Source organism: Acomys russatus, chromosome 10 (genome assembly GCF_903995435.1).
Source record: "Acomys russatus chromosome 10, mAcoRus1.1, whole genome shotgun sequence".
NCBI classification, from domain to species: Eukaryota; Metazoa; Chordata; class Mammalia; order Rodentia; family Muridae; genus Acomys; species Acomys russatus.
The window spans coordinates 56,755,227-57,043,584 of NC_067146.1; the positions used below are offsets into that span (position 1 = coordinate 56,755,227).

The window sequence follows — 288,358 nt, forward strand, 5'->3', positions numbered from 1 at the left end:
TCATGTTTGCAATACCAGCATTTTATCCACCGAACCATCTCCCCGGTCCCCTATATTAAATTTTAATGTAAATTTTGGGTTATAGACTTAAGGACATGAATCCTTGTGTGGTGGTTTGAATAATAATGACCCACCTAGATAGACTCATGTATTTGAATGTCTGGTCATAGGAGGGGTGACCTTGATGAAGTAGGTATGGCTTTGTTGAAGAAATTGTGTCACTGTGGAGGTGGGCTTTGAAGTCTCCTATGCTCAGGTCTGTCCAGTTGGCTCACAGACTCCCTCTGCTGCCTGAGAATCAAGATGTAGAACACTCAGCACCATGTCTGCCTACATGCCCCATGTTTCCTGCCATGACAACAATGAACTAAGCTTCTGAAACAGTAAGCCAGCCCCAATTAAATGTTGTCCTTTATGAGAGATGTCATGTGTCTCTTCATGGTAATAGGAACCCTAAGTAAGACACCTTGCCTTTCCTGTTTCAGCCTCTCACAGAAGTCAGAACTGTGAAACAAATGGCACTGAGCAGAAGTCCCCTCTCTGCCTTGCTGTACTTCTATTTGCCACAGCAATGAGAACACTTGGTGAATCAGACCCCAGAGTGCTGGCATCATCCACATTCTTATTTCATCTCCTGGCCTGTTGCCTGATGGATACATTGTGACATCATAGTGTGTGAGGATGCATGCTTAAGTAGGAAGAATCTGTTGAAGGATGCTAAAGTCAATACAAAGAAAGAAGCAGAAAGTGTTTGAATTTAAAAGAAAAAATGTCTTGGTTAAATGTCATTTGTTCTTATAAAAGCATTCTACAATTCCTCAGTACATAGAATAGCAACTTTTCAGTTGATAATCACCTTAGTTTGCATTCTATTGCTGTGATAAACACCATGACCAAAACCAACTTGGTGGAGGAAAGTAACTGGCTTACACTGTCATATCACCGTCCACCACTGAAGGAGGTCAGGGCAAAAACTCAAGCAGGGCAGAAGCCTCGAGGCAAGAACTGAAGCAGAGACCACGGGGAATCAGCTTGTTCCTCTTGGCTTACTCATCTTTTTTCTGTTTAGCCAAATTTTATTAAATACTACTGCCCAGGATGATGGACACTGAAATGTCAACATGCAGATTTCCAGCATATGGCCCTCAGCTTGCTCAGGAACATGTGACCACGAGTGGTTCCACCCACAGTGGAGTGGGCCCTCCCACAGACTTACACATTTTTTCAACTGAGGTGCCCTCTTCCCAGATGACTCTAGCTTGTGTCAAGTAGACAAAAACAAATGAGCACAAAATTAAAGCTTCAAAGATCCTAAAGGGGAAAAAGTCAACACAGCTAGTGGTGTGTTCTGAAATTTAGCACTGTTAAACCTGAATCTTTGAATGAGATAAAGCAGTTGTCAAACAGACTTCCATGTCTGGTTGGGTTTCAAGGAATAAAAGAGCCAGTGAACACTCAGTTCTTGTGTCTGGCGTCTGGAACTTGGAGCAGTTGAACAGTCAGCATGTACACCTTTTAATGGAGGGGTAAGAGTGTGCATCCATAGAAAGGCAGAGACACAGCTGGCAGCTGGGACTACTCCAATGTAGGAATCACATGTCTATGGTCCAATTGGACCTCAATACTCTTCCCAATTAGGAGCTACTGGCGGATGTAAATGAAGACCCAGCAACAAGCACGATGGGCCTCTACCTCATATCTGTTAATTCCTAAGGAGGGTGACAGGCAGTCGAGACAACCCCTACCCTTTCCATCCTGTCTCTCATACCAAATGACAGCCTTCTCAAGCAGGTAACACAGCTGAAGTTGTCTCCAAATGCAAAGGCCTCCCAAGCTTACTGTGTTTACTGTTTCACAGAGCATCGGATTATCTAAAGATGGCGCTCATTTGGTCTAATATAATTACCCATATGCTTGTTTACTCTGCCATTATGCTAGAACACAGCTAAAGAGCCTCCCCAGATACCAGCACCATATTCTTGATCTCCCCAGACTCTGGGGAGCAAAATAAACATCTACTGTTTACAAACAATCCAATCTGTGTCATTCTGCCATAGTATCAGAAAATAGACTAAGATAGAAACACTGGTGAATCATGTAGAGATCTATATACAAGCTCAGTTCATTTTGAAACCAATGAGGAAGACAAGATTGATATAAAAATTTGACCCTAACAATGCAGCACTGCTCCTAGGAATAAAAGCATCCCTAACACAACTTGGGGTCACAGTAAACTGCCAGGATTCTCATCCCATGGGGAAGATCAGTCTTCCCAGAGGTGCCTTGGAGTCTTGCTCACCATCCCGTTTGCTATGATTCATGCTCTTTACAACCCTGCCATAGTCCTAGACTTTTACTACTGTTGTGTTATAAACTAATTAAACAGCATTCTAGCTTAATGCATTGTCTTACAAGTTTATCTAGATAAATATGTCCATGAAATGTATAAGCCTTTACAATTAGACTCTGACTCCTCTGACATCACACACACAGCCTCCTAAGAGTAGTCAACTCAGCTTCCTTGTAATCTCATATTTTGCCAATTGTCTATGAACATTTTAATGTTCCAGTTAAAAATCTATGCTTCTTCAAGTAGCATTAAAGGTCTTTGTATCTCTGGCCCAGCCCAGCTCTTCAGCCCCAGGCATCATCTTTATTGCTCACTACTTGTCCACAATTCTCAACTAGCTTGTTGCTTACCTGCCCATATGATGAATGCACATGAAGGCACACACAGAAACACTTTTAAAGGTGCGCCCCTGTGTTAAGGCTTTACAATGTCTCTGACCCTCAAACCCCCTATACTTAGGTCTGAGTAATGCTTTTCTTTGTGGTACCCAGCTCCGCTCCTCCAGACAACTGATTCTCCTCTTGGGTCCCACTGCTTGTCTCTGCTCTACAGTTACTTTATTTAACACTTGGTTTGTCTGCTTTCCTAGACTGTGAGACCAGAAACAAGACATTCTATAACTTGACTTTTAGACCCTGGAACTACAACCTGTTGTGTATGTGCCTTGTGGATTTTATAAACTATTAGGACGAGATGTATCTAAGAATCAGTCTCCCATGGAGCAGCAGTATGAAGGGAGGTGTGAACAAGGAGGGAGCCTATCAACTAGCCATAGAAATTATTAAAAGGAAAGAAATTGTGAAGTTGAGCCTCAAGGAGACGGAATCTCAGGGAAGTCATTTAGGATATCTGTTGGAAGCATCCATTCATTTGTTAAACAACTCCAGAAACTGCCTGTGAAAACTGACAATGTGTCTAAAGTGAGCAAAGACAGTATATCCAATGTATAATATAGGTTCAAAACTCAAAACAAAACAAAACAAAAGACCTACTCTACTCTACAGGGAGGGCACAGACTGGAGGAACCCATGGGCTACTGTGGCTTTTGTACTGTGAGAATCTCATTTTATAGCCCCATCTTTCTAAGTGATATCCTGAACTAGGGAATAATCTAGCTAATAAATCCACTTCAATTACTGTCCATTAGAAGAGGAAAACACTAAACTCAAGCAGATCTCATGGGAATTACAATCAGTGTTTCAGGTAAGGACTAGCTTAATGCTTCCACCGGCAAGGGCACCCTGCATTCTTCCTTACCTGCAATCTCCTATGGAAAGAACACTTCACAGTCAAATGACAGGTTGCTCACAATGCTTGCAAAGGGAGAAGCTAGAATCTTACAATGTTGCATCACAAATTTGGACTCCCCAGCTTTTCTGATCAGTTTTTCCTCAGTCTTTCCTTTTATTTAACTTCTCTCACCTGTTGTGCTGCTCATACGAGCTTCTTGCATTCCCAAATAGAAAGCAGACAACAGCTAACTTTGGGAAGACTAGAGTGTGTGTGTGTGTGTGTGTGTGTGTGTGTGTGTGTGTGTGTGTGTGTATGCTCTAAGACTATAGGCTAACCTTGGCTGTCATTCCTTAGAAGCCATCCACCTTAAACGTTGTTATTTTGTTTTGTTTTTGGATGATCTCTCACTGGGACCTAGCGTCACCAGTTTAGCTAGGCTGGCTGGCCAGTGCCCCAGAGACCCATCTATCTCTGCTTCCCCGGCCCTGGAATTACAAACATGTCCACTACACCCAGATGCTTTTTATAGATTCTTATGCTACAAAACAAACTTTACCAACTGAGCCACCTCCATAGCCTTGGGCTCATTATAAAGAGTCCATCTGGCTCAGCCCTGATCAGCACTCACCCAGGCCTGCCTGCTGCAACCATGGGTGCTCAGGCTACATAGTCATGGCTACTACCCAAGCCACTTGGACAGGTCAGGTCTCAGAGAAAGCAGCTGGTTCAAGGGTTAAGTAAATGGTCCAAAATGTATCTATTTCAGTAATTTTCCCTAAAGCATTCCGGAAAAAGTGCACTAATGATTTACGCTAATGCCCATTATAAGATGGAGAGATTTATTTTTGTGCTTGTGAGCATTTAAGAATCTTAACTACCCTGTGTCAGCACAGAGGACAGTGAGTCAGGGCCCCTCTTGACTGTCTTCTGTACAGTCCCTATGACTGCCCCATTCAATAGAAAAACAATTAACAGCAATGACTCTTCTCTTTTGCCTCATGGAAAATCCATCATGAAGCTACTAACCCAGTGAGCCTTCAATGACCATACTGGAAGAAAGGAATGAGTGAGGGGGGTATTCCAATATTCTAGGGAGGGTTGAAGGAGTTAACACATTCTTTACATTTAGTCTTTCCTTTCTCCCTCCTCCCTCAGTAGCATAACCTCCCAGGCCCACACCAACTGCTATCTGAATTCCAAAGCTTCAGAGGCAATCCATTAATTAAACTCATTCCCTTAGGGGTAATGGAAGCAGCAATAGTGGATTAAAGACTGATGGGATAAAATGATAATATCCCAGCCATAAATGGCTCCCAAGAGAAGCTACGGTATACCCAACCTTCAAAGATGCTGATTTTTAGAATTATTCCTATAGCTCATGTGCCCCCAGACAAGGTGTAATTAGGAAGCATGTGAGGGATAAAGACACAGCAAGGCAGAAAGGAAAGAAGGAAGGAAGGAAGGAAGGGAGAAACAATACTGTGAGCAGGAATGAGATGCTGTACTTAGGGGAAGAAAATCTACTCTACAGAAACAGAAACTTTTCTTCCCAGGACAAGGGATCCTCCCATTCACAAGTCAGATAAATCCTAAGGCCTTGAACAGCTGATGGAGGAGTTGTACCCCATGGAGTACCCCCTGGGCCCTCCCTGCAACAGCACTGTGGTCCTTACAGAACAGGCCATGTCTTGCTTGTCTTGTCCCAGGGCTTGTGTTTTGGGGTTTTGCTTTGGGGAAGCTTTGATTTCTCCCACAGTGTCAAGCTGATGGAGAATCTGAATAGTGTGATCTGCTCAGCAGTGGGTATTCCACATGTGTGTGCAGAAAGAGAGAGAAGGGTTAGGAAAGAGATGGAGGAAGCAAGAGGGAGGGAGGGAAATGAGAAGGGAAGTGCAGGCCTTACTATGTTGTATGAGGCTCTAGCCATCTAGTTTGATTGCTTTTGACTGGCATTTTAATGCATTGTTAATGTAACTAAAGGCCTGATGCGTTTCTCCTTTTACCTATTTTCCCAACCAACCCCAGAGCTAATAACTTGCTAAGTTGAATTTAGTTAATTTTCAATTTTATATAAACATCCTGAAATCCCACGCTACTGATGGTTTCTTATGGAGCCGTACCCCTGGAGCACCTTCTACCTACTGTACTTAGCCAAAGCCACATAGGCTTGCAGCCTTACAAGCCCTCTCTGTTTCCCCATTGGCTTCCCCTCTCCAGCTTCAAAGCCCTCTGTCTCCAGGAGACAGTGGCTTCCCCTCTCTGCACCAGTGACCTGGGCACTCTTCTGCCTGTACCTGTGGTCTAATACCTCTTTAAGACCTTCCCCAGACATGCTATCTCCTGCTGTTTGGAAACACATCTGGAGGTGGGGAGGGCAACTGGCTGGGGGATAGAGGAGGAGGAGGGGAGGGGATAAGGGAGGGGACAGGAGGGGAAGGAAGAGGAGGACATGGAGAGAGGACTGGGAAATAGTTGGGGAAGCATCTCTGAGACCAGGAAGGCTCCCAGGAGTCTATGGGTTCATGGGAGTGACTCTAGCGGAGACTCTTAACAGGGGCAGGTATGGAGACTGAAGTTTCCACTTCTTGTAGCCAGGTGGGATTTCCAGTGGAGGGAGAGGACACCAACCCACCCATAAAACCTTCAACCCAAACTTTGTTCTGCCTACAAGAAGTGTAGGAATAAAGATAGAGCAGATATTGAAGTAATGGCAAACCAATGACTAACCCAACTTGAGACCCAAGCCACAGTAGAGAACCAACCCCTGTCACTATTAATGACATTCCGCTATGCTTACAGACAGGAGCCTAGCATAATTATTTTTTGAAAGGCTTCATCCGGCAGCTGATAGAAATAGATGCAGAGACCCTCAGCCAAACAATAACTAGGGGAGTTTTGCATAAGAGTGGGAGGAAGCATTGAGGGAGCTAGAGGGGTCAAGGACACCACAAGAAGAGTCAACTAACTGGGACCATGCGGGCTCACAGAGACTGAGCCACCAACCAAAGAGCTAGACTCTCTGTACATATATAGCAAATATGCAGCTTGGTCATCATGTGAGTCCCCTAATAATGGGAGTAGGGGGAATCTGACTGTTCTCTGCCTTTGGATCACTGTCCCCTAGCTGGGCTGCCTTGCTGGCCTCAGTAGGAGAGAATGTGCTTAGTCCTGCTGTGACTTGAGGTACCAGGGTGGGTTGGTACCTCTTAGGGACCCTATTCTCTGAGAAAGAGAGAGGGATGGGGAAGGGGGACCTAAAGGGGTTACTGGAAGGAGAGGAGACAGGGAGCTGGTATCAGGCTATAAAGTGATTAAATAAATAAATAAAACCCACACCCTGTATTTGACTTCCTTAGGCAGATACTCAGGAAGCTCTTCCTCCCCTTGTGAGTCAGTGAGTTGTGTTTCACCACATTACTCGTCTCAGTTTTGATATTAATGAACAAAGCCCAAACAAAATCCCAAGATTACACAAGTATTTTCAGTGTATGTTGCCTTTACCAGAATAAGATATGTTTAGTGAGAGAAGAACTATGAAGAGAGTGGCTTACCAGCAGGCCAGTAGAACTAACCCTCTGCTTGATACTCCACACCTTTAACACAGAACAAATGGCCTAGAAGCCTCCACTCAAGGAAAGAGCCACCTGCAGATTTGACCTCTTGGGGTGTGGGAACTTTTTCATCTTTATTGTCCCAATTCCCGCACATAGATATTCACTAATTAATTAAACATCACTCATTATTGAAAGATTCAATTATTTTTATTACCTCATACCAAAGCTTTCCCTAAAACTTTGGGTCATTAAATAATAATGGTTGCCATTTTTTTCACAGTGCCTCTGTTAGGACACACTTTACCTAATGTAATCCTTGTAAGAACCCTTAGAGGCAAAGATTGGAGTGATGAATAAAAATGATTAAGTAATTTGCCCAAGTTCAAAATGCTGGTAAATGATGGAACTAGTTTTCAAATCCAGATCTTTTTGATTTTAGATAAAAGTTAAAATAAGTTTTAAAAGAATGATCTTCACTGGTTAACTCGCAATTAATCAGAACATCCATTTAAACACAACTCCCCAGGCTCCAAAACTGTGACCTCAAGTAAACCAACAAGCTTCACACAGCTGCAAATGTGGCACACAGGGACTGGCCTCTCCCCCCTGAGGTCAAAGTTGACCTGCCCACTTTCTCCTCACAGCAAGAAAATGTGTATTTTTCATCTGGCCCTAGGGATAAAATGACAGCTCATTCACGGTATCCATACATCCGTGCGTGTGCACACTCGCACTCACGCGCGCACACACACACACACACACACACACACACACACACACACTCACACTGTTGCCTACAAATAAATTCCTTTGCAAAAGTGGTCCTTCTCCAGTACAGGTGGTTTAGTGGAAGCTGGAAAGGACAGTCACAAACAGCATTCTGACCCTAGCACTGAGCATCTAGTGCAGAGCTGCTGGCTGTTGCCTCCTATCGCTTTTAACATCTGAAAGGCAAAGCTGTAATTAGAGCCCACGCAGACAATCCTAGCACAGCAAACTCTGTCAGCCTGCCTTTCTCCATGTGCCCCTTAGGTCTCTACCATTCTAGATCAGCCTCTACCCTAATTTATCCCTGTCAACAGCAATAACTCATTAACCAACTCTAACCAAGTTTGATTGGATTAAACACATGTTGGCAGCAGTGGATAGGCAGACTCAGTGTTAATTCATTGACAGAAATTTAAGGTTTGACCCTACTCCCAAAGAAATGGACATGTTGTCAGGCATGAGAAGTGGCAGAGAAGTGGTTTGCTTTTAAGGGGCAGCAGTTTCCAGTATCTGCTGAGGTTAAGGACTCATTCTGAAGGCAGCAATCACAGAAATATGGGGACCCAGTTACCCCCAAGCCTCCATCAGAACCCTTTCAAATGCATTAAAGGTACCTTAGTTCGCTTCACCCTGATGTCCTCTATGCCATAAAGTATACTACCCACCTGGGCCAAAGATACTCAAATTTTCATACATTATAATTTCATGGCATGATGCACTTCTTGCTAAAGTCTGATCCTAATTATCCCTCAGAGCTCATATCTGGTGGCTTCTTTCTCCATGCTCCCACCATGGTGTCCTACCTCACCACAAAACAAAGGCAACAGAGTGACCATGGGCTGAAGCCAGAGCCTAAGTAAGCTTTTCCTCCTGTGAGCTATTTGTCCTGGTGATGGAAACTAATACACTATTATCTTAGAAACACGGAACCAACAGTAAAACATAATAAAATTAATTTCACTTATTAAAAAGCCCTTTCACCAATAATGTGCATATTTTAATTTGCATAAGAAAAATAAACTGAATCTTAAACCACAAATAAAAATCTCTTTTTGCCCTTAAGTATAACGCATATTCGGAGCCACATTTTACTGGCACATCTTAAAATTAATTCAATTTAAAAGTGCTCATTGTTGATAAATAGACAAAAAAAAAAATCAATGCCAGAAACGTCATCATTAGACTAATAGCGGTAACATTAAAAGTCTTGTCGCCGAGGTAGAGGCCATGAACAAGCTCTCTGCAGTAGAACCACGTCTGTCCTCTACAATTAATACAACAGAGACCCATAAAAAATTAATCAGGACAAGAGTCAATAACTTCTCAAGTGCTAATAAGCACTGCCTTGTTCTGTGATGTGTTGGGCAGTTTATCATGGTTAGCCACATGGAGATTTATGGAAAATCCATAGTTAGAACCAAAGGATGAGGTAATGCACACTTAGTAAATGAAGCCCAGTTACATCTGTGCCTAATACTATGAGTCCAGAGCTACAGGATTCATCTTTGATTTCACTACACACACACACACACACACACACACACACACACACACACACACACTCTTTAAGAATGGAAAGAGTCGGCCACGTAAGCAACATTATTAGGGAGATAACTGAGAAACACGCAGTGATGCTCAGAGGAGCATCTGCTTGCTTGGTAGTAGAAGGTAGAAATACACCCTTTAAAAATCAACTATTTTCTGCCTTAATTTACACAAAGATTAACTTTTCCTAGAATATTTTTTAATTTACATAAAATACCTTTAGGATCATTTAGATCTTTATTCTCAATCAAGCTGATGGATCTTCAGGTCATCTGAGTAGATAAGTTAATGGGTAATTAATAGTTCATAAATTGTAAGGTCTGACCATTAGGTTATCTCACTGAGTTTCATAGTGTACCATGTTATTAATTAAAAGCATCAAGTTATATGTTTGGTAAATTAATCTTTGAAGCAATATTATAATCACAAAAATATGCCTAATCAAATAGATGGGACCCAATAAATGTTGCCATAAATCTGGAAACATAAAATAAGTATAAGTAATTACAAACAAGTAAATTCTGTTGGACAGTCTTTTTTTTTTTTTTTTTTTTTTTTTTTTTGAGTGTCAAAGATTAGAAAGACTGGATAATATAAATAAGATAACTCACTGGTCGGGGTTTAAAATGGCAATAGGTGAAAAATATGAAACAGTCCAAACTTTCTTGATTTAAAAAAAGGCTGCTATAATAACAAACTGGCAAATCATACTTTTTGTGCAAATATGATAGATTATTGATGATAAGGGAGAATTGGAGTTAGGGGGGAGTTAATCAAATAGGTCTGGCAACTGCAATTTATAATGGTGACTGCCTATAAGACATGCTGGTGCAATAGTAGCACGAATATTGTGGAATTAACCAACAACTCTCTGATTAGAGCTGGAACCCATGCCTGGTACTTAGGCTGTGGGCCTATGGGAAAACCAAACACTATTGTTTCACTAAGGGAACACAACAACATAATGACTCTGACAACATTCTGCTATACCCATAAACTCAGCCATCATCGGAAACTGATGCGAACTACCACAGAGACCCACAACTGGATAATGTACAGTCAGAGCATTTGGAACTCTCAGCCCTAAATGGGATATCTCTATGAAACCCTTCCCCTCAGGGCTCAGGCATCTATGGAGAAGAGGAGATGGAAAGATTGTAAGGGCCAGAAGTGATGGAGGACTCCAAGGAAACAGTGTTTTCCAGCCAGGACAGGACTGACGCACATATGAACTCACAAGGCTGTGGCAGTGTGCACAGGGGCTACACAGATTCGAGCCAGATAGAGTCCCAGCACTGAGATGGGGAAGTGAACACAGGCTCCCACTTCTAAAACAAGAAGCTATCAGCAAATAACACCTGTTTACAAAGGGAAACTTAGTTTTCTCCAACGGGTTCTCACTGAGTATATTAACCATACCTCAGGGTAGTCCCCATGCCCAGCAGTAGATGACCAACACAAAACAAATTCAATAATATTTTTTCAGACTTTCTGTTCCATATTGTTTTGATTGGGCATATTTGTCTTATTGATCTTTTGTTTATATATTATCATTTCCAATTTTGTATTTTCGTGGGTTATGTTTGTGTGTGTACTTCTTGTGGAGGTTTTTTTTAGTTTTACTTTTGTTGTTTGGTTTGTTTGTTTGCCTGTTTTCTTTCTAAAGAGAGAAAGAGAGATAAAGGGTGTGGAGTTGGGTGGGTCAGGAGATGGGAGAAATCTGAGAGAAGTTAAGGAAAGGAAATATCAGAATATACTGTATGAAAATTTTTTCAATAAAAGAGAAAAATGATAGATGATAGATAGATAGATAGATAGATAGATAGATAGATAGATAGATAGGCAGACAGACAGATAGTCTGGTAAATAATGAGATAGATAAGCATTGTTTAACATGGGAAACTAACATGCTTAATTTTACAGACTTCTATACCCATACGTTCATACCCAGTCTGTTCTGTGTCACATGCTAAGTTGTCTTGCAGGTTCTTTTGAAGTGTCCCTCAGACGTCCATTTAGTTTGACAGCTTGACTTGATCATGCCAATGATGCCAAGCCTCTTTCTACCCATGTTCCATTTTGAAACAAGCCTGGGAAGAAATCTCAGAAGCCAATGGTGTAAACATAAGGCTAAAGGACAAAAGTTCAGGTTATGAAAAGCTGGTGAGACCCAGGTGGAATGTCCTCTTTCCCAGCCAGGCAAACTTTGCCTTAAAGAATAGGAAGACTAGACCACAGTAGCTCAGATGACAGAGCATCTGTCTGCACAGTAAATCTAACAGGTCTACATGGTAGCCCTGTTGATCTCCCCTGCCTGTGAGCATGCTCAACTTGTGGCCATTCTTGCTGTGGCTCTGATGGTAGTGTCCATGTGTCTTTTCACATTCTAAGGAAGGATGTTTTACCTGGTTTGCTTTACAGTTGGAAAGACTTCCTTCTGCTTCTCCCTTGGCAGAGCACAATCCCACTCCATTCCTGAATCTCTCAGTGTAAAGGCCTCTGGAATTGCTTTCAGGGCAGTAAAACCTGTTCCCAAGAGCTGGTCCTCAGTAAAGGAGGACACAAACACCTGAGCTATACAAAGTGCTAAAAGCAGGGCCCTGTGATGTAGAAGGTGGCATTAATAGCTGTGTATTAATGAGGTCATCCATGATTCTTTATCATTGTACCTATGGATTGGAGCACTCATTTGCATGTAGTTAGTTCCCTACTCGCCCAGCAAGATCTGCCTCAACAATTTAATTACCTCAGAAACTGTAACTAATTATTAAAGTATAGTTCAAGGTCACAGCTTGTAATCACAGGATAATTATCTTGACTGTATAAATCACATCAGTTTGATGAAATATAAAAGTTACATTGCAAATAAACATCTAATTACATGGCAGGGTGGATGTAATTATTATTAAGTAATCTATCAGAATATGAAATTGCTCCTGGATGTGGTTGTAATGATCAGCCTTGTTATTGCCAGAGATTTTACCTAGCCACTTGTGTATTATAAAAGAAAAAAATTTTAAATATGATGTTTTAATAAAGGAAGGTTTTTAGAGGGTTTGTTTGATTTTGAGTTTTCTATTTATCAAAAAGGATCAAAAATCTTTTTATCAAATCTCAAATGAAAGAACTTCAGAAACCTAAGAGGAAAAGATGTGGAAGAAATTAAGAAACAACAGATACAGAAGCCTCCCAATTTGCACACAAAATGTTTACATTTCTACCTTAAGGAAGAACAGATGGTCCCAAGATCATAGTTTTTATCCAAACAGGGAGCTGGAGAGACAGCTGATATTACAGCACTGGCTGTTCTTGCAAAGGACCTGGTTTTCGTTCCCAGCATCCATAAGGCAGTTCATAACCACCATAACTCCAGTTCTTGTGGATCCAATATCCTCTTCTGACTTCCACATGCACCAGACACATGTGTAATTTACATCTATACATGCTAAACACACTCACTCACACACACTAAAATAAATCTAATACAATTGTTTTAGGGCTGTGTGTGGTAGCACATACCTTTAACCCCAACACTGGGGAGGCAGATCCCTGAGTCCTCCATCAACCTGTTCTATACAGCAAGTTCTAGGTCAGCCAAAGCTGTATAGCAAGACCTTGTCTCAAAACACAGTAACAATAATAATGTAATAAAATTTAATTTTAAAAATTACTTACAAAAACTTGGAGGTCACAGCCGGGCGTGGTGGTGCACGCCTTTAATCCCAGCACTCGGGAGGCAGAGGCAGGCAGATCGCTGTGAGTTCAAAGCCAGCCTGGTCTACAAAGTGAGTCCAGGATGGCCAAGGCTACACAGAGAAACCCTGTCTCGAAAAACCAAAAAAAAAAAAAAAAAAAAAAAAACTTGGAGGTCATCATTTCTATGTTTTACAAGGAAGCAATCACATGTCCTTTTCCTCACTGGCTTCTTCTTCCGTAAAGTGAGATAAGACATGTTATAAAATTAACACCGAAACAGCTGCTGGCACTCATGCTCATTAGCAAATACAAAAGAAATGAAGGCCAATAGACGCATGTAGAGTGGCTGCCTCTCTGTGTACCATTTGGTTTTACATCATTTTCCCAATTACCTTTGTTCTTATTTCTCTAATTCTATGTACTAACTTTCATTCATTTTGGACTCCTGTGAGTTTGTCTATTTGCCATACATCTAAGAGCATTCCTTACTGTCTCTTCTGTTACTCCAAAAACACTATAACCTCTATAAAACGCTCAATTTTAGATCAACCAATGTTGAGAAAACAGGAATAAAGTACTGTTTTTTCAGAAGGAAGGAAGGAAGGAGAGAGAAGAGATTGGGAAATTAAGACAAACAGGCAAGCAGACAAAGCAGGTGAGGTGAGACCACAGGAGGGAGCTAAGACAGTGGCATCCACTTCCTATCCCTCCAGGCCAGGCCAGCACAACTGAGGGAAACTCCTCCCATACCTATGAGAGAAGACCTGTGGTAAAACTAGAAGATGCCACCGAACCATGAGACTAGAAAGAAAATAGTTAACTACTTAATTGACCAGCCAAGACTGGAGTTCTTCAGCAACATCTACAAGGTTGGAGAGTGGTAACACCAGCCAGTGTTGGCAGTGGCAGGCAGAGGGGCCAGCTAATATGGACAGAGGGTAATCTCAGCTACAAAGTAACACATAAACAGCATGCAATTATGTCAATGGTGGTTCCACGGATCAAGCACAGAATGCCTTCACACAGTGCCTGGACCCCGAAAATGCTTAGAGAATTGACCACACTCTGTCCAGTGTCTGCTGTAAGCCCTACAAAAACCCTTAGCAGCTCAGCAGGATTTCTCTCTCTTGGAACCCCACCCCACTCTCATTCTTGGAAATGTCTCTCGCTTTTCCTTAATATAACCTGCTTCTGTTTGCTGACTCCTGTATGTGTGCACATCCTTTAACCATCATCAGTGTGAGACAAACCCAATGGCCCACTGCTTCCAGTAGATATTTGTTACTGTTGAGTGTCCAGTGTTTTAGTCCCTGGGTCAAGGTAAGAAAGACCCTTCTATTCTCAAAACTTTTCATCTCTTTCCTCCAGTTTCTCTTCCTCCTCCAGGGAATTCAACCAGAGTTAAGGGAGAGACCAACCTCCACCTAGCAGCTGGCAGAAGCACTGAGTTATCTCAGTGCGGAGAGGCCCAGGGGCTACACTTATGCAAGCTGTTCGTGCCCACTGTTATGGGGCATTTTATGTCAATTCCATATATATATATATCAAGTTCAGCCCCCTAAAGACACTGCTTTGTGACCTTAGGCACACTAAAAGTTATTATTTAAACAAAAAGTTTACATCAATATAAGCAAAGCTAATATGAACTCATATAAAGCAGCATCCCCCTCCCCTACTCCTCAGAAAAGGGGAGCCCCCTACACCAACCCACCCCAGTACATCAAGTCACAACAGGACTGAGTGCATCCTTTTCTACTGAGGCTTGGCAAGGCAGCCCCACCAGGAGGTCATGATTGAAAAGCAGGCAACAGAGTCCATGTCAGAAACAACCTCTGCTCCCCTTACTAGGGGACCCACATGAAGACCAAACTGCTCATTGGCTACATGTGTGTAGGAGGCCTAGGATGAGTCAATGGATTGCATGGTCCTTGGTTGGTGTTTCAGTGTTTGTAAGACCCCCTGGGCCTACGTTATTTGACTCCATTGGTCTTCTTGTGGAATTCTTGTCCTCTCTGGGTCCTTCTATCTTCCCCCTTCCTACTCTTCTACAAGGCTCCCTGTGCTCTGCTATGCCTAATGTTTGGCTGTGAGTCTCAGCATCTATTTCAATCTGCTGCTGGGTGGAGCCTCTCAGAGGACAGCTATGCTAGGTTCCCATCTGAAAAGATAGCAGCGTATCCTTAATAGTGTCAGGGATCAGCTCTCTCCCATGGGGTGGGTGTCAGGTAGGACCAGGCATTGGTTGGACATTCCCTCAATCTCTGATCTATCTTTATCCCTGCACATCTTGTAGGCAGGGTAAATTTTGGGTTGAAGTTTTTGTGGATGGGTTGGTGTTCCTCTCCCTCAACTAGAAGTCCTGTCTGGCAAGGAGGTGGTCTCTTCAGTCTCTATGACCCCCACTACTAAGAGTCTCAGCTAGAGTCACACCCATATGCTCCCAGGAACCTACCCTGTCATAGGTCTCCAGCTTCTCCCAGAGATGTCCTTACCCTCGGTTCCTCTTCTATCTCCAAGCCCTCTAGTCTTCAACCCTGCTCTCCCTACATGGCACATGCAGAGAGGTTGAACATCTCTTTAAGTGCTTCTTGGTCATTTGATATTCCTGTTTAGATACATTGAGAATTCTCTGTTCACATCTGTATCCCATTTTTTAATAGTATTATATGGTCTGTTCATGTCTATTTTCTTGAAATCTTTATGTATTTTAGAAATTAGTCCTCTATCAGACATGAAGTTGGTGAAAATCTTTTCTCATTTTGTAAGCTGTTTTTTTGTCCTGTTGACAGTGTCCATATTGGGAACCAATCTACCTCAAGACTCAGCTATACAACTCCTGGGCATATAACCAAAGGATGCTTCATCCTACCACAAGGACACTTGCTCAACTACATTCTTAGCAGCTTTATTCATAATAGCCAAAAACTGAAAACAGCCTACATGTCCCTCAAGCAAAGAAAATGTGGTACATTTACACAATGGAATATTACTCAGCTATTTTTTAAAAAAGTGAAATCATTCCTTTCGGCCGCAGCAGCCATCTTGCAGTAACTCGCCAAAATGACAAACACAAAGGGAAAGAGGAGGGGCACTTGCTATATGTTCACTAGGCCTTTTAGGAAGCATGAAGTCATTCCTTTGGCCACATACATATGAATCTACCAAAAGGGTGATACTGTAGACATCAAGGGAATGGGTACTGTTCAAAATGGAATGACCCATAAGTGTTATCAGGGCAAAACCAGAAGAGTCTACAACATCACCCAGCATGCTGTGGGCATCATTGTGATCAAGCAGGTTAAGAGAAAGATTCTCGCCAAGAGAATCAATGTGCCCATTGAGCACACCAGGCACTCTAAGAGAGGGGACAGCTTCCTGAAGTGCGTGTAAAAGAACGACCAGAAGAAGGAAGCCAAGGAGAAGGGCACCTGGGTTCAGTTGAAGTGCCAGCCTGCACCACCCAAAGCTCACTTTGTGAGGACTAATGGGAAGGAGCCTGAGCTGCTGGAGCCCATTTCGTACGAATTCATGGCCTAAAGTACAAAAGAAATAAAGGACCTGGACTATACGGTGTTTTTCTTAAAAAAGGGGGGGGGGGAGGATCTTGACATTTGCTGGCTAGAACTTGGAAAAGTTCTATCTAGGTCCATCTTTAAACACTTGTACTTGCATACACTATCAACACCCACATTTAGACCACAGGAAGCCTTTATCAGCCCTCTGAACATAACCCAAGGACGGCTTTGCCATCCCCATAAGTCTGATGCATTGGGGTTCTTGATATGGTCATGTTCATGTCAGTAACATATTCACTCAGGATTCCATCTGCTCTTTACACGTTCACTCAAGGCTTGCTCAGCTGCCTACACTCAATGAAAGGGAGTCTGGGGTACAGCTCAGCAACAGAATATATTGAGTCATATACTTGACACTGGCTTTAAACAAGTTGAAAACACTTTTCAAAGAATAGCTAGAGGAATCAGAGGTTCAAATATAAACACTATTACAGGCATGCAGTCATGAAGCCTAAATGTCTGATAAACACACAAACTACAACATAGAATAATTCCATGTAAGGAAAAAGGTAAGTCAAATGCAATTTGTTCATATTTAAAATTTTTATATTCTAGATTTAATATACTAGAAGGTCCTTAAGTAATGAAAAAAAAACCAGCTACTCATGTATACGACCATGATGATTGACTCAAATTTACCAAGCTTAACCACAGAGACCCAGAAGAGTCCAAAGTACACTGTGCCATACGGTACTAGCCCACAATAATGGGCAATTGTCCACACATTCCAGCTGGTCTGCCACTTCTGCAGCAAGTGCAGTGGTGTCAACTAAGGACAGCTGGATAACAGTAGGAAGAACCCCGGAAAAACAAGTTATGAACTCAAGATTGTTCACTAGTTGTGATTTGGCAAGTTACTGTCTCTACTATTTCCTCACTTTCCAAGACCAGAATGGCCTGCCTGCCTCCTTGTTTCACAGAGCTGGAATATGCATAAACTGTCATGGGCTTCTGTGGACAAGCTCCCTGGTCCTTGCTAGTCAAGCCTCCATGTGGACGTTCTCCCAGTTACTATTCCTACATGAAGCTGCCAAGTTGGTAATAAGAAGTCAGATTAGTAGGAGTACTACTCTCTTAACAAAGACGAAATGTCAGAAAGGGAAAAACTGGAGGGGGAAAGCTTTTACATTTCCAAATGGCATTAAGAGTAAACACTATGGTTTCAAACCCTCATATGCTAAGCCAATGTGTCAGCACTTCGTGACTGGGAACAGATAGTCCTGCTCCAGTGATGGTCTCTCCGCCCAGACAATTCATACATGCATCTCCAGGGAAGCAAAGGAGGGCATGTATGCGTTCTGGGCATTTGTATCCATCTCAGTGCACATCTGTTTTCCTTGTGCCTAATTTGACATGTATAGGGACAAAATAAGACAAGACAACTAGCTACCTCATACCTAGCTTCTCAGCAGGTTCAGGTGCCACAGTAGAGTATGGCAGAGACCACAGGTTCTAGATACAGTCCCCCAAAACCAGTGGCCAACTCAGATCCTACAGTCATCCAACCTTCTGATGCTTACCCACCTATACAGGTGGGCAGAATGATAGGACCTAATGATAGGACCTCCTTAAGGAAAGCAGATGATAAGACACTATGCAGTGCTAACCTAAAACCTTGTCTTCTTGAAAACGGCCTGGGTATAGTGTTACTTGCTATACATGTCTGACTCAGGAAAATATACATGTTTAGACATGGTGGCACCCAGGACACAACCAGGAGTATAACTAACAAGGTCATTAGTAACTTGATGGCCTAGCTGGCTTCAGCTATCAACTTGATACTGAGAGTCTTCTAAGAGAGTCTCAATTGAGGGACTACCCAAATCAAACTGGCCTATGGCCATATCTTGTTTTGTTTTGGTTTTTGGTTTTTCAAGACAGGGTTTCTCTGTGTAGTCCTGGCTGTCCCAGTACTCACAGTCATCTGACTGCCTCTGCCTCTAGAGGATTAAACCTGTGGGCCACCAAACCCAGCTGGCCATGTCTTGATTAATAATTGATGTGGGAGGTCAAAATCAAACCAGTTTGCCCCATTCCTCCATGGTTTCTGCTCCAAGGTCTTACCTTGAGTTCTTGCCTTAACTTCTTTCGGTGATAGCTTAGAAGTGTAGGCTTAAATAAGCCCTGTCTTCCCCATTTATAAATGGTCTCAACAGTAAATGAACCTCAACCCAACCAGTGTTCTGAGTCCCAAAAGTATCTGGCATCATGCTAAGCCTAGAGGGAAAAATGACTGGTGTCTTCAGATGATCGCAGGTTTCAGGAAGGGCACCTGCTTTGTTGAGAAATCCTTCAAGGTCCTGGGGGAGGTGAAGAATCTGAAGGAGAAAGAGAGTCCAATTGGGGATAACATATTTGAAGACACAGACAAAAGAAATATCAGAGATGGAGAAGGAAGTGGAAAGTTGTGATTTAGACAGGTGGGTTCCAGGAAGCTGAGGCAGGAAGAAATGAGTAAAGCAACATAAAAAGATTTTAAAGAATTAAAAGCACAGAACAGCAGAGCCAGCTGTCTTCATAAGGTCAGCATGCCTAAAGGACAGCAAAGAACCTTAGCCACTCCCAGTGAAGTGATGGCAATAAGAATGAAGGGATCAAAGGGAGGGAGTCGGGAGAGACGTTGTTACGTCACAGGTCTACCCTAGTGAGTGAGGGAACTAATTGAAAGTGGAAATCTAGAAAAACAAAGGCAAGGAGACTGGTTCCTGCATTTGTAAGCACAGGAAAACAGGAAAGAACACCATTCCTAGGAGGAAATAGCATTTGGCAACTGAACATATCTAAATATTCAAGCAGGGGTCAGGAGAGATGTCTTAGTGGTTAAAATTACTGGCTGCTTTTCCAGAGGACCCGGGTTCAATTCCTAGCAATCATATGGCAGCTCATAACTGTCTGTAACTCCAGTTCCAGGGGATCTGGCACCCTCACATAGACATACAAGCAGCAACACATGAATGTACATAAAAACAAATATTTTTTAAAAATAAATACTCAAGCACAGATAGCCAACACAGTGAAGTTGCTGTCCAGGGGCTCCATACAGGGATCTGGATGGATATAGAGACTCTACAGATGAGAGCAAGCCTCAGTCACAGAGGCAGAGAAGGTCACAGCCAGGCAGAACATACAGTAAAAAGGAAAGGGGCCTAGAGCAATTCCTAAGCAACAGGCATATAAAAACTAGACTCAATGATTCCATAGCTTAACCAGATGGTGGGCAATGAGAAGCCAGGAAAAAAAAAACAGGGAGTGCACACTTCCAAAAGACAAACACCTCAACTACTCAGCAATAGACAATTGTTGAAAAATAGGTAGCATGTCAAAAAATAAAGTCACAAGAGTTTTCATATTGTGATCCCTTTCTGTAAACCCCAAGCCAGAGTTTTGAGTGCTGTCAGCATGCCAAGCCTTCATTTTTTCCCCCCTGTTATCACATCTTGCTTTCAAAACAGCCCTAGGAAGCAGATTCAGTTTTTAACCATCATTTTACAGATAAAGGAAATAAGACCCAGAAACAATTATAGTGTCTAAGGTCTCAACTAATACATGGCAAGTGAGGAAGCAGGAAAGCCCCCTGGCAGGGAAAAATAAAATCCTGAGAACACACACGAAGCCTGAGGAGCTGCACCACAACTAGCAAGATGGAAGAAAAGATGAAAACATTTCCCTCCAGAATTCTAGCCTAAACTACATGTAAGCCCATTGCCTTTTATGAACACTGTCTGCAGTTTGTTTGTCTTTTTGTTGGTAGAAAGCATGAGATTCTGGTTCCAGAATGAGAAATCCTTTAAAAGAAAAAAGAAAGCATACACAAAACCCCAATATTCAGAAGCAGATAATGGATAAACATAGTAACACATCATTGTTTTTTAAAAATCTACTAAGATATATGTTCTGATGAATACTTTCAATCAGGAGTTCCTAGGTGTACCTGCAACCAAATTACTTTATTGGGTCTGGTGGTCTGGATGAAAATGGCTCCAATAGTTTCTGTGGTGGTTTGAGGAAAATAGCCCCAAAGACTCATAGGGAATGTGGTACTATTAGGAGGTATGGCCTTGTTGGACTAGGTGTGGCCTTATTGGAGGAAGTGATAACTGGGAACAGGCTTTTAGGTCTCAGATGCTCACCCAGTGTGGCTGTCACTTCCTGTTGCCTGCTGATCCAGATGTAGAAGTCTCAGCTTCCTCCTCAGCACCTTGTCTGTCTGGCTGCTGTCATGCTTCCCACCATGATGATAATGGACTAAGCCTCTGAAACTAAAAGCCAGTCCCAATTAAATGTTCTCCTTTATAAGAGTTGGTGTGGTCACGATGTCTCTTCACAGCAATAAAACCCTAAGACAGGTTCATATATTTGGATGTTTAGATCCCAACTGATGGACTGTTTAGGGAGGATTAGATGGTGCAGCCTTGCTGGAGAATGTGTGTCACTGAGCGTGGGCTTTGGGGTTTCAAAAGCCCATGCCAGTCCCAGTCTCTCTGTGCCTCTGTCTTGTGGATCTCAAATGTAAGCACTCTGCTACTCACTCCCCCAGTACTATGCCTGCCTACCTGCTGCCATGCCCCCTTCCAGGATGGTAATGGACTCACCCTCTGAAACTATAAGCAAGCCTTCAACTAAATGCTTTTATAAATTGCCTTGATCATGGTGTTTCTTCACAACAGAAAAGTAAGTTTCTTGCCCCTGCATTGGCTGCCTGGGAGCATTGGCCCTGAGGCAAGAGCATGGGAAAGCTGAACCTGCTCCTTTAATGGCTGTAGTGGGCAGGAGAGCTGGCCCCACCTCTTACCTGGGGCGGGGGGGGGGGGGGGGGGGCAGGATAGCTGTGGGGCATTAGGATCTCCATAACACAGGGCAATAGCAGGATGTCTGAGAGGAGTCACAGTGAGGACCCAGTATTGATCAGACAGCAGAAGACAGAGTTCTCGAACCAGACCAGTGACTCACTTCGATAAACATTTGCAAGTGAAGTTGTTTGGGGAAAAGGGTATACAGTGTGACACACCACAGCTTCCATAGTTATTTGTTTGTTTAGTTGTTGGATTTTTTGTTTGTTTGTTTTGGGGGAGGTTGCAAGGGAGAAGTGTACATATTGAGTGACTGGGAGATGAGTGGGATTGGGGTACATGACATGAAATTCACAAAGAATAAAATATTTAAAAAGTAACATGTGAGTTTGGGGGAGGGTTGGTTTTTATTTTTGTTTATTTTGTTTATTGGTTGTGGGGTTTGTTTGTTTTATTTTGGTTGTACATTACTCTACAGAATGGAAAAGAATGTGTTTTTCACCTCTCACCTTGCAGCTTTTTGAAGGAAGATGAGTAGTGAACTATAAAAATAAAAGTACCAGAGATTCATGCCAAAAATACGCAAGGGCACGATAAGATAAAAATGGACTTGTTTGTGGTTACTGGAGGGGTCTGAGGAGGTATCACTGGATCCACACAGAGTCTATGCTCCCAAGTCTGCCTTTCCTTTGACAGGGCAGCCAACAGAACAAATGTACATAATTCTATACTCATGTATATACATACACGTGATCCTTCACAGAATTTGATGTGAGTGGGACTCACAAGGCTAGTTTCAAAACACTGTAAGTTTAAATTTTTTAGAATTAATTATTGTGATGGTTATTCTTGGTTGTCAACTTGACTACATCTGAAATCAACTAAAATCCAAAAATGGAAAAATGGAGGTTATACCTGTTAGAGTTTTTTGCTTAATTTAAAGTAGGAAGATCTACTTCTAATCTGGATATAGAAGGTAGGATGAGACACCTTTAATCCAGATATTTTGAGTGGGAAACATCCGCCTCTAGTCTGGGCCACACCTTCTTCTGGAAGCCTATGTAAGAACATGTAGGAAGGAAGCTTTTGTTCTTTGCCTGCTTGCTCTTGCCTTGCTGGCAAGTCCATTGCTTCATTGTCAATACAGCCTACTTCTTCAGGATTCCAGTGTATACTGAAGAGCTGAAAAAAACAGCCTTGTAGACTGAGCAACTATTGGATTCTTGGATTTTCCATTCAGAGCAAGCCCATGTTATATTTGCTGGACTGGAGACTACAAGTCATTCTAATAAATTCCCTTTCTATATATCGAGGGAATACATTCTCTAAGTTTTATACTCTAGAAAGCCCTAATACAGTTACAGAGTTATAGGATTATAAGAAAGTAAATATGTGCTCCCTCCCCATGGTGGGAGCATGTTAAAATTTTTCCCAAAGAAACTATTCTGAAAGGACAAACAAATGACTTCATGTTTTTGTGGTTTCTAGTGTGCTAAGGTAAAGACTCTCGTACAATTTGACCACACTGCTTTTATCGCTAGTCACGCATACACTCTGAATCACAGTGACTGATGCTAGTCGGGTGTGCAGAGAATTACCTAAGGTACAATGCCCAATAGGACTGTAAGAGTGAACTTGGTTCTTCCAACAAGGCCAAGAGCATAAATCTGTGGCTGCGCCTCCTTTCTGAGGACAAATACAAGTGCTCTTACTCTGAGCATGTCTAAGTCCTCCCATTATGGGAGCTCTGCTAAATTGATGATCTACATGAGTGGCTCTCACCTTCCTAATGCTGGTACCTTTACTACAGTTCTTCATGTTGTGGTGGCCTCCAACCGTAAATTTACTTCATGGCTACTTCATAACTCTAATTTTGCTACTGTTATAAATCATACTGTAAATATCTGATATGCAGGTTATCTGATCTACAACCTCCAAAGGGGTCATGACTTATAGGTTGAGAATTGCTGTTCTACAGGTTAGCAGCACCTTTGCCAAGCATCAAAACAAAACTGATTGATTTCAAGATTTTCTTAATAATGTATTGTTTTGGTGCTGAGTAATTTATTAACAAAACTATTAATACCTGAAATGTTTTCATCAAGTTTTGCAAAAATAGCATAAATATTTAAAATGCCGTCTACACAGGCTTGCTGCCAGAAGAAAGCAAGTCCATTACATAGAACTTTATAGAATATTTATAAGACCCAATTTAACACAGATCTAGGCAGTCAGCCAAAGTACAAAAGAGTTGCTTCTTTTTATAATTTAAACTTTAATGAAATTCAACAAAACAAAAAGGAAGAAATTTGAAATAATGTTAAGTCTTCAAGAGCAGTCTTCTTGAGATTGTTCGGTATATCCAGAGGTGCAGTTTCCACTTTTTCCTTTTCCCAAAGAATTCCTGAAATGCCTTCAAAATATGCCAATCCAAAATTGCCGATCTTAGTGGGTTTCAGTTTTATCAGCCTTCTAAAGTAAGCAGAGGACTTTAGAAAAGAGTCATGGCCTTAAAGTAGTCCTTAGAAGTGAGGATAGAGAATACCAAATTGTTAGACAAATTATACACCAACAGTGGACAAAGCCATGTGAGACTAGGAAATGCTTTGCAGCCTGCTTCTCAGCACTATCCTCTTGAGAGGACTACCACTGTATACGTAATGGCTTGCCCCTGCATAGCCACTTAAACTTATTACACTCAAGAGTATTGCAAGATAGCTCATGCCTAGTCTTCTATGGTTCAGCATTTCATTGGGAAAGATACTGTATAGATTGTTTGAGTTGAGATGAATCTTATGATTGAATGAATTGTATGCATTGATTTTTTTTTAAGGTTCAGACTTCAGGCCAGTTAAAGGAGTTATTTACCTAATAAAACAAAAATTGTACTTCAACATATGCCCCTGTGAGGCTGCAGGTTGAAGCCCACTTCCAGGAATAAACTGATACAGTCATTGCCTTTCCATTTATTATCACATTTAAAATCTAATCTGTTTAAAATATATAGTTGAGCTTAACAAAAAGAAAACTCCAGAAGCCAAGAATAATAAGACAAACCCAAAAGTTATTGCATATATTCTGATTATCCAGCTCCTTTGGGCTAAGATTCTTCTGTGCCCATGCAAGGGTCTTAATGCATGACCTCTTTCTGTAGCAGATAAATGTTGAGCCCTGCAGATAAAGTGCAGAATCATGAAAGCTGCTCCATGGGCCAGCAAGACAAAGATACTACCATTTGGGATCTTGTACTGTATCTGCAGAGCAGGAGCCCCAAGCAAAGAAATGGCCTTTGAAACCCACATGAACCCAATCATCAAAAATCAGAGTACTCTGAAGGGGGAATTCAAAGAACAGAAAAGATGGCATATAGTCAGGGTTCTCCAGAGTAACAGAACTTATAGAATGAATCTCTCTACATATTTAGAAAGGCTGGCTAATTAAACAGTGGTTGGCTATAAATGGAATATTCAAGAATCCAGTTTATGCTCATGTCAAGACCAGTAGATCTGGACGCCTCAGCTAATCTTCCACACACACTGGAATTCCAAAGTAGACTCCAATACCAGTGAAGGAATGGCCTTGCCAGTGAGATCAAGAGCAAGCAGGCAAAGAGCAAAAGCTTCCTTCCTTCATGTCCTTATATAGGATTCCAGAAGGTGTAGTTCAGATTAAAGGTGTGTCTTCACTCCTCAAAATCTGACTGAAGGCAACCGTCTTCCCATCTCAAAGGTCCATATTAGAAGTGGATCTACTTCAAATTAAGAAAAAAACACTCTCCCAGGTGTGCCCTGCATGTCTGTATTTTCGTTTCTCCCAGATATAGTCAACCAAGCTGACTACCAAGATGGAATTGCCACAAGGGCACTGGAATACACATGTACACATTCATATACCATATAGCATATTTTTCAGACCATGAGAAGCATTTTCCTCCAGAATGAGGGGGTGCGCTTTATGATCCGATTGCTGTTTTTACTGTTTTTATTGTTTTACTGCTCTAAAAAACTGGGTGCATCTTATGGTCAGGTGCATCTTATGGTCCGAAAAATACGGTATGTGCTTACACACACCAAGCAACTTCATTTTTCCTATTTTTGAGTTGAAGACACTAATTAGATAATTAATCCACTATCAAGGGACTAGTAAGCACTAGAGTGTATATCTGGATCCAGGCTGTACAGTCTAGTTTATATAGCATAGTGCTTAAATCAAGTATTTTTAATAAGCTGCATTGTTGTACCCAAATAGACAAAAGAGATGAGGCCCTGCTGACTGTCATTATTTCACAGAAAAAATTTTGTAAATCAGGAATTAAAGAATAAATGTGTGTGAAAAACTATGAGAAATGGATTTTGTGGCAACATAATGAAAATATTTAGCTTTATGTGCATGCATGAGAAAAAATTAAAACTTAGTGTTTAAGAATATGAATATGCTTGTGAATTCTAAGAAAAGAAAGAAATTATATCAGCTATGTTTGAATAACCCTTATTCATGTGCTAAGCTCCTATCCCAGTATGGCTACATTTAAAGATAGGTTCTTTAAAGAATAACTAAGATTAAATATAAAAGTAGGACCCCCATCTGATAGGACTGATGACCCTATGGGAAGAGATCCCAGGATCCTGACATGTGCCCACAGCCTATGTGGGAAGTAAACTAACTGCCTGATCATGCTACCTACAACCTTGATCTTGGATTTCAGCCCCAGAACTGAGAAAATTAGTGTACATCATTTAAACGACAGTTTGCAGTGTTTTGTTGCAGCAGCCTGGCATGAGACATGAATAATGATATGGAAAATAGCATGGCTAACTGACATCACACACGAGAGATAGATAGAGAGAGAGAGAGAGAGAGAGAGAGAGAGAGAGAGAGAGAGAGAGAGAGAGAGAGAGAGAGAGAGAATGCTCTGTATGCATTTTGGCCACTTCAGTCAATGACAATTTTTATGTGACAATGAGAGGAATCATTGGCTATTTTTTGGGTCTTTCTCATTTTCATGGAAATTTTACAATATCTATCAGTCTCTATAAAATATTTCTGGGAATATGTTGATTGGAATTGTAACAAGACTACTTTCACAATACTGTGCCTTCCAGTTCATGAATGCATCTGGTCTGGGGAAGGTCCAGGACTGTGACATATGAAAGTCATTTTCCATTTATTTCCATGAGGTTCTGTAATTTTTAGTTCAGTGATCTCATCACTCACTTTTCTTATGACTGGGTATTACTATGATTCTGGTAAATTATTAAATTGCATTTATAATTGTATAATGATGCTCAGTAGAACTATAATTATTAATAACCTACAACCTTGAATACTTGTCCTATTCATTCCAATAGGTTAATTCCTTTATCCAACCTACTATCTGACTATATCTTAGACTGCTTTTAAAGAAATATACAGGAACTGTGCTTCTAAGAACTTGCTAGATTACAGCATGTCACTCTTTGAACTGCACATCCTCTTCAAGAGGCTCTGTGCATGAGGCCTTCCTGACAAGTGTCCCAGTCTCAAAGGCAAAGGGTATCTTCCTCATCTACATAGTCTAGTGCTTCCTGAAAGCCACAAGTACAAAGTGAACAGCTATAGAAATGAAATCAAACAAAGTTATCAGAGCTCAGTAACCACCCTAGGGCTCATGATATGTTCTAGCTCAATTTTCACGAAAATCTTTGCAACAGTAAGAACAGACAAATAAATAGCATGGCTACAGGACACAGGTCAAGATAGCAATAAAGTGAATACTGTGTAGCCACCTCATAAGCTACTATGTGAACATTGAAGGAAGATAAAAAAAAATAAAAATAAAAACAACAACAATGCCCCTAAACATTTTTAGTCTTTCTATGACCAAGACAGATAGAATTAGAGATAGACCCAAGGACAGTTCTGGCTTCTGGCCAAGACATAACTGGTTGTCAGTGAAGCAGAGCATGAAGGAGAATTGCTCCTTTCCGAGGTCCTAATCCTACAATGTCTGACAAGTTTCTATCTCCTGTTCTCATCATTAGAAAATACAGCTGACCCAGGTGAAGTGAGCATAACCAGAAAGCCAAGGCCACCTAACAAGTCTGGGTCTCTACTCTACCCTTAGGGCCTACCCTTGCCATGTGTACCCCACTACCAGAGTGGTTAGCAAGAGAGAACAGATACAGAGATACCCTGCAGGATCAACTTTGGAAATTCTGAAGGGCAGTATCAGGTCCTGCACAGCCCTGTATTAGCCAGTTAGTCCTTTTCTCCTTGAGGGAGTGAGAAGCCCCCTGTGATTTTTTTCATCTAGGACTAACTAACAGGGACATTTTTCATGTTGAATTCCTAGAAGTGTTAGCACTGCATGCGGAAGTGGCATGCTGGACCACCTCTCATCATCCCTTTCAACATTTGGGTATTGAAGAGCAATGTAACCCTCACTCACCTTAGTGACTCCAAGGAACCATACCTTACAAAACCTACTGAGTGGTGTCAAGCCTTTCATTTCAACCCTGGATTTATGGCATACTTTGGCACATGCCAGTTGAACCCCAAGGTCTCATATTTGAAAACTGGGCCTATTGAAAAGACCATTTCCCTTAGGTAACCATGATTTTCTCCTTCTTTACCATTCCCTGGGGCTCTTTCCAGGGCCAAAACATTCCAAGCAAATATCTCTAAACACCCATCATTCTTTCTTTCTCCTTTTTTGCAGTTAGTCACGGGAAAAAGGTGTCCTGCTCCATGAAGGCTTTACAGGGCTACCCACCCCACAGCCCAGGACAAGACACGATAGCTGAACACATTCTCCCCATTGGCACTGCTGACAGTCTAGCTCCCAAGATGAAGCCGGTACATGGAGATGTCTGCAGGCACTCACTAAGCTGGGACTCAGTCACCTCAAGTGACAAGACCCTTGACAAGTACATGTTCCTGAGTAGCGGTATTTGTTCTTATTCTAATTTGATTGTGAAAACAAAATAGGTTTTTCTTTCAAGAAAGGCATGTGAGAGAAAGGGGATGAGCTTTAGTCAAAATAAATGGGAGAAAAAATATAATTCAATGCAACTCACTGCACAGACCCTTTGAGATTTACCCTCTGTCCATTAGAGATCTAGGCAGGCTCTGCTCTCCCCTTGTTTATGCCAGTAACAACGTATAACAAAGCACTTTCTTTCCCCTCACCATTAGCCAATTCAATGAACATGTGCTTACTAACAGCTTAATCTATTTAGTGCAAATATATCTTTATTTCCTCTTCCAAAAAAGAAAAGTAACATACAATGTGAATACACCACACAGAAACTTCCAAAGCCGTAAGTTCTCTTGCTCGGTCCCCAAGCAGCTGTGTGTCTAGTTCACACAAGTACACAGGGTCAGCACTCACTGTTAAACTCCCTCTACTCCTGAAATATTAGGAATGGAAGTGGGCATGTTTAATAGCTAGTTTCAATTTTTACTACTCTGCAATGCTCAAACAATAGTATAATAAGAGAAGTTTACCTTGAGCCAAAGAAATTCTTTCCAGTAGAATCAGCTGAAAGGAAATCAACTAAACCATGCTGAGAAAAATGAGCAATGCATTTAATTAAAGATGAGATATACCTTCTGTGAGGGGGTGTACCAAGATGGATGGATGGATAGGTAGGTAGGTAGGTAGATGGATGGATAGATAGTAGGTAGATAGATAGGTATGTAGGCAGGCAGATAGGTAGATGGATGGGTGGATGGATGGATGGATGGATGGATGGATGGATGGATGGATGGAGCACTGCTAGGGATGGAACCTAGCACATTATGCACGGCAAGTGCTCTACCACTGACCTACACTCCCCAGGCTGGTCAGTAAATGTGATATATTTCATAAGCCAACAATGGTTTGTAACCTCACAGCCTGAGACTTTTGGTCAATCATTTGTTGATTACTGCAAGAAAAAATTTTAACAATAGATGACAAGAGAAGACCACCATAATTGTAATTCTTTGCTTATTTTTTTAAAGATAAAGTAATATTTTAAATTAAATTTACCTATAAAATTTCCATAAAATAAAAATACATGATCTCATAAAATCAAATCAGTCTTTAATTGTAATAATAAAAATTACATTTCAGTAATGGTGTCTCTGAGTTAATAGCGCCATAAAATAGAAGCTGTACAGCCAGTCTCTGCTACTTGGATGGCTATGTCTACAGTTAGAAGGCAGGGCTCTGAGATACATCTAGACCTTGCTTGGGGCAGCCTACTGTGAAGGGCTTTCCAGGGCTGTACAGGTGAACCATGTACCACCAAAAATAATTGACAACATTAAACTAGGAAATTCTCACATTGCAGTTAAGGTAGAGGAACAATAACTACTATGACTCAAGAAGTGACAGTAATATTTCCTAGTATCATGCATGCCCTGTTACTGCTGATATTTGAACCTAAGAATTTATAAATATGATGCCAGTTGTTTTTTCATTACTATATCTTAAAGCCACCTATGAAGAGATTCAACTTTGTAGGTACTTTCGTTATTTCTGAAAGAGGCTTCTGTTCATGAAAATCTTTAAAATCACTAATGAAAGAAATGTCTTCAATATGCCACCAACACAGAGCCATAGCATTTGCATGTCCCTGCCTTATTCCCATCTATTAGCCTTCTCCCTGGCAAGGCTGTACTCTCCCTCAACTATGTATCCTTCTCATGTGACCTCCTGAAGTAAAAAATCCAGGCCACACATGTGGGTGAAAATATCAACACCTTAGGAAGAACTAGGTTCTCTCTCATCTCAGTGTCCAAAAGCCTTCTCTCTCCATCTCTCTGCTCCTCTACATTCCTCACACTGATGCCCCATCACCTCTATGGTCTCCACAATTAAGGATCATCTGGGCTACATCATCCTGCCTGTCTAAGCCTTTCTGGTACCTATGAAGGCAGCTAGGCAGATGAGGAATCCTGTTTTAAGCCCTGGGTTGCCTGTCTAAACACCTCTTGAATAAGCTGTATTCCTGCATCAACTCAAACCCAGAATAGGATCGCAAGATGGATAGTGTGTGACTTCCAAGACCTCCCTCTCCCTTCTGTCCTTCCTCCTTCCCTTTCGTTGGCTTCAGAAGACCATACAGCTTCTTCATTGCTCCATGGACTTGGTCCCCTGAAGTGTGGTTTGTCATCCTCTCCTTTCCTGCACAGCCATCCTTCATTCTAAGCCTTTGGTGGTTATAAAAGGCTACTACCTTCCCTAATTGCCCAGGTATTTGCCTATTTGAGCATTTTGTTTTTTGAGTACATAATTCAATTCATTTTTGGCAACTACTTTAACCCAACTGCTTCTTGACTAGCCTGTAAATTGCTCTAAATATGAGCTTCACCCTGTTCTTACTATGCTTAGCACACTGCTGGCAATCAGACAGTGAGTAGACGAACATAGCCAAGCACATTCCTGGCAATCAGACAGTGAATGAATGAACATAGCCAGGCACACTCCTGGCAATCAGGTAGTGAATGAATGAACATACCAGGCATATTACTGGCAGTCAGGCAGTGAATGAATGAACATACCAGGCATATTCCTGGCAAACAAGTAGTGAATGAATGAACATATTCAGGTATACTGCTGGCAATCAGACACAGGAGCAAATGAATGAACACACTCTAGCACCCTGCTGGTTATCAGAGAGATGACGAATGAATGAACTCACTTAGGCACACGGCTGGCAGTCGGACAGACAGTGATCACATTTGGGAGGGCTTTTCCACCAACTACACCAAGTAGATTACATTTTTCTTTAAACTATACTGATCTACAGGAAGTAAAATATACAACAATTAGTAAAGGATAAATGGAACATAAAAATTATCTTTGTTCTAACAATTAACTGTCTAAAGGAGGCATTAATCAAACAGTTCCATGTACAATAACACCAAAAATTAAACACTTATATCTGGATGTAATAATGTATGCCTGTAATACCAGCATTTGGGAGGCAGAGGCAAAAAGTAAGACTCCATAAACAAATAAGAATAAGTAACTAAATCCTCAGGAATACATTTAACCAAGGAAGAAAAGGCTTCAACACTGAAGATAGAAAAGCACTGTAGCAAGAGAACACAAATAAAGGCTGGTGAGATGGCTCTGTGGCTAAAGGCACTTGCTGCCAAGGCTGATAACCTAAGTTCAGTTCTCATGTATAGAGTGAAAGGAGAGAACTGACTTCTGCAAGCTATTCTCTGACTTCCCTCATATGCTATGGCTTTCGTGTGTGTGTGTGTGTGTGTGTGTGTGGAGAGAGAGAGAGAGAGAGAGAGAGAGAGAGAGAGAGAGAGAGAGAGAGAGAGAGAGAGAGAGAGAGAAGATATATTATTGTATGAGAAAATAATTTATTTTCAAATAGAAAGAAAGACTTCTATTGAGACACTGGAGACTTAGAGGTGGCAGCTATACAAGTCCAACAATAATCTCTCAGTCTATGGCCCTGGTATAATTTCACAAAAACTGGAATATGGTATTTCTCTCTACTTCTACATTGTACAAAACAATTCTAGATGGTGGGTGGTGATACAACTCAGAGGCCCATTCTCCAGCCAATGTTTTGGGTCTCCTAGTTTGTACTAAGGCCAGGCATTATTACCAAAGAATGCTTGTCATTTCTCTTATCCTCTCTGACTTACATTGCCCCCCGCTTCATTATTAGACATGCAAGGGGTGGCTCTTTGGGGAACTAGATATGTTCCCTATGTTGGCCCTTTCTATTCAGACAAAGTATCTCATGAGACAAAGCACACAGACAGTAATGTTGCTATTTTCTTCTAGGACTTTTCATTGTATAAATATCCTCTCTATAAGCCAGGCATGGTAACACATACCTATAATCTCAGAATTTAACAAGAGCATTAGGAGTTACAGGCCAGCTCAGGCTACATATAGGTATAATAATAATGATGATGATGGTGGTGGTGGTGGTGTTTGCTCCAGGTACCAAGTTACAAAGCCTAAATCTCAGAAATTATCACAAAGACTACTGTGATATGTCAGGCATCTCAAAGTTCCTAAGACCTCATAAGCCAATGTAAAAGCTACTACTATGGCATAACCAACAACCTTAAAATAGTTCTTAAGGTATTTAGTTCTTACCAAATCAAAGTCTGTGCACAAAAGTCTGCAAAAACTGCAGATCTGATGCAGCCCACGCTAAATGCAGTCAAGCTAAATATCAGACTTGAGATATTGCAAGCTACAAATCAATATGCACAATCAAATGACTAGAGTGAACACTATTCCAAAATAACAAGAAAGAAGGGTTGGTACCTCTCACACGGAGGTTTATCCAGCCAGAGGAAGATAGGCATAGGCGTATCAATAGTGGCTTACACTAAGGCAAAAGTCCAGCCTACCACATTGTCACCCACAAGGAATGTAGGCACAGGTCATCACCATTTGTCACCCTCTTGCTTAGGCACCCCCCCCCAAACAGATGATTCTTTGTTGCTGTCAATTATGTTACCAGTCAGCTTTGTGGGATCCTTTTGCTCTCTGCCTAGCTGAAGCTCTTCAAGTGCTGGTCTTTGGTAACCATGTATCTCTCAGCATTTGACAGCAGCTCTATTACAGTTCTCAAGAAAACTCCATTAAAGGGGCCCTTGCCTCTGCAAGTACTCAGCAGTACTCATCTGCAGTCTAGGAAGTCAGGGTTTTCTGAGTGCTAGATAATAGTTAGCAGCGTGGCTTCAGGGCCTGTGATCTGAGATCTTGGGCCTAAAGACTTTCACAGCTCTCTGAAACCTTCTTTACCCTTGGTTCTTAACCTTTCTCTGCTTCCTCAGTTCCTCTTGTCCTCTTGCTGGTCCCTCAGTGTCCAGCTACCTGTTGTTGCCTTGGATGCTTTCGTAGATGAAGCCCTTTGGGAGGCCGCCACTGAAGCTCTTTGCTGCTGCTGCTGCTTTTATCACATAGGCCTCCAGCACTGTGTTTTATCCCTTCTTGCGGAGGTCAGTGCAGCAGTCACTGTCTGCCAATCACTCAGCTCTAAGTGTTCAGCTTCCAAACAGCTGGCTGCCTCCTGCTTTTGCAGCTCATCCTGCCAAGGGGCTGGATGTCATTGCTGCTGCGTCTGTGCTGCCTCAGCCATGGACACTGCTCTGCTATCTCTGATACTTCCTCCCTCCTATTACCAGCTCAGTCTGCTCTACTAAAGTAGACAAGACAACAAGACAAGCCAGTTATTGAGCCTAATGCTGCAACACTGGGGAGGCAGAACAGGAGTGGATCTTCCAGCAGTATCACAAGATAAGCTGACCTGCCTGCTTAAGTAGCCAGAGATGGCGTGTTTGCAAATAAAGGTCTGTGTTTGTACCAAAGTCTCTTTTGCATGGGGTACAGCAGCCCCTCTGCCAAACCACCAGAGGAAGTACTCCCGTTGGGGGTTGCATGACCCTTCCATGGGGTCGCCTAGGACCATGGGAAAACATAGAGATTTACATTACAATTCATAATAGTATAAAAATTAGGTATGAATTAACAACAAAAATAATGTTATGGTTGGGGGTCACCACAATGTGAGGAACTGTATTAAAGGGTCACAGCAGCATTAGGAAAATTTGAGAACCACCAGTCTAGGTTAAAGCCCTTGTAGTCTGATCCACCATGGCTGCAAAAGCAAATGTCCACAACAAACTGAAGTACATCGCCTTCAGGAGCCAACACAACCAGCTACCATCACAGTTCAGTTTCCTCAAGACATGTTCAAAATGACCATAAGAGTAAGCCACATCGTTTTTGACTAAGAGTCCTTTTGTCCAAGAGAGTCTGGGCATGTAGCTAGAAAGGATCCAATAGCTTCCAAACAGGTGAGTCGAACCTCACCCCTATCATTGCTTTTGCACTGGAATAGAAACAACAGGAGGCATGCTTACTTCAAGTACTTAAAGAACTTATCAGTAGGGCTCTGACACTGGGTAAAAGCACTTTCTGCCAGGCCTGAGCACCTGAAGTCTATCTCCAGACTCGATGTGGGAGAAGGAGAGAATGGACACCTGCTACTTGTCCTCTGCCTCCACATGTACACAGTGATACACACAAAGCAAATAAATAGATGTCAAAGAAAATTTGAAAAAAATACAATTTATACAAATACTGATTCAACATATCTTAACGGTGTTTAAATATTATCTAATACCTTCCCAGTGCCCTAGAGAGAGGTGGGTTCCTCTCATTGTTCATTCCCAAATCAGCCTATGAATTTAATTCAGCAAAAATCCCACCCCTCTTTATCCATTCTTCTACTGATGGACACTTAGGCTGTTTCCATGTTCTGGCTATTATGAATAAGGCTGCTATGAACACGGTTGAGCAAATTTTCTTGTTGTGTGCTGGAGCATCTTCTGGGTATATTCCAAGGAGTGGAATAGCTGGGTCTTGAGGAAGCCCTATTCCCAGTTTTCTGAGATAGCACCAGATAGATTTCCAAAGTGGCTGTACTAGTTTGCATTCCCACCAGCAATGAAGGAGTGTTCCTCTCTCCCCACATCCTCGCCAGCATGTGGTGTCATTTGAATTTTTGATCTTAGCCATTCTTATGGGTGTAAGATGGAATCTCTGTGGTACATATACACTATGGAATACTACTCAGATATTAAAAACAAGGAATTCCCAAAATTTGTGGATAAATGGATTGAGCTAGAAATGATCATAATGAGTGAGTTAACCCAGAAGCAGAAAGACTCAAAGGGTATATACTCACTTATATCTGCATACTAGCCCAAGGGGCATGTCCCACGAAAGCCTTCACTTACCAGGAAACTGGGACAGAGGGGAGGACATCCTATTGGGACTCTAGATGAGAGAAGCATGGGAGAATAGCAAAGTAGAAGGATCCAGAGGGTCCTAGAAACCTACAAGTAGAACATTATGATAGGCAGATTTGGGCCCAGGGGTCCCGCTCAAACTAAGGCACCAGCCAAGGACAATACAGGCGGTAAACTTTAAACCCCTACCCAGATCTAGCCAATGGTCAGAACATTCTCCACAGTTGAGTGGAGAGTGGGATGTGACTTTCTCACGTACTCTAGTGCCTCACATTTGACCATGTCCCCTTGAGGGGGAGACCTGGTGGCACTCAGAGGAAGGATAGCAGGTTACCAAGAAGAGACTTGATACTCTATGAGCATATACAGGGGGAGGAAATCCCCCTCAGGAACAGTCATAGGGGAGGGGAGTAAGGGGAAAATGGGAGGGAGGGAAGAATGGGAGGATACAAGGAATGGGATAACCATTGAGATGTAACAAGAATAAATTAATTAAAAAATTTAAAAATTAAAAAAAAAATCCCACCCCTCAAAGACTTTTGTGTAAGTCAAGCTGATCCCAAACTGATAATGGAAAGACAAAGGAGCTAAAACTGTGGAATAACTGTAGAGTGTAGGATGTGTTGGAGGATACCCACAGCACAGAGTGGATAATTGCTCTCTTGCTGCAGCAAGCAAGAGACCAGCAACAATCAGAGTGAAAGGAACTTCTGTCAGTGGAGCAGAGCAGATCCAAAACCAGCTCCTCACAGGCATGGCCACTTAATCAAAGACACAGAACAATCCAAGGGAAAGGCTGGTTTCAACCAGTGCTGCTAGAACAACTGGATGTTCACAGAAATTAACTTCAATCAAAACTAAAACCTGATTTTAAAAAATTACCTCAAATGTATCGTAACTATAAATGTAAAATGTTACTCTGCAAAATTCTTAGAAGTCATAGGACAAATCCTAACACCAAAAACAATCCATGAAAACAGAAATTGATTAACTGGACTTCATCAAACTTACGTTTATCCAACAAAAGACACTGTTAAGAAAACAAAAATATATACCATAGACTGGAAAAAAATCCCAAGTTCTCTTTTTTGCAAGTTAATTTTGTATTTTCCAGAAAATACAATGAACTACAATAATGTCTTTTTTTTTTTTTTAATGGGCATAAGGTCTGAACAAATATATCATCAAAGACAGTGTGTGGTTGACAAAAAAAAAAAAAGCCTCAGTACCACTCTGCACTTGGAAATTCAAACCAGGATGATCATGCTCATAATTAGGAAGTGGGAGGAGGGAGGGAAAACTAACAGTACCACATGCTGATGATGGTGTGAACCCCCTAGAACTCACGTACTGAGCTCCAGGAAAGAAGTTGAACAAACTGACCATAGGACTCAACAACTCTTATATTTATCCAACATAAATACAAATACATGCTCACAGAGAAATCATTATATGCATGTTCATAGTGAATTGTTTGTATTTTCCAAAAACTGGAAAGCACCCAGATGTCCATCAACCAGCAAAGGAGAAAACCAAGAGAGGTGCCGTCATTGGTGGAATAAATCTTAGCAACAAAAAGCTGTGCCTGTGTGTAGCAGTATGCAAGGATTCCTAGTGCATTCTGCCAAGGGAGAAAAGCCAGATTTCAAAAGTTACACATTGTAAATCTTTCTGAATGTAACACTGTGGAATAGGCAAAGCTATAGGCACTGCAGACAGGTGAGTAGCTGCCAGCTGCCAACTGCCACTGAGGGGAGGAACCACAAGTAACCCTAAGAGAGCATCTCTGCGGCCATGGTTATGTTGTAAAATTTGAGTGTGGTAGTGGTCATGTGACTGCACTTGTCATAGAACTGGGGAATGGAAAGGGAGTATTATTTTTACCTCAATATATTTGACTTTAAGAACAAGCTCATCTCACTGTAGAGCATGAAGCTAAGGACTGGTAGGGAATACTTAGGCAGACTATCTTGCAGGTATGTTGTACGTGCAGTAATGTTGTAACGTTGCAGTACACAAGCTCAAGCTCCTGTACCTCTACATAGCAGCAGCATCTGAAGCTTACCACATACATGCAAAGGTTTCCATTCCAGTCTCTTTAACATTTTCTTGATTTCAGCAATATTTGTTTAGAACTAGAAAAAAAGACAGAAATAGAAGCCCAGTGCTGATAAACAATTGATCTTGCAGAATAATCAACTCCACTCAATAAAAGAATCTGAGACTCAATGTTCAGATTGAGATTAAATATCTTTGTTTTTCATCCAGTTTTTATACTGTTTAAACAAGGGGTTTTTTTGTTTTGTTTTATTTTGGGGGTTTTGTTTTGTTTTGTCTTGTCTTATTTTGTTTTTTAAGCCTTGACTTTTTAAAGGTCACATCGTGCAACATTTTTCTAAATCTTTGTCTGGTCTCACAACAAGGTAAGTTTCCTTAATGCTGCTACAAACCAGGTAAAAGGCATGCCGAGGTGAAAGTTAAATAAAAAGCTATCTCAAATAGCATTTTTAAAAGGCAAACATCAACCTTGTAAGTATTAAAAGCACGTTCTAAAATCCACTCTGATGACAGTTTAAGAAAGCCGCTTTTATGTGCTGGGAGCCTGGCTCTGCAAGGTCTTTTAAATGCCAGTGTTTACCTAAAAATGCAGGCAAGGACCAGAATCTGGCCTTGAAGAGGCGCCTTTTGACTGCACACAGTGAACCCAATCTTTAACCAATAAATTGTTCTACACCTTTGTCTCTGCTGAGAGAGGCAGAGGTCTGCTCTCACAAGAAAGCACAAGCCTCTTTAAAGTCAGGTAGCTCTTTACTCTGCACCTCTGTACTTGTTGGTTTAGAGTCTCTGAGTGACAATGCACATCACTGGTGTTATGGGGGTTTGTGCTGTCATCTGTGCTACTTATTGTACTTTGACTTAGATCAAAGTCAAAAGCTTCTAGAAAGACATTCAGACCACAATGTGACAAATAGCATGCCATGTTTGACACAGCAAACAATAAATTACTTTCATCAACCTGATTAAGAATCCTGTGTTTTCAATGCTAATTCTGATGTCTGAAATGATAGAACTTTCTACATTTTCAAACAAGGAGTTTCAAATATGAAGAAAAAGACATAAATAGAGCCCACATACCACAAGTTCTGAAATCCCTACTGTTCAAAGAACTGCGGTTTCACCCTGCTATTGTTCAAAGCTCATTGTAAGGTTTAAGTTGAATAGTACACATTCAAATCAAACATGCTAATGCATCATTTTCTTGGTTGGAAACAATTTGTGGTGTTATCTATCCCAGACCAGACTGAATCACCAGCCTCGGCAATGTTCAACAATGCTGTTACAACCAGTGGCTTTCCCTGTGGGCTTCAGCTACAGGTGCTCTCTACAAGGAACAGCTTCAGACAGAGCAGGAATGGGCTGTCACACTCTATCAAGAATGCCACCACCAGTGCACAGCCTCCTCTTGCTCAGAGCCTCCGTCCCAAGGTGCAAGTTGAGTGTGTTACTCACTCCCTACAAAATCTTGCAAGGGAGGAATTAGTCTGCCATTTGCTAAGTGAAGAAATTGGGACATAGACTTAACAACTTCTCTAAAACAGATTTGAACACCTTTCCCTCCCTCCCTCTTTCTTCTTTGTGATATTAAAGATGGAAATGGGACCTTGCATATGCTAGAAAAACACTTTACCACCATGCTATAGCATTACCTTATTCAAACATATGCATTAGCATATGCATTTATAACCATACATAGAATAGGCAAATGACAAACTGGAGTACCAGAGTCATTTGGCCCATCGTGTGTGTGTGTGTGTGTGTGTGTGTGTGTGTGTGTGTGTGTGTGTGTGCGCGCGCGCACGCACACACGCACACACACATGCATCCACGCAAATGGAAACCACAGAAGTTCTGACCTGTACAAAAGCGAAGTATGGTAACCTGGGTTTGCATACTCAAGAGTTATTGTTTAAAATGGTAGACACATTCATTTGTTTGTTGGTTAGTTGGTTTTCAAAACAGGGTGTCTCTGTGTGGCCCTGGCAGTCCCAGAACTTGCTCTGTAGACCGGACTGGCCTTGAACTCAAGTGATCCACCTGCCTCTGTCTCCTGCATGCTGGGATTAATAGCATGTGTAATACCACCTGGCTAGTAAACAAATTTAAAAGGTTCTTCTTGAACTTCCTTTCTATTGGGAATCTAAAATTCTTCTCCAATTTTTAAAAAATCTTAGCATTAGTGTGTGTGATGTATGTGACATGCAGTAGAGATCGGAGGACAGCCTTCAGGAGTATCTGGTTCTCCCCTCCAACCCTCACATGGGTTCTAGGGAACTGAACTTAGGTGGGCAGCCTTGCACAGAAAGCATTTCACCCACTGGCCCAGCTTGCTAGCTCTAAATATTTTTTATATCTGAGGAAACTAAGGAAGAGTCTGGCTCACTATGGCAGAACACACTGCCTCCTTCCAACTTCATATACTCAATTCTTAAGCCTCACTCTGAAGCCCCTACATCCAACAGGATGTGCACTTGCAGCCCACACACTGCAGCCCACACATTGACATGCACATAGTTGAGGCCCACATACCTTGAGGTCTACATACCTGGGGTATATACAGTTGGGGCCCACATACTCCAAGGTCTACACAAGTAGACTTCACATATCTGGAAGTTATATATCCTAGGTCCTCACACCAGGAGTCCACACACCTGAGGTCCACATCCCAGGGTAGGACACACGTAGGCCCTACACATCTGGGGCCCACATACCAGAAGCCTTTCTACCTGTAATACACCATCATGGTGTCCACATCTCTGTAGTCTATAAACTTGGAGTCTACACATCTGGATTCTATACCCCTGGGGTCTGTATATCTGGAGTCATCATACCTGAGGCCCACATTCCAGGTACCCATAATCCTGAAGTCTATATGCCTGGGCCCATACATCTGGAGTCCTTATACATTTCCCACTCTTAGGAATGGCCCCAACTGCTCTTTATAAGTGTCCATCCATGTGCTCTCAAGCCATGTCTGCCTGCACACGTTGTTATTCTTTCCAAATGCTTCCCCTCTCCATTACTTTGCCATGTCTTGATCTTTAATGACTTCTATGGCTACTATTCCTCCAAATCGTCTTATTCTAAAGCCTGGCCTCCACATACAGACAGAGAATCTCAAGTAAGAAAACATTTCAGGGTAATTACAAGAGGGCACTGCCACAACTGAGGCACTGGACTCAGCTGCACTTAAATAACCCACAGCTGCTGTACTTGAGGATCAACATAATTTCTTCATGACTCATTTTAAGGATAACAAAAAGATTTAATATGTGTGGAAATGTAACCTATCAGTAAGATCAGTTACTATTGCTAAGAAACTGTCCAGACAAAAGAAATGGATGCAAACAAATATTGTATGAATTAAAAAGCCATTCACAACTTCAAAATTTTCACAAAAAGTATTTACTTTGAAACTTTATTTACGGAAAAAACCAGGTATGTAATATAGAATAGCTCATTTTTAGTACTTATCTGCAAATTCATAAATACTGAGTTCATGGACTGATGTCTTACTTGAAAGGTTAAGTAATGATATATTTCATGTTATGATGCTTGAACCGCCATTAAGCTGTCTTCTCTTTATGTGCTTATGTGCAACCACTTTCACTTACCTGAACAAAATGAATAACCACGGCCACACTAGAAATAGGGTAGGAGCAAAACTGCAGATTCACTAGCAAGCATGTGGTGACTATTTAAACCTGGCTCTCCTGCCATATCTCTCCTGCCTATGCACATGCACAGAATCAAGCACAAAAGCATTATGGACTGTGACTAGACTGCCTTGCCATCCCCACAAGCCAGCTTAGGTGATCCAACAGCCCATGGGTGCCATCTGAATATTACTTATTTTTGGCTGCTTTTTCTTTCTTTTTTTTTAATTTTTTATTAATTTATTCTTGTTACATCTCAATGGTTATCCCATCCCTTGTATTCTCCCATTCTTCCCTCCCTCTCATGATAGGCAGATTTGGGCCCAGGGGTCCCGCTCAAACTAAGGCACCAGCCAAGGACAATACAGGCAGTAATCCTTAAACCCCTACCCAGATCTAGGCAATGGACAGAACATTCTCTACAGTTGAGTGGAGAGTAGGGTATGACTTTCACACAAACTCTGGTGCCTCATATTTAACCATGTCCCCTGGAGAGGGAGACCTGGTGGCACTCAGAGGAAGGATAGCAGGTTACCAAGAAGAGACTTGATACCCTATGAGCATATACAGGGGTAGGAAATCCCCCTCAGGAACATTTATAGGGGAGGGGAATCTTTTTTTTTTTTTTTTTTTTAAGAAAATTACCTTTGATCCCAGCTGAGACCAATATAACCTCCTCCTTAGCCTGACTATAATCACCAACCTATAGAGTGACTCATCAGACAAGCAAGTCTTGTTTCTTAATGCCCTTGGATAGCTGTACAAAAAGGTGGTGGCACAATCTTAGTGTAACAGTGGAAACTGATGCAGTACATGGAAGCACTGAGAGACTCATAAACAAATGGACAACAGTCCCTGCCCCTGTAGCTCCTCACACACACACCTGTAAGTAATCCCAATGTCATGACCCACAACATATAGCAACTAGCTCAAGAAAATCAGCATAGCTTAGATCAGTGGGGCTAGAAGGCCAGGTCTGTGTAGTAATTTCCTCCATGATAAACCTTGGAGGGAAGCTTTTTAAGACACAGGATGTTTAACAAGAGGTCAAACATTCCAGCCTAAATGGAAGTTGGCTAAGCTAAGGAAGTAAACAACACAAAAGCTTTAGCAAGCCCCTAAAATTGACCAAATGCAATAAGGACTACAGAGAAAAGACTTGCAGAATAGCCAAGCCACCGTAAAGGAGGAGACCAGCCAAGTTACCTAGAGGACTCTCAGACACGCTGAGCAGTCTAAAAGAGGTTCAGACTACCTAAGCTGCCTGAAACAGTCTCCAACCTGTTGATGCCTGCAGAAAATACAGTGAGCTTCTAACAGCTGTCAGCCATGCTAGGGTGGACTCTTGGTGATGCAGATGTCTGAGTCCTTACTGCTCCTGAAGCTCCTCGCACACACTCCTATAAGTTATCACCCTGTTGGACTTTGGCCGTATACTTTCCTTGGTTTGCTGTCAGTTCCCTATCTGAGGTGAGCAGATGTGCTTGTGTCTCTCCAGGAATAGTGTCACACGCCATGATACAGTTAGTATGGTGCACTCCTGTGCATCCTGCCCTACTTCTCAGTTATGCCCTAATACAGAAAGCATGTCTATCTCTGGACGACAGCTGAGGTACCAAAGGTCACAGAATTCATTAAAAAGTCCCAAGGAAAACACAAAGACACTGTGTGGGGTGGGTGTGGGGAGCTAAAATAAGACTAGAGGACACGGAAAACCTTGACCTCCTTTCTGCTCCAACAGTCAACAACCCCAACTTAAGAAGCCTCAGATCTCATACTAAAAACCTATGGCTTTAGGTCATATCACTCAATGCACATGCCCAGCTTTCAACAGGAAAGACACTGCATGCAAGCAGGCAAGAAATGCACTTCCTGAAGCCAGAAGGCAGCAGCAAATGAAACCATGGAAGAGTCTAAAGTTAACCAAGAGGGGATTTAAACTTGAGTAATGAGACAGTGGCTAATATAGTTAAGATGGTTATGCTAAAGGCTTGCTTTCCATTATGGCAGTGACGACATAATGGGAGGTCCTCAAGCCACTGGAGCATCCTCTTGGGAAGAACAAAAGGTAGGGTTAGAATTATGGTCAAAGTAAAGAACCCAAAATTTGTTCTTTTGTTATAAAAAGCCTGAGACACATTCTGACTCAGTAAGGCTTCTGGTCAAGCCATACAGACTCTTCCTGACTCAGAAACTCCTACCATTGCATAGCATCCAGTACAAGGCTCTCTCCAGAGTCAAGCTGATTGCATCACACTGAACAACTCTTTTTTTCTTTATAAAGTAACCTGCCTTGCTCTGTTGAAAAACATAAGCCACATGCAAGGGCGGATGAGAAATATGAGTACAGCGAAGGGAAGAAGACAGAATCAAAAGGGAACACACGTTCAACACACTAACAGAAAGGAGAATCACTTTGGATGGCCCATCAGAAGAATGAACATGCCCAACCAGAATCTTTGGGTCAAAGATTTGTCAGCAGGACACTTCCTATTAAAGGGCTAATACATGAAAACCCACCACATCACCTGTATCTAGGAAGATACAAAGCCATTATACAATCTCCTAACTAATAGGATTTTTAAAAAAGGAAGCCAGGCATAGTAGCTCACATCTGAATTCCACCACACAGGAGGCTGAGGCAGAAAGATCGTGAGTTCAATGTAAGCCTAGGGTAATACGGAAAGCCTGCCTCAGTGTCAAGACAAAAGCAGAAAACACCAAGTGTTAGGACAGACGTGGAAGCACCAAAGCCCCAGACTTTGCATGTGAGGACAAAATGTAGAGCAACTGCTGTGAAAAGCAGTCTGGTAGTCACATATACTGACTAATGATTTCACGTACAAAAAAGTGGTAAGAGTAGAAATGAAACATGACTTTCATGACAGTGCTCCTATTTGTGAACTTATGATCATATAATCAAACGTGATATAGCAGTGTATAGCAGTATTCAGTCATACAAAGGAACAATGCACTGGTACATGCTAAGACATTAAGGGACCTCAAAAATGCCACATAAAAGAAGCCAGACACTTAAGGTTATAGGCACAGAATACAAATTGGTAGCTGCTAGGAGTTGGGTTGGGGCAGACGCTCTTTGCATGAGTGTGGGGGTTTGTCTCCACTGTGCAGTACAGGAATGTTTTAGATCTAGAGAACACTGTGGGCATATCAAATGCCACTAAGCTATTCACTCTATGATGGCCAGTGTTATTCTATGGGATTTTACCTCAAAGAATTTCTTTTAAAAATTGATGCAAAATATTGGGCATGATGGTGCACAGCTGCATTCCTTGCCATCAGGAAGGAGGCAGGAGGACTGATGTCCATTCGAGGCCAGCCTAGGCTACACAACAAGTTACAGGCCACCCTGGGATACATAGTAAGACCCTGTCTAAAAACAGTGTTTTTTTTTTTAACAAATGAAAAGTTCAGGAAGCTGCCACCAAAAGACCTGACTTTCAAGAACTGTCCAGAGAAGTCATGCAGAGAAAAAGAAGATAACTTAGGACAGAAACTCAGAGCCAGTCTGTTTTTCCATTCAATGAAAAGGAATGATAACTGGGTGATTACAACTTAGGGTAAGAGAAGTGAGTGGCAGGATGTTATAACTCACATGATGTTATAAGGCATGGGTAAAGGACTGGCAACCCTTTTGTAGGTATCTGCATTGGCCAGGACATAGCACCATGTTACTGGACTCAGAAGAAATTCAAAAATATTTTGAACTAATGAAAATAAAACCACTAGTCTTCAAATTTTGTAGGATGCAGCAAAAGCAATATTTAAATCAAAACATAAGCCAGACATAGTAGCTCATATATATTGTCCCAGATACTCATGCCATTGAGGAAGGAGGATAAGTTAACCTAAGCCTTAGGTCCTGAGGTCTGAATCACACTGGGCAACAAAAGAGACTCCTCCTAAGGGGAATACTACTAAGTAGTAATAACACGGTTAAATTTTTAAGCAAAAGACTAAAGAAAAATATTTATGACTAACTGAAGAATGGCCACACTAACAAAACATCAGGAATTAATCATTTGGATAAGGTGGGGAATTTTTAAATGAGATTTGTAAAAAGAACTTTATAAAGTTGGAGAGGAATACCTCAGGACAGAATGATTAGTAGGCGCTGTCCAATTCACATACACCATCACATTTTAACCTCACCACAGCCTGAAGGCGGTAAAGAACCCCCATTTTCACTCAAGTTCTTCCTGCTCCAAGTAACAGAAAATCAGACCCACGATAGATGAAGCAGGCTAAGAAAAAAGACCAAGAGCCAGGCTAGCTGCAGGGCTCAAACTACATCACCCATCTTGGACTGGGTCCAAATCCCAATTCTTCCATTTCCTGTATAATCCTCCTTCTAAGGTTCACCTGGTGGCCCCACACCTTCAGGCTCTTACCCCATGATGCTAATGGGACAGATGCAGCTGCAGTTTCGTGTCTTTTCTTGTTCCCACATTCAGCAGGAAGAATTAAAGGAATTTTCCAAATTCGCCCCTCCCCCCCCCCCAACCACTTGAGTTCCCGTGGCTGGCCCAGCTAAGCCAGGACCCCCCCACCCCCACCCCATGATGTCACCATCATCATGGTACCAGAGTTTCCAACCAGTTTCGATTGGCCACACGTTCACTCACAGAATAACTTCCAGGGCTACTGTTGGGAAGAACTGATAGATGAAGCAAGGCCCTCTTTGTAAGCTAGAATCCATTGTTTAGGAAAACAAAGCAACTTGCCAAAAAACCAGACATCTTAAAAATAAGTGTAGGTTTAAAACTCAGGTCTAGTTAATGGTATCTAAAAGCTTCTCCCACTTAGGCTTCAATAAGGACTAGTGTTAAGACTGCAAAAAGCTGGGCTTACGGAAACATAAGCTAAGAGTGTACTAGTGTACTAGTTCTTGAAAACACCTGAACTACCACCACGTGAAAATTCGTAATTTAAAACTTACTCAGAGTTGGCCTGCTTTTAATCTGCTTCTACGGGATTCAAATAGAGCAAATTCAGAAAGCTCATTGCCGTGGGGGGAAGGGGGGAGTTGAAACTTTTAAGTGGAGTTTAAAATTACATTGTTCCAGAGATGTGTTATGTATATCAGATTTACATCGACTTTTGGGACTTTGGTGATAGAAGACCGTTTTCCAGCTCAGTAACTTCTGTAGACTTTACTGTGGGGGTGGGGGGCTTTGCATTCTTGGGTTTTCTTTGTACTTCCAGGTGAATCGTATTCCAATTTAGTTACAACACTGTCATTTGAGGCAGGAGAAAACTAATACAGACTTCGGCTTGGTACAAGAAGTGAGAGACTTTTAAAGGACCCCTGGGGTTCAAGACTGATTCAGTGGTCTGCGCCGGGGTGCAGATTTAGAGGGGTAAGAGGAGATGGCACCGAGTGCTGCGGGGCTAGGTACCCTGGGGAAAGTCAGCAGGCGCGAGATAGCTAGCTCTCTCCACCCTCACCTTAGCTTTCAGAGCAGCCATGACACCCTAGGGCTTGGAGGGAGCCACGGGGGTGGGGGCTGAGGGGACGGCGGGGGCTTGAGACGCGAACGTGAAAAGGCCAGCAGCCGGCAACAGGCTAAGATAATTAAGGCGATTACCGGGAGCCAAGGCTGGACAATGCAGCCACCGTGAGAGGAACACTGGGAAGCCGGGTGGCGACGCCACATTGCTCGCGAAACAATCGAGAGACTGCCAACAAATCTCCCTACTGAGGGGGCGACAGAGAACCCACTACAAAAGCCGCACAGGCCAGCGCACCCCCGGGACGCACCACGCAGCTTGACCGGAGCGCAGCCGGAGACCGCGGGAAGGACGCGGAAGAAACAGCCTAGCAAGAGGTGGGAGGAGCCGCGCACGCCTCACCACACACGCCCGCGGTGCGCGGCCCACGACGACGTAACCTCCCCAGCGTCCGGAAGCTGACAACTCCGCGAGGGGCGGAGCCATGACGCAAAGCGTCCGTGTCTCCAGGTGCTCGCAGCTAGTGAGGCCTGGAGGGCGTCTGATCCGCCCGAGGAGGTGGAAGCGGCGAGCATGCGCACTGAAGACCCGGCGGAGCGTGCGAGCATGCGCACTCGAAGTGCGGAGGCTGCTGGTTGCCTTGGAAACGAGGAGCGGCTTTGGGCAGGTGGTGGTGAAGGCCCGCTGCGTTTGTCCCGCAGCACTGTCCTAGGCGTAGAGAATCTTTGGTGCAGAGGGAGGCAACGAGGTCGCGTAGTGTTGGGGTGGGAGGTCCGGGTCTCTGTGGGCGCCCGCGGGTCCTGCCTGCTCTGACCATGGCGTGTGATGTACCATGGGCCAGACGTCCAAAGACATCACTCGGCTCTGCGGAATTAGTTTAAATTTATATGCCGTGTCTTCTGTGCATTTTTATTGATGTGTATATTGTCTTTTGATCACTTAGAGTACTGGCGACTGACTGCCTTGTCATCACGTGCTGATTTCCTACCTGGCACAACTTCCTAACCCTGTGCAAGCTGAGACTTAAGGCAGTATTGTGTTGTGGCTGTTAGTGTCAGCTGAAGTTAGTTGTTTACCTGTCTTCTGCTGCCAGACTAACAGGTCACCTCTTCTCCATTTATGTTTTCTCATAGTAGATCTGGCACATTTCAGTATTTTGAATTATACAATTTGCTGATACTGGGACTTTGATGAGGTATTTTTTTAATGCTCTCACCTTGATATTAGTCACAAGAGTACAATAAAAACTAGATAAAATTGTAGACTAATTAGCTACCTATGGTTTAACGATGGTATGAATCGTGTTGAAAATTAAGCAATTTTTGATAGGATGCATACTTGATTTTTGCTGAGTTACAGGCGTTTGGAAGGTGGGAAATAATGGCAGTGACCTTTCGGTATTTTGCATGCTTTTCTCCAGCCGATGATAAGAAACATTGAGTACAAACGCTTTTCATAGATCTTCATGCCAGAACTGAAAAGGAGCAGGAAGATGGGCACATTGAAAACCGCCCCAGGCTTCTGAAGGATCTGGATAGCGGCTGGGTTCTTTTCTTAGTCTTAAGTCAGGTGTCTCACACAAGAGTTCCTATGGGACTCACTTTCCTGTAATCTTTTTAATTGTTGCAGTGCTGGGGGTGGAACCCAGGGCCCTGGGCATGCGTACATGTGGCACAGCTGCGCTGCCAGCACCTTCCTGGAAGATAGTACCACCCCCCACGTTGTGTTTTTAAAACATGCTCTATTTTTCTCCACTGTAGAATATTATGGACGCTTGCCTTCATAAAAATAACTCTGTGGTCCCAAAACTTAAAAGGTCAATACCAAATAATTACCTCAGCTTTTTTTTTAATTCCCCCAGATTTTAAGGGAATTGGAGCAACAGTAACCATTCATGGGTATCTCGTGCAGAACAATCCCTTGAGAAACCTTGGCGGGGTGTTTCTTCTTTTGTGTAATAATCACTCAATGTCAGTATTTTTGTGTGTTTTATGGATGTAAAAGCTGAGCCAGAGATGTTTAAGCTTGCCCCCAAAAGTAGAAAGCCGTTCTCTCCCACCTGTGTGTTGACAGGTTAAAAGTGGCCAGCATGCCCCTTGCATCCGCTTCTAAATTGTTTCCTTTCTCTCTGGAGGGAAAAACTACACCATGCTGGTTTACAGGGCATCGTTGCTTTCTCTTCAAGGCTCGGGTTAAATGTTTTTAAGGGTTATGCATTTACTTAGTGTCTGATTTGGGTCCAAGACTTTGTCCTAGGACTGTTTTGACTGCTAGACTGTTCTTTATATTTGCGTTCTTTCCAGCACTGTGGTAAACTGTCTGAGGACAGGGATGGACTGGGTTGCAACTGTGTAGATTGGGAGGTATAGCTCGTGCCACTCTGTAGCTGCCTTTCTTAATTAGCATCATCGGCGTGTTTACATACACTCTCATTCTCTGTTCACAGAGGAAGAATGCAAGTTATTGTAATGTGATGCTAGAGTTTGGTGAAGCCACACCGCGCTGTTTCCTGATTGAGCATGTTAAAAACTAAGGTATTCCATCTTTCTCAAAACCCACACACATGGTTTCACTCATGGGATGTAGTCTAACTGGACCTTCAACAGCTATAAAAATAGTTTACAAACCTGTGTCCATGAGAAACTGGGAGTGGGTGGGAGGTGTGTGTGCTGTGGGTAACATGCAGTAAGTCTGTTAAGTGCTGCCTGCAGGCCTCTCCTGGCTCAAGGACCTGGTCCTGCAGGAGATGCTTAAAGTTTTCACCAAAGATCTTGTACTTAAGAACAAGATTCCTTTTAGTGTTTGACTGGAGTCTGATTTAGTTGTAGCAAAAGAGCAGGAGCTTACTTAAGCACATACAGGTTTGAATTTATTGGTTTATGATTAAGGTTCCACTAATTAAATGAAAAGATTTCCCTGTGTTTCTAACATGGATGTTGGGCCTGGGGTTTGCTCTGACTTAGGTGTTGCCCTGGCATTGCTATAGCATCAGTGGAGCACCAGTTTTCTTTTACATGATGTTACTTACTGTTCTGGTAAATAAGATTCCCCCTGCACACTTTTTAGGATCATTCATCCAAAAGAGGTAACTTAGCAGTCACTGCAGTCGCCTTGCAGGACCACATTTTACATGACCTTCAACTTGGACATCTCTCAGTAGCAGATCCTTGTAAGACAAAAGTGCAAAAGAATGAGAACAAGTCAAAATCTCTCAAGAGAAATGCAACGGCCATAATAGATACCGGGCTGAGAAAAACTACAGAGGGCCCCAAAGTGGAAGATCCAGAGAAAGAATACGTTCTAGACCCCACACCACCTCCATTAACTTTAGGTAAGCTAATCTGATCTTTTGCCCTTTGGCTTAGTTCTAATTAACCCAGTGTAGCCCTGTCAAGTTGGATGGTGCCCTGTTTACAAGGATGAAACAATGGTGTATTTGGGGTAAAAATACAACCTTGACATTTTCATTTTATTGGGAGGTCCTGGCAGCCAAGTGTGTTGTTACTAAGGCTTTAATGCCAACCTTTTGTTTGCCAAGGTTTCTTTGGTTGTTTTGTTTTGTTTTGTTTTCACTTCTGAGATGAAGTGTTATTGATGGAACTATCCCATAAACAAGATGGCTGTCAGCAATACTCTGATGAAGCTGCAGCAACAGGGGCAGGTGACTTGTTTTTGTGAGTGTGAATTCTTGGGTGTGTACATTGTGCCTGGCTTTACCATGTGCCCTTTGGCATTCCACATAATGCCAGAGTCGCATCTGTCTTTCTATACAGTAAGCCCTGCTGCCTTCCTTTGCATATTTTTGTTGGCTTTGAGAATCTCCTTATATAGCCCAAGCTGGCCTTCAACTCTCAGTCTCCCTGCCTCAATCTCCTGAGTGCTTGGGTTACAGGTATGTGTCTACATCTTTGTGTCTTTGAATGTACATTCCATCTGGCATCTTTTAGGAGAGCCTGGTTACATTGAATTGAAGACCAGCTTCCAGTGATCTCCTTCCTCCTTAATAAGCTTCATCACCTCCAGGTGAGGTAGCAGTGATGCTTACACTCTTCAGCCCCAACCTTTCCTTGAATCTGTCTAGTGATCCTTCACTTGAACTCTCGTGGTGTTCTTCATTTCAAGGGACTCCTTGCCAAAATTTTCTGAAGCTCCATGCTTTCTAGTGAAACACTTTGCCATCAGTTTGAATAGCATCCACAAATTTAGTGCCTCGTTCATCCATAATTAGATCCCTGTCATGCACTGGGGCCATACCTTTTTTTTTTTTTTTTTTTTTTTTCATTTGAGAGAAAGTCTCACTGTTCCCACTATAGCCCTACATCACTGATTCAGAAGTATAATTGTTAAATTCTTAAGGATCTGTTTTTCCATATTTATAGTTTGGCAAATAGATTTGCTCTTACCTTGGTAACTTCAGTATAGTGTTGTTTTCTGTGAAATCAGAATCTTAACTCTTTCTCACTTTAAGGAAGGCCTTTACTTCCTCTCTTGGTCACATCTGAGTGACCAGCAACTCTGATGTGTTTCTCTAGACAACAAAGTTAAGGCTGTAGTACTGCCACAGTGTATCTGATCACCAAGACGACTGCAGCGAGACAAAGGGCTTATACAGCCTGGATACACTAGAGACAGGAATGAAGCACAGGACAGTGTAAGGTTTCATTAGCCTGCTTAGATTGACAAAAAACAAACAAACAAACAAAACCTTTAAAATTCTTTTTGGAATTTCCCATTGAATATTTTCAGATGGGAGCTGACTGTGAACCATTGAAACCTCAAAACATACAACCATGGATAAAGGATCATGACTGCAGTTGATAATTAGCTCAGCATTAATTCCTTGGTCTCCATCATTATACCAGCATGTTAAGACCACAGAATTCTTTATACCCTTCTTATAATCTTTGAAAGTCTGAAATAATTTTATACTGGAAATCTGGAAATAAAAGATTTCTAACTTATTAAGCATGGGGAATGGGCTTGGTTGGGGCTTTTGTGTTATAGTGTAGGTGACAGAGACAGGTGGCAGTTGGAGGGCCTGCACCACATAGAAAGGAAGCTCATTTATTGGACAGTTATCTGGTTTGCACCCCTTTGTTCCTTTAGCTGCTGGGGTGAGGAACAGAAAGTTTCCACATCGTAAGTGCAGAATAGCCAGCCAAGAGAGGCAGGCACCCTGAGAGAGGAAAGCCTTCTCACTGGTGTTCTCCAAGAAAGCCTATTCTCAGCTCTGATGCTTTGGGGCAGGAGTGGGGGTAGTGTTACAGATACAGGTTTCTGCAGTTCAGAATTTGGCCTTTGACATTAGGAGGCACTTCACATACAGTAAGTCATAGGCTCATCATTAGTCCAAGAATAAAGGCTGAGCTTATTGCCCAGTGTGGTAGGTACTAAACAAGACAGGAGAGGCCCTGATTCTGATGGCTCTGAGCTCAACTCAACTTTTTTTCTTCTCCTGATGGTTTTAATGTTCGTGTGTTCTACCAGAAATAAATCTAGTAAAGTGAGTTCAGCTCACCAATATTATCAGGTGAATTTGGAATACATGTGTTCTTAACATAATTTTTTCCAGTTTGTGTATGTTTTCCCATGCAGAGGCATATGCATGTGGAGGCTAGAAGTTGGTACCAGGATCATCTTTAGTCACTCTTTACCTAATTTTTAGACATGGTCTCCAACTAAATTAGAATTCACCAGTTCACCTAGACTGGCTGGCCAGCAAGCTCCAAGGTTCTTTGCCTTGCCAACACTAGGATAATAAGTACACGCTTCCACACCAGTCTTTTTTACACAGATGCTTGTGATAGAACCTATGCTTGTGTGTATAGCGCTTTACTGAATGAGTGATCTCCATTTGTGACAGGTATTTTATGATTCTCTTTCTTACTATTTTTTCATTGTGCTTTGTATTTTATCTCAACTAATATCATCAGAAATGTCTCTTGAGAAGAATACGTTTTGGATTCATACCTATTGGTTCTGGTTCCACTTTGCCTCCTGTTTTCTTGGAATTCCTACCGTTACCCCTGTTCTTTCACTTTGTTGTATTTCCCTTTCCTAGCATCTTAAGTAGAATGTATGTTTGCAAACTTTGTTTCCTGGCAGCTGCATGCAGATACACACATCCCTGTGAACTGCTGTTACCTCCCATGTTGACTTGAGTGCTCTCATAGCTATTCAGCTTTTAAGTACAATGTTTTCTCCTTGACATTTTGGTTTTCTTTATATCCAAATTATTGAGTCACATGAGCTGAGCATCTTTTCTGTTAACTTTTTTTGGGGAAGCATGAACTAAATTCTATTTACCTTAAAAGTATTATCCATTACCTGTGAGGTCACCTTTATCTTCAAGCCTTTCAGAATACATTGATACTTCTACCATGATTTTTCTAGAACCAAGGTGCTTTCTGATGGTCGCTGCAATAGCTCCCATTCCTGTGACACTTATTGTGTACCATTGAAGATCCTGTGCTAGGTTGAGGGGATTGTTTTAGTTACCTTTAACGGTATTTTGCAGTTGTAGGTAGTGGTTTGCACTTGCAGTCGTAGCAACCCTAAGCCAGAAATGTTACAGGTGCTTTTTCTTTTCTTTTTTTTTTTTTATTTTTTTATTAATTTATTCTTGTTACATCTCAATGGTTTTCCCATCCCTTGTATCCTCCCATTCTTCCCTCCCTCCTATTTTCCCCTTACTCCCCTCCCCTATGACTGTTCCTGAGGGGGATTACCTCCCCCTGTTACAGGTGCTTTTTCAAAGTGAGTCTTCCCATGGGCTGTGAACTCTTTTGATTGGTACTCATAAACCTCTTAGTTAAGGCGTGTATCCTTGGGAAGCATGTGACTGATGAACACTTGGTAAGGGGCAGTGGTAGGGGAGCACAGCTAAGTGCAGAAGGCAGTGCTGCAGGCCGCGAGTTAAGTTAGGTGAGAAACAAGAAGGAACATGGCAAAAAAAAAAAAAAAAAAAAAAGGTGTTCTTCAACTTCTGTGACAACTAAATGTCAACCCTGCTTGCTTGAAAATCACTTAGGACATAGAATGATGACAAAGTCTGTATAGTAGAAACATAAATCATTACTGATGACTTCAAGTGGCATCACTGCCCACATGCCTTCATTGAAAAGCACCTTGCTGTGTGTTGTGAAAGCTACGCTATAACACCCCTCCCCCGAATATCTGCTTGCAGATTGTCTCCTAGAAATGCGACTTTATGTGCTAAAATACATGAACTTACATTGTGTCTTGTCTTTCCTGTAGCCCAGAAACTAGGCCTCTTGGCCCCTCCCCCATTGCCACTGTCATCAGATGAGTGGGAGAGAGTGAAACAGAGATCCCTCCTGCAAGGGGACTCCACGCAACCATGCCCAATATGTAAGGAAGAATTTGAGCTCCATCCCCAGGTACATAACAGTCAGAGCTTAGACCAGCCAGGCACGGTTCCCTAGGAACAACCAGTGAGCCACCCAGTTCCACCCTCTCTTGTGACTTTCAAATACTTAACATTTTCTCTACCACCCAGTGTGTGTGTGTGTATGAGTATGTGTTTCTGTGTGTGTGTGTGTGTGTCTACGTGTGTGTGTCTGTCTGTCTGTCTGTGTCTGAATACCATCACTTGACAGTGTCCACTTACTGGTATAACACTTCAATTATGCCATTTGCATGAAAGAATAGTTGAATATCTTCAAAGAATTTATGGGATGATCCTGGTGTGAAGTAAAAATCACTGTTTACACACCTGTTGAAATAAGCTGGGTGGTTTGTAGAAAACTCTGGTTTATAAAAAACTTATGACCCGCACACACCCACTGCTGTGCCTGACTGAACAGTTAACTCCAGGAAGCCAAGGCCATTCATGCTCTCAGAATTTGGGAGAAACTGATGGTCACCCCTCAAAGGCTTTTGCACAGAGTGTAACCTTAGCTCCTGCCTGGTGGGCACTAAATCGGCAGCTGAGAAGACTGAGAAGACCAGCATAGAGCCCAGTTTGGGTCCCACCACAGCTTCATGGGCTGTCCTGACTCCTCAGACTTGAAGATGCTTCATTATCAGCAAGGATGCTCACAGTCATTACACTTCTGCTCCTCCGTAGTGTAAATTAGGAAGGTGCTTGAAGTACACTTTCACTCTTGTCTCCAGTAGGACCTAATCTTATATAGGAAGTGGAAACTGGAAAGATTTCAGTCAGCCCCTGAACCAGAGAACTGTCATATGTAGGAGAGTTTGTAATTTCATGCTGGCGTGTAGCAGGATCATTAAACCTGCAGGGAATCTTCCAGCCTCATTCATTGTCCTGTACATGCTTAATCCACTTGTATGAAGAATGAAACTTAAGTATCTCAAGGTCTGTGTAAGCACCTCAGTAAACTTTGTTGCTCTGTTTAGTTAACGACACTAGCACTGTCATGCCAAGCTGCACTTAGTATTCGCACATTAGATTTCTTCTAGTTAAAAACCGTTTTCCTTGAAAATAAAAAACCACATGATCGTCTCTTTAGATGCAGAGAAAGCATTTGATAAAATCCAACACCCATTCATGTTTAAAGTTTTAGAGAGATCGGGGATACAAGGCACTTTCCTCAACATAATAAAGGCTATATACAGCAAGCCAATAGCCAAAATCAAAGTAAATGGTGAGATACTCAAGGAAATTCCTCTAAAATTGGGAACAAGGCAAGGCTGCCCACTCTCTCCATATCTCTTCAATATAGTACTCGAAGTTCTAGCCAGAGCAATAAGACAACAAAAGGAAATCAAGGGTATCCAAATGGGAAAGGATGAAGTCAAATTATCCCTATTTGCAGATGATATGATAGTGTACATAAGTGACCCTCAAAATTCCACCAGAGAACTCCTACAGCTGATAAACACCTTCAGCAAATTGGCTGGATACAAAATTAACTCAAAAATGTCTGTAGCCTTCCTATACACAAATGACAAGCTTGCAGAGGAAGAAATTAGGAAAACCACACCCTTCACATTAGCCACAAGCAATATAAAATATTTAGGAGTTACTCTAACTAAGCAAGTGAAGGACTTGTTTGAAAAAAAATTCAAAACTCTGAAGAAAGAGATTGAAGATGACCTGAGAAGATGGAATGATCTTCCTTGCTCATGGATCAGGAGAATTAACATAGTAAAAATGACCATCCTACCAAAAGCAATCTACAGATTCAATGCAATCCCTATCAAAATACCTACACAATTTTTTAAAGACATTGAAAGTTCAATTCTGAACTTCATATGGAAAAATAAAAACCCAGGATAGCTAAAACAATCTTGTACAATAAAAGATCCTCCAGAGGAATCTCCATACCTGATGTCAAGCTGTACTATACAGCAATAGTAATTAAAACAGCATGGTACTGGCACAGCAACAGGCTGGTTGATCAGTGGAATTGAATCGAAGACCCAGATATGAATCCACACACATATGGTCACTTGACTTTTGACAAAGAAGCCAAATCCATTCAATGGAAAAAGGATAGCATCTTCAACAAATGGTGCTGGTCTAACTGGATGTCTATGTGTAAAAAAAATGCAACTGGACCCATATTTGTCACCTTGCACAAAACTCAAATCCAAGTAGATTAAAGACCTCAACAGAAAACCAGAGACACTAAGTCACTTAGAAGAAAAAGTGGGGAAGAGCCTGGAACACATTGGCACAGGAGACAACTTCCTGAACAGAACACCAACAGCCCAGGCCTTAATGTCAACAATTAATAAATGGGACCTCATGAGGCTGAGAAGCTTCTGTAAGGCAGGAGACACTGTCAAGAGAACAAAGCGACAGCCTACAGACTGGGAAAAGATCTTCACCAACCCTACATCTCACAAAGGTCTAATATCCAAAATATATAAAGAACTCAAGAAAGCAAACACCACCAAACCAAATACCCAATTGAGAAATGGGGCTTGGAACTAAACAGAATTCTCAACAGAGGAATATCGAATGGCTGAGAAACACTTAAAGAAATGCTCAACCTCCTTAGTCATCAGGGAAATGCAACTCAAAACAACTCTGAGATTCCATCTTACACCCATCAGAATGGCTAAGATCAAAAATTCAAGCGACACTACATGCTGGCGAGGATGTGGGGAGAGAGGAACACTCCTTCTTTGCTGGTGGGAATGCAAAATAGTACAGCCACTTTGGAAGTCTATCTGGTGCTATCTCAGAAAAATGGGAATGGAGCTTCCTCAAGACCCAGCTATTCCACTCCTTGGAATATACCCAGAAGATGCTCCAGCACACAACAAGAAAATTTGCTCAACCATGTTCATAGCAGCCTTATTCATAATAGCCAGAACATGGAAACAGCCTAAGTGTCCCTCAGTAGAAGAGTGGATAAAGAAACTGTGGTACATATACACTGTGGAATACTACTCAGCTATTAAAAACAAGGAATTCCCGAAATTTGTGGATAAATGGATTGAGCTAGAAATGATCATAATGAGTGAGTTAACCCAGAAGCAGAAAGACTCAAAGGGTATATACTCACTTATATCTGCATACTAGCCCAAGGGGCATGTCCCACAAAAGCCTTCACTTACCAGGAAACTGGGACAGAGGGGAGGACATCCTATTGGGACTCTAGATGAGAGAAGCATGGGAGAATAGCAAAGTAGAAGGATCCAGAGGGTCCTGGAAACCTACAAGTAGAACATTATGATAGGCAGATTTGGGCCCAGGGGTCCCGCTCAAACTAAGGCACCAGCCAAGGACAATACAGGCGGTAAACTTTAAACCCCTACCCAGATCTAGCCAATGGTCAGAACATTCTCCACAGTTGAGTGGAGAGTGGGATATGACTTTCTCACATACCCTGGTGCCTCACATTTGACCATGTCCCCTTGAGGGGGAGACCTGGTGGCACTCAGAGGAAGGACAGCAGGTTACCAAGAAGAGACTTGATACCCTATGAGCATATACAGGGGGAGGTAATCCCCCTCAGGAACAGTCATAGGGGAGGGGAATAAGGGGAAAATGGGAGGGAGGAAAGAATGGGAGGATACAAGGGATGGGAAAACCATTGAGATGTAACAAGAATAAATTAATAAAAATAAATAAATAATAAAAAAAATTAAAAATAAAAACAGTTTTCCTGGGCTATAGAGATGACTCAGTGGCTAAGAGGACATATTCTTCCAGGAGGTCGAGGGTTGATTTCCAACACACACATGGTGGCTCACAACTCAAGTTCAGGGAAATCCTATGCCCTCCATGGACACCAGGCATACAAATGGGACATAGACATACATGCAGGCAAAATACCCAAACACAAAAATAAATAAATAGAAATAAAACCAATTTTCCCATCATTGAATAATTTCAAGATACTTTCAAGTAATCTCTTTTCTCTGCAGTAGAAGACACCATCTAAAGTGAGAACAGAACTCAGGTGATTCATAGCATGCCAACTGAGAAGTTACAGCAAAATGTAAAAGGAGTTTAGTCCTCACTTGTGTAACTATCACCATAAACTGTTTCCTATATGGACATGTAAAAGTATAATATTCTACATAGCAATTTAGATGTAATCTGAATAAATTAATTAAATAAAAAGTATAATATTCTAATATTATATATTAGAATAAATAAGAATTACATTATTCAGAGCAAATTGGTATCTATTGATAACATACTTTGAAAAATTATATTAGGGGGCTGCAGAGATGGCTCAGAGGTTAAGAGCATTGCCTGTTCTTCCAAAGGTCCTGAGTTCAATTCCCAGCAACCACATGGTGGCTCACAACCATCTATAATGAGATCTGGTGCCCTCTTCTGGCCTGCAGGTCTACATGCAGGCGAAACACTATATATTTAATTAATAAATAAATCTTTTTAAAAATTATATTAAAATGAATACCTGAGTCCACAGATGATTTTATACAATAATTTATTAAATTTAAGCTTACCATTGGAAGGGTCCAGAAAAGGCTTTAGGGGGCTAGAGACATGACTTACACATTAAGAGCACTGGCTATTCTTCCAGAGGACTGGGGTTCAATTCCTAGCACCCACACAGTGTTTACAACCCCCTGTAACTGCAGTTCCAGGGAATCTGATGCTCTCTTCTGGCCTTTTTGGGTGTCATATGGACGTGGTACACAGACATACATGCAAGCAAAACACTCATACACATAAGTTAAATATTTCTTAAAGGAAAAGGTTTTAGGAGTTTATGAGCATGATTCTATATTTTCTTCCCTTAATCCCATGTAAAAGTATACAGTGAGCAAAGCCACAGGGAATGGCCCCTGAGAACAGGAAGATGTGCCTTGGCCCACTCACCTTCTCCAGTGTCAGTGTCTAAAATCCTTCTTCCTTACTGGGTTTTTGTTTTTCCAAAACAAAACATCCCTGTTGGGTAGGGAGTTTGAGTTAGAAGGATGAAGTTTTCCTCTGTACACACCTGCTCTCCATTTCAAAAGGAAAATGTAATTTGTTCCCATAATGTCTTGCTATTTAAATGTAAGATTCTCAGAATTATGTCACAGTAAGCTGTGATTTTAAAAGGAGTGTGACTTAGCTAAGCAAGGCCTTATAAAAGATGTGTGCTCATCATGTCTCTGCCCCACCTTGTACCAAGTCCACACCACATGGACGGGCTCCTCCCTCCCAACCCCGTCCACTCCGCAGTGTCTGCCTTGGCACTCCTTGCATGAGCTTACTATGAAGCATGGTGTGTTTTGCGGTCCCGGGTCACTGGCTTTGTTTAGATGGTGTGCTTGCGCTGTATCAACCTCAGAGCTGTGGCAGTGCGCATGTGCTGTGCAGCTTGCTCTCCCACAGGGTGCCGTACTAACCTAGGACTCCTGCTCTCTCCTGGTGCTCAGGTGCTGCTTTCCTGCTCACACGTCTTCCACAAGGTAAGTAATCCCACCCCAGGCCTGGCCTCCTCCCTCACTCATTCAAAAAGCCATTTGTTGATCCACAAGCCCCGTGTGTAGTTAGAGACATGGCTTTAGGGGACTACAGCTCCTCCTGTTGTGAAAACCGCAGATTTTGTATGTCGGAACCACAGGTGTTTGTGTAGCAGACTGTTTCTGCGGCACATCAAAGCTGCTGAGAGCTCACTTCCTTCCTGGTTTGCACGGCAGTCCTATACATAGCATTTTACCTTTACACCACTTGCCTCTCAGAGGTTTTTGAAGTCTCTGCATGCATGTTCTTGTGGAAAATCATTTTGGAACGGGTTTCATGAGGAAGGTGTTAACATCTGATGAAACTACACTTCATGATCTAAATTGGACTGCATCTCAATTATGAGAAAAAACACTGTAATTACATTAGAAGTAAGTGTTGTTTATAAGTAAGTACGTGTAAAGTTTGAAGTAAAATCCTTTTCTTCAGGCATGCCTTCAGGCTTTTGAAAAGTTCACAAATAAAAAAACCTGTCCCCTCTGTAGAAAGAGCCAATATCAAACCAGAGTGATCCATGACGGAGCCCGCCTGTTCAGAGTAAAGTGTGCCACCAGGTAAGAGGGGCCTCAGTGCCCTGCAGAGGGGAGGCGTGTGTGCAGCTCAGGCTGTGTTCACTAACACAGAGGGTCACCAGGAAGGCTCAGGCTGGGAGGAATACTGAAGTACTTCTTAAAATAAGGCCATTAGGGGCTGGAGAGATGGCTCAATAATTTAGAGCACCAATTGTTCTTGAAGACCCAGGTTCGATTCCCAGCACCTACATGATGTGCCTTGTAACTATCTGTAACTCTGTTTCCAGGCAATTGGATGCCCTCTCTGATCTCCATGGGCACAAGGCACTCAGTGGTATAGACATACATGCAAGCAAAACATTCATATGCATATAATTTTTTTTAATTTTAAAAATAAGGCTATTATCTTTAAATAATGGTCATCATTTCTATATGTTTTAGAATCCAAGCCTATTGGAGAGGGTACATCGTTAGAAAGTGGTACAGAAACCTGAGAAAAATAATCCCTCCTACAGATACCAAGTTAAGAAGACAGTTCTTTGAGGAAAAGGTAGGTGTGTTGAGTGAGCATTCAGGACTGGCAAAGCTACAGGCAGTGCAGCTGCAGCTTACTTCACTTGTAGAGCTTTCTGCTCAACTCGATGGTCTCATCCTGTGCTGTTTGTTTAAGTCGGGTGCCATATTCTAGTAATAGAAGACAAACTTGAGTTTTGCAACTCTAAAAGGCCCCAGTTATGCCTGGGTCATCGGTGAAAATGGAGACCCCACGGACATCTTCCTGTAGCTAGGTGTACCTTGTAAGATCACCACATTATAGAAACAGACAGCTCCTGTCTGTGCTTGCTTAGTGTCACTCTGCGTTTTATGTTTATTTGGCGGGGACTTGGGGTTCTTGTTTAACAGTTTCCTGTGTCTCTGCTCGTATAGAAAGGACTAACAAGTATTAGAAGTAGCCAGCCCTGGATGGGGGCCTCTCTCAGGCCTGCGCAAGCATGGCAGGTCTAGCCTACTGTCGGTAGGTGCTGCATGGCAGGTCTAGCCTACTGTTGGTAGGTGCTGCATGGCAGGTCTAGCCTACTGTCGGTAGGTGCTTTGGGACTCTTCCTCACATGGATGTAGGTGCCACTACTGACTTAATCAAAGAAATTAAAAAGAAACACAGAGTAGGCACTTGAAATTTTGTATTTGTTGCAAACGTTAATATCTTTCCCAAGTTAATTTTCATGTAGTTTTTAATACTCAGTGTTTGTTTACGCTAACACTGGTATGACAACATGCCAGCCTCAGATCACTGAGATAAACTCCTCAGACAGGCATGATGGTGCATGTCTATAGTCCCAACACTTGGGAAACTGAAGTAGAAAGATTGTTGGATCTGGTATTTTATGACAGCCTGGGCACCACAGCAAGACCATCTCAAAAAAGAGAAGGCTCAGCTTCTCATAGTCATCTCCTACAGAAGGTAGCATTGGCATGTTTAGTTTCACTCTTTCTTCTTCCCATGTAGGATGGTGAGTGATAACAGACAGCCTTTAATGAAAAAAATGGTTACTTATTTTCTAACTAATTTTATAGTTACTACTTTCTTTAGGCACAAGACTAAGTGAACACAACCACTCACTTCCTGGTCCCCTAAGAGACTCATTTATCTCAGAGGAAGAAATGGAGTGTCTATGACCTTGTTTGCTCTTACAAAATTTTAAGCCAGACTTGACAACTATTTACCCTTCTATAGGTGGCTAGTTTGCCCATGTGTCCATGTAATAACTTTAGAAAGTCTAGGCTACACTTGCTGTAACAGAAGGCAGTCCTGACAATCGGGTGATGGTCCTCGCCACACGAATGTTTGTCTGTGGTGTTGTGGTACAGCATCATGGTCTGAGGAAATGGGAGAGACCCACTGCTGAGAGTTGTTTTCAGAGCCCAGTCATGTTATGGAGGTCCATGAGGCTGTCGTCTGAAGCAAAGGGAGCCCCATTATGAGGCCCAGCCCTGATGGCTCTGCTCGATGTCTCAAAATGTTTCTCAGACACTGAAAACATTTGTTGTATCTTTACTTGCTACAAATTAGCCCCACTGTCATTTTTCTTAGAGCTTTAAAAATTCTCCAAATAATTCCTTCCATGTGAGAAAACCCATTTTCAGTTTCTATAAGAGTGATAAGGAAAACCAGGACCAGCCATCAAATAAAGGCAGATCTCCCTGCTCACCACCACTTTCCTTCCTACAGGGAAGGCCTGGGAACCTTTGCAGGCCTTCGAGGGCCCCTCTGGCTTTATTAGCCTATTACAGCATCCATAGCACTCCCTTGAGAAGGACGGCACATTGGCAGTTGTGTCCTCTGTGGTCTGATGTTCTTGACTAACAACCAAGAACAAACTATTACGGTCCATAGGAAGAAAACAGATTGAAAGTAAAAGGATGGAAATCATTATACTGAGGAAGTCAAAGCTGGAAACAAGCACGTGTAGCTGTGCTGATAGCTGAGAGGGCTGGAGAGATGGGTTAGCTGGTAAAATACTGCACAAGCATGAGGACCTGGTGCTCAACACCCAGTAAAAGCAGAGTACACCTGTAATCCCAGGTGGGTACTGAAGGATCCTGCGATCCCGGTGGCCAACCAGCCTAGTTAAGTGAGAGACTCTGTTACAAAAATAAGGTGAAGAGCAATTGAGGAAGATACCACACATCCCTGTCTGGCATATTCTTGTGCCTGTATGCACATACCCACCTGAATGTGTACATTCATAACAAGCAGACTTCAGTCTGAAATTAGAAGCGATAAATAAGGTGATTACAATCTTATAAAGGGAAAAGTCCATCAAGAATATGCAGTGAAGGAAGCATATAAGCACTGGCCATTGGTATGCCCTGCTCTGTAAATCATACACTCCTAGACATTAAGGGTCAGATAGGTCCAGTTACAGTAATCTGAGAGACAGTTACCTCCACTTTCAACAGATAACACAGACCAAAACCTCAACAGAGAAACTCGGTTATTAAACTGTACCATAACTCAAGTTGGCATTTAGGAATTTTTCTACACAACACCTATGGAGCACAAATTCCTCTCAGGAGCCTAGGGCAACTTTCTCCAAAATAGATCACATTTTAGGCCTTAACTCAAGGGTCAATAAATACAAAGAAATCAAAATAACACATCAGATCATGGTGACATAAAACAAGAAACTAGTAACAAAAACCTTAGAAATTGCACACATGTGTGGAGATCAAGCAAACATGCTCCAAAAATGACTGTAAAGACACCGGGAGGACATTGTAAAGCTCCTAGAACAGAATGAGAAGGAGAGCAGCTTGTTGGCATCTTGGCAGTACAGCAAAGGCAGTGCTGTAGGAGAGTTCACAGAAGTGGGGCTCACTTACAGTAAAAGCCTAGGGGTACTATAAGTTAACAAAGACAGATCTTAAGACCTCCAAGAAGAGCAAAGTGAACCCAAGATCAGAACCAAATGATACAGTCAGCACAGGAGTTGATGAGGTGGAGACTGGAAGAGCCCAAGAGTCACTGAAACTAAGAGCCGGTTCTATAAAAACGATACACAGGACCAACAGACTTTAGCCTAACTAACCAAAAGATGTAAAGGGGCCAAAGCAATAAAACTGGAGGTGAAAGGGGAACATTACACATGCCCATTGAAATCCCAGAATATGCCTAGGGAATATTTATTTACTTGACATCCCAGTTGTAGCCTCCTCTCTCCCCTCCTCCCAGTTCCACTACCCCTCCCTGTTCCCCTATTCCTCGGAAAATGGGAGCCCCCCACCCATCCACCCCAGCTTATCAAGTCACATTAGGACTGAGTCTGTCTTCTTCCCCTGTGGCCTGGCAAGGCAGTCCCATCAGGGGGGAGTGATCAAAAACTTGGCAACAGAGTCCATGTCAGAGACAGCCCCTTGCATACAGGAGCCTAACAGAGTTGTCCTCTGAGACAGTAGCACTGTGAAACAGGGAACAGATGCTGAGACTCATAGCCAAACATTGGGCAAAGCATAGGGAGTCTTGTGAAAAAGTGGGAGGAAACAGAAAAGAAGCTAGAGGTGACAGGAGCTCCACAAGAAGACCAACAGAGTCAACTAACCAGGGCCCAGAGGGGCTTGTGGAGACTGAAGCACCAACCAAGGGCCAAGCGTGGACTGGACCTAGGCCCCCTACACAGCTGCAGCTGATGGGCACCTCAGGCTCCATGTGGGTTCTCTACTAGAGAATATTTTGAAAATATTTCCAAACATTGGAAAGATTAAAATAAATGGATAAATTCCCAGATACATTTGAACTACCAAAATGAAGAGGATATAAACACACAAGCTTGTCGAAAGGATGAGGTTTCCCAACAAAGAAAAGCCCAGGACCAAAGAGATCACTGCTGAATTCTACTCAGCCTTTAAAGACTAGAAGCAATGATCCTTAAACTATCCTGCAAATAAAATGGAAAAGAGTATCCCTAAACCCTTGCTTGAAGCTAACTTTTTAAAAAATAAAGAGACAACAAAAAATTATACATCAATTCCTAATAAAACACTGGGAAAACTGAATTCCATAGCACACTGAAAAGATCAGGCACTACTGTGTTAGGTTTCCGTGCGGTCTGATCACTGCTGCTGTAATGAACACCATGACCGCTGGGGAGGAAGGGTTTGTTTGACTTATGCTTCATCATCACTGTTAATCGGCAAAGGAAGTCAGGGCAGGCACCTGAAGGCAGGAGCTGATGCAGAGGCATGGAATGGTTCTGCTTACTGCCTTGCTCCACATACATGGCTTGCTCAGCCTACTTTCATATATAACCCAGGACCCCCGTGCCGAAATGACACCACCCACAGTGGGCTGAGCCCTCCCCCATCAATCAGAAATGCCTTACAGGTTTGCCTAGAGTCTGATCTTACAGAAGCATTTTCTCAATTGAGGCGTCCTCCTCTCCAATGACTCTAGCTTGTGTCAACTTGACGTAAAACTAGCCAGCACAGTTTCTGAATGCTAAGAGAAAATACCAATGAAATGAAAGGTAGAGTTTATTTTGGCTCAAAGTGCCTGAAGGGCATCACAGCAGGAAAGGAAGAACAGCCAGGGGTGGTAGTGCACACCTGTAGTCTCAGCACTTGGGAGCCAGAGGCAGGTAGAGCTCTGTAAGTTCAAGGTTAGCCTGGACTGCAGGGCAAGTCCCAGGACAACCAAGGCTACACAGAGAAAACCTGTGTCGAAACCTCCTCCCCCCCCCCATAAAAAAAGGAAGGAAGAAAAGAAGGGAAGAACAACTGGAGGAGTTCACCCGTAATGGCAGAAGCTTGTGGTATAGCCTATTCACATCTTGGTAGTCAGAAAACAGACTACAAGCCCAGAAGATGTCACCTTCAAGGACTCACCCTAGCAGCCCACTTCCAACTCAGACACAGTCCCAAATCTCCTACAATCTCTCAAAACAGTGACACCAAATGAAGACCAAGTGTTCAAATAACTGAGACTATAGGCAGTATGTCACATTCAAGCCACGAGAAACATAATGAGGTTGGTTGATTTCATTCTTAAGATGTAAGAATGGCTCACCATCCACATAACAACAAATGCATTATAGTACATAGATTCAGGAACAGAAATCAACTCTGTGATCATTTCACCGATGCAGAAAAGGCCTTTGACAGTTCAACATCCCTTTATGATAAAAGGCCTGAAGAAACTTAGGAAGGAGCAAGCATACCCTGACAGATCAAGTGCATGCATAACAAACCTTAGCCACCTTAATACTAAGTGGGCAAATCCCTTAAAACATTTTTCCTAAAACCAGGAACAATACAGATATAATATTTGAATTATTTGACAGAGTGATCAGTAAACCAAGTGAAAGGAGTAAAATGGGTACAAATGAGAAAGGAAGTCATAGTATGCTTTGCAAATGATATGACCTGTTCTGAAAAGGCCCAAAAGGCTCCATCAGAAAACACTTCTGTTTTTTAAAGGTTTATTGTTTTATGTAAACAAGTGCTCTATCTGCATGTACACCTGCATGCCTGAAGGGGGCCTCAGATCATATTATAGATAGTTGTGAGCCACCATGTGGCTGTGAGGAATTGAACTCAGAACCTTCGAAAAAACAGCCAGTGTTCTTAACTGCTGAGCCATCTCTCCAGCCCCAGAAAACATTTTTTTGTTGTTTTATTTTTTCAAGATAAGCTTTCTCGGTGTAGCCTTGGTGACTGTCCTGGACTCGCTTTGTAGACCAAGCTGGCCTCTAGCTCACAGAGATCCACCTGCCTCTGCCTCCCAAGTGCTGGGATTAAAGGTGTGTGCCACCGCGCTTGGCTCAGAAACTTCTTGTGAACACTTTTAGTCAAATAGCAAGAGAAAACAAAACAAACAAAAAAAAAACCTTTCTATATGCCAAAAACAAGCATAGTGACAAAGAAATGAAAGCAGTACCATTCACAGTAGCCTCAGAAAAATAAAACACCTAGGAATAAACCTAACCAAAGAGTTCAAAGACAATGAAAATTTGAAACACTGAAGAAATTGATGAAGATACTAAAATATTTAAAAACTTCCCATACTCATGGAGTGGCAGGATCATACTGTGAAAACTGACCACTTTAGTAAAGGCAATTTACAGATTTTGTGTAGTCTCCATCAAATCTCTGATAATATTCTTCATGGGATTAGAAAAAAGCCTAAAACTCATATGGAAGCACAATCTATCCAAAGCAATCCTTTGCACAAAGAGACCTGCTGGAGGTGCAATATCTGATCTCAGAGTATACTGCACAGTCATAATAACAACACCAACACAGTGCTGATGATGAAATAGACAAGTGGACCAACGGGGTGGAAGAGGAGCCAGAAATAGACACCAATCCACAGCCACCCAGTTCTTACAGAAATGTCGAAAGCACACTGAAAACAAATCTCAACTAGTTGTGCTAAGAAACATGAGAATGACACCAGATCCCTCTCGTCCTGTGGAAAATTCCATTCCAAATGAAACATGTACCTTACTGAAACTACTAGAAGAAAACATAAGGTAACCATTTTTAACATTTTCTGAAGAGAACTACAACAGCCCTGGAAATAATACTGAGAATTAACAAATGCTGTTTCATGAAATTTAAAATGTTTCTATGTTACCTAAGAAAGTTTAGAGTGAAGAGACGTCCTACAGAATGAGAGGGAAAGTTCTTGCCAACTACTCATCAGATTGTGTCTAGGCTATATAGTAACAACAAAAAAGAACCAAAACATACCCAATCAATAAATAGCCAAATGAACTGCACAGACAAGTCCCAACATAAACCCAAAGGACTAATAAACATTTTTAAAAAGCCACTCTTCACAGCCAAAATTAGGGAAATGCAAATCAAAACTATCCTGCTAGTCCCATCTCACCGTGTTCAGAATAGCTAGGAGCAAGAAGACAAGTCAGGGTGTAGCAAAGAGAACTCTCACTGTTGCTGCCTGACTATTTATTGGCGTACCCATTATGAAACTCCACATGAAAGTTTCTCAGGAAACATAAAAAGTGAACCATCATGCACTATAGCTGTGCCACTCCTGGGCACATACCTAAGTATCCTAAATCTTCTAACAGACATAGCTGCACAGCCATGTTTACTATACCTCTCTTCCCATCAGACCCTGCATGGACACCATCAGGTGGATGAAGAAAGGAATAGGAAATGTAGTTGACATGCACAACGTAATTTTATTCTGGCGAAAAAGAACCCATGCAATTATGAGGATTATTGAGTTTGTATGCACTTTAATAAACCGTGCATTAAAATGCCATTGAGTACAAGGTGGGGAATATAATAAAGTTCAGGGTTATCTGGGAGTCGCTCTTCCAGATCCTACCAACTTTGCCATCTCATCCAAAGATGGACTTAGCATCCTATCCTCCAAGATTCAGGCAGGTAGAAATGCAGCCATGTCAGCAGGTGTGCAGGATTGCTAAAGCACACTTGCATTGACTTTTATTTCACTAAAATTAAGAGGAAATTTCTTCGTCAGTGACTGTTCTGCTTTTAATAAAATAATTGTAAAATATTCCTGTTATGCTGAGAAGATGGTTCTGTGGATAAAAGAACTTGCTGTACAAGTGTGATGGCTTGAGTTCAAATCCCTAGAACCAATGTAAAAGCCAGAGACTAGCAGTGACATTTGTAACTCCAAAGCTTCTATGAAGAAACAGGAGACTCTGCACAAACTCTAGGCCCAGCTGGTGTGTGTGTGTGTGTGTGTGTGTGTGTGTGTGTGTGTGTGTGTGTGTGTGTGTGTGTGTCTGTGTGTCTGTGTGTGGCTGGGGGGCAGGGGTCGAGGAAGGACTGACATCCAGAGTTGTCCAAAATTTTTGTCACCACACAAAAATATTCCTACATATCAAACCATGACAGTGAAACCTTAGATTGCTCAGCACCAGAGCACTCTGGCCGGTCTCTGCCTAGCAGTAGTGCAAGGAGACCAAGTATAGCAGGTGTGTGTTGCAAATGATAAATGCACAAACATCATATAAAATTGCCCAAACTAGACTACTAGGTGTTCAAATTCAAAGTACATATGTGGTAACTATCTCGTACAACCACCATAATCAGATGTGATAGCGTGAAACCGTCCCTTCCTAATAGTTCACACCTTCAGCTTAACATAGTCAAACCACAAAAGGACTTCTAATAAAATCAGTCTTGCTGGGCAGTGGTCGCACACGCCTTTAATTCCAGCACCTAAAACCCCAGTTTTAAAAGACAAATCTTTTGAATACACAACTTATTTGGTAGCTGCACTCCACATTAAGTAATGGACAGTAGAAAGCCACATGAATCATATAAAATCATCTACACTGAGAATGTTAGTTCATTCATACAGAGAGAGCAAAAGAGCCTTACTTCATCACATGATCCACCAAAGCTGCTGAGGTTTGAGTATGCAAACACTGACTGGCACGAGGATCAAAGGCTGCTTCCTGGGCACGATACCTTGTTAGGTGGAAGGCATCAACTAGTGGATAGGACAGAAGCCACTGCAGCAGAGGGTGCCAGGACCTGAGGCCCAGTACCTTTGGATGCCTCCCAAGACCAGCAGGAAGGAAACCTGGTTGAGAACACTGGACAGCAGCTTGTCTTGGGCACAGCAAAGCAGTCATTTTTACTTCTAATAACACTATAAGAAATGAAGTTTAGTGGAATAATATTACATGGCAGACATATAAATGTTTTTAGGAGTTCCAACCATTTTCTTGTGTTTTGTATTAAAGTTTTCATCACGGAAATGAAATTACTATTTCACAGTGCGAATAGGACAACTGAGTAGCAAGTGTCACAAAAAGTACTGTGGCCCAACAATGCATGTGCAGGTCAGCACTGTTTTCTACTATATAGTTTTATACTAATAGAAACATTTTTTTTTTTACAAGAAGAATGGTTTCAGTAAAAAAAAAAAAGTTTGATGTTTTTCATTTAGAAGGGCTGTAAAAGTGTGTGTGCAAGTAGTGTGAATGTATGTGTATTTAAGTGCAGTGTGTGTGCATGCTTAGCCAGAAGTGTGCCCTGTTACACTGGTCTCTGCCTTCTTTCCTTGAGACAGGGTCTCACTGAACCAGAGGCTTGCTGTTTCAGCTAGACTGACTGGTCAGCAGGGCCCAGGGATCTGCCTCTCTGTTGGGTGCCAAGCATAGGCAGCCATGCACAGCTTTTTACTTTGGTGTTCAGGGTTGAACTCTGGCCCTCATGCTGGAGCTCCAAGTGCTCTTTAGCGACTGAGTCATCCTCCAGCCCCAAATACTTTAGCATAAGGTTGTAAATTAAAATGCTTTAATAGTTAGACATGAGTATATCTAAAATAAAAACATAACTGCTGGCCCTGGTGCCTCAATATGTGAGAAACTTTTTTCTATCAACAGTAGTTAGCCCAACAAGGACTCATTCCCTTAACCCCCTTCCCTCTCAAGCCAGTTAGCCAGTCACATCAGATTTCAAAGTCTAGCTCTCACCTATAGGATAAGAAATAGTCACTTCCTGTGCGTCCATTTCTGTGTTAATGAAACACAGAGGCCATCTTGGCCAGGTGTATTTACCAGCCTGGTTTGGGTTCCAGGGTACCCTTTTTTGCAAAAGAAATTGCCTTTCTAAATTTATTTTCACTTTCTTTGTGTTAGCCCAGGTTTATTGTTTTCCCATAATTATGTCCAACCTTACCTTATACTTCTAAAAGTGTTTTTTAAGTGCTTCTGCAGCTTGAACCCATGAAGATCTTCAAAATAAAAAATAATTACTAAAATTAAAGTCAGTTTGAAGTGAACCAGTGCACCTAGAGGTTTCATAGTCATAACTACATTAAGAACAAATTCCAAAGCCACGATGAACAGTGCTCTGGTGAGGGTGAGAAGCCAGCTTTGTAGCATAGTTAGGAGCATTCCAGAAATACCAAGTTAAGGCCGGGCATGGTGGTGCACGCCTTTAATCCCAGCACTCAGGAGGCAGAGGCAGGTGGATCACTGTGAGTTCGAGGCCAGCCTCAGCTACAAAAGGAGTCCAGGACAGCTAAGGCTACACAGAGAAACCCTGTCTCAAAAAAACAGCAAATCAAAACAAAACAAAACAAGAAAACCCAAACAAACAGAAATACCAAGTCATTCTAGGGACATGGGAGGCCCTATGTTTCCTCCCATGCCTGCTGGCCCATCTTAACTGCACAACACCTCAGATTGAAGGTTCAAGTCAGAAACTGGAGATTTTAGTACACAGGCCATAGTGAATAACAATGTGGAAGTGGCAGATCATCTGTGGATGGTAATAGTTCTTTTAATCTGGAAATTATGACATATTTAAGATATATGTCAGTTTTCACCATGAACAAAGAGCAATGTAAATTCATTTTTACACTTTTAGTCAAAAAAATTATGAGTTACTAGGAGAAATAAATCTTAAATCTGGCTCGTTCCCTGTCAAGGATGGGTAGACACTGCTTCCCTGAGTCAGGAAAGCAGGAGTGGCAGCTGGCCCCTTTCCCAGCAGCCACTGTGATCTGTGCCTCAGTGGAAACCACAATTACAGACTTTTAGATACACCATTTATTTTGGTATCGGATAATAGCAATTAAAAACAAAAGACTGGCAGCACCAGGAGAATGACTGCTGAGCTGCTGTGTTGCTTTACAAAACTGACCTCAGCAGATGCGTAGAGGTAAAAGCCTAGTTCCAGTGGCCTAGATCCAGCAGAAAGCCTGGCCGGAAAGAAAGAAGTCTTAGCAAATAGAAAAGAAAGGGGTACTAATCCACCTGGGAGCTTTGTCCTTGAATGCTTCCTGTGCTGAGATGAATCTTTTTTTCAGTGTTCTGGATCAGGTTAGCTCAGGTCGTTCTGATTTTATAATTTATCTCGCTTATACACAAACTGCGGTTCTGCATTTCCCCCTTCTCTTCCTGGGAGAGTTAACGAAGCCCTTTTCTTTGGTTTTATCCACCTAAATTCTACAAGCAAAATGTTCCCATACACTAAGAAGTTCTCTTAAAGTGGCCTGGCTTTAAAGTATCATCGGCATGCTGCTAGCAAAACAGAAGCACAGCAAAGTGGTGCAGTGTGACAAGGCAGGCGCTTTCAAGCATACTGAACTTTTGTGGTAAGAACTACAAAGGTCAGATGTTGGGTTTTGTACTGTTGAGTGTCAGGATTAAAATTCAGTGAGGGGGTGTTGGACCTGTCTGGCTGATACAGTAGTCCTCATACACTTACTTGCTTGGGAACTCAGATCAAAGGACCTAGAAAGGTCGGGAAAGCTGATGTGCTAATTCCCCAGCAGTGTGTACAGAAAGCCTAGTGTGGCCCAAAGTGCAGTGGCCACTCCTTGGATGCCTTTGATCCTTATCTGGAAACTCTGCTAGCATCTGTCATATAATTGAGGCATGGTCTTTTATTGCTGCAATTAAAACTTTCCAAATGCACTATGTTATCTCTGCGCCAGCTAAAGTCCAGACCATTGTTTGAAAGGTGAGGCTAACAGTCTGTCAGGTGCTGGACTTGAGGGCTCAGCTCCCACACCCCCCAACCTGTGCCTTCTCTAGCTTTTCATTTCCATCTCACCAAACAGCATAATGGTCCTGAAGTTTGTTCATTCCTTTGACTTCCTTTATCACATAGAGATGGCAAACATTCTGTTGCTAACTTGAAGTGGCTCCAAGCTGCAAGCCTGGAAGGATATTAAACCAGTAAAAGCTTATCAACTGATGCATTGATACGCTGTAAATTCCAGGCTTTTCTTTTTGCTTTTGAGGGTGGCCCTAAGTCAACACATTAGTAAGCAATTTGCTGACATGAGATGGATCACTTAAGACTCTCCTGAGCAGACAGAGTCCACCTAAATGCTTTTGTTGGTATTTTTTTAATGTTTAGCTAGTGTACTGCTTGCAAATGACCAGTAATTGCTTTACATATCAATGACCTGGACTCTTTCTTGGTTATTAAATTTATCAAACATCTAAAATAGGAAACTTAAAAGGAAAAATATGCTAAGCTAATCATATTTCTAAATTGACTTTTTATATATTTATCTGTTTATGTGAAATTCATAATATTAAGCATTATTGTTTAAAAACTACAACTAAGTTGGCATGTTTTTCTTGTCTTCCTTGCCCTTTGAATTATGAAGGTTATTAATTCACATAAGTGAGGAAATAAGAATTTCTGAAAACAAGAGTTTGACATTTCAGAAATACTTAGTAGTTGCTTTGAATTGATTACAGTGAGCACTTGGTAAATGTGTGTTGACTTTTTTCAAGTGTTAATCTGAAGCCTCCCACTTGCTAGCATGAGCTAGCTACTGGGCACAGCGCTAGTCCTGCAAAGATTGCTGTTCCTGAGCTGAGCTGTGGTTCTAAGGAGCAAGAGCAGTCCTTTCTGCTCCCTTTAGAAACACACCCTGACATGTCCTCAGTGCTGACGACTTCACATCAGTGTCGTGGTTTTTGCCTAAACATTGGTGTTTTGCTGAATTTTGCCACCAGAAGTCCCTTCAAAATCTAGACAAGCATTGTTCCTATTCACCTTTCCCTTCTCTAGGAAAGAATTCCTATTGTGCTGCTTCCAAATATGTACATTTAGGCCATGTATTTGCTCTCATTTCTAATCTTTTGCAAACCGAAAGTCAACTTTTTTTCAGTGCTAAGGACCTTAAATAGATGAACCAGGGGCTTCCCTAGATCTGTGGTACTCATCTGAAGAGATAAGAAATGTACACAAAATAGATACCATTGACCCCCAAGAGCCAGAAGGCCACTGGGACTAGTGGAGGACAGATCACTTTCAGCCCACGTCACCGTGGGCTGAATTGCAGGAATTGCAGGAAGAGGAAAAGGCAGCAGTTACTCACAGAACTGAGCAAACACCTGGGCCACACCATAAGATTCCTTCAAGACAGCTTTTGGGGAAGTCAGTGGTGACTAACAAGATGGTACTACTTCACACAGCATCATATTCTATTATAACTAATATGCTTAGAAAATGAATTTACAGTATTCATGGAGGCTGGGCCTGACAGGCACAAAAGCACTCTCTGATCACTTTGCATTTCACAGAGACTTTCATAATTTCATAATTAGCTAGATCCGCTAACCTAGCCCTGTTTGTTCTTAGCAAGTGGGTCTCTTCAACCAGTGGTGCCTTCATGGGCCCATCTGTTCCAGATTGGAAGAGAAACTGTGACCAAGTTCTTTAGAACAGGTACTCGCTTGTGACACCCAGTTTAAGATAGACAGAGGGACTCTCAGGAGGATGGGTGTCCAGCTTAGCTGTGAGGACCTAGAATCTGGTCACCATGGCTCTGCATCAGTAGCAGACATGGGGAAAGCTGATGCAGCCCCAGCTCTGGCCACCTGAGTTCTAAAATACAGTACAGGTTGCCCTCTCCTCGTGCCCGGGACCCTGAAATCCCAGGGCACCAGCACTGTCGGTGTGCTCCTACTGCTTTCGGAACTCTTCATTAGAACAGTGTTTGTGGTCTTTGATCCTCAAGGCTGTACACTGCCTGTTAAATACTGGCTCAGTCCCAAGATGTTGTAATAACAAGCTCCAAGGAAATGGTGTAAGCCTTTTTCTATTTTATCAGGTAATGCTTGTAAGTGATAAAAGTGAAATTTAATTTTGACTGAATAAAATGTATTTAGTAGGCTTTAACCATAATAAAATATGAAATATTATTTTGTTTAAAAACAATTTCTTTAAAACTAATAAAGTATAAAATTTAAAGTAATAAGGTCTACAACATTTTTAAAAATTAAGAGGTATGAGTTATAGGTGTAGAGGTGGTGTTACTATTTGGCAGTGAATTCCTCTCTGAGTTCCAGGCCAGCCAGAACTACAAGGAGAGACTCTGACTCAATAAAACAAAACAAAAGATGTTAAATTTCAAGGAACAGTAAGTGCCATGAGGACAGACAGGAAAGAGGGGGACAGAGACGGGGTTATTCTGAACAAGGGATATGGGAAGATGAACGTGAAGAGAGCAAAGCCAATGAGCCTCTGCCACCCTTGAAGGATGTCTTGACAGCTGGCATGCAAGCTGGCAGGATCCAGTGTTTCCCTGGGTGGTAAGCACCTTATTCTGGGGTGGGCTGGAGCTGGCCTGAGAGGCTCCTGGAGAGGAACAGCCACAATTCATAGGCAGTGCCCACAGGGATATGCTCAGGGACAGACCACAGATTTGCTCAGGAATCAGTGTAGGATCTTGAGGAAAAGAGACCCATAGGTGTGGTCTTGTGACTTGAGCTCACACATCCAAACTTATCTCTATTTGGAGTTGGGGAGGACCCCTTGGGCTTGCTACTTGGGGTGCCTGTAAGATCTCAACATGATGTGCTTCCTGGCAGCAAATGAGCAGGCCTGAACTCAGGAACAAATAGTATTTAGTACTGCAGTAAGTTGCAAGGGGCAGCTGGGAAGGAACAGTGGTACTCAGCAGCCAGCCAAGAGAAAGGTGAGCAAACACCATGTCTGGGAAGCCCACTTAATGTCTCATGCTTCTTGAAGAGAGTGACCAGGTGTGGCAGGGAGAGCCCATGCTCCCCAACATGATTTTCTCAAGAGAGCCTCCCAGAGGAGACGGTGGTGTGCCGATCTTGAAAAGTCTCGAGCTAATGACAGCTATGTGAGGGATATGAATACTGTATTCCAAGTGACAGGATCAAGCCATGAAATGAAAACAAAATTTTTTAAAATACAATTTTCTCTTTTCTCTGGCCTTTTATATCGTTGTGATTTAATGTTTGGAGTAACATTGTAAGTTAATAGCACGAGTGTATCACTTAGCTTTAAACTGTATGGTGTCTGTTTAAGTACAGGTCTGAGGAAGCAGAGTTAACAGTTGCCTGCCTACACACATGCCCATCACTTCTCAGCAGAACAGCTGCAGTGCTATAGGAGCTACCTGCCTGGGCTGTGGCCACACTGCAATTCCAGAATTCTGTGTTTGTAACTCAGTCCTGCTCCTCACTGGCACATTACGTTGAGTATTGTATGACACTGTTCCTGGGAAGATGTGAACCAGTGTCTTATCACCCCAGAAAGGGAACCACCAACAGCAAGGACAGATAGCACAGAGGCCAACTTGGTGAACTAACGAGTTTATTGAGGTTACTTACAGGAGGATGGATGACTCAAAAGCAGATACATCACAGGAAGCCTACCACAGCATGGAGATGCTCTCCACATGACATGCTGGTAGTTAGACAAGTCACAGAGCTCCTCTTGTGAGCAGTCCTTACTGTTATATAATCTTTGGGGGAAGGAGCCTTTGTGAGTGCTCAGTTTCAGGGACCTGCAGAGACTGTGAGTTGTTTACTTCCTGAGTCTTAATGAGCTTCTTTCCAGGATGGAATTTCTACACACAGCACTAGGGTGGCTCCTGAACACCTTTTCCCAGAGAAAGGGCTCCAGCTGCCCTGGTCACCTTTTCCTTCTCCTTTCATTGAGAGTGTCTCACACAAATCACCAGGGGACAGGGAGGCAACGGCAGGCAGATCTCTGTGAGTTCAAGGCCAGCCTGGTCTACAAAGTGAGTCCAGGACAGCCAGGGGTGTTACACAGAGAAACCCTGTCTCAAAAAAACAAACAAACAAACAAACAAAAACAAACACAACAAAACAAAACAAAAAAACAGACAGACAAATGACAAGGGGAGAGGGTGTTGGTTGGCTCTACCTCATTATTAGAACTGAGAAGGAAAAGTGCATGAATATAAAGGACAAAGGGAAGAGCCTGAAGCGGCAAAGGAAAAGGATTTTCCAGATTTGAAGCAAATCCAGAACAAAGGCCCCTGAATATGACTTAAAAGTGGGGGTGAGGTGTGGTAATTGTTACACGTAGTAATGCTGTGGAAGACCTCAGGAACAGAGGAGCCTGACAAGCTGTTCAAAGAACAGCACCTGCACCACACAGAGAGATGTCTCAGACGTTCAGTATAAGCCAGAAGACTGGGCACCATCTAGGGGAAATGAAATGGCTCAGAATTCTATGTGAACTAAATGAAAAACTATAAGAACAGAGACAAAGAGAGACATGAGTTAAGATGGACAATGCTGTTATGACTCTAAAATGCTTTCTTAAGAGGAGCACTAAAGATTGCATTCCCTAAAGAAAGAAAATGGCCCTAGATGGGAAATCTATGTATAAGTGGTAAATACAGGGGAAAAGGTTGTCTCTTAGCCATTGAATCTGCCAAACAAGAATGGCAGTGTATCCCTAACAAGTTAAGACAGAGCTCTAGTGTTTGCAAGACTGGACCAGGAGATGATAGCTGAGTGAAAGCATGCAGAGGTCTTCGTGTGTTGGCTCAGAGGATAAAGAGCTGGTTAACTTCAGACTGTGATAACTTGAGTGTGCATCTATAGGGCTAGAGCTAAAAGAACAGAAAAGTTTTTCACCTTTAAGGTGACTAAAAGAAAAGCTAAACATAGAAATTTTTGGTGGAGAACAGAAGTTTGTTTTGTTTTTCACATGGGCACAGTGAGATGGCTTTGCAGGTAAAGGCATTTGCTGTGGAGCCTGATGATTGGAGTTCAACCCCCAGGACCTACATGGGAGGAGAGAACTGACTCCCAGGACTTGTGCTCTAATGTCCACACTAATGCCACTTAGCCTTGAGTCCTGGGAACAAGACAGGTCAGACCTGAGTTGGGGAACAGCATGTAAAATACCCCATTGTAGTCAAATGAAAATGGTGAGATGGTGTTTTGGACATATTAGGTGAGAAAAATAAATTTAGAAGACTTTCAAAGTGATTACTAGAAATTTTAGCATTGCACATATAGCTCCAACTGCCTTTCTGTCACACAGTGGCATAGTATAACTAACTCTTAGGTCATTCAGAAAATCCTCAAAGCAACTATATCATGGCAGGAAGCTTAGGTAATTGTATGTCATGTGTTGCTTTGCAGTGACTAGATAGACTCATTTTCTCCCAGCCTTTTCTCATATGATTCCTCAACAGCAGATGTTTTTCCTCTTGCTCAGAGAAATCCAGTCTTTATTACCTAATTGAAATCCAGGGAATGATTCTCTTTCCCAGCCCATCTGAGAGGCTGGCTTCTGGACCCTGCAGACCCTCTGTGACTGCACTACTACTACCCACCTGAGCATCCCTGCCAGTGTAATTGTTCCTAAAAACTCAAGGTGGCACTAACACAGTGCACAGTACTAGAAGCTAGTGATGCAGAGCCATGGTGACCAGATTCTAGGGCCTCACAACTAAGGTGGACACTCATCCTCGTCAGAGCCCCTCTCTTTCTATCTTAAACTAGACAGCAGATAAAGACTGGGTGTCACAAGTGAGTACCTGCTCTGAAGAACTTGGTCACAGTTTCTCTTCCTATCTAGAACAGATGGGCCCAGGAAGGCACCACTGGTTGAAGAGACCCACTTGCTAAGAACAAACAGGGCTAGGTTAGCTGATCTAGCTAATTATGAAGGTATCTGTAAAACGCAAAGTCATGTATGGTCGGAGAGTGCTTTTGTGCCTATCAGGCCCAGCCTCCATGAATACTGTAAAATTTGATTTTCTAAGCATATTAGTTATAATATGATGCTGTGTGAAGTAGTACCATCTAGTCAGTCATCTGTTTACATTTGAACTTCTGTCCAGAGGTAATTGTGAAGAATTCCCTACAATTATGTTTTAAGTAACTAAAACCACAACTACTATGACCTTTAAGTACTGGACCAATAATGTATGTTTTTAATAAATGGTGTACTAAAAATGTCATGAAAACTTAACAGAAAAATGAGTTGGGGAAGAACACCTAAAACCTATACAACTTTGTAAGCAAGACACTAACAACAACAACAATCACTTTGAGACAGGGTCTCATGTGCCTCAGGTTAGCCTCAAACTTTAATCCCTTGCCTCAAGTCCTCTGAATGCTAGGATTATAGGTGTGCACCAACATGCCTTCTTACTATCTTAATACAAATCCCACTAAGGTTTAAAAGTTATCTACTAAGTAATATAGTACTCATAAGACTTTTGAAATATGGCGGCAGCATCTTGACGGAAGGGCAGACACAGTGTCAAGCCTTTAACTCAGAGAATAAGAGATGGCACACAGATGGGTCAAGAACTGCTTCTTAACTGATGTGTATTTAATGGCAGTAGGTAAAGCTGGCAGGGGACTTGCCCAGGAACCTATAGAATGCTGCATCATACTCCACATTCCTAAGTGTGTGTACACTAGTTCACACCAGTGTGTATTCAAAGTGTTGGAGCCCTATAGATCCAGCAGCTCCTATTCATGCCATTAGGAGATGAGTGCAGGCCCTGCCACAGCCATTCAGCACCTAATGCCCAAGCTGTTTGTCCTAAGACCAATTGCTTTCCTAAATTGGTTGTGTGTGTAGCTTTATAGAAGAACTGGGTTTAGAGGAACACTAGAGACTTATTTAAGGTTGATACTGAGGTGGCATATGCTGCCTCTGTACTGACACTACCAGTGTAGAGTGTAACCTAAGTTCCAAGGCTCTGTTCTGCAGTGAAGGATCTTAGTTATCCATCTTGATTATCTGCGTCTGGAGGAAGATTTGTAAAGTCATTAGGCAAGAAGCGTTTCGAATTGTGACCCTAGAGCTTGATGAAAACAAAAACCAGAATGTCCCCCCTTTGCTTGATCTTCTCCTTTGCTTGCAATAAGGTCGTCAACAATCTGCAGCCACAGATTCACAGGAAGATGGCTGTGAGCCATGCCTAGAGCTAGCTCTAGTTCTCACATGCCTGGAAGCAGTGCCAAGAATTACACTGTGCTGTGTTAAGTCCTCAGCAAGATTCTAGTTCCTCCCTCCTGTCAGCCTTAGTCCCAGATGCATCCTTGCTAACTATAACAGAGGAAAAGGTATCTCCTAAAGTATCCCCGAAACTCTTAAGCTGGAATCCTGTGAGTTAGACCAACAAGATATATATTAGCAAGAGAAATGTATAAACACTTATTTAATAGTCTCCCGTGACATGGGCAACTTCTTACAGAAATAAGGACTTGTGTCTAAGCAGCAGTGAACCGGGCTCTCAATGATGAAGAGTGGCAAGTCCCCTAAAGGTGACAAAAAGAGACAACTGAGGACAGTGAAAACAGGCAGCTTGTGTGTGCGCTCAGAGAGGAGGGCAGGACCTGAGAGCTTCTGGAGAAGGGACGGCACATCCCTTCTTCAGGAGCCACTGCCCTGTCCCAGAAGCTCCACTCTGCGGCTCTGTTCTCAGTTCACAGAGATCAGCCAGCGAATCCTGTGCTCATACAACATCAACGTAGATGAGCTCTTCTCAGAAATCGACCTCTGCTTGGCTGTGAATCGCAGCATTCTTCAGCAGCTGGATGAAAGGTGTGGCCATGAGATCACTGAGGAGGACTGGGAGAAAATCCAAGTGCAGGTAGGCTTCAGACCAGCTTCCTTCCTGCTGCAGTCTCTGGTCTGTAAGGGAGGAGCCTTGCTGAGTTCTGCATGGACAGGGACACCTGGGCCTTTGCTATGAGCTCAGTGATGACCGTCAGGGTCCTTCGTTTTGAAATGTTAAGGCTCTAGTGCAGTGGTGAGTGCTGCGAACAATGAAAACCCCAAAGGGCAAGCCCAATGCTTCCTGCCCGCCTCCTGCCTCTGCAGCAGCCTCAGGAAGGACAGGGCTCTGTGGTAACTCAAAGCCAAGATGGAGGGGAAACTTGAAATAGTAAATTGGGGGTAAAAGAAAAAAAAAGGCTTAAAACAAAATTGGGAATGTTTTAAAACTTTCAACAGTACAGCCAAATGCTTAGCAATTTCCCACTGTTTTAAGACAAGGTTTCTTTGTAGCCCTCACTGTCCTGGAACTCACTCTCTAGGCAAGGCTGGCCTCCAACTCACAGAAATCCACCTGCCTCTGCCTCCTGAGTGCTGGGATTAAAGGCGTGCACCACCACACTTGGCATAATTTTCCACTTTTAATTAAGAGGCACTGTTTATTATTAATGTTCAGCAGTTCTAAAGTATTTTTATTACAATCCTATTACAATCTCTACATCTCACATCTTGATTATTTAAGATTTTCAGTGTACTGCCCATGTGTCTTGTGATAGTCCCTACTCTAAGTCTGAGTAACTGTGGAGTGTAATGGGAGGGTCTTCCTTTAACAAATCCGTGTCTGTTTTGTGCTACAGGCTGCTCACCGTGAGATCTATGAATGCTCCATCTGCCTGACTCCACTCTCCCTCCATGGTGACTGCCGACAAGCAGCTGTAGGGACCAGCAATCAACGTCCCCGAGAGACAGTCCTCCTGTCCTGTGCACACCTGTTCCACCATGCCTGCCTTCTGGCCTTGGAGGAGTTTTCTTTGGGAGACAATGTCCCTTTCCACATCTGTCCTCTCTGCCGCTCCAGCTACCAAAAGAAAATTCTTGAGTGCTGAATTCGTGTTCAGGAAGTTAAATCTAAAGTGAGAACAAGAAAGGGTTGAAAAGCCTACCCTGATTTTGGATGAACCGAGTGAGTTTTGGGTTGAGTACTACATTGCGGTCTGTTCTTTTTTACAATGTAGAAGAAATAAGGGCCTACCTAACTGTAGTCTTTATTACATAAAAAGAAGCTTATGTATTTCTGAGTTTAGTCACTTGAAATAAATGAGAAAGTTTTACTTAAAATGTAGCTAGTGTCTGGCCAACAGCCAGGAAACTGACACACTTATTCAATGCATAAGAATCTTCCTTTTTTTTTTATGTAGTAGATTAATATTATAGTTAAGTACTTTTAACATGTAAACTGAAAAAAAAAAAAACAGTGTATTCAACATCAAAACAAGGTGAATTAAATGTTAATGATGGTGTTGCAGATTCCTGTTGTCCATATATGAAACAACTGAAAAATCCCTGAAGCCACAGAATTCTTTGGTGTCGGTGTCACACTCTAATGCCAGACCTCACAAATGCTCTAGTCCCTGATATGAAACAGCGCAGCATTTGCTTATAACCAACTACATCTCTCAGTATACTTTGAGATCACCTGTGAATTACAATGTCTAGGAAGAGATGAGTGCTCTGTGAATAGTTGCTGCACTATATTACTTAAAAACTAAGAACACGAAAGAGAAAAATGTGTGTGCGTATCAGCACAGATATAGTTGTTTTTTGTTTTTGTTTTTGTTTCTTGGCAACACTTCAAACTCCAGGTTGGATACAGAGAGTGATGATGGTGCTAAGATTGGTGTGCACAGCTCAGACGGCCCCTGGCCACCGGAACAGATAAAGACCCATTCAACAGTGTTAGCAATATATGGCAATCAAGGCTGGGGTATCCAGCCCATAGACCCTTCAAACTCCCTGGCTCCTTTTATCCCAGGCATTTAAGTCTCCTTTGCCTCAGCCCACACCAGGGAATCTGCTTTCTTTGGGAGAAGAGCATGTTGAAGACTGCTGGGAGGCAGTGCCCATATGAAACAGTATCCCAGCCTGTGTGAGAAACAGATAGCAAGCAAAGGTACATGCCAGGGTTCAGAACTGCCCCCTACACAGTGTAAGAAGTATTTAAAACTCACTTTTCTAATTTTTTATCCTTTTAAATGGTTCTCTTTTGTTGGTTTATAAGATATGCATAGATATGTAATTTGTGAATTGCTACATATATATTAGATTATACTAAAATTTCTTAATGATTAGACATGCTGTTTCAACATTTGGAGGCTACTTTGAAGAATACTTTAAACATGTGGCAGAGACAAGCTGCATGTCAGAGAACCACTCTTCCATTCAGAAGACTCAGCTGCAGAGGTCTCTGTGTCTAATGGGGATGCAGCGAGTATTGCAGTAGTCTGAGTGCTCTGATGTTGGAGGGAGGCCGTGCACAAGCTGAGGTGGCAGTGCCATTCCCTGGAACCTGTCAATGTCCCCTGTGAGCTCCTCTGCTGATGTACTGACACAGGAATGGATGCCACTTGTTGGCAACAGGTCCTTGGATTGAAGAACACATCAGACATCAACTTCATTGGGGTTCTGATGGTAGTAAATATTCTAGCATTGAGAGCAGGGTCTCACCCATCTTGCAATAGTCAAGACAATACAGGTCCATTTCTTATGGAAAAGTGGCCTTTTGAGAGGACGGTGCAAACTTTTACCATCCCATCGTATCTTTAGTCAGGTGTCACATGGAAACCAATGCAGTGATTGGGATACCTCATGCCAGTAAGAAGGCTCAGAGGCCACAGAAGGCGCTGTCCCCCTCACTGTGGCCTCTTCCTCAGAGCAGTCTTTACTGTAATGAACTGCTCTCTGCTGTAGCTTAGCAGATATTTCAGCATTCTTGTAAGACAAACCCTGCTTCTCTCTGCCCACTCCCATGTTTACTTTAACCATACTTAGGAGGCTTGCATGCTCTGGATTGTAGGCAATTAGAAAGTCCTCCTCTTTCCCCACATGGTAGAGACATGAATTCTTACACACTTATACATTTTTATGGTTGCTGTTTCACAGGGCCTGCCTGAACCATCCCTAGGTGCACTGCTCACTAGCTCATAAACTAAGACACCACCAAAGCAGCACATTCTCAGGGCACTTGGGTCCAGAAGTGGTCCATGTGAGCCAACAGCAGCTGTTCTGAGCTTTTGCCCTCAGAGTAGAGAGAGCTCTAGAAGCCTATGATAAGCTGAGGTGGAGTCCAGCCTTAGGCTTTGTAGGGCTCTTTTCTTCCTTTCAATGTACATGAGACAGCCATATCATTGTTAAACTACAATGTTACATGGCCCTCTATTTGTTATTCTTACCACTCAAGACAGAGGTGATGGTTTAAGAACACATTATAGGTTTTTACTACCTTCCATTCCTACACAACGCTCAGTGTCTGGCCCTGGGGAACTCCTGTGCAGGGCTCATATCAACTTCTCAGGCTCTAGCTACTGAGTTCTGTCCTCGGCAGTGGAGCCGGAGCTGGACTTCCTAGGAGCTTCAAGAGTAAGCAAGGGCTTCAGGCAGTGTATGGCAAGGGCAGCACTCAAATGTAGCCACTGCTGTTATTTTCAAGCCCTAAGGCCTTGCAGGTTACAGCCATAAAACTGGTCTCCTCTTAGACCCACAGCATCTTACTGACATCTGCTTACTGAACTGCATTAAGCGTTGGCTTACTTAAAGAACAGAGGGGGTTCAGCATGGACAATGTCCACAGACAGGCAAACTAAGGTGGCTGCTCTCAATCCCAAGCTCCATCAACATACAGGAGTGATGCCACCAAGGTTTATCTGCTGTCTAAGGACTCTGAACAAGCCAATGGGAGTCATTGGAATCTGGATGACTTAGACTAACCTACTTCTTTACTCAAGAATGGGGCAACCTCAAACACCTTTAGTTTTTTTGGCTGCATTCCAAAGACAAGAAATGGAGGTGTGCATTTCCTGTTTGATGGGGTTCAGAGCTGTCCATGTATCAGGAAGGTTCGAACATTCACTTTCTGTCCCCATGCTCCTGCCTCACTTCACAGTCTCTCGTGTGAGTTCACAATAAGAAATATAAGACAAAATAACCTACCTTGTAGCATGACCCAGTGCAAGCCTGTGATAGAGGAGAGGTCGGACTCGGCAAACACTTAAGCTATGGGGACAAATAGGGGTCTCAGCAACATGGCTTGTGTCCTTTTAAGTTTCTGGGTATACTACTGGGTCCCAATATAATCACAGATGACCAAACAGACCACAAAAAAAAGGAAAGAAGGAAAGAAAAAAAAAAGAAAAAAGAAAAAATGCTGTAGGAGTTTATGTCCTTGGTTCCATGGTGTCATGTTTGCAGCAGGACTTTTCACAACAGGAAAAGACAACACTCAGAAAACCTTAGAGAACAAGTTTACCCAGCTGTTTTTCAAGTAGAAATTTACTTCCCATTTTGTACTAATAGGCCAGGAAATAGATTAGTTTGTGCCTTGTATTTTATATATATATATGTATATGTGTATATGTGTAATGTATAATATATAATGTTTATATGTATATAAACATTAGAAAATTCTAGCATGGTTCATAAGGGAAAAAATGTCACTGTTTTGTTAAATTCTTGTATGTGTTTTGGTATGTATGTAGACCACTTACAGAGGACATTCCTTTCTTACTGTGGGCTGAAGTGTGAAGCCACTGGTGTTCACAGACTGTGCACACTGCCAGCAAATGAGCCAGTGTGAACAGCACTTACATTCTGTAGAACTTTGGATTGAAGTTCAGTTCCTCTATGGAAGAAATGGGAAACACGTCTAATGAGATTGAATCAGTAAATAACATAAGATGCATTGTTTTCAACTGTTAATATGACTTTTGGGTTACAAAGAAATGTATCACTGATCCACAAGGGAAAGCAAGAGAGCATCTAGCTCCTCCTCTAACAGCCATCAGGAGAATCGGCATGCTATAACGAACAGAGAGGCAGCCAGGCAGTACTCCTGACTGTTGATGCTATCACTGAAGACTAAATATATGTTTATAGGTGCGAGGGCTTATAAACTAAGTACTGAACTTTAATTTCTAAGAATTTTAAGTACCTCATAGAAACAAGACTAACAGAAAATTTGAAAATATGTAACAAAAATTTACCAATGTAGCTAGACATTTGAAAAGTATCATGCCAGTTACTTACAGTTTAAAATCAACACCGCATATGTTCATATATTTAAAGATCCTATAACAATTCAAACATAGACTGAAACCGATGGGAATTTGTGCTACTGACCACAGGGATCATCTACTGCACCTGGCCAGAACAGAGGTGGCAACAATCACTGCTGCCACCAGGAGTACAAGCTTCAGCGCAGAGGCTGTGAGAAGCACACCCAACAGGCATCATTCTGATTCACCAGTCAGTCCCAGAGATGTATGACTGAAGGACCGGACAACTTCACCAGCTTCTCATATTTAGGCCAGACCTTATTTTACGACAGACAGACAGACAGACAGACAGACAGATATAGATAATGACTGATAGATATCTAAAACATATGCTAGAAAATCAATGTTACAATCTACAACATTTGTTATATCCCCTCATCAAGATCTATAACTAAAGTGCCTTGTACCCTTTTTGTTTAAATTGTATTAATTATTTTTATGTGTAGGAGTGATTTCCTGCAACATGTGCCTGCAGTGCCCATGGAGGCCTGAAAAAGATGTCATTGAGATCCTCTGGGACTAGAGTCACGGATGGCTGTGAGCCTCCATGTGGATGCTGGGAACCAAATCTTGGGTCCTCTGGAAGAGCAACCAGTGCTCTTAACCACTGAGCCATCTCTCCAGCCACTCCACCCTCAACCTTCATGCCCTTATTTTGTTTTGTTTTGTTTTTTGAGAAAGTTCACTATGTAGCCCTGGCTTGCCTGGAATCCCTATGTAAACTAGGCTGATCTGAGTTCACAGGGATCCTCCTGCCTCTTGAGTGCTAGGATTAAGGCAAACACTACCATGTCCAGTTTCATGCCCTTTTTGTTTTGGTTTGGTTTTTAAGACAGGGTTTCTCTGTGTAGCCTTGGCTGTCCTGGACTTGCTTTATAGACCAGGCTGGCCTCAAACTCACAGAGATCCGCCTGCCTCTGTCGTCCAAGTGCTGGGATTAAAGGTGTGCGCTACCACGCCTGCTTTAGCTTCATGCCCTTTTAAAGAGGAAATTCAAGGTGTGAGAACAAAAGGATTAACAGTCACTGGTGCAGCCTCATCCAGTTACAAATGAAATGCACTATGACTAGTGAGATGAGAACACCTGTTGGCAGAGCTATCTGCATTCCCTGTAAAACATCACTACAATGCAAGAATCCCATGAGTACCTGTCTTCGCGAACTCAGAAGGGAAGCCTCAGCATGCTGCTGTCCACTTGTAAAGTTCTCCTTCAGCCAGCCTCCAGCACATACCCATTGCAGTGACTGCACCTGGACTCAGTCCCTCTCTCCAGGAGAGGGACCAGTGACCCTTAAAGGATGGTAACCATGCAGTAGAACAACCACAGAGGGAGGGCCTAAGATCCAAATATCTCTAGCCAGTGTTTTAAAATTCATCATATATCTGACTAAGCTTGGTCACCTAAGCCTGGCTCCCATCTTCAAATTAAGAACTTCCAAATGAGCAAGTTTAGGACTGGCCAGTGAGATGGCTCAGCAGGTAAAGGTAGCGGAGTTACCAGTATACACATGGTGAAAGAAAAGAACTGACTCCTGAAAGTTGTCTTCAGATCTTTACTCATAAAACACACACACACACACACACACACACACACACACACACATGCACACACATACGCACATACACACACACACACATACGCACACACACACATACACACACACACAAAATAAAGTTGAGACAGACATTGAAAAGTTTAATATTGTATGAAATTTTCAAACACCTTACAGGTTAACCAGGAGCTGTGTGTCTGGTTGTACTGGCAAATGGTGTACACTGGAAGTGACTGCAGTAGGAAACTGCTCTCTGATGTCTCCTTCACTTGGTCTGCTCAAACGATAAACTTAAAGTTTCAATAAAAACCAGCCTGGCATTAATGCTAATGTAGGCAAAATGATGAGGGAAATTAGAAAGCAGTCAACTTGCACTGTGCTAATGCAGGAGCTCACATTCAGGACCCTACTAGTGCTCGCTGGCAGTATGCACGGAGTCACTCAGAGCCACAGCGCCAATGCTCCTTTTCCTTAAAACTAACCTGGGGTGTCAGGGAATGCCACGGTGGAAGTAAAAGAGTGTGCTCATGGCTTGAAACATACAGCTACATTTTCTTGTTTTCTAAGTTTAAAAAAAAAAATGTCAGATACAACCTTTTATATATTTCTCTGAAAGAAAGTAAATCCAACAATTTAAGAAAAAACGCTTTACTATTTTTTTCTGAACACAAACTCCATTTTTTTTTTTTTTTTTTTGTTTTTCCATCCATATAGTGCATATGAATATCGCTATATTTCTGTGAATCGTGTGCTACCTAGGGACAACGCATGCGCTCATTTTTTTAATCAGTAGACTCAGGAGTTGAGAAACCATCCCAACAATTACAACTAAACAACTGAGTAAGTATGAGCTCATATTGCACTGCACCTGCCTTTCCATGGAGAACCTGACCTTTAAGCCCTGGGTTTGACATTGGTAGCTGTCCTGGGGTGGAGACCTAAGATGAAATATATGAAAGCCACCAAAGCCTGTGGTACATGAAGAAGCAATCTCTGTCTATGGGTTCCACAGGCAAACAAGCACAGGTAGTGAATCAGTTTTTGAAAAATGGTTTTAAAAAGTAGATATACATATGGCCTATATGGCAAAGTCTACATTACAAGTGTATACAACCCTGGCACTGTACTGTGAAAAGTATTATCAGGCATATGCACACAACCTGTCCAAATCTACCATTACATATGCTTCCTACTGCAGCTTACCACAAAAAGATAGTCCCTGGGGCAGCCCACGAAGGCCCTGGTTTTAAAAGAATCTAGTATTTTCCACTAGCTCAAACTCTAAAGAAGATTCTGTACCATAAATTGCAAATTCTGCTTTTGGTTTTTAAGGAAATAGAAAATGCAGTTGTTACTAGTATGGCAGTTTCCAGGACTTCCTGAAGATGGTGTGGGGTACCAGGTGACTCTCAGGCAGGCTTCTGCCTGCACACCCAAAATTCCCACAAGAAGAAAGTCCACGTCTGCTTCCTCACACATCTTCACCTCTCATCCAGATAGCTCCCTGCTGTAGACATGCCGCTTTTCCTCAGTTTCTAGAAAAAGCTATAAGGTCAATAAGGAAATTCAAATGAGAAATAGATCAACAATGCCAAGTTCTCAGTGCCTATGAGAAGGTGGCGCTGGCAGGTGGGCCCAGACCCCACCACAAGCTGATCTGTGTGGGGGGGGAATGTCGTGAGTCAGGAGTCATTAGGACTTGCTGCAGAATGCTACCAAGGCAGCCAGGTCTCACAGTACTTTCTGATGCCCGTTGGCAGAAGGCTTTGTAGTTTCTGAATCCCTTGAGGTATCTGACAAGTGAAGTTTATGAAGTCCTGCAGAAAAAATAGGATAAGTGTGAGAACGAAGCATTGCTAAGGGACTGGGTGACCAGAAAAGACCTGTGTAGGTTGCAATGCTGGAGATCAAACCCAGGACCTCATCTATGGTAGGCAAGCACTCTAGCACTGAGCCACATTCCTGACCAAGAACTACACTTTCACCACAGAACACTTAAGTAGGTTCATTTGTTAAATTTGGGTATAACACAGGACTGATAAAACTGCAACACTCATCTGTAGACTTCTCCCAAAACAGTCCCTTGGTCAACACAACCGTCGTGGCCACTGTGCAGATGTTCTCTGAAAAGACCTGTTAGGGATGGATTAATAAATGAGACTTCAGATCTTGGACCACTTGAACCTATATTTAAAGAGGATCTTTTCTCTACAGGGAATTGCCCCCTAAATAATATACAAAAAGCTAATAGAAAACATTTGAAAAAGAAAGCAAACATCTCTTGAAAGTTTCACACATGTCTTAAAAACACCACTGTGTCTTATGGGTAGATTGCTGACATGACACAGTGGCCTCTGGCAGGTTGACTCATTACCTTAGCAGAAGGGCCACAGCAAGACGCCAACACTTATACACTACTGCCATCTCAGTTGTAGCTAAGTTGGAACCAATCTGAGGTCCTAGCTAAAAATCATGTTTCAACTAAACACGTGTCTGAGAGTTTCTGATTCCTGTGAAACCCAGGCACTAAAATTCATAAATTATCTGGTGTTTCCATTAAGATGTGGCTTTTTCATTTCAGGGCAATATTTCAATCAGCTATCCCCTCATAGTGCATGTTACAAACAAAATACACATGGAATAGTAACCTGGTGTTTTTTCTTCAAAGCTCATCCTTTTAAACATCAAAATCATAATGTCAGTGCTATAAGAAGGTTTATTGCTGCTCCTATAGTTTAAGCTATTTGAAATTAGGGCCTTAATGAATTTACTGATGCTGTCTCCTGAAACAACTAAAACCACAATCTATATGGAACAGAAGCATTCAAGTGGTGTCAGGCAAATTAGTGCTAGGGTTTCTTGTGGTTTTCCATAGGAAACCTTCTTTACTGCTATGGAGGTGGATGCCGCAAGCCTGGGCGATTTCTAGAGTGCTGCTCATGCTAAAGGATGAGGCCTGGACTATGTTCAGCATGAGTATAGGAGTGGTGCAGACAAGACATACGGCTTGGAGCAGGCTTTGATGCCACCACAATACAATGAAAACAAAACCCCTGTCCGGACTGTACCAAGAATGCTAACATTGTTTTTCATTTTTATTTGGTTTACTGGAGAGAATCATGGGTTGCTTGTATACTTAGAAAATCCAAGCTCCCATCCCCAAAAAGCTTCAAGTAAATAATAGTAAAATGGCCTTCGACACCAAGTCATTCTCATCACTATCATGGTAAGAACCAAGGGTGACTGCCATTCCCAAGTTTTCAGGATGTCCTAGGGCCTATACTGAGGCCCCATAAGAATAACCACAGTTTCAATTCACACACCTTATAGATGAGGCCCAGCAGTACAAGGACATGATTCTAATCCAATCACAACCAGTCAAGCATGCAACTGACTTCCATGCCCACTTAGAAACTAAATAGAGACTCAAATGTCAAAGTCATGGTTAGCAAAAAGAAAAAAAAAATTGTCCATAAACCTCAAGATTACCTAGGGCCTTGAAAAGTTCTTCTCGTACAGCTGATGTGAATTTTCTGACCAAACACAACGTTGTCACAATGGCAAAGAGTAAATTGTAAGATAATACAATATAGAAATTTCCCAGCCAATTAAATCTTCCAAAGTCTCCAAGTAGATCGAATCTAGTAATTCCTGTTTAAAATGATAATAATAATTAGAAATTCTTAATAAAGCGAGGTGTATTCAGATCTGTAACAAAACACAATTGAAATGAGCTCAGACTCTCCACAGACTTTTCAGATGTCTTCCAGCAGGGCAACCCAAGCCAGCTCTGATCTTCATGTCTGGGCCTGTCACTTGCATGTTCCTGGCACCATCTGTCTAGGGCTCTTGCCTGCATTAAAGAGCAAGCTCGGGAGCCGTTCACTAGAGCCAGCTCTCCCCACTCATTACATACAAATGATGTCTATCCCACCCTGCAGCCCAATTCCAGTGGCAACACCTTACACACTCTTAATACTCATCGCGTAACTGAATACTTCCAATGCACCACTGGCAGAACCTAACACTACAGATGTATGAGATAAGAGAGGGAAACTGGGAGTGTGTGAGGATTGCATCACACGTGGATTTAAGTTACTTAAATTCACACACACATTTAAAGTCTTTTAATAAAAGAGTATGTGTCCTAGGTCCAATACTCATCAGAAAGGGCATGAGTGGTAAGATTTTCTGACTACAGATAAGTAAATAAATCCTACAAGTCAGGTGGTTGAGTAGAGTGGAAAAGGAGGGTGTGGTGGGGTCTTGCGGAAGACACTGCAGGACCACATGGGGCTGTATGGATCTATAACAAAGAGTTATGAGAATCAACAGATACTTCTGTCAGACTGTACAGTTATGTTCTGCATATGCTATAGGCCATTTATGGATTTTATGAGTGATTTCAAAAATGCCTTTGACTCACTCTTACATCATCAAATGACATTTGAATTTGGCTTTCAGCCCTGCTCCAACACAATTCCATCAAACACAACTGAGAGCTTCACAGAGTAGCTTATGGACAGCAAAAATCTCCCTACTCAAACAGTGCAGTAAAAACAGGGCATTTAAGTAAGTCCCTGCCACCTGCAACCAATGCAAGTAAGTTTGAAAGACAATGACCAAGTATTTTTACAGTGGGTGAATATTAATGAAGTTTTTAAGTATATTTTTAAATATAATTTATTCACATTACATCCTGATTGTCATCCCCTCAGTTGTATCTTCCCTTCCCACCCTCCCTCCCTCTTCCACCCTATTCTCCTTCCCTAGACCTCTGACAGAAGGGACCCTCCTCCTTCACCATATGTCCATAGCCTATCAGGTCTCATCCAGAGAGCTTGCATTCTTTTCCTCTGTGTGCCCACAAGGCCTCCCCACCAAGGGAAGAGATCAAATCAGGGACACCAGAGTTTACGTCAGAGGTAATCCCCCTCCCCCCACATTGAACACAGAAGTTCTAGAACAGTAAGTTGGTCACAGACCCTAGAAATGGACCCCACTTGGCACCTGGAAAGTCAGGGACCAGACCTAACAGGATGTCTAGGCGAAGGACAGTTTCTTGCTCAAAAGCTTTGTTTCAGGCAGACATATACAGAAACCCGAGAGGAACAAAAATGCTAGTTTACAGGGTTGGGTCTGAAGACATTATTGCTCCAGATGTACTTTAGGAAAAAAACTGTAACAGCATGGCCTGGTGCTTTGTGATTGATTGATAATTATTTTGCCTCCCCCGAGGTGTGCTTATTCATGTACTCCAAAATAATATTTGTAATCTTTGCCTCCAAATTATCCTTGATTGGTTCAATAAAGTTGCCTAAACACTTAGGCAGGGCAGAGTTAGGTAGGCTTGCTGGGGAGGAGAGAGAGGATCACCACGGGAAGGAGGAGGAGGAGGAGGAGGAGAGAAGAGGAAGCAGGACCGCCATGAGTTAGCATGGAGAGAACCACATGGCCAGGGAAAATTTACTCTGATTGGCATGGAGAAAAACAAGTATTAACGTGGATGCTGGATGGGAAGAGCCCAGATAGGGATGACTAGAGCAATGGCATGGCATGTGTGCTGGGTGATAACAAGGTAGCCTAAGGGGTTTATATCTGCACAGCCCCAGGTAACATAAGGCGTATCTATATGGACCAGGAACTGGGCATTGTAGCACATGCCTTTAAATCCCAGCACTCAAGTTCAAGGCCATTCTGGTCTACAAAGTGAGTCCAGGGCAGCCATAGCTCCACAGAGAAACCCTGCCTAGAAAAACCAAAAAGTAAAATAAAATAAAATTTATCAGGTGTCTACAACTTTTATTGTTTGATAGCAGGTTAAACAAAACCACCACAGTAACTGTAAGCTTTTAATAATAAACATAATTAACATTTTACATTTACTGTAACACCTGACTGATATTAACCAACCAAAAGATTATTCTAGGTAGCATATATAACTCTTTACTTAGAAGTAAAAAAACAATCATTTCTCTGAAATTCTGGCTAGGTGGCTTTTGTCCCAGCAACAACTAAATAAGAAAAAATGTCTTTTTCAAATTAAAATTATCAACAAGAAAAAGTAACAATACTGAGGTAAAGCTTATTATATAAATGTACAATATTTCCAAACTTATACATGGAATTAAAACTTTGTTTTAAAATACAACAAGGTTAAACTAGTAAATACCTTTGGTCAAATATCTCAAGGTCTTCATCCATCCCATCACTGTTAAAAGACAAGCAACACACACACACACACACATGCATGCACACACTCACACGCACACAGAGGCTTTACTAGACAGCAGTGAGGCACAGGGTCATATGAACTGGGTACAACACTTCATGACAAGCAATGTACTGCCTCCCCCACAAAGACTCAATTGAGAATGTTTCGTGAGTAATTCCTTCAAAAACAACCTTTTTTCTATTCACATGTTTAAAAGAACTAGTGCAGGCTGCCCCACCCACTGTATAAGTCAATAGAACACATGTTCTTTAGCCCACCTGAGTCAACTTCTACTCAGAGCAAGCATGTTCATGCTGGCGAAGCTTTAGGAGGCCATTCAGAGCCCTTGTAAAGTATGGGACACAAAAGGCCTGAAAGCGGTGTTATCAGTAAAGTAATCAAGCTGGCCTAGTACACAAACATCTGACCCAAACACACATGGTTTTAATGTAAAGGTGCCAAAGATGATACATGTGTTCTTATCAAATTAATTTGTATTAAAAATTAATCTCTAAACTCAAATAATGATTAGTTCCAACACCATCCTCACTATGTTTTTCAAATTCCCTCCCCCTAACCAGACTTTTGAAAAAATTTAGCTAAGGTAATGTCTAAAATAAGCATCACCTAGAGACAGTCAAGCAATAAAATCTGCAATCATTCTAAACATCCTTGCTTTCAGGGCTGGTATAAGCAGGCACAGTGTGCTAACTGTCCTGCTTATGAAACACAAACTCATTACAAAACTAAGCTTCTGCTCTGGGGGTAGAATGGCAACTCAAAATCAAAGGCTAACTTCTAATGCCTTTTTAACATTTTTATTTCATTAAATTTTAAAGCATTTATTTATCTTATGTGTATGTATCTATATGTGCCACAGCAAGTATGCTGAGGTCAGAAGACAGCCGGAGAAAGTCCATTCTCTCCTCCTACCACGTGTGGGTTCCAGAGACTGAACTCAGGTTATCAGACTTGGCAGCAAGTACCCATTGAGTACCTTGTCAGCCCCCACTTTTAAAAATTATTTGTTTGTTTGTGAGCTGCCTATACCAGAGTATTCCTATGATCCATCTTACTGTGAAAATATGTTTTTGTTAAATTATAACAATTAGAAATATGACTGCAGGCTTCAATTGCTAGCCAAAAGGGAATAAAAGGGACAAGAGTTTCCCACCTGCCTGAATAAATTTAAATACTGGATGTAGTATCTAAATGATGGTTTGTGAGACACTGGACATCAAGTAATGAAGAACAGTGACTGCTGAGAGATGACAAGCAAGCAAAATGGCCCCTGAATGGTGCTGCATCCTACCTAAAGAGGCCATTGAGGAGCAAACAAGGCCAGCATCCTCCCCGAGGAAAGGGGCCTCAGCATTCAGCAAGAGGACAGCTTAGTGAGCAGAGCTGCTTGGAGCTGAGCTCAGCAGAGAACTCAGCAGGAAACCCAGAAATGACTCTTCCCAGTGGCCACAGCCTCTCCTATAGTTCAGGAGCTAGAGGCAAGACTGAACTTACCAAGTAAGTAAAAAAAAAAAAAAAAAAAAAAAAAAAAAACCTTTTAAGTCGTGGAGTTGACCTATAAAGGAAAAGCACAATATAAACTTGTGCAATGTAAACTTGATAGCATTAAGAGCTGGTTAGATACTGCAGGGACTGGAAAACTTAAAGAGAGCAAAAGAACACAGAACAAGGAAATTAACAGTGACTAATGATGCACTGACTATCCAGAGTCCCTGAGAGGAGTTGCCAGGTGCTTGGCCAGTGAAGTTCTTGCTAGGTAAGCATGAGGACCTGAGTTCATTCCCAGGATCTATGAAAATACAGATTCAGTTCCTGGGTGTTGCTGGCCAGCCAGTCTGACTATTCTGCTCAGGTGATCCCAAAGCCTATAAGAAACCATGTCTGAAAAATTAAGATGAACAGAGCCTGAGGAATGGCACATGAGACTGACCTTTGGACTATTCTCTCTCTCTCTCTCTCTCTCTCTCTCTCTCTCTCTCTCTCTCTCTCTCTCTCTCTCTCTCTCTCTCTCTCTGTCTCACACACACACACACACACACACACACACACACACACACACACGCATGAACACCTACACAAGTACATACATACCACACACAAATGCACACATCATAATACCCCTCCACATACATGTACACACAAGTGCACATACACAGAGTCCCTATGAGATAAAAACATGGATAAATTCCTTGAAAACACATTGGCTTGGAAATTACTAGCTAGAAATATTTCAAATTTGATGACACATATGCATAATGAACTCAAAGAGCAAAAAATCTGAGAAGGATCCTGACTAAGCACACAGTAATCAAATGGCTAAACCTTCCACAAGAAAAAAAACCAGAAATAATGGTAAGAGGAAATTTGTCAAAGCAATGCAAAGGAGAAAACAATGTGAGAATATGCTTAAAAGTTTATGAAAGATAATAACCTAAAGTCTCATGTCCAAAGATATCTTCTAAACTACAGAAAAATAAAGACATCTCGCATATCCAAACACCATGGAGCTTATTACCAGCAGACTTTCATTGCAAGAAATGTTGCACAGGTCTCAAAGTGGACCACAGAGCTGTAGTAACAAAAAACGGCATGGTACTGGCAAAACACAAACACAAACACAGACACCAACAAAGTAGAACAGAAGAACAGAAGTGAGCCCCAGCCATCTGATTCTTGACAAAGGAACCAACAGCACTGGAGAAAAGAAGCCTCCTTAACAAGAGGTGACAGGAGCCTGCATGTCTACACTAAGAGCCAAAACTAGATCCTGCCTCCCCTGCAAAAAAATCAACTCAGAATAGATTTAAAACTGCTGTAAAACTAGCCAGGCATGGTGGGGCATGCATGTAATCCCAGCACTCAGGAGGCAGAGGCAGGTGAATCTCTGTGAGTTCAAGGCCAGCCTTGTCTCAAAAAAAACAAGAAAAGAAAACTGCTGTAAAAACCTAAAGCTTTAAAACTACTAGACTAAGGGTATGAAAAATCTTACAAAATATAGGCACAGGTTTACTGGATAGGACCCCAACAGCTCAGGAAACAAAAGCAAGAGGAAACAAATGGGCCTGCATCTGACTAGAAATCTGCATGATGCAAGAAACAATGAAAAGAGTCTACAAAAAAAGAGAAATCTTTGGCATCAATTCATCTAACAGGAGCAAGTAATTCAACAAATGAACAACTGAACTGAACCAACAGTACTCAAAAGAAAAAAAAAATTTCAAGACAGGGTTTCTCTGTGTAGCCTTGGCTGTCCTGAACTGGCTGTGTAGACCTGGCTGATCCCCAACACACACAGTAACGTCTAACTGGTCGTGGTAGCACACACCTTTAATACCAGCACTTGGGAGGCAGAGCAGGTGGATCTCTGTGAGTTCAAAGCTAGCCTGGTCTACAAAGCGAGTCCAGGACAGCCAGGATTATAAGAGAAACCTGGGGGTAAAAGAGAAATTGGGGGTAAAAAAACTAACATCTTTACAAAACATATACAAGTAAGATTCTGTCTTACCTCAGTCAACACTGCTTTTATCAAACAAACAAAAACCAAAAGCAACAAATGCTGGTGAAGGTGGTGGGTAGGGAGGTGGGAAGGAAATGTATTCACTGCTGGTTAGAATGTAAACTGTTGTAGCCACAATGGAAATCAGTATGAAGGTTTCTCAAAAACTTAAAACCTGAACTTCTAATATGATGCAGCAATACCCCTTCTACATATGCATTCCAAGGAATCAAGGCAGCTTATGGCTGACACACTATGGGCATCACTGCCAATTCATAGAATTGTAATATTGTATACACCTTAAAGTACCAGGGTGTTAACTTCTCAGAGCTTTGTCAATTAGCCAAAAATAAAAATTAAAAAATAGAGAAGTTTATCTGTAAGAATGCAGATGAAGCAGACAGGGGAACAAGGGAGAGATGGTATGTAGAGAAACAGGCAACAGATGGGATCACACCAGGAATCAAATTTAATATGAATGCTCTAAATATCCAGATCCAGACAGGTTTACACAGCTATTCAACACAAACACAGAATGGAAAAGTATCATAAGGAAGGTGAAACCACTATTTTAACATGACGCAAAGGAGATTCAGAGAAGAGTTACCAGTTAAACAATGAGCCCCACTACCATTGGTACAAAGGCCAGCTTGCTGGGGAGTCCATGGTTATGCATCTCATCTGGTACCAGAGCTTTAAAGCATGTGACACAAACTGACAGAGGTAGAGGAGAGAGAAGGTCACAATAATAGTCCTTTTCTCAACAGCAGCCTGAACAAGTGGATCTAGAGGGCAAGAAGGCACCTGCCATGCTGTGGAGCTGACACTGAAAAACAGCACACAGATGAAACATATGTCCTTTCCTTCCTCTCATGGTTTGCACACTGACTATAAATCCTGCTCAACACACACACACACACACACACTGCATTCCTTCACATTGACATCAACAGAGAAACTAAAGTAAAATTTACTAGCAAGCAAATCTCTCAAATATCCCCAAATCTTTGGGAACAAAATATCATACTTCAAAATATCCTGTGAGTCAAAAAAGAAAAAGTATTTTTAACAAAATGAAAATTAAAATGCTCTGTATGAAGGTTTTGGGGTACATAAATAAGGGTGATAGAGCTGTGTGGTGGTGATCAGGAGCAGGAAGGTGTAGCAAGGGGTAGGGATGGGTAGGTAACGCACAGCACAACAGAGGGGGCAGCACTGGGAGGCAGCAGCTAGGACATGGGGATGCAGCCAGGGGAAATGCACAGACGGGGAGGTGACCTGCAATGGGAAAGGGATTGCAGCCAAGCAGCACTCAGATCAGAAAAGGAAAAAGACCTCAAAAATCAGTGAACTCAGCTCCAATTGCAAGAAAGTTAGAAAATGTACTTCAAATGACCAAATCAGTGAACTAGAAAGTAAAGACAGGGAAAAAATGAAATGAAAGCTGCTTCTCTGAGAGGATCAATAAATCAACACGTGTAAGCACTCTGCTCAGGAGAGGAAGAAAACATGAGAAAGCTGTGCCAATGCTCTGTCTCCACTCCTGGAAGCTGAGGGAGCTGCCCACAGACCTGACACTGTTGCCGACATTAGCAAAGCTTATTCAAGCTGAGTAAGGCTCTTTCCACTGAACAAACTGAACCGTTGCTAAAGCCTTTCCAAAAGTAAATTCCAAACCAGACACTATCATCAGTAAGCAACGGAGCAATGGAGGAGAAGAAACAAGTCTAAAACTACCCAGGGAAAATAGAGTCTTTTCCTGAACACTTGTAATGAGGAAAGCATCACACATACATGAAAACCAGAAAGGAGCTTGAAACAGAAAGGGAGAACCACAGAACAATGTCATCAAAAGCAATGAAAAGTCCTCAGGCAATCTTCATCATATCAGCCCCAAAAAGATAATACATCATGAACATGGAGCCTACCCAAGAAACAGCAGGCTAATTAACATTTGAGAACTAATGTAATTCAACATATTAGAGACTTTTAAAAAGTATGTGATCGTCTCAGTAGATGCATAAAAGCCACTTAACGAAATCCACCATCCATCCAGGTAAGAATTCCTGCAAAGCAGGGATACAAAGGGCATATTCAACATGGCAGAAGACATCTACACCAACTACATCAATAAACAGGCAACAGCCCAACCCTCCATGCCAGTGTATGCATGTCCATCAGAAGACTGCTGGGCTGTAGCTCAGTAAGTGGTAGAGCACTTACCTTGCATGGATACAGCTCTTAGGTCCATCCCTAGTACTGCCAAGAGGAGAGGGTGAGAGAAGGAAAGGGGAAGGGAGATGACTAGAGATGGGTGGAGTTGGTGCCCCAGGGTGGGCACTACCTGTACCACCTTGGCCACCTGCAGTGTCCTTCTCACCTGCCCCCTCGAACACTACCATGGTCATATAATTAGAAGGGGATTGCATGGCCAAATAGTCAGGCCTCCACATTCATGACAGTGTCATGGCATGGGACAGGATGATACTCACTGTGCACATATTGAGCAATGGCTTTTCCTTTTAAATAACTGTTATGGAAGTCACATCACATATAATTAACCACTTCAGACACAAGTGAGCCTCTCCAAAGGGAAACTGCACATCCACAAGGCAGCTTCCCTTGTGGTTCTCCCCTCATCCCTGCCTCTATCAGTGGAATCATACAGCATTTGGCCATTTGTGGACAGACTGTATCACATGACATGTTTCCAAGTTCCATCCACCTTGCACCATATAACACAGACTTTCTTTTCCTCTGTTTTTAATTGTGGTAAAAGACATGTAACATAAAATGTACCAATATAACCATTTTAATGCACAGCTTGGTACTGTTAATAATAGTCAGATTATTTACAACCATCATCACCACAAACTCCTTTATCTCAGGAGAGTTCAAACTATTTCCAAGCCACTCTCCATCCCTCCTCCCTAGGCCTCTGTTAAGCACTGCCTGTCTGTCTCTTTGGTCTGGCTTCCATGGATAAGTAACACTCCACTTGATGTGTGTTCCACAGTGTGCTTGTTCTCTTGTCCGACAACAGGCCGTTTCCACCTTTTGGCTATTGTTGTATGGATCTTTTCAAACAGCAAGCTGAGAATGAAAGACATGACTTGGAGAATTGAGGAAATTACTTCATCTACACTAAGAACAGCCATCTTCAAGGAGAAGCCTCCCTGACATCACAGGACCTTATGAACTAAGGCTCTGAAAGGAAAGATAATGCAGGAAGCGGACTCTTGTCCATTAGGGGATGTAAAGTTTCTTAAGAGCATCAATTCAAATAAGCAAGTGTATGGCCAAGTTCAAAGTACAAGAACCTGAGACACTTTTACCTGCAGCTAGGATTTCACTTCACCTCAGAAAACGAGGAGCCTTTGGCACAGTAAAGGAAGGTCAGGACAGAGGCTCCAGGAGCGTGTGAGCTAAAGCTTAGAGATGGAGAAGTGGGTCTGAAAGTATCATTTTTCATGACTATATTTGCTACAAACTCACTTTTTTCTAATTGAAAGCAATTTATTTAAGTAGCAGGGTGAACTTCAGTAAATGAACTTAAATATTATCTAAAATCTAATGATGGAGAATAACAGCCAGAGCTCAAGAAAGAACCAAAGATGGGAACATCTGGGCCCTTCAGAGCAGATGAAGTCTGCCCCTTTCTTGAAAGAACTCCTCAAGCTGGCCCAGCAGTCTCTCAGAGATACTTTCTCTCTCTCTCTCTCTCCCTCTCTCTCTCTCTCTCTCTCTCTCTCTCTCTCTCTCTCTCTCTCTGGTTTGGCTTCAAGTCATCTTATACTACTCTCCTCAAAATAAAAAAAGGACAAGAAGGCCCAGAACCCACTCCTTTCACATGGGTTCCTCTGTCATTCAGGAAGAAAGCAAGGTGGGCAGGAAGGGGTCGGGTGCAAGATGACAGAGACACTGGCCTAACTTTCAAGTTTCTGATTTGCCTAGCCTCTCGGATGGAAGTGTTCCAAAGACTAGTGAGAAACAACATGCTCTGTTTTTGCAATGACCCGTGCGGCATAGAGTAATACCCCAGGGCAACCCAGAGTTAGGTGCATCTTTGTTTAGCATGGGGCAAGCTGGGTGTGGGGGAAGGTGACCAGACATGTGAATTTTCAAACAAATGATGACTGGTAGGGACAGTCATGAATGGAGCAATGAAAGGAGACAGTTAAGGAACTGGCAAAGAAAGAAGAGGGGAAAAAAAAAGAAGAGAAAAGCGGTGGAAGGAAGGTGGTAATAATGAAGAAGAGATGTGGAAGTGAGATCACGAATGTTGAATGCTCCAGCACGAGGAAACCAGGAATCAGCAGTGGCCTGTACATGAAGACCTAATTAACTGTTTATAGATGTCTAAGTGCTGACAGAGAAAATCAGTTCAAGCCCTTTTCTTCTTAACTCCCACTGAAGTTAAGACTCTTTGAAGGAATAGCAAAACCACAAAAGAATTTCAAACAGTAATATCCAGGTGACAAATACCATTTCCTATAGAGTATATGCACACACACACCTAGAAGCTGTGGAACAAAGTGGCTTCTGGAAACGGAAGAAGGGACTAGGATTGAAAACACAGTCAGACCACTTAGGCCACAGCACATGGAGAAATCAAGGTGGTACTCAATAGGAAACTTCCTCGCTACTGGCTAATTTTCACCATAGCAGAAGGTGTATACAGGCTGCTGGGGTAGAGGGCCATCAACAGTCTTACCCAGCTGTGAACTATAGTAACAATACCATGGAGAGACAAGCATGGAGGGCACAACACTGGTGTGAATGTTACAGGGTGGCCATTTACTTTCTGACTGGATTTGAGGCCTGCTCCACAGAAAGAAGTGTATGTCTGGTACTACAAATCTGACCAAGAACCCATGATTGGAGAACTTATATGTCCCGTGGGTGAACACACTATTGTTATATAGTATCAATCCGCCCCTAAAGTCATTGTCTCTAATACTTGTAGATTAGTGCAGCTCTCAGACCTCTGCAAAGAAGTTCCTTTGAGCACTGGATGGTAGTTAACATAGAAACTCACAATTGGTCAAAATCCAAAAATTAAGTATCTGTGGAGTGCTCAGCCACAAAGGAAAAATCTGCATCACAGCTCCCACTCAAGGCTCAGATCTCATCAAGGAAGAGGGGGCAGAAAGATTCCGAACACATGACCTCATAGCAGCTGTGGTTGCCTGCACAAGACCTGCACAATATTGAGTCAAGCAGCATTCTGACATGGAGTGGGGAGGGGCTCATGACTCCCACCACCTTGGTTGGAAAGCTATTGACAGCTTATGATTTCTGGAGAGGGAGAGACATTTTTCTATAAGGATGTGACCTCTAGGTAGGTTGATCATGCTCCAGTGAATGGCCCAACACTAATGAGTAATACAAATTAGCAGCAGTAGCAAACCAATACCTGGCCCAACTTGAGACCCACCCCATAGGAGAGAGCCAACCCCTCACACTATTAATGATACTGTGCTATGCTTGCAGTTATGCCTAGCATAACTGTCTTCCAGCAGCTGAAGGAAGCAGATCCAGAGACCCATAGCCAATCAACAGGCCAAGCTCAGAGTCTTGTGGAAGAGTGGGAGGAAGAATTATAGGAACTGGAGGGGTCAAGGGCACAACAGGAACACCTACAGAGTAAACTAACCTGAGCCCATGGGGGCTCACAGAGACTGAACCACCAACCAAAGAGCAGGCATGGGCTAGACCTAGACCCCATACACATATATAGCAGATGTGCAGCTTGGTCATGTGGGTCTCCTAACAATAGGAGTACGGGCTGTCTCTGACTCTGTTGCCTGCCTTTGGATCCCTTTCCCCTAGCTGGGCTGCCTTGTCTGGCCTCAGTGGGAGAGGATGTGCTGATTCCTGCTGCAACTTGATGTGCCAGGGTGGGTTAGTACCCATGGAGGGGCCTCCCCTTCTCTAAGAAGAAAGGGGGGACATGAAGGGGACTGGAAGGCAAGGAGGGAGGGGGCTGCAATCAGGTTGTAAAGTGATTAAATAAATAAATAAATAAATGGGGGAAGGACACAATAGAAGAGTGGGGTAACTAATAATTAAAATGCATTGTATGTATGCGTGATAGTCTCAACAATTAATGAAAATACTGTTTCAGATTTTTTTTTTTTAAATGGCCAGAAGCCTCTTCAGTCCAATCTAACTCTTAATGCTCTTCACAAAAGCAATCTATTCATGCACTTGCTTATATAGAAGAGTCCTACAACTGAGATAGCTGTCTCAGTCCCTGTCTTAGAGCTGGCTGCATGTGTCCCACTGGACATACTCACTCAACTACCATAACAAGACCATTACTGTAACTGTAGAGCTTGACAACAGCATCTTCACCTCCACATTTTAAAGTGAACCTTAAGACTCCTTCTCAGCAGATGATCCCAACAGGAATTACTTTCATACAAACTAAAGCGTAGGAACTACATTTTGCCTGCCATGACCAGCATGGCCTGTTCCATGCGCAGCACTGGGAAACATGGCCCTGACAGGAGGCTGAGCTAAGGACCATCACCTGCTGTTCTCCTGACTCTGACATGTGACGCAGGACACTTTGAGCAACTCTTTATTCTTAGACATCCTAGCCAGATCTATAAACTTACTGTGAAAACACATAAGGAACACTAGTAATCAAACATAAGTTAATTGAAACTGCTTATTTATTATCATCTTTAATGAAACTAGATCTAATGACATTGTATACAATTTTCCTGAGAAATTTTCAGTGTGGATTTTGAAACTACTTTTGCCATAATTAGATACCATAATTAGAATATATAAATTACACTTCTGCTTCACATCTGCCACTGATGAATATCTGCGAAAACATCATTTGCTTCTATCTTATAGCAAGAAACACAAACAGTTGAAGCCCAGAGTAAAAAATAACAGTGTAGCCGAGTACAGCCTCTTCAAGAACAGCTATGTCTAACAAAGTCCCCGCCTCAAGATGCAACAAAAGAGAATAATCCACCGAATCTCCTGCCAGATGACAGGTTGGGGACTCAGATGAAGAGTAGCTGGAGATGCCAAATTATATACAACCACCTCCTCTAGTCACACTCACACTGTTATAATTTAACAGTAATCTATTACTTAAGATAAGAGCAGCCACTATGCCAAAATAGGGATTCTTTATAACCAAAGTCTGACCACACAGCAGAACAATGCATCCGATCATCAGACGCACAGAAGGGCTCTTACCGGTTTTAAAGGGCTGAATGCAAAAAATCTTACATTTGCTACATACAATAAACTACATTAGTTCATTGACTAAAATGCCTGCTCAAAGTAACCCTCACAACTTCTTTGTAGTAAATGATAAGCTTATTAAGTTATTTAGTAGACATTTTTTCAATGAATACATTTCCCCATTCAAATGTAATAAGCTATCTGAGAGTAATGCCTCAATGAGCATGTTATGTCACATAACCTTGAGCTATAGACTGCATCGACAATAGCAGCCTAAGATCTCTAAAAGAAAACAGCTACAGGGCATTTTCTTTCTTTTTAAGCAACCGTATCATCAAACTAACTATGCTACTCTGGATTCAGTGTACTTTCAATTCATAACTGAAATCACCCTCTTCACCAAACTATCATTGAGACAGAGAAAAGTTGTCTGCTGGTTCTATATTCTGTTCTGCAGTGTCCCCATTTCTCCTAATGACAGATGCTGTCGACTGAGTTCACAGGAGCAAAGGAAACCAAGTTGAGGTCAGATCTTCTTGTGAGAGGCGAGGAAAGGGAACTTTTCACAGCTAGGGATGTGGTTAATGCATCCTCTATTCCGCTCTCAAGCTTTGCAGCTGGTGCACCACAATCCTGCTCTTCAGCAGGGGCACACTCATCTGTATCTCACCTTCTTAAAATCAAAGACTCCATCCTAAAGCGTTAACAGAAGAATTACAAAGTAACTCTCTAGTTTGCATTTCCCATAATACTAAAATAAGGCTTTATCTCTAGTCTAGAACTTTGCTTTTTTAATACTGCAGAAAGCCTCCATGAATCTGTTTAACGTATTTACTCTTTTCATCTATTCAGTGCCACTGGGCATAACACGCATTGCAGTGCGTGCCGCTGTCTTACACGGCGCCACATGACTCACTGTACCGCAGCGCACTCCACTAATCCTGTTTGGACAGCTGGGTCCAAGAGCTTCTCAGCTGCATTTTAATTGTTCCATTGGTTTTTTTTTTTCTTTTTATTTATCTCTATGGCAAACTACTCAGGAATTTAATTTGTCAGGCTTCAAAAAGTAAATTTTGCCATTAATTTGTTTTCTTTGTATCACCTATACTCAGCAGGTGATTTTCTCCCACAAAATTGAAATACATTAATAATTATCAATTACTCTTACATAACAAAACACAATAAGATTTGCAAAGGTTTAAAATGGAAAAATGGCTGATCACTACCATTATCTGCTGAACAGTCCTAACAGATGTGGCATTTAGCTTCAAATGACAGCACTAATGTCCATGCTTCGTGTTTCAAGATTAGCACACCACAAGCAGATGTGTCCTACCAACCAAACACGAAAGAGGCATCCTCACTAAACAGCCTGCAGGATCAAGGTCTCTTTCACATTTATGCTTTAATTCTACTTTTTATTAAAACACAGAAGACTTTATAAAAATTATGAAGAAAACTACAAAGCCCCCACTTCCTGACACATATGCAACACTGATGGCATGAACCTTGTCAGCACTGGAGGTGGTGCCTGGAGTAGAGCAAGCCTCAGGCCTACAACTGCTACTGAAGCCAGGGACGGAGTTCACAGATGGAATCTGTCGGTCATTTTCTAATCATTAATTTACAAAGTTAAAACCTAAGCCTAGAGAATTATACAGAACTGCCTAAAGAAAACCTCTGCCTAAAATATTTAGCTAAGAACAGAGTCTAGAACAGTGCTTCATAAAAAAGGCCAAATGACTTATGACTCAACTACTTCAGTGACAAACAGAATTCTCTCTTTTACTTTTAAAAGATTAAATAAATAAAAAAAAAGTCCTGTCTGTACACTGACAACGTAAGGAAATGCTATGATTGGCAGGCAAGTGGAGAGCACAGGACTAACGTGTCCTTTGAATTGGTGTGTGCTCCCAGGGACTGCACAGCATCGTGCCTAGCTCTATTCTCATGAGCACAGCAGCTCAAAACAAGTTTATAAATTTCTACTTTTAAAAAGCACACTTTAAATGATACATTTGGAAATATATTTCATATATGAAAATTTGTTTTAATATTTTCTAGGCATTAACATGTCTTTCTTTTCTTTTCTTTTCTTTTAAAGTGTTTTTCGTAAGTCACAGTTTCCTCGCTAAAAGATTCAAGAGGCCAACTTGTTAATGTGGTGAGAAAAAAAAAGTCTATTGTTTAGGAAAGGAATTTTTTAAGTGCTTAAAAAATAAATGGTCTTTGTTTTTGTTTTTTTAAGCACTTGCTTTGGTATGGCCCTATACACAAATGAAGTATAGAACAATGTAGGAAACATATATTTTAAAGGTAAATTTTAGAAAATAACTCACAAAGCAAAAGTTAAAGTAATTTAATAAAGCTATCTATAGAGACATGGATTTTTAACAAGTACTTCTGAGTCAAACTTACCCAGCGTTCTTGACATCACAGGCAAAGCGGAACTCAAGACTAAGATTGACACACAGTTCCCAATGATCTGTGGACAGAGAGAGGATGGCGCACAGTGAAACAGCAGGGCAGAGAGCCCACTCCCAGCACCCAGGAAGCTACCATGCAGGACAGATACGCAGAGCACTTGCCACTTTTTAGTGACACTACCATTGGAGCAGAATTTAAGCATAATCAGACTTTCCATTTAAAATTTTATCTACAAATTCCACAAAATACATGTAAGTACAGATATAGTCATAGAATACATAAATCAGACATTTTATATTACTGATATAGTTGTTGATTTAAAAGCGTTGCCTATGAAATAAAAAAAGAATGCTTTTGGACTTCTGACTACATCTTAAAGGCTGACTGCTGCCAAGTTCTTTGGTTTTTTTTAAAGATTTATTTATTTTTATGTGCATTGGTGTTCTGCCTACATGTTTGTGCAAAGGAAGCAGATCCTCTGGAACTGGAGTTACAGACTGTTGTGAACTGCTGTGTGGGTGCTGGAACTTGAACTCGGTTCCTCTGAAAGAGCAACCAGTGCTCTTAACCACTAAGCCATGTCTCCAGCCCCACTGCCAAGTTCTTATATAATATCTATTTTGACTTATTCAACCACTGTAAGATTCAATTCTTAGATTTGAAACCACTACAAACAAAAAGTCTTTCACGTTCAATAAGAGGCACTGAAAACACCAATTAGTATTTATAATCACCTAAACTGGATACTGGGTGGATAGATAGATAGATAGATAGATAGATAGATAGATAGATAGATAGATAGATATCCTGTATATGTAATATATATTTAGAGCAGCTCTTTGGCATACACACACACACATACAAGCGTGCGCGTACACACATACTTAAATGGGCTGTAAATATAGACTATATAACAAAAGGGGAAACAGGCCAACAGCTTTTAGCCATTCTTTTTAGGCAACCTGTAAGAATATTTTACAAAGATCTGTTTATTATGTAAGGTTCCAGCTTTTATTGTTCTGGAGCCAGTGGCACATTGTAAAAAGTCAAATTAGCCTCAGTCTGCACTGTCTCTGGACAGAGCTCTTCCTTCTCATTTTAATTATTCAAAGTTGAAATACTTTGTGTCTACTACTTGTAGCAACTAAGCTCTTCAGCTTTCAAACAAGCTGTTGAAATAGTCAGCACAGTCCAAGTTACTCATTAGCAATACGTTTTCTTTAAGAGGAAAAGGGGTCCTTTCAGGAGACTTCCACAGCTAGTTACCAAGTTCTATAGTTCTGTGCATTTACAAGTGAATGGACGCAGTCCAAATTACACAGAGCACATCCTTTCCCACTCAGCATGCTGAAAATCTTCCTTTGTGTGTCTGCTACTTACAAATACCTATCAGCCTAGATGAGCCATTGAGGGTGATTCCTAACTAAAACACTTGTTTGTCTTGGAAGCAAAAGAAAGGCCACTAGCACCTAAGACTTTACCTTACCTTTGTCATAGTTGTGTCATCCTTCTTGGGTGTAAAGTTTCCAAAAAATCTGAGGCTATAGAAACCAACAACAGAAGACACCATGAGATAGCTGTGAGAATGAAGGAAAACCTCTCCAAGGGAATGCACATTTCTCAAAGTCTAAAGCCCACAGGAAAATCAAAACAAAACAAAAAGCCAGAGGCTTGAAGGGGACTGGCTTGTTTTTCCTTCTAGACAAGTGTCTTAGTAAATTACCATTGTCCCAGAAACTAGACAGAAAACTTGTTAACAGACATAACATTCAGCTGAATAAAGGATACAAAATCAGAATGATTTCAAGTGCAGCTCCCACAAAGCCAAAAGTGGAGAGAGAGGCGCTTCCTATCCCAGGCCCCTGCAGGGAAGACACTCCTCAGAATCCAGTGATGCCATTACACAAGACAACTGAATTAGGAACCCTTAACACCTTAAGACAACACGAATCCCCCGAAGACTAAATGACTTCATCACAAACTCACCAGCATGGTAATAATTTTAACAGTTAAAAAATAACCTGGTTTACCTCAAATGTACTTTCAAGTCACTTGCCAAAATGATTTCATTGTGATTACTGCTATAAAATGGAATAATCTGCTATCTGAGCAAAACGTCTTGGACATTCTGGGGAGGTTTCATTTGTTTGTTTGTTTGTTTTTACTTAGGTTTTATTTTATTTTTTTTTAATTAAAAAAAAACTTTTTATTGATTTTTTGTAAATTTCACATCACGCTCCCAATCCTACTCATTTCCCCAAACCTACAATCCAAAAAGAAGAGGGGGAAAAAAATCCCACTATGGAAGCCACAGTATGTCCCATAGTATACTTTTTTGTCCACACATCTTTACTTGCAGTGAGTCATTGTTCTGGTTCGAGGCCTCTGGCTTCTGCTACACTATTAATACTGGGTCCTCCCTGGGACTCCTCGCAGCTATCCCGTTGTTGCCCTGTGTCATGAAGATCCTACAGCTTTTGGTGTGCAAGACCAGCTCCTTCTCACACTCCAGAAGTTCATAGGTGGGGTAGGTATTGGGGTGGGCCAACTCAAAGCCCTAAATCTGGGCCTGGGTGGCAGTTGAGTTGGAAGCCTGACAGCTCTCCTCCTGCACTGCCCAGGCAAGGGGCGAGGCCAGCTCACCGCTCTCTTATGCCACCAGAGCCAGCTCTACTATGCTGCCCAGGCAAGGTGCAAGACCCACTCTCCTGAGTTCTGCAGCTGATGAGGGGACAGGGATGGCTCACTTGTTCTCATGCCCTCAGTACCAGTTCTCCTACAACCTTGGGAACTGCTCACCAGTGCCCAGATGCGCTGCGGGCCTACTCTCTGGGGAGATTTTTGTTTTGTTTTTGTTTTTTTAGTAGAATAATATATAATCAAAGGGAGAAGCAACATATAAAAATTATGTTATAAGGCCTGTCAAATTTAAGATATAGTTATAAATAAAGCAATGTATAACCATTTTTCTTTTCCCGAATTTTCCTTGATAATTCAGTTACAATAGTGTGATTGGTAGCACTTTTTTTTAAAATATTAAAAACTAAAGTAATTTTAACAAAAAAAGCAGTGTGTAAATTTTCATAAATATTAGCCCAATCTCAAGACCTACATTTACCAAGAAGTTAGACAAAACAGAACAAATAGTGTTCAAATACTAATAACTGACAGTAAACATCACTCTCTACTAAAGTAGGAAAAATAGTTTCAAAGCTTACAGCTAGAGATTAAAGAATAATCTCTGAAGACCATCACCATTCCCCTGGTCATCTTAAATTACAACAGCAGAGATAAAACAAAATATAATCAGCCTAATAAAATATAAAATAATAGATGACATTTTGCACATTATATATACTCTAATGTAAATTACCTACATAGGTCACTGTAGTGTGCAGCGAGGGATGGCACAAAATGCACCCTGCTGCTCTGCTCCATTACAGTGCAGTGAGAGCCAACAGAAGTCACGGGAGCAGCTTCATGGTTTGGGGTTGGGATATAAGACAAAGACAAAGCTAGAGTGTCCTGTACAGAAGGCACTCCACTGAGAGCTGCTGAGTAAAACAAGGGCAATAAAAGGTGGCAGGAGGTCCCAGACATGCTGCTGGATAGGAAAGTCAAGAAAGTGGCTGAAGAAATTAAAAGCAGGGTTTCTTCATCTCATGAAAGGAAAGGAATTAAGACTAGGACTGACTTTTTTTCTGTGAGAAAAAATGGCAACTTCTTGCTCAGAGAGAAATGTGACACAGCACCACTATGAGGATTGGAAAAGCTGCTGACTTAGGAAAACAAAATGAACTTCAAAATGTCAATCAAATACCACTTTATATATTCAGAAACTGCCCAGACCTATAAACCCAGTACTCAGGAGGTAGGAGCAGGAGGATCGGAAGTTCAAGGCTGAGCTACATGAGATCCTGCCCCAAAACATAAACACACATGCCCATGTATGCATATATATGTATGTGTATGTGCACGGGTGCACACGCGCGCGCACACACACACACACACACACACACACACACACACACCCCACAAGCACTAGAAAAGGGGTATTTCCAAACTTTACAGACACCTAGAATGTCGCGAGGTAAACAGAGTGGTATAAATCTGTAACCTCAGCACTTAGGAGGCTCAGGTAAGAGGACGACAAAAGAATGACAAAAGATAGTATGTCAACTATAAATATTTAATGATAGAAATCTTAATATAATGTTTATTTAAAATATGGTACTTGCTAGATTCTAATAAACTTTTTAAATTTGGGGTTATTTTTGGTTGTGAGCCTAGCCTTTAACAGCTGAGCCATCTCTCCAGCCCAATTTGGGATTATTTTTGAGACAGAGTCTTCATGTGTAGCCAAGGCTAGCCTTGAACTCAAACTCAAACATTCAGTCTCTTAGGTGCTAGGATTCTATGCGTGTGCCACCATGACCAATGGAATCATCTGTAGATCACATAAAAATTAACTCATGAACAAAGTACATCTGGACTCTCCTCCATTAACCACACATTTTAAGAGAGTTCCATAACATGTGTGATACTTTTGACACACAATTCCCCCCATTTTTTCCAATATACAATATACTTGTTAAGTCTAGCCAATCTGTTCTTTATAAATCACTATTTTAGACCATGCATTTTCTTTAAAGAATTACAGATAAAAATTTAAAAATCAACATCAACTCTTATAATGAAGTCTATAAATAACCCAGATACTTGAAAAATAATGTCCTAGAAACCAAAGTATGTGTATATATGTGTGTATATAGATATCAGCATATATGCACACAAACACACACACACACACACACACACACACACACACACACACACACACACGATGACCATGTTTGTGGAAGCTCTTTATTCAGAGAAATTCACAGGGCTTGAAATGTTTATATCCAGAAAGAGGTTTCTATGAACTTACACAAAATATTCAAACACACATCTAGAAAGACTTTTGAATGCATTCAACTTTACCCTTGTTCCCTTTGGCATTGCAGTCTCATCCACCAGTAGGCAAAGAATATTGCACGCCACCAAGAGGACGGAAATGGACTGCAACAGAAAGGGAGCTGTCAGGTCTCAGTTCCAAACACTACTTTTGACAATACACAGCACATGTGTCTTTCAGAATGGGGACAGTATATAATGAGTATATGCCCAGTACAGTATATACAAGAACTCCAAGACAAATTCCAAACAACCTGTAAATTTTCATTTCAAAGCTTAAGACAGAAGAAGAACTTACTGTGCAGACTTCTCAGTGAGAAGCCCATAGCTCCAGACTTTACTGGGGTGGGCTCTACCACAGCTCATCTCAGAAAGAAATCCGACCCCTGCAGCTTTTGGAGCAGCAACCATGCTCTGTTTTCTTAATTCTCCTCAAGCAAAACCTGTAGTTCCTACTGCATGGGAAGTGCAACCTTGAAGACTTATCTAATTGTCATTCATTCCTGGTTTTGCTCTGCTTAATTTTTACAAATTGAAATACAGACATATTGTGATTCTGTTAGTAGAAACCCAATTTACTGGGAACAGCTTGGCTAAGGGGAACACTAAAGACAACACACTTTATTCAAGCCAGCAAATAACTTCTTACTGTTTCAATAAGAAGTAGAACCATAACAGCAGGATACACCAAATTTCTCTCCCATGCTGAAGCCTTTTTTCGCCTCTCTATCAGAAAGAAAAACAAAATAAAATAAAGATTTCAGCAACTTCCGAAATTTCTCTCCAGGTTCATATTGTCATCATATCTCACTATAATGTAACCAGTATACATTTTTTTTTTTTTTGCTTTCTGAAAAACATAAATTTTAAGATAAACTGTATTTCTCTTCTATAAACTATAAAAATCCACTTAAAATCAGCTTACTAAACTAAAAACTCAATCCCATGAGGTTTAAATTTCAGCTTGGTAAAGACAGTTTTGCTTTCAAGGAAATATATTGTTAATAAATAGCTCACTTCTAGGATAATGACATGTGTACTTGACACATATTAATGCACTGATATCAACAGACAGTTGAGTGGATAAAGGACTATGAATGACAATTCCCTCCAGTCCTGGGTCCCAAAGCTGAACACTTTGTTTTCCAAAGTCTATATACATATACATTACATAAGTATACATCAGCAAACATCCCCTTCTAACTGAAACAACCCCTCCTTGCACATGAACAACGAGGAACACATCACAACAGTCTGTAGATATATTAGAGTAACAAGATAAGGAAAGCAAGAGGCTGGCGATGTCTGAGGAGATGGAGGTGAGCCCTTCCTGTGGGCATCCTTTCCCAGCACCCTTTTTCAATGTGGAGTTGGCATGAACCCAACAAGTCTGAGAAATCAAGGGAAGTCAAGAGACAAGGGCCGGTGTCTGGAGTGGCTCAGCAGCTAAGAGCACTTCCTCCTCACCCAGAGGAGCTGTGTATGGGTCTTAGCACCCATATTATGTGGCTCACAACTACCTGTAACTCTAGCTCCAAGGATTCTGTGGGTACCTGCACACATGTGGCACACATAGTCAAGTAGATATGCACGTGCACACGCACACGCGCGCACACACACACACACACACACACAGGATTTTTTTTTCCTTTATTTTTGTAAAAGAGGCAAAAGCAGCAATACTAAGGAAAAACTCTCAGGAACCCAACAGAACCAAGGAGACCAAAACAAATAGCCTGGAGCTACCAAAGCAGCTAGACATTGAGAGGGGTGTGGGATGGGGGACAGATAAAGGAGTAAGCCTGCTTTGTTGATTCTTTCCTCCTCAAAACTTCCGTAATGGAAAAGCTATGAAAACAAAAATGGAGAGATGTAGCTAAGAACCCTGGAGCCCAGCAAAGCTGCAGACCCAATCTGGAGTTCACCATGAAGCAGAGTCAAATCACTCTGGCTTTCCCTCAGCACTAGTGAAAAGAAATACCCTAGGAAAATAAACAGACTCTAACAGCCTACCCAAAAGAGGAAATGTCCTCCAAGTTCTACTATTTTGATATCCAGAAGTAAGTCAAACATTACCAAGAGGAAAAGAGGAAAAAGAAACAGACCCTCATTTGGTCCACACACAGACTTAATAGAAAGAGGCTTTAATTGATAGTCAATTAAATAAGTAACAAAACAACCAAACTCACAAATAAATCTGGACCAATGAAAATATCCAAATAACAACCCTAGAGATGAAAAATACTGTAACTAAAATTAAAAATTAAAAAAAAGTCAATAAAAAGTTTAAACAACAGTTATGGCACAGCTAGGAGAAACTAAAATGGGAAACAGTCTCGAAAACAGCATGAGATACTAGGGCACAGAAAAGAATGATAAAAGAATGAGGAAAAGTCAAGTGTGTGTTTAACTAGATTCTGAAGAAATCAAAGAAAATAGGACACATTTTTTAAATGGTAACATAGGACAGCCAATGCTACACAAAGAAACTCTGTCTCAGAAAAAATAACAATAATAATACTGTAATGACCAACAGTTTTCCAAATGAAGAAATCATCACACCACAGTCACAAAAGAAAGAGAAGGGAGAAAGAAAAGCAGGCAAGCAGACAGGCATGCATAAGCATGTGTGCACATGTGTGTGCACAGGCACGCACTCGCGCGCGCAAACACAAACACACACATGTTCAGAATCCTGGACTTCTGATCATGAGAAGTACAACAGCCTTGGGGAACAGCAAACAATAAAAACCTAAATGACCCAGCTTACCATCTTGAAAGTTTCCAGAACATAGTGCTGGGAGAAGGAACCATTCCTACCCTGAAAACATGAAATATGAGTCTGAGAAGACTCATAAGTCTCAGAGATGACACTGCAGGACAAAGAAAGCACACTAAATGTCTACAAACGTATTCAACTTAGATATTTACCTGAGACATGACATAGTCCATGGCTCAAGACAAGCATGTCTGAACAGTGGCCTACAGTTACATGGGCCACAGGAAAGATGCCGCACAGTGAGTGGAGCAGGTGCCCGGAGCAGTACTGCTCTGGTCCAGCCTAACAAGATTTCAGAGCCAGGTAACTGAATCCGTTACAGGCATTCCTAACCAAAGTTTCTTCCTCCTAGGAATGCAAAAACTCCAGAATCTCAAAATGCCTATTTTCCCATCAAAAATTGCCAGGCATGCAAAGAACATATAATAAAAACAATACTGTAAAACAAAACCAATCATTTGAAACTTATCAAGAGCTAACAAAGATGTCAGAATTCACAGACAAAGATATTAGAAGTACTCATGTCTTACTTAGGGTTTCTATTGCTATGATATACAATACCATGAGGAAAAGCAACCTAGGGAGAAAGGAGTTCATTTCAGCTTAGTTATAGTCCACTGTTATACAGAAAAGTCAGAGCAATAACACAAGGCAGGAGTGTGGAGGCAGGAACTGATGCAGAGACCACAGAGGGATGCTGCTTACTAGCTTGTTCAGCATGCTTCCTTACACAGCTCAGGACCACCTCCTGAGTGGTACCATCCAAAATGGGCTGGGTCCTCCTACATCAATTATTTTTTTTAAATGCCCACAGTCCAATTTAGTGGGAGAATTTTCTCAATTGAGGTTCTCTTTTTCCAAATGACTCTAGCTCAGTGGTTCTCAACCTGTGGGCTGAAACCCTTTTAGGGGTTGAACAATCCTTTCACAGAGGTCACCTAAAACCACCAGAAAACACAAATATTTGCATTACAATTTGTAACAGAAGCAAAATCATGGCTATGACGTAGCAACAAAAATAATGTTATGGTTGCGGGGGAGTCACTAAACATGAGGAACTGTATTAAAGGGTTGCAGATTTAGGAAGGTGGAGAATCACTGAACTAGCTTGTGTCAAACTGACCAAACACGAGACAGCCAGCACAGCTCTCAGAGGGGCTGGAAAGACAGCTTGACTGGTACAGTACCTGCTGTGCAAGCATGAAAGCCTGAGTCTGATCACTAGAATCCTCATGAGAAAACCTGGTATAATGATACATGCATGCAATCCCAGAGCTGGGGAGGCAGAGACGGACACTTACTGGGGACTACTGGTTAGCCAGTGTAGACAAACCAGTGAGCTACAGAGTCAATGAAAAAATTTTTTCAAAAAACAAGCTATCAAAGAAGAACCTGGCATTAACCTCTGGTATGCACATGCACACAGATACACATAAGCACAGAGGCGGGCACGGGCGCGCGCGCGCACACACACACATGCGCACACACACACACACACACACACACGAGGGGGGGGATCGTAACTATAGTCCCCCACACACAGAGGTGGATGAACAGATTGAACAGTATCAGTTAACCGCATGAAGATAACAGGCCCAAGCCAAACTGAAAACCAGCATCTGAAAACAAAACGCCGCAGTTGGGATAACAGACAGCTCTGACGTGCAGAAGAGAGGTTGAGATGAGTAAAGCATAGCGACAGAAACAATCCAAAACCAAACACAGAGAGAAAAGATTAAAAAAAAAAAAAAAAAAAAAACAGAGAGAGAGAAAGAGAGTCAGCCTTGAGCTACAGCCAACCTGCAAATAACTGAAGTCCCTGAAAAGGGTAACAAAAAGGAGAAAAGTATTTGGAGAAATTAACAGCCAAAATTTCTCCAAGTCAAATGAAAAGTACAAATTCCCAATCCATGAAACCTGATGAACCAAAGACCATGAAAATCACATGAAGGCACATCACAATCACACTACTTTGTATCAGTGTTTACCCAAAAAAAAAAAAAAAAAAAAAAAAAAGGCCTCTTTAAAAATCACATTGACAGAGAAGCCTGTCACATATTATTTCTCAAAAACAAGGCTAGCAGGGCTAACAAGATGACGCACTGACTAAGTGTACCTGCCACCAGCCTGCCAAGGCCCACACGGTGGAAGAAAGGAACCTACTCCTTCTTCCGGCAAGTTGATCTCTGACTTCCAAATCCACTGTGTGGCATGTGTGCATCAACTCCATAAAAACCCAACATCTTTGAAAATTAGCATATTTGAAAAGCAACTTCACAGGCTGGAGAGATGGCTCAGGCATTTGCTGCTCTTCCCAAGGACCCAAGTTCGTTCCCCACCTCCACAAGATGATTACAGCCATTGGTAACTCTACTTCTAAGAGATACCACACAGACATGCTGACAAAACATTCATTCATGTAAAAAATATAAAGCATTAAAAAAGTAATTTCAGAAAACATATACTTACCATTTTCCAAAAGAAAGACAATGACTCTGAACACAGGAAAAATTTAATACAAACTAAGTTTTCATAAATTTTCAAATATTTGACGACTATTTTACAGTCTTAATAACTAACCAAGACTAACAAATAAACCAAGAAAAAAAAAATACAGTACCTAATTTTGTCTTAAGGGTCTTTACATTCTCAAGTTCTTGCTCCAATTCCATTATGTTGTATTCCACTGATGAAGACAGCCCTATCAAAGCAAAAGTATTTTTAAGAGTAGCAGTGGAGGCCTTAACGCTGGAGAGCAGGGGGACCACAGGTTAAAATACAAAACACTGGAACTCACTGATAGGTGGGAAGAACACATGATGCTATCAGACATGTAAGAGCTCACTGCTTAGAGCAGAGGCTCTCAACCTGTGGCTCATGACCCCTCTGGGTGCATGTCAGATATCTTGTATGTCAGATATTTGCATTATGATTAATAACAGTAGAAAAATTATACTTATAAAGTAGCAATGAAAATAATTTTCTGGTTGGGGGTCACCACAGCATGAAGAATTGTACTAAAGGGTCACAGCTTAGGAAGGTTGAGAACTGCTGATTTAGAGCAACCAAGGCTCTTGATGACTGAAAAACATTCTTAGGAAAATGTCTTTCCTTGCTTGATCTATTACATCATCTTTCTTCATGTGATTACCAGGGCAAATGCAAGGACTCAAGGCCTTCTCTAAGAAGACAATTATCACCAGTGTGGCTGGTGTTCCCACAGCTTCCTCCCATTCATATTTAACTTCTTTCTTACATATGACTTCCTCACTCATGCAAGTTCTCATGCAAATGCCAAACCAGTTAGTTGACTGCTGGCTATTGCCTATCAATAAGCACGTCCCAGTAGCTGAGTGTGCATGCCACAAGCTGCATGTGCTGCAAATTCACTCAGCATTACTGCACTTGTCAATATCCTGGTGAACACTAGCATCTCCCATTCTTTTGCTTCTATTATTTCTGTGAGACCAATCTTAAGAGCTTTTTAAAGTTTCCATTCCCCAAATGTATTATGTACTATAATAATTCAAATTATTGTAATAGTTTCAACTGCTATCAGTAACTTTTGAAAAATCCTATATATCCTATATATCATCATTAGCACTGGATGTGACCAACTGTTGAATTTTTGCCAAAGTGATGAGCTACTTAATGTCCATTTTCCTAAATGCAACAGATCACATCTCCTGTTTCTCATGTGGATTTCCTCCATTCCTACTTTCTGCCCTTTTTCTCCAGTGGTCTATGTACAGGATCTGCCTATTCTTTCTGCTTGATCTTTAAATTCTGAAACAGATAAATTGAAATCTCAGACACATATGTGCCAGGTTAGGTTTCCTCCTGTGAAGGGATTGTTTTCAATATGCATGTGTATTTGGCTACTGAGGGTCTCCCTTATTATAACTCTAAGACTGTTACATGTTCCTACAGATCATATATTTTATCATTTCATAATGACCATTTCCAGTAAAGGTTAGCCCTGGATACATACATATATAAGCAAAACTAAGTGCACTCGGTAGATTATATACACATTTGTGCATGAGTGTGTGCTTACAAGTAACAATAATAACTTACAAGTTCATGGATTTGGGAGAGTGGGAGGAAATGAGATAGAGAGGGGTAGTGATGCAGATGCATTGATAGTGTATAAAATTCTCAAGAATAAAGAAAACTATTAATAAAAGAACATATGCAAGCATTCAGAGAAGCCAGGCTGATGGAAGCCCCAGTGTCAGGAATTCTGTCACAGAAGTATGGGGAGCAGAGAAAGCCCTGAATGAAGTCTTGAGTGACTATGTGTTGCCATGTCAAGGACCACAAAGCATCATGGGAAATGTTGATTGTGAGTATAGAAATGTCCACCATAGCTTTCTACCTGGGATTATTTTCAGCCTCAATATTGCTCCTCTACAAAGACAGCTCCTACACAAATTAACTAAACCTGCCTCCTTGTTTGGCTATAGGCAAGAACCTTGCCTGCTATTCACTCAATGTAATAAACCCATTGAGTTTTTGGTTTGCCTTGGTTTCCCCATCAGAGAGGACAGTCCAACCGAATCCAACTTCTTTCTATGTCAATCTTTTCTTCATTGAAACATAGAAATAAAAAAGAATTCTTTAAAGGCAGAATGGCATGTAATAAAGAATGCTTGAGACTCCTTCAGTCATCTGTCCTTGGAACCTTGATGAACACAGAACAGCAGGAAGAAGTTGACCCAATCATCTGGGCCTTTAAGTTCCTAGACTCCAGAATGAAAGCTGGGGTCTTCAGGAAGGTGAAAGGGAAAAGGAAAACTGCAAAGCTGTGGCTTTTTCAGAGAAAAGGCAAGCAGGCCCTGGAACAAGATGATGTGCTAAGTTAAGTAGCCCACCCCCATTCAGTCTGTCTTCTACAGCCAGTTTACCCTAATTATATTCAATAAAATATTGTAACTGCATTCAGAATACGCGGTGCATCAGCTTTCCGCACTGTCTTAGTTTTCAGTGAATTTTAAGTTTTATCCTTATCAGAATGAAGTGTGCACAAAGCTCAGTCTCAAACATTTGATTAGATTTGTCTAAAGCCTGCTTCTTCCTAATGTCATGTCGCCAGGAGGTATTTTCCTGACTCTTCCCACCTCATGGTGGCCAGGAAGCAGAGAAAGGAAGAAACCACTGACAAGATATCCTTCAAGGCCATGCCCCTAGCTTCTTGCAGCTAAGATCCACCTTCTAATACAGTGGTTCTCAGACTGTGGATTGTGACCCTTTTAGAAGGCCAAGTGACCCTTTCACAGGAGTCGTCTAACACCATCAGAAAACAGATATTTACGATTCATGACAGTAGCAAAATTAGCTATGAAATGGCAACAGAAATAATTTTATGGTAGGGCTAGGGGTTACTCCACCATGAGGAACTGTACTAAAGGGTCACGGTATCAGGAAGGTAGAGAACCACTGCGCAGAACAACACACTCCCTGCTGGAGATAAGCCTTGAAGCCTACAGTTGCAGCAGTCTTATGAGAACTCCACAGCAGTTCTCGGTCTTAGCAGTTCTTGGTCTTAGCAGTTCTCAGTCTTACCCCAGGAATGTCCACTTGCCAGTGCCACTGTACACTGCAGGCTCTTTGTTCCCAGTGTTCTTACTGTGAATACATATGTCTGTGCAGTTAGGCATAGGTGAGTATTTTCAATCCCAAAATTCACATATCATATCAGAGCAATTTCTTGATCCTGACACTTTTTTCACCATATTTTCTCTCTTACCCCTGTCTGGAGAGCTAGAGGCTGGCTCCAGTGAAGGGTTTCTAACATTCTTACTTCTTACCCTTTACTTTATTCTTGTCATTCTGGCTTGTTTTCTTATTTCTAAGGTTCAAGAACCCTTTCCGTCAACTAGATGTCCTAGGTGATGGAGCCTTGGCCTTTCTCATGAAAATGGCCTTCTTGTCCACCTGAGGGTAGGAAGGGGTTCATCTTGAGCCATTCTTCCTCCATGCACCCACATCTGCATGCCCATGTCTGCTTGTGCTCACGTGGGAGGGTTTCCTCAGACACCAGAGTCTTGACTGTTTGTTTATGTTTCAGAATGAAGCCATTAGAAATAAATGCTGACTTGAACTGGCAACTTCTGGGGGGTCTTGACAAGAGTGTCACTCATGATACTCCAGTGCGCCCCTATTGCTAGAGCCCCATGGCAGATTAAAGTTCAGTTGTGCAAATGGAGAAGGAAGGAGCCTATGCATTTCATCTGTAAGCACTCCCTTCTGACCACCAGGCCAGAGACCTTCTGTTTTACTCAGAGAGCAATCTTTACTCTTCTACTAAGATGGACAAGAGCAAGTGCCTGGTACCAGGGATGGAGGCAAAGGGTGTAGAGATTAAGCCACTTCATGAGAGTTTTCAACAAGCCCTCCCTTTCTTAGCTCATGTTATCTCATCTGGTGGTGCCACTTTGTGACTCTGGGGAATTCTAAAGTATAAGTCAAGCATAGATGATTTAGGAATGGGCTCCTTTTGTTCTGCTAAACTGGCTAATTCAACATTTTCCTATCTGTTCAATTTAAATTTTTATTGTGGTTTTCTCCTTGGAGAAAACCAAGTTTCTCTTAGGTTTATGATTCTCTGAACCTCACTTTTCTCACCCATGAAATGGCATGTACCTATCAGGATGCTTTCCACAAGTCACAGCACTCCAGGTAGCTTTAAAATAAGGAAATAGTTTCACATAATTCGAAGTCAGGAGACAGAGCAAGCTTCCATGTGGTTTTCCCGCAGCTCAACAGTGACATCAAGGGACTAAACTGTGCCCCCCACAGTCTAGACTGTGAGAGGCCTGGGGCTTTTCTCTCTAGGCAGGACAAAGTTGTGGACTGTTTATTACATCTTGTCTCTACTTCTTCTTTCCTTTCTTCCCTCAGCTACTGGGTACTTCAGTGCTTACCGTCTCATTTGTAATTCTCCCACTGAGATAGAGTCTCCATTATAACATCCGTACAAACAGCCTCAGCCTGCAGCCTGCCTTCCTGTACAACGTTCTATGTTAAGGTGAAGCCCTTACAACCATGTTGGCTAACTACCTCCTCGGTGCTTCTCACTCCTTCTTCCAAATCTTCTTCTTGCTAAAATATTTCCAGACTGATGCTACCTTTTTCCTTCAGTATAGAAGTTAGAATGCCATAGATTCAGTTCTCAATGCAGAGATGTGAAATGAATATATGAATATTGGGATTTTTTTCCCTAATCAGTAAGCAACATCTTAGGGAAAGTGTGTAACTCTTCGCAATTGTATACAATACTTAGTGGCCTGTAGCAAGTTGCAAATGTTAAGTTTGACACTGAGCTCTCTTTTTAAAATATATATATATTTATTAAAAATAATTTTTCATACATTACGCTGCCAACTCTTCCCAGATCCTCCTCATCTCTCTCATCCTCCCAACTCAACATTTTCTTTCCTTTCTTTTTTCTCTCTCTTTAGAAAATGGGCAAACAAACAACAAAAAAAAACCAGAATTTTAAAATAAATAAATAACTACAATAAACACACACACAAGCAAACCAAAGCCATAAAACAAAAAATTGGAAACTGTAATATACAAGAGAAAGACAAGTAAGACAGACAAATGCCCAAAGCAATATTTTGAGACCAAAAATAAAATCTACAAAAATACCATTGAGTTCATTTTTTTTCTTTAGTTTTGTTGTCCATCTACTGCTGGACATAGGAACTGCTTACGCTTACATATGGCTAATATACTCAGTGAGACTCCATTGGAGAAAATAAATTTTTCTTTGCAAGTGTTTGTCAATTGTAGGTAGCTTCTTGGATTGGGACAGGAGCTCACACCTACTTTTCTCCTCTCAGGCCTGGGACCTTGTCTGGCTTGAACCTATGCAGGCCCTGTGCACACTGCCACAGTCTCTGTGAGGTCATACGTGCATCAGACTGTTGTGTCTGGAGGACAGTTTTCTTGGAGTCATCCATCCCCTGTGGCCCTTACAACCTTTCCACTTCCTCTTTTGCATAGTTCCCAGGTCTTTTGCGCGTGCACGTGCGTGCGTGCGTGCGTGCGTGCGTGCGTGCGTGCGTGCGTGCGTGTGTGTGTGTGTGTGTGTGTGTGTGTGTGTAGGTATGTTGAGTGGATGTAACAACTGTCAGTAAAGCGCTGTTTAGCCAATCAGCTGGGCAGAAAGACAGGAAGTGGAAGGCGGGACCTCCTGGAGGAGAGGAAGGAGGATTGCCAGTTGGGAGGAGGGAGATAGTAGATGATGTAGGAGAAGGAAGGGGAGACTGGCTGGAGGAGCATCTTAATGGCAAATGCTTGGGGTATATGTATTATATATCAGTTTAGAGTAGTTTGTTTGCCATAGTTTAGGAATAGATTTGTATTAGTTTAGATTCTGCTCAGCATAGTGCTAGCAGCTTTAAAGTACATTTCAGACTGTGTCTTTTATTAACAATCTTAGGCCAAAGCAATAACATTTTTAATGTAACATTTGTGTATTACTGTTTCTGATTTTTTGTTTTATGGGTGTGTGTGTGTGTGTGTGTGTGTGTGTGTGTGTGTGTGTGTGTGTGTGTGTGTGTGTTTCTTGTGCTTATTCTTTTAAAAGAATCTGGTTTGTTTTTTGTTTCCCTGTTTGTTTTTTAAAGAGAGAGAAAAAGAAAGTAGAAAGTAGGAAGGGTTTAATGAAGATGTCCATTTAAAACTGAGTTTTGCAAAATCTCTGACTCTTTGCACATTGTTCAGTTGTGGGTTTCTGTAGCAATACTCATCTAACTTTTGATGGTGGCTGAGCAAGACACTGATGTATGGGTGTAGCAAATTCATATATGTATACATGTGTATACATATATGTGTGTGTATATTTATGAGTCATTTTATTGCTATATTCCTTTAGCAGGACAATATTATTTGGTTTCCCCCTAGGCCTGTAGCCTACCTAGTCTCAGGTTTTTGGCTACCCCAGCAGTGTCATAAATAGGTTCCAACTCCTGGAGTGGGCCTTAAATCCAATCAGAGAGTGGTTGGTTACTCCTACAATGTTTGTGCTACTATTGCACCAACATATCATGCAGATAGGCCCCTGATCTCATTAGAGATGGTTGTGAGCCACCATGTGGTTGCTGGGAATTGAACTTAGGACCATTGGAAGAACAGACAGTGCCTCTTAACCTCTGAGCCATCTCTCCAGCCCTGTTGAACTATCTTTTGTAAGCATTTTTTCACATCATTTCTGGAAATCAGAACTCTTATAGATAAACTTCAATCTTTTAAATGCATATTCAGGGCCAGAAACATAGAGCACTGGCAAAGCAGGGCTATCGCTATCCATGTGGCAGTCTCTCCTGTGACCCTCTCTGGCTTTGAATTTGCACTCAAATCTCAGCCTCCTGAATTTTTCCTGTTATTTACTTGACCATCTTTTCTCATTTGTTATTTTCTCTCCATCTAGATATGTGCTTACCTCTGTAGTCTACATTTATTATTTCATTAATATTTTCTCCTATACTCCTGTCTGTGTTCCACAAGAATTTCTCTACTACAATCTACCAGGTGATTATTTTTCAGAAAGACTATATTAATTTCCTATTGGTGCTAGACCAAATTGCCACAAAGTTTAAGACCCAAAGTAGCACCAATTTATTGTTTTGTAGTTCTTGAAATCTACAGTCACACCATCAAGGTGTCAGCAAGAATCTGTCCCTAGGGCATTCTAGAGGAAAATCATTCCTTTGTGTTTTCTAGCAGTTGGAGGGTACCTGCACTCCTTGGTTTGCATGCCTGCCTCAAATCATTCCCACGTGTGCTTCCATTGCATTGTCCATTCTTTGGTCATTCTCTTTCAGCTTTACACTAAGCCCACTGGCATACAGAGTACCGAGACCTTTAATCTGATCATATATGCAAAGTAACACATTCAAAGGTTCTGGATATTAGGATTGGGCACCTTTGGGTAAGCATTATTTATTTTATTTGCTTTCTAAGTTTTAGACAGTTTTGCTTTCTAATACATCTCCTTGGCACATCATGCTGCTTTTGGAGAATAGGTACAAATTCTTTCTTGTCTCTCCAATTAACTACTGAGTAGGCCCCACTTGCTAGGTGATTCTCTTCTTCACTGGCCCTGAGTAAGTGCCCCTGCTTCTGTTTTCTATCTTCATTGTTGCTTCCTTTACACCTAATTAAGTCAACTGGTCCTTCAAACAACTCTTGGTCTCAGGGACTAGAGAGCAAGTAGCCAAAGAGCTGAAGCAGAAGAAGGAAGGCTAACCTGACTAGTCAGGGCAAACAGTAATCATTCTCAAGCAAGGACGCCAAGAAGCATTGGGCCACAGAGGTTTCACTGTGGAAATTCAAGGCATAGAAAAGTCACAGATCCTAAGTCTCCCATCTGTCCCCCTCTCATTTTCACTCATCATTAAAAACAGAGGTACAGTGCCACCTGTTGATTGAAAGTTCTGTGCTGTCTCCAGAGTGGCCTAGCTTCACTATTTTATTAATATTCAACTTACAGTTTTACAAGAGTAGGGCTAGCTATAGCACACAGACACTCAGGCACTGTGACTCAAAACTGGCAGAATTTGACCAGAAACTTGGTTTTGAGGTTCTGACAATCAAAACAAAAAGGAAACAACTAGGTTACAAAGTTAGTGGGCATCTCCAAAGGAAAGAAGAAAAGAATACTTGCCAAGGACAGCACAGCACTGTAAGATTGTCAAGCATCTTTAAAGCAAAGTGCAAAATATCTTAAGTGTTATTTCACTTCCAGTAATCAGTTTAAAGCTTGGAGAATATATGATAAATATTCTGAACTTTGAACTTTGCTACCAGGATAGCATTTCTGGTGTCAAATTGAACGTAAGTGAAGAAACTAGCAGCCTACCTTATGGTATGCCTACATGGCTCGATACAATATCTAGAACACTGAGTGCATGCTTCTTCAAAGAAAAATATCTCAAGTGATATTTTTAATTTTATATCTATGCATGTCTTCTCTGCATGTATGTCTGCGCACCACATGTATGCAATGCCCTCAGAGGCCAGAAGAGGTTGTCAGACTCCCAGTAACTGGAGTTATAAATGGTTGTAGGCTGTTGTGTGGGGACTGGGAATTAAACCCAAGTCCTTTGGTAGAACAACCAATGAGCTATCACTCCAATTCCCTGAAGTCACATTTCTGAAATGTGCTTTTATTTTATTTTAGGTATTGTAACTCCAGATACACAAAAGGTGATTGGTAAGACTATCTATCACATAAAAGTCAAGAACACATTCCTACTGACCTCATAAAAGTTGCCTGAAATTGACAGTTTTCCAGGACATTCCCTTCCTTCATTACTTGCTAATATATTAATGTCCAAGCAAAAGGCAAGCTTAGAGAGACAGAATCTTTCATTATAAATGACCAAAAGGCAACAATGGCTAGTATGAGGTACTTATAACACACTGTAAACAAACACTGGACTATTATGTAAATTTATGTTGCACCAAAAATGAAAATATCCTAAAAACTATATTATCATTATTTTATTTCAAAACAAACCTAAAATGTTCAGTGTCAGCATTGTCTAGTCAATAAGTCAAATTGTAGACAAAAACCTGTTTGAACAAGTCTAAAAAATAAAAAGGGATTCTCCAAGAAAACCACAAAGCAGCTCATTTAAGGTCAATTTAACGGTATTATTCTGTTTTTCTTCCAGTCCCGACATAAGATTTCACTACCTCAAAGGAAATTGTAAGAGTATCTATTTGCATTCCCCCCAGGTGATTGGCAGTTCAACACCAATTAGTTCAAAATTACACTGTTACTAGCATGCAATAAAAACAACACCTTTCATCTTCCTTACACAGGTAAGAATACCTTCAGAGCCAATAACTTTGATCAAATGAGTATTTTTTGATCCTGCCCCACCCGTGTCTTTGGATTCAGGAAAACTAATAGCTGAAGGCTTTCTTCCCAGCTTTATTCTTAAGCTGAAAAACTGGTTTGGTACTGAAAATATTTTGCTCCCAAGATAACAGAATTTCCCAAACTCTAGCATTCTTCAGTAACTGAGCTGTCCTTATACTTTTTCCAATGGATAAGGCAGTCTCAATATATGATAGCATCAGCTGTTCAAGGGCAGATGTTATCTAAAATATACAGTATATTTTTAAACAAATATACATTTCAACTTAGGCATGTACACAATTCAAATAGCTTGATGCCATACAACTGTTTCCACAAACAATTCTGAACCTTAAATAACTCAGGGTATTCTGTGACATTATTCTGAAGTAGCAATCTCTAGTATAAGCAGATTCTCTTTGTATTTCTTTTTTTTTTTTTTTTTTTTTAGCATATAAACAAAAAGGGGTAGATTAGAAAACCTAATCCATTCAGTATGATCATTTCTAGTCCCATCCATTTGTCCACAAATTTCGGGATTTCATTTTTTTTGATAGCTGAATAGTATTCCATAGTGTAAATGTACCATGGTTTCTTTATCCATTCTTCAACTGAGGGACATTTAGGCTGTTTCCAGGTTCTGGCTATTATGAATAAGGCTGCTATGAACATGGTTGAGCATATGTCCTTGTGTGGTGGAGCATTTTCTGGGTATATTCCAAGGAGTGGAATAGCTGGGTCTTGAGGAAGCCTTATTCCCAGTTTTCTGAGAAAGCGCCAGATAGATTTCCAAAGTGGCAAGCAGAAAGACTCACATGGTATATACTCACTTATAATTGGGCACTAGCCCAAAAGGCATGTCCCACCAAAGTCTTCACTTACCGGGAGATTGGGATAGATGTGAGGACATCCCTCTGGGACTCTAGGTAAGACAAATACAGGAGATGGGGAAATAGAAGGACCCAGAGGGTCCTAGAAACCTACAAGAAGAACATTATGATGGGTGGATCGGGACCTAGGGGGGTCTGCTCAAATTTTTGCACTAACCAAGGACAACACAATTAGTAAACATTGAATCCCTACTCTGATCTAGCCAATGGACAGGACATTCTTCCCAGTTATGTGGAGAGCGGGGACTGAGTCTGACATGAACTCTGGTGCTCCATATTTGACCATCTTCCCTATGGTGGGGAGGCCTGGTGGCACTCAAAGAAAGAATAAGCAGGCTACCAAGACGAGACTTGATAGCCTATGACCATAAAGTGGGGAGGAGGTCCCCCTCGATCATAGACCTCAGGGAGGGGAATAGGGTGAAAGCAGGAGGGAGGAAGGAACAGGAAGATACAAGTGATAGGATAACCATTGAATTGTAATATGAATAAATTAATTTAAAAAAAGAAGAAGAAAATCTAATCCGAGTAACTCTAAAATTTTAACTGCTTATAACTTTAAATTTGGCCAGCAATCCCATCTCCAAGAATGGGAGATCTTCCAAATGCTGATAATTATTTCAAGTGACAGAAGCAACTGTTCAAGCCCAAGCTCCTTCTGGTTTACAGAGCAAAAGAACTGTCCCCAGAGATACCACACCATGCTCCACAAAGCTGATAAAGAGGCACTTGGAGGCTGAAGCCTCATGTCCAAGTCTCCAGTGGATCTTGTTTGTGTACTAACACTGAGGCTCTCTGTACACAAGATGGAGATACAGGCACACACATTCCATTTCTGTGTTATTAACATTAAAGTCCCTTTTGGATTCTGATGTCACTTGACTGTGACAATGAACCTGGTATTATAAGACTTCTGATATCCAGTACAACTGTGGATATGCAAAACTACTTTCATTATTAATAATAACTCTAAACAAAGGGCAAAAATATTAAAATAACCTGCTTTAGGAATATTATATAGTGTTAAGTACACTCAAAATGATGATTTGGCCCTTTTCCATTTCAGGTACAAGTACTGTAGAACTTAAACTAGACAAGATGTGAAGACCTCCCTTTACCCTCCATGTCTGATCAAATATGGTAACACTGTCATTCACACAGACTATGCTTAAAAAGAGCTGACATAGTGAACACAAATTCCATTTTTTAAAATGTGAATTTTATAATACAACTTCTCTTACAAATGCTATTGACTATGACACATGATCCACAATCATCTGCTTTGTTTCCCAAAGCTACCTCCCTCCTGACATTTTAGTTTATATTTTCCACAGCCACTCATTTCATCTTGTGGCAACTCATTTGTTAGGAGTGTATTTTCTTGTCATGAAAGTGTGACTAAAGGGCCCAAGAAGACAAATAAATTACAGCTTCTGTCGCTGTTTCATTCCTATATACACAAATGCTTTTTGCATATACATAATCAGGTTTAGGCTGTCTGACTGTGCCCAGACACTTTGCATAGAAGCCCAGAGTTAAAGTCCAAGATATTTCCCTACAGTGGCATATGTGTGTATGTGTTTATGTGTATGTATTGGCAAATAGATACAGTGACCTATACATACAGCCTACTATAGTACTCTACATATGGTGTTTATGTCCCTATTCAAAGAGATATTCTTTACTCAGTGATTGTGTGTGTGTGTGTGTGTGTGTGTGTGTGTGTGTGTGTGTGTACACCATATATGTGATATTCTGTATGAATATGATTCAAGCATTCTTAGTGTGGAATGGTTCTGCTTATTCAGATTCTGTGGCCACAACAGCTGGGAAGCCACCTCACTCCTACCACACATAAGTCTTCAAATGATTACTGCTAGGACCTAGAAGAAATCCCCAGGAGAAGAGCCAAGAAGAAAGCTTTTGTATTGGCAATATGAATGATGTCAGATAAACAGCAACCCAATTGCCCACGGTCCTGCCAGAAGGTACCATGGCAACACAGCCATAGATAAACCCTGGGCTTCAGTGTCATCCATCACAAGTCCGAAACTTAGCTTTTAAGTATAAGAGTCAAATACTGACAAAGGCACATGGGCTGCCTGAGGCAGAAGAGGCTGAACAGACACACATGTCTTGTTATTTTCTTTCTTTCTTTTCTTTTCTTTTCTTTTCTTTTTTAGTTTTTTGAGACAGGGTTTCTCTATGTAGCCTTGGCTGTCCTAGATTTGCTTAATAGACCAGGCTGGCCTCAAACTCATAGCGATCTGCCTGCCTATGCCTCCCAATTGCTGGGATTAAAGGTGTGTTCCACCACACCTGGCAGGTCTTGTTATTTTCAGTCCCTTTATTTTTCATCGTCCACAAGTATTAAAACCTGGAAAAACCTGCTACCTCTTCTGTGCTCTAAGCATAAAGATTCAATGTAAGTTTCAATAAGAAAGGCTTTTTAAAAAAGATTAGAATCCAGTGGCTGGAGACAGCTCAGTGGGGAGTGCTTGCCTAGCATGTACAAGGAAGCCCAGGGTTCAAACTTCAGTGCCGAGAAAAGAATTAGAACAAAGCAAGCAAAAAATTGCTACCCCCTCCAAAAATGATATACAAATTTTTATCATGAAGATGAAAAGAATACCTAACATAATTAAATTATAGTTCAAAGACTATAATATTTTAAAATAAATTACCTTTTAAAAAAACTGTGAAGGATTTAAACTCCAACAACAAAAAAATAATTTCTATTCATTATGGAACTTCTAAAGTTATCCAGTACACCCATAGGCTATAAACACACACAAAAGCTCATTATTTCAATTAATGCTGCTGCATTACTTAAACATTTAAGTATGTTAATGATATATGTATCCTCTTAACACTGGGAAGAAATTATAAAAGATTTTCTACCCAATTACCATAATGGGGTCCTCTTCTGCAGAGGTCCTAGAAGTAAACAGTTCTCGTTGCTCAGATTTTGTAGGTACAACAGCAGGGAAAACACCTTATTTCCGCCTGCCCAACCTCATCCATTCACTCTGCCTCAGCATCCCCTTCCTGAACATGTTCACTGAGGTTCTGTTTTCCCACTGAACTTCACTTCCCCTGCCTGCCTTATTAATGTTCTGCCTTGGTTCTGTCTGGTTTCTTTCTTTTTCTTTCTTTCTTTTCTTTTCTTTTTCTTTTTTTCTTTTTTGGTTTTTTTGAGACAGGATTTCTCTGTGTCATCCTGGCTGTCCTGGAATTCACTTTGTAGACCAGGCTGGCTAAGAACTCAGAGATCCACCTGCCTCTGCCTCCCAAGTGCTGCTGTTAAAGGCATGCACCACCACGCCCCACTCAGTCTGTCTGTTTTTTAACTACTCACTGATGGAAGGAGCACACACAGGGTACATATATTCTCCATACCTAGCCTGTACCTTGCACAGTAGAGAAGAATGCTTTCAAAGCTCCCTGCCCTGAGAAGCTATGTCCAATGTGGAGAGACAGGCATGTCACAGAGTGGAAGGACCGTAGAGAAATAAAGCAGGTAAGGGGAGGCAGCAGGCAGTGGAGGTGGACATGACGGTGTATGACTGATACTTGCTGTGCCCACAAATATGGCAAGTCCTGCAAGAGGAGCTTTGGGTCAAGACCTAGAACATAGAAGAAAAGCTACTTCCATATCACAATTATGTACTGTCAGGCCAGTTGTTACTATAGCTCCCAGGGTTCACAACTGAATAAGAGTGGTAATTACTTTTCATCTCTAGTAGCTTGCATAGTGCCTTCTTGCATTATGAAAGCTAGCCAGTAAGAATGAAACTTCTGGGTTTGACACAGCTTGATACCTGCATGTATGTGCTATCTTCAGCAATTGAATCTCCAAAGTCAAGTTTGGAGAGAGTAACCAAAGGCATTGGCAATAAACTGAAATGTTTAGGTGTCTACAAGCCAACCTAGCACTGGATTGTTAGCCTGTGGCACTTAGTATGACAATCCTTGCTCCATTTCAGGGTAGTCCCACTTAAATGTTCTATACATGTGTATGTATGTAGCACATATTTTCTCTCATTTGTGGATGTAAGCTTTGACTCTGTAACATCCAAAAATGAGAGAAAATGTGATATTTGTCTTTCTGAATCTGGGTTACCTCACTTAGAACGACTTTCATTCAATAACTAAACATTCCCTTGCGTAAATGTGTCACACTTTCACTAGCCATGCATCAGTTGACGAGCGTCTAGGCAGTTTCTATTTCCTGGCTATTGTGAATAGAGTAGCAGTGCCCATTGATGAACAAGTATCTCTATAGAATCCTTTGTATATGTGTCAGAATGGTATAGTTGGCTCATGTGCCAGCTCCACTTCCATCTCTGTGAGGTGCATGCACACTGACTTAGATAGTGGCTGTACCGGTTTGCACTCCCCTAGCAGGGAACAACAAAATCTTTGCCAGCATTTGTCTTCATTATTAACTATGGTCTTTATGCAGTGCACTGGCTCAAAATATTTTCTCTTCTAAGACTTTGTACCTCTGAGCATCATCTCTTCTTTTTCCCACTCCCTCCTTTCCCAGCCTCTGGTACCCTCATTGAAGTATCAGCATCCAGCCTGCAAGCTGGGTCTCATGCTATGTCAAAGTCATGGTAGAGGACTATAATTTCTAGGAACACCACAGGCCTGACAGAGGGCAATCTGTTAGGCCAGGTGGAGGCAGAACTCAAAAGAGATGTGGCCTGTATTCCAGAGCAGGACCTTCACCACGCAGTGTCCCCTCGAAAGACCAGCTGCAGGACTGGGGAAGGGTTGGTATCACAGATCCTAACAGACGTGATCTCTGTCCTCACTACACTGAACGTTTCATGGCTCTTCCTGTCCTCCTATAGGAGTAAGCACGTCTGTATGGATAACGCCAAAAAAAAAAAAAAAAAAAGGCACAGTTGTCCCATGCAGATGGAAATGAGCCAGCTCAGAGGGGAGAGCAGCATAGCAGCAGCTAAATCCTGGGTCAGAGAAAAGAGACATGTTATGGCATCTGAGCAAGGTGGGTCATACGATACATTTATTTTTAGCTTTTCAAGAATTCTATCCATTAATTTCCATAATGACTGTGGTGGTATGCCATCCCGCCAACAGTGAATAAGGCCCCCTTCCACTGCATTGTGTCCAGCATCTGTCGTCAGCTGTGCTGCAGATCTTTGCCATTCTGACTGGGGTAAGATAACATCTTGAAGTTGTTAAGATTTTCATTTTCCTAGTTGCTAGGGAGTATGTCCTTTTTTTTTTTTTTTTTTTTTTTTTAATATATATTTTGTAACCTATTTTTCCTCTTTTGATAACTCTATGTTCATGTCCTAGGCCCATCTTTTTTGAATGGGTAGTTTGCATTTTTGGCTTGGTTTTTATGTAGTCTGGATATTACTCCACTGTCAGATGTATAGCTGCCGAAGCTTCTTTCCCACTCATGGGCTTCCTCCTTACCTGGGTGATTGTTTCTTTAGGTGTGCAGAAGCTTTTTAGTTTTATGAGGTCCCACTTGTCAGTCATTGGCCTTAATTCTTCAGCAAGTCAAGTCCATTTCAGGAAGTCCTTCCTCCACCTACGTCACATACAGCATCGCCTCTTTCCATCCAGCAGTTGACACAATTCAGGTTTCGCCTTTAGTCCTTCACTCCATTCGGAGTTGTGTTTTGTGCATGGTGATAGCTACAGGTCTCCTTCAGGTGGTGATCCAGTTTTCCAACACCACTTATTAAAGATGCTTTCTTTTCTCCAGGCTATCTTTTTACACCTTTTTCAAATATTAAACAGCTGAAGTTACATGTATTCATGTTTGGATCTTGGATTTTGTTCACTGGGCTATGTCTATTTCTGTGCCAGCCCCACACTATTCGTATCACGTGGCTCTGTAATGTCTTAACATCTGGAATGGTGATCCCTCCAGGATTGTCCTTTTTTTCTCAGGATTGTTTAAGCTATCCCAGGTCTTTTGTGAGTCCATACGAATTATAAGATAGTTACTTCTATTTCTCTGAAGAATGAGATGGTGATTTTGAATGGGGTTGTATTGAATATGTAAATAGCTTTTAGTAAAAATAGTCATCTTCACAGAATTAATCCTACCAGTCCATGAACATGGGATGTTCTTTGATTTTCTAGTGTCTTTCTCTATCTCTTTCTTCAGAGATTTAAATTTTTAATTGTAGAGGTCCTTCACTTCCTAGGTGAGGTTTATTCATAGACATTTTATCTTCTTTGAAGGTATTGTGAATAGGAGTATGGTTTGAATAAGAATGGCCTCTATAGGCCATTTGAATTCTTAGTCACCAGAGACTGTAATTGTTTGAAAGAATTAGAAGAATTAAGAGATGTAGCATTGCTGAAGAATGCTGAGGTTTCAAAAGCCCACACCCAGACGCTCTTGCACTCCCGCTTTTCCCAATCCCTACCTACAGATCAGGATGTACCCTCCATTTCCTTCTCTTAGTGCTTGGTAGGCTTCAACTGTACACAAAGAACTATAGGAAACTAAGTAATGCTGAGATTGGGAGAAATAGTCTTCCCCAGAAAAGAACACACCACTGGTTATCCAACACCAAATGGTTAGCCCTAAAAACACACACATAAGTAACATAGACTGAGTAGGGTATATATATGAATGTATGTGTGTGTATACATACATACATACATACATGTATGTAACAGCAATTAATGGGAGAAAACAGCCACAAATTGGAAAGAGAGCAAGAAGGGTATATGAAAGGGCTTGAAGTGAGGAAAGAGGAAAGAGAAAAGATGTAATTATGATGTCAAAAAAAAAAAAAAAAGAAAAGAAAAGAAATAATTTAAAAGAAGAGCCATTCAAAGACTCTAAAGTAAACTTAAGGAATGGTTACATATTGGAAGGAAGAGCAGGCAGCAGGAGTAAACACAAACATTAGAGCGAGCAGGCAAGGCTTTGGCTTCACCAGATACAGCATAGCATAGCACAGCCCTAGAACATAGGCACCAGCCCGAGGAAGTACTCAGGCAGGCTCCATTTCTAACCCTGGCCAGGCAATATAGCCTAGACAAGAAAGCTGAGATACAAGGCAGATAGAGTAAAGGCTACTGAGAGAGTGGCATGATGGGTCTTTAATGAAGGACTATGGGAAACAGATCACAGGAAAAGAGCTGAAGAAATAGGAGGGCCGGCTTGAGGTGGAGATGCCTGAGTGTGAAATGTGCAGGCCCTAGATCACTAGAGAGGGCAAAGCTAAGGTGTTAAATAGATAGAGCACCAGAATAGAGGGCTGGAAAAGGCCATAAAAAGCATTAGAAAAAAATCACAGATCAGAACGTGCCATCAGAAAAGAGAGCTCTGCGGAACAAGGGTCCACTATGATAGGAGAATCTGGAATGGCCTGGTAGCAGAATGGCAGGACCACAAGAAATCAAAGTGTTGGAGAGGAGGAGAGAGCAGAATGCCTAGCAAACCCAGGAGGAATGGATAGCATGCAGGGAAGAATACAGCAGTGCTGCACAATGTACCAGCCACCCTCAGAGTAAAGGCAAGCTGGGAGAACACAGTCACCACACAAAGGTGGTGGGGACATAACGGTGCTGGAGAGAGCAGAAAGGGGAGAAGGAAGGATGTAGGAATCACAGGTGAATTAATTTTCAGCTAAGTAGCACATGCTAAAGTTACAGGAGCTAGGAAACGTGGAAACTCTGTCAGAAATAAGACACTTAGAAATATAGGGTCAGGAGTCCAGACACTGGACTCATCTGCTGTCCCCTGTCACAGAGAGTGAGGCCTAAGTACACTCTTTGCCTTGAGTCTCCAGGCAGCATGGGAGGGAGGTTATGAGGGAACAGGATGAGACACAGGGAATTCAAAACTCTGTGTAGAACTCAGTAGATCCCTCTTATTCTCTTATATGTTTGGGCACTAGAGCCTTATATATTTTTATTCTTTATTTACTTATATTGCATCAGTCAACTAGTCTATCATCTTGAGATCATCTTAATTCATCTGCACCACATCTGATGCCAAACCTGGAGGAGAAAGGGAACAGGCTGTGGACAGGATGGCTTCTTCAGGGTACTGACACTTTACCCAACCACAGCTTTGCTATTTCATTAACATGTCTTATGAAAAACAACAAAACCACTCAACAGCTTATACAGCAGCACTGTCAAGTATCAAGAGAACACTGGAGAAGTCACAGTCAGGCACTCCATTTCTCAGCTACATTAATACATTTAAAGAGACATGGGAATCCCATGCCAGTACAGAGTGTTGGCCACAACACGCCATGCTACCTTCGAGGTAAAACAAGTGCTAGCCTTACAGCGAAGTCCTTCTTACCACCAGCCAAGTGTAGTGTCCCTCCAGGGCACTGTACAACTGGAGAAAACACACATCCCAAGGATGCCTCTAATAATACCCCACAGCCTACACACTAGCCCACATTAGTAATATGCTATCATTGGTTCCACAAAGCAGTACCATGAATGCATTTTTAGAGTCGATGCTCCTGCTATTCCATAATTCTTCCCAGAGCAAGAGTAGAACATATTTTTGCTTTATAATTTAAAATATAAAGTAATTGCTACAATGAAACAATTAACATTATGCCATATTTAATGAAATCCATGAGGATGGCTTACCTCAGTAAAGGCCTACTGCTACTCTTTCCTAAAAACAGCAAATCATTAGGGCTCGAGAGATGACTCAGTGGTTAAGAGCACTGTGTGCTCTTTCAGAGAACCTAGGTTTGATTCACAGTACCCAAATGACAACTCATGCCATCTGTAACTCTAGTTCCAAGATATCCTATGTCTTCTGTCATCCACAGATAGTGCATGCACATGGTACACAGATATACATGCAGCCAAAACACACACACACACACACACACACACACACACATATATAATATTTTTAAACTTTAAAATAGCAAATCATAAAATGTTCTTTTTCCCCTCTACCAATAAACCACAGAACCAATAAACTACAGAGGCTTACCATCCTGGCCCTAGAATCATTTATATAATAAACAATTCAACCTATTAGTTTCCATCTGAAATAGCCCACAGTGGCCAATCACAGCAACACATTATTACGGAGCTTCCCTAAAATCACTGTAAAGGCTAGCCAGAATAGTTGCAGTGGTGCAAGACTAAGCTAAGGCTGGTATAAAAATCTCCTGGGCCAACCATGCTCCTGAGGGTCTCCTAAGGAAGACTACTCTTACTGTCAACTCTGAGCAGGAAGGAGACAAGCAGACCCCAGCCACTGAGGTATCGTGCAGACCTTTTAAGTGTAGATGTCCAAGGAGCTATGGATACTGCCTCCAAGGGAGCTAGCTCTCTGGCCCTAACCCATCTCTCACTAATTCTCACAATCTCCCTTTGTCACTTATAAGCCTCTGAGAGGGTGATATTTCCACTCTTCAATTGCCTGTCTCTGTTGAATTAAACATGTTTTCTGCCCAATTTAACTATGTAACTAACACACATACCGTGGAGTCTTCTCTGGAGTGCTTCTTCTTCTAAGGTAATCATATAAATTTGTTCATCCAGGTCTTCAAGAATCTAAATTGAAAGATAAACTACTAAATAATGCAGTGTGACCCACTCAATCACATGACACCTCAGGCTCTGCAGCCTACTGTTCTAAGATCATGTGTTGTATTGACTCAAAACTAAGACCCCAAAATTAAAATGTCCAGACTATTTAACTTATAGAAATTTTAATATATTTTTCATACTTTATTTGTAATACATTTATGCTTTTCTATTTTATTACTAACCAAACATTTCAAGACTCAATGTAACAAAATCTACATGCATGTAAATTGGATATTCTAAGGCTGAAAGGATTATACTTTGTAGCATTCTCAGGGGCTAACAAGGACATAAATTTTAAACAGAGAGAGACACAGCAAATACAACTTCATGCACAAGCTATTATTTCAGAGCTAAAAGGAAGAGATCATTTAGTGTAATACTTGTCTCCCTTGTGTTTTTTATCTACTCTGTAAATCAACACTCTGTAAGCTGGAGGCTGGAGAGATGGCTCAAGCCAAGCCAGCCACATGCAGCCTAGCTTCATCTACATGGCATGTTCCAGGCTAGCCAGAGTTACACAATGAGACCTGTCTCAAAATTAAAAAAAACAAAACAAAAACAAAAAACAAAAACCCCATAAACTATCCTGGAAACAGATAGGACATCCTCTTTTTTTTTTTTTTTTTTTAACCTGGATACAGTAAGTACTTCCATGAGTACTGGAAGATGAAGTCATAAAATCCATCTGAGACAAAGCCCTAGAGAAGCAGTGTGTTTACATAACACACTCAGCAGCATGTTGTAACAGCAAGCAGGTAAAGAATTCATCAATCACCACTAGTTCTTCGCTGTCTTCAAAACTAGTAAAACCCAAAACTGCTATTCAGTTCTGGCTTTGTTAACGTAGCTGTCCTAGGAGAAGAGTCTGTCTTCCTGGCGCTGAAGGAAGTGTAAGGGCAGCAGGCCTAACAGCAGCGCTCGCTATCACTCAAGCCCAAGCTACTGATTCCAGCAAAACAATAAAAAGGGAAGAACTGCTGGAGAAAAGCAAGGATGGGGATATCTGTTTTTGTTCACCTGCCAACCTGACAAGTTGCTCTAAAATCATGTGATCCCCATCTGAAAACACTCGTAAAGCATCCACTGCTTTCTAGTCCTTGTACAAGTATCTGTGGTCCTGCTCAGCCACTAAGGTACCACTGAATAGATGTGCCACCAGATCCACACTGGGTGTAATAAAATAAAAACAAAATGAATAAGTAGATAATAAACAATGACACAGAACGACCATCACATAAGGGGAGGAAAGGGAAGGAGACGTTCCAAAGAGCTCACCAAGGCCAGAGCGCATGAGGTCCTAAGCAGGAGTCATCTATACTCAGTCTCCTGGCTAACCAATGAGAGAGTAACCCAGGACTTACTCAACAAGGGGCAGAGACAAGAGCTGTCCTCCCTGTCACTGTTTCCCATCACTTTCCACTGTTTGAATTTAAATCCATCCCATTTCCCTGTTCTAATATCTAACACTTTAAGGGTTGTCATTTAGAGTGTGAACTATTGCTGATTCTAACCACAGCTGATTGGCAACAGGAGAATCACAGAGCTGTGTGCCATGTGCCTCTGAGTACCCCAGCATCTTCACCACTCCATGCCCTAAGAGGCGAAGGCTAAACGTCACAGGGAAACTCCAAGTCCTTCAGGGCCTTGGCTCATCGCTACCATGGACTAGTAGGAGCTCAGTCATGGGCACCCCATGAGGACAGCAACCAAGATAAGAATTCCACACAGTAACTTTGAGATGAACATAAATGTCAAAACTGAGGCTTAAGTAAAATGTTAGCAAAAGTCAGAGGGGAAAAACTACTTCTAGTTGTGGAAAAAAAAAATTCGGCCAATGTTTCTGATGGCTAAAACGCCAGACCTGACTGACAACTGACTCCACAAAAGGAGCAGGCACTTGAGGCAGAGGGAACCAGAGAGGAGGCAAGTTCCTGAGGAGGAGATCACCACTCTGGGACTCATGGTGGACAGACAGACAGTGCTCTGGAGCCTGAGCTGCAGGTTCAAGCTTGCGCTTATCTGGCTCTGTGACCAGCTACTCAGCCTCCCTGGACTGAAGTCAGTTTACCTAAAAAATGACCATCACCCCACTCACCAAGATGAAATGAAACTGAGTGTCACATACAGCACTTAGAGCCAGCATGGGACAGATGCAATTACTCAGTAACCAGCCACTGGCACTAGACAGTAGAAGAAAGGAAGAAAGTAAAAACAACTAAGGCTGTGAACGTGTTGTTAACAAGGCAGCATGGAGAGACACACAGAGCACTCAGAAGTGAGGAGGTGGAGCTGGCAGCTCTGCACTAGTCAACAGTGCTTAGCAGACTATAAGTGGCTTCCTTGTCTTTTCACTACCATCTGTTGATGAGGTGCAAATGACAGAGGACTTTCAGAGCACAGGGCAGAGCAATAACAAAACTTCAAAACAAGAGTGAAAATTGAACACTTGTCTACAGAAAGTAGAAAAACAAAACAAGAGAAGTAGAAGAAACTAAATGAACTTGGTATCCCAAAACGTCTTTTAAAAGGAACTGAATTAGAGAATGTAACTTCAAAATCCAACAAGAACCATAATATTCCCTTAGTAGGTTCCCTTAATGAAATCCCCAGAGGGAGGACAGACACATGGCCAAAATGGCTCAGCAGGTAGCCCTGGTCACTAGCCCAGGTAAGTGCGGAAAAGGCAGTGCAGTGTGACCACTGTGGTAGCTGAACTTCCCTCCGTGAGACTGCTGGGCACTGTGGCAGGTACACAGCACTGCAGACTGAGCAAGCCCAAAACAGAAAGCAAAGAGCCCTGAGGCCACAACAAGGCAGCTTCAAACTGCTCTGACAGTCTGCGAAGGAGCGGAAGGGGGCAGCACACGACACGGGAAGAACACTAACTGTGTAGATAGCTGAGACTCAAGTTTGCGGGCAATAAGGATCTGGGGGGTTAACTTAAATGACAGGTTTTCTAGGAGCAGCTAAGAAGTTATAATCTGAAAAATTTGCTCAAAGACCAGAAAATAGGAACAGATTGTTATAGTAATATCCACTAAAAGACATTTTAAAATAAATATTTAACATTTCTAAAACACAAAATATAATTCAAGATATATTGCACATATTTTCAGAAACTGGTTTATAAATCAAAGCATAGATATGGTCAATTTTGGTTTGTCTCTGTTTTGTGTTTTTTTGGGGGCTTTGGTTGATGTATTTGTTTTAGCTGTAGACAGCTCTCGCTCTGTGCCCCAAATAGCCTTGAGCTTGCAATCCCCAGGACTCTCATACCCTACAATCGGAGGCATCTACACCCTGGTCAGCTATGTGATCGAGCTTGAAATAAATAAAATTACTGTTGGATGCAGGGCAATGAACACACAAAATACTTACAGACACCTGCAAGGTTTGTCTTGAAATTTTCTGTACAAACTTTCACTTAAGTGCACATAGTTAGTACTTTAAAAAGCAAAAACAGATTTTGTTTCCAAAGATTAAAAACTTGATTTAAAAAGTTAAAAATATGAATTATAAACCAACAAAAATATTGTCCTTAATTTTTAAATCTTTGTTAAATAATGAAATATATAAACACAAGTATTTAGCAAACATAAACAAGATACTTACCGCTGGCTTCACCAGCAACTGGCCCACCACTGTGAACATACGAGAAAGGCCAACTGGGGTACACACTGAAAAAAATGAGAAAAGAGGCCCTCATCACTCAGAGAGACAGGCTACCAGTGAGCAGGAAAATCAGCCTACAGAGCATTTTAGGTATAGTCTCATCCCCAGGTGCTTTGTCAGAAGGCCCTTCCACTCCCCAGCAAAGAACCAGGGCATTGTGAGGTGGCCAGGCATATCACATGAAATGTGAAAATGAAAGAAGGCTACAATGGTCAAAACCCTAAAGATTGAACACTCTTGTTTAAAACCAATTAAATAGACCCAGGAAAAGGACACTCAACATTTCACCTGCTAGAACTAAGAGCCAGGAGGTATCCAAAAGTGACAACTACAGTCACAAGCCCTTTGACCGATGCTTGACAACTTACACTATCCCTGAGACAGAGTCTGGTATCTTCAGGAAAACCAAACAAAGTTTTAAATAAAGACTACAAATACATCAAATAGAGTTTTATTCTTTCCATTTAAAGTACCCCAGTATTATACTTGGACTAGAGGTAGACATAAAGAATATGTACATGGGGAACATGCTAAGAGTTTTGTGAACCAGGCTGTGGTGGCACACACCTTTAATCCTAGCACTGGGGAGACAAGGCAAGTGGATCTCTGTGAATTGGAGACCAGCCTGGTCTATAGGTGAGTTCCAGGATGGCCAAGGCTACACAGAGAAAAACCCTGTCTCAAAAAGGCATTTAAAAAAAAAAGTTTTGTGGTACATGTGTGTATGTTCGTGTGTGTCTTCAATTCAGGACAAAAGCCTTTCTTTAGTGAACAAAAGCACCCAATTATTATTAAAATTTATCGGGAACAATTTTTTTAAAAGTCAGGGACAACTCAAAAAACAGTCTCCATTATTTAAGAATTTCAACAGGAAACTGCCACAATCTTCCAGGGTACAAGACAGCGTCACTTTCCTGTGAGCATCACATTGAAGAGTACTTATAAGCTGGGCGTGGTGGCACACATCCCAGCACTCGGGAGGCAGAGGCAGGCAGATCTCTGTGAGTTCGAGGCCAGCCTGGTCTAAAAGAGAGTTCCAGGACAGCCAGGGCTACACAGAGATACCCTGTCTCAAAACACCAAACAAAACAAAACAAAACAAAAAAACAAAAACAAAAAAGAGTACTTACAGAGAAGCAGCAAACATCCCATCAGTGAGATGCAGGAATATAAATAGGGCAAGTAGAACTCCCAGAGATCTGTGAAAATATCAACACATTTTAATAAGCTGAAGTGTAGCACATTAAAACAGTCCGTCTATATTTTGATAAGCAGTATTACGTAATAAACATTTTAACTTTAGAAATTAAAGTCTAATTTCTAAATTATAAAATAAAAAGTTCTAAAGTATGAAAATAAGAAATAACCCTTTTGAAAATTTTGTTTCAAAGGGAGAAAACGCTCTGCTGAAATTTAAGAACAGAAGACAAATAATAAAAAGTATATGGAAAACTGCTTAGTCCTCTGAAACAAGTGAATATTCATTGCTTTGCTTAAGTATCTCTAAACACATATAAATTCTGTAAATCAACAGAGAGTTAGCCACACAAAGAATTATTTAAAATCTTTTAAATCCTGCCAGATATGGTGACATATGCCTTTAATCCCAGCACTCTGGATACAAAGGCAGACATCTCTTGGGAGTTTGAGGCCAGCTAGTATACAAAACAAGTTTCAGGACTGCCAAGGCTGTTTGTTATACAGAAAAATCTTGTCTCAGTACATTAATACATAAATAAAATGTAGTTGTATCCCAAACTCAGGTGCCCATCATAGGAACTAGCTAAGAAAGTAATCAGGTACCATATAAAGACTCCATACTGGCAGCATCACTGTCAATCAGGGGCGGAGGCCACCCACACCATCCCAAGGATCAGCAATGCCAGAAGCAGCAGCATGACCAGAGTTTCCAACACACGAGCTCGAATTCCCTTCAAACACAACAACAGCAAACATATTTTAATACTTTATATTATCTCATGAGCAACCAAACTTCTATTTGAAAGCATAAAAATATCCTTGTCCTTTAGGAGGGTAGAAAATGTATATTCATACTTAATTAATTTATACTATGTTTTTAATATAAATCTATATTTATTAGAGAAAGCCCTAAATGTTTATGGTTTATGTTTAGAGTGACTTCAAAATTACTTTTTTTAGCCAGGTATGGTGACATATACCTGTGATCCCACCACTAGGGAGGCAGAGGTAGGCAGATCTCTGTGAGTTCGAGGCCAGCCTGGTCTACAAAATGAGTTCAGGATACCCAAGGCTATGCAGAAAAACCCTGTCTCAAAAAAAAAAAAAAAAGAATTAAAAATTTAAATTATATTTTAAAAATATTTTTAGTTTATTTTCATTTTGTGTTCATTTGTGGTTTGCCTGCATGTATGTCTGTGTGCCTGTGTCAAAAGCTCTGGAACTAGAGTTACAGACAGATATGAGATGCCATGTGGGTGCTAGGAATTGAACCAAGGTCCTCTAGAAGAGCAGCCAGTGTTTTTAACCACTGAGCCATCTCTCCAGTCCCTCAAAATTATATTTTTTAAATATTAAACTTGGATTAAATCACAATGCCATCATTTTTCATAAATGTTTTTCTGTGAAATTATTTTTTATTAATTTATTTATTCACTTTACATCCTGGTCATAGCCCCCTCCGTCCTCTCCTCCCAGGCCCACACTCCCTCCCTCTACCTCCATCCACTCTCCTCTATTTCTCAGAAAAGGGGAGCGCCTCTCCCCTTCCCATCCACCTCAGCTCATCAAATTGCATCAGAACTGAGTGTGTCCTTTGCATAAACATTTTTACTGTTATTTTCCTAGTGCTTCCCAGTACACTTGTGGACTTCCATCTGTGGTTCTAATCAAGGAATGCCAGACTGTTTGACACAGGGACACAGACACTGACATCTACAATCAGATCAAGAAAGGCACCTAGCAGTCTCTGGAGTCCTCTAGTGACCAACTGGAGAACTGCTTGAAGACAGCAACACCAAGAACTCTACAGATAGTGTACCAATTATATTGCATTCATTTTTCAAAAAGGGGAACTCAACTAGTTTATAAGGCTTGACTATAATAAGGAAGAATTGTACACATTTTTTAAGTAAAACAGATTCTGACCTCAAAAAGTCAGACTGAAAGATGAGACTTGTCAACTTGAAAACTGATAGACAAAGCTAGAAATCCCTATTCCTAAAGTCACCAAATGATTATTTCTGTAAATAAGTTCAAAGGTTTACATCCTTGTTTTATGCCTCTAACTTCTAACAGCAAACTTACAAGTGGTGTCTGTTTTCTCAGTAATCTAGCATTTGTCCATTTCATACTGAGAGTGGTTTAAAGGGCTGATCTTTGCTAACACCTAAACTGCAGGGATAGGCAGCACTGACACTACACCTCCACATCCTGAGCACAGGACACAGAAGACATGTCCCAGCCCCGTGTGCTGACATCAGAGGTAAAGTGGCTTTTTCCTACCTATCCTTCAGAAGAGTCATGGCCATGTGCAGGCTTTGCACACTTGCTCAGATGTGTCAGCTCTCCTAAGTGTGTATGGCAAGGAAGGCCACTGAAGCTAAAGGAACCAGGCTCACAGCTTAATGCCTGAACTCTAGAAACAAGTAGCTATTTTAAGAAAGGAGCAACAGAAAACTAAGGTGAGGATGGCTGCCTGTGCCTGCAATCCAGCACTCAAAGGCTCAGACTAAAAACATTTAAAAGCCAGAACATGATACAAGGCAAGTCCAAGGCCAGCCTGAGTTACATAGCGAAAGTCTGTATCAAGAAAATTTATTTTAACATCAGCCCCACCTATAACCAAAAAACTCAGCTAGCAAAATGCTCAGGTTTCCTTAAGCCTACCTGACCTTGTCACATAAGCAGATCATCCTATGTGGCCAAGATCCATAAACCCTTAAGATATCATCACAAAGGCAGCCTGAGCATTACTCTAAACTCACAGTTTCACTTGCTTTATCAGTAATATGGACTTCAATATATGGCATCATTATCTACTTTTCTGTTTATGTCAACACCTGAAACTATCAATGCCACAACTTTCCTGCCAGCTCCTCCAGCTCCAAGCAACCCGATTAAAAAGAGTGCTACTATGCTGAATACAGAGTCTTCAGAAGAAAAACAAGGGGCTAAAAAAATATTTTTAAGAGTGTTCACCATCCTTAGCCATCAAGGAAATTAAAACTACTTTGAGATTTTATCTTGTTCCAGTCAGAATGGCTAAGATTAAGAAAATAAAAATCAAAAAATGCTGGTGAGGATGTAGGGAACAGGAAATCCTCAAGCACTATTATCAGGAATGCAAATTGGTGCTACAACTGTGGAAATCAAAGCCAAAGTTCCTCAAAAAGCAGGAAAAACGGACGTGGTGGCATGTGCCTGTAATCCCAGCACTCAGGGAGGCAGAGGCAGGCAGATCGCTGTGAGTTTGAGGCCAGCCTAGTCTACAAAGCAAGGACAGCCAAGGCTACACAAAGAAACCCTGTCTTGAAATAAAAAGACCAAAGCAAAACAGCAAGAAACAGATTTACCCTATGTCCCAAGAGTACCCTTGTTTAGCATTGTGGTGGTTTGAATGAGAATGGCCTCCAAGGGCTTACTGGTCCCATTAGGTAATGAATTGTTCAGTCTTGGAGGAAGTATTGCCCTGGGGATGGGCTTTAAAGATTCAAGGGCCCACTCCAGACCCAGTCAGTCCCAGTCAGTCTCAGTCAGTCTCTCTCCTCTCTCCCCTCTCCTCCTCTCCTCTCTCCCCTCTCCTCCTCTCCCCTTTCCTCCCCTTTCCACCCCTTCTCTTCCCTCTCCCTCCCATCCCCTCTCCTCTCTCTTTCTCTCTTTCTCTCTCTCTCTGCCCCCACAACCTCCCACTTACAATTTACAGATCAAATGTGAGCTCTCAGCTACTACTGCAGACAGGGCAATGCCAGTCTGCCTGCCATCACATCCCTACCATGATAATCACGAACTAAGCTAACGCTCTGAAACTATTAGCAAACCCACAATTAAATGCTCTTTTAAAAGTGACTTTGGTCACTTTGGGATACGGTTGCTACATGATCTTAGCTTTTCTGATGATGAGATCCACAGTTTTACTGCATAATGAAAAGCTGCCATTGTCTTTTAGTCACCTAGTTTATATTTGTGATTGGCTAGAATTTTTTAAAAATAATTTTTGCATGTACAAAAGGTTAACCAGAATCCAGGCTTCCGTTTCTGGAAAGAAGTCATGTCTCTTTGGTACAGGTAACTTCTTGGTTTAATTTTTACCATGACTTATTTAACTACTGATGCCTGACCTAGAATGTCAATCACGACAGCAGGTGTATACAAGAGCCTTTGTTATGAACTGCAAGTTTCTTTACCACTGAAATGGTATCACTGCTCTGCAATAAACACTTGTATTTTATAACATGATAAATAAAAATAAAAGTGACTTTGGTCATGGTGCCTCCACACAGCACTACAGCAGTAACTAAGATATGCAGATACTCAAAGGACTCTATTTACTACGACAGCAAAGCATGTTCATTATTCGACTCCACTGACAACATCTAGGACAGGAAAACTGTCTAACTGTCCATCAGTTGATGAATATATAATAAAATTATAAATATGTAATGAAAATGTAAAATGGAATTTGATCCAGCTACAAAAAAAAATAAAATTATTAAAATTTCAGGTAAATGGATGGAGCTAGAAAACATAACGTGAAGTAACTCAGATCCAGAAAGACAAATATCACACGTTCTCTCTCCTGTGTAGATCTTAGGTTTAGAATCATTAGATTTTTGTGTTTAATCTGGAGTACTTGTAGAATCCAGGGAGCTACAAACAGACCACTGGTGGGGGGCAGGGAAAAAGAATACTCTTTTTGAGACAGGGTTTCTCTGTGTATCCCTGCCTGTCCTGGAACTCACTTTGTAGACCAGGCTGGCCTCAAACTCAGTGACCCACCTGTTTCTGTCTCCTGAGTGCTAGGAGTAAAGGCGTGTGCCACCATGCCGGGAAGAAAAATCTTAAAGCAGTAAGGATAGTAGAACATGTGTACTATGGAGGGGAAAGAAAATGTGAGGAGAAAGGTTGAAGTAAGGAAAGGGATAGAAGGGTGTGGCCAAGAATGGAGTGAGGGAGGAATAATGGAAGATGTTTGAAAAAGCAATATGGAAACCTGCCATTTTATAAGCTTCATATATATTTCTGCGTTTAATTGAAGCTATCCAACACAAGGGATTGTGCTCCTCCCTGAAGTCATAGGTTGCCAAATAAAAAGCTCAATCCTCAGTGTGGGATACCTCCCCTCTAGATGTTGGTCAGACATCCTGGAGACTCCATTACAATACAGGCTATTGCCATCACTCTTGGTTGTCCCCCAGAACTTGATGTTAAACTCCTATTAATGAAAACATCACATTTATTGGTTACATGATATGGAGAGATCAGGTTGGGACTAACTAAAACTTCCTCCCTAATGGCTAGCTTTCACAGTCCTAGAAGATGCTGTAAGAGCTACTAGGAGGCAAAATTCACCAGCAGTCTTAGCTAGCCCTGTGGACTATAATAAAGACTACGATGGCACGATATGCTCATTAGTACAACAGTGGCATGAATGTTATATAGAGTAACCAACTTTTTTCTGATTGGATCTAAAGCCCCATCCACATGAGGAAACACATGACTAATACTTCAAATCTGGCCAACAACAAGATGTTGGGGAACTAACAGAGCCCAGAAGTGACTCTATTACTAGTACTTTGCTAAGTGGGCCTAATATCTAACTTATCTCTAAATTCATAGCTATATATTCACAGATTAATACAGCTTTCAGGTCTCATCAGATGTTTCCTTGTGCAGTGGACAATGGTTAACACACAAACTTAAGACAAAAATAAGTATCTGTAGAGTACTCAGTCACAAGTAGGACATTTGTGACACTGAATTGCCCTTGACCAAAAGGCTCAGGGACCATTGCAGAAGAGGGCAGAAGATTGTAAAAGGCAGAGGCAGGGACGCCCTGGGTGAAATAGCAGTGTCTTTTGGACATGACAGAACCATAGCACTTCAAGAACTTACAGAAGCTGAGGCTACCAGCACAAGATCAAGCCAGTCAGTATTTCAGACAGAAGGAAGAGAGGCTCACAAGTTCTCACCCCTAGCTGCAGGGCTACTAACAGCTGAAGGCTTGTGGGTGAGGAGAGTCAGTTTTCTTAAGAAATACGCTCTGGTAGATGGCTCCATGCCCAGGAATATATGGAAAGCAGATCCAATCGGATTTTTAAAAGAGGTCATAAAGTCAGGATGGTGAGGGAGGTAGGGGTGGACCTAAAAGGAGTTAGGCAGAGGAGTAGGATGAATATAATCAGAATATATTGTATGAAATTCTCTAAGAATTAAGACTTAAAAAGTAACTAAGAAATTAGTATGTAATTAAAGTAGTGAATTACAAAAGTTCAATATAATTCAAATATGTGAGATGTATCTCAGTATGCTACATCACATCAAGATATTTTATTGGTTATCCAGAAAGGCTATTTCCTTTTATTTCTATGTTAACAATTCTCTAGTTAAAAATTTCACATTAAAAAGTGACTGGGATCCCCAAACTCCCAGGCCTTGTTCTAGTTACCCACCTCTCATATTGGCTTTCCATGGTGAGTCCCCCCAGGATCAAGCCTGCCTGCACCATCTCTACATTCTTGGGCCTAGATCCAGACATGTGGCTGTACTGAGAATTTTGGTTTCTTTAAAAAACCCAGAAATATTATGTGACTATGTTTTTTTTTTAATCCCAGGTGTGGGATATTTGGATTGTCTACAGCAGCCATGATTTGCCTCGTGCTCTAGGAAGGGCGTGATTCTGCCAGCTGAAGCTAGTTTACGTTTGGAATTCTGGGGACTTGGAAGAGGTATATCAATGCCAGAGCCCCCAAGAAAGGTGGCTGCTGCCGCCCCTGCTGCTTTGCTGGTTGCTGATTGCTTTTGTTGTTTGTTGGAGTGCTGCTTGCTGGCTAGAGATATCCTGACAATAAAGACTGGATTTGCCCCAAGAAACTGGACACCCCTAATCAGCAGGAAGGAATCTAAAGAGATCCTTCTCCCTCCATACTTTCTTTCTCTACCTAGTGTTGGGGAGTTGGAAGGGATTTGGGGTGGAGAAGGGTGGTAGCTAAAACAACCCAATAAAGTAACCAAAAATTAAATTAACCAAATAATTAAATGCAAAGGCCTCACCTAGTGGTCACCTATCTGCCCATCTCCACACTTCAAGTTCTAGCTCCAAACTCACTGTTTGCAAACCATCCTTGCCTGCTATATTCACCCAGGAGTCACACTGCTTGTGCTATCCCCATCATCCCAAGCCTAGCTCTGGTCATGCAGCTTCTACACCAGCCTAGAATCTCACTTCAGGCATACATCTGACCAAAGAAGTCCACAGACACAGGTCACATCATAAAAGCACTAATAATATGAAAGGACAAGACAATATGTCCCCATCAAACTCACTAGGTTTTATAAGAAAAAAATTCTCCAATGAGAATTACCTAGAGCTACACCAAGGCAGAATTTTAAAGAATAATCAAAAAGTAGGACTTCCATCAACACAGTACTGAGGACTAGACAGTCTTGTTAAGTCCTTATGTCACAGAATATCTCAAATGCTAGATAAAATATTAAGTCTCTTTGTCTACTACCTCTGAGGTCAACTAGTGCCTCTTACTGCTGATGTCCTAGTTAGTTAATAAAACACCATGACTAAAAATAAGTCAAGAAGGTAAGGGTTTATTTGGCTTACACTTCTATACTGTAGTCCATTACTGAAGGAAGTCAGAACAGGAACTCAAACAGAGCAGGAACCTGGAAATGGGAGCTGGTGAAGAAGCTGCTTAGGGCATGTGTTCAGGTTGTCGTCTTCTTCTTCTTCTTCTTCTTCTTCTTCTTCTTCTTCTTCTTCTTCTTCTTCTTCTTCTTCTTCCCTTTTTCTTTCTTTCTTTCTTTCTTTTTTTTTGTTGTTGTTATTGCTGTTGTGTTGTTTTGTTTTGTTTGTTTTTCAAGACAGGGTTTTTCTGTGTAGCCTTGGCTGTCCTGGACTTGCTTTGTACACCAGGCTGGCCTGGAACTTACAGTGATCAGCCTACCTCTGCCTCTGACTTCCTGAGTGCTGGGACTACAGGTGTGGGCCACCATGCTCAGCTTCAGCTTGCTTTCTTATAGAACCTAAGACCACCAACCTAGAGATGCTACAACTCACAATATGCTGGGCCCTCCCTCATCAATAACTAATTAAGAGCATGTCCTATTGCATGATTTTATGAAGGCATTTTCTCAGTTGAGGTTCCATTTTTTCAGATGACAATAATGCAGTGGTTCTCAGGCTGCCTAATGCTACCACCCTTTAATACAGTTCCTCATGTTGTTGTGACTCCCCAACCGTAACATTATTGTGTTGCAACTTCATAACTATAATTTTGCTATTATTATGAACTGTAATGTAAATAACCAATGTTCTCTGATGGTCTTAGACGACCTCTGTGAAAGGATCATTCAAGCTTAAAGAGGTCATGACCCACAGCTTGAGAACCACTGCTCTATCGTGAGTCAAGGTGATTTACACTAGCCAGCACAGTTGGCTTCTCTCAAATGCTTGTTTTTATTCATTTGCCGACAGTGTTTATGAACTCTTATCCTACTGGTTTTCATCTTCATTGTATTAGCTATGGATTTCACAAAGACATTTTCATAAAGACTCAAGTATAATGTACCCTTATACCCTGGCCCTTTCTCCCCTACCCCTTCCCACTAATCTTCCTGTTCCCAGATAGACAGTATCCAGAAAGCTTCTGCTTTCACATTTGAAAGATAGATAGATAGATAGATAGATAGATAGATAGATAGATAGATAGACAGACAGACAGACAGATATTTGGAATGAATCTGGGGTCTTCATGAGAGGAAAATAGAGTTTTTGTCTTGCAGCCTGACCTCACTTACTGTGACGATTCTCCAATTCCATCCATTTAATGCAAACACCATTTCATTCTTCTTTGTGATTAAAGAAAACTCCAGTGTGTGTGTGTGTGTGGGTGTGGGTGTGTGTGTGTGTGTGTGTGTGTGTGTGTGTGTGTGTGTGTGTGTGTGTGTATGTTTTCAGTCATCCACTGAAAGATACTTGGGCTGATTCCATTAGTAAACATTGTAAACATTACCACCACAAACACACACATCAGGTATCTCTGCAATGTGCTGACTGAGTTAATTTTTATTGTGCCTAAATACCTGACAAGAAGCAACTTAAGGGAGAAAGGGTTTATTTTAGCTCACAGTTGAAGATGATGCATCAGTCATAGTGGGGAAGGCAAAGAGGTAGGAACATGTGAAAGCTGCCACATTACATCTGAAGTCAGGAAGCTAAGAGACAGAAATGCTGCTGCTCAGTTCATTTGTTCCACTTTATTCAGCCCACAAGATGATGCAACCCATATTCAACGTGGGTCTTCCCTTTTCAGTTAAACCTTTCTGCAAACACCCTCAGAAGCACACCTAGAGGTACACATGATTCTATCCAGTCAATTATAATTAAATGTCACAGTAACCTAGAGCCTTTGGGTTCCAGAAGTATATCTGTATCATAAAATAGTATCATAGATCATTTTTAGTTAGGTTTTTTTTTTTTTTAGAAAAATCCCATACTAAAATGGCCAGCCTACCTACATTCTCATCAGTAGTATATAAGTGTTCCTCTTTCCTCTCATCCTCAACAGCATTTGGGTTTGTTTGTTTGTTTGTTCTATCTTAATGATACATGTTCTGACTGGGGTAAAGTAAAAATCTCAGTAAAGATCTGATTTCCAGGTTTAGTCCCTTTATTATCTCCTCTCTAGTGTTGGTGGGTCTGGTTGGTTCTCTGTCCAGGCTATCTTGACCCATTCTCACACCACTAGGACCTATACCTTCTTCTATATCCCTTGGTGGGTTACTGGCCTTGCTGGTCACCATTCCCCGACTGACCACTCAAGTCCTCATATCCTTCAGCCACATAGCCATATGAATTTACTTTTCACTAAAACAAGGTCAAAGGAAAATTTGAAGCAGATACACATTCTTCAGAAATCTACAGACAATGTGGTAACAGAAGTTGGAGAAAAAAAATCTCAGAGACAATAAAATGAAATATTCAGGGTCATGCACCAAACAGGGCAAGCATGAACTTTGTCTCCACCACACAAGACATGTGCACTAGTCTTAGTTAACTCTCCTTCTCATGCTCTTGTTCAGTCTCTCTTGCCCATTTCCAAGTTTTGAACAATTTTTTTTCCTGGCAACAGAAAATTTGAGTATACAAAATACATTATTAAAGTGGGTGTTTTAGTCAGTGTTCTATTGCTGTGATGAGACATCACAACCAAGGTAATTCGTGTAAGAGAAAGTTGCTCACAGTTTCAGAGGGTTAGTCTACTATCTTCATGGCAGGGAGCATGGCAACAAGCAGGCAGACAGGGTGCTGAGGAGTAGCTGAGAGTCCTGTATCTGGAAACTCAGGCAGCAGAAAGAGAAACACACTGGGCCTGGGTTGAGTTTTTGAAACCTGAAAGCCTAACCCCAGTAACACACTTCCTCCAATAAGGCCACATCTATCCCAACAAGGCCACACCTCCTAACCCTTCTCAAGTAGTGCCACTCCCTGATGACTAAGCACTCAAATATATGATCCTATGGGAATCATTCTTATTCAAACCCCCACAGTGGAGAAGACAAATAAAATATTCTCATACTAATAACCAATGTACAGTAACACAAATACAAAGAATGACATGAAACACAATTTAAGGTTAGCTGGCTTTCTATAAAATATTTAAATTAAAATATTGTCAGATGTGGTGGCTCAAGCCTGTAATCCTAGCACTTACAAGGCTGAAGCAGGAGAATTGTGAGATTGTCTAAAGACATAAAATATTAATGAAAATAGACAGTTGTTAATATGTACATGAGAATTAGCCAAAACCATGACCATGTGCCATATGAAGGTGTCCAAGCAAGCCAAAAAACACAGGCAAAGAAAACATGAGGACTCTGAAACCCAGGGGCACTCAGGAAGTACTTGTACTGTTGTGTCACTCTGGAGTCTCAGCAGTTATGAGTGGATTAAAATTACCTTTCTTAAAGAGGGTAGTGAGGGCATGAGAGGCCAAAGCAGTAAAAAAGGTAAAGAGATGGAGATCTGATCAGATTCAGATAAAGGACATTAATCTTTTCTGAGCCAGAAACAGGGACAGAACACAAAAGTTAGCAAAGAATAATATGACTGCCACATCTCAGATAAAGGCCAAGAAATAAAAGGAATCAGAGATGCAGGTTCGGGGTAACAAGGTAGGGGGGGGGGGGGGGGGTTGGGGGGAGGGCACAGCAAATAACCAATCGCTGCAATTTCTCAGCCCTGACCACAGCATGTGTGAGAAGTCAGTAATCTGAACTGCATCTATGTCATTATGTCTAGAAAATAATATATATGTACTACCAACAGCCTGGAGAGCCCTGAAAGACAAAAAGTAGATGGGAACAAATTTTTGGAGAACTGCCAAGAAATCACAGGCTAAAATCAAGAAAGAAAGTAAGAAGAGTTAGTGATGATTCCTGATGCTTTAAGTTTATGAACTAAAAGTCCTAAAATATGCCTAGTGATGACATATGTCTTGTGAGGGTGTCTAGTGATGAATAAGAATTTAACATCAAAAAATAAAAGGTAGGGGTGATAGTTTCGTATAAATTTTTCTAGGAAAACTGGGCAGCAATATAGATTAAAATTTTTAATTTGCTTTTTAAAATCACTCCACAAAATTAGCTAAAATAGGTATAAATATTAGATCCTTACAAAAACTCATGGAAAAAGTAACTGAAATAGAATACACACCTGCTTTGAAAGGATGACAAGCACTTTAAGAGCTAAACTAACTATCAAATTACCAAGAAAGACACTAAGAATAAAGATACAAAAAGCCAGAGAAAATGTCCTGTGTGAGCTGATTATGTGTTGTTTATTGTCAAGTCCTGAGTTTTCTCCCACAGTTACATTGACAGCACATGTCATCAAATAAGCTTTCTAAAACCTGCCTTAAGAATGCATTACAGGGGCTGGAGAGATGGCTCAGAGGTTAAGAGCACTGACTGCTCTTCCAAAGGTCATGAGTTCAATTCCCAGCAACGACATGGTGGCTCACAACCATCTCTTCTGGCCTGCAGGCAGAATGCTGTATACATAATAAATAAATAAATCTTAAAAAAAAAAAAAAAAAAAAAGAAAGAAAGAAAGAAAGCATCACATGGGGGCTGGAGAGATGGCTCAGTGGTTAAGAGCATTGGCTGTCCTTCCAAAGGTCCTGAGTTCATTTCCCAGCAACCACATGGTGTTCACAACCATCTATAATAGGATCTTATGCCCTCTTCTGGCCTGCAGATGTATAAATAAATAAATAAATAAATAAATAAATAAATAAATAAATAAATAAATAAATAAGCCTTTAAAAAAAAAAGATACGTTTTATAAGCCACTGTTGACCAACACATACTTAAAAGTATTACATGTTCAGATAGAATTATACATTAAATTGAATAATGAAATAATATTTAATGCTTTTCAGTAACTTTTATCTTAGTTTCTTGACTTAGGGTTTTCTAACAATACAAGTATAAAACTGAACTTCAAATTCTTGGCAGATAAAAGTGGGTGGATAAGCTCCCAGAGAAGATGACTTGCTATAAGAGCTGTTTATGAAAGCGTTCTGAGTCAGTAGCATGGCACACCATTTGTTCTGTAGCTGACAACTCTTCACAAGGAGGCATTCTGCCACTTCCCCCGCGGTGTATGGGATTACATGCTCATTTACTATCTGAGTTTTGCTCTTCCTTTGCTGTTTCTGGCTCCTTGTTGTTGTTGCTATTACTATTCTACAAATTCCCAGAGTTTTTTCTTGCTTTCTTGAGAACTATACACAATAATACACAGAATTAAGCTATTTTACTTAGCCATATTTAATTTTGGCATCAGCTAGTTTACATTCTTTAAGCCAACCAATGAAAGACACCCCATACATGAAATGTATGGAGCACTCCTGGGCCTTCTCATAATTTCTCATAAATTCATAAATAACATTAGAAAACCCTGGTGGAATTGTCAAAAAAAAAAAAGGATGCTGGCAGATAAAACAGAGAGGGACTATTCTATTTAGAGGCAACAATGTGTAGGCTTAGACTCCGAGCTGGGAAAGATAGTAGCAGGCAGGTTCCAGTGAAGGGAAAGTTCAGCAGAACAGCCTCTCAGTGGGGCTGGGAAGATGACTCAGAGTTAAAACCACTTACTGCTGCCCTGGCTGAGGACCTGGCTTCTGGTCCCAGCTTCTATATAGCAGCACAATCTCCTGTACCTCTAGTTCAAAAGAATCTAATGCCCTCTTCGGTCCTCTGTGGGCATCAAGTAAAATATATATATATATATATATATATATATATATATAATAAAATATAAATAAATAAATCTAATAATTTTTAAAAGGAGTCACGTTTTCAGAGCACTCTGTGCATAAGGCATGCAATGTAAGTTTATACAAGTTTGTTAGCTATTAGAGGCCATCAAAAATTGCATCAAGTTAGTTATACAAGCAGCTATACTTTTAAGAAAACAAAATTAGAAGGCATTTTGTATGGGAAGGGAGAGTAGATACAGAAAAAACAAAAAAACAAAAAAAAAACAGAGGGTGGTCAGAATCTCCAAGTGAGCAATCAGGAAGAAGATCTGAAATCAAGTATTGCAAGTTGTCATCTAATGCAATAAATTCTTACCACAGCATAAGGTAGTTGTTCATTAAATTTTTTGTAACAAAAAAATAAATAAATAAACATATGCTAGGTGTGGTGGCACATGCCATTAATCCCAACACACAGCAGGTAGAGGCTGGCAGACCTCTGAGTTCAAGGCCACCCTAGGATACATAGTGAGCTCCAGGACAGCATGGAGCAAGAACTACATAGGAAAAAAAAAAAAAAAAAAACCTGTCTTTAAAACAAAAATCTAAGACATAAACAAAAAAACCATATACCAGAAATATGGCATAAACTATATGTATTTTAAAAGAATAAAACAATGATTAAGCAATAACTCTGGCCCCTCAAAAAAACCATTTGAAAACTGTAAGCCTTGGGGCTGAAAAGGTAGCTCATCTGTTAGGAGCAACTGCAGTCATTCTTGCAGAGGGTCCTGACTTGGTTCCCAGCACCTACATAGTTGCTCACAATCACCCGTAACAACAGTTCCAGGAGATCTGACACGCTCTTCCTTGGGCACCAGGCACACAATTGGTAAACATACAAACATGTAGGCAAAACATTCATACACATAAAATAGAATAAGTCTTTCGAAAATGTAAGCCTTTCATAAATCTATGCTAAAATCAGCTGCTTAGAGAATTTAAGACTCATTATTGCATAATGAAAACTTAATATTGTAATCCCTGTTAAAATAAGGAAGTATAAATATTTAAACTTTTCTTTTTTTTTTTTTTTTACTGTACTATAAGAAAAAAGGAACTCCTCTCACAAAAGTTATTTTAATATATTTATTTTAACATTTTGGTTATAAATGTACCCCTCTTTTTTCAGTTTTTCCCTGCTGATCTTATTTTACCCACTAAAAGATAAATTTACATGTGTAGTATATTTAACATGTCTACTGTTTAAAATTCATCACTCCAGTATTTATCCAAGACTAGACTTTTTTTTTTTAATTGAAGGTGTGCACAGCAGTCTGTCTGACGTACTGTCACTGTCAATGACTAGAATAGTTCACCACAACTTGAAACAGCATTTAAACTAAGCTGTTGAACAGTCCCGCTGTCACTTCTATTCCTGGTATACAAACAATGTAAACAGGCTGTCAGTTAGTACACACCAAGTTTCAGCCAGTTTCTGCTGTGTAGATTCAGAGACACTGGCAAACATTTCATAGACACTGCAAATTATTACCAGGGCAACATACTGAAAAATGATTTTTATAGGCAAGTAAATAGGAACAAGACCTACAACTTACACTGCATGGTGCATGCTGAGCACTGTTTGGTAGGCGTGGGATACTGTAACTAAGAAGCCTCCAGCAGCATTAAAACCTGACCTCTAACTTCACTCCCAAATAAAATTCATTTTAACCAAAAGTAGGTAGTTTTCAATCCCCCCACGACAGGGGAGGGGAACAGGGGGAAAGTTTCTAATTGGCAATGATTATTTCTATAAATTTGCTTTCTGAATGTAAGCACTGGGACCATGGTAATTAAAAACATATTCTTTTCAAATGTGAAGCTGGAAGCTTTTTATTTGTTCCCTCACGAAGTTCTTCTCCTCATCTAACAGAGAGCTGAGCTATGAGACATCCTGAGACGTCTGTTAATTTAATCATCCTATAAAATAAAGTTTGAGGTTTGGGTCCCTATGAAAGCAGCACAGCCCATCTTTTACAACCCGCACTTTTCTAAGTAAACCAGACCTTATAGTGCAAGAGATAGATAACAAAAGTGCCCCATGATGATACAATGTGACTTCTTCTGAGACCTGGCTTCATGCCTTGTAGGCCAAGCTAGCCAGGTACTTGTAATCCTCCTGCCCTGCTATGATGTAAAAAAAAAAAAAAGTAACCCCCCCCACGCACACACAACACTCCAATGTCTCATTAGCAAATCCAAATACTAGACATACATGAGTACAGAATGTAACTGTGCTCCCAGAACACTTTGGGCATGTTACGGACACAGGTGAGGGCAGCAAGGTTCAAAGAGAGGCTCTGAGAAATACATCTGAGGCATAGTAGGTAAGGAAAGTTTTGGACATAGCAGTCAAGTTTTAGACTTGAATTCAAAACTACTACTATGCAAATAAAAAGACAATCTAGCCTTATATGTAGAAATCCATCATTTTTTATAGATGCACAGAAAATTAAATACTTAACAGATCAAATGTAAGCACTATAGGGCCTGAAAGCTGAGTTGGGTTAAGAAAACAATTGCCATCAACAAAACCAGATACTATAACTAAAGATATAATTAGTTTCCTCACACAGGCAAGAGTACTAAGAAGGGTGGTAATACAAATTGATTTTTATTTATTCATTTTATTTATCTTATTTATTTTATTCACTTAGGAGCCAAATAAACTTTATAAATTTGAACAATCATTAAATGAAATGTCATATGTTCTTTTCCTCATGATCACTCCTCTGAGTTCCTGCATGTACCTCCAGATATGGAAAGCTCAAGAGACCTGCACTACCACCCTTCACAGAACAGCGTTCCTGTGTTTTGAAAACAGCCGATTCTATCCTTACTATTTCTGGGAAGAAACCAGGGCTCCCAAGTGGGGGAGGGCCGGGAGCTCTGATTAATACATGACTACATCTTTTTCTTGCAGGTGTTGGGAGAATCAAATTAACACATAGCAACAGTTAGTGAGATATGACTTCATTTTCTGTAATAAACGCCAAGATCAAAACATGCCCAAGTCAAATTTCCTTGCAAGGTTCCCAGCAGGAGCCTTCCTCTTGTCTGTGATTTCCTCTCACCCAGCAGAACCAGACTGAGTATGCGCATTTGCCACTAACACTAAGCAGCACTTCCTTAATCGCTCATTTCCAACAATTTATGGATCATCAGTGGCAAAAAAACGAGCAAAAATAATGAAAGAACGCAATGAAAGCTCATGGAGTTCCAGGCTGGACTTCCTACTCACTTCTCTTTAAGATGGAGGCCTGAGACAAATTAGCCAGTGGGGGAAAAGTCATCTGGTCATAAAATACAGTACAAGGTCACTTTTATGTAAGTTTGCCAAAAGCGACATAAACCAGGGCAATCTCAAACTGTGACACAGGATAGAAACATATTAAAGCGATCTTTGTTCCTCCTCTATTGTGCTGTCATGTTGCTTGGCTTTATGGACAGCCTGAGCCCAGCACGGAGCGCTTCGCCTCCACCTGGCCAGGGCAACTAATTAAGAGAGGAAGTGACCTCAGATTTGTGCGTTTTACTTTTATTATGAAAGCACTTTGTTTGAAGTTACAGGAGCTAACCTCTTAATCCTACAGATCATGTGCGAGGTTCTGGACACTCTAGGATGGCTGGATGGGTTTGGATAATTGGTCAGGATGTTGCTGTCGTTATGTTAAGTTTTATGCCAGGACTTCAAATCAAAGATGGGCATTAAAGTAAAGGGCAATATAAATCTGCTACCAGAAAAGTCCCGGGCTTATGAATTAATCTGTCATTACATTTACATTATACTTACAAAGAAATCATATGGTGCGATCTTTTCCCCACTTAATTAAGTTTATTTTGTCTTTATAATGTTTTAATTCAAAATATGATGGTAACATACAAAATGAATCAGATATGTTCCTCTCATTTAAACACTGGCTGCTGGGTTAACCTCTAGAGTTCACTATGAAATCAGAAACACCACCTGGAGTTACTGTCCATATCCAAGAGGTCTTTTCTGAACAGAAGAAGAAGAAAACACTGTACCACTGACCAAAGGTGATAGTCCCAGCACTGTGGTCTGCCCTGACATGACTCCAATCCCTAAGACCCACTGACTCTCTCATACCAAAGAACGCCTAAGGTCAAAACAAACTCAACATGGGCATTTCCTATCAGAGCTAAGATCCAAGCACAGAATCAGGTTCAAACACACACAACCCAATGCCTATGGCAGTGCAAGTGAGTGACAGCAAAATAGTCTACACCTAAGAAATCTCACTGCAGGAGAAAGTTAAATTCCTAAGACAAAAGCAGGTTTCTTACTGTTAAAAAATAACACGTTTCAAAACTATGTTCTCTTAGACTTGAGAATTCTTAAACAGTGGAGATGGCCCTAATAAAACAGCAACTCACCCCAGTGTAAAAAGATAGAAGAAAGGCTACTTACAGCCCTTAGAGGATATGACCCGCTCCCCAGGCCTAAAGTGTCCTGTTTGAATTAATATAGCTGTTTAATTAAAAACTAAGTAGAGAATTCTGCTTCATTGGACTTTTCAATTCAAGCTCTGCATCCATCCTGTAGTCAGTAGCCAATTTCCGCATCTCTGCACAATATGCAAGGAGCTGTTTTAAAATCGATTGCCCAGGGGAATCCATGGATGCATGGGGGCCATGTGTCACTTAGAGAATATACCAGATGTAGACTCAGTAAAACAGCTCAGGAGGGTGGCCACAGGGGAACGGGAAATGGAACCAGCCAGACTGTAAGTTTGTCATGACTCAAATCACTGGGTACATTCACACTACACAGTTTCTAGCCTCTCTCCAATATCAGTCAGAAACAGATATGCCCAGTGAAGTCCATCAGCAAACAGCTGGCCAGGAGCACACATGACTGCATGTACTCGTGGTCAATGACAGCACCAACGACAGCCTCAGAGTGAAGTTCACTGTTCTGACGCAGCCTCAGAAGCTACACAGATGGCTGCTCTTGAGAAACACTGAAGACCTGTGCAGGTAGGCCCCAGGACCCAAACGTCATACTAGATGGCAAGACACTAAAAAGTTATTTATTGTACATTTCTAACAGACTTTGTAGCTTTCTTTCCTGTAACTTATTTTAAAATGAAAAAAAAAAAAACCATAAGCACTTTAAAATAACATTGATCACTTAATCTAAAAACACTGTGACCATTTCTATAGGCGTCCAGCTCTTTGTCCAAGGATGCAGCTCCTAATGCTAAAACTGACTTGCTTTGTTTCTACACTCCATACTTCAAAGTGCAGAAAATGATTTGAAAGTTAGACCACCTGATAATGTGTCATTACTCAGGGCTGGCCACTGATTTTGATAAGCACACTCATTAGCCAGTGCACTTACAGACTGCATAGGTCTTAATTAAATCACCGTGCTAAGGAAAACAGCACATTTAAGGTCTAGAGCCTTTCATCTCTCTTTTATTTTTAATTGAATTTATCTATGTGCTTGTTTGTTGGGGGCACCTGTGCCACGGTGCACATGTAGGGGTCAATGGGCAACTTGCAGAAGTCAGTTCTCTCCTTCTACCACATGGTCCTGGGGACTGAACTCGGGTCATCAGTCTTGGCAGCAGGCACCTTTACTTGCTGAATCATCTTGCCAGTCCCCATCTGTCTTACTATGGTATAAGTTTCTATTTTCTTAGGGCTATCTCCTCACTATTCTTATACATTGCAGGTCAAACAAACAATCAAACAAACAAAAAAACCAAATGATTTTGAGAAAGTAAAAAAGAAAAAAAAAGGTAGTTAAATCCTAATCTGCGTACTTTTACATAAATTACTTCATTTAGTCATCAAAATAATACATGGTGGCACATGCCTGTAATCTCAGCACTCGGGGACAGGTGAATCATTGTGAGTTCAAAGCTACACAGAGAAACCCTGTCTCGAAAAACCTAAGAATAAGAATAATACAGTAGAGAGCTAGATGTGGTGACACATGCCTTTAATCTAACGTTAATCCCAATACACCTCAGATCTCCCTTCCTTGGTCCCTTCTCCTTGGTATTTCAGTGTAGCCAGGCTTCCTGGACACCATTAATCCTCCCCACTCGACCTCCAAGCCACAGCCATCTCTTTCTAACCTTAGCATTAAGAAAAAAAAATATTTATATTGGTTTCTACAACACCTATTCATCCCCTAGCTCCCAGGTCAGATTGATGGTAGTCACCCTCTACCTCCTGGCCTTTCCCTCCTGATCTCTACACCTCCTGGACTACACCTCCTGGCCTCTCCACCTCCTGGCCTCCACCTCCTGATCTCTATACCTCCTGATCTCTACACCTCCTGGCCTCTACCTCCTGATCTCTATACCTCCTGATCTCTACACCTCCTGGCCTCTACCTCCTGATCTGCCAATGATTTTATTAACTGCCTCACAAGCTATAATTGAGTCTCTTTCCTGGCTGGTCAGCACAGACAGCACAGAGGCAAAGACTGTCCAAACACCACAGGCCGCCTCAAGTTATGATCTGTTTAGCTAACAACAGCATCTTTATAAGGAACGTGAACTGAGCAGATACTCCTGCAACAGCAGACGAGAGTAACAGTGAAGCAAGAGCAGGGTTAGGAAGAGGAGGAACTGTGCAAGCAGCAGGCATCAGCAGGTGGTTTTAGTGAGTCTACACAACTACACCTACACATCTGTGCTGCTGTATTAACCCCTCCCAAACAGCACTTGGCAATGGATAGAACATGGGCTCCAGGGCACTCCTTTGCTTGGTGACAAATGTGAAACAATGAAATACAGACTTATTACTACACTTAAGTACAACAGTAGGTGAAAAAACACTCAAGAAAAATTCTTTCCAGCTCCTATTGTCTACAGCATAATACCTAAACTAGCTGCCAGAGCTGAAGCCTCCAGGACCTTACCCTGAGACTGACTCCCTGTGCCCTTACTGCTCCTATCCTCCAGCACTCATCAATTCAATCAGAACTCAAGACCACAGGGCAAGCCTTTAAAGTACTGTAATTTTTGGACCATAAGATGTACATTTTCCCCTCAAAAGTGGGGTGGGAAATTCGGGTGAGCCTTACGGTCCGAATGCTGTTTTCACTGTTTTTCTTGTGCTGCTCTAAGCCTGGTTACCCCCACTGTCTGTCTGGTGACTACAGAGTCTGAGCGCTTCATGAGTGGCCCAGCAGCTCCTTTAGGAGCACAGTAACTTGTACTGAGAGCTGCTAATTCTGTTTCTGATGAACAGACACGTATCTATGAAAAACTACCTCCAACTTCTTCAGAGACCCAACCTCTGAAGCATCTCCAGTGGCCTCCCCGCCGGCTGTCCATTCTCTGCAGCACTCTGTAAGGCTGTGTATTCTATACATATTCCAGAAGGCCCCTGGCCACGGGTTTCAGGTGATGCCTCCCCTTTCTTTGCACTCGATAATAGCACAGCTCCTCTGCTGTCAGCATTTTTTGATCCTCTGTCTTCCCCTTCCACAGTCTATCCTTGACCATCTCTTTTTCATGCTGGCCTCCTGTGCTTTCAGTGTTGGACTACAGAGAGAACATACCCTTTGGGAATGTCAGGTGTCATGCCTGCTATTTCATACATGGGGTCTTTAGACAACTGACTAGCTTGGGGCCTCAGTTTTAGCCACATACAAGGAGAACTTGAACTAAGTCAGTGATACGATCTTGTACAATTCCTTCAAGAAACTATAAATAGTAAAGCAGCTTTCTTTTTTGTTTGTTTGGTTGGTTGGATGGATGGATGGGTGATTGGTTGATTTTTTAAAGATACAGTTTCTCTGTATATCCCTACCTGTCCTGGACCTCTCTGTAAACCAGGCTGGCACTAAACTCAGAGATCCACCTGCCTCTTGCCTTCCAAGTGCTGCAATTAATGGGATGCACTACCATGCCCAGCTATAGCAGGTTTCTAAATTAAAATGAAGTAATTACATAATTTCAATTGTTAATCTTAATACATAAGAATAGAAAATAACGCCAACATACAAAAGCAGTTTTCTCAATGTGGAGCTTGAAAGCAAAGCAAAGCAAAGCACAATCCGGTCTCATCTTGGTACATTTACTAGATGGGAAGTTAGCTGACAGCTTTCAGCTGCAGAGTGTTCACATCTGAAGTAACAAGGTCAGTCCACAAAAACACTTGACCTTTCAGTGGCCCTTTCTCTGTGTTGCTCAGACTGTCAAGTGTTAAACAGTCTCACTCCTAAGACCCCATATAAACAGTGCTCCTTAGGCAGCATAACAAAAACTGAAACAGCACGGTTATCTGCATATTCTTGGGCAAGAATGACACACGATTCATGAATGTAAGGGGATTTGGGATGGCTCGGCCTTGTAAGCATGAGGACCTAAGTTCAAACCCCTAGCACTCAGGTAAAAGCTGGTGCAAGGGTGTGTATCTGTAACTCCAGAGCTACAGAGGCAAAGATGGGCAGATCTTTGGAGCTCACTAGCTGGCCAGCTGAACTAAACCAATGAGTTCTAGATTCATCAAGGACCCTGTCTCAAAAAAATGCAGTGAAAGGAAACTGAGAAGGACACCTGATTTTGATCTCTGTCCTTTACATGGACCTGCAAGAACATGGGTAAACACACACCCCAAAATGTTCATATGCCACATACAAAAAGGAGGCAAGTTATATGAAACAAATACAGGAAACCCAGTTTACAGCCTCCCAGGTCAAATTTATAAGATAGATAAGCATAATTCACTCCATATATTACAATAGGAATAGAAGTAAAATTCAGAAAAGTGTAAGATGTTTCAATTGTAACACTAACTCACTCTGTCAAGTATTAATTACTTAAATCTTTTCATTATATTCCAAAACTTTATGGCTGGACATTCTGTATTCAAAGTCAGAGTCAGTCTCCTCTACTATAACGTCATAATATGTTTTCAGGTGTTCTCAAAAAGCTTCCGAGTGTGCTCACTCCCAAGTCTTCCACATTCATATCAGATGAGCCGTTCTCAGTACCGTAAGGGTCTATCTCCTGCAGAGTATGTGACTTTGTAATATATCACTACCCCAAAAATATTAGACATGGAATAGCTTTTACATCAAGATGTAAGTGTGTCCCACTGGGCTCTGAAGAAGATGAGGTCTCCTAGAAAGGCCTAACAGCTTTGATGTCAGGTTGTCAGTTCCACAAAAGACATTCCTCCAGGTGGGTGTGTACCATAAGTGTGCTCCCCATTGAGTACACACGGTAATCCATGTGCAATATTATTAATATCATCAACAATGTGTCAACAACATTATTTAGTAATTCAACTGCTTGTTTATACCAACTTCTAGTTTAATACATACGATATTTACTTTATCATTTAATAAATTTAATCTAAACTCAATTTACTTACCTTTTTCAGGCCAGCAAAACCTTCTGATTCCAGAAAAAAAAAGGCAAAGGGCATCAACACAAATAAACAAAGGTTGGAAAACAAAGAAGCGAGATTCCACAAACCTATAAAGATAACAATTTAAAAAATTAAGAAAATCAGGTTAGATATTGATACATTGCTTCAAAGTTCACTAAATTGTGATGTTCATCAAGATCTCTATTTTTAAAAATAAAATCAATAACTGTTTGAAATGACTAAACTTAGCTATTAAAAATATTTACATATTTGCTTTAAACATTTTTATCTGTAATTTTTATCTATTGTAATTTTTATCTGTAACTCAATATACAAACTATTTATTTTTTCTCACTTCTCCCAAGTAAATTAACTAAAGCTATCATATCCAGAGATCTAAACACACAGCTCTTTAGACATATCATCATTGAAGTATTTTAATTAGAGCCATTTAGTGTCTGCTTATCAGTTAGTAAATACCAGGTCCAAACTAAGTATTTCATATACACACCCCATTTAAGCCTCACAAGACAGCCTAGAGGAGACTAACACTTCCTGGACCCCTGAGCCCAGCACTGCTCTAAATGCATTACAGATATTCCGTGAACTCTTTTCTAGGCACAGGAGTCCCTGAATGGCAGCACTGTTAACCCCACAATGGAGGCTGTCACTTGCCAAGCTGCAGAGCACCCTGAAAACCGTATCACGGGAGCTCTAACAAACAATTCCAACTGAGGAAGAAAACGTGACCCAAGTGGGCAAGCTCACTTCCCTTTTGGCCAAGTTATGCCACAAAAAATGGAAATGAAAATAAAGACACATTCAGAAAGTGACACTTTCAAGGATGTCATTGGCACAGTGTTTGGCCCAACACTCATTTTTTTTAAATAAGAAAAAACACTGAAATTCAAAATTAAGCTTCAAAATGATGGCTGTAATCTTTAAAAGTAGAGTCAAAGTTAAAAGTTATAACAATGCATTCAGAGCACTGCATGCAACTTAAAAACCAGGTACTGTTCTTTCCACACCTTTCATTCGAGCCCATGCTGACAGCATTTAGAGGTCAGCCACACGGCACACTGCTCTCTGAACAAATAATGTCGTGTGGCATGAGTTAGCGTGCGTGTGTGTGTGTGTGTGTGTGTGTATGTGTGTGTGCACGCGCGCAAACATATCCTGCTCCTAGGACAGTGTGGAAGACAGGGAACTAAACTCCTGAGCACTTGTATCACTTATCTAAAGATATTCACATAATTTAGTAGATAATTAATAGCATCAATTCATAGGTTTTTTATTAATTTTTTTATTGAAAAATAAAATAATTCATATTACATCTCATTTGCTATCCCACCCCATGCATTCTCCTATTCTTCTCTCCCTCCCGCTTTCACCCCATTCCCCTTCCCTATGACTGTGACTGATGGGGATGTGAATATGGTGCTAGGGTATCAAGTCTCTTCTTGGTAGTCTGCTATCCTTCCTCCGGGTGCCATCGGGCCTACACACACACACACACACACACACACACACACACACAAAATCAATGTCTTTTTCTTTTCTAAGACTATATCACATATATTCCAGACTGGCCTTGAACTCTCTAAGTAGCCCAAGATGACTCTTGACCCTCCTGCCTCCGCCCCTTGAGTATTAGGACTAAAGGCGTGTACCATCACATCTGATGTATGACAACTGGACCAACGCCTCCACAGAACAAGTACTTTACACTTGTCTGCTTTTATTAACCATCATTTCCCCAGAGGCAACTGGGAAATTTTCAGGACTTTAGCTCCTAGCATGCTGCCTCTTCCTTTCCTGTTTCTTTTCCCCTCCCCCAACACAGGTATATCAGCTCCTGGTTTTCTTTACTAGCAATCTCCATGTGTCCATCCACAGTGCCCTCACCCCTAACCTGTTCTGAGTGAAGGGTCCACAACACAACTTCTCAGGAACTATATTTAACAAAAGAATGAATGGACCTGGACCAAAGCTGTGCTGTCAGGTCAATACACAAACTACGTGCACGGTCGCTGGTCCCTATTTTGACTGTTCAGCATTATTTTTAGGCTTTCCAGATATATGAAGTAGGGTAAAAACTCCTATTATGTAATTATTACATCCTGAAAATACATCATCAACTGTTGTGCTTTGTTTAGGTATGGTGGAAAACAACAATTACTTGTGTTAAAGAAGGTATCACTGTGTCAAGGATTATACTCAACTTAGAGGAAACAGTTTTTATAAAACTAGATGCCACATAGCCCTTTCCGAAAACCTTTTTTAAAAAAGAAACTACCTATATCTGTTAAGAACCTACTGTAGCAACATGGGGCAACAGCCAAACCTTCTGACAAGGGCCCTTGCTCTATAGTCAACCTCAAGTTACAAACTCCCAGACTGGGGCAGTAAAGACAGCTCAGCAGTTAACAGAACTTACTGCTCTTCTGGAGAACCCAGGTTCAATTCCCAGCACTCACTTGGCAGCTCACTACTAACTGTAACTCCAGTTCCAGGACATCCAAGACCTTCCTCTGGCTTCCATGGGCACCAGGCACATACATGGTGCACAAACATGCAAATGAAGCGATTATACATAAATTGTTTTAATGTTTAAAATTAAAATTAAGGACTGGAAAGATGGCTCAGAGGTTAAGAACACTGTCTGCTCTTCCAGAGGTCTTGAGTTCAATTCCCAACAACCACATGGTGACCTCCAACCATCTATAATGAGATCTGATACCCTCTTCTGGCCTGCAGGTGTACATGCAAGCAGAACACTGTATACATAATAAATAAATCTTTTTTAAAAATTAAATTAAATTAAAATTAGTAAAATAGTTCATTTAAAAAAAAAAAAAAAACAAGAAACCAAAAGAAAAAGAAATGTCAGATATACAGCCAGAAGACACTTCCTAATTTGTTTAGGTATCTTTGGGCAAAATACATTCAATTTCCTAAGCTTCCCAACTCCAACCTTAGAATTAAATTTTAGTTGTCAATGTAAAATGAAGAAAATCATGATGTGTACAAAAAATAAGCATGTTCATCTTAATAGCCTCACGGAGCAGTACATTATACGCACTGCTCTGATTCAGTTACAGCTTGAGTGTGCCTCCCCCACGCCCAAGTCGGAGAAGCCTAGTGTCCAGTGCAGCAATGGTGAAGGAGTAGAGCCTTTAGGGGCAAGGCCTCATGAAAGATGATTAGATTCTAGAGAGCAATGTGAGGGAATTAATACTTTACTTTTCTCCCAGGACTACATCATCATTCTTACAGAAAGTCATCGTAGCCAGGTGTGATGGTGCACGCCTTTAATCCCAGTACTCAGGAGGCCAAGGTAGGTGGATCTCTGAGCGCTCAAGGCCAGCCTAGTCTACAGAGTGAATTCCAGCACAGGCAGGGATACACAGAGAAACCCTGGCTCAAAAAACAAAAACAGACAGTCGGGGTAAAAAGAGGCCACTCCGTGATCTCAGTACATTTAGCACATAGCTAGCTACTACTCTGGTAAGTGAGGATCAAGACAATTATGAGAAGACCCATACTCCCGAACTGCCAAACTGTAAGGCAAACAATTCATTCCAAAGCACCAACCTCAGATGTTATTACAGCAACATACTTCTGACTAACACTCGAGTGCACAGTTTGGCAAGTGTTGGCTCCATACCCACAGATAATGAGCACCTTTGCCTCAGACATTTCCACAAACTCGAATAGAATCTGTACTTCACGCCTCTGTGTCCTTACCCACCCCCAAGCAACCATTGATTCTGTACTTAAAAAAAAAAAAAAAAAAAAAAAAAAAAAAAAAAAAAAAAAAAAAAATCAGATTTTCACCTGGGTTCAGTGGCACACACCTTTAATCACAGCAGGTGGAGCTCTGTGAGTTCTAGGCCAGCCTGGACTACAAAGCAAGTCCAGAACAGCCACAACTATTACAAAGAAAAACCTTGTCACCAGAAACACACACACACACACACACACACACACACAGAGAGAGAGAGAGAGAGAGAGAGAGAGAGAGAGAGAGAGAGAGAGAGAGAGAACAACAGCAACACAGATTTATCTACAATATCTGTTTTTGGATTTTGTTTTGTTTTTTGTTAGTTTGGTTTGGTTTGGTTTTGGTCTGGCTTCTGTCACTATGATCTGTGACCACAGCACAGACTATACAGAAGCCCTACTGAATTGCCTCATCTGTAGATGGTATCTAAGTTGCTCCCACCTTATGGTTATCACAGATGAAGCTGTCATTAACCACGCATGCCCAGACTTTGCAATGGACATAGGCTTTGACTCTGAATAAGTGTGCAGCACAAGATGGCAGAGAATGGGAGCTGAGTAACATTTTAGGAAACTGACAAAATGTTTTCCAAATTGGTTCCATTTTCCATTCCCACCAGCAAAAGGAAGTTCTTCACATGCCCCCAAAACATATACTTTACAGGTAAAATATCTGCAGTTCTCTTTCACAGTCCATCTCTTTTGCAGTCCATGTGTTCTTCTTATAATCAAAGAATAGTTCACCAGATTCAACAAAGCCAAATTTATGAACTTTTTCTTTCATGGGTCCTGCTCTTGATATCATGTGAGAAATGATGGTGTGGCCCAGTGTCACAGAGACTCTGTTTGCATTTATACATTTTGTGGTTTTATACTTTATCATTTAAATCTATGATCTTTCGAGCTCCAGGTGCCAGGTATAGACTAAAGGTTAATTTTTGTCTGTGACTATTCAACTGTTCCCATTCTACTGGTTAAAATTATCTTTACTCATTAAGATTTATCTTATGCATGTGTTCTTGGACTCCATACCCTGCTGAACTGAACGCTGCTCTACCTTTACGCTGCTGCCACACCTGATATTACAGACTGACACCGTCCTGAAGTAGAAAGTCCTCCAGGCTCCTTGTCTTCAAAGTTGTTCAGGTCATTGAAATTCATTGACTTCTTATCTGAACTTTAAACAAGTATCAATTTCCATCAAAAATGCCTATTAAGTTTTTGACTGGCATTGTGTGAAATCTATAGACTTATGAGAGGGAGAATTAGGCTCTTAACATTATCATAGACATAAACGTAACCAAACTCCCAAACTGGTCCCTAGTCCCCAGAGTAATGACACCTGCAGGCAGAGCTTTGGAGAGAGGCTAGTCCATGGGAGAAAACAGGGAGGAAGATCATCTTACACATAGCAAAGAAGGGCCACAAAAGACCCAGTGCCTGCAAAGGTCCAGGGTTCTGTGACTGCCCCATACCTGCTTCTTGGGAAAGAAGACCTCTAAAAGAACAGCTTCCCCTGCTCCTAGTGGACTAAACAAAGATCACTGTCTCAATAAAATCCTTACACAAAATAGATAAACCATTTCTAAGAATGAAAAAGTAAAGTATTTACAATAACTCCAAAACTAACATAGAAACAGAACTTTGTAGAAGAAAATTATCTCAGTCCAAAGCAAATTATTTTTTGTTTAAAGAGTTTCAATAAATTCCTCTTACATACAAACTCTCTAACTCACATGGCACAGCTGGAACTTGACTCTAGGTTTCTTTCTCTCCACTTCCCATGCCCTCTCACACTTACTATTCTGGGTGAGAAGGACATCATAAACTGAATTATTTTTATCTACCAAAAGAAGACATCGGTTTTGTAACATTTTATTCAGGACATATTGGATATATTAGCACATTAATTCTGTCCATTGGCATAAAGCAAGTGTTTAACTGAGGTCATGATCTAAGCCAATTAAACAGGATAAAGCAATACTACAGTTATCTTTTCAGTTGTGTACATACAGGCACAGACATATACACAAAGACTCCTAAAAACACCTTCAAACTACAGGAGGAACTGGAGAGAGAGTTCCTTTGGTAAAGTGTTTGCTTTGCAAGCATGAGAAACTGAGTTCAGCCCCAGTGTCCATGTAAAAATCAAGGTGGGGTGAAATATGCTTGTAATCCCAGAGCGGGGGGCAGGGGGGAGGTTGGGGGGTAGCCCTGGGGGGAGGTGGAGACAGGTGGACCTCCCAGGCTTACTGGCCAGTTTTTAAAAGGCAAGTGGGTGGCTCCTGAGTAATAACACCTGAGGTTGACTAAACCTCCAAATGTACACATAGGCACACAGCACCCATACAAATATACACAAACCCACACAACACCAAAACACCTTTCCATTTCAATTTGCATAACCCAACACATTAGATATATTCTATATACCCAGCGTGGCCAAAAATAAGGTATTCATCCTATCTGTGACTTAAAGGAGCCTACCTGTCTTTACAGCAGTCATCTGAGTGAGAAGCACTTTACATCTGACAGCCAGAGTTTAGACTGCTCAGCTATCACAGCCTTGAAAGGTCTTCAACTCTGTCACTGGGCTTTCTCCTGATAAGTGCATCACAACTCTACTCTTAGTAAGAATAGAAGAAAAACAACACCCAAAATTTTAAATAAAGGTTAAAAAGGAAAACTGAAATATTCTAATGTACCAGCACTCAGACAAAGTAAGGACAAGAAAATGGTGTGAATTATAGCTAAAACTAGCTCCCCTCTTTACTTACCATTACTTTTTCTTAATTTTATTTAAAATAAAAACTGTTATATGACATTTTAAATGCATAAAAACAAGTGACAAAAAACTAAGCAGGACTGGGGAACCAGCTAGCTGCGTAAGTGCATGTACTCTGCAAGCATGAGGACCTAAGCACACAAAATGCCGGCATGGCTGTGCCTGCCTGTGCCTGCCTGTCAGCCAGCACTGGAGCAATCCCAAGAGCATCCCGCCCAGCCAGCCCAGCTGAGACAGCTGCACTTCCAGCTCAGGGAGAAACTCTGTCTCAAAAAAAGAGAAAACAGGTAAAATTTGCCTTATGCAAAAACTCACAGAAAATAATGACAATTACTCTAACCAATTCACCCATGTAAAACTAAGACAGGGCTGGGGAGCTGGCTGGGTCAGTAAGTGCTTGCTGCATGAGTGTGAGAGCCTGAACTAGTCCACAAAAACAATCAGGGCAAAAAAGCCAGGGCGCACCTTGTAATCCCAGGGCCAAGGAGGTAGAAATAGGTTCATCAGAAGTGTGAGGCCAGCAAGGCAGGCCTAAGTGGTGAGACCTCATCTCAAAAAAAGAATACAGTGTCTTCTGGACAAGTAAAAAAAATTACAAGAGACTGTCACACAGTTACACATATCATGTGATGAAATTAGATGTCTTTGTCATACATTTTTAATTATCTTTATTAACCACAAGAAAAATGAATTGAACTATGGTGATCTAGTTATAAAATGCCATGCATAGAAGGAAGTTTGAACTCAGCATTAAAAGTTTGTTTAACATACAAACATAACAGGTACATTTAAAGCCAGGTGTGGTGGCTCACCTCTAAATATAGCACTTGGGAGGTGGAGGCAAGGAGGAAACAGAGTACAAGGCTAGTCCTTTCTGGAAAAAGAAATATATGTATATTCAATATGCCCAGCAAAGTGACCTGTCAACTCAGTACATTTACAGTCTTTCTCCTAAAAGTAATTTACAATTTTGACACAATTATATTGTATCAAATTTTGTTGATACAATAGTATTGAAAATTATTGTTGCTGACATTACACATATTTTATTGTATATATTTATACTAATTTATAATAAAAATTGTCTAATCGCTGCTTCAAAAGGCTAAATTATTCACTTCAATATAATAGAATACAAAACTTAAGAAAGGTGGTTTGTCTGTCAGTATCCACAGAAAGCCACTGAAGGTAAGTACCCAACGCCCAGCTCCAGAAGACATTTCATTCAGCTGGAGGTCCAAAAACAAGACCAAATTGCTGGCGCACCATAGGTTCTTTATCTTCTACCGCCACCTGCTGGCATCACAAAATAGTCCAAACTACAATATTCAACTCATGTTGACAGAACGTCACTGTTAAAGATTTTACTGATCTGATAGTCTTATAAGAAAAAACAGTGAGCTAAGGCCCTAGATTTGAGCTTTTTTATTACAAAATAAACAGGGTGATGTAGGGGTACATCAGATTTTAAGTATCCTTTTTCCCAATCTCTTTATCTAACAATATATTTACTGGCATTCCCATCAATAATGAAGAACAAACCAATCCACAGTTTGGATCCACAGATATAATCTAAACCATTTTCCTACTCTAAACACCAAGACTGGTTTTTTTGTTTTTGTTTTTGTTTTTTGTATGATAAACAGTATTGCTGATGCAAACTGCGACAACAGACTGAACTATAAGTGTCAATTCACTACTAAAATATTTAGTAGCATATAATATGGTACAATAAAATTTAAGGCTTATCTTTAAATAATTACTTATAAGTAAATATCTCTTCCTTATAGGTTTGGCTGCTGATAATCTAAAAGCTTGTTTGGCCTTCTCTAGAGCTTAAAAACAGACTTTGAGAGAAAAGATGGGTTTTGCCCTGTTCCTTCATGGTGTCCCTGGCTCACTGTTCCTGATAAATCAAAATAAAATGCAGTCTTCACAGAGACCAGCCAGGTCGCTGACACTCACTGACAGCTGAACCTGAGCTAGACACTCAGTTGTCAATGTGTATCTCGGCACCAGCAAACAGAACTGAAGCTACCACTGGGCACCACTGGAGAAAATACCTCCAAAACAAGAGAAATGTTTCCCGATTTTAAGGCTAAAACTTAAGTCTCTTATTCTCCTCACTCTCAAAAACTTACCATTATTGGCTTTTAATTTTAAGCACACATGGTAGAAAAGTAGTCATGGTGAAGTGAGATCTTCCGTTGTGGGTGGCCAACCCTGAACGTTTCTTGGCCACTGCCTCTCTAGTTCCAGAACATGTTCCACTCTACCATTGCTTATCCTCATGCAGAAATAAGTTGCACGTCTTTCGACTAACTTGGTAACAGCACACAAGACACAAAAAGGAAACACTACAAATTGATTTTTCCATCCACCTTTTATTGTTTTATCCCTGTTTTAGTTATGCCACTTTGACACCTCTGCCTCTTCCACTCCTTAAAATGTATGGCATACTGAATCAAAGAACCACAGTGGATAACTACTTGCCTTTGAGAAATAACTCTTGGCCTGATACTGTGCTTTCACCAAATGTAAGTGTTTGACATTAGGGCTATGATAGGGCTGAGCTGTCTATCATAAAGGAGTATCTTATACTTCTAATCAAAAAACCTAGGCATGAAGGCACGTCCCACAAAAGTCTTCATTTACCAGGAGATTGGGATAGATGTGAGGACATCCTACTGAGACTCTAGGTAAGACAAATATAGGAGATGGGGAAATAGAAGGACCCAGAGCATCCTAGAAACCTACAAGAAGAACATCGTGATGGGTGGATCGGGGCCCAGGGGGGTCTGCTCAAACTATTGCACTAACCAAGGACAATACAATAGTAAACATCGAACTCCTACTCTGATCTACCCAATGGACAGGACATTCTCCACAGCTATGTGGAGAGTGGGGACTGACTTTGACATGAACTCTGGTGCCCTATATTTGACCATCTCCCCTTGGTGGGGAGGCCTGATGGCACTCAAAGAATAAGCAAGCTACCAAGATGAGACTTGATAGCCTATGACCATATAGTGGGGGTGGAGGTCCCCCTCCGTCTTAGACCTAGGGGAGGGGAATAGGGTGAAAGCAGGAGGGAGGGAGGAGTGGGAGGATACAAGTGATGGAATAACAATTGAGTTGTAATCTGAATAAATTAATAAAATTAAATTTTTTTAAAAATCTAGGCATGTACACAAGTACTGCTGCATCAAGTAGAAATGATATATGTGTGATCCAGCATACGCAGGCCCTTGTAGAACAAAACGATTTCATGAAGAAGTGGCCCAGACTCAAGGCTCCCTCCTGTATACTGTTCTCTCAGAGGGCAAAGGAAGGGCCCAAGGTTTGGTTTAGTCTGTAGCACTTGCAGTCTCTACAGGTATGTGGATGGCTCCAGCTCTTCAGCCCTCTCTGCATAAAAATAAAACAAATGCCTGTATCATATGGGAATACTCACCAACAAATGGTACCTAAGCAGAGGGGGGCATTAGTCAAGAGGATAAAGAAGACAGGATAACCCAAAAGGACAGGGGCAGCTATGGATAAACAGCGGCCTCTTTCTCCAGGCACTGGCCATCATCCAGTGGACTCATGAAAGCATGCTGCTGACTTCCTCTTATGCTAGAGCAGGCATTAGAGGAGGCAGATATTTTATATACACTCCACTTTCCACACATGAAAACACAGCCAGCTGAACTAGTTGTTCTGCTCAATCTTCAGATAAAACACTAAGACTTAAAGCATTTAAACAATTTGCTGGGGTGCAGTGGCGTAAACCTTTAATCCCAGCACTTGGGAGGCAGAAGCCAGCAGATCTCTGTGAGTTCGAGGCCAGCCTAGTCTACAAAGTGAGTACAGGACACCAAGGCTACTACACAGAGAAACCCTGTCTCAAAGGAAAAAAAATAAAATAAATAGTTGCTCAGGGCTACTAAGAGTAAAACACAGAGCTGAAATGCAAAGCTAGGTCTAGATGACTCCAAAGCCAAGAAACAGACCCTCATGGGATAACTTCCAAAATAAAAAGGTAGCATATTAAAGATACTAGAGAGAGAGCTAGTAAGCCGGTGTTACTAGGCTCGGGAGCTTTGGAGGGTGAGGTACAAAACTACTCTGAGGACTCCAGAGGGTTACAAAAACAGTCAGGCACAAACAAAGCTGAAGACAAGAAGACAGTGTTTGTTACATTCATGGTGGAAGAGAATTTTCTACATAGAAAAACAATTAGAGAAACCAAAGAAAGAAAAGGAGCAGTCAATACAAAATATAAAATTCCATATCCCCAAAACATACACAAAATTAAAAATCAAAATAGCAACTATAAATAAGCATTAGATAGAGGTTTAGTTCTACATATAAAGAGACCACATAGTTCAACAGAAAAATACAAATCAGAAAATGAAAAGGGTATGACAAAGTATATATGTACTATATGTGCACAGATGAACTAAAATGAAAGATCACTAATCTTTCTAATGATAATCATAAAACTATTTCTTAGCAACAAAGATATCAGTATCTGATGCTGCTGGGTTTGTGTTAGAAACAAAGGCACCTGCACCATCTGTCAGAAGAATATAAGCACATACTTCCAGAAAATAGTTTGGCAATGATATTTATTAGCCTAATAATTCCCATTATAATTATCTACGTAAACTATGAGAAATTCAAAAGTCACTATGAAATTCCCCTGGATACCCAACAGGGGACAGTGTAAACGTCTACAGAGGAGAGAAAGCTGCCTGGTACCTGGGGATACTCAGCCCCATCTCATGTCAGTTGGAAGTCACTGGAGAATAAGTGGTCTCACTCCTGAAAGCAACAAGGTAACCTCTGAAGACTGCTAGGTGAACATACAGGCACTAAAATGTTTTCAAAGAATATGAAGAGCAGAAAGATCATCAGCACAGATTCAGTGCTCAAAAGATTCAAGGTACACGCGCTATAAAGCCATGGTGCATGCATGTACTTAAAAAGAGCTGAGGTCTTTTTCTACTTTGTACGCTTTGGTATTCCTGCTCATTCTAGAGTTACAGCCGGCCCAGAGTCATCTTCTCTGCAACAAAGCCTCCTGAACCTTCCCAAGAAGAGAAGGCATAAAGCTTGCTCCTGCGTCACACAGAATGGTCCTCCTAGCCGGCAGTTTGCTGGTTCACAACTACATGGGCCCATGGTCACTTCACACTCACTGTCGCTCTCTAGAGGCTTCCACACAAACACCACCACAACAACTGAAAAAGCAGCTCTATTCCACAGCCTCCCCAGCCGCCAGCAGCAGGAATGGCAATGCTAGAAGACAGGGATTCTCTGTGTAGACCAGGCTGGTCTCAAACTCAGAGATCCACCTGCCTCTGCCTCGAGTGCTGGGATTCAAGGCATGTGCCACCACCACCCAGCAGATACAACTTTTTCTAAGTCAAATGGCAAGTCAGATAATTTTTGTTAAAGGAAGACATTTTACCATTAACTCAAAGGAAGGCTCATAAATGAAAAAAATCTAAAATTACTTAACTTAAAAAAATAGTAAATACTTGTTGCTGACTAATGCTCAAGATATTGTTTCACAGCCTGTCTTCACTATTATAAAGCATCTCTTCACTGGGATGAGGGGAATTATTTGTGTCCATACAAAAATACTCACAGTGAGGTGTTCCAATTTTATCTGCCTTTCGTGTTTGTAAACAATGTATCTAACCTTCCATGTAACTATCAAGTTATATAAATATAATAAAATTAGTTTGATACTAACAATCCAGTAAGTAATGATATAATTAACAGCACTGGCCCCAAAAATTAATACTAAGAAAATAGAAATGGTATGGACACGGAAAGTAATAAGAAAGCTAACAATCCAGCCTACACTGTCCTAGCAGAGAGAACAGTCGGGCACACACACACAACAGCTATCACATACGAAGTGACTGTCACTGTCCTAGCAGAGAGAACAGTCAGGCACACACACACAACAGCTATCACATATGAAGTGACTGTTAAGACACAGGTACTTTCTGTTAGATCTACTCCTAAAAGCAAGCCTAACTATTCTACTTAGGGGAGGAATGGGAGGATACAAGTGATGGGATAACAATTGAGTTGTAATCTGACTAAATTAATTAAATAAAAAAGAAAACTTTAAAAAAAAAAAAGAGAGAGAAAGGACCTGAGGACAGACATTCCCCGAGTCTGCTGGAAAACAGATGAGCTGCAGCTGCACTACAAACCTATCTTACTTCAAGGAAGAGACCCTATGATCTATACTGTCAGCTTTTTTTTTTTTTTTCCTTTTCAAAATGGTCTCACTGTGTAGTCCTACATGAGGTGGAACTCACAGAGATCTGTATGCCTCTGTCTTCCAGTGCTGGGATTAAGGTGTGTGCCACCATACCCAGCTACATCATCAATCATGTTTTAAAATGGCAAGACAACAAAATAGCACTGAGGGCTCTGCTCCATCAGGTCGTCAGGAGAGACTGAGGTCCTCTGACATAACCAGATGAACCAAAGAGTCTTTTCCTAAGATATTTAAATGAATCAAAATCACAGGAAATGCCCAGGCTAGTAGCTCACGTCTATAATCCCACACTCAAAAGGCTGAAACACGAGACCTGCCGTGAGTTCAAGGCTGGCCTAGTGACGTCCAGGCCAGCTGGGGGTATAGTGTGACACACTATTTCTGACACCCCTAAGCAGGTGGTCTGGGGTGTATAAGAAAGCAGGGCTAAGCAAGCTTTGAGAAGCAAGCCAGTAGGCAGCACCCCTCCATGGCCTCTACATCAGCTCCTGCCTTCAAGTTCCTGCCCTGACTTCCCTCAGTGATGAACCATAGTTCATATGGAAGCACAAAGCTGAAATAAACCCTTTCCTTCCCAAGTTGCTTTTGGTCATGGTGTTTTATCACAGCAATAGAAACCCTAACAAGACAATAGTTTACTGGAAGATGTTATAAATTGTGAAGGAAACTAAGAAAACCCTATGACATACAGTGCAATAAAAAATAAACAAAAACAAAACAAAAAACCTTGAAGCATTAGTGATGATTCTATTAAGTAATATATACTAACCGTGGATCAAGGAGCCATTTAGCCACTGAATATAGTAGTTCTGCGGAAAGGCAAGCAGGATCTCATTGCTGATGATTGAGAACGGTAAAAGCAAAACAGCACCAGCTGAAACCGCTAGAGTGAAGGTGCTCAGGAACAACCTGCAAGACAGAAGAGGCATCATCACTGGGGGGCTGGGAAGTGATGAGCATGAAAGCAGCGTCACAGTATTAATGAGAATCCCATCACAGACACGCAGCTGAATCCAGAAAGAGCAGCCACGCCAAATCCCTAAATGTAGTCCTGAAAGATCTATATACTGAAGACAGTGCTACACGCTTAAGAAATTATCATTACTATCTGGACGTGCATGTATGATGCCAGGGGAGAAAGGGGGTACTATGGCATATGTGTAAGGTCAAAGGGCAACTATGTGGAATCTTTTTTTCTCCTTCTACCTTTACACAAGATTCCAATGTTGAACTCAGGTCTCCGAGCTCACATGGCAAATACCTTGACACATTGAGCCATCTCGCCAGCCCCTGTGTCTCTTTAAACATAGTTAAATTATAGTTAGTAAATAGCAGAGTAGTAGTAAATAATACTATAATACTAATCAATATTTCAAATACTACTTCAATACTTCTTAAATAATAAGCTTCAATATACTAAAAAGAATCTAAAATAAATTAAGCCAACAAAAGAAACTGAAGAAATATTGACAATAAATACAAAGTGTACTCTCTATTGGCACCAAGAAGTGCTGACATATTATCAGGAAACGTGTTATTTCATAATCTATATCATTTATAACAACCCACAGGACAGACTGCAATCAGGAGGGACTTTCACTTCTCAGTTACACATTTCTGGAAAGTTTAAAAATTTTTATAACAAACACCTAATTTTGAGAAAGATTAAAAATAAGTAAATAAATGCCAAGGCAGAGAGATGTAGATTTCTGTGAGTTCAAGACCAGCCTAGTTTACATAAAGTGCCAAGCCAGCCAGGTCAACATAGTGAGAATCTGTCTAAGAAAAGGAAGAAGGTGGGAAGACAGAGAAAGAGGAGGGGGGAGGGAAGGGGATGGAAGAGGAGAAAAAAAGAGAGAAGAGGGAAGTGGGAAGGAAAGGGAGGAGGAAAGAAAGTAGGGAGGCAGAAGACATAGCAGCAGTAATGGCAAAGAAAACTTACTTAGCATTAAAGATAAAACTTGAGTATCCATCATGCTTTATATAATATTGAAAGAATGTAAAAACAAATGCAAGAAATTTCTTTTTAAGCCATAGTAAATGCCCAGGCATTAATCAAGTAACCCTGCACTCAGTGCCATCCTGTGGCAAACAAACAGCAAATGTGCATTCCCACACAGGCACAGGTTCCCTGGAAACCCCTGGGCTCATTAAATCAAAACCAACTATGGAGCACTGCAAACAAAACTCAGCTCAGACACAGAGCATCATAAACTGACCCAGAAGATGACGGGCATGTACTCAGAAAAGCTGTTCAGCTGGACAGCCAGCTCCAGCCCACAGAGGTCCACCATCCTGATTATCATCACCCCTGTCAATGGCATAGTCAAGGCCAAATCCAAATGCTCACCATCCTAGGGCCTGCACTGCTCTCCCAACACTCTAGGCCCCTCAGCAGGATACATTTCACCTTACATTTACTCCCCCATCTACCTCCTAACCCTCAAATGGATCTCATGGGTTCCAGGCCTGTGCCTAAAGGTTGTTTGCTCCCTCACTTTAGAGTGTCCCTACAACACTCCACATGACAAATGCACCTGAACAGCAAGACAGACTTCAAATGTCACTTGCCTGTCATGAGTCCCTCAATTCCTACCTTCTTGTTCCTCTTAGTAAAATCAGCTCCTATTTCCTCTTAGCTCACATAATACTCTGACCACACACCAGGGCAACATAACTTCCAAACGCAATACTAGAAACCCATGACCTGACAAAAGAAGTTCATTTGTTTAGAGATAAATCAGCAAGTCCCAAGTGGCCCAGAAAACCCAGCATATTTGGTCAACATTACTATATTGCTGCTTTTCAACAGCTATGGAGGCTCTGCCCCATACTTTATTACTGTGATACATCTACCCAGAGAGCACAAAGCCACTTCTGCTGCTCACAAAAAGCCACCACATATAAAAGGCTCATGTGGTAAAGCTAGTACTGACAAAAGGTCCTTTAAAATACGGCCCAAAGCTGCACAGTATAGAAGAGACATTGCTTGAAGAGTCATAAAACATTTGGAAACGTCACCTTCCAAAACAGAGTAGTAAAAATATCATATATGCAGAATATTGTACCTTTGTGATTATGATAGCAGTAAAACAAAATATTTTCTTGACTATGTGCAATTTGTGACTATCTCCTTAAGCAGGAGGAAGTGCAGAGCTCACTTGGATGCTAAATGTCACCAGCAGCTCAGAAAGTCATCATCAACAAGTCACAGTGTAAAATAGCTTCAAAAAGTGACGGCAAATGGAGTGAGGCCATCTTAAATTACTTCAACAGGCCTGCCACACACTTCCAGAAGCAAACAAGAGCTGGGCCTCGAAAGTGGGACCTTGGAGATTTCAAGTGGATAAGCACTTCTTTTTTTTTTTTAATATATTTTATTAATTTATTCCTATTACATCTCAATGTTATCCCATCCCTTGTATCCTCCCATTCCTCCCTCCCTCCCATTTTCCCCTTACTCCCCTCCCCTATGACTGTGACTGAGGGGGACCTCATCCCCCTGTATATGCTCATAGGGTATCAAGTCTCTTCTTGGTAACCTGCTATCCTTCCTCTGAGTGTCACCACTTCTTTCTTGAAATTCTTCTACAACTTCTTCAGTACTCCCTCCTTTCTAACTGAAACATACCAACTTTTCATCCGAAGTGTTTTGGTTTGACTCTAAAGTGTCCCCACAGGCTTATGTTTTGAGGACACATTCCACAATTTGTGGCACCATTTGAAAACTGCTATGCCTCCATGAAGTGTGGCCTGGCTGGCATAAATAGGTCACTAGGTTTCACCCATCTCTGGTTCTAGCCTGTATGCCTGCTCTGTTTTCTGGTCCATTTGCAAGCAACAAAACAGTGACATACACTGCCACTCTGCAGCCTGTGAAACTGTAAAAACAAACCTGTCCTCCTTTATTAGCTTCTGACTGGTATTGTGTCACAGTGATGAGAAAAGTAACTGTCGCGGTCTTTTCTGGCTAATCAATAAAGGTGAGCTTTGTGAACTCAGCCTCCAAGTGCTCACTCTGATCAGTGGTTCTTAAGCAGTGGAAGCATCGGAATGTATTACCACCTGAAGGGCCCATAATGGGCAGACCACAGACTGATCCAGGGAGTCTCTTGTGATGCTCACTCACTAAACAGCTATTTACCAACACTTGATTCTGAGCCAGCACTGTACCTGGCATGTTAGAATAGTAAACAAGATGTTCATTTTTGCCTTCACAGGGCTTCTAAGTGAAGGATCACTTAATTCTACAAGAGCATCAGACAATAAACAATAAAATATAAATAGGTAACTGCATAATATATTAACGGTGATAAGCACTACAAAAATAAAATCAGCAAGGAAAACTGAAGGAACAATGGTAAGACAAGTCAGACTCTGAACACAGAGCCAACATAGCTCCTAACAAGAATCATGAGAGAGGAGTCAAAGGCAACTGAGAGGCTGGTGTCTCATGATGTGCTGCACGGGGAAGGGAGGAATTCAATCTTAGGCTGGTGTATTTTGGTGTCCACAAGGCAGGAATATCACAAGTTGCTGCTCTATGATTTTTTTTCTGCAGCCCACAGGTGACTTAGAGTTGCTGTCTCTCTACTGACCCTGTCTTCTTGTTCCCAGGGAAAGGCAGGGACCACCAGGACGTTCTACTCTTAAGATGCTCTTCCTTTCAGTTAGTATTTTATGGTAAGGTAAGTTTGAGATTACAAGAGAAACCTACTCTTGCCATACTTCCAACCTACTCATCTACTAGTTACTATCAGGATGGACTCATGTCATCTTACTATCTGCAGTGCCTTCAACTCCTTTAGAATAATTTACTTTGACGTCCTCAATTTGGTATGAGGATCCTTAAAGAACTGTTTCCTTTACAATATCCCAATAAGTCTTACATTCTTATATTCTGTACAAGCAAACTACAAATTTAACCTGGGCCTTTCCCTATCCAGCCCTTCTAGTAGCCTTTAAGAGTCCTGGTTCTACCTAATAGAACATTCTATTTAAACACTACCTGGGCATTATATCGAGTCTCGCTACTGGGAGACAGCCTCAGGAGGCAGACAAGGCTGGGGAGCACAGTGTGCACTCTGCGTGTACAAACACAAGGCCACACTCACTTTTATACTGCAGTTCTGCTACTCATAGTGTTCATGCTGACACAATCCCAACTCCACACCGATGGCTCAGTACTGAGTTTTTGTTTGTTTGTTTTGGTTTTTTCTCAGTAGTCATTTTTGTTTTCTCTTTTTCAATTGGTTTTTGGTTCCTACTGACTTTAATCAAGCATCCCCACTGTACAGGGAACCAAGTTCCTATATACTGATCCGGTTCTATACATATCTTCCTGTCGGGTAGCTCCCCATTCTGGACTGAACTGTCCTTACACTCACACATCCCCAACTGAGCACAACACTCGTGGCAGGCTCCCTTTGGCATAGACACCCTCATTATCCATGGTGACATCGACACTCTCACGGAGACCTTGTCACCCTGTTGGCTATCCTGAAAATGGAGTTAGGGGTGGTTGAGAGCCACCATGTGGGTGGTGGGAACTAAACCCTGGTCCTCTGCAAGTGCAGTCTGTGCTCTTAATTACTGAGTCATCTCTCCAGTCCCAGATTTCACATTTTAATAGGCAAAATATAGTAGAACAATCGTAACTCTTTGCCATTCAGTTTGATACTTCAAAAATTAAAGTACTTCTCTATCATATCTCCCCATCACACATCAGGGACCTACAGTCAGGCAATCGGCCCCTATGTGCTCTCAGCAGGCAAATATGTCACTCTGACCAAAAGTCTATGTGGCCAGGACACAGAGCAAACAACTGACAGCTTGACTGTTTTCCCTGTTTCCAGGGTTTTGCTGTCTAGCCAGGCTGTCCTCAAACTCTCAATCCTCTTGCCTCCACCTCTACAGTGCTGAGACTACAAGCCTTTGCCCACTATGCCAAACTAGGTCTTTCTTTACAACTGTTCCTCCTTTAAACCCTTTTCCTCATTAACTCTCCTGAAGATGAAATGTGCCATTTCTTTAAATAAGCACTTGGCAGGAAAGGGACTATAGTCTCATGTAGCCTAAACTGGTCTTACATACTATGTAGCTAAGGCTAGCCTTGAACTCTTCCCCCTTACCATTACAGCCATGTGCCATTCAGTTTGAATAAACATATTTTAGCAAGAGACAATCAGTTCCAAATTAACCATGTGTATTTGCTTACATGTGCTTTTTAAGATTGTGATTAACAAGAATAAGTACTTCAGGCAATTATTTCCTTCAGACTTTAATGTCAAAACTATAAACAGAACAATTAAGTTTTAGAGTACATACGATATCCTGTTGACTACAGCATCCTCATCTTCTTGTTCATCTGCAAAAATGTTTATAGTGTTACTATTTTATCTCCAGAAATGTTTCATGAATTTATCTAAAAATATGCCAAAAATACAGTTTTAAAATTTAATTACTGAATGGCAAAGACTTTCAAGGAGCATTTTGTTGACCTTAGCAAAGACCCAAATGTAAATTTCATTATAACATGTAGAGTGGTTATAACTAATAAGTGAGTTGTGATTTTCTGAAAAATGCTGATTAACTGGCACATATAAATTAAAATTTTACACATATCTAGTCTCAAGAAAAGAAAACTTAGAACCACAGAACCATTGTGAAATACAGCATAAGTCAGGATAAGCTGCTCATGAGTGAAATGTTCTGGCTGCTAATGGCCAACAGACATTTCTAATATAAAATAGAACTTAATGGCTTTTCTTTCATTTGAATTTTTATTAGCAAAGGAAATAAGATTTTCTTAAACCACTCTAAACTACTTTGGACAGCATCTCCTCAATTTAAAAGCACTGTCCAAGTTACAGACAGAAAAAATATCATTTTCTATACCTTCTTAAGTAGCAGGAAGACTTCATTTGGATACTTTCCTCACTCCCTATCCTCTCTTTGGCCTCCTAGACACCATGTCTTTTGTCCTCGCTCATAAACTTGCCAGCCAAAAAGACTGTGTAAATACACAAATATTGCAAACCCTCCCAGTCCATCTAGTTTCTCATCTGTCTCCTGCCCTGAAAGGTTCTCCTTGAGTCTCTGGACTCACCTGCCTCAGTCAGTGATGTGTTTGGGTGATCCTTTGCAGTGTCCATCCTGAATTACAGACTTCACCGTCAAAGACACCACAGAATCACATTCATGGTTAATCTTCATCCTGCTTTCCCACACCTAGTCCATCACCATGTCTGGAGGAAAGGTTCCCTGTCTCCTTACCCATGTCCATTCTAGTCCATCAGCAAGGGCCACAGTCTTTCTCATTCCCTGAAACTACTAGATTAAACTAAAGATCATCTAAGTCTACATTTTTCCGTGCATCACCCTTAACTTTCCTTTAAAGAATGCATTGATGTTTTCCAATCACATCCTCTCCTTTCTTCTATGTGTGTAATCTATGAAGCCATGTGACTGAGTATCGTTAAAATAACTGAGGTACTGTCTTGAATCTGCAAATCTTCACATGTTTAGCAGTTTACAGCCAGGTGGCTCTAAAGCAGCATACTACAACAAGAGCTGCTCCTTTATTCTCTTGAGTTTGATGAGTTTTAAACTGATGATATTATATCAAAGAATCCTTAATACGTAGAACCCTTAAGGATCATACAGCATCAACTATGAGCCCAACATCACACATGATTTCAAAGACAATAGCTGAGAATGAGCAGAAGGCAGTAAGGCAGGATAGAGTACATATAAAACACTAAGCCAAAAATGTGTGAATTGATCAGTCCATTAAAAAAAAAAAGATATGAAAAACCCTCTGATTAACTCAGGACTAAATGAAATAATACAAGGATTTTATGTAATTGAATACCAGTATAATTATGGATACTGGAAATTCTACATTTCTTTAGAGAAGGAAAACAGAGGCTGGAGAGATGGCTCAGTTCTTAAAAACACGAAGTCCAAGGTTTGATTCCCAGCAATTAATGGAACTCCAGTTCCTGGGAATCCAATACTGTCTTCTGGCCTCTACAGACATGTGGCATGCATACAGTATACAAATACACATGCAGACAAAACACTCACAGCACACAAAACAAACATAAGTAAATAAATACATCTTTTAAAAGAGAGGGGAGAGGGGGAAGAAGGAAGGAAGGAAGGAAGGAAGGAAGGAAGGAAGGAAGGAAGGAAGGACGGACAAGACGATTCTGTAGTGAGAAAATGAAGGAGGCGGGATGGGATGAATAGGACACTCAGTTAGAGCCAGCCACAAGGAACCAAACACCCCATAAACTCCGGGATCTCCCAGGTACTAAATAGCCAGCACTATTCTTAGTTGGACATGAGAATGTAGTAAGCAAGGACTCTGGCCTAGGAGGGTGACCCTGAGCAGGCGGTCCCTCGGGGTTATTTTTGGTGCTCTCCCTACCAGGCAACTGTTTACTTCAACCACCAGCATAGTCAGCATGGCTGCAGCGTGTGGGTGGAACCCATACACCACCCTAGACACCCAGCTCTGATGAAAGCTGTAACAAGACTGTTTCTACTTGCCTGATTTCCTCTTGTATCTTGTAATGATGAAGTAGGAAACAATGTAGAGAACGGCAAAAAGAAGAAAACATATCTGAAAGGAAGAAATTCAGCAGGTCATTTACATTTTGTCTGTTATTTTTATAGCTAACAAAAGATACATCTTTGGTATCTAAAGGAAATGAAGGATCTAAACTATTGAAAGGTAAAACTTCTGGACATCTCACGAATATGACATTGTGGAAGGATGGCAGGCTTTGTCCCAGGTGAAAGCAGTCTTGACTAGCTTTGCCCCTTGGAAACACCACAGATACCCCACTGAGATGGACACTGGGATAGACTGAGAGGAGCCATCCTGGGTCCAGAGTTCAGGAACCAGACGGAGGACTCCAGCCTGGCTATTGTGTTTCTTTTTCTTTTTTTTTTTTTTTTAACACATTTTTATTGAAAGATAAAATAATTCATATTACATCTCATTTTCTATCCCATCCCATACATCCTCCCATTCCTCCCTCCCTCCCACTTTCACCCTAATCCCCCTTCCCTATGACTGTGACCAAGGGGGACCTCCTCCCCCTGAATATGGTGCTAGGGTATCAAGTCTCTTCTTGGTAGTCTGCTATCCTTCTTCCGAGTGCCATTGGGCCTCCCCAACAAAGGGACATGGCCAAATATGGGGCACCAGAGATCCTGTGAAAGTCAGTCCCCAGTCTCCACTTAACTATGGAGAATGTTCTGTCCCTTGGTTAGATCTGGGTAGGGGTTTGATGATGGTTGCATGTTTTGTCCTTGGTTGGTGCCTTTGATCAAGCAGAACCCCTGGGCTCAGATCCACCCATCATAATGTTCCTCTTGTAGGTTTCTAGGACCCTCTGGATCCACTTACTTCCCTATTCCCTATATTTTTCTCACCTAGAGTCTCAATAGGATGTTCTCACCTCTATCCCTGGCTATTGTGTTCCTAATCGAACTTTTCGATGGGAGGAGGGAGCCCGAGGGAGCCCGGCCATTGCACCCCTAGAGAGAGACATGGGTGGAGAGGAGAGTAGAAGACTACAGGTTCAGGTTTGGACCAGGAGGGCCCTGAATCAGGGAAAGGACTAGCACGCAGGCCCAGAGACACCTAGGGATCCGTCCCATGGAACTGATACCGGAAGGTTTATTCTTGTTTCCCTTTAACCCTTTTTCCCTCCTGTATAGGATAGTTGGGTTGTATAATACAGTTTAATTGTTAAGCAACAGAGCCAACATAACATTTTGCTAAAAAAAAATATTAATATGTGAACTGGTCAAGTATACGAGTTTAATACTGTTTTGGTGAGAAAGCTCATTGGAGTTCCTCTTTTCGTAACTTGATACAATGTTTTCCAAAGCCATATGGCAGTGTAAAGAGCCAAGCCAGCTTCAACTATTGTGAAAATGGTGAACACATGTGCCCTCCTGAAAAGCAAAGCATAGTAAGAGCTTCACTCATGCAGAGGGTGTAATGGTACCACACCCAGACAGATTCAACACATCACACATCAACGTGGATTAAAAACAACTGTTCAATAAATATACCAGATATCAAAATGAAATTTCTTTACTCTACCCTGGTATAAGTCTTAAAGGTAAATTCCATTTACTTTGTTTAATAAAAACTGCACAGAATTGCTATGTAGAGAGGTTCTGCTCCCCACAATGGCAGTGTCCTCTCCACTATGCTAATCAATAGCGGAAGGAACTCATTGGCTTACCATCTTTATTGACTAGAACTTAGAATATACTCTCAAGGATTTTAACATACAGGGAGGGCACTGCTCTTCACCACATCACTAGGTCACACAGCAGGCCTACTAACCGCACGCTTAAGAACTTTGGCATCCACTGGCCACACATGAACCTGCAGTCCCCTTTCTCTTCTCACAACTATTTTTCTACTCTCTACTTCTATGAGCTGAATTGTTTAGATCCCATGTACAGATGAGATTATTCAGTACTTGTTTTCCTATGCATGCGGACTTCACTTGGCAAAATATCCCCAGATTATCCCTTGTTGTCCCAAATGGCACAATTTCCTTAAGGCTGAATGGTACACGTAAGGATCACCAGTTTCTTTACACATTCTTCTATTGGCACACCCAACAGTTGTCTCTATGACCTGACATGGTGAGCCCTGAGCACAGTGCCTCTTATAAACCAATTCATTTTCTTTGAATGTGGATCCAGAGTGGAAGAGATGAACCACTTGGCTTATCTGCTTTGCATTATGAGGGGCACACCATGCTGTTTTGGTGCCAGTGGTACACAAGGCTTCCCTTTTTCTATATCCTCAACAGAACTTCTCTATTGTCCTTTGAAGCAGCCACTCCATAAGGTATGAGTCGAGTCTTGCTTCCCATTTCTCTATGGCAAAGGATGCTAAGTACATTTTCATACACCTGCTGTCCATTTGTATATCTTCTTTTGAAAAATGTCCACTCAGGTCTTTTGTCCATTTTTACTCAGGTCATATGTTTACATTATACTTTATTTTTATCAAAGCGGGGACAATAAATGGGTAAACAGAAAAGGTCAAGAAACAGCATATTCATCAAAGACCAAATGCTAAAAACAAAGCCTCCTCGAGCTTTTAAAGCATGTGGGAAAGAAACTAGAAGACTTTCAAAGTGCTGAAATCTAGGGGTTGCCCTGAGCTTGAACCTCTCTGGATGAGTTGGTGGACGTAGATAACAAAGACTTTGGACCTGGGTGGTAGTCGCCCCTGTAGTGACACCACGTAGAAAACAACACTGAAAATGGAGAGGAACACTATGAACTGCGTGTCAACATCCTCATAATACATGTGGAGAATAATGGAAGATAATCCTAACACCTGTTCTGGAAGCCTCAAGACTAGAGTTACAACCTTCTCCTGAAATCCTCTGGAGCACAGAAAATAGGTCAAAAGGAAAACTAAATGTTGGCAAAGAAACATAAAGAAATAGTGCTCTACAATGCAATGGAGGTCAGGCTCCACAAGCAAGGGAAGAGTAACTTGGCGGTGAATCACAGGGTTAAAGTAGGATGTCAGATGACTAACAGAGATCCCTGAGTGATTCACTTAGCTGTTCTTTACTGTGGGACTCAGTACATCCAGGAATCCATTCTAACACTGGGGGCACTAGTGAGCAAAGGTGTGCCCTTGTGACATTCACATGCCAGAGCGAAAAGGAACAATAAATATAAATAGGTAACAGATCATTAAATTTATGTTTAAGGATGGTTAGTATGGGCCTAAGAAAATAGGGAGTACTAGCCAGGTGCAGTGGAGCATGCCTATAATCCCAGCACAAAGGTGTGAGTTCGAGGCCAGCCTGGTCTACAAAGTGAGTCCAAACAGCCAAGGCTACACAGAAAAACCCTGTCTAAAAAAAAAAAAAAAAAAAGAAAGAAAGAAAGAAAGAAAGAAAAGAAAGGAAAGGAAGAAAGAAAATAGGTAGTACCATTAGCAGAAGGGGTTCATCTCACGAGAATGTCATCTGAGGAAGAATGGTAGGACAAGAGGAGCAAGACCAGCAGTGTGTGATGCAGAAATCATAGTAATGTCATGAGCCTGAGACAAGGTGGCTCTGGTGTGTTCAAACAAAAGAGAAAAATAAGAGATGAAACACAAGGATTGATAGGAGTCCAGGGCACAGAGGATTCCAGGTGCTGGTACTTACAAATGATAACTAACAAGCTGGCTCCGACCTTGAGGGAGATGGGAACCCATATAAGATTCTGAACAGAGAGGTGACATGATCAGATTCAGTGAAGAAACTCATCCCAATTGCTAGGAAGGAAGGAGAGAGGAAAGGAGACAGAGACTGTCTCTGTGTGTGTGTGTGTGTGTGTGTGTGTGTGTGTGTGTGTGTGTGTGTGTGTGTGTGTGTAGAGAGAGAGAGAGGGAAAGAGAAAGAGAGAGAGAGAGAGAGAGAGAGAGAGAGAGAGAGAGAGAGGTCACTCAGATCTATGGCGTGTGGCATTAAATGACTGAGTTGTAGGTGTTTTGAAAGCAGGCCTGCTAGGACTTGCAAAAATAAACACAAAGTTCTAGTCCTGAGAAACTGGAAAGACTGAGTTGTCTTAAGTCAAGGAAGATTGCAAAAGGAATGGTTGGGAGGAGGAACGAGCCCTGCTGAGCTTGAGATATACCCTACAAACAGTGGAAAGCTGAGTGAGTAGTCTGTACACACATCTATGCTGCTCAGAGGGAAAGGCTAGACTACGAGTTACGAAATACACAACAACCAGCAGATGACACACTGTCCTGAGGCAAGCAGGGAAGGTAGGTCTGCTCGCAGGTGTTCAGCATCAGCGCAGAGGCTGCCAGACAAGCAGTTACCAAGGGCAGGGCACCGATGGCCTGCACGTTTCCTGAACCCCATGAAGGAAAAGGGAATTTGCAGCTGTGTCAAATACTGCTGACAGCCCAAGCAAGATGAGGACAGAGTATTGACAACAGGATTTGGTGCCATGGAAGTCACTGCAACCTTGACAAGAGTTGTTTTCTCTGAAGTAAAGGAGATAAAAGCCTGGTTAAAGAGAAAGGCAAGCAGAGTTCTCTGGTGCTACAACAAAACAAAGGAATTGTGAAGAGGAATTCCAAGTCAGGAGGCTTTTGTTTTTTTAAAGGAGGCTTTTTTTTTTTTTTTTTAAGGTGAGAAAAGTTACAGAAGGTAGAATGGGTAATCCAGCAGTCATAAAAAGAGAGGAGGGAAATGGGGTAATGCTGAAATGACCGCAAAGCTGAAGAACTGACAGAAAATCTTTCTGAATCGAGAAGTGGGGAATAAGCTGGTAGGGGAGGAAAAGAGCAGAGGAGAAGGACCATAATGACTGGGGTGCAGCCGACAACGAGATTAGGCACCACCGAAGTCATTGCAACTTTGACAAGAGTTGATTTCTGAAAGAGCAGAGACAAAAGACTGGCTGAAGTAGACTCTGTGATGAGATGGAAAGAGAAAGGAGCAGACCTAAGGGAGGGGAGGAGGAGGAAGATGGCAGCTCCATTAATCCTACGTCAGACCCCCACGTCTTCCTTATATGACACCTTGACAGGTTGTGTGTCTGGCAGGCCCTGCTGCGGATACTTCCTAAATGTGCACCAAGCATCGCTGAACACACTTTTGGCGTCCTCAGTCTTAGAGAAGGAAAAGGCGGAAGAGGAACACAGATATCTGAGTTCAGTTGCTGGGTAAGTAGGTTTGTCTAGATGCGGACATAAATTACCTCTTTTGTTGCCTTTTATTCCCTTGAAATTGTTAGCAACTTATCAAATCAAAATTCTATATAGAAAATGGAAGGAGAGAACAAATAAAAAAGAAGCATGCAAGGAACAAAGTGAGATTAGGCCTTTAAAGTTAGGCCTTTAAAGTTCCAGACACACCCAGGCTAGAACTCCCGACACCTGAGGCCTGATCATGATGTAAAATATGATGCTTGATTCTACAATACTGAGATGAAGCAGCTCAAGTCCCCAGGAAATTTCAGCCACCTGATATCCTAACTGCCCAGATACCTTCCTTTCTCCCTTCTCCTAATCTACTTCTCCCCTTCTCTTCCTGCACCCCTCCAACCTCCAATCAAATTCTTCAACATAGTAAAGTGTACTTCACAGGACTTTCTCTGCTCTTCTAATCACGATCTGACTTCATACCCACTGGGTAGCTTAAAGGCCTCAGGCAGTGAGGTGAGAACCCAACAGCCAAACTGCAGGTCCTAACGTTCCCCAACCTCTACGCATCAACCTCTGTGAGCAGTGTCCTCCCTTCTCTGATGCCTTCCCTTTTCCTCAGGCTTTACCAGCTGTGCTCCTCTGACTCCTAAGACCGCACCCTCACATTCTCAATCCACAAGTTCTTCATGGCTCTGTCATTTCCTCAGGCTTAGCCTCCAGCCCCAGAAAGCGCCTGAGTAGTTTGGGTTGTCTGAACAAGAGCTGCATAAGATCAAGTCAGTCAACCTGATTCCAGCATAGAGTGCAGAGGGGCTCACAAGCCTCTATCCTTCACTAAGGAGCTACTGACCGCTAAAGTCTTCTGAGGGTGGGAGTCAGTTTTCTTTAAGGCTATGCCACTGGTAGAGGGTAGGTCAACCACACGCCAGTGAATGGCCCCATACTCAGAAGTATATGGGCAGCACAAACTGGACTTGATGGGGAGAGGAGGGGAGGGCAGGGGAAGGGAAGGGAAGAAAGAATAAAGGGGAGAGGAGAAGAGGAAAGGAGGAAGGGAGAAGGGCAGGAGGCTAGGAATGGATCTGGGAGAAGTTAGGGGAACGAGTGCAGGATGAATAGGATCAAAATACATTGTATGCTTGTTTAAAATGCTCAAATAAAAAATTTTTTTAAACTTTAAACTAAAATAGACCTTCAACATTCCCCCCTAAATAAGTTTGCACCAAAGATGTTTAGGATTTTTTAAATGACATTTAAAAGTGAAAGACAGTAATTCCAGAAATTCCAGGGAGTGCATACAGAAGTAGATAATAAATAATGAACGTTAATGAACAAAAGGCCCTAGGAGCCAGAATGCAGGGAAGGAAACCAAGGGGAAGCGATACATTTAGGAGTACAGGTAAAGCTACAAATTACAAAAACCTAAGAGCCACTCACATGGACTAAAAGCTACCAGCCATAAATACAAAAATATACCCACAAAAGACCGGGACAGAAACCAAGGAACAGACTACAGTGTGGTTTCCCAAGGTGGATGCACACAGGCTCTCCTCTAAATGAGCACGTCTTTCCCTGAGAACCTCAAGGATGAGTGAGCTGCACGCAAGCTGCAATGATACCTGCTAATCTCCCTGCACTCCATGAGCAGCAGCACCAGCAAATCCCTACAAAAAAGAAGTATTCCAGCAACTCAGCACTGACGGTAAGACACAGCTGATAGGAGATGACAAAGCTCTGAGGAAATCCCTCCCAGAGAAACCCACAGCACTTCTCAGTGATGCCTAGCCTGTAACGAAGGCAAGCCAAGCCTTGGAAGCCATATGCTTTTACTCTTGATTTGAACTGAGGGACCTAGTCTTCAATGGCTTAAGTTTAATATAAAAAGCAACCAAAATATTATTTGGAGTCATAAAACCCCAAATATACAAAACAATCCTAAGTTAAAAAAAAAAAGTTTGATTGAAGGTACCACCATTTTTTACTTCAAAATACACTACTGCACCATACTAACAAAATCAGCATGCATACAGAATAAAAGCAGACATGTAAACCAATGGAATAATGAACCAAGAAATAAACTATGCACTATAACTATATGATTCTTAACAAATGTTCCAAAAATAGACAGTGAAGAAAAGGCATCTTCTTATACAAATGGTACTGGGGAAACTGAATGCCCACATGGAGAAGGTTGAAACTAGATCCCTATCTCTCACCCTACCAAAAATATCAACTAAAAAATAGATCAAAGTTTTTAATGTAAGGTGAAACTACTAGAGGGAAGCACAGAGAAATCGCTGCCTGGTAGGACTCCAATAGCTCAAGAAATAAAAGCAAGAACTGACAAATGAAATTACACCAAACTAAAAGGCTTCTGGATTTGATTGTGTCTACTTACTTCTCCCTTCTTTTGTTCTCTTATACGCCTCCTGGTCCTTTTACCTTTCCCTACTTCTACTTTTAGGTCTTTAATAAAAGCAAAGGAAACAACAGTGTGAAGTGTCAGCCCAGAGTTGAAAAAATTAATAACCACAATGTTTTAACTCAAACTTTAACAGCAAAAGAACAAATAATCCAATCAATAAGAAATACTTCTCATGAAGAAGAGGAGGAGGAGGAGGAGAAACACAAATGGCCAATGAATATATTTTTACATGTTCAACAGCCTTAGCTATCAGGGAATGGAAATCAAGATTCCACTGAGGCTCCATTTCATCTCAACCAAAATGGCTGTTATCCAAAATGCTGATGAAAATGTAGATAATAAGGAACCTTTATACACACTGGAAAGCATGTGAATCAGTACAGCCACTATGAAAAAAAAAAAAAAAACTAAAAACAGACCCACATATGACCCAGCTCCTCGGTATATGCTCAAAGAAAGTGAAATCTGTATTCCTGTGTTTGTTACAGTACCTTTCACAATAGCCTAAATGTCTGTTGACAGATGACTGAATCAAGAAAAAAAAAAAAATATATATATATATATACACATACATACACACACACACACACACACACACACACACACACACACACTGAAGAATCATTCAGCTGTAAAGGAGGATGAAGCTATGTTATTTGCATGGAAATGGATGGGAATAGAGGAACTCAGGTTAAGTGATGACAGACAAGAAAGAAGAGACAGAAGAATTACATGCTTTCTTTCATAAGTGGAAACTGACTTTATTAAAGACCTAAAAGTAGAAGAGGGAATATTAGGGAAGGTAAAAGGACCAGGAGGTGTATAAGAGAACAAAAGGGAGAAGTAAGTAGACAAAAATCAAATCCAGACATATGGGTACATAGAAATGTCTTAATAAAATCCAATTGTTGGTATAATTAATATCCGCTAAATATTTGTGATTGTAAAACATTTTCAACCATGAATGATGGTATTCAACTATATTCTCAGCACTTGAGAAACAGAAGTAGAAGGGCCAGAAGTTCAAGTTCACCTTCAGTTACACAAGGAGATTTCAAGGCTGACCTAGACTGTATGAGACTCTGGCTCTCTCACACAATGAAAAAGGCCCACTAGAGCACTTTATTTAAAAAATGATATAACCCAAAGGAAGAAATAACTGTGATGAATCATCATATACCAAAAAAGCAAAGTGCCAAGATACTCTCTTACTTGGATGATAGAGATAAATAAGACAGCTTTTTGGCATGGTAAAGGAGGAGGGGGTGGTGCACATGGTTCTGGCGTGTGCAGGCTAGCAAGATAAAATTTTTTAACCATCCTGAAATACTGAAGTATCCTTGAAGCAATTTCATGCTTATGAAGATGTAGAAAAGGAAAATCTTAACGGAGATGAAAGTATTCAGATAATGATGGCCCTGCTTCTCCTACTGAAGATCCATTAACAGAAGATGAGGAAAGAATACGTCCTGATTCTGATGAATGTGATATCAAATTGAAAGAAGACAATTCATAAGTTTGGAAATTCCCAAAGAATAGAAATGTCAATATCTAACAAGCGAAGAGTAAGAAAGAAGCTACTGGACAGAGGACAGAAAGCCCTGGAAAGGAGATGAACAACTGAATATCAAAAAAGGCTTGCCTTGAATATGAATGAGGTCAGAGCTGAAGATACTTATGAATAGATGCTTCAGTGTAACACTGGCATAACCTGAATACTGATCCACAGTGTTCTGAATGTGATAGGAATCAATATAATCTAAATTCATTCTTAGGGACATGGGATGTCTACACTAAATGGTTCCTAAATTGTAGAGTAAGTTTTGAAGAAATTGATACCAAAGATTCTACAGTGGAGAACTTTGAATTTTTCGTGAATATGTCTGTCTTTAATGCATGGGGAGATAAACGAATTATGGGCTGAAAGAACAACTGAATTAAGCAGTTATTCTTTGAGAAAAAGCTGTCTCCAGAAATCCTGAACTTCAGTGACCTTGATGGACAATGAAGGGATCACGTGTGAAATCCCTTAAATTAAAATGTATTAACTTGGAACTGGAGAGATGGCTCAGTGATTACAGGCACTGGCTGCTCTTTCAGAAGACCCGGGTTCAACTCCCAGCACCCACATGGCAGCTCACAACTGCCTGTGCCTATAGTTCCAGGGGATCTAATTTCCTCATAGACATACATACAGGCAGCACACCAATGCACAGAAGTAAAAATAAATAAATCATTTTAAAATTATAAATAAAACACTACTTTAGATAGGAGACATTAATTTATCATAAAAGAAATAAACCTAAACCAAATAAATTAGAGAAAATGTGAATTTTAAAACATCCTAAGATTAGAGGCCTTCCTCTACTGTTAAAGAATAGCTGTCTATGAAGTACCAGAAACTAACAGACTTAGTAATGAGAAATGCAAAGCCTCTTTAAGGCATTCTTTAACACACTGCTAGTAATCCTGTTTAGTGCAAGAAAACAAGAAAAATGATTTCAATTAATAAGTAAAATTGCCTTTGTACACAGACATCTGTATTATCTATACAGAAAGAAAAAACTGAATTTACAGAAAAACCTAGAGCCTAATACATAATTATAGCAAGAGCAAAGGTCATATCACTGACGTCAACCACTTTCCTATATGCCAGCAAAGGACAATTGAAATTTTTGTTTTGTTTTGCTATCAGTTTTGTTGTTGTTGCTTCTTTTTGTTTTGAGGCAGGATCTCAATATAAAGCTCTGACTAGCCTCATCATATAAAACAAGGTAGCCTTGAAATGCCATAGATCTGCCTGTCTCTACCTGTGAAATGCTGGGATTAAAAGTGTGTACCACCAGCCCAAGGACAAGTGAAATTTGAAGATAAAACCACACACCATTTACACAACCATGCCAAAAAGGAAAATGGAGAAAAAAAAAGAATAAACATTAACAAAATATGTGGAAATCTAACAAAATACATTTAAAAGATCCATAAGAAAAACTATAATACTCTGATGAAAGAAATCTAAAAATAATTGTAATTAATGGAAGACAATCCATGTTCATGAGCAGAAAAATGTAAGTTCTTCCTATGTGATTTACAAACTAAATGCAATCTCAAATCAAAACCTAAGCAAGTTACTTTGTAGATATAAACAAACTGATTCTAAAGTTTATGTGGAGAGACAAAAGCCAGAATAAGCATCACAATCTGGAAAGAAAGAATACAATCAAAGGACTTTTGTAAAGTAAAAATAAAGCATAAGTAATCAAGAATGTATAGTAGGAGTGCAGTATTGGCCAATGGAACGGAATAGGAATGCTAGAAATATAACCATGTAATACAGAGCTTTCACAAAGCACAATGACAATTCAATGAGCAAAATAATACATGTTGCTGAAACTAGATATCCACCCACACCACAAACAAGAAGTAATACTTACAAATTTCGCAAAACAGGTACTCCAGCATATTACCAGGCGTTACGACACATCTACCTGTGCTCACTAGGATTTCCCAAAAACAGCTCCCAGAACTTAAACGGCACACTTGTGCTGCTGTGCCAGCTATGTCTCAGACTCATGAGTGTGCCAGAGCAGATCCACCTGACAGAACTTTCAGGAACTAACAAATGTCCACCATCAGGTCCACCAGGCACAGAGGAATGAGTGAAGCTGTCACTTCCCTGGGCTGACATTGTAATTCAATGGTAGAGGACACAGATTCAGTTACCAGTAGCCACATAACAACTCACAACTCCTTGTAACTCCAGTTCCAAAGATCTGATGCCCTCTTCTGGCCTCCATGGGCATCAGGCAAATACATGGTATACGGATATAAGTACAGACAAAACAGTCATATGTATAAAATAAACAATATGTTTAAATGAAACAAAAATTACCCTACAGCCTTAGGTGTCAAGCAGCAGTTACTCTTAAAGGAGATAAGTTACAGCTGTTGATAGAAAGGTGGGCCTCTGGCATGGTAGCTAAATTCTATTTCTGCATCTGAAACCATCAGTCAATTATGTTTAGTAAGAAATGCACTTAGGACATACCTACAATTATAGATTCCTTCCTAGTGGCATAAGGTGGGAATAACCAACTACTTTCTGATTGGCTTTTAGGTCCAAGCCACAAAAGGAACCCCATACCAGGCTGTTACTGGAGACAGGAAGCTGTGGGTGGACAGGCCATAGGTCTAGAGAGAACCTACTATTATTACTCTGCTCAGTGGGCATCACACTAAACTAACTCCTAATGACTTACTGTTAGACCCACAGACTAGGGCATTGTTCCACCTTCATCAGAGATGCTTTGTGTAGATGGCAGTTAACAGAGACCCACAACTGGTCAAGGTGCAGAGAATAAGAGACTACAGAATGAATGCTCAGCCCTAAGCAGGAATTCTGTATCATTCCCCGTCTTCCTAAGGCTTAAAATAATTGTGTAAGAGGGGGGCGAAGGATTGTAAAGAGGGAGTGGATGACCATAAGGAAGCAGTGTTTTCCAGCTACAACAGGGCACTTGTACAAATGAACTGACAGTGGTGTGACAACACACACAAAACCCAGACAGAAACTCTCAGCATGGAGAGGGGAGGTAGCCATGTAGTCCCACCTCTATCTGAGGAGTTATTGACGACTGATAGCTCAGTCATGTTCCAATGAATGACCACACAGTCAAGAGTATAAGCAGAGCACAAATGTGATTAAAATGGGTTTTTCTTTTTTAATGTCACAAAGTAGCAGGTCATGGTGACACATGCCTTTAATCCCAGCACTCAGGAGGCAGAGTCAGGCAGATCTCTCTGAGTTCAAGGCCAGCATGGTCTACAAAGCAAGTCCAGAACCACCAGGGCTCATCTTATACAGAGAAACCCTGTCTCAAGGGGGGAAAATGTCACAAAGTTGAGTAGGTGGGGAGAGGTCTGGGAGGAGTTGGGGAGGGGTGAATATGCTCAAAATAGATTGTATGTAATACTCAAAGAAGTAATAAAAATAAAACCAAATATACTGTATACCAAACTGTCAGCTCAGATTTATGCATCTCCTTTTACTCCAGTGTGATTTGGCAAGCCAATTCTTAATTTTCAAAATCAGTAAGTGCACAAACGGGACTTCTCTGAACCACAAGCTGTTTGACTCAAATCAAGAGCGTGACTGAACAGAGAAAGTGAGCTAGAAGGGAGGTGGATGCAAATACGGAACTTAGACATACTTTACAGAGTTATGGGGACACAAATAAATCCATTTATAATAGTGTAGGGTATCCCGAAACATGCTCATCAAAGGAAACCTTAGGGAGCCAAGCTGGCTTCCTGGCCTGCTAGAAAGTGCAGGATGAAGCTGGTCCATCCCTTCCAGAGCGACTGCTTCACAGCTTCTGCTCTCACCCTTCCCAGGAGAGACCTGTCTTCCACCCTCTGGAAGTTTTTAACTCTGTCCTGGCTAGGGGGAGTAGAGGGAGGGATGTGGGTGGGAGGCCAGAGCCACTGCACGGCTGGATGTTTGGGAAGCCAGGCACTGTCTGCACCACCTAACCTGAGCCACAAGCAGCTCAGCCCATGTGCCATGCAAGGCTAGAAGAGAAAAGGCAGCTCCCTACACCCTGAGAGTCAGCAGGAGATACGGGATGGGCGGATGGGCGCAGGTGAAGGAGAAGGTGAAGATGGCGAAGCAGGTGATAAAGAAGCAGGTGAGTTGCGTGAACACGTGGGAAGGGTACAGGAGAAATGAGCTAAGTGTAGGTGATTGGGAGACAGGTGACAGGAGGAGGGGGCAGGTGATGGGAATAGCCGCCAAGTGATGGAAGAGGAATGGAGCGCAGGTGACAGGTGGACACAGGTGACTAGAGGCTGAGAGAGATGATAAAAGGGAACGCAGGAGACGGGAGAGGACACAGATGACCCGAGGGGCTCAGCGGTAAGAGGACCACAGGTAATAGGAAGAGGGATAAAGATGACGGGAGGGGGACAGGAAGTGCAGGTGAAGGGAGGGGACATAGGTGAGGAGAGGAGGGAGCGCTGGTGGCGCGAGGGAGACCTACAAGAAGAGAGGGCAGTGGGGTGACAGAAAAGGGACATAGGTGAGGAGATGGGGAGCAGGTGACCAGGTCGCAGGTGACAGAAGGCGTTAAGTGACGCGGGTCTGCAGCAGACCCGGTGGGGCGCTGGAAGGCCGGCGTGGGTGGGGGGTAGGGGGGAATCGGGGACCGTGCTATGGGACCCTGCTGGTCTGCGCTGCGGCTCCCGGTTCCACCGCGCGGCGCAGGACCAGGGGAACCGCCCGGCCACGCACCGTGGACTCTCGCACTTGGCTGTGGAAGTGCTGCTCCCGCGCCGACACCTCGTCCTGCCCTTCCATCCTCCTTCATGCCCGCCTCAGGGCCGCCCTCGTCCGCGCGCTCCGCCGCACCATTGCCCCCGGGCGCCGGGGCTGCACAGCCTCTCGCGGTCGCACAGGAAGGGAACCTAAACCGCAGCGAGCTCGGAAAACGCCGCCTCAGCTCGGGGCGATGCAACTGAGGACGCGAGAGGCGGGGAACAGCCACAGCCTGGGCGGGGCTTGAAGCCGGGGCGGGGCTAGTGCGTCACTCGGAGGGCGCCTTACGTCAGAGACGCGCGCCTGGGCGCCTGGAAAGCTGGGCCGAGGGTCGCTAGGCGCCACGGGGAGTGTAGCGGGAGGTATGAGGGCGGAGTTCTTTGAGTCCAGGACTGAAATAAGCCAATGAAGCGTGGAGGGGCAGGGCCGAAATCTCGGAGCTAGGACAAAAGTGTTGGGATCCAGCCATGTTGCCCATTGCCCAGGGCTTGGGAATGAGGGCGGGACCGAGGAGCCAGGGAGGGGAGAGGTCTGGAGGCGGAACCCTTGTTGGGGGCGGGATTCGAAGAGGTGCAGATTTTTAGGCACAGGTGCACCCCGCCCACTCTCACTTGCTTAAGCTTCTAGATAATTCCCAGGCTCCTCTGTCTTGCTCTCTGGATCTGAGCTTGGCATTGGGCTCGACCAGTGTGAAGATCTGGGCAGAGTCGGGTTTGGGTCTATTACAGAAAATTTCTCTCCCAATCGAGTGCAAAGACCGAAAACGGTTGTAGCATAGAGCTCATGGCGCAAGCCAGAAGTTCAACCTCTCTGCAGAGATAAGAGAGCCGCGGCCCTTCTGTAGGACCGAGATAGCCTCGGGCCCCCAGCCCTGCACATGGGCTCAGGTTCGGGGCCCTCAGTAGGCCTTAAACAACACCCTTACTCTTGAGCACTGTTAAATATGCCAGGAGTAATTTCCCTCCATTCTGGGATTTTTTGTTTTGTTTAGCTTTAAAACTGAAATGTAAAGGACTATTTGGTTGGTTTGGATTTTCTAGACAGGGTTCTCTATGTAGTCCTGGCTGTCCTGGAACTCAGATACCTCTCTGCCTCTCTGCGTCTGCCTCTCTGTGTCTGCCCCTCTGCCTCTGCCTTGCCCCGCTGCCCCTCTGCCAAAGGCATGGATTAAAGGCCTGCGCCACAGCCTAGCCTTAAAGTTGTATTTGCAATTTTGCTTCTGGGTTCATTTGGTAGGAGAGACCGGAGTACCTGGGGCTTGCTCCCAGCCTGTGTTCCAGCTACCGCAGATTATGAACAGGTAACAACTTCCAACTGGCTGAATTCAAATTAGTTTGAATTTGTGGACCATGGGTTTTATATTGATACCTAAAATACCATATACATATATGTCATAGACACATGACATGTATGTAGAAGCAAGACTGTCTGGGGGAAAGAACGGATAAGCTGGGGAGAAGGGAGAAAGGAAGAATGCATGGAAGTGCCCATGATAAAAATACACTTGAAGAAAATGCCTTTATGATACCCATAATCATGTACAATGAACATACACCAATTAAAAATGATTAATTAGGCCAGCGAGGTGTTCTGCAGGTAAAGACATTTGTTCCTAAGCCTGGTGCCCTCAATTCCATCTGCAGGAATCATGTGGTAAAGGGGAGAACCAACTCCCACAGATTGTCCTTTGACCTCCACTTATACCCTATGGCCCATGGAGTGTACACAACACACATAAGTTTTGAAATGTAATTTTTTTAATTAGAAAAACTACTATCTCTAATATAGTTGTATTCTAAGACAGTTTAGACCGCTATAAGGGCTTTGAATTTTTCTCTGGGAGGTGTCAGCAAGCACCCTGTTATAATTGTCATGTGGCCTTACTGCATTTAGAGACTGGACAGCAGGTAGGGATCAAGACATGAGACTCACTGTGATAATTCAGTGCAGGCATAATTTTTAATCTATTTCTATTTTGCTTTCTTTTCTCTCCTCCTCCCTTCTCCACCCAAATCCCTTCCAACACCTTAACAGCAGGTAGGAGAGACAGATGGTTAATGGGGAGAAGAGACAGAGTTCTCTTTGGCAGCTTCCTGCTGCTTAGGGCCTGCCTGCAGGATCTTTGAGGTGTTACCAATCTCCACCATCAGGATGTGGTGATGGAGCAAACACAACAGCAGTCTTCTCTTGCTCCTCCAAGCATTCTGCCCACAGCCCTCCTTCCTCTCTCTCTCCCTGAACCCTCATATTTTTTCAACTGGCAAAGACCATGCCTCCACAGGAGGCAGTTTCTTGTTGGCAAAGACAATGCACCCTCTCAAGAGGCTGTCAACGGCTATGAACAAACTGAAGCAGCCCCCATATCCCACACCTGGGGTTAAAACAAAAACATGTTTATATAACATAACTGAGTTTTTAAAGAAACCAAAGAATCCACAACAGTTCAGAGCTATGTATTTGATCTGGTAAAGGCAGTGCAAGTGATAAGAGGTATTCAGGGTAAATTTGTGTTGAGAGTCTGTAGCAAGAATCCTTACCATGCAGTGTCTTAGTTGGGGTTTCAACTGCTGTAAGGTGAATGCCATGACCACAGCAACCCTTATAAAGGAAAACATTTCACTGGGGCTGGCTTACAGTTCAGAGCTTTGGTCCATTACTGTCATGGAGAAGCATGGTCACCTGTAGGAACACATGGTGCTGGAGGAGCTGAGAGTTCTGCATCTCAGTCAGCAGGAAGGGGGGGTGAAACTGGGCCTGCCTTGCACTTCTGAAACCTCAAAGCCCACCTCTAGTGACACACTTATTCCAATGATGCCACTCCCTGTGAGCCTCTGGGGGCCGTTTTCATTCAGGCCAACATACACAGGTTGGGAGTAGAAAGCTGGCTCAAGGGACTAACACCTAGAGTATGGAATTGTATCACCTAAGGAGAGAGTGCTTTGCTAAAGCAGTGAGGTGTGAACCAATCTACCTAAAATGAGGAAACAATACTCCCTGGCTACCAATGTGTACTGTATAGTAAGCTTTTTATTAGAAGGGAATAACCAGCAAGTATTGTAAAAGATGTCCCATTTCCTAAAAACTTGGAGGACACTACTGAAACCTAAATGATGCAACTCATTACACCTGTGGAAAAATATAAACATGTCTGACAGTGTGGGATGTTGTCAAAACATGTGGATCTTTTCCAGTGTGGAAGTTATCCTGTGCACCAGCTGAACCAATACAATGTCTCCAGAACATAATGTAGCCTTGTCTTGTAAAGCTGAAAATAATTAGCTAGCAAGTGTACTCCTGCCCACCAACATAGAGAAGGCCCTGAACGTGTGAACCAGGAGAGATGGACACAAAGCTACATCTGCAATTCCTGAATGAGTACAAATCTCCCACAACCCAGCTGCCCACCAACAGTGAAGCAGAAAAATTACATGTATGTGGACGTACAATGTGCTGGGGCAAAATAAAAAATAAAAAAGTCCACGAACAAGAATGTATTAGTCATAGTTCTCTAAAGTCACAAAAGTTATGGAATGAAAATATACATTCTAGAATGGGTATATATATATATATATATGGATATTTATTGGAATGATGTACAAGCTGCAGGCCAACTAATCCAACAATGGTTAGCTATAATTGGAAAGTCCAAGAGTCTAGTAGTTGCTCAGTCCCACAAGGCTGGGTGTCTCAGCTGGTCTTCTGAGTATGTTAGAATCCTGAAGAAGTAGGATCCAATGCCAGTGAAAGAATGGATATGCTAGGAAGGCGAGGGCAAGCAGGCGATGAGCAAAACCTTCCCTCTTCCATTGTCTTTATATAGGTTTCCAGCAGAGAGTGTAGCCCAGGTTAAAGCTTTGTCTTCCCACTTTTAGATTAAAGGTGTGTGTCTTCCCAACTCAAGATATGGGTTCAGGTATGGCCTCCACTTCTGGATTGAAGTTCATTGCAGTTATAGTCAAGTTGACAGCTAAGAATAGCCATTGCAAAGGGCCACAAGTGACAATGCAGATTGATCTCTAAAACAAAGTGTTGAGCAAAAGAAAGCCGCAGGAAAATAGGTATGACTCCATTTATATAGAGCAAAACAATGAAAAACAAGAATATATCATTTAGTGAGACAAATGTGCAATAGAACCAGAAGAAAAGCAGGGGAAATGGGAGTCAGATCAGGGACTGATGAGGGGTATTTGTGGTAATAAAGCTTTGATGGGATATTTTAAACTGGCAGTGGGGTTTTACTACTCTGTTGTATTGTTACTCTTTGTACAATATACATTATATATAAAGCACAGAATGTATCTGCTAAATATTTAATAAAGCACTTTCTTATTTTCCTTTTGTTAAAAATAAATTTTCCCTCACATATATTTATTGATTATGGTGTTCCCTCCCTCAGCTCCTCCTGTTCCTCCCCACATTCCCTTCTCTCATCCAGATCTATTCCCTTTCTATCTCATTAGAAAACAAAGGGACAGCAGTACTTGTGGTGGCAGAGGCAGGCAGATCCCTGTGAGGGTAAAGCCAGCCTGGTCTACAAAGAGAATTCCAGGACAACCAAGGTTATTACACAGAGAAACCCTGTCTGGAAAAAAAGGAAGGAAGGAAAGGAAAACAAACAGGCTTCTAAGGAATAATAATAAAATATAATAAGATTAAAAACTATCACATCAAAATTGGACAAGACAAACAGAAGGAAAAGAGGCCAAGAAAAGGCACAAGAAGCAGAGACTCATTGTTCATACACTCAGGAATACCATAAAAACATTAGACTGGAAGCCATAATATATATGCAAAAAACCCATATGGTGAAAAGGGAGAAAATGTGTGTGTGTGTGTACTGTAAACCAGCCCCAATTAAGTGCTTTCCTTTATAAGAGTTGCCATGGTCACAGCATCTCAGCACAGCAATAGAACACTGACTAAGACAAACTGTAATTTTATTTGCTATATGGGAATAACAGTATGAACTCTGAAACCCTTGGTAGCCAAGATATGCCAACCAGGAGAACCTGGTGGTGTCCCCAGCTCTATGTCCTCAGCAGGCCCTGAGGTGCCTAGCCAAGAGGTTCCAGGAGTTATGGACCTGTGTTCTCATCAGCTTTGGGGGTATCAAACAAGAGACTATGGATGCTACAGCTCAAAAGCTCTCAGAGGGCTTTGGGATGCCAATCAAGATGTCAATTTAAGAACAAATCTGTAGGTTATCAATGAGGGTAAGAAGAGCAGCAGGCCTCCTGTGTCCAGCATGTCCAAAAGGCTGGAGTCACAGGTGTGAGACGATTGAAGCAGGCATGAGTCATCTTGCTAGCAACTACCTGTGGAGTTCTAGAAGCTGGCTCCAGTAAGCTCCCTGCCCAGGGAAGAAGCCTCAAGTGCCAGGATCCGGCTGTCTCTGGCAGTCTTCCTTTTCTTCTTCCTCTGTGAAACCTCTAATTTTCTGAGGGAGCAGATGGGCCCTGGTTGCCTGGATATGAGAATACATGTCAAAGAGAAATTAGACTAATCTGGGATGAGGTGACAAAGTTTCTGTCAGTTCCACAGGCCCCTGCCTGCAGCTTCCCAGACCTAGTCCAGATAAACTGTCAGGCTGTGGGTATCAAAAGAAGGGAGGGGGCAGCTTTCATGTAATCAGGGTCCCTGTCTACCCACCCCACCCCACCCCATAGCCCCCTTGCCCTTAGGGCTTGAGTTTCCCACCCACCTGTCAGAGAGCCCTGATTCAGCCAGGAAGCTCTGCATGGTAGAGCAGAGCTCCACACTGGGGGCTCTTCCACCTCTAGCACAAGGACTCTTTAAAAAAAAAAAAAAAAAAGATGTATTTAATTTTATGTATATGAATACTCTGTCTGCTTGTACACCCGCATGCCAGAAGAGGGCATCAGATCCAGTATGGTTATAAGCCACCTGTGCTTGCTGGGAATTGAACTCAGGGCCTCTAGAAGAGCAGTGTTCTTAACTGCTGAGCCATCTCTCCAGCCCTACAAGGAGTCTCTAAACCAGGTTCTAGAGCTACAGTGAATCGGCTGTTGATTTGGGCCTCAGTTAAAGGAATGATGCCTAAGGATTTTTACCCTAGAAATTGTTTCAGTCTGTCTTCTATCCTTATAACAAAATGCCTGGCACTGGGTAATCCATACAAGAAATGTTTGTTCTAACTCAGTCCCAGATTAGGGAGTCTAAGAATGTCTCATGACTTTGCCCAGGGAGATGTGAACAAAGTCTACTCACCACATACAGGAAACCAATGGCAGACCGAAGAAACAAGGCCACCCAAATACAGTTTAGTACATCAGCGGGCTTCATGGGGTGACTTACAGGAGTATGGATCGGATCAAGAGTTATTTACTGAAGCGTGGATGAGTCAAAGGCAGCCCATCAAAAAGCCCACGCTAGCGTGGGTCCTGAAGCTCCCGTCACAGTTTGCAGGCCGCTCCACTCAAGAGTTGCTTCTCAAGTGTGACCAGGCAGACGTAATGTTGCGAGCATTTCGTAGTGGGTGTCGGAATTAGTGAGGAATGGGGCCTTCAGGGGGGAGAGGGGCGGAGGTGTGAGGGTCACCAGGGCCACAGCGGCTGGAAGCTGTCCACCCTACCCTCTGCAACCCAGCCACCAGTTTGAGAAGTGCAGAAAGAGGGCCAGAGGGGACCCGCCCCTGGCCGGCGAAAGTGATGAACATAGAGAATCTGCCTCCCCTCATTATCTGCCTAGTGTACAAAGAGGGGACAACACTGACTGCAGACCCGCCTGATGGCATTAAAATCTTCCGCAGTGAGCAGCATCTCACAGATTTGCAGGTCACCATCGAGGGAGGGCCCTGAGGGGACCCCCTTATGCCGGACGTCTGTTTCACCTGAAGCTTCTATTGGGCAAGGACTTCCCTGCCTCCCCATCCAAAGGCTACTTCCTGACTAAGATCTTCCACCCAAATGTGGGTGCCAATGGTGAGATCTGTGTCAACGTGCTCAAGAGGGACAGGACAGCTGAGTTGGGCATCTGATGTGTGCTGCTGACCGTCGAGTGCCTGCTGATCCACCCTAACCCAGAGTCTGCAGTCAACGAGGAGACCAGCAGCCTGCTTTTGGAGAACTACGAAGAGGATGCTGCCTGGGCCCGTTTGCTCACAGAGATCCATGGGGTTGCAGGTGGCACCAGCAGTGGGAGGGCTGAGGCTACTGAGCACCTGGCCAGCGGGCCTACAGTCTCCTCCACTGATCCTACGACCCCAGGGGTTCTAGGAGGAGCTGAGGGTCCCATGGCCAATAAACATGAAGGTGAGCGAGATAAGAAACTGGCAGCCAAGAAAACGTTGGACAAAGAGCGGGCACTGAGGAGACTGCAGTGGGTTCTTCTCCCTCCTTCCTCCCTTCTGTGCTGTCCCCTCCCATTTTGTCTCTAAGTTATTTAAATTATGGCTGCGGTCAGGGAGGGAGTGGGGGAGGGGAGGGCACCAGAACCTAGATTGGGTTTTCTAAATAAAAAGTTGCAAAAGAGTTGCTTCTCCCCAACAATGGTGACGACAGAAACCTTGTGATGAATCGTGTAACTTCTAAGTTTCCTGAGCCAAGCAAGTTGCATGGGTGTCTCTGCTTCCTGCAAGAGGGACAATTTCCATTCAAAGGAAATGGCCACGCAACCCAAGGGCATGGTGGCAGAGAGAGTCTCATCTGGCTTCAACCCATGCCAGAAAGCAGAGGGGCAAGTGGTCCATGCAGAAGAGTGAGAAAAAACCTGAGAACGCTGAAAGCTCACCCTGAGAAAGGCTCTGAGCTACGCTGGAATCCTGAACACTGAGTGTATTCAAGAGAGTGCTATCAAAGGCTTTCTATTGGCTTACACCCATGTCCGAGCAATCTTCTCTGGTGGACGCCCCACAGCAATCCTAGCTTGTCTCTGGATCCTCTCTTCTTGGCTCTTTACCCCCACGTCTATTCTGAGTGATAAATAAGTCAATCACAGGGGTCTTCCTCATAGCTTCCTACCTCAGCCTCACACTTTAACCCTTAACAACACTGGCAGAAAGCCAGAGCTGCCTCTGCGTAACTCCCCAACCTCATCCTCTAACAAGTTCCCCACCTTTATCCTGGCCACACCCCCTCCCCAGGATACACTCCTTCAAGGGATGGACTTCAAAGGGTGTATTAAGATTAGCACCTCAGAGAAGGTGGCAGGCCTAGCAGCTAATGCAGTGCCTGAACCTAACCTGGCACTTTTTCTCTTTACAACACGATGGACATTACCAGCACATGGGTCTGTTTCTGTTTGTACAGTGTAGCAATAACAAAGATTTGTTTGCTATTTTCAACATCAAACACAAAACAGGACCTGACACACAATAGCAGTTCAGTGAGTCTTTGTAGGACAAAGTAAGAATTAAATATGCAAATGATGAGGTAACAGTATACACACACAAACACACACACACACAAATAAAATATAGATAAAATAAAACCTTACCTCACCATGCATGATACACAGCAAAACTACCAGGCCCCACCCATTTTCTCACCTCCTAAATTTTTTAGTAATATTTTTTGTGCTTAAGTTGGGTATATACTTTAGTGGGGGAGAAAAAGCAGAAACCCTCACATCCTATAAGTTTAAGGAGTAGCAAATATATCAGAGCTCTCAAGAGAAACAAGCTCAGTGGGATGGGGAGAGACAGACATATAAGGAGACTTTCAGTAAGGATTTAAGACCCAAGATCTCAGTGGGCAAGCTGGAGACCGGTAGGAGCCAGTGGTGTTAAGTTCTAGACTGAAAGCTAGAACTGATATTGGCGTTTGGAGTTTGAGGACAAAGGCAAAAGGAGACTGGTGTTCCAGGTCAGGCAGTTCTCCTTTATAGAGTGGACCCCTGAAGGCCTTCAGCTGACTGGGAGGGGGCCACCCACAAAAGGCAGGGATGTCTACTTTGCTAAGCCCACCATTCAAATGTTCATTTTATCTAGAAACATTCTCACAGACTCCTGAAAAAATAATGTCTAGACCAAGTCAAGTGTATACATCAAATCAGCCATCTGGAGAACAGGTGTCTCACATGACTCCATTCTGTCAAGCTGGAGGCAACTGGCCTCTCGTGCTGCTAGCCCCTTAGCCACTGCTTGTGGAAGGTTTCTGTACATTATCACTTAAGACACCTAGCACACGCCTTTAAGCCCAGCACTCAGGAAGCAGAGGCAGGCAGATCTCTGTTAGTTTGAGACCAGCCTGGTCTACATTGAGTTCCAAGACAACCAGAGCTACACAATGAAACAAACACTGTCTACACACACACACACACACACACACACACACACACACACACACACACAGAGGGGGGGAGGGAGAGGGAGGGGGGAAGGGAGAGGGAGGGAGAGGGGAGGGGGGGAGGGAGAGAGGGAGAGAGAGAGAGAGAGAGTGAGAGAGAGGGAGGGAGAGAGAGAGAGAGAGAGAGAGAGAGAGAGAGAGAGAGAGGGAGGGAGAGAGAGAGAGAGAGAGAGAGAGAGAGAGAGAGAGAGGGGAGAGAGGGAGAGAGAGATACCAGCATTAAGCAACCTGAATAGTTTCACAGGTGAAACTTGAGTTTAAGCCAACTGAGCAGTTTAATACAGTTTTTAAAGGGAAATTCAGAAACAGACAGTGCGTCTACTGCAAGGGACCTGGGTCACTTTTATTCACTCATATATGCTTTCCTTAGTCCATATTTTTTTTCTTCCAACTTCATAATACACAAGACAGGAAAAGGGAAATAGAGGGAGGCTGAGTCCAGTGAGCCATCTATGCAACAGAAGAGCAAGCAAGCCTCTCCATCGGCCACCAGAGGAAAATAACAAAGCCAACAAGACCTCCAAGTATTGCTGCAGCCAAGATGCAGAGAAAAGTGCAGTCATCTGAATGGTGGCCATGATGACACAAATACTCAGCACCATTCTTCGCACCACAGGCCATTTCCATGGAGGAAAGATTAGCAGCTCCCACACAGACAGTCCACTCTCCCCAGTGGGTCACTCAATGCCCAGGCTTCACTCTCCACAGGAGGTATGTCTAGACTACCCTGTTGACCCTGTCCGCATAGGCTAGCTGCACTTCCCTTCACAAGGAGGTAACCTGAGCTACAGAGGCCCAACCCAGACTGCAGTTGTGCTTGCTTTTGATTCTGGGCTGTTTCAGCCACACTTCGCTTGCATTCAACCTCCATCTTTAAGGCATCCCTGATTTTCCATCTTTCACTTCTGGCAAAAACAGCTAACATGTTCAGGTGCTCACAGTCCACCATGTGCTGCTCTGACTCCATGTTCTGTCGTCCAGGTTGCTGTGGTACCTGAGAACCTGTGCTCTCTCTCTCTCCCTGAAGTGTAGAGATTGAGTTCAGAGAAAAAGGGCAGAAACCATAACTAAAACCCACACACCCTTCTTGTCCCAATACTTCCTATCAGTAGACCACAGCCCACTTCCAGCCAGTGTCCGCAGAGCAATGGACCACTGGGATCATGAGCTGATTCGGCTGTTCACTTTCTTGGTATAACCTCATTTTTTTTTTTTAATCAGTATTTCAGATTAATCACAAGAGACTAATATCCTACTGTTGCTGATATTTAATCTCATTCGGAACCTTGAGATTGTGACTTGTAAAGCCCTGTTTCTTGTTTGGTGTGGTTGAGCCCTAACACACCTTTAATGTAAGAACTTTCTGTTTATTGTAAACAGGTGATTATGGCGTGGTTCAGCCAGTCGTAGCACACACCTTTAATCCAAGAGCTTTCTGTACACAGGATTTAATAAAGTCAACCCTAGGTCAAGCGGTGGGGCAAGAAACCAGCTGACAGGAATTAATGAGTAGGAGGGACTTTGAGTTGAAGGGTATTTAAGACAGTGAGGATAAGAAGGGACTTTTGAGCTTTGAGCCAGCAAGCTCTTTGGCTTTTAGTTTTTTTTTTTACTTTTTCTCCTTGGCTGTCAGCTGAGCTAGCAAGATTTTCACTTTGAGCTTTTTGGTTTTTTTCTCTGGGATGTGAGCTAGGTAGGAAGGTCAGCTGAGTGCTTTCTCTGCCATTCCGAGCTAGCAGGTTTTCACCCCAGCATCTGGCTCCTGGATCTTCATTGGTAAAATCAAACAGTTGGGATTTTCATTCATTATAACAATACTCTACCACTGGGATATGAATTCTCGGCCCCTAATCACCTCATTTTTACCATGTATTTGAGGCAAGCTATAAATGAAATTAAAATAATTTTTCAAAAGTTATGGGTGATTGGTGATAAATGAGAGACAAGTGGATACGCGATAAAAGATAGGTGCTGATCGGTGATAGATGCCCTAGTTTGCTTTCTGATAAACACCATGACCAAAAGCAGCGTGAGGAGGAAAGGCTTATTTCAGCTCACAGCTTGTACTCCATCACCCAGGGAGACTAAAGCCATGGAAGAATGCTGCTTCCTGGCATCAGACTTACGGCTTGTTCAGTTGCCTTCTTATGAACCCAGGATCACCTGCCCAGGGCTCACATCACCTACAGTGGGCTGGAAAAGCCCAAGTTATGAAAACTATAGTTTGGATCCCAGCACCTATGTAACCCCCTGGGGATGGTTCTCCAATGCCTGGAACCACAGCACTGAGGGAGGGTGGAGACAGGGTGATTTCCAGGGGCTTCCTGGTGGCCTGTTGTAAAAACAAAAATCACAGACTTCAGGTTCAAGAGGAGACCTCACCTCAAAGTAGAGAGTGATAGGAAAGGACATCTGATGCCCTCCTCTGGCCTCCACATGCATGTAGAGGCACTTACACACACACACACCTGCAAACACATAAAAATATAAATGAATAAGTAAATAAATAAAACTCAGAGACCTGCCTGCCTCTGCCTCCTGAGGTTAAAGGTGTGCATCACCACAATTAGATTCATAAATCTCTTTTTAAAAGAGTATTCTCTCCAGAGGCAGAGGCAGGCAGCTCACTGTGAGTTCGAGGCCAGCCTGGTCTACAAAGGGAGTCCAGGACAGTTAAGGCTACACAGAGAAACCCTGTCTCAAAAAAAAAAGAAAAGAAAGAAAAAAGAAAACAAATGAAAAGAATATTCTCTCACTGAGCTGTAGTAGCACGCACCAGTAATCCCAGCACTCAGGAGCCAAAGACAGTCAGATCTCTGTGAGTTCAAACCCAGTCTGATCTACCGAGCTAGTTCCAAGACAGCCAACGCTGCACAGAGAAACCCTGTCTTGAAAAACAAAACAAAACAAAAGATTATTCCCTAACTCCTTTAAAATTAACTTAAAGTAGTGTCTGCAAAAATGTCAGATAAGAGCCAGGCATAATGGTGCACATCTTTAATCCCAGCACTCGGGAGGCAGAGGCAGGCAGATCTCTGTTGAGTTCAAAGACTGCCTGGTCTACAAAGGGAGTCCAGAACAGCCAAGGCTACACAGAAAAATCCTGTCTTGAAAAACAACAACAATAAAGAAAACAAAATAAAATGTCAGATAAGAACTCCAAAGCTCCCCTCCTCTGCTGAAACAACAAGAACACAGACAGCGCTGGGTGTGGTGGCGCACACCTTTAATCCCAGCACTCGGAGGCAGAGGCAGGCATATCACTGTCAGTTCAAGGCCAGCCTGGTCTACAATTGAGTCCAGGATAGCCAAGGCTACACAGAGAAACCCTGTCTTGAAGAAAAAAGAAAAGAAAAAAGTATATAGACAAAAGTCAGAATCAATTTTGTCAGCACTCTGGAAATTAGCGAAAGCGTCACAGCAGTCTGGAAATGATGTATTCAAGAAAAGAAGAAGCTGCACCTTGGCGTGATGCTTTGTGGGAGATGGAAACCCGGTGTACGTTTTCACTACCCTGGTCTAGGTGATGAATTCCAAAATACCACACCCAACACACAAACAACAAACAACAAAAGGTGAGTCAGGCTTCCCCCCAACCCTAACACTCGCTCACTGACAGGAACCAGTCAACAGAGACGGTTCAATAACTTACATTCATCCTAACACAGACACAAATGCATTGCTCTACATACAAGCGTAGATTCACACATGTGCGAGTGTTCCTTTGGACTAGTATACATGCCTCTCCACCTGTCAGCAAAGAAGGACCCAGAAGCTATGGCTCCCCAGTAACAATGAACAAGCTCAGCGCCCAGATCTTTGTTTCTAACATGGATCACAGGCACCAGGAGTCCATGGCATAGAAATAGGAGAAAAGAAGCCTAGCCACAGTCAAGGAACACAGGTACACAGACTAGGATTCTTCGTTGGGCCGCAGCTTGAGCCAGCTGACTCACATCAAAGGGACTCAGCACGGATGGGAACTAACCAACTGCTCACTTGAGCGAAGGGGACAACGGCCTTTTCTGGGATAGGTCTTAGTTAGGGTTTCTATTGCTGTGAAGAGACACCATGACCATGGCAACTCTTAATAAGGAAACCATTTCACTGGGGCTGGCTTACAGGTTCGGGGACTTAGTCCATTATCGTTAATGAAAGCGTGGCAGCATGCAGGTGGAGACGGTGCTGGAGAAGGAGCCCAGAGTTCTACATCTGGATCAGCAGGCAGTAGGAAAAAAGAGTAAGCCACTGCGCCTGGCTTGAGATTCTGAAACCTCAAAACTCATCCCAGTGACACACTCCTTCCAACAAGGCCACACCTCCTAATAGGGCCACTCCCTATGGGCCGTATGGGGGCCATTTTTATTCAATAATAAAAGGAACTTTTATTTGCCTGTTTCAGTTGTTGTCTGGGAGGCTTACTGCCTCTGCTGCTAACCTGGGCCCAGTCCTGGAAGCCTCTAGCTTCTGTATAATCTAACCTAGGCCTAGAATGTTTTCAGCCTCTGAGACTTACTGCTGAATAAGCTTATCCTTTCTTGTTCTTACTGAGCTCTGCTCTGGGCTGGCTGATTCAACTCAGCTGTTCTGGCTCAAACTCCTCTCCCAGATGACTTATTCAATCTGGCTTCTCTCTCAGCTCCTGAATTGCTCTGCTTGGCCTCAAACTAACTCCAGCAATCTGCTCTAATCTTCTGGCTCCTTCTCATTCTCTGGCTTGTTCTGTCTTCACCTGTGTCTAGCTGGTTCTCTCTCTCTGAAACCTGCCTCTCTATTCCTGTCCTGGTAAAACTGCCTCCTCTCTCTCCCTGCATTGCCCCTTAAGTAGCTTTCCTTTCCTCTCTCTTCTCTCGAGAGTTGGGTGTACCCTAGTCTTTCAAATCTTTCTCTGATTCACCACTTTTTCTGCTACTCAATTAGACAACACTTTCAAATGTGGGTGCTTCCTTCTACAAACTAACTTTATCTTCATTGTTTGAGATTAAAGGCATGTACCACCATGCCTGGACCTAAACTTTTCTTTGCCTGAAACTTGCTCTATACCAGGCTGGCTTTGAACTCAGATCTGCTTGCCTCTGTCTCCTGGATTAAAGGCATGTTTGTATCCCAGCCGAATCACACAGACCTAAAAGGTCTTTGGATGTGATCTCTTGCCAGAGCAGCTAGGTTCTGAATTAAAATTCCTCTACAGGTTCATTAATCATGTTTTGTCTGTTCGTTTTGTTTTGTTTGGCACAAATGCTGGCTTTGTACTTGGTAGGCTAATGGGCAGCCAATGCCATTCCAGAACTGTAGCAATACATCTGCCATCACGTCTTCCTAATATTAACTCCCTGGCCGTGTGATAGAACTGTTGGTACCTGAGCTGCTGAGAAAGCCCAAGGGAACAGACCAAGTCCCCTATGTTACCGTATTGGACAACACATTTCTCAGATGACCAACGGGCTGGCTAGAGTCTATGTATGAAGCTGAGGCAGGAAAGGGGAACAGATACTATATACATGAAAGTATCATCTACAAACTCTCAGACCAGGATTCCCACCATTGCCAAGATCACTGAAAAGAGAATTCTGAGGAGCTGTCCCAGAGCAGAGGTGATTCAGAGTAACAGTGTATCTCAGCTGGTTATTAGCTGGGACACATATACCATAGTCGGGTGTCAACAGAGGGGGAACTGGATGTGAGGCAAATGGAAGCTCTTTGTTCAGTCTTTGCAATCTTTATATAAATCTGACACCACTCTAAAAATTACAATTAAGTTATATAGGAATATAAGTTATAGGAATATAAAGTTAAATAGGAATTAGAATACTACATGGATAGCACATGCCTGGGAAGATGAGTAAGAAAAAAGGAGAGCCATTACAAACCACACAACTAATTCTGCATGCAGTCACAACAGCTCACTGCCACCTTCTCTGACATTGGTCACCACTGCATCTTTCTGGACCCAGAATAGAGCTGTTGTTTACCATGCTGGGTTGGGGTGAGCATGTCTGCTTAGCGGGGCCTCAGTCCCCTGCTGCAAGGAAAGTGTCTGGTGCTGTGAGCTGCCATCCTGGGAGGGAATCTTTAGCATACCACGTGGGGATCTTGTAATGCAGAAGGAAGCTTCAGACACTGTTCAGCCAGAAACACTGAGGATGCAGCATAGCGGAAGTATAAAATCTAAACTGTAAAGAAATGGACTTTAAGACTCAGTAGGTGGTAAGCAGGCAGTAGGACCCCAAGTGGCCATTGGCACTGGCTCCTGAGAACTAGTGGTTAATTTCTAGGAATTTTGCAAGATGGTTATTAAACACAATCATTACTCTAAAATTAAATTGCAGAAGGTTACATGCTTAAATTATGTATTCAAATAATAATAAATATTTTTTAATCCATCAATTCCTGCCTGGTCTATAAAGCGAGTCCAGGGCAGCCAAAGTTACAGAGAAACAAACAAACAAGCAAAATCTATCAAATACTAATTATCTTACTGTATTGTGTTCAGTCCTTGCCTGATCATCTTTTGTATGTGACTGTGTTCTGATCTCCTCATCCTCCAAGGACAACCATCCCATTGGATCAGGGACCACTGTGATGACTTTATTTAAATTTACCTCTGTAAAGACCCTGTCTCCAAAGTCAGTCCCATTCTGATGTTCTGGGCCTTGGGGGACACAAACCAGCCTGAACCAGCAGTATGTTAGATCTATCTTTTGCTCATCACTTTTTCCTAGGGAAGTAGTCAGCAAGCTCAGCTGCCAAGGAAAGGAGAGTAGTGTGAGAGGGAGGGAGGAGATAAAAGGAAGCATATTGAGGGAGAGAGTTGGGAATGAATGGCAGGAGGAATCACATCACCTGTAGTTTCTAGGCAGCACTGAGGTACCAACTCCAGTCATCCTCAAAGACAGCATGGGTACCTGCCCCAGTACTGATGCCCCATATGCTCAGTGACTCTATTGTCTAAACACAGTGTCACACTGTGTCATGTGCTGCACAAAACCTGGATAAGGTTAGATGAACTGAGATTTTGATCACTGGACACATTAGTTAAGGTCCTTGTCTCAACAGCACGGAGCCAGAAGACCAGCTTCAGTTTTGGGTGTCTAACCTTCTCAAGTACTTATCTGTTCTCTGCTCTTGTTTTCTCAGCAGTAAAATGGGGGATGGGGGCTTGGGGGGCAGGAGTAGGGATAGTCACCAGATATGGCTGCCATAAGTAACTGACATAAGCCACCGGATGTAAGGACTTTTATAAATCTCATCCCTTGGTCATCATCTGAAACACTGGATCTGAGGGGAGACATCTGTAATGTTGTATATATGTATAGGTATGTGTCAATATCACAATCCTCAGCCGGGTGTGGTGGTGCACACCCTTTAATCCCAGCACTTGAGAGGCAGAGGCAGGTGGATCACTGTGAGTTCGAGGACAGCCTGGTCTACAAAGAGAGTCTAGGACAGCCAAGGCTACACAGAGGAATTCTATAGATAGATAGATAGATAGATAGATAGGATGTGTGTGTGTGTGTGTGTGTGTGTGTGTGTGTGTGTGTGTGTATGCTGAAAGTATTAACAGCTGGCACATGCCTCAATCCTATAACTTGGGAGGCTAATGAGAATTGGATTGAGAATTCCAAGCTCAGGTGGGCTATATATCAAGTCTGTCTCAGAAAACAAAAGCAAAGATGCTTAGCCAGGAAGAAAGGAGCTTTAATTGGGGGGGTGTGGATTTGTAACTAAGGTGGCCACAAGAGGTGAGGTTAATAAGAAATGATCAGAGGAAACACGTGGACCCAGAACCTGAGTTGGCTCAGAGAATCGTGGAGTGCTATGTGCACCCACTGGGATCTTAGCCTCTACAATTTCCACATCTACCTTTGATGTCAGCCCCTGCTTTTCACAAGGTTTTGATGTTAAGGCTAAATGTGTAAACTTCAAAGACTGACTCTCACTGACGAATAATGAAGGCTAAAGGCCACAGATAGTGGCATGTGTGTAATCCTTGTAAAGCAGAGGCTGAGCCTGGAGGGTCCCCTGGATGAAATAACAAGTTCAAGACCAGCCAGACCTGGCAAGAACCTGTCTAGGGAAGAGGAAAAAGGACGATGTATGATCAAGAGTCTGCTGGCAGGAGAGACGAAGAGGCTAGGATACATGTAATCAGTTTGGTGCTGTTAACCTCATGTGCAGTTGGCTTGGCTTAATGTCTACAGTGAGGGCAGATGCAGACTCTGCACTTCTGCATCACAGAGTCTCTGGGAAAGCAAAGTCTAACTCGATTTAAGGTGAGAGATTTGTTCAGATATCACATGATTCTACCCTTGGCTCTGGACAGCACAAACATCCAACATCCAAATGTCTGATCCAGTGAAATTCAGCCCAACCATGGAAAGGGCTACCTGGGCTCCTGGGGCACACAGTGAATGATAGGAAGTCAGCTAACAGGATGAGGAAAAACCTGGGCAACTTGGGGCATGATCTAGGAGAAAAACAGGATGCTTCAAGGTCACAGGGGCTGAATCAGGCAAAGGACAGGATGTTTTCCTGTGGTCAGAAAACATTCAGAACCAGGCTGGATTAGTTAGAACCGCTAGAGATGCCGATTAACCCAGCTCTGTCTGGTCTGGAACCCACAGGATAAAACTGATTCAGACATGCCCATGCACAAAGTTCTCACATCCGCCTTTGGAATGAGCACTTCAAAACCAGATTCTGAAACTCTGCCTGGAAAACACTCCAGCTGGGCAGTTGGCTCATAAATGCTTCAGGGATGAGAACCATGGCAGGGAAGTCCTGCTTCACAATAGCTTTTGAAGTATACTTCCTGAGGAGAAAGACGGAAGCTGAAAGGAAATCATGTCTGAGTGCTGTGCCTCTCCCCCTGCCACCTCCCCATCCCCGCGACACACACACACACACACACACACACACACACACACACACACACACACACAATCTTCCTTGCATCTGCCACGTTTGTGCAGTGTCTGAGGTTAAAGTTCTTCTAGAATTCCCTGCACATACATAAGCATTTTGTAGCTTGCCATTATGATTGCTAGCTTGCTTAACGATACACCCTGGTTAATTTCCCATGTACAGTGTGCCTAGATCCTATTCTTCCTCATGGTTGACCAGTAGTCCACAGGCTAATGTGGCTGCATTTCTTTAGCCAGTCTCTGGCTTTGATCCCACTAAACAATGCCTGTGAGCATACATCACTCTGCTCTTCACACACTTTTGTAAACTTTGGAGGGTCTTTTGTGATGAGGCTGGGTATCCCAGTGCTTCTGGAAAATGCTTCCCAGGGGAAGCATCCCCTTAGGAGTGTTCCAAATGGTAGACAAAGGCAGGAGAGACCAGGCAGGAGAGAAAATAGGACATGGCGGTTTGTTTTTCAGTCTCACTGGTCCCTGGCCAGGTAGATCTAAACACTATCCATAGAAACTTCAGTGAATTTCCCCCAGAACTACACATGTGGTTCCCCTGAGCAGCCAGCCCAGAGCCTAGCTCAGGAGTATCCACTAAACATGAAGTCAGAGGCCTGGGAGGGCCTGGGACATTTAGAATTGGACTTAACCTAAGGGAGAGGAGGAGGTTCATGCCCCAGGACATGGGAAAGCAGGTATAGAACCTCAGTGGTCCCAGATCTGGAGCTGGCCTGCCCAGGGATTCTAGGCCTGAGTCCCAACCCAGGGGTGAGCTGAAGGAGGTAGAGGAGGAAGTAGGCAGGTGGTAAATCATGGCAACTTTCCCTGTTCCAGACTTGGGTGTTCCTGATTGTTCTCAGTTGTTTACTTTCTAGGCCAACTTGATGTAATTTCTCTCTCCCTTAGGCCTTGTCCCCAAAGCCTGATGACATGTGATTGGAATTAAGCTGGGAAATAGCATGGGTGCAACATCTGAGCCTTCTTGGCCAAAGAGGAGGGGTGACTTTAAGGGAGCCAATATCTTTTTGTCAGCTCTTGGCTCTGAGGTTACTGGCAAAGCCATCAGACAAAAACATGTGGTGAAATCTCTGAGACCAGGTTTCTCCCACGCTGAAGTCATCTCTACCACAGGGTCAGGGCATGCAGAGCAGAGCACAGCACCCTCACTCCCCTAACAGTCCTGGTGCATTGCTGAGAACCAGTTCCCAGCTGCTGGCTGCAACCTCAGCACCAGCAAGCACCTTTGCAGAGCCTGAAAGAAGGGACTGGAGAGCTCACTGAGGCAGCATATAATCCCTGATGGAAAGATCCATCAGCTTTGTACCCACATGCTGTGGTATTCCAACATCCCTGCCATTCTCAGCCCTCTGTCCAAGGAGTGTGCTACAGCCCTGTGTCCAGGAAGCCCCACCCCTCCCCCAGACTGTGTCTGTCACACAAGTTTTAAACGGATGATGTCAGATGCTGCCGGACATGCTTCATACAAACACGTCACTTGCAAATGGACTACAAATCACCAAGGGAGACAAATGCCACCAGAGAGCAAACAAAAGAGGCTACTTCCCAGCTGTAGGTGGGAGCATGGCAAGATTTTATGACTAAAAAAATAGAGAAAAGCCATTCACTCTGGACAGAACTGGCCTTAAGACATCAAGACGAATGCACGAAACCAAACAGAACAGTGGATGGGAACCTTGTGTTGCTTTTTGTGGCTAATGGTGACATATGACACAGTCCAGAGTGAATGTTGACACTGCTTGTATTGCTGTGTATGTGGCTTGTCTCCTGTGGTGGCTCTTCTTGGTTGTCAACTTGACGGCCATTTGGAATTAATGAAAACCCAAGAGGCTGGGTGCACCTGGGAAGGTTCTTTTCCTAATTAGGTTATTTGAAGGAGGAAGACCCGATTATCTTCTGAGGCAGAAAAAGCCACCTTTAATCTGGGCCGCATCTTCTGTTGGCTCCACAGGCTCATAGGGACTGGCACTATTAGGAGGTGTAGCCTTGTTGGAAAAAGTTTGTCACTGGGGGCGGGCTTTGAGGTCTCAGCTGCTCAAGCCAGGCCCAGTATAGCAGTCTCTTCCTGCTGCCTGCTGATCTCGATGTTAGCTCCTCCTCCTGCAGCATGTCTGCCTGCATGCTTCCTGTCATGACGACAGTGGACTAAACCTCTGACCTGTAAGCCAGCCCCAGTGAAATGCTTTCCTTTGTAAGAGGTGCCTTGGTCATGGTGTCTCTTCACAATGATAGAAGCCCTAAGACATACCTGTAGGGAAGACACTCAAAGGCCTGCAGCTCGCCATGCAGTACCGGTGAGTGTCGGCGGAAGCCGTTATGCTGGGCATGTATGTGATGGAAAGATGGGCAAGAAAGAGAAGCAGAACGGTGTGAGCACTATGAAGAGAGGCGGAACTGGAGACGAGAGGGTGGAGATGCCCAGCCAATGTGAGTAGCCTGCACTGCCATTTGAGGCCACAGTAAAGTCCCCACACTGCCACTAAGGGTCATGTCTAGGTCCACGGCCATGCGGGGGCGGGGGGGTTGTGTGGAGGTCCATGCTTCATATTACCACCAAAGGCCATGTGGACATGCTTGGTCTGAGCTGCCACCTGGGATCATGTTGACGCCCAAGGGCTTTGCAGGGCTTTGTAGAGCTGACCCCAATCCTCACTGTCCAGCTGGCCCACTCCTTGCCAGGAGCAGCACTTCAGAGAATGGGCCCTGCACCAAGCCTGGATAGCAGGGTAGAGCTGGCCCTAGTGCTAGGAGCTCAAGTGACCAGCCCTGAGACCAGGAGCTTGGGAGAGCTGGGACTGTCATGTATCTGCCATGAGGTGGTATGGGCCCCAAGAGATGCCCCAGGCCAGGCTCCTTGGCACCCAGAAAGCTGGCTCCAGGGCCATGAGTGCAGGAGAACTGTCCCTGCCCACTTATCAGCTAGCTGCTCAGAAGAGAGTGCACCTCACCTGGGTAGCACAGTAGAGCTGGCCCTGGTGGCCATGGGTACAGGTAAGCCACCCTGAGGACACGAGAGCAGGAGAGCTGGCCCTGCCGCTTGCCAGCTGAGGCACTGAGTGAGCTAGCCAGGTAGTGCAGGTGCTAGAGAGCTGGAGGGCTAGCCAGCTCAGCTACCACCCAGGACCAGATCCATGGCTTTGAGTTGGCCCATCCCAAATGCCCCATGAACTGCTGGAGTGCATGAAAGGGGCTGGTCCTACAGAACCAAAGCTGCAGGATCTCCATGACACAGAGTATGCAAGAGAAGTCCTGGTGAGGATCCTGTATTGATCATGCAGCAGAAGCCAGAGGCCTCGAACCAGACCAGTGACTCATTGCAATGAACATTTGCAAGGAAAGATATGTGGACATGACAAGATGGGTTTGTTGTTGTTATTGTTGTTTTGTTTTGGGGGGATTTGGGGGGGTTGTATCTTTTTGTTTTGCTTTGAGGTTTTTTTGTTCCTATTTTTCTTTTGGAGAAAGGTTGCAAGGGCAGAAGGTGAATATGAATGGACAGGGGGTGAGTGGAATTGGGGTGCATGATGTGAAATTCACAAAGAATCAGTGAAAAGATTTTTTAAGGACACAACCTATCTAAAAGACATGGAAGAAGAAGGCTTGCTTTCTTTGCCTGCCTGCTCTTACTCTTGCTGGCAAGTCTATTTCTTCACTGGCTTTAGAGACAGCTTTTTTTTTTTTTTTTTTTTTTTTTTTTTTTGGAATTCTGGCATATATGAAAACCAACCAAGACATCCAGCCTCATGGACTAAGCAAGCAACTACTGGATTCTTGGTATAAATCCATTACTGAACTAGCTGGAGCAGCCTGTTAGCCATTCTAACACACACACACACACACACACACACACACACTATGAATATGAATATATATACACACACACATACTGTAAGTTCTGTTCCTCTAGAGTACTCTGGCTAATATATGTTCCTGGTACAGTTTTAGAAACTGAAGTTCCTAAAGGAAGAAAAAAGTCCACACCTGTGTTGAGGACCCACTGATTGTTGAGAATCAGAATGTTGCAGATGGAAATTATCTTGGGTTATTTCTATTCCCCTCAGTAGCCATTCATGGCCCACTCCTACGTCTGATCTAATATCTTTGTGATGATCAAAACCTCTAAAATGCAAACTTAGCCCATTACACTGTATTCCAGCAACCCAAAAGCTAAGATTGCTATCAGACAGCATCTGAACCTATAGCAGAATCCCCCCTGCTTTGCTAAAAGCCATCTACCTGCAGTCTCCACCAATTTATCTGGTAAATGTCTTGATTGTGACTTCCTTTTTTTCTGTTGTTTTTCTTTTGTTTTCAGGATAGGATTTTTCTGTGTAGCCTTGGCTGTCCTGGACTCACTCTGTAGACCAGGCTGGCCTTGAACTCACAGAGTCACCTGCCTCTGCTGGGATTAAAGGTGTGGGCCACCATTCTCAGCAACTTCCTTTTTTCTATAACTAGTGATATCTCATGTACTCACTTCCTCAGTGGAGCTTGTCTTTCAGGGCAACTGACTGTGTTCCCAGGCCATGGCCACTAATATTTGGCTCTAGAATAAAGTCTCCTTCCCTTTCCCTTTGAGGTAAGAGTTCTGTTTTGCACAGACAGCTTCAAATCTTACAAGGCAAGGCCCACAGCCTCCCTGAGGAAGAGCTAGCTGAAGTCTCTTACCCCCATTCCATTCCTTAATTGATCGAGAAAGAGAGAAGCCTTTTTTGTGCAACCTTTGTACTGCTTAGAGGCATTGACAACACACTATAGGTCATGAGCACCACTAGGGGGCGCAAGCGCCACGTGCAGCGCTTGGGATCCGTGAAGACTCGCTCTCTGTCTTTTCCTGAAAGGGTTCCAAGCTATAGTGAACTAAGAGTATTAAAATAATTTCAGCCAAAGTTAATGTTACTGATCATGTTTGTTTGTTTGTTTTTTGAGACAGGGTTTCTCTGTGTAGCCCTGGTTGTCCTGGACTCTCTTTGTAGACCAGGCTGGCCTTGAACTCACATCTATCAGCCTGCCTCTGCCACCACTCCCAGCATCCATACTTACCTTTACATTTAATTCTTCCTACACAGCCTTAGAGTTGAAATCAACGTGGGAGTTGGGGGATGGCCTTTAGTGCAATCAGCTTCCTTGCCCAGATGAGGATAGTAAGGGCAACACCAGAGTTCTCTGCTCCTGGGCTGGGGGTGCTCCCTGTGTGGATACAGCATACGAACCCATAGTTCTCTGCAGAACTTTAAAACAAAACCTCACCCTCTTATTTTACCTCCCAAACTAGGTCCAGAAATTTTAGTCAGTTATCATATTTACTTTTGTGTAGTATCTTACAGATTTCCACAACTCACATTATTTAATTTCTCAATAACCCAACAAGTAAAATTATTTAAAAAAAAAAAAAACTAGCTTCAACAATTTTTTTTAAAAAACTGTGAGAGAAGAAAAAGAGTTGATAATATTGACCCACATATGGAGGCAGTCCTAAATACAGCTATGGGTATAGATATAAGCAAACAAAGGCACAATTATGAGTATGGATATAGATACTATTTATACAGATCTAGTTACTGGTTTTGGATGTAGATATAGTTATGTATTGTTAGATGTTAATACAAAGAAAGACATAGATACAACCATCCCTTTGTGCTGGCCATACTAAACACTCTAATCCACAGCTGGATCACACCTGTGCACATAGCCCAGCCCCTAACAGCCTCTTCAGTCCACAAAAGTTCCAGCTTAGTGGACATAATATATGACCTAACCCAGAAATGATGCCTATGCTGATTGCTGAACAGTTTTTTTTTTTTTTAAACAAGGGCTCACAATGTAGCCTGAGCTAGCCTGGCACTCAACATGTAGATCAGGCTCGCCTTGAATTTACAGAAACCCACCTGCCTCTACATCTCCCCCACATGACGCTGTAATTAAAGCCACAATGACTAACCAAGTCAACTTTTCTTTTTTCTTGAGACAGGGTTTCTCTGTGTAGCCTTGGCTATCCTGGACTCACTGTGTAGACCTCGAACTCACAGAGATCCGCCTGCCTCTGCCTCCCAGTCTGCTGGGATTACAGGTGTACACCACCATGCCCAGTCCAAGCCAACACTTCAAAAAGGAGATTCAAATGTTCCTTTTCCTTGTCATCAGGGTCTGTTTTTTTCACAATTGGACAGTGTAAAGACTTCCTGGATAGCCTGGGTATTAAGTTATAAACAGTCTGTATTTGTCTTTCTATATAAGAGTATAAAAGCTAAAACTCTAAAAAAGCAAAAATGTTATTGTATATTTTTACTATTATAAAATGAATTCTAATTTGGAGCTTCACTACGTTTCCAGCCATGGTAGATTTTAAGCTAATTATGTGTTGCCTCTTAGGTAATGTATCTGCTATCAACTTATTGCATTAAAGGTTTGCTTGGGAATTCAAGATTATTTGCAGATTTATAGCCCTTTCAAATAAAAAGGATTTTCTTTCTTTCTTTTTTTTTTTCAGAAGTACTTATGATTTCCTCTATCTGGAGACCCACTTGCCATTAATAACCCCTCCTTCCGAGACCCTCTTAGATAAATCCGGCCTGACGTCCCTATAATGTGCAGGGCAGAGGAGGCACCGAGGATGAGAAGTAATCTCTGCATGAGTTATATTGGCCAGCATGTGAGAAAACATCCATCCACAATTTATGAATTATGAATGCTCCCAGAACATGCTTTGGTATTCTGAAGATAGAGGTAGGTGTGTTCCCTGCGCTGACAGCCTGGATAGATGTTTATTGAGCACTGAAAACTGCTGATTTGAAGAGCCCATCTGTAATAATGATTTTGGTCTGCCTACAGCGCTTACTAATCACATCTTCAAAGTGTTTGGCTCTGTCACCCAGGCAATGGTGTTCTGGGCTTGTTCTGGCAGCCACAGTAACCGCAGACTTGGCCTAAGCCTATACTTGTGCTGAGTGCCTTGGTAACACGGTGTCCCTGCTGAAGCCTGGCTTCATTTGTTTAGGAAGCTAGCAGAGAGGAGGGAATGGGGGTAGGAAGACAGATTGTGTCTGTGTGTCTGTGTCTGTGTCTGTGTCTGTGTCTGTGTCTGTGTCTGTGTCTGTGTCTGTGTCTGTGCCAGCTAGAGGTGCTGGGTTGTATTCCAACATAGTTGTAATTTTTCTGTACCTTGTTACCTTATAGTTGGTATTTTACCATGTCATCTGACAGTGCAGTTACAATATAGGCAAGTAACAATTTTGTCTTAAAGACACTATAGAGAATGAAGGGCGGAGTTTGGGCTAAATGATACACATTGGTTACACTGTATGAATTCAGGAGATAACTTCATTTCCTGTTCTGTAACTTTATCATTAACTATGGACTTTGATTTTTTTTTTTCCATTTGTTTGAGACATGGGTAGCCCAGGCTGGCCAAGAACTCTCTGTACAGCCTTGAATTGCGATTTTTCTGCATCTCTGTCCTGAGTGCTGGGATTAAAGGTGTGCTCCTCCAACATCTAGTACAGCAGTTGCGTCTCACTGTCAAGTTCCAGTGGATAACCAACAACAATGGTAAGAGGCTGTATTTTGGGGAGTCTTTGGGGACTCCCTGACCAGCAGCTCGAGGGAAGGTATCTTATACCGCAAACCCAGAGCTGTGCATGCTAGGCAATCACTCTACCATCTGAGCCATCCCAGTGCCTCATTGCTAATTTGAACAGATAAAGAGTGAGGGCTGGGCATGGTGACACACACCTTTAATCCCAGGCAGGCGGGCAGATCTCTGAGTTCAAGGCCAGCCTGTTCCAAGACTAGAGAAACTCTGTCTTGAACATAAAACAAACAGAGAAGGAGTTAAAGATTGAGGCCTCAAGATCTGTCCCACCTTCAGTCTTCAGATGAGAGAGAGAGAGAGGTGGGTTCTTGAGGACCCCTCTTTCCCGAAGAGATGCCACAGGCAGCCTTGGTGAAGGTGTCAGTGTGCAGTCCTCAGTTATTACTCTCCCTGACACCGCTCCTCTTCAGCATGCATTCTAACAATGCCTGTGCATGTATCTTCACAGGAGGCCTGGTGGGGAGTGTGATAAAATTTAATGAGAAAGCTTAGTTGCTAAAAGCAGGCAAATAAGTATGTAACATTAGGTGGGGGAGGTATGTGATGTCTTTTAAAGCCACTGTATCTTTTTATATAGTTGGCTCATAAAATAATAAAAAAAAATTTTTTTTTTTAAACCAACCAGCATTCCTCTTCTGAGAGATTTGTTCAAGAAGCACTGTAGTTCTCATGGGACTAAGCAGGTTAATTTTCAGTATTAGATAGGATGAGGTTTATTCTGAAAGCACAAATGTTCTAGCTTAATGGAATTCAAATGCAGATTAATTCCTTCTAGGCATTTGATAATACTAAAGATCAGAGCAGTACAGTGAACAGACTTGGTTCTGGACAATAACTAAATGAGGTACCTTAGAAATCAAGTGTCTAATGCTGTAAAAAAAATCCCAATCTTCACTTCTATCTTATGAACACAACAGTATAGCACGAGGCTCACAGACTAGCCCTGTGGAAGGCCCAGGGCCACTCGCCACAGACCGAAGAGGCAAGGCCTGAACTGCTTCAACTTTACCCTCCTCCTCTCAAAAGGCCAGTGAGAAAAAGTGATGAGACTGAGCAGTTACTGCACAGGCAGCTTGGTCTTTGTGGAAGGCCTGAACCAGGAAGCAATTCAGTGCTACCAGGTCCAGGCAAGGGGTTCCCTGCTGCACCCCTACCTGGTGGGAGGACCCAGGAGGTGTGTAGCCGTAGCTGTGAATCTGTACTCCAGACCCAATCCACTCATTTCTACATTTTTAGACAGAGACAGAGAACAGCACACAGAGGCGCCAAACCCCTCCCAGTCGTCTCCCGATTTCCTAATATTTTAGCCAAAATGACCAGGATGCAATAAAAAATATGACCTGTCTGATCAAGAGCCAAGAGAATCATAGCCTGAGGAGAGACTGTAGATCAGACAGTGTCGATGTCAAGACCATCAGGGGTCAGAGTTACTGGGCACAAAACTGAAGTGGCCATGAATAAAAATGCTTCAGGCCTGAAGGTGTAGCTCCATAGCAAAGCGTGTGCTTACTGTGTCTGAGGCCCTGAATTTGACCCCGAGAACTAACAAATAAGTTAAGAAGGCAATAAAAAAGTTTCTGTGAATAATTGTAAGTTCCCTGGAAACAAGTGACAAACTAGAAACTCTAGTAAAGAAAAGGAACTTGTTTTTTTAAAGGAGAAGAAAGGAACATTATAAAAACTGAAAATACAATAACCAGTACAGAAAACGAGATATCAGAGAGGTCTGGGCCAAGAGACTCAAGACAGTAACAAAAGTCCCAGCATTAGATCATCAGAGTCCCAGAATTAGATCATCAGAGTCCCAGCTAAGAATAGCATGCATATATTCAAGGAAATTATGTTAGGAGATGTGCTAATTTGGCAAAAAGACAAACTTATGCATTCAAGACACAAAGCACATTCCAACAGAATAAATCCAAAGAAATTCACACCAAGTCACAGTACAACTCAACTCCATAAGCCAAAGGCAGGGACATTTTAGGGGCAGAGTGGGACATCATCTTTCCTGTGGGGAAAGGCCAGTGGCAGAGTGGGACAGCATCTTTCCTGTGCGGGAGGACATGATGACAATGAAGCCTGTTTCCATGCAGCTTCCTCCCCAAGGCTCAGGAACCATCTCAAAAGAGGATGCAGAGAGATTGTAAAAAAAAAACAGTGTCTTCTTGACAGAGGAGGACCGCTGTGCTCAAGAACTCAGAGCGGCCATGGATGCCGGCACTGAGGTCAAGTCAGTCGACAGTACAGCACAGAGGAGTTTCTCTTTAGTCCCCACCCCTAGCTGAGTGGTTGGTGACTTCTAGAGGAGGGTGTGGTCTCTGGTTTCTCAACCATACTCCTGTAGATGGCCTCACACCCAGGAGTGTATAGGCAACACTAACTGGACTCAGTGGGTTATGGGAAAAAATGAAGTTGGGAAGGTGCCATTGAGAGCTTTGGGGAGTTAAGAGAGGGAGTGGGAGGTAAGGATGATCAAAATACATTATATGCTTATATGAACTTCTCAAACAATAAGCAGTTGTGCGCACACACACACACACACGTATGTGATGCAGGAGGAATGCTTCAAGTTTTAGGCTAGCCTGGGCTAGAGGATAAGCCCCTCATGAAAAAAAATCAAAACAATTTCTGTACCTTCAACAAAACAGCGAAATAAACTTGATGCACACATGTAACCTAACCCCAACACTCAGGAGGCAAGATGACAAATTCCAAGCCAGCCTGGTTTACATAGTAAGGCCTTTTCTCAAAAATTAATTAATGGTTAAAGATAAGAAAAATGAGAGATTTTTCTCAGAAGTACCATTACAGAACAGTTCAAGGAAGTTGCTTAGACATCAGGGAAGCGAGAGGCTGCAGTCCTGGGCAGCAGCTGCTGGTGGTAGATTTGTACTCCACGGCCCCCACCAGGACCTGCGTGCCCTGTGCCTGCATCCTCTGGGATGGTGTCACCTAGCACCGAGTCAACAACGGCTTGTTTCACAGAATCCCTTCCCTCTAGGCCTTCGGTGCTGTAGCCTTGAGCCCAGTTGTCTTGAGGGGTTTACATTTTCTATCAGGACCTGCACCCAGACAGCTGGGAGCTGGTTGCAGCAGGCACCCAACTGCATTGGTTTTACACCCATTTCAGGCTGTGACTCCACCCACCCCATGATGTCTTCATGGTCACGAGCATGAATGGCCTGAGACCAACTTTGAGTCTTCCACTGCTTTGAATTTCTGAACCAGTGAAGCTAAACACAGGACCAGACCGTGAAAAAGCTGAGAAGTTGATGAATCTGGCCTTGTGAGGGGAATGTGACGGATCGGTATAAAGCACAGGTGTTGGCTCCACCAGGCTTTAGGCAGGCAGCCCTAGGGCAGCAGCATTTGGGCTTGCAGAGATTTGCCTGCCAGGGGTAATTCCAGGTACAGGACACCACCTAGCACAGGGCCTGCTGCCCTTCAAGGACCACACCAGGCCCCACCCTCCACCGGCTCCTCCAGCTTGAAAGCTCATTGTCACACACACAAACAGGTGGCTCTGTTTGGATTTGCACACGGAAGTAATACTCATACAGATGGAACTCTAAACAAAAGTGGTTTAGGAAAAATCTAGAACATTCCAAACCACTTAAGCTGTCCTAGAAAAGTGGAAAAGACAGTGTCGATGCCAATATTGTAGCTAGATCATATTTCAAAATGCCATCTGCATGTGATTGTGAGATGCATATTAACTGGGGAATTATTATAATTCTACCATAATTTACTACTTTACCAAAATAAACTAGCAAGATAAATAAATACTGCTGCCTATGCCCAGTTGACTAATATGACCCAAAGAGAAATAAAATATTAGAAGAGGAGATGTCAAGATTAGGCTAGATTAGTGACAGAATCTCAGGGTCCTGTTTCAATATAATTAAATATATGATTTAATGTGTTTTTAGCTCAGAATCATCGTAAAAGGTTTTTAAAAATAATAACATAGAAATGAAGACACCCTCACCCAGGCTGCAGAGGAATAAAGGTTGTCATATTTCTGCTCTCTCCTGGCAGGGCAATCCATCCCCATCAATCCTGCATGCTGCCAAGGGACACAGGGATGTTTTCCTTCCAGTCACTCATGGTCATTATTTAATGGAGGGTAGCAGCCACCGTCTTCATTAATATATTAACCTATGCCTCAAAGAGGCCTTGCAGTAAACTAACTGACAACTCCTCATGACAGCTTTATGTCACAGGGCTTAGGGACATTAGCCATCTGAAACAATGGCCTCTCGGAGAAGTCCGGTGTTCCGGCTCCAAGGAAGATGGCTAGCCGGCACAGAGAGGTATCCCTGCATCCCAGCTTACAGTAGCAGCTTAACAGCTTCAAGTCTAATCTAGAAGAGAAAGTTAAAACCATTCCTGATATGGGGCTGGAGGGACAGCTCAGCAGTTTAGTGCACTGGCTGCTCCTGCAGAGGACCCTGGTTTGGTTCCCTGCACCCACACAATGGCTACAGTTGTCTCTAACTCCAGGTATAGGGAATTTAACACCCTCTTCCGGCCTCCAGGGGCCCAAGCATGCATATGGCAGTGTATGCCTACAATCCCAGTGCTTGACCAGTGGTGGCCAGTTTGGGTTACATAACAAATTCAAGATCATTCTAGGCTATGTGAAACTTTGTCTCAGAAAAAGTAGAACCATGTAGTTGTGGATGCATCTTGTTTGTTTGTTTTTGTTTTTTGAAACAAGAGTTTCTCTGCATAGCCCTGGCTGTCTTAGACTCACTCTGTAGACCAGGCTGGTCTTGAACTCACAGAGATCCACCTGCCTCTGCCTCCAGAGTGCTGGAATTAAAAGTGTGCACCACCACCACCCAGCCCAGCTATGTAGTTGCAACTTTAAACATTATAGGTCTGTAAAGCCAAAGACCAGGGGCTAGTGGATATTGTTATGCGGGAAAGGGAGAATGCATGTAATAAGCTCATTTGTCCACTACTCAGGAATTAAAGGCTCCTCAGGCTGACTCCTGGCCTGATCACCCCAAAGCACTGCACATCACAGCTTCCTAAGCACTTCTTTAAAAGAAAATTATAGGAGCTGGAGAGATGGCTCAGTGGTTAAGAGCACTGACTGCTCTTCCAAAGGTCATGAGTTCAATTCCCAACAACCACATGGTGGCTCACAACCAACTATAACGAAATCTGGTACTCTCTTCTAGCCTGCAGGCAGAATGCTGTATACATAATAAATAAATAAATCCTTAAGAAGAAAAGAAAATTATAAAACATGTGTGTGTGTGTGTGTGTGTGTGTGTGTGTGTATGGGCACGTGCGCATCTGCCACAGTTTGTGGGTTGTGGTCAGAGGGCAACAAATGGGAGTTGGTTCTCTGCTTCCTCCATTCGAGACCTGGGGCTTAAACTCAGGTTGGCAGGGTTGGTGTAGAAACCCATGTAATGAAAGTTTTGGTTTCTTTGTAAACTCAGTTATGTTATGTAAATATGCTTTTGTCTTAATCCCAAGTGTGGGATCTTGATGCGCCCTCCCGCCGGCAGGAACGACGCAGACACCAGGATTCTTCTCAATCGGGCTTTATTGGGAGCGCCCTTGAAGCTGAAGCGAAAGACCCCGAATGCCCGCGAGCGCATCACTTAAATAGCTCTGTGTATGTGTCGTGTCAATATCTCATAGGTCGTGTCTGGATGCTTCATTAGCGTGCCTCATTAGTATGCCTGTGGCTGAGAGGGCAGCTCCAGAATACTTCATTTGCATACCCCTGTTCGGGAGGGGCAAATTGGGAGAGCTTATGTCCGCGCTTGTGCGGGAGTTATGGTTGCCGCTGTCGCCATTACTGGGTGCGGGCGCGCCTTACAGGATCTTCATTTGGACTTTAGTGTGTCCACAGTGGATAACTGCCTCCTGCAGGGCATGGTCTTTGCCAGCTGGTAATGGCCTGCCTCGTGTGGCAAGGAGAGGGACATGCTCTAGGACTCTGAGGAAGGTCAATAGGAGAGGTGTGCTGTGTGGTGGTGGCCTGTGGCATATAGCAGTTTGGAGAGACCAGAGACAGACAGTATGGCGGCTTGGAGACAGACGGAGGACACTGCTTGCTGTGTTTGCTGTTGATGGAGATTGGCATTGCCCCCAAAAGAACCGAGGTGACCCTAAACAGCCAGGAGAAGGAAAGGGGCCTGCGCCCTCTCTTCACTACCCTTCATTCTCTTTTATCCAGGGCTAAGGGGTTGGTGGAAGGGAGGTAGGGGCTTACCTAAGTAAAATACAGTTTCAAATCAGGCGTCAACATACCAGTAACCACTCGGCTGTCTCACCGGTCCTGATGCAGCTTCTTAATGTTCCTGGCTGCATCCTATTAAAGTTACACACACACACACACACACACACACACACACACACACACACAAGCAGATGTGCTACCATCGTGCAGAACATGTCTGTGGACTCTGCTTTTCTTCTTCTTCTTCTTCTTCTTCTTCTTCTTCTTCTTCTTCTTCTTCTTCTTCTTCTTCTTTTTCTTCTGGGAGGGGATTTGAGCAAATGGTTCCTCATTTCAAAAAGGCTTTTGTCAACATTTAAAATCAAAGCAGTGGCACATGAGGTTCTCTTCCTCCCAACTGCCTCCAACGCTGAGTTTTGAGTGTTTATTTTGAGACAGTCTCATGTAGCCCGGGCTGACCACAGCTTCTCTAGGCAACAATGACACTGAACTCCTGACCTTCCCGCATCCATCTCCCAATGCTGGGATTGTGGGTATTCACCACAAGGCCCAGTTTATTGCTGGAGGGGAACTCTGGGGCTTCATGCAAACTGGGAAATCACCCTACTAATACAGCTATACCACCCAGCCCAGACTCTGCTTCTTTATTTCCAAATGACTCATGGTACCACGCTCTTCACATCACTGGTCTAGAAGGAAACCAACCATGGGAGACCACTGGGTTCGATCCTCTGCAGTAAAACACATGCCGCAACCTTGTACACAGAGCAGTCCCCAGAAAGAGCACCAGTGGCCATTGTGGGAGCCCAAGAAGCCCGGCTGCCCGGCTGATGCACATCTGACCCTATGCTCTTTATCATTGCTGTTGTTTTCTAGACAGGGTTCTCTGTGTAGCCCAGGCTTTCCTGGAACTCATTCTGTAGATCAGGCTGACCTCAGACTTGGAGGTTTATTCTGCACCACCACTGCCGGTGACCCTACAGCTCGCTGCAGCTCTCCCTCAGGTGTGTCAGTAGGCCTGATGACAGTGCTCTCATAATCCATCCCAAGTCACTCTCACTCAGGCTATAGACAGATGGAAATGATTAAGCTCTGGCTTCCCACAGTACTGTGCTGAAGTCACATGCATCACAGAGGGGTTTGCTCTTGTGTTTGAGGGCTGGGGCCCGGGCCAGGTGTTTTCAGGTCCTAAGAATTGAAATAAAGGCCTACACAGATTTGCAAATGTAGCAAAGAAACCTTTCCAAAGCAAAGCGGTAAAAAGTCAGTTTATACTGCAAGAGAGCAGTGGTTCATGGCAGTGAAGCTACTCAAGGTGCTGCCAAGGGCACATGAGGACCCTCCACTACGGGCTGCATGGGATAGTTTCAATGAATAGCTGCTACATTTGTCATCATGTGTGGCGCTGTCTCAGAGGAAAGAGAGAATGTCTCTGAGGCGAGGATGGCTGCCCAGGACATCTCTCCATCCTTCATCTGCAGTATCCAGCACCTCGGGGCTCTGGCAGTGTGGGCCATCTGCGTGCTCTGGGGAGTCCTTCTTACTCAGGGTTCAACATCTGCTGAAGATTTCACCACTTCCTAACACATAGGTCTCATCCCCCACCCGTGTGCCATCTCCAGCCAGTTAACTCATACTGGCACCATGGAACACGCGTTCTACAGAGTCCCAGGAGCACATTCCGGTTCGAAACCCCTCAGCAAGCTGCAAGGGGCTGTAAGAGGTCTGCCCTCCAATACTCCCAGCTCTCCCTGCTAAGAGGCCCAATTTCCTTGCCTTCAGACGGGAGCTAGATGCCTAGAATGTCTGGCTCAACTTGCAGACAATTCCACCAGAAGAGGCACCTTCTCCCCAGCAACCACCTGCTGCTTGTATAGCCCTGGGAAGGGGTCATGAGACTCTTAGAAAAGGGTCTAAGCTTCTTTTCTTTAATTAATTTATTCATATTACATCACAGTTGTTATCCCCTCCCTTGTATCCTCCCATTCCTCCCTCCCTCCCATTTTCCCCTTACTCCCCTCCCCTATGTCTGTAACTGAGGGGGACCTCCTCTCCCTGTATATGCTCATAGGGTATCAAGTCTCTTCTTGGTAGCCTGCTATCCTTCCTCTGAGTGCCACCAGGCCTCCCCATCAAGGGGACATGGTCAAATATGGGGGACCAGAGTTCGTGTGAAAGTCAGTCCCCGCTCTCCACTCAACTGTGGAGAATGCCTTGTAAACTGGCTAGATCTGGGTAGGGCTTCGATGTTTACTGCAATTCTTATGAAGGAAGGAATGTTTCCATACAGAAGAGCTACACTACAGCCTGTATAATTCAAATTGCTGTGTTCTCTATCTCCACATTGTCCTAGTTTGTTTCCTGTTGCTATGGTAAACACCACAACCAAAAGCAGATAGGGGAGGCAATGGTTTATTTCATTTTACAGCTTACAATCCCTCATGAAGGAAAATCAGGACAGGAACTCAAGGCAAGAACAGGAAAGCAGGAACTGAAATAGAAATCTTGGAGTGGTGCTGTTTATCGGCTCATTGCTCATGTTTTGCTCTGCCTGCTTTCTTATACAACTCAGGACCCACAGTGTGCTGGGGCCTTCCACGCCAGTCGTTAATAAAGAAAATGCCCCATAGACTTACCCACAGGCTAATCTGATGGAGGCAATTCCTAATGACTTATCTTAGCTGGAGTTACTTTTGGTGTGATGAAACACCATGACCAAAACTACTTGGGAAGGATTTATTAGGCGTATGCTTCCACATCACTGAACATCATCAAAGAAAGTCAGGACAGGAACTCAAACAGGGCAGGAACCTGGAAGCAGGAGCTGATGCAGAGGCCACAGAGGAGTGCTGCTTACTGGCTTGTTCACCATGGCTTGCTTAACCTGCCTTCTTATGGAACGTAGGACCACCAGCCCAGGGATAGAACCAGCCACAATAGGCTGGGGCCTTCCCACATCAATATCTAAATAGGAAAATGCCCTACAGGCTTGCCTACAGCCTGGTCTGATTCAGGCTCCCTCTGCTCAGATGACCATAGCTTATGTCAAGTTGCTATAAAACAAGCCAGCACATCACACGCTTGAAGAGGGTGCTTAAAACTTTTTGAGTTTTCCTAGTCTTATCAGTCCCTTCCTCTCCAGGAGGAAATGTTTCAATGCATAATAGCTATACAACTATGTATATAATTAGGATTGCTGGATTTTCTGTTTCATAATATTACTATATAATGTTCCTCTCTGTGTCTGATAATTTTCTTTGGTCTTAAGCCTACCTTATTGAATATTAACCTGAAGTGGTAGTTTCTGGTTTCCTTTAAAAATTCAGTTGTGTCATGTGAGGTTTTGCTGGAAGCTGTCTTGTGTGAGCATTGTGATTTTGGCCAGCTGAAATCATCCAAGGGTAGACTCTGAGAAGAGACTATAAATAGAAGTCCACAGACAGTAAGAATGTTTTTTGCACCACTAAGCTTTGCAATGGCTCACATTGCTTCACTGGTCTTTGTTTTTCTACACTTCTCTTAGCAGAGAGAAATGCTCCAGAGACCTTCTCGTGGCACTCTGGCCGAGTCCTCTGACGCGTGCTGACTTGGTGGAGTTTTGCTGTTTCTGCTTGCTGGATCTCCCTGCTGCTACTGATTCGTGTTGCTGTTTGGTGTTTGCTATTTGATGGGACTGCTGGTATTCTGACAATGAAGAATGGAATCGCCCTACCTCTGGTTGGTGGGTTGGAAGGGAGGTAGGTAGAAGCACTTAAGGACCCTAAATAGCCAGGTGTGGTGGTGCACACCTTTAATCACAGCACTTGGGAGGCAGAGGCAGGTGGATCACTGTGAGTTCGAGGCCAGCCTGGTCTACAAACCAAGTCTAGGACAGCCAAGGCTTCACAGAGAAAGCCTGTCTCAAAAACAACAACAACAACAACAACAATAATAATAATACAAAAACAAAAAACCTAAATAAAGTAAGTTTGTGAGAAATCTAAGCCTACACTAACCAACCGTGTTTTCCTTTGATGTTACATTAGACATATCTTTGTCAACTTTTTCTTTCAAACTACCATTTTTGATATCTGAAGTGAATTCCTTCAACTGCATGTGACTGGCTCATTTTCTTTAAATCTCCTCTGTTAATCTCTGTCCTTGACATTTTGTGTAACTAGCAATACAATACAATATTCTCACACCTGCCATTGATTTTTCATTTTGTTTATGTTATTTGTTTGGTTGGGGTTGTTTTGTTTTGTTTGGTTTGGTTTGGTTTGGTTGTTTTTTTGAGACAGGGTATCTCTTGTATCCCTGGCTGTCCTGGTCTCACTTTGTAGACCAGGCTGCCCTCAAACTCACAGAAATCCTCCTGCCTCTGCCTCCCAGCGCTGAGATTAAAGGCCTGTGCCACACCCGGCTTGTTTATGTTATTTATATGTATGTTTTGCTTTGTCTTTCTAAGATGCCCTCAATCAATCAACCAATGCAACAAAGTAAAAATAGGAAACCTATTTATAAGCTTTCTGTGGTATTTTGTGACTACTTCTTCATGTAGCTTTTTTCACGGTTGCTGTAGCCTCTTCCTCTCTCTTTTGGGGCTCCAGGGATGCAATTATCAGATTTTATTTCCTGAAGCTGTTCTTCCCAGCCCTGAGTCTATTTTCTCTGTAGGTCCCTATCTGTCATTCCCACCTCTCTCTTCCAGTTCATTCTCCCTTTATCCCCTTCACCCTGCTGGTGAAATCACCCACTGAGCTTCTCATTTTAATTATTTCACTTTTTTTTTTCAGTTCTGAAATTTCCACTTGGTTTTTCTCTATGTTTTGCATTTATCTTCTGGGATTTTTATTTCACTAGCTGAGGCATTTTTATCATAGCTGTGTTAAAGTTTTTGTTAAAATAAACATTTTGACATCTCTGCCAGATAGGTATAAAGTCCAGGCTTTCTATATGGTCTCCCGTGGCACCATGCAGCACAAACACTGGCTGTCTCCTGATGGCGTCACAAGATGGATGTTGTGCCCTACCTCTATCCAGTCTTCGCTGACACTCAGGGGTTGGTTTTCCTGTGGAGCTCGATTTGAATGGAGCACTCTTCATCTAAAAACTTATTGCAGTGCTGGGCATGGGGCACATGCTCTTCATTCCAGCACTTAGGAGGCAGAGGCAGGCAGATGTCTGTGAGTTCAAGGACAGCCTGGTCCATATAGTGAGTTCCAGGACAGCCACCACTACAGAATGAGACCTCGTCTCCTGTATTAGAGGCTTTCCCTTTCCTGGTTATTTGACTATGAAAGGCAGCTCATTTTGTCTGTGCTGGCTGGTGTTTCTGGGTTTCTCCTTCTTCCCTTCCAACTCTGAGACACGGAAGGCAGAAAAAAAAACCCAGGAAACTCAGTCCGTAGTACCCTCTGGCTCCGGCATCTCTAGTGATTCTCTCTTCTCAGCGCTCAGCTTTTCTTAGATTGTTCTTAGGTTGTTTTGCATTTCTCCTGCAATTATTTTAGTTGTCCTTAGCAGGAGAAATGAAGAAATATTTAACCTTTCTTCCTAAATCAGAAAGAACAATATAAAATTCATGACAATGTAAATGTTGAGTTTAAATTTTAGAGCCAAGGTAACTAGCTCAGTGGTACTGTGCTTGCCTGGGATACACAAGGACGTCTGCACTGATTCCCCAGCACTGAAAAAAATAAATACACAGCCCCACAGTTATCACTAAAACTTCTTCCCCTCTGGAGAATTTATACCCAGACACATTTTTGTTAGTGTTAGTTTTATAAAATTGTGTTTGTTTTTCATTTTTTTCTCACAACCCAGCTATCACACAAATAATTGAGAGTCTTTTATATTTATCTAATAATAAGCTTCACAACACAAGAACTGAACAGTTATTACTCAGTTCTTAACCTCTAAGCTAATTTGGTTTCCTCCCAACTTACATCTCAGAGATACTTGCACTTTGTAGCTTCCTTGCTTCAGCTCCTCTCCTGGTGTCTCTTGGACCTTTGCCTACTTCCTCCTCTAACTCCTCCTCCCCTGGCTGGCAGGAAGTCCAGCCCTATTCTCTCCCCTGCTCAGTGATTGGCTATAAGCTGCTTTATTGGCATATCAGGGGACAGCTGGGTAGCAGTGTTTACACAGCATTGAGACAGGAGAGTCTCAGAACAATGATTGCTACTGATTGGAGTGGGGGGTGTTGTACTGAAATCAGCATTTGAATTACATAATAACCTTATGCACATTTTGAGTTTTTTGTTTTTAGACGGGACCTTACTATGTAGCCCTGATTGGCTTGAAATGCTCTAGGTAGAGCAGACTGGCCTCAAACTCAAGAAATCTGCCTCCAGAGTGTTAATATTAAAGGCATGTGCCACAATGTCTAGCTCACAGGCATAAATTCTAACTTTTGATCATAGCTGCTTTTTAAAAATATTTTGTCTGCAGGTGTACATGCAAATAGAGCACTCATATACATTAAATAAATAAAAATTTTAAAGCTTTTATCATTTTGATAACTCTACATGTATCTTTGAAAAACATTTAAGGGCTGGGTGGTGGTGGTGTACACCTTTAATCATAGCACTCAGGAGGCAGAAGCAGGCAGATTTCTGTGAGTTTGAGGCCAGCCTAGTCTACAAAGTGAGTCCAGGACAACCAAGGCTACACAGAGAAAGCCTGTCTTGAAAAAAAGAAGTTTAAGTATCATTTAGTCGAAATGACATTCTAAAAAAGATTTATATATTTTTATTGTGTATGAGTGACTGTGAAAGTCAGAATCAGGCATCAGAGCCACTGGAACAGAAGTTATAGATGACTTCAAATCACCCTGTAGGTGCTAGGAACCCAACCTTAATTCTCTGAAAGAGTAGCAAATGCTCTTAACAATTGAGGCATCTCTCCAGCCTCAACATTTTTAAAAACAGTTGTATGAAATGTTAAGGTATTTGAGACAAAGTCTTGCTATGTAATCCAGGCCAGCCTTGAACTCATGGCAATGTTCTTTCATCTGTCTCCCAAGTTCTAGGATTACAGATACGTGTCAGTAGGATAACAGTGGTGTTGGTTCTAACATGTATGGTGTGAGACCACAAAAACCTTCTGACAATGCAATCAAACATTGATCGACACTGTACACTAAGGTGTGCTTAGCAGTCTAGCAGCACTTTAAAGCACATGAGAGATAATGGGCAGGTTCATGCAAACCCTGCATCACAGTAGCTAAGGTGCTTGGGCACTGTACATGCTCCTGACAGCTACTCACTGCAGAGGTAGGACTCAGGTCAGATGCCACAGTCAGCCTGACAAGGGAAGCTTTCTACCGTTAGCCAAGCTGACACTTTGCTGCTGTTCCTGATGCTTTTTGGCCAGAGGTTTCATTGATTCCTAGGCGTCTGTGTCCTCAGCTGAGGGAGCCTCCTATTTGTTCCATTTTGGGGTCATATGACCAGATTGGCTAAGAACTATTCCACAACTTTTCGGTGCTTAGGACCTGTAAAAAAGAGTCTTGTGAAAACATTTAAACATAGAATTTGATGTTGGAAGCCTGTCCCCACTCACTCTGCTTTTCTTGGTGACATTATGATAAACACAAAAAAAAAAATGTATTAAGCTTTGACTCTGTATAAAATTAGTGAAAAAAAAAAAAGTAAAAATCCACCCATAAATAGTTTCTGTCTGAGGCTTTGCATGCCAGACATAGGCCAATAAATGTGCTGCAAAGTTCTGGGGTAGGATGCCAACTGCTCTGGGATGCTCCAATAAGCACTTGCCAGCCACACGTACATATCTATACTTCCACTGTTAAATACACAATCTAATGGAATCAATATTTGAAGGGGACTATTCATTGAGAAGTGGGGTAGTGGCTCACCTGGTATTCCAGGACAGAATTCTGAAGGCCACCAGTAGGCGGTCCCCTAGGACTGAGGACACTGAGGACTTCTGCCCCAGGGCAGAATCTGATCCCATAGTTTGGGTCCTGGTCAGCTTCCTATTGCTGTGATAAACACTAGTCAGAAGTAATCTGGGGATGACAGGGTTTATTTCAGCTTAGAGTTCACAGTCCACCAGGAGAAGAATTCAGGACAAGAACTCAAGGCATGAGCTGAAGCAGACTTCTGCTCACTGGCTCGTTCCTTATGGCTTGCTTAGTTTGTTTCTTACAGAACTCATGACTGTCTGCCCAAAGATGGCACTGCCCACAGAGAGCTGGACATTCTCACATCAATCAAGAAATGCCCCCACAGACTTGCCCACAGGCCAGTGTGATGGAGGCAAATCCTCCCCAACCTTATAGACTACACAGTCCTGATGCCAGCAGTACCCATTGGAAATGTTGGCCAGCTAGCAAGAGATCTGTTTAGTTCTATGCTGAGCATGTCTAAGATTGGTTATTTCTATAATGATTGCCTGGTACCAATGGTTGGAAACAATGCATATGCCAGTGAAGAATAAAATTCAAATGAACTCTGTATAAATACTGAAATACATCCATTGCCATCAAGGAAGCTAGTGGTGCTTCAGTTATGATCCATTTTTATTTTTTTAAAAAAAGATCCATTTTTATTAAGTATAAATCCAAGTTATTCTGTGAAAAACTGCTGGCCTGGGTGGGAGGTAACAGCTGTGCCAGGATGATTGTTCTTTCAGGCAGCCATTCATATCACCGCAATGATGTACAACTGCGCACTACTCCCTTCCTGTAGCTATTTACACCTTCTATGCAAAAGAGTGTTCAGAATAAAACAAAGAGCCTTAACTGGCTGGAAATGGAAAGAAATCCACGCACCCCTGAGATGGATGATTCTGAACTTTGTATTCCTGGAGGTGGAGTCACAGAAGCACTGTACGGTGAATGCTGTTCTAAAGAAATCCGAATGGCAGTTCTGCTGAAATTTGTTTCACACGGGGACAATATCCCAGATGCATGGTGGCACATGCCTTTAATCCCAGCACTTGGGAGGCAGAAGCAGGCGGATCTCTGTGAGTTCAAGGCCAGCCTGGTCTACAAAGAGAGTCCAGGACAGGCAAAACTACACAGAGAAACCCTGTCTCACAAAACAAAACAAAACATATCCCAGATGCAGTCAGTCTTGTGGGGTATCTTAATAAATGCCTTCAGATAATCAAACCGAGTAGGGACAGCCCGAAAGCATCTCTGCCTTGCCATGGAGGATCCCCAGCTCTTGGCAGCTGCTCTTTGGAAGTGGACTTCCTCCTTCACTGTTTTGATCTGTTTTCAGCTTTCTCCCTCATTTCCCAGAGATCACCAAACGGGCTGTTGGGTGTGTGCTATTCAGAAATTTGTGCTGCCTGGGGATGTGTTAGAAGTGGGTTTCACAGTAAAACCCCAAAGAAAAGAGGTTACAAGTTGTTGCTCTTGTTACATACAATAAGTGTAAATTTTGTACAAGACTTTATTTCCTAAGCAATTTTATCTGAAAAGTAACCCTTTTAAAATCAGTACTATACTTTCTACTTCTGTTATAATATATTATCACAAGCCTACTGGAAAAAAATTCACACACACTCACACAAAATTGGGATTGTGCTTGGCTCATGCTAAACACACAACAAGCATTTGCTATTCTTGTGTGTCTGTGTTAAAATGTATGTGAAGTGTGTGTGTGCGCACAGGCGCATGTGCATGTGTGCCTGTGTAGGCCAGAGGTGAATGCCACGTCTTTCTCAATTGCTCTCTACCTTTTTTTCCCCTTTATTTGTATTTGATGTGTGAGTTTTGCCTGCAGGTATGTTTATGCAGTGCGTGTGGCATGCAAAGGGGCACTAATTCCCCTGCATCTGGGGTGACAGTCAGCTGTGAGCCACGTGGGTACTGAAATTAAACAGGGACCCCAGGAAGAGCAGCCTGTGCTCTTAACCACTGAGCCATCTCTCCAGTTGTACTTTTTACAGCTTTTTTGTCATTTATTTATTTGCAGGGGTGGGGCATGCATGTGCCATGGTGTGGATGTGGAGGGGCACGCATGTGCCATGGTGTGGAGGTGGAGGGGCACGCATGTGCCATGGTGTGGAGGTGGAGGGGCACGCATGTGCCATGGCGTGGATGTGGAGGGGCACGCATGTGCCATGGCGTGGATGTGGAGGGGCACGCATGTGCCATGGCGTGGAGGTGGAGAGGCACGCATGTGCCATGGCGTGGAGGTGGAGGGGCACGCATGTGCCATGGCGTGGATGTGGAGGGGCACGCATGTGCCATGGCGTGGAGGTGGAGGGGCACTCATGTGCCATGGCGTGGATGTGGAGGTCAGAGGAACAACCCAAAGGACTGTCTTCTGCTTGTGAGTCCCAGACACAGAAAATTCAGTAGTCAGACACAGCACAAGAGCTTTACCTGTTAAATGGGTCCATTGGCCCTCTCCATCTTTTTGTTGTTGTTGTTGTTGTTCTTTTAATGCCTTGTTTAAAAAAATATTTGTACTTATCCTTTGAGAATTTAACGCCTACATACAATGCAGTATTCTCTTATCCAGCCCCATTCCTCCCATCCTTTTCCTCCCAGACCCCACCCCCTGTCCCCTCCCAGACCCCACCCCTTGTCCCCTCCCAGACCTCACCCCTTGTCCCCTCCCAGACCCCACCCCTTGTCCCCTCCCAGACCCCATCCCCTTGTCCCCTCCCAGACCCCACCCCCTTGTCCCCTCCCAGACCCCACCACTTGTCCCCTCCCAGACCCCACCCCTTGTCCCCTCCCAGACCCCATCCCCTGTCCCCTCCCAGACCCCATCCCCTTGTCCCCTCCCAGACCCCACCCCCTTGTCCCCTCCCAGACCCCACCACTTGTCCCCTCCCAGACCCCACCCCTTGTCCCCTCCCAGACCCCATCCCCTGTCCCCTCCCAGACCCCATCCCCTTGTCCCCTCCCAGACCCCACCCCCTTGTCCCCTCCCAGACCCCACCACTTGTCCCCTCCCAGACCCCATCCCCTGTCCCCTCCCAGACCCCATCCCCTTGTCCCCTCCCAGACCCCACCCCCTTGTCCCCTCCCAGACCCCATCCCCTCGTCTCCTCACAAGTTCATTATTTCTTTTCTCTTCCCTTCTTTCTTTTTTCCTTCCTTCTACTTTTCTTCTTCTTCTTCTTCTTCTTCTTCTTCTTCTTCTTCTTCTTCTTCTTCCTCTTCCTCTTCCTCTTCCTTCTTCGCACTGAGTTTTCTCTGACTTAAATTCTGAATAAATTACTACTGAGCCTGGGCTGGCAAGCTGTGGAGCCCAGGGATCCCTGTCTCCATCTCCCCAGGGACCTATTGAGTCAACTGTTTTATGTGGGTGCTGAAGATCACACTCCAGGCCTGTATGGCAAACACTTTACCTGGTGAGCCGGCTCCACAGCCCCAGTATGTGATATTTTTAGGACTGACACAGAGAAGGTAAACTCTACCCATGTTTGTCCTGTGCTAAATATCGTTGGTACAAAGTGGCACACAAGCACAAGACATGAAAATAGAAGAGGAGCTATAGGAAATAGGAGGCCAATGGGAGCTGAGAGGGACAAGGAGGGTAATGGAGGGAAAATGTGGTCAAAATACTTTGTATAGACACTGAATTTACACATATGAAATGGCAGATATTCAGTTATATTTCAGAAGTTGTTGGGAATTCTGTCCTAGTCTCAAGCTAAATTTTACTGCATTATCTTTTAAATTTAGATTTATTTAATATTATATATGCATGTGTTTTACCTGTATGTATGTATGTATGTATACAGGTAGGTATGTATTATGTAGGTATGTATGCCATGCACATGCCTGATGCCCTTGAAGGTCAGAAGAAGGCATTAGATCTCCTGGGACTAGAGTTACAGACAGTGTGAACCACTATGTGTTGCAAGAACAAGTGCTCTTAACCACGGAGCCATCTTCCAGGACTATCACATGACTTTATAAAACTCAATCATCAACTCTGATGTCTGTATTGTCAACTTGACAGAGTCTAGAATCACCTTAGGCACAAATCTCTAAGCATGTCTGTAAGAGACTATCTAGGTAGGGTGAATTGAAGGGGGAAGACCCACCTACATGTGGGCTGTGGTCCTAGATTACATAAAACAGGACACAGTAAACTGAGCACCAACATTTCTCCTTACTTCCTGTGGACGCAAACTCCTGCATCCATGCCTTAAGGCACAGCAGACTTCTCCTTGACTTGTAAGTCAAGACAAATCCTTTCTCTCCAGTCGCTTTTGTCAGTGTCTTACCACAGCAATAAGACAGCAACAATGAAAACCTTTTTCTGACTTTACTGGTGTATAGGGTCTATCTTCCTTTCTACAGTTAATTTTATTTTTACTTACATGTATGTGTGGGTGCTGTGCACGCTGGTGTCAGCAGAGGGCAGAAGCTGGTGTCAGATCCCCTGGAACTGGAGTTACAGAGGATTGGGAGCCTCCCCGCATGGGTGCTTGGCTCTGAACTCTAATCCTTGACAACCTGAGTCCTCTGCACAGGCAGAAAATGCTCTTAACCACTGAGCCTTCTTCTCCAGCCTCATCAAACAGCAACTTTTAAAACTAAACATTCTTAACATAATTTAAAGATAGACACATTTGATTCTTGTATGCTGAGGAATAGAAGTAGAAAACATTAAGTCCTTGTGTTCTGCAATTAAACTGTTGATACTGTAGGAGCAGAAAACTTTGCATGTACAGTACAGTAAAAACAGTACAAGTCAGCTGGGTTCGGTGACCCAGGCCTTTAATCCCAGCACACAGGAGGCTGAGGCAGGAGGATCTCTGTGAATCTGAGGCCAGCCTGGTCTACAAAGCAAACCCAGGACAGGCAAGGCTAAGACAGAGAAATCTTGTCTCAGAAACAACAACAACAAAACCTAACTACAATTTATAACCTGTGCTCCAGTGTTTGTCATGACGCGGCATGATGGCATGTGTAATACAAAGTGTGTCTGTTACAGGTTCAGGACCAGGGCTACAGGCGATGTGGTAGCTCATCCCTGTGACCAAGCCTGACACTCAGGAGGCAGAGGCAGGAAGATATCTGTGAATTAAAATTTATCTTGGTTTACATAGCACATTTTGGACTAGCTGGAACTACAGAGTGAGCCCCTGCCTCGCAAAACAGAACTGGGGCTGCAGACCAGGGCTGTGGTGAAGTCACATGGTATAACACAGTTAAACACAGCCAGAAATACCGGCCTTTGTGGAGTATTTTATTTTAAATTATTTTTTGGTTGCTGCATACTCAAAAGCCTTTACAGTTGCCCAATGTTTCATAACACCCAGGATAGACTTGTGACCCACAGTTTAGGGACCTGTGGGCTTGATAATAGAAAAACGCAGAGAGAATAGGAGAAAAGTAGAGGAAAATCAAAGCACTAGCAGGAAGGGATAATGCCTCCAAAAGCCCGTCACAATCAGATGCAGCCTTCCACTGCGCAGATGGGCTGGACAGACCAGTGGGAACAAAGGCTTCTCAAGGACCTTGGTAATTGGGTGAGATTGATAACTACAGTGAAAGCCACAGCATTAATAATAAAGGGACCAATGACACAGACAAATATATTTACAAGTCACTGACTCAAGTTGAGGTCTGCGAAGACCCAGATGTATTACCGCTTTCAAGTTTATTTATGGATCCATGCCCTAATGTGATAAACAGTTGGCTTGTAAACTAAGGATACTGAAAACTACTACATATAACTTCAGCTGTTTTTCCTTTTACATGATGTGAGAGATGTCAGCAAGGCCACTGGTCCAGGATAACTCCTTACTCATCTGATGAATGGATGAGCGTGTCAAAGGATGAGTAACCTACAGCTACCTCATAATAAACAACATCTCATTCCCCTGTGGACAAACTTGGTGAGAACACCAAAGTTCTACCACAGGGCCAGCAGTGTCCCTCTTTAAGGCCAGTGTGACAACACTGTATAGGCAAGTGCTGTCCAAGGCTCACGGAGGGAAATGGAGCCCCTAGACTTTCAGTCAGGCCATTATGTAAGAACTCCAAGAGGAAAAGACAGAGGATCAGGAGCCTCTCAGACCTCACCTCCACCCACCCACCCCCGACACACACTGCCTTAAAGCACCGAAGCATATGGAAAGACCTTCTTCCGTCTTTCCTTTCTCCTTCCTTCCCTCCCTCCCTTCCTGTCTTAGTTGTGGTTACTATTGCTATGATGAAACACCGTGACCACGGTGACTCCTATAAGGGAAATCTTGAATTGGGGCCAGAGATTTAGTCTTTTATCATCATGGTGGGAAGCATGGTGACAGGCAGACAGACATGGTGCTGGAGAAGCAGGTGAGAGCTCTACATCCTGATTATCAGGCAGCAGGGAGAGAGAGAGAGAGAGAGAGAGAGACAGACAGACAGAGAGAGAGAGACAGAGACTGGGCCTGGTTTGAGCATCTGAAACCTCAAAGCCTACCCTCACCCCCATACTTTCTCCAACAAGGCCACACTTTCAATAATGCCACTCCTATGAGTCTATGGGGGACATTTTCATTCAAACCACCACAAAGGGGAAAGAGTTTATTTCCCCTCACAGTTTCATATTATCAGAAGCAGCGAGGACAGGAACTCACACAGGCCAGAAACCTGGAGGCAGGAGCTGATGCAGAGGCCAGGGAGGGGTGCTGTTCACTGGCTTGCTCCTCATGCCGTGCTTTCTTATAGAACCCAGGACCACCAGCCCAGGGTGGCACAATCCACGGTGAGCTGGGCCTTCCCACATCTGTCACTATTAAGACACTTCCTTTCAGCCAGATCTCATGGAGGCATTTTCTCAATTAAGGTTCCCTCCTCTCTGATGACTCTAGCTTGTGTCAAGTTGACACAAACTAGCCAGGAAACTTCCTTTTCTTTCCTTTCTTCTTTCTTTCTCCTTCCCTTATTCATTTGCTCAACAAATGTCAGAATGGCTCTTATGTTCCAGGAGTAAGGAGGGCTGCACTGCAGAAGCAGAGAAAGACAGAATCTGAGCTTTGCTCTCTGCAGACCGGCACGGAGACAGCCAACCACAAGGAATCCCAGCAGGACTGCTAGTGGAGCACCTCTCACACCTGTGGGAGCATGGAGGACTCCTACCTGGAACACTTGGAAGATTAAGGGCAAAGCAGAGGTTGGGCATACCCTGCCTAACACAGGCTGGACCTTCAAGGCTGAGAGATTCATCCCACTTTATTGTGATATTGTAGATTAGAGCCAGAGCTGCTAAAGATCTGAAATGGAGGGGTGGCCAAGGGAGACAGGTGCTCTGGCTCCGGTCTTGTGTTCCTCCTGTCCAGTGTCTGCCTCCCTCCACTCCAGCAAAGTGATTCTCACTGCTCCCCCGCTACAAAGGTAACCCACGTCTATACCAACACATTGTCCATGAAGATCCTCTCAAGACCTTAGGGTGTCAGGAAAGCCTCTTTGGGAAATGGCCTCTATCTGGCCTTTTCAGAAGAATGTTCCAGCCTTCTCCATTATTTTCTACAACCTCATCCAGATGACCCTTCCATCCTCCTCCTCCAGGAATCCAGTGAGGCAGCACACAGCTGCCTCATAGTTCAACCCCATGACACCTCATGATGTAAAGGCAGTGACAAAATCCCAAGTCAGACCACACTGGGTAAACCAGAGTGTCCATCATTGTGGTCCTCAACCCAGGAAAGTCCTCCATCTAACTTCTCCCAACAGAGCGAGTGTTCCCCTCCTCTACATGGAACTTCCAGGTAACTTCTTCAGACAGAGCCCCCATGCCTCTTGTCTTAGTTAGGGGTCACTATTGTTATGATGAAATACCATGACCCAAAACAAGTTTGTTGGAAAGGGTTATTGGAGTCCACTTCCACATCATCGTAGTCCATCACGGAAGGAGATCAGGACAGGAACTCAAGGAGATCTGGAACCTGGAGGCAGGAGCTGATGCAGAGGCCATGGAGAATTGCTGATTACTGGCTCACTCTTCTTAGCTTTCTCAGCATGCTTTCTTATAGAACCAGCCCAGGGATAGCACTACCCACAATGAACTGGGCCCTCCTCCATCAACCACTAATTAAGAAAATGCCCTAAAGCTAGATTTTCTCAATTTAGTTTTCCTCCTTTCAGATGACTTTGTTTGTGTCAAGTTGACACAAAACTAGCCAAGACACCCTTCCTTTAGACAGACACTCCATCTGTCTCTCAACAGGCTGTATCCATTGCTTTTGTGTCTCTATGGCAGAAGGCCTGACAGAAGGAAGTTATAGAAGAACACACTTATTTGGGATCATCCAGAGGGTGTCTGTCCACCACAGCAGGAAAGGCCTAGAAGATTGGTTCAGATGATGTCAGCAGGAACATGCACAATAGAGCAACTGCCCAGGCAGCAGAGAGAAGGACAATTCGAGTGCCCCTGGCTTGCTCCTTTTCCTTTCCATTTCATCTGGACCCTGCCCATGAGGTAATGCAAAGCACATCCGGGATGGGTTTTGTCCTCCCTGTCAACCCTCTGGATATGCCCCAACAGACGAACCAAAAAGGAGAATCAGTGTCCAGGTGATCATAAACCCAGTCACAGCTTGCTTTCTGTAGCTGCGATAACCACCATGACCAAAGGCACTTGGAGAGGAAAGGGCTTATTTGGCTTACACTGTCATGTCACAGCAAGGAAAGTCACAGCAAGAACTCAGGTTAGGAACCTGGAGGTAAGAACTGAAGCAGAGACGGCAGAAGAACAGTGTTTGCTGGATTTCTCCCAGGCTCTGTTCAGCTGCCATTTCTATGTGATGGTTAAACTCTTTAACTCTGTTTTATTCCAAGGATCCATCTTGGCACATACTGGTCATTTGTCTCTGACTGCAGTCCCTGGAAGATAAGTTCCCAGTAACCCTGAGTCAGTGACACCCCCCTCCACAAACCCCAAAAATGCTCAACTCTAACCATCTACTCGATATGATATGACCGTTTTTCTTTTCTTTTTGGCTTCTCTAACTTGCTTAGACAGATACCCAAAGATGGTTTTGAGTTGCCTTAACCACTTGACAGAACATGCCAGTCTTTGTTTACTTACACAGATATTGAAGGTCTTCTTGTGGTTTTCTCCTTTAAAAACCTTTCCCCATATCCTTCCTTCATGGCAATTTCAAATTTGGCTCAGAGATTGTTCATCTTGCTAGCAGGTAATCCATAAATCATTTAATTATAATTTGATTGAGTTCATGGTCTTTTCCAGGAGTCACAAACTCCATCACACCTGTACTTCCTATATCTCCCCCTGATTACTTGGGCAGAAGTGGCACCACCTACACTGGGCTGGGCCCTCTTACACTAATAATTAACCAAGAAAATGCCTCCAAGATTTGCCTACTCAACTGAGGTCACCGCTACCCAAATGAGCCTGGCTTATGTCAAGTTTACAAAAAAGCCAACCAGCACAGCAACCATCACACAGGCAGGCCATCCTCTTCCAGGCAGGCTTTCTCCTCCTGCTGTAGTCAGCAGCCCATCTCCCTTCAAGACATTCTCTTGGCATCCCGTGGGATTCTACAGGATGTCCCATCACTGGTGAAGACATTGGTCCCTATATTCACAAATTGTACAACTCAAGCAGGAGCTGCACCATTGCTTCCAGTGATAGCAGTAACCTTGTCAGCTCCTGACTCTGGACATGTATTCAGCATTGTTCTAAACTCTCCACAAGTATTAACTCACCTGATCCTTATTCACCCCCATAAGGTCAGCAGTATCATCACAGTCATTTTACAAAAGACAAGTTCTTGCTCTTTTGTTTGTTTGTTTGTTTGTTTTTCAAGACAGGGTTTCTCTGTGTATAGCCTTGGCTTGTCCTGGACTCACTTTGTAGACCAGGCTGGCCTTTAACTCACGGAGAGTTGCCTGCCTCTGCCTCCCTAGTGCTGGGATTAAAGGCGTGAGCTATGGCATTCAGCTCAAAAGATACTTGAGAAATCAAGGTCCGCCTGGGCTACAGACTGAGAAACGGTCTCAAAGTAGAAAAGAAAAAAGATACATAGAAAAACAGCATTTGCTGCCTTTCCTTGGTTACTCATACTTGCACGGAAATGCCAGGATGTGTGCAAAGTTCAAAGTTATGCTACAATCAACACAAAGAACTAGCGCTTCAGTTTTCAAAGGACTTTATTAGTGTCTGTGACAGCAGCCCTCCGATCAGCAGAGGGCACCTCCCTCCCATCCCAACTTTTTAGTCTTCAGAAGCGCTTGCCCGGAAGTCACGCCCTTGCCGGAAGTGATGCAGCGGAACATCCCGGAAGTTAGCGGCGTCTGCAGGCACGGGTGCTGCGGACCGTGTTGGAGCGCACGGGCGCATGGCTCAAACGAAGCGTAGCGGCAGCTGCCGCCGTGCGGGCGGCGGGAAGGGGCCGCTGAAACGGCTGCGGCTGGCTGTGGAGGACTTCGTGCGGGCTACCTCCGAGAGCGAGACTTGCGAGGGCCGCGGCGCTGTGACGCGCTCCCGGCCGGGTGGGCGAAAGAGCCGCAAGGAGCTTCGTAAGGAGAAGCGACACCTGAGGAAAGCGCGGCGCCTGCAGAGGACCGTGGGCTCTGGGGCAGGGGACCAAGAGGGAAGTATCGTTAACGGCTTCCGGGAGACTCCGTTGCCCGCTGAGATACGACTGACCCCCGCCAAAACCACAGCGACTTGCGCTGAAGCCAAGGCTTCCACCGCTAACATCAAAGCCTCGGCGACCCAGGCTAAGGCCAAACCTTCCTCCTCCAAGGCCACAGGGACTTCAGCTCAGGCCAAAGCTAAAGCTGCCCCCGGAAAGCCGGGTCCTGCCACCTCGGCCTCCAGGAAACGGGCACTTCTAGCGGCCAACGAGGAGGAGGATCGAGAGATCCGAAAGCTGGAGCGATGCCTCGGCCTGAACAAGCGCAAGAAGAAGGGCGATGGTAACTCGGTGCCGCTCAGCTTCGCGCGCGACGGCCTGGACTACATCCTGGGGGCCCTAGAATGTGGGAAAAGCGGAGGCCTGTACGAAAGTAGCGAGGAAGAGGAGGAAGACAAGGTGGAGACTGCACAGACACTCTTGGAGAGTGACCTGGAGAGCAGTTCCGAGGAAAGTGAGGAGGACTCAGTCTCGCAATCGCAGCGGGCGGATCAGGAGGATGTGAACTTGGAAAGGGAAGAGGCAGAAAGTAAAGGGAAGAAGAGAGTACGCTTTGCAGAAGTCGTAGAAAAGAGTGAAAGTTCTTCGGAAGATGACCCAGAACATGAGGTATAACACAAACAATCTGTAGGGCTCCTAGGTTGTCAATCCAAACGGGGTGAGAGGGCAGGGTGCAGAACAGCATTAGCACTGAGGGACAGCCCGACCCGGGCCGTTCTAGGTATTAATAAAGCTTCGCTTCATTAAACAGCAATATCCTGTAACGATAGCTGCCCAGGCCGGATGTGTACCGTAATCCCAGCACTCTAGGAGGCAGAGACGGGTGGGCCTCTGAGTTCGAGGACAGCCTAAGCTACATACACAGAGAAACCCTGTCTAATGGAGGGGGGGTGACAGCCGCCCCAAGCTCTCATGAGCTTAGTAAATTTTGTTTGCAATTTTATTCCTGTCTTCTAGGAGAATCACTGTGTTGAAAGTGGTGAAAAGTACATCCCACCTGGGTTGAGGGGCGAGGAAGCGGTGGATGTCCGTAAGAAAGAAGAGCTAGAAAGGCTTAAGAAACACGTTAAAGGCCTAATTAACAGGTAACCTTGCAGAATTATGATCGACTATCACTAAACCATAGACATTATCTACAGTGCAGATGGTGGGGGCAGGACTAGACAAGGTTTTGGATGCTTGTTCTTGGTGTGAGATAACTGAACTAACCGTGAAGAGGTAGGATGCTCAGCTGTTTGATATTGCCCTTGCCATGTTTGAAGACAGCTCACCGTGTCATTCTGAGAAGCAGGAAGGAGCAGGGCATGATTCTGTGTCCTCCAGGGTGCCTGCGGTGGGGAGGGCCCCCCACCCTGCAGAAGTGAATTCATCTAGTGGTGAACAGAGTGCTCAGCCTTGGCTGTTCTGGACTCACTTTGTAGACCAGGCTGGCCTCGAACTCACAGCGATCCACCTGCCTCTGCCTCCTGAGGGCTGGGACTAAAGGCGTGCGCCACCACACCAGGCAGTTCACTTCACCATTTCCTGTCATTTTACAGCATGTTCAGTATAAGTGCAGGGACACACTGGCTGTAAGAACCAAGTGTTTGTGTCATCCAAGAGATAAACAAGTTTACACTGTCTCTCTCTCTTTTGTTTTTGTTTTGTTTTTTGAGACAGGGTTTCTCTCTGTGTAGCCTTGGATATCCTGGACTCTGTTCTGCCTCCCTGAGTGCTGGGATTACAGTTGTGTGCCACCATACCCTGTTTAAGTTGTTTTTTAACTCACCACCTAGGGATGAGCATTGCTTCTGGGGAGGATATTAGATCAGGTTACCTGTGGGCATATGTACAACTTAGAGAGGATCCCAGGCTATGCTTCAGTGGCTGTGCTCTGCTAAAAGACAGTTATTATTTCCGGATTCTAGAGTGTGTTAGGAGCAGTATGCACCAGGTTTTTGCAGTGAAGTCAGCATGGTTTCTGAGTCAGACATATACTTAAAATAGAATGCATCAGTGACTCTGCTCACCTTCTCCTGCAGGTTGAGTGAGCCAAACATGGCATCTATAAGTGGGCAGCTAGAGGAGCTATACATGGCCCACAGCAGGAAGCACATGACGGACACGCTGACTGCTGCCCTCTTGGATGCCTGCGTCACTGCCTCAGCCATGCCCAGCAGACTGATGATGGAGCATGTCCTCTTAGTCAGCATCCTTCACCACACGGTCGGAATAGAGGTACGTGTGTGCCTTTTCCCTATATCCGGGCCATGTCCTCTAGAATGGTACTCCAGCATGGTCAGTGAGGTTGAGAAGTGAAGGCCGTGGCCTAACTACCTCAGAAGCCTGCTGTGCAAGATCGCTCTGGCTTTCTTAGGAATTGTGCTTCTGTGGTGACCCCCCTCCCCCAAGCACTATGCTTATTTTCACATGTGAATGTCTGAGTCCATTTTCTTGCCATTACAAAGTGTAATGGATGCCCTGGACCACTTTCCTGGTGCCCTATGATCACAGTAATTGACACTGTTTTGTGGCTGCTGTGGTGCCTCCCCCATCCTAGACCACACTGAGACAGTTCAACAGACTTAACAGCATTTGAGTGAGTTATTTTAAAAGTCATAGATGTGACCACCACAGTGCATCAGGAATTTACTTGGTTTGAAAACCTGAAATTATTGGTCCTGCTTCCCATTTAAACCTTTGCTAATAGCATGAAGGACAATGAGATGACTTGTTCAGGGGGAAGTCATTATGGCACTTTAGCTAATGGCATCCACTAGAGCTGCCAGGTATGCTACACTCTCAGGATGCTGGTTCCCATTAAACTGCTGAGAAGAGCCACGCAGGAACTCACGGAAGGAAAAATGCTAAAGGCATTCTCAGCCACTGAGATGAACCTTCCCTTAGTCACTTAACGTTCAGTCCTTTGCAGATTTGTGTTGAAAGTCACATATAGATTCGGTGATAACATGATTTTTGTTCCTATTTTTAAGGTGTACTAGTATGGTTAATTTTAAAGACATAATAGAATTTAAACTTCGGCCTGTTGCATCGTTGGACATACCTGTGTGCTGAAAACATACCTGAATTATCATCTCAATGTTTCTTGCTCAGAAGCATGCCGATTGTGTTAACATTGTACATGGGTATAAGGTGATGTACTGCTAGGAGAGGTGTCCTGAACTGGGAATCGAGCTTCAGGCCTTTAGTTTAGGCCTCCAGAAATCAGTATTGCCGGTCTGTTGTATCTTTCTGGATTCTTCAGCATTGTTGTTTTGCAGTCTAGCAATCCTGTGTGTGCTTGCCCATTACACTCAGAGCTGGCTATGGATCTCATCAGAGACACGTGCTATACCTAATGTGAATTTTAGCTTAAATCTACTGACATTGAACCAGATTTTGACCAGTTGCCCACAACCTATTTGCCCTTGCCTAGTTCCTGGAGACCCAGACCAAATGCTGGGAATCACACCCAGTGGCGCCTGCCCTGCCGGTCGGCCCCAGATCACTGTGTGAGCAGCCCTTTCTTCCCCATCTATCACAGCTGCCTCACTCGTCTCCCAGCTGGATGTTCTGCAAGAGACAATCATCATGAGATGATGCTACCAACAGGAGTCACTGCTATTTCTGCCTTCAGGTTTCATTGCCTTCGTTCAGAACCATCACAGGTCCAAGTCCTGGCCTTCCTCCTCCCCAGCACGCACTTAGAAACTGTAAATAGAATGTTCCAGAACAGCAAAAGGACAGTGCCATAGTCATCTTGCCCAGCTTCACCCATCCTCTGCTAGTTCTTGGCCTGGTGCCATTTCCTGGCTATCATCTTTACATGGATTCTAACATTAAACTCATGTCGCCAGGTGGGAAGCAGGCTTCTGCATGCTGAGCCATCTCAGTGGCACAATTTTTTTTTTTAAAAGAAATTTTCCCAGGGAGCTACAGTGACGTCTGGGTGAAAGCCACCTGGTTGATGATTCTAAAGAAATAAGAGTATCTTTACAGAAAAGATTTGTATGCCCAGGAAAGCACCCAGTACTGTGTCTCTTGTCTGGAATCTTCTCATTGTATGAAGCCCTAGTTACTGAAGTCTGCATTCTTAGTCATCAACTCGCCTGCTGGAATTCTTATCCTACCTATAGTCACGTTGCACTGTACAGGTATTCATGCACGGTCCCAGAGTGACTTGGTGACATTTTTTTCCCATCTCCTGCAGGTTGGTGCTTGCTTCCTTGAGGCTGTGGTAAAGAAGTTTGATGGTGTCTATAGAGATGGAGGTGAGGGGAGAGAACTGGACAACCTCTTTACCATGATTGCTCATTTGTACAACTTCCACGTGGTACAGTCTCTACTCATCTTTGACATTTTGAAGAAGCTTGTTGGAACTTTCACGGAAAAAGACATTGAGCTGATCCTGTTGATGCTGAAAAATGTGGGCTTTTCGTTGAGAAAAGATGACGCCTTGTCACTTAAGGAGCTGATCACAGAAGCCCAAGCCAAGGCCAGTGGGGCAGGCAGCAAGTTTCAGGACCAGAACAGGGTAGGAGTTCCACATGACCTGCTGAGCACCCATAAAGCGCAGAATGACAGAACGTAAATGAGTTTTTGGCTGCGCACTGTAGTGTCCATGCCCCAGTGGTCTTTGTTCTCCTCTGCCTTAGCTAGGTGTGCTTTTGTCTTTAGTCTGCAGACTGACCTTGGTTTTGAGGGCTTTGTTTTGTTTCCTTGAAGTTTTGAGATGGAGTCTCACTAGGTAGCCCAGGCTGGCCTCAGAGTCATGATCCTCTTCCGGGTGCTGGGGTTACAGATGTGCACCACCATACACTGCTTGAACTGGTTTCTTCATTAAGAGTTCATACATATTTTATGGTTGAAATGGATTTGTTTGCCCTCAAGCTGTTTCTGAGGAGGCTATGTACAGGCTTGGATGTCAGCCTGGGTCAGATGTGTGGCACTGCTTCTGAGCAGCAGAGGCTTGGTCTTACTTACCAGTTCCCCATCTGTAAAATGGACTCATAGGTCCTGCTTCACCTGAGGGGTTAGGCCAGCACCTGAGAAGCCCTCAAAGAGACACCAGTGTGGGAGCCTAGGGCTTGGCTAGAGAGACGATAAGCCAGGTCTGAAGCCTGTCACACATGGGCCGAGGGAACCAGGTTTTCTTCTTGGGTGGAGGAAGATCTGAGCAGATAGTTCATTGGCAGATGCTCTACTTTGGTGGCCACTTTGACCCCAGTGTAGAATGATGGGAGGTGGCCAGAGCAGGGGGAAGGGCTTCAGGAATATTGAAACAAAAATAGGCTGTGGTGGCAGTGGGTGTAGCCTTCAGAGTCAGAACTGAGTAACTTTTAGATGAGAGTTTGGGATCGCCCTGTGGGCCGTGCAGGAGAGCTAAGGCTGGAATGGAGGATGCCTGCCTCTGAATAGTCAAGTTGGCATCTAGATAAGTCTTGGGGATGGGTTTGCCAGGAAGGGTTCCGGGTCACCCTCAAACCAGGCCTGGAGTTGTGGAGTGGAGGAGGGAAGGCCTCTGGGGAGTGCTGAGGGTGCAGATACCACTATTTGAAAATCCTGCCTCACTGAATGAAGTGTTGACGATAGACGAGACTGGGTCTAGGCTGTCAGTTTTCGCATCAGCAGTGGCCTCTGCTTCCACTGTGAGGTATTTCTTGCCAACTTGAATCCTCAGTGACTGCTGATGAGAGTTTGGGTGGTTTGTCTCTTGTAAGGTACGGTTTATGTTGGAGACGATGCTGGCTCTGAAGAACAATGACATGCGTAAAATCCCTGGCTACGATCCTGAGCCTGTGGAGAAACTGAGGAAATTACAGAGAGCTCTGGTGAGTAACACCCAATTCTGGCTTGTCCTGAACCTCCGTGCCATTAGGGACCCACTGTGACAATGGTTTAGCCTATGTTCAGCACAAGTCTTAGAAACTACATCTAGCCAGGTGGTGGTGGTGCACACCTTTAATCCCTGCACTCTGGGATGCAGAGGCAAGCCAATCTCCTAAATTGAAGGACAGCCAAGGACTACACAGAGAACTACTGTCTTGACAAAAAAAGAAAGAAAAAGAAAAAAAATAAACTACATCTGTAGTGAGATTGCGGAGCTTCTGTGCACAGAAATCATCAAGGTTATTGACTGTCCAGGTGCTAAACTGTATGATAGCTTTCTCTGTTGCTACTCAGAAGGCCAGGCCCCACCTGGACCAAGTAGCTCTCCTCAGATGTTCCACATATAGTCTTACCAGTCAGCATGAGATGGTCACCATGATCATTCTGTCTTTAATCATAGTCACTGATGCCGAGCCCAGGTCACATACATTTGGCTGGTGGGCACACAGACCTCACACACAGAACACTGGTTGTTGATGGCTCTTTGTGGCACTTTTCCAAACAAGCTAACTGTCCCAGTTGTCCATCATTCATTGCTATAGTCATACACCAAAACTGCCATTGTCAAACAGAGCCAGCTGAAGCACTTCAGGAAGCCTTTTCTTTTAACCAGGTACGCAGTGCTGGCTCAGGTTCCGAGACTCGGCTTCGAATCTCATGGGATGGCATCTTAAATGCAGAGCAGACTGGTCGCTGGTGGATTGTGGGGTCTGCGTGGAGTGGGACCCCGATGATTGACAACAGTCATCACGCACACCTGCAGAAGCCACTTGGTGGAACGGTATGAAGATGGTGCCTGGCCATGAACACCCTGCTGTGTCAGAAGTCTGCTCTGTCTAAAGTAGCTCCCTGTTAGTCCTGAGTTCTTGAAGGGTACCGCACAGGAAGCTTCATAAAAGTAGCTTGTGTCGGCTGTGATTCATCCTGTCACTCTGCTTGTTAAGAGTTCTTAAAAAGTTCCAAACTTAATTCAGACAAAATCTAGAAATGGAATGTGAGAGGCGTGAGAATAAAACTCATTTGAGAGGAGCTGTTGGAACTTGGGTACATGCTGCTCCCCGGAGGTATAGGTTCTAGCCCTACTGTGCATTCAAATTGTGCTCCAATTTCCTTCTTGTCTTTCCTGCCCGGGACCCTTGTTTCACTTGGTAGTTGTGGCTCCCAGGCTGTGGCAGCAGCTGTGTGAACTTGGTCTTCATCTGTGCACAAATCTCATCCACCTCCTGAGAAGGCTCCTACTGAGCTTTTCTCCCTTTGCAGGCATTGCCTAAGAATACAGGCATGACATTTACATGCACTATATACGTACAGTTCACAGTCACCGTATGCTCAACTGTGTCTGTTTCTGAGGACGTGGGAGGGTCTGGGCACCCATCTCTCTCTTTTCAGGTTAGCTCCAAGATGCTGGAGCTTGCTAGAAAGCAGAGAATGAACACTGACGTCAGAAGGAACATCTTCTGCACTATAATGACGAGTGAGGACTTCCTGGATGCCTTTGAGAAGCTGTTGAGGTAAGCATTGGTGAGAGCATTTTGACCTTTAATAGGCATAACAGAAGTAAGTTGATTGAGGTTTTTGCTTTTGGATAATTTGAGCAACTGAGTCATCCCTGTTACTGTCCTTTCACCTGGCCTCTGAGTCCCATGTGACCCTCATATGACATGGATCCTTGGTAAATAGCATTGTGTAGTGCAAGATTTGAGAGCTTGGCTGGCAGGGTTAGGTAACCAGCCAGGACTGTTGGTTGTCAGGAATTGTTATCTCCATCTTTCTGACTCTTAATATAAGACTTATAGTATGGTTTCCATAATTGTAAGTTTTACTACATGTTTCTAAACAATTGAATGTTAACCCCTTCCTTTATCTGGTTTAAACTTAGAAATAAGTGCACGTCTGATGATTGGGTTTTCTGAACTGGGCCTTATTGATAATGGAAGCCCTGAGCTTGCTTACGTTTCTGAGACCTTACTGTCTACTGAATGTCGATAGCACTAACTGCCGCAGTCAGTGCTGCATGGTGGTACAGCCTGTTGTCCTAGCACTGTGAGGCTAACACTGGAGAATCATGCTTCCGGGCCACGCTGGACTTAACAGTTACTCCTTGCCCACCCAACTTTTATTTATCAAACTCATTAGCCAGGCTGGCTTGTACCCCAACAGTGTGAGGCCCTGGACTCTAGCATTCCAGAATTGCAGTTGTTGTTGTTTTTTGTTTTTTGTTTTAAATTACTGTCTGTTCTTGTGGACATTTAACCCCATGGATTGATTAGTGCAGCTGAAATGAAACTGGTTGTTTGGATGGCCCACGCACACCTTGAGCAGAGTGCTGCTTCTGTTGGAGTTTGTTGGTTGGTTGGTTGAGAAGGCGTGGGTATAACCAACAGCAGAGTTGCTATTTTCTCCTAAGTCATAGAGCAACTGCCGTTGTCTACAGCGATTATATTCAGAGGGCAAACAGCTGGGGCTAAGTGGGCTCAGTGGTAGAAGTCGACTTGGCATGTGCAGGGCTGTGGGTTCAACTTCTAATTGCTCCTCCCCAGAAAGAAGGACAGTCAGTTGTTTTTAACTGCCAAAACTCACAGGCCATATGTTCTCCCATTGACGGGTAGAGCAGCTGTGGGTCCTGTTGGTGCGTGTGATTCTTGGCTGTCAGCTCTGCGGAAGACTGAGCAGCAAGGTTCACACCAGTACGAGTAATTCTAAAATATTCTTCCCTGGGACAAGAAGCCAGACTTGGACAGCCACTTCAGGACTGTTGACATGTTGACACAACAGAACTAGAGTCACAGACAACTGTCATGGTGGCCTGTGTTTCAGAGAGAGTGCCTGCTACAAAGGAAGAAGGAGTTTTAGGGGCTGTGGAACTTCCTGTGTTTCCACTGTGGTGGTTGCTACCTGACCCTGTCCACACTCACAGGACTGCACACAGAACAGAATGGAGTTTCCTGTGAGTTTTACCTGTAGAGAGGGTGTCTGGGGGTGTGAGGCACGTCTGCCTGTATAGCTCAAGCTGGTCTTGAGCTCACAAACCTCCCATCTCAGCTTTCTAAGTGTTGGGTTATTGTTACACAGCACCACAGCTACCTAACAACATAAACCAGGTCTCAGCTTTGTAGCTTCTATATAACTTGGGCATTGTGCTGTGCCTTACAAGACATTTGGCCATGTTATTGGGAAAACAGGCCCACAGAAGCTAGGAACAAGACTGGACTGTGGTCCAATATGTGGTTGCCACCACCGTCTTTACCAACTCACTTCCCACTGGACACCTCAGACGGGAAGGAGCTGATTTTGCCATAAAAACTGAAAGCAGACCTCCCTCACCCCTTGCTGCCTGTAGCAGGTGGGAGAGTTGGTCCTGCTGTTCACCAGCCTCAGCACAGTAGAGCTGACCCTGTGGCTAAGGCACAGGTGAGCCGACTCCGAGGACATGAGAGCAGGGGAGCTGACCCTTGCTGGCTGCTGCATTGAATGAGCTAGCCAGGGCAGTACTGGAAAGCTCACCCTGGTGGTATGGATGCAGGAGAGCTGGTAGCTGACTGACTCAGCTACCTTTCAGGCCACATCCAGGGCACATCCCAACATCTACCCATCTATGATCTGCTGGAGCTTGTGAAGGGGCTGGTCCTGCAGATCCAAAGCTGTGGGGTCTCCATGACACAGGACAACAACAGGGTATCCTAGAGGAATCCCAATGAGAACCCAGTATTGACAGTGTAGCAAAAGCCAGAGGCTTCAGACCAGACCAGTGACTCATTTCAGTGACCACTTGCAAGTAAAGATATGTGGACAAAAGGGTGTACTGTGTGACACACTACAGCTTCCATCATAGGTTCTTTTTGATTGTTTGATTTTTTTTTTTTAAACTCTTACTTTCTTTTGTGGGGGAGGTTGCAAGGGCGAAGGGCCGATACAAAGGGATGGGGAAATGAGTTGGGTTGGGATTTATGATGTGAAATCACAAAGGATCGATACAAGTTTTTAAAAGTTGAAAAAATATGTTGTTATTCTGTCTGTTTGTCTACAGGCTTGGGCTGAAGGACCAGCAGGAGAGAGAGATCGTTCATATCCTCATGGATTGCTGCCTGCAAGAGAAAACCTACAACCCGTTCTATGCTTTCCTGGCTAGCAAGTTCTGCAGCTATGAAAGGAGATTCCAGGTAATTAGAAGCTGGGCGGTGGTGGTGCACGCCTTTAATTCCAGCACTTGGGAGGCAGAGGCAGGCAGATTGCTGTGAGTTCAAGGCCAGCCTGGTCTACAAAGTGAGTCTAGGACACCCAAGGCTACACAGAGAAACCCTGTCTTGAAAAACCAAAAAAAGAAGAAGAAGAAGTCTGTGTGCATTGGAAAGAAGATGAACAGTAGGGTAAGATAAAAGGGGTCCAGCCCAAGGCATCTTGTCTGTCACAGCTGGAAAGATTGTGGCCAAGCTGACTGGAGTATTTCAGGGTACCAGTCTCTTCTATAAGTTGCTAACAACATTTCTTCAAAGCCATTTGTTGATGTGTGGAACAAAAGTACAACCAAAAGGGACTTCTATGATGGTGTCAGGAAAGGACAGGGAAGTTGTTCTTAGTCCTGATTTGGTTTATTGACAGGTGACTACGGAATAGAGTACCTTTAAAGTGGGATCCAGCTGAGTCCTCCACTGGTTTGTTACATTTTAACTTTTTTTCTTCTTTACTGTTAACTAGATGACTTTCCAGTTCAGCATTTGGGACAAATTTCGGGACTTAGAAAATTTGCCAAGCACTAAGTTTTCAAATCTGGTTCATCTGCTGGCACACTTGTTGAAGACAAAATCACTTCCACTTTCTGTTCTAAAGGTTTGTATAATGCAAGAAATTAGAAAAAGCAGCCAAGAGAGTATAATTCTTTTTGTTTTTTAAATGCGTTTTCTGAGCTTCTGAAGTGTTCTTTTTCTTTTTGGTTTTCGAGACTGGGTTTTTCTGTGTAGCCCTGGCTTTCCTGGAACTCCATCTGTAGACCAGACAGGCCTTGAACTCAGATCTGTGCTTCTGCCTCCCAAGTGTTAGGATTAAAAGGTGTGCACCCCATCCTACCCCTCCAGCTATGAAGCGTTTTCTTCCTTCCTTCCTTTCTTTTTCTTTCTTTCTTTCTTTCTTTTTTTTTTTTTTTTTTTGGTTTGTTTGTTTGTCTTCCCCCAAGACAAGGTTTCTCTGTGCAGCTTTGGCTGTCCTAGACTCACTTTGTAGACCAGGCTGGTCTCGAACACACAGAGGTCTGCCTGCCTCTGCCTCTGCCTCTGCCTCCCAGAGTACTAGGATTACAGGCGTGCACCACCACACTTAGCGTGAGTGTGTTTGTTGTCATAGCCATCACAGAAAATACCCAGCTACCACATTATGAAATTTTACTTAGAGAATTAGTGTCTAGTTGCAGACTCTGGATTGTTTTTGTTTTATTCTGCTTTATTGGGGGCAGGGAGCTGGGGGGTGGGTCATATGTGCCAGAGGTCAGAAGACAACTAGCAGGAATTGGATATCTATTTCCACCACATGGGTTCTGAGGACATCAGGGTTGGTGGCAAGTGCCTTTACCTGCTGAGCTATTTCATCAGCCCCAGTGACAGGTTCTTTGATAATCAAGTGAGGCTAATATCCTGGTGCTGGTTATACAATGCCGAACTGCTCTCAACTCAGCAGGGAACATAGCGTGAGGGGGGACTTTATCTTCAGAGTTACTAATTGCTGTGGTAAAACACAGTGCCCAAAAGCAACTTGGGGAGAAAAGGGTTTATTTCACTTATACTTCCAGGTAACAGTCTGTCACCAAAGGAAGTCAGGAGATGATGCAGAGGCCTTGGAGAAACACTACTCAGCCTGTTTTCTTACAGAACCCAGGACCACCAGCCCAGGGATGCACCCCCACAGTGGGCTGAGCCCTCCTACACCAGTCACTTCATCTTATGGAGCCTTGTTCTCAGTTAGGTTTCCTTCTCTCAGATGACACGAGCTCAGACTTTTCTCCTTCTAAAGATGCAGTTGTGGATCTTCACTGCCAAATACCGTAAGGCTATACTAGTTCCCCACCCCTGCACTTGGAGCCTTCAGAGCCTTGAAGCACAAGTACAGAAGACAGTGAAGCCTAGGCACGGGAGGTGGGATTCAGGGTGGGTGCTAAGTTCAGTGTCCTGTGTGTAACACTGCTGCTCTGCAGGGCAGCCTCCTGTGTCCTGTGTGTAACACTGCTGCTCTGCAAGGTAGTCTCCTGTGTCCTGTGTGTTTGTCCTTCCTGCCTTTCATCAGAGAATCCTCACAACTTCCTGGGATTTCAGTTAATTCCAGAGGTCAAGTTGACAACCAGGAGTAGCTATTACAGGGCTCAGGGCACATCCCTGACCCTGTTCCTGAGCTCTTATCTGTGTCCCTTGCTCTTCTCAGGGGGGCTACTCTTTTGGGGGGCAGGGAGGATGGGGTTCTCAAGACAGGGTTTCTCTGTATAGCCTTGGCTATCCTGGACTTGACTTGTAGACCAGGTTGGCCTCTTATCTCAAAGAGATCCGCCTGCCTCTGCCTCCTTTTGTTCTGGCATTAAAGGTGCGAGCCACCACACCTGCCTCAGAGGATCCACTCAAAACAGCCTTGTTCCCAGGCTGTTGTGCTTTCCTGTGCCTATATCTGCAAGCAGAGCATATGTGGGCATAGCTCAAGCCTCTCTGGGCAGTACTTTACACCATACTCAATCCTCCAGAAGCTTTTTTTCTTTTTTTATAAAGATCAAGAACAATTTTATTAGGATTTTTAAAAGGGAAAACTACAGGCAAGCTGTAAAACCCCAGCAGCTGCCATAAGAGAGAAGGGGAAATGATCATGCAGTCCATTCAAGCTCACATGGAAGTCAGACCCAAGTCAAAACACATAGCTGTGTGTGTGATGACATTGGAGGATTTAGAGAAAGAATAAAGAAGCCCAAAATTTTATAGGAAAAGCCCAAGTGTTAAGGAAAGCATACTTGAACACAATGGTGAAGCTGTCTGTAAGTTCAGCTCGAGTTTGTGTTCTGTCCACGTTGCTGTCTGTGGCTCTCTAATTAGTGACTTCTCTGTGGTGGGCACAGGGTAGGTACAGTGTGTTTATCCTCCTCCTAAAATTGAGGCTCTGTGCAGTTGTGTCGCGTTTCTAGAAAACAGAGGTATGTGTGTGCTAATTGGCCTCTCCTATAACCAAATTCTCTGTGTGGAGTTGTAATTAAAAAGCTACCTCAAAATACAGAGGCAAGACCTGTCTCCCCTCTACAAATTAGATTCCAGGTTTGGAGTGTATATCACCCGTAGCTATGCTCCCAGGCACTCACAGGGCTGTATAGATCAACAGCCTGGGCAGCAGCCCACCCTGCCAGCAGTACTCTGTCGTTGCCAGCAGTTGGCTCTTGGCAGCCAGTATTGCAGAGCAGGAAATCATGGTAAGATGAATCAGCATGATGGTGCTTTTCTGTCTCCTGACCCTTAGGTAGTTGAGTTCAGTGAACTGGATAAACCCAGAGTCCACTTCCTACGGAGAGTGTTAACTGCACTGCTGATGGAAACAGAAGAAGAAGACCTGGGTTTAATTTTTTCAAGGTATGTGCCTGGTATTCCCTGATGAGACACAGGAAAAGGCAGAGATTGCCGTTAGAGCCAACATAGAGGTCATTACCATTTCACTGCTGTTAGTTTTTAAAGCCAGGCCTGTGCAAGTTATAACAAGTAGATATGTTAAGTCTTTCCTTGGGTTTCATTTCATTTTTTACGTATGAGGTACTAGGACTTGAGCCCAACCTAAGTGTATGCTTCTACCACCAAACCTTGTCCCTAGCCCTCAGGAAATTCTTAGGTGAAAGCTGGGCATTGTAGTTCACAACTATAAACTGTGGTGGCACATGCCTTTAATCCCAGCACTTGAGAAGCAGAGGCAGGTAAATCTCTGAATTTCAGGCCAGCCTGGTCTATAGAGCAAGTTCCAGGACAGCCAGGAATTGGAGGAACCCTGTCTAAGGGGAAACAAAAAAAGAAACAAGCCCACAGATAAATAAATAGACAGACAGATTGGTAGATTAGATACATTAGATAATAAGCTGGGTACCACCAGTTATGGCAGGGTGCCGGTAATCCTAGCACCTTGGAAACTGAGGCATTAGGATTTCAAATTTGAGACCACTCTGGGTTACCCTTTTTAAAAAGCCAGATATAGTGACATTCCTGTGGTTACAGCTTTTCTGGAGGCTGAGTCAAGGAGGATTCTTTGAGGCCAGGAGTTTGAGGGCAGCTTAGACAGCATAGCTCTGCCTAAAAATACACAGTTGGGGTGTCTCACTAGGAGACACCTATGTTATGCAAGACCTTGGGCTCTATCCCATCACCCAACACCCCCCCCCCCCTCAAATGCCTAAAACTAGGTTTTGCCTTGCTTCTTGAGGCACCAGGCTCTGAGGTCGGGAAGACAAGGCTCTCCCTGACCTGTGTCTCCCATTCCCTTTCAGAGTGTCTGACAACCCAAAGCTGGGAATGTTGCGAGAAGGCCTGAAGCTCTTCATTAGCCACTTCTTACTGAAGCACACACAGGCTCACCAGAGTGCTGAGGAAGCCAGTCTGCTGAGAGAAAGAGCAGGCCTTGCATCCAAGTCTTTACAAGGCAAAGCCATCCTGAGAATGTAGCCAAAGAGTAGGGAACATCTGACCAGGAGAGGTGACTGTGAATTCAAAGGCCTGTCCTGCCTGTAAGAGCAGGAGAAATTGCTCTGAAATGCCATGCTCTGTCTTGGTTTAATATTCTATTTTCAGATGCTTTGACCCAGGGTCAAATGTATATGTATGTAGACAGCAGAGCAAAGGAAAGCCATGAGAGGAGGGTCAAGATCATATATGGATGGCTTTTTTTATCTTCCTTTCTTTTTGTTTTGTTTTTTGTGACAGGGTCTCTGTGTAGTCTTAACTGTCCTGGACTCCCTTTGTAGACCACCAGGCTGGCCTTGAACTCAAAGTGATCCACCTGCCTCTGCTTCCGCCTCCCAAGTGCTGGGACTAAAAGCATGCGCCACCACCACCCAGCTTATCTTCTAAAATATTGGTTAAAAGTTCAAAAACTGGGTCAGGAATGGTGGCATATGCCTTAATCCCAGCACTCAGGGAGACATTGGCAGGCAGATCTCTGAGTTTGAGGTCAGCCTGGTCTACATAGTGAGTTCCAGGACAGCTAGAACAAATTGAGACCTTGTCTCAAAAAAAAACAGCATCAAAACAACAGCAACAAACACATATATAGAATCACTTTTGAAAATGGAGAGATTCATCTGTAAAATAAAGATGTAAATTTTTTCAAAAAAATTAAACCTTTTAAAAGCTGTTTTCTTTTTTGTTTTGTTTTGTTTTGTTTTTTGAGACAGAGAACTGTGTAGCCTTGGCTGTCCTGGACTCCCTTTATAGACCAGGCTGGCCTCCAGCTCACAGCAGTCCACCTGCCTCTGCCTCCTGAGTGCTGGGACTAAAGGCGTGTGCCACCACGCCCAGCTTAAAGCTGTTTTCTGTAGTGTGTCACCACCACTGAGTTCTGAGGCTGGCGTGGGTCTATGGGAGGTTGGCTTGGGTCCATCCCAGAAGCTGCTGGCACAAGGCTGTGGAAGGTTATTCATACTTGGTTCATCACCAGACTCTTCCCTTTATCATTAGACTTTTCCTGAAAAAAACAAAACATGTTGGATACAGGAAGGCCATGGTCATGTCCAGATGGAGGAAGTAGCTGCACATCTCAGGCTTAGCCTTCTGTGTTGACCCTAGATTGGACAGAGGCAACGTTTCTATCTCCTCTGTGTTTATTCAGGTCTGCATTAAGATGCAGCACCCTTTTCTCCACTTGATATCACTATGGACACCTAGATCCCCATTCTACCTGAGTATAGGCAAGGAACTACGGCCTGCTTTATTTATGTATGTGTTATTTGTGTGTCTTGCCTGTGTATATGTTGTGAGCTGCCATGGGAGTACTGTGAACCTGGATCCTCTGGAAGAGCAGCTAGTGCTTTTTAACTGCTTAACCATCTCTCCATCTTACTGTAATACTTTGTCTGAACAACATTCAAACATCTGTACAGTTTCAGTATGTACAGTTTAATGAGTTTGGGGGAAAGTATGCCCATATGAAACTCACCACCATCAAGTCATGGGCTATCCCCCTCCTCCAAAGCCCATTCTCACCCCCTTATTACTGGTGGTTTGGGTGTGTGTGAGTTAAGTACACGACACAGCTGTTAGCTGTGGCACCTGTGAACATCACTGCCCCTAGCCCTTGACCAGCACCATCCACTCAGCTGCTGAATTTGATTTAGAGATCATGGAAAGGTGAGGTCTACTGTGTTTCTCTGTATCTGGCTTATTTCACTCAGTGGTGCCATCTATGTGGTCACAAATGAAGGACTGTTCTATCTGAGAAGGCTGAGCATGTGTTTAGACCATGTTCTCTTTATCCATTTACCCATCCCTGAACACTCGGGCCCTTGTGGGTGCTACTATAGTGAACTCCGACCTCAGTTCCAGCAGTGGGCTTATACCCTGTGGCATTTCTAGTGTTAGCTTTTTGAGGAACTTCCCCCACTCTTTTGCATAATGGCTGTACCAATTTTCATCCCACACATACAGTACAAGAGCTCCCCTTTTGTTCACACCCTTTGTCCCTTGTGATGGTCTGTTGTTTTAGCAGTAGCCATACAGACAAGTGTGAGGCCATGCCTCATTATCACTTCGATTTGCATTCCCTTCATGAGTAATGATGTGGAGCCTTTCCATACTTACACTTATTCATATCCTTTGCCCATTTGTTATCAAGTTTTGGGGTTTGATGTTTGTCTTTTGTTTAGTTGTATGAGTTCCCTTTGTATTTTGGATATTAACCCCAGATAAGATACAGGGTTTATAAATGCCTTAACCCATCCTGAAAGTTTTCCCAGTACTGCTTCTTGAGACATGATGCTTTTGTCTCATCTTTGTACCCTGTGTAAGTATGAATTGATCCTGCTTTGATCTTCTTGTCTGTTATACGGGGACCATTCTGCTCTGATGACAGCCACCGTGATGTCTGAAATCAGGGAGAAACGAATGGCTTTGTTTCTCTCAAGATCACTTGGCTCTTTATGTTCTGTACTATAAATGAATTTTGGGGGTATTTGTTTCTGTTTTTGTGGGAAGGAAATGCCATTGGATTTTGAAAGAGACTGCATTAAGAAGTGGAGGGAATGTGGCACTTGAGACAGTTTGGGACGTGGTCTTTTATCTGATGTGTGTCTGCCCTGTTTCCTTTCCATTACTCCATTTCTTATTCTTTCACTTTCCACTTTTTGTCTGTCTCCTTAGCTATAGAGTAAGTCCCTGGTGCGGTGATTGTCAGATCTTGGGGCAGCTGGAGAGGAAGGTTGTTTTTATCCATCCACCTGTCTTTCGATAGAGAAGTTTAGCTTTTCATATTATTGGGCTAGGGATATGGGATATTCACAGTTTTCTAGGTAACAAATCACTTGCATTCAGTTTGTGTTTCAGTTCCTAGCACTGCAAAAGTAAGAATGAAAAATAAAGTTGAGTTTTGGTAAATGTAGCTACTGCTGTTTTATTGGTTGTCGTCTTCTTTAAGGTCTCGTGTCCTTTCTTCTGTTGCCATTTGGGTTTTGTGTTTAGTTTTGGTTTGTTAGATTTTGTTTGTTTCATTTTGTTTTTAAGTTTTTATTCTTTTGTGAATTTCACATCATACACTGTAATCCCACTCATCTCCAGATCCACCGTCCACGCTTACAGCCTCCTCAAAAAACAAAACAAAGCAAAACAAAAGTCTCACCGTGAAAGCTTCGTGTGTGATGGTGTGTCCCTTAGTGCACCCTTTTGCCCGCACATCTTTACTTGCAAATGTTCATTGCAGTGAATCATTGGTCTGGTTTGAGGCCTCCTGCTTCTGCTACACTGTCAGCCGTGGATCCTCGCTGTTGCCCTGTGTCATGGAGATCCTGCAGCTTTGGATCTGCAGGACTGGCCCTTTCACATGATCACATGATCATAGCTGAGGTGGGTGTTAGGGATGGGCCAACTCACAGCCCTTGATGTGACCTTGGGTGGTAGCTGAGTTGGTCAGGCTATCAGCTCTCCCACACCCACCCCACTGGGGCCAGCTCTGCATCTCCTCTCTGTTCCTGTTTTGATTTGTTTTAATGAGTCTTTTGTATTGTCACACTTTGACATCTTTCTTTTTACCTTTTCTGTCTCTGCTATGGGGATTTTTCTTTGTAATTTCCGCAAGGCTTACATAAAGATCTTCTAATTCTAATGCTAATTTTTAAAAAGATTTATTTTATTATTATGTATACAATGTTCTGCTTGTATGTATACACCAGCACACCAGAAGAGGGTAACAGATCTCATTACAGATGGTTGTGAGCCACCATGTGGTTGCTGGGAATTGAACTCAGGACCTTTGGAAAAGCAGACAATGCTCTTAACTTCTGAGCCATCTCTCCAGCCCTCTAATGCTGATTTTAAGCTGACAACTTAACTTTACTACCCTTTTGCTTTTCCATACTGTGTTCTCACGTGTGCACACACACATTTTACTGTGTCACAGTTAACACTTCTTGGTGTATCTATTAACAGCTTAATATAACTATAATATTTTGAATATTTTATCTCTTTTATGCTAGGGATAAAAATTATTTTCATACCCTCATTACAGTAAACTCTATTTCAGGTTTAAGAATGCTCATTAGCAACTGGGCTTGGTGGCTCATGCCTTTAATCTCAGCACTTGGGAGGAAGAGCAGGCAGATCATTGGTCTACAAAGCAAGTCCAGGACAGTCAAGGCTACACAGAGAAACCCTTTTTTTTCCTGTGGTTTTTTGAGACAGGGTTTCTCAACCTTGGCTGTCCTGGGCTCACTTTGTTGACCAGGCTGGCCTAGAACTCACAGCGATTCACCTGTTTCTGCCTCCTGAGTGCTGGGATTAAAGGCGTGCACCACCACACCTGGCGAGACCGTTTCTCAGAAAACAAAAACAAGGTGTGGTGGCACACACCCTGAATCGGAGGCAGAGGCAGGTGGATGTGTTTCACCTGATGGGATCTGCAGGTGAGTTGTCCTGGGCCCTCTTGCTGGAGTCCATGCTGGCCAGTGGGGTACACAGCTACTGAGACCTGGCACTCACACTGTGCGCTCCTCTCCTCTCGCCAGCCTCCGTGGGACTTGTCTGTCTTGAGTCTCTCGGTATTCTAGGGTGAGGCAGAATGGGCCCCCTGACAAAGCCCTGCAGTACTGGGGAGCTCACTTCCCTTTGGGTGAAATTACAACCAAGGAGGCTCTTTGAGGAGGCGAGGCACTTGTAAAATGGTGTCCTTCGCCTCTTGTGTGTGCTCCTGGGTGTTTTCTTCCACTGGGTCCTGGGACCTCCCACAAAGTACTCTTCTGCAAAAATCTGTCCTTTGGGGCTTAGGGCTGGATCCCCCTGTTCTGCTACTTTAGTTCTTCCTGTGAATACTTCTGTGCTAACGTTGTCTGGCTTTGGTTGGAAGGAAACCCTTCAGTCAGCTTTTTCCTGCTTTTCCATTTATATGCATTTGCCTATTTTCTGACAGGTTATTTTGTAGATTCCCACACTTTCTCAGGCGTTTTTCCCATGAGCCTTGTCATCTCTTCCTTGTCCACTTGGTGTGGGAATAGTGTTATAAGCAAGAAACATGGTCCTGCGGGAATGGCTGAGCAGGTAAGAGCACGTGCTACTCTTGCAGAAAACCTGGCTTCAATTCCCAGGGTCCACATTGTACAGCTTACTTGTAACTCGGCTTCATGGGAATTCAGTGCCCTCTTCTGGCTTCCACAGGCACTTGCACATATATGGTGCATGTGTATACACTCAAGAACACACATGCATAAAATAAAGTAATCAAATCTTTAGAATTGGTGTAAGAGAAGATAATGACATCAAGAATAAAAAAGCAGGTCATGGTGGTGCATGCCTTTAATCCCAGCATTCACAGGGCAGAGGCGGGCCAGCACTATCAACAGTGAATTCCAAACCAGCCAGGCCTACACAGTGAGACTCTCTCTCAAGGCAGAGGGGAGCTCTTCTTAGTTATTGTTCCGTTGCTGTGAAGAAATGCCAAGGCAAGTCTTAAAAAAAGGAAACGTTTGTCTGTGGCTTTCCTTACAGCTTTAGAGGGCAAAGAGGCAGGCCTGGCTACAGCACCGTCTTTGGAGGCAGTTTTCTCAGCTGGTGCTCTTCTCTCAGATGGCTCTAGCTTGTGTCAAGCTGATGTAAACTTGCCGGCACAGTGTGCCACTTATTTCTGTGATACCAGGGTTCCTTCCTGTCCCTTTTATGGGACAGGGAGGGAATCCTGTGGGCGTCATATGTAATTCATATGTATATACCTAACGTTTGTGTATGCTTCACCAAGATGACTCAGGTGCCTGCCCAGCACTTCAGCAGTCACTCCTTCCCTACAGCTTCCTTCTGTGTGACAAACAGTACTTACTTGCTCAGTCTCATAGTGCACAACGTGGACTTAGGTTGGCTGACTGGAAGGCTGTAGACAGCTTTGTGATTACTTCAAGATGTGTTTCTGGGCCTCTGGGCCCCGCGCTGAGGGCAGAGCCAAAGCACCTGATGCTCTTAGGAGGGTTGGTTCTCATTTCTGTAATGTAGACAGCACGGTGGTTTCTGTGTGTACTCCACTTGAGCCCGCCCTCCACCCTTCTGATTTATGGATTGTAAACTACTTTTAACAAACCATTATAGTCATGAAGTTTTATTGTGTGTTGTGTCCTTCTGACATGTTCCAGAACAAGGAACCTTTGAAATTCCAGATATTCCTGTTTATCAGTAAACCAGATGTGGGCCTCTGGTGTGCCACAGCTGTGAGCCTATGGCTTATTGCCAGTGGCAGCAGCTGTGTGGCTTTTTGTGGTTCTGATTACATGGCAGGAATTGTGGGTTAAAGCCAGCTGGCATGGCTCTCGGGGGCCCTCACCCCACCTTGCATGCAGGCCTGCCTCTTTGCTATCTCAGTAGGCTTCTGAGGTGGTGTGAGGTGTGTGTGCTCTGGGCTCTCCATATTTTGCCTCATTGTGCTCTTGGATTATCATGAGAAGCCACATTAAGACTCTGCCTGGCTTTGTATACCATTCTGCACTCTATCTCCTGAGGCCATTGTACACACCCACAACCCTGGAGCTGTCAACACTCACCATATGGGAGCTTGCTTCCATTCCCTGGCCTGCCGCGGCTGACTGGACTGGGTCAGGATGGACTCCAAGGCATACAACTTGAGGCTTCCAGGTTCCCCCAGCTGGGGCATCCGGTGGGGCCGTGTCTCATAGAATCGGCCAAGGATGCCAGAAGATGGGCTGAAGGGGGTGCTACATGGCAGGAATTATGCAAAGAGCCGTTGAACATAGTGACTATGGCACAGGGTGACAAGACAGAAAGCAGAACTCATCTGTGGGGGCAGCTGGTCAGTCAGCCTGGGAGTTGTGAATGGCTGAGTGTGCCAGCTTCACCCCACCCTCCATGTTCTCCTGCTCACTAAGGGCTTCAGGTGTGATGAGAGCTGCAAGCTTGGACACTTGTAGGAGCACAGCTGGAGAGTGGGGCAGATATGCCCACTCACCATTGCCCCACCTGGCAACAGGACTGGAGACACCCGGGAGTTCTGTGATAGGTCCCGTCTCTGGCTCAAACCTATGGAGGCAGGTGTGGGAGCATGGGCTTCGTGCTGCGCTCTCACACCCCTGCATCTCTTCTGAGGTTGGTAGTACATCTCCCAACACTACAACAGCCTGGCCATTGGAACTATCCAAGGTCATCCAGCAAGTCAGCCCTGAGGCCAGGCATGAAGATGCTTCAGCCTCTCCCGCTGCAGCCTGCTTTCCAGCTGGATGCCTATGCTGAAATCACAGGAGCTCCCGAAGAGATGAGATGGTAAGATCAGGGCCCTTAGGTGATGTGCCATCTGTTTAGTGTTCAAATTCCCCAAGATGTTGGAATGATCTCTGTTCTGGCCGGGCGTGGTGGTACATGCCTTTAATCCCAGCACTTGGGAGGCAGAGACAGGTGGAACACTGAGTTCAAGGCCAGCCTGGTCTACAAAGTGAGTCCAGCACAGCCAGGATAACACAGAGAAACCCTGTCTTTAAAAAGAAAAAAAAAAAAGAAAGAAAGAAATAAGAAAAAAGTGGATGAGTACGTAGTCACCTAGCATCCTGCTCACAGAGTATCACTGCAAGAAACCAGTGCCAATACCTTCCCAGGGCAGCACCTATCTCTTGATAACTTCCCAGGAGGCTCTCCTTTTAAATGCTCCACAGGCCCCACACTGGCACCACGGGGACCAGCTCCCAGCACACAAAACTTTGGAAACAAACCACTCTACTGCAGTAGTGGACGCTGCCCCAAATTTGGAGGCTGAGGACAGGGATGTGGAGAAAGGTTATTTAGGTCCAAGGGCATTTTCTAAGACCTGAGGGATTAAGCTGTGGCTGTCAGAGCCAAGCAGACCTCACCATTCCACCTCTGGGAGGAGCCTGTGGACCCCCAGCATGTAGGACCCCTGGAGGACAGTGGAGTCAGTAGGGTGGAGTGCTGTGAATGGACCTCTGGACATAGCCCACAAAGTTGTCCAGTCAAGTCACACACATGGTGAGAGTGTAGGTTCTGAGATGGGAGGGCTCTGCTGTGTGCTCTCCAGAGCCTTGTCGGCACCCTGCCCAGGAAAAGCCCATGTCTTTTGGAATGCTTGGTCATGGATCATGTAACCACAGGAGACTAAAGGTCCACGTGAAGGCAGCCTTGCCAGGGCAGGGCCACTTTGCCTTTCCTCGCCTTTATGTCTTGTGCCATGGGTTGTACTGGCACAATGGTAGGGGGGGACTTGTCTATTTAGCAGTAGAGCTCGTGGGAAGGGGACATTTATCTTGAGTAGAGAAGGGGACATTTATCTTGAGTAGAGAAGGAAAATAGTGAAAAAATTACATTTGCATGCGATGATGAGAGGGGACATTGGGTCTAGTGTGACAAGGTCCAGGTTGAAGGGTGATCTCCAGGCTGTGGCTCTCATGCATGTTGAAGACCACAGTGCAGCTGTGTCCTTTGCCCATGCCGAGTGACTGTGACCTTCACAAGTCCAGACCAGGCTGTGACTGCTGCCGACCTTGCCTGGGTCCCTAGATCACTTTTGCAACCAAATTGGGCATAGTTTCTGAAGGTAACTGGCCACCTCACAGTAGGCTGTACCCCTGATTCCAAGCCTAGGAACAAGCTGTCAGTCAATCCTTTACAGGTTGCCTGCTGGCAATCAATTACCCCAGCACATGTGAGGGAAAAAAGCAAAAACAGCACCTTTGTCAGGCGGTCAGAGGGAGGAAAAACAACTGGACAGTATTTGAAGGTATTCTTAATAAATCTTGATAACGGGCTATTTGGTTCATTTTACTTTCTCAAAAGTGTTCCCAAGGAGAGAGCAGTTCATTGTCTTTATTTGTTAATTATTTTTGGTTCTCTCGTTGCTCACAATCTACAGTGCTAACAATGTTCACTTTTTTATATGTTTGCATATACAGTTACATATGCAAGCTTATATACACTTTGATGCTATTTCCCAAATGGGCAAACGTTACCACCCTTCACTCCTGACCTTCAGCCTTCCCCTTCCATGCATGCAGACTTCTATACCCTCAGCACCTTCACAGCCCCTGAGGCTATGCACAGGAGCCCCGCATGTCATACAGATTGCCAGGCATGCTGTGCCTGGCTGGCCTATCTCTATAGCCGCTTTCCATAAAAAGGAACAAATGTGTTTCAAATATTATGTTTACTTCTTATTTTTCTTTTATATAAAACACCCCGCCCCCCATTTTAAGTTCTCCTACCACCCTGGGAACCTTTTTAAAGAGGATATACTTATTTTGTATGTATGAATGCTTTGCCTTGTGTATGTGTGTGACCACCTGCAGAGATCAGAAGAAGGCATTGGGTGCCTAGGAACTGGAGTGGCAGGCTCCAACCAGTGGGTGCTGAGAATCAAATCCAGGTCCTGTGCTCAGCCTCTGGGCCCTCATCCCTTCAGCTCCCATACTGGGAATATTTTTCCCATAATTATTATTTATTTTTTAAATTTCATATTAATGAAATACATGTGGCTTTTTTCCATTTCATTAATTTATTTCTTTACATCCTAATTGCAGCTTCCCCTTCTTTCCCTTTTCCCAGTTCCTCCCTCTCCTCTACCCCCATTTGCCCCTCCCTTTCTCTTCAGAGAAGGGGAGCCCTCTGTGCATATTAAACCTCCTTGGCATATCAAGTTGCAGTAGGACTAGGCACATCTTCTCTGATTGAGGCCTGACAAGGTAGCCCAGTCAGGGGAAAGAGATCCAAAGGCAGACAACAGAGTCAGAGACAGCCCCTGCTAAAGTTGTTAGGGAGCCAACATGATTAACAAGCTACACATCTGCTTCATATGTGTAGGGAGCCTAAGTCCATCCCATTCCTGCTCTTTGGTTGGTGGTTCAGATTCTATGAGCCCTCATGGGCCCAGGTTGTTGGTTCTTTAGGTTTTCTTGTGGTGTCTTTGAGCTCTTTGGCTCCTTCAATCCTTTGTCCCCCTCTTCCACAAGATTCCCTAGCTCCACCCAATGTTTGTGGGTCTCTACATCTGTTTCCATCAGCTGCTGGGTGAAGCTTCTCAGAGAACAGCTATGCTAGGTCCTGTCTGCAAGTATAGCAGAGTATCATTAATTGTGTCAGAGGTTGCCTCTCTCTCTCATGGGTGGGCCTCAAGTTGGGCCAGTCATTGGTTAGTCATTACCTCAATTTCTGCTCCATCATTATTCCTTCACCTCTTATAGGCAAAGACAAATTTTGGGTGGAAGGTTTTGTAGGTGGGTTGTTGTTTCCATCCCCCCAGTTGGAAGTCTTGCCTGGTTCAGGACACAACCATTTCAGGTACCATATCCCCTGTTGATAGGAGTCTTAGCTAGGGTCACCATCCAGTTCCCTTCTGGCTTGCCTGGTGCTGTAGACACCTCATCAGTGGCTACTGTGACCTGGGTCTTGGAACAGCTATCTTTTATCTGTCATTCTTCCTCCTTTATTAGCTTGAGCTGTAAGACATGGGCTGGGGAGATGGCTCAGTGGAATGTGAGGATCTGAGCAGGAATCCCTAGACCCCAGTAAATCTGGCTGTGGTGACTCACATCTGAAGTCCTAGTTCTCTGTAGCAAGATGGCAGACAGAGAGAGACAGGAGAATACCTGAAGCTCATGGGCCAGCCAGCCTGATACAAGCAAGCATAAGCTAAACAACAAAAGAGCCTGTCTTAAACAAGGTGGAACCCCAAACTTGTCCTCAGACCTCTAAACACATGCCCACACTTACACACACAGATACACTGTCCCCCAGCAAAGACTAAGCCCAACTGATCCAGGGCCACCAGTGGAATTACAAAAGGAATGAGGGCATAACCAGAAGTGACCTGGATAGGAACCGTATTCCTGGTTTCTCTTCCAAGGTGGCATGCAGAGATGAAGCCAGGTGGGACGAAAGGCTGCATGTGGCTTGCCTTCCCTGCAGCCATCATCACCACCTTGAAGCCCCAGCATTACCTTCTGAGGCCCAAGTCCCATGTTTGGGGTGTGGTCTTGCACACTTTTAATAAAAATGACATTCCTGTTATCCTTGAACTCTTCAAAAAACAACTAGAAAGGAAAGCATCACATTTGTGTGGTGCCACTGCAGCCAGGTGATGACAGTCCCATGGACCACAAGGCATTGGTAAGGCCAAGAGGGACCAAACACATCAGACCCAGGCCTATCTTAAGGCCAGAGTCCCTGAACTGCATTGGTCTGTAAGGCTCATCACCCCTACCAGGCTCCCTACCCGGCCATCCCCAGGGATATTGCTGTCCACTGTAAGACCAGGCAAGGTGCTATTCTTTCTACTGATCTTCACTGTCACAGTTCCTATTGACAGAGGTGCTGGGAAGGTGACCACCAGCCCTGGTTTGTCCATGGCTAGGTGGGGTTGCCTCAGAACCTGAGAAAGTTTCACCAACCAGATGGATCAGTCATTCTGCCACAGCAGGCACACTTGGCACTAAGGGAGAGCTAGTGACATCTTTGTGGACAAGGTGTGAGATGGGAGCCACAGCAGAGCAAGAGCAAGCAAGCTGTGCTGCTGTGCACACAGCCCCTGTGATTGCATGTGTCTCTGTCCTCAGTGGTTCCTCTTTGTGTCACTGCCCTACTGAGAGCCCGCAATCTGACCCCTGACAACTTGTGGCCCTGGGCACTCCAGTCAGTGCTTTATTGCTCTTAGATGGTCTGTCTGTCAAAAGATCTGGTGCTCTGTTGGTCACCTAGTAGACTCTGACCCATAAAAAGGGCTTGTCTACTGTGGATTGAGAGCAGAGCCTGGCTCTCTCCCTGGTGTGTGTGTGTGTGTGTGTGTGTGTGTGTGTGTGTGTGTGTGTGTGTGTGTGTGAGCCTTGGGTGTCAGGAACTATCTACTTAGTTTTTGAGACATAATCACTGACCGATTCAGCTAGACTGGCTGGCCAGCAAGCCCCAGATCCTTGTTTCTCCCTCCCTAGCCCTGGGATTGATTATATGACTATCCAGTCACACCTGGCTTTTTATGTAGCTGCTGGGGCTTGAACTCGGGCTTGTAGGCAAGCATTTTATTTGCTAAGCCACCTCCACTTTTCTTCTTGATTTGTCATGATTGTCATTGTAAGAATCTATGTTAGTATCTATCATCTATCTATCTATTCTTTTCTTTCCTCCTCCTCTCCCTCCTCCTCTTCTTCATATTTTAGATGGGTAAATGAGGATGATATTGAACTTCTGACCCTCCCAAGTGCTGGGCTCTGGACATAGACCACCATGCTAGACTTGTACAGAGCTGGGAATTAAGCCTACTCTCATATGTGAGCACTGTAAACAAGCTACAGTCATAAACCTAGTATCTGTTTTATAATACTTCAAAGCTGACAGGTAATCCAGGACACTTTCTCACTCCAGGAAAATAATTCCTAATAAGAGTCAGGCAAACCAGGTAGTGGTACCACACACCTTTAATCCCAGGACTCGTACTGGGAGGCAGAGACAGGTAGATCTTTGTGAATGATAGGCCAGCCTGGTCTATGGAGTTCCAGGACAGCCAGGGCTACACAGAAAAACCCTGTCTAGGGGCAGGGGAGTAAGGCAAATCCTGGGGATGCTTTCAAACATTTACGACAAGACCCAAAGCACCCAGGCGAGCCTGGCATTCAGCATCTCAGTGAACAGGATCTGAGATGGCGCATCACAAAACCAGGACCAAAATCATTAATACTATTACTGTTTAATTTTTCAAAGCCTTGGTCAAAACACTGACTTCCTAGAAGGAACCAACCCCAAGCAGCTGTGCCCAAAGGCATAATTATCAGACAGGATATGGAAGCAGGCAAAGGCAAACCAGACTTTCCATAAGTACTTATCCAGAGCTTGAGGCTACGGAAAAGCAAATGGCATAAAGCACTCAGTCAACTCATCAAAAACACAATGTGATTATTTGCATTTATTTTGTCCTTCCCTTCCACCATTTGATTAGTAGGTTTGGCCCCAGTGGATGATACCCCATGGTGGTCTGTGGTCAGCAGCACTCTGTGGATGGTGATGGGTTGGGAGCCCTCTGTCTTCTGGTGAGGGTTAGCAAGTGATAGCCCTGCATTTCCACTTTAGCAGCAGCAGGACTTGCTGGTAAAATACGCTGTGGGTAAGTACTGGTGTCACACTGGAGCAGAAGGCTGGGCCTAGGGAAAGGTGCAGGAATCAGCCACCTCATGCTTTACCTGGGGAATGTGGAACAATGGTACATATGCCACAAACTGGGACTGCTACACACAGGTGTCACTTGTGTATGAACATATGAGAGTCCTTCTGCTCTTTCAAAGAGGTGCTAAGATAGTCCTCCATGATGGCAGAAGTATTCATCTAGATTGTTCTGTCCAGGTCTGGGCTGCCTTAGAACCCAGACACATCCTTAGAGAGTCCTGGTGTTATAGTGTCATCTGTCACCATTTGGAACATCTCAACAGAGCCCCACACCCCTTCTAGGTTGGCTAGGATTTGTTTTTCCCAGAAACAAAGGGCCCAGTGGCCTCTCAGGACCCTGCCCTCCAGAAGTCCACACCCTGCTGGCCTATCTCCCCTGAGGCAGGTAAGGAACAGAACCTACAAGTGGACTCCAGAGCACCTTCCTGCTCTCCAGCAGAAAAGCAGCTCAGCCACAGGGCATCTGGGATGCAGCTGGAGTTGGTCCCAGCACCAGTGTTCAGCTTGGAATCCAGGAGATGCACCTTCCAGCTTACTGCTAGTCCTTTCAAGTCCAAATCTATGTCACCTAGGTCTGAAGGCTTTATGTCTCTCACAGCCTGGATAATTGGTAAGGAGCTCTGCTACCGTGGGAGAGTCCCAGGGTCGAAGTCCAAGTGTCACTGTAGTCACAGTGGAAACCGCTGGCTCAGGCACTCCCCCCTCTTAATGGCATAATAAATGCTTTGTTACCTGTGAGGGAGAGGCCTGATAAAAGCAAAACACTATCACAGCATTTGCGATTAGGAGGCAGCTAGGCCCTGAGACAGAGTAACATATATGAGCAAATATAATTTATTTCTGCTCTCTGATTGTGAAGGTCATGGCGGTTTAACCTGCAGGGAAGGCTGCAGACATTATCTGCTCCAGTAGAACTGGGAAAGAAAACACCAGGAGTCATTAAAAGCAAATTACTTTGTTTTATGAAGATAGAGAGGGGAAGGTCTCCAAAACTCTAGATGTGGACTGTGTGGGCACCATAGAAGGGGAGAGAGTACTGGGTACTGGGTGCTGAGCTAGGATTTAGTAATGACACAGCTACCCACAGGAGGGCAGGAGAGGTTCCTCTAGGGTTTCTGGGACCCCTTGTCTCAAGGTTTTTCTGAAAGTTCAAAAGCAAGCTGTTCGAGGACGTGATGTTTTCTATGTCTGCAGAGACAAAAAGGAACCTTTCAGAGGACCGCTTTTCTGCTCCTAAGAGTAGTTTTTAAAGTGCCAATAAGATGGGCTAGCAGAGTCTAAGACACTTTCTTGTGCAAGTCTGGTGGCCTCAGTTCAATCCCCAGATCCCACATAAAAGTTGAAGGAGAGCCAGGTGTGGCAGTGCACACCTTTAATCTCTGCACTCAGGAGACAGAGGCAAGCAGACCACTGTGAGTTTGAAGTCAGTTTGTTAAGGAGTTCCAGGTCAATCAGGACTACACAGTAAGGCCCTGTCTCAAAACAAAACAAAAAAAGTGGAAAGAGAAAAATTACTCAACAAATTTGTCCTCTCACCTCCACATGAGTGCTATGGTGCAAACACACACACACACACACACACACACACACACACACACACACACACACTGAAACATTAAAAAACAAAAACAACAGCGGAGGGCGGTGGTGACACACACCTTTGATCCCAGCACTCAGAAGGCAGAGGCAGACGGATCGCTGTGAGTTTGATGCCAGCCTTCTCTGCAACTCGTGAGTTCCAAGACAGCCAGCGCTACACAGAAAGACACTGTCTCGAAAAACCAAAAACCAAATAAAAACCCTAGGTTCTGCCAGGGGTGGTAGTACATGCCTTTAATCCCAGCACTTGGGAGGCAGTTCTGAGCTCCAAGACCAGTGTGCTCTACAGAGTAAGTTCCAGAACAGCCGGGGCTACACAGGGAAACCGTGTCTCAAAAAGCCAAAAACATTAAAAAATTTTTACATTTTTAAAAAATGAACCAAGCTCCTGAAACAGACAGCAGCACAAGAGTGGGGCAGATTGTCTTTGGCCGCTCAGAGACTGGGTTGCCGTTCTCAGAGCTGAGGTTTGGAAGAGAGGAGGAGTGCCATATGTATGGCACTGTTTACATTAAAAGGCAAATAATATGTACATTTTGCCACAATAACAAAAGATTCATATCAAATACCTGTGACAGGATTTGTTGTTTCTCAATATCCTCTTATCCCACCATACAAGCTGCACAGTTCAGCCAAGTCCATGGTGAGCTAAAAGTGGAAACTCCCCCCTTGTCCCCAGAGGCTCTGTGTGGTTCTGTGGTAAATGCCAGCCAGTAGGATGGGGAGAAGCACAGAGGAGCCGCACTCACTAGTCCTTATCTCCTGCTAATTACTACTGTCAACTAGACTAGATTTAGAATCACCTAGGATATATCTGCACCTGCAGTCATTTCCAAAAAGATGTAAGGAAGGCCTTCCTGCAAGATGGACAATACCCGGGCCCCATTTTCATTTTTGTGACAAGGCTGCTCTGTGTAGTCCTGGCTGTCTTGCTAATCACTCTGTAGAGCAGGACTTAGAACTCACACATCTGCCTGTCTCAGCTAGCATTAAAGGTGTGCACCACCAGGCCTACCTGGACCCAAATAAATCCTTCCTCTTGTAAGTTACTTTCTTTGTCAGGTATTTAGTTCCAGCCATGTAAAAAGTAACTAAACTTACTCCCACCCCCTTACTGGCTGGATTATGGAGCCAGGGAGGGAAAGTCACCAAATGAGAGTCTAGTCATCGGTGAGTATGGTCAAACTCAACTGTGTGCATCGGTGAATACAGCCCTGGACAGCCTATTCACATAAGACAGAAATAAATGCTGAAGAGATGGCTCAGCAGTTAAGAGCACTGGTTGTTCTTCCAGAAGACCTGGGTTCAATTCCCAGCACCCACAGGGCCGCTCACAATTGTCTGTAACTCCAGTTCCAGGGGATTCAACTCTCTCACAAATGCAGGCAAAATACCAATGTACATAACAAAAATAAATAAACAACTTATCTTAAAAAAAAAAAGATAGAAATAAATTGCTGGGGGCTGGGGAGATGGTTCAGAGGTTAAGAGCACTGGCTGATCTTCCAGAGTTCCTGAGTTCAGTTCCCAGCAACTGCATGGTGGCTCACAACCATCTATAATGAGATCTGGTGCCCTCTTCTGGCCTGCAAGTGTACATGCAGGAAGAACACTGTATACAGAATAATAAATAAATAAATAAATAATTTTTTTTTTTTTTTTTTTTAAGAAAGAAACTTCTGTCTGTTACCAGTTACCCAGCATCCCTGTCATCATCTGAGCTACCCTAATCCTGACAGGGTCCTTGAACTTAAGCAGCCAAGTAAGAGTGAAAGATGGTGCCGTTAGGGGCTCAAGCTCTCCCTGCTTGTCCTCTGTTTGGCAGTGTCAGGTACCTGCATAAATACTGCTTGATAATTAGGCAGCAGGCTAGGGAACCATAGACCAGCCAGAGCTCAGGGTCATGAAGGCTTGGCTAGGAAATATGAGCTGTGACAAGGTCCTCACTGTATCAAGGAGCCTCTGGGTACTACAGCCCAAGGAGGGCCTTAAAAATCTTTGTCTTGGGGAGGGGGTGTCTCCAGCCAGCCTCTCCAAGTGCCCACTGCCTACCAAGAGCAGTAGGCAGAGTGAGCAGTTATGTTTTAAGGCTCTGGTTGTATTGTATGTGCAAGAGCCAGCCAGACCTGAGAGCTGTGCCTCTGTTTTCAGGAAAGGGCCTCCAGCACAGGCTGAGCCATAGTTTGCAAGAGGCAGCTAAGCCAGGGCTTAACCCAGGCAGCCTGTGACCACCTGGGAGCCCGGAGCTGAAAGAGCTGAACAAACCAAGGCTCACCAACCGCCTGGGACACTCCCTGCCCCCTTTTGGAGGTTTTATTTCGTTTTCTTCCGTTTCTTTCTTTTATTGAATTCCAGCATAAAAATAAATATTATGGCTGGAAGAACTATTTTAATCAGGAAAATGAAGACATAACAAATATAAAACCTGCAAGCATCTTGGTGAAACCAGGTAGGCTTTCAACACTAACAGTGCCTTTCCCACTAGTACACTTCCTCTGTCTGCCTCCTTGTTTTTTTCACGAGGGCACCCACAACTCTTCCTGGCGAAGAGCCTATGGCGAGCGGCAGGTACGCTAAGGCTGAGCCCAGGGCCAGAGCGCACCCTTCTACTACAGTCATAGCTCCTGGGGCCTATGGTAGCACCTGCTGAACAACGTCCTGGGGACTGGGCCTAAGCATCCCAGGAGTCCCCCAGAGGCACCACTTAGTGGAGCCCAAGCGCAGGTGGTAGTTCTCTTTCGCGGTCCCAGCCTAGGTCCCTCCCCGCGCCCCCGGCCTGACCCCTCGCAGAGCTGCCCAGAGTCGGTTGCGCGGGCCGTGGAGATAAGGCGCACGCCTTTGTTCCTCCCCAGCTGGGTAAACCGCGCTCTCGCCCTCGCCGCGCCCTCCGGGGGGTGTCACCCTGCGTCCCGCCCCTGCGTCGCCCGGGACAATGGGTTGGAGAAGCACATTGTCAGGCTCCGTGTGTACCCGGGGCGGGGCGGCAGGTGCGCGGGCGGCGGAATGCGGGGTCGGCGCGGGGCCGAGTGGCTGGGAACCCCGCGAGCTGGTGACCTGGCACCCTTGCTGGATGCGGACTCTGGGAGGTAAGAGCTGCACTGGTGGTGGTGCGAGGCGCGGACCCTAGTCTCTACCGCCAGCCCCGCGCGCCCGCGCCGCACACCTGGCGCGCCCTAAGTGATTTACGAAGTGAAAGTGTTAAACGAGGCCACCAGCTGGAGCACCAGCCGGCTTTATGCGTTTTATTAGGTGTCCTATTATGGAAAATAAACTTTAATCCGACCATAAAATCCAAATCTGAAAAACATACTCGCCCTTGTAGTCTGAACACTGCGGCATTCTTGGCACAGGTCACTCCTCCGACGGATTAATTTTATTGAGGGAGACACAGAGTACCGCGGGACTTTGATATTGGGGAGCGGGAAGCATTCCGCATGGCACCCATCCCTTGCGATGCTTCCGAGAGGGTCCCCAACACCTCCAGGTCGCCTCCCAGGGCTACTCTCCTCCTAGCCTTGGGACTGACTCTAAGGAGGACACTCTCAAACTGGCCCTGCATCCCAGGGGATAGGGAGGACTCATGGGCTCCTTTGCTGGTAATCCTGAGAGCTGTGCGGTGGAGCCACTCTGAGGCACAAGGCGGAGCACCGAACCACACTTAGCCCTGCAAAGCTAATGGACAGCATTGGGCTTGGAACTTGCTGATTCTCCAGAGTTCCTGCCTTAATGTGTGTGTGTGTGTGTGTGTGTGTGTGTGTGTGTGTGTGTGTGTGTGTGTGTGTGTGTGTGTCGGGCAGGGGTGAGTAAGAATGCAGAGGCTGGGAATGGAAGCTTAAAACAATCTTCACTTTTTTTTTTTTTTTTAACATGGAGTCTGGCTATGCAGTCCACACTGGCCCTTAGCAATCTTCCTGCCTGAGCCTTCAGAGCTCAGGGATTACAGGCTCCAGACACCATCCATCACCAAACTAGCCCAGGTCCACCATCCTCCGCGGTGCTGGGGTGACAGGCATGCGCCCCCCAATTTCTTCACCAACATTTCTAAGTGTAAAGTGCAATAATGTCAACTAAACGCGTCTTGTAGGTAACTAACAAATCTCTAGAACTTTCTTATTTTCCCAAATTGAAGCTCTGGCCCTGTAAACCCCAGGAGCAGTGGGTCTCTCCACCTTCCTATGTTTAATACAGTTCCTCATGTTGTGGTGACTACAACCATAAAACTATTTTTGTTGCTACCTCAAAACTGTAATTTTGCTACTGCTCTGAATCGTAATGTGGATATCTGATATGAAGAATATCTGATAGGCAACCCCTGTGACAGGGTCGGTCAACACCCCTCTCAGATTGACGGCTGCCCTGCCATCTTTTTCTACCCCTTGGCAACAAGCAGAAGACTTTGTCAGTCTGGCGGGTCTAAAATGTTGCCATTGGAGTAGGAAGACCCTCCGTGGTTAAGAGCACTTTCTGCCCTCACAGAGGACCCGAGTTCAGTACCCATTCCCACAGTAAGGCCTCACTAACCACCTGTGACTCCAGCTCCAGGGGATCTAGAGCTGCTGCCGCTACCCTCCAAGGGCACCTGTGCTTACATGAGCATATACACAGACATATGTATATGCACACGCATGTGCACACACACACACACACTGTTTTATTTTGGTTTTTCAATACAGTGTTTTTCTATGTAGCGTTGGCTGTCCTGGAACTCATTCTGTAGACCAGGCTGGCCTTGAACTCATAGAGATACACCTGCCTCTGCCTCCCAAGTACTGGGACTGAGCCACCACTGCATGGCCTTTGTATACATGAGTCTTAGTTTGGGTTTTTGCTGTTGCTGAATTGTAGTTCCTTATTTTCCATGCTAGCCCACTGCCTTACAGTGTTTTCTGTCTTTTCTATGTGGACCTTTCTGTTTACTGTGTCCTTCATGGCTCTGAAAATTTTTAGGATTGGACTCCCATCTGTCTCGTTGTTGTTTGGTTGGTTGGTTGGTTGGTTGACCTCTAGGGGGTCATAATGTTAGAAGTTTCCCTCTCCAAGCTGACTCCCATCTGTACACTGGGCAGGGGCAGGGGCAGGCTACTGTGAAAAGAGTACTTTCTACTTGCTCTGGGCTTCCAGACCTTCTATTAATTAACCTGTCTGCATGGTCTCTCACCTCAGCCTCAAGGGCTGTAAAGGCCCCTTGTAGTGTATGTTGCTTTATCAAATCGCTAAAGAAATCAGTATTCAGTATCAGATTTTTTTTAGGCTAGGAGAACAGAGCTGGGGGCTGGAGAAATGGCTCCGTCATTAAAGGCTAGGCTCACAAGCAAAAATATAAGAGAATAGAGCTGGGAGTGCAGGTCAGCTTTAGATGGGGGGCCTCTAATCGGACCCAGACCTTACAGTGCCAGGCTGTAGCCTTGCTCTACAGAAGTACATTTAGGTTGAAGGACTAGACTTGGCCAGCTGCTGGCTGCTGGCTGAGTCACATGAGGATGTCCGAATGTCTGAGTATGGTGCTCTGGACATCAGGACGCCCACTATGTAGACCAGGCTGGATTGATTCTGGGAACCCAAATCTTGAGACTGCAAAGCCTCCACACCCACACCCCCATTGGCCTGGTCGCAGAGGCTAGAATGTAGAGGAAGGAGAAGCCCAAGGCAGCTCCTGCCTGTGGCAAAGCCAAGTCCGTGACCCTGAGTGCGGAGCCTGGAGGGGGCTGGGCGCGGCCTTCCACACGTGCCAGAAGGCCTCCAGGCAGTTGTTAGACCGAGCCAGTGATTATATTTAAATTTGCTATAATTGATTTGGGGAAGAGCTACAGTGACAAGAACGAATTGATCATTAAATTTATTAGCGAGATAAATTCCGCTGCGATTAAGCTGCTGGCTTGAGACACTGAGGCCGGAGGATGTGCGCGCCAAATTAGAGATTTGCTGCCGCGTTGTACCCCAGTAGGGAGAAACGGAAGGGGGCCCTTGTGGTTGTTTCTCTGGCCTTTGTTCCAGGGGAGCGACTCTCCCTTGGGGTGAGGGTACCCTGAGTTCCTAGGTCAGTAGGGAGGAGGCTTCCATCCCAGGCCCAGACCTCCCCCTTTTCTGTTTGCACGGGGTTTAGGGCTACAAGGTCTGAGACTAGGAAGGCCACCTAAGAGGGAAAATAACCCCCAGATGTTTGCAAACCTGCGAAAAGACTGCTGCTGGCTGAACCTCACCAATGTGTTAAAAAAATTTTTTTTAAATGTTTGTTTTGTTTTTCTTTTCCTTTTTTTTTTTTTTTTTTTTTTTTTTTTTTTTTTTTGCTTTGTTTTGTTTTTGTGTTTTTCGAGGCAGGGTTTCTCTGTGTAGCCTTGGCTGTCCTGGACTCGCTTTTGTAGATCAAGCTGGCCTCGAACTCACAGCGATCTGCCTGCCTCTGCTTCCAGAGTGCTGGGATTAAAGGCTTGCGCCACCACCGCCCGGCAAAAAAAATAAAATAAAATAAAAATAAAAATAAAAATTTAAAATAATAATAATAATAATAATAATAATAATAATAATAATAATAATAAATAAAGAGACATCTTTTACAAAGAAGAAAAAGGGGCGTCTGCTTCCCTCTCCACTGTCTCAGATTTTCCTATTTTCTTTCCTCCAGCTCTTTATTTTCTCCACCATTTGTAGACTCAGTCTGTACTCACCCCAAAACGCCTTTGGATCGCTTGCACTGCGCTCAGCAGCTGCTTTGCCTGGTTTCCAGCCCCGCCTAAGCCTGCTTGGGTTCTACGGAAGGAGCCGGGGGTGATAATGAGCTGCCAGGAGGATATTAATCTGGCTTGGCTCAGAGATGGAGGAGTGCCCCGCTGGCCCCTCTGTAATCACCCAAATGAAACTCCGGGCCCTTCTGAACTCTCACCAGATGGGTGGGAGGGAGGGCCGAAGCAAGGGGAGGGGGCTGCTCGCCCTCAAGTAGGTGTAGGAGAGAAAGTGACCGAGGGAAGGCCGCACGGGGAAGGTGACGGTGAGGGGTCCCTCTTGGGCAGGTCTTAGACTGAGGCTGGCTACTAAGACTGCCAAAGGGAATGGGGAGTGGGGACAAACCAGACCCGATGGACCTATGTCCTCTAGACAGAGTCTGGACGCAGAGGCCGCGCGAGCCTAGGGCTGGGTCCCGCATGTGTGCTGCACATGGTCTAGGGGCTGAATGATTGATGGTGTTCGCTGCAGAGGTTTATTAACCCAGAGCCATTGCAGCCCTGGAGTGGGGCATTCTTGCCGCCCGCTGCTGTCCTCTCAGAAGACATTTGCACAGATCCAACAGAATTGTTCCTGGCTAGCACAAGGGACATAGTGCTGGCGGAGGGGTCCGGGTCAAAAGGAGAATGCGGTTCATGGGTCCATTAAGCGTCTTTCCGGGAAAAGTGCTTGCTTAGCTCCCGCGATCGCTAGGACCCCAAATACCATAACCCCTAGTTGTTGGCAGCTTATTCTCCAAAACTTCAAATACCATGTTCCAAGCTAATAAGGCTAAAAGATCCAGCAAGTAAATGGGAAATAAACTATTCAAAATAACTTATCTAAGAGTCACGTGCAGCACAGGGTTTAAGCCAGGCCCTTGGCTAGCTCTGACACCTGGCCTTGGATATTTTTAGCAACATTTCGCACCTGCTCCCACCCACTCCTGTACCTTCAGCCTCCGGAAACAGATTCGGTCTTGGGGGCCCAGGCACGGAGCTGGTCTTGACACCCATTTGCCATTCTGATATTTAGCCTTTGCTGATAATCACGAAATAGACACCCTACCCCAAACAGGCAAACCCCACAAGATTTGCATCTTCTAGGCTGGCAGTGCAGCCTAGTGGCAGGAGCACTTGCTTAACTTGTCCTGAGTTAAATTTTCTTCTTCCAAAATTTAAAGGTTTTTTTACCCCGACTCTCATCCAGTACAAAACCAATTTATTTTACATTCCATCTCCACCCTGTGGGATAGAGAAGCTAAATAATAATTTAGCATGCATAAGTATACGTTTCTTTCTTTATATATAAATACAATGTACAAAAATACACTACCATTCTGAGATTTTTTTTCCAGCAGTCTGAATGATCATGACATAACACCCCATCCCACCCTCATACATAGGCATAAAACCTTTTTTTTTTTTTTTCCTTTTTCTTCTCCCCCCGCCCTGTTTTTAATTCTCAGCAGAATGGTTGTCTCCAAAGGAGGTTTCAAGCTTTAGGTCACTTAACACTGTCTTTCCCCCCCCCCCCCCTTCTCTGATGAAGAAGGAGTCAGGCAGGAGCCACTCCTAGAAATGGTCTCATAAACACCTCTGGCCAACAAAACCCGAAATTAAATGTAAAACAACAAAAGTTCACATTGGCGCGTCTCTCTCTCTCTCTCTCTCTCTCTCTCTCTCTCTCTCTCTCTCTCTCTCTCTCTCTCTCTCTCTCTCTCTCTCCCTCTCCCTCTCCCTCTCCCTCTCCCTCTCTCCCTCTCTCCCAAAATATTCGCACCCCAGCCCGCACCTGAATGTATCTGTATGGTCGAGGAGAGATTGCCAGCCTGGCTGCAGGCCACAGGACAAGGTTGGAACCCCGAAGAAGCCTGATGACCGTCTTGCGCGTCCCTGCTGCCGCGCTTAGGTCAACTACTGGGGCAGAGGTTGGTGCCCTGGCCCGCTTGGCCTTGGGGGAGGCGAGTCGTCCTCGGATGAGCAGTCGGAAGAGGCGGCATGGGCACTGGCGACGCCATTGCTGTAGGGGAAGTTGTCGTCCTCATCATCATCTTCGTCCTCATCCGGGTCACTGTCCCGCAAGTCCCGCAGGCGACGGCCGCTAGACTTGTCCACCGAAACCGGCGGCCCCAGCAGCTCCTCCTCCGCCTTCTCCTCTGTGCCGCCTTTGCCCGCGCCCCCGCCGCCCTTCTGCTTCTCCGCCTCCTGCGCAGCCTGCTCTTTTGCTTTTTTGCTGCGTTTCCATTTCATTCGGCGGTTCTGGAACCAAATCTTCACCTGCAGGCATAAGCTGGCGTAAGAAGCCTACCACCTGCATCCCCACAAATCCAGAGGATGCGAGCACCCCTGCCCTTCGGCCCACCCTCACTCTAGAAGGAGCTTCCCTAGAGGACTAAGAAGCTGACTGACTGGGCAGCAGCCTCTCCACTTTCTCGCCACTACATCCACCCTATTTATCAGTAACCCCATGAACATGGTACCCCTAGCTCCCCAACTGGGAACGTTTTACGCCCTGGGGTCTACCGAGGCACCAAGGCAGCTGGCAGGTAACTAAGTTCGTAAGTCGGTACCATTTTAGGGAAAACAAAAACAAAAAACAAAACAAAACTCCTAGAATGCGGCCCGAGGGACACCTTCTCCAGAATAGCTTGCTAAATACAGATTTTCAGCCTGCACGTCAAGTTACTGAATCAAACCTCCAGGCGCAGAAAGATGCTCTGGGTCATCCCAGAACCTTGCCCACAGAGAATTAATACCTAACCTAAATGTCAAGAAGCTGGGATTCAGTTCCCCAAAGCAGCACCCGCCTGGATGGTTTTGG

At 43.1% G+C, this 288,358-nt stretch overlaps 4 protein-coding genes and 3 pseudogenes across 4 annotated transcripts in view; 5 read left to right on the plus strand and 2 right to left on the minus strand.

Annotated features, from left to right (window-relative positions):
• The first annotated feature begins 16,206 nt into the window (after positions 1–16,206).
• Positions 16,207–16,683, plus strand: LOC127194277 (60S ribosomal protein L21-like; annotated as a pseudogene).
• Positions 16,684–48,911: 32,228 nt separating this feature from the next.
• Rnf32 (ring finger protein 32) lies at positions 48,912–80,863 on the plus strand. Its single transcript, XM_051152224.1, has 8 exons — positions 48,912–49,001; positions 49,534–49,798; positions 53,725–53,867; positions 59,308–59,340; positions 59,825–59,949; positions 60,349–60,457; positions 79,634–79,801; positions 80,562–80,863. Exons 1-8 carry the CDS (start codon positions 48,987–48,989, stop codon positions 80,808–80,810), a joined length of 1,107 nt encoding a protein of 368 aa, XP_051008181.1. The 5' UTR covers positions 48,912–48,986; the 3' UTR covers positions 80,811–80,863.
• A 7,385-nt stretch (positions 80,864–88,248) lies between these two features.
• Lmbr1 (limb development membrane protein 1) lies at positions 88,249–199,120 on the minus strand. Its single transcript, XM_051152225.1, is given in 18 exon segments — positions 88,249–88,401; positions 90,074–90,235; positions 105,946–106,012; positions 107,441–107,531; positions 107,743–107,816; positions 110,938–111,015; positions 111,560–111,636; positions 116,310–116,390; positions 135,937–136,009; positions 139,658–139,722; positions 140,848–140,916; positions 141,521–141,560; positions 141,562–141,648; positions 163,621–163,724; positions 177,244–177,383; positions 182,802–182,841; positions 185,031–185,103; positions 198,903–199,120. Coding segments are annotated over 18 exon segments (1,473 nt in total). The 5' UTR covers positions 198,969–199,120; the 3' UTR covers positions 88,249–88,315.
• Positions 199,121–205,594: 6,474 nt separating this feature from the next.
• On the plus strand, positions 205,595–206,322 carry LOC127194151 (ubiquitin-conjugating enzyme E2 S-like; annotated as a pseudogene).
• Positions 206,323–239,228: 32,906 nt separating this feature from the next.
• Positions 239,229–240,179, plus strand: LOC127194278 (proteasome assembly chaperone 2-like; annotated as a pseudogene).
• Positions 240,180–249,157: 8,978 nt separating this feature from the next.
• Nom1 (nucleolar protein with MIF4G domain 1) lies at positions 249,158–264,274 on the plus strand. Its single transcript, XM_051152227.1, is given in 13 exon segments — positions 249,158–249,235; positions 249,237–249,623; positions 249,666–250,142; positions 250,491–250,618; positions 251,555–251,750; positions 253,723–254,046; positions 255,233–255,343; positions 256,015–256,182; positions 256,791–256,912; positions 259,429–259,561; positions 260,097–260,228; positions 262,875–262,984; positions 263,884–264,274. Coding segments are annotated over 13 exon segments (2,541 nt in total). The 3' UTR covers positions 264,059–264,274.
• A 23,177-nt stretch (positions 264,275–287,451) lies between these two features.
• Mnx1 (motor neuron and pancreas homeobox 1) overlaps positions 287,452–288,358 on the minus strand; it is a 4,407-nt gene continuing 3,500 nt past the window's right edge. Inside the window, exon 3 of the mRNA XM_051152229.1 lies at positions 287,452–287,814. Coding sequence (XP_051008186.1) covers positions 287,452–287,814 — 363 coding nt within the window. The remainder of the gene's footprint in view (positions 287,815–288,358) is intronic.

Excerpts from the sequence above, each read along its gene's own strand:
- Rnf32 (XM_051152224.1), top strand. Across the intron at positions 49,799-53,724 it reads ACCACCTCCATTAACTTTAG|CCCAGAAACTAGGCCTCTTG; the intron begins GTAAGCTAATCT and ends TCTTTCCTGTAG. Across the intron at positions 59,341-59,824 it reads GCTCACACGTCTTCCACAAG|GCATGCCTTCAGGCTTTTGA; the intron begins GTAAGTAATCCC and ends CCTTTTCTTCAG.